Source organism: Schistocerca serialis, chromosome 6, assembly GCF_023864345.2.
Source record: "Schistocerca serialis cubense isolate TAMUIC-IGC-003099 chromosome 6, iqSchSeri2.2, whole genome shotgun sequence".
Classification (NCBI taxonomy): Eukaryota; Metazoa; Arthropoda; class Insecta; order Orthoptera; family Acrididae; genus Schistocerca; species Schistocerca serialis.
In genome coordinates, this window is record NC_064643.1 from 732,371,246 (window position 1) to 732,659,603 (window position 288,358).

The window sequence follows — 288,358 nt, forward strand, 5'->3', positions numbered from 1 at the left end:
TTGCTATCCAGGTTTCGAGAGGGTGCGTTTCTGGATGAGGTATCGAATATATTGCTTCCTCTTACTTATACCTCCCGAGGAGATCACGAATGTAAAATTAGAGAGATTCGAGCGCGCACTGAGGCTTTCCGGCAGTCGTTCTTCTCGCGAACCATACGCGACTGGAACAGGAAAGGGAGGTAATGACAGTGGCACGTACAGTGCCCTCCGCCACACACCATTGGGTGGCTTGCGGAGTGTAAATGTAGATGTATGAAGGCATGACATCCATCGCCTCCATACTGTGGTCATGTCTTGATGTCGAGGTGTCACGGCATACTTGTTCCGACGTGGTGTAACAAGTCTATATATGCAGGCACAATTAATGTTTTCTTTCTCTGCTTCATTATATTTCGACACGAATGGGATCAAGTTCCGAATGGAAGTCTTGAGACATTATAAGCAAGATACTGAAGTGGAAAGGGACATGCTGCGAAAATTTTCCTCGTTTAATTGCTTGTACGGAACGATGTTTTGGCGCGGAATGCCGAGAGAAGCTTTTGCCATTCGATGGAAGCGCGTTATATGAAACAAACGAAGATATGAGTAGCGCCAGCAGGGTGCAACACCGAAAACATCGTAAATTCTGAACAGTAAGCTCAAGGAAGTTATACCGAAATAATAGTTTGCAGTGAACACATGGTGTGTCGTGGGGCGATCACTCTGTTTTTAAAATAATTGAAAAGCCACGATCGCTTCAATATCGTTTACTAGCTGACTGGTTTCAGCACTCTGAAGGTGCCATCATCGGATTTGTGAAGGTATAACATAACAGGTTTGAGGGAGGGTTTACATGAGTTAACTATATACATTACAATTACTACAGAACCACATACCTGAAACGTGGAGCAACATTTATAAAACTATATGGACATCATGGCACATGAGGCAGACCATCTAATAAACATCATTATCACAACCAACAAAAGATAATAAAAAACTGCTCTCATGGTCGTTCTATCCATAAATTATAAAACTGAAGTCACCAGATGAAACTACCACTGCTCGCCTAACATCGGTCGTTATCATCACTGCCCTATTCCACGGAGGCTCACCTGCTGTGATTCTAGAGGTTCACAACCGGCCACCAGATAGCGCTGTCCAAGCAGCGCATACACAGTGCCACGGTATAACGACTCATTACTACTAAAACACAACTTTACTATAACTGCTTGTCACATACTCATGCAAAGCCCACATTTGCGCATACATTTCCTGTACGTACTACAACCACTATAAAGTACGCCAATTACAAAGTAAAAGCATCTGAGGCACAGACATTATCCATTAGCACCTCACAAAACTACATATTATAATTTACCTTTATTCATATAAGGACGTCAGAAATATGCACACAGAAAGTTGTTCATAACACGACTTAGTTCCAATGTGACGAGTGATTAAAATCTGTATGCTAGGCTTTACCTGTCTAGGCACTATAGTCTTAGGTATTGTAAGCGCTAAAGAAGAGCGTATTAACTTGCTATAAAGTCTCTCACCATCTATACATTCGTTATGAGCAAGGTACGAATCAACTACGAAAACCTGCATAGGCACATGGAATTAAAGAATGCCAGGTCAGAAGCAAACCGAAAGGCACAGGAACAGGGGGGTAAATCACATGTGGACCAAGATGCACAGTGACTCCACGTACGCTCCCATCGGCATGGCACTTGTTTCGTCCATGGGCCTCACCGAATGTGGAATAATGAAAAACCGTATTACTATGATACCAAAAAGACAAGCGTTCTGGCTTCATTCACAAATGTGTCTGTAAAATATAAAAATGAATAAAATAAGAACGTAAAGAAGACACGGCAACGGCCTTGCCGCAGTGGATACACCGGTTCCCGTCAGATCACCGAAGTTAAGCGCTGTTGCGCGTGGCCGGCACTTGGATGGGTGACCATCCAGCCGCCATGCGCTGTTGCCATTTTTCGGGGTGCACTCAGCCTCGTGATACCAATTGAGGAGCTACTCAACCGAATAGTAGCGGCTTCGATCAAGAATACCATCATAACGACCGGGAGAGCAGTGTGCTGACCCCACGCCCCTCCTATCTGTACCCTCCTCTGAGGATGACACGGCGGTCGGATGGTCCTGGTAGGCCACTCGTGGCCTGACGTCGGAGTGCAAAGAAGACACGCTTGGCGTACAATGTTAATCATCGAGTAAAGTTTTACTGGTGAAGCTGGCCAACTACACTTCAAGCCTTATAACAAGTATTTACTTTACCGTCATGTGCCATGATGTCCATATGGTTTTATAAATGTTAATCCACGTTTCAGGTGTGTGGTTATCTAATAACTGTTATGTATATAGTCAACTCATGTAAGCCCTCCCTCAAACCTGTTATGTTATACCTTCACAGATCTGATGATGATACCTTCAGAGTGCTGAAACCTGTCATCTAATAAACGATATTGAAGCGATCGTGGCTTTTCAATTATTTTTTAAAAACGTCAATGAATTCTACGCGTCAGTATGACAAATATTTAATATGAAACAGACAACTTGAGAATCTTCTTTTCTTTACTTAAATAAAGACAATATGTTATCAAATAAATTACGAGGGCAGTTCAATAAGTAATGCAACACATTTTTTTTCTGAAACAGGGGTTGTTTTATTCAGCATTGAAATACACCAGGTTATTCCCCAATCTTTTAGCTACACAACACTAGTTTTCAATGTAATCTCCATTCAATGCTACGGCCTTACGCCAACTTGAAATGAGGGCCTGTATGCCTGCACGGTACCATTCCACTGGTCGATGTCGGAGCCAACGTCGTACTGCATCAATAACTTCATCATCCGCGTAGTGCCTCCCACGGATTGCGTCCTTCATTGGGCCAAACATATGGAAATCCGACGGTGTGAGATCGGGGCTGTAGGGTGCATGAGGAAGAACAGTCCACTGAAGTTTTGTGAGCTCCTCTCGGGTGCGAAGACTTGTGTGAGGTCATGCGTTGTCATGAAGAAGGAGAAGTTCGTTCAGATTTTTGTGCCTACGAACACGCTGAAGTCGTTTCTTCAATTTCTGAAGAGTAGCACAATACACTTCAGAGTTGATCGTTTGACCATGGGTATGGCTTTAAACTTTTTCTTGGTAGGGGAGTGGGTGTGGCGCCACTCCATTGATTGCCGTTTTGTTTCAGGTTCGAAGTGATGAACCCATGTTTCATCGCCTGTAACAATCTTTGACAAGAAATTGTCACCCTCAGCCACATGACGAGCAAGCAATTCCACACAAATGGTTCTCCTTTGCTCTTTATGGTGTTCGGTTAGACAACGAGGGAACCAGCGGGAACAAACCTTTGAATATCCCAACTGGTGAACAATTGTGACAGCACTACCAACAGAGATGTCAAGTTGAGCACTGAGTTGTTTGATGGTGATCCGTCGATCACTCTCGAACGAGTGTGTTCGCACGCTCCGCCATTGCAGGAGTCACAGCTGTGCACGGCCGGCCCGCACGCGGGAGATCAGACAGTCTTGCTTGACCTTGCGGCGATGATGACACACGCTTTGCCCATCGACTCACCGTGCTTATGTCCACTGCCAGATCACCGTAGACATTCTGCAAGCGCCTATGAATATCTGAGATGCCCTCGTTTTCCGCCAAAAGAAACTCGATCACTGCCCGTTGTTTGCAACGCACATCCGTTACAGACGCCATTTTAACAGCTCCGTACAGCGCTGCCACCTGTCGGAAGCCAATGAAACTATACGAGACGAAGCGGGAATGTTTGAAAATATTCCACAAGAAATTTCCGGTTCAACCAAAATTGGCCGAGAAAAAAAAATTTGTTGCATTACTTATTGAACCGCCCTCGTATTAATGAAGACGTAAAGACCTGGTAATCCTTGTTTTAAGGAGTAACGACAGGGTGACGGTCTGAAAACCTCGAAATTTTTTTATTACGGAATTAAAATGTGTATACATTGAGGAATTATTTCCCAAAATATTATGCTCCAGCTCGAAAAAGTAACGATTCTGTGAGCGATTTTGTGCACGGCATACCTCGGCGTTACGAAAGCGGTTCCGCACTCACTTTCCCTTCGTTGCGTCAGTGAGGTGTATAAGGTTTTGAGTAAATCTGATCTGCTGGAGCGTTGTTTGAGCGGTTGTACTCGAAATGTGAACGAAAGTTTCATTAGTCTCATCCGAAGATACGCTCCAGAAATAACACCCAGCCGAAGCGAGACTGTCAACATTGCTTCAGATTTTGTCGTATGCCTACTCAGTGTAGGCCATACTGAATAAATGTACTCTTCTTCCGGACAGAAACAGTATGACAGACACATGTAAAGGCGTGAATGCCTCCCGTATTTGCCCTTGAACGGAGCTTTGGGAACTTCCGTCATCGGGGTGCCAAAATCGGCGATGAAATGCGCCGAATCTGTGATGACAGAAACGCCAGCGGCGAGGCGATCAGCGACGAAAAGGGCTTTGAGGACGAAAATGAGGGCTTCTCAGGTCAAAGCAGCTGAAAGCGGCCATCCACGAGCCGGGGCGATAGTTACTATGACCAAGCATCGATGATATTTCGTACCTTTCGAGCTTTGTCCGTTTTTTATATGAGAAATACCTGTCAATCTTTAAACGCTTTTTTCCCAAAACCATAGTTTTCGGCGTTGTTGTCGTCGCGCACGCTACAATTTTCATCCAATTTTAATGATTGTTGGTCTCCCTTGAAGCAAATTGAATTCCCTTCAGTTCATCGTGGCCGACTTTTTTATGTTGATATTTAGTATATTTACGGCCAAAAAATAGGGGTCCAAAAACAGACATTTTTCCAAATATCTATAATTTACCCAAAACGTTTAATTTGGCAAATCTCTAGGACGATCTAAAATTACATCTGTAAGGATCATGTTTCAGATAACCACAACCGTGGTTACAGTGACTACCGTTGATCTACATCTACATCTACATTTACACTCCGCAAGCCACCCAAAGGTGTGTGACGGAGGGCACTTTACGTGCCACTGTCATTACCTCCCTTTCTTGTTCCACTCGCGTATGGTTCGCGGGAAGAACGACTGCCGGAAAGCCTCCGTTCGGGCTCGAATCTCTCTAATTTTACATTCGTGATCTCCTCGGGAGGTATAAGTAGGGGGCAGCAATATATTCGATACCTCATCCAGAAACGCACCCTCTCGAAACCTGGACAGCAAGCTATACCGCGATGCAGAGCGCCTCTCTTGAAGAGTCTGCCACTCGAGTAACGCTATCACGCTTACCAAATAACCCTGTGACGAAACGCGCCGCTCTTCTTTGGGTCTTCTCTATCGCCTCTGTCAACCCGACCTGGTACGGATCCCACACTGATGAGCAATACTTAAGTATAGGCCGAACGAGTGTTTTGTAAGCCACCTCCTTTGTTGATGGACTACATTTTCTAAGGACTCTCCCAATGAATCTCAACTTGGCACCCGCCTTACCAACAATTAATTTTATATGATCATTCCACTTCAAATCGTTCCGTACGCATACTCCCAGATATTTTACAGAAGTAACTGCTACCAGTGATTGCTCCGCTATCATATAATCCTCCTTTCAGATCTGCCTCGAGAAAACCCAAATACACAGTGAAGATATAAATATTTTTCAATGAGTACCAATAAAAACTACGTTGTATGCTTTATTCATTGCAGCAAACCCAACTTTCTACTATATTCAAGTACGGAGAAAAAGTCATGAATTTCAGCAGTATTTTCGTCCGTCACCCTGTCTTTCTCCCATAATGCAGTGGAACAAGCAGACTGAAATGTTATGCATTTTTTTTTACGTGCGGGAATATTGATGTGCCCTATGTTACTAAGGCAGGCGAAGACCGATGCCGTCTTGTAATCATAAGTTACGAAAATTTAACAAAGAAATTAATTTAAGGTTAATTTGGAGGATTTCTGCTTTGGGTGTGAGGAATATCTAGCGAGTTCGAGAACACTGCATCTTCACAGGCGGACTTACGAAGATGAGCGGCAGTGACTCTAACGACTCTGTTGTAACGCTCTGTGTGCCGAAGGTTGGCACCATCGCTGAAACAGCATCGCCGAAGCAGAGAGGTGGAGTGTGTCATGTGACTTGAGTGGATTTTTGTGTGGAATGAGGAGAAAAGCAATTATTTCTTGGCAGTGGGAATGTGTGGTTGACGCTCTCGACTGCAACGACTAGGTAGTTACTTATAAGAGTCGCCTGCGTTCTGGAAGTGACTGTATGGTACGGGATTCGAGTTCTTCCGCACAGAAACAGTTTGACAGACACATGTAAAGGCTTGAGTGCCAATCATATTTGCCCTTGAGTGGAACTTTGGGAACTGACACTTCGTATTATGAAGTGGACCCAACGTGACTCCATATTTTTATGGCACATTCTGTACGCTATGAACTGCTGACATTCAGTGGTCGTATTAGGTTGTCGGATTATTTCGTAACGTTTTTCCATAAGTTTAATAAACACAGCAGATACACATTACAGAGACTTAAGTCATCCATAATACAGGGTGGTCCATTCAGAGTGACCGGGCCAAATATCTCACGAAATAATCATCAAACGAAAAAACTACAAAGAACGAAACTCGTCTAGAGGGAAGGGGGAAACCAGATGGCGCTATGGTTGGCCCGCTAGATGGCGCTACCATAGATCAAACGGATATCAACTGCGTTTTTTTAAATAGGAACCCCGATTTTTTATTACATATTCGCGTAGTACGTAAATAAATATGAATGTTTTAGTTGGACCACTTTTTTCGCATTGTGATAGATGGCGCTGCAATTGTCACAAACGTATAAGTACATGGTATCACGTAACATTCCGCCAGTGCGGACGGTATTTGCTTTGTGATACATTACCCGTGTTAAACTGTACCGTTTACCAATTGCGGAAAAGGTCGATATCATGTTGATATATGGCTATTGTGATCAAAATGCCCAACGGGCGTGTGCTATGTATGCTGCTCGGTATCCTGGACGACATCATCCAAGTGTCCGGACCGTTCGCCGGATAGTTACGTTATTTAAGGATACAGGAAGTGTTCAGCCACATGTGAAAAGTCAACCACGACCTGCACCAAATGATGATGCCCAAGTAGGTGATTTAGCTGCTGTCGCGGCTAATCCGCACATCAGTAGCTGACAAACTCCGTGAGAATAGGGAACTCAAAAACGTCGGCGTCGAGAATGCTACATCAACATCGATTGCAGCTGTACTATATTTCTGTGCTCCACGAATTGCATGGCGACGACTTTGAATGTCGTGTACAGTTCTACCACTGGGCACAAGAGAAATTACGTGACGATGACAGATTTTTTGCATGCGTTCTATTTAGCGACGAAGCGTCACTCACCAACAGTGGTAACGTAAACCGGTATAGTATGCGCTATTGGGCAACGGGAAATCCACGATGGCTGCGACAAGTGGAACCTCAGCGACCTTGGCGGGTTAATGTATGATGCGGCATTATGGGAGGAAGGGTAATTGGCCCCCATTTTATCGATGGCAATCTAAATGGAGCAATGTATGCTGATTTGCTACGTAATGTTCTACCGATGTTACTATAATATGTTTCACTGCATCATAGAATGGCGATGTGGATGTCCGGCACATAGCTCGCGTGCGGTTGAAGCAGTATTAAGTAGCATATTTCATGACAGGTGGATTGGTCGTCGAACACCACGTTCACCGAATCTGACGTCTCTGAATTTCTTTCTGTGGGGAAAGTTGAAGGATATTTGCTATTGTGATCCACCGACAACACCTGACAACATGCGTCAGCGCATTGTCAGTGCATGTGGGAACATTACGGAAGGCGAACTACTCGCTGTTGAGAGGAATGTCGTAACACGTATTGCCAAATGCATTGAGGTTGACGGACGTCATTTTGAGCATTTATTGCATTAATGTGGTATTTACAGGTAATCACCCTGTAACAGCATGCGTTCTGAGAAATGATAAGTTCACAAAGGTACATGCATCTCATTGGATCATCCGAAATAAATTGTTCAAACGTACCTACGTTATGTATTTTAATTAAAAAGCTGCCTGTTACCAACTGTTCGTCTAAAATTGTGAGTCGTATATTTGTGACTATTACAGCGCCATCTGTCACAAAGCGAAAAACGTGGTCCAACTAAAACATTCATATTTATTTACATACTACACGTACTACACGAATATGTAATAAAAAATGAGTGTTTCTATTTAAAAAAACTCAGTTGATATCCGTTTGACCTATGGCAGCGCCATCTAACGGGCCAACCACAGCGCCATCTGGTTTCCCCCTTCAAGATAGACAAGTTTCGTTCTTTGTAGTTTTTCCGTTTGGCGCTTATTTCGCAAGATATTTCTCCCGGTCATGATGAATGGACCACTCTATATATATATATATATATATATATATATATATATATATATATATAGTGTCCCATTTATCTTGACCATCCTAAATGTTTATCCTGATGAAAATTAAAAATGTTTCAAGCAAATGTTCTTTAGCCGTCAGGGGGATATCAATCAAAAAGATAGCCTTCGTTGTAGCTTTGTTTTTTACAAAAATATGAACAGCGGTATGACTTTTTTAAATGGCACTCTGAATTTTTTATTCGGTAATTGATTTCATCTCCTAAAGACCTATTCGAAAATGTATCACAGTGTACCATTCACTGAAACACAACGTTATTAATTACATAACACAGCACTGACGTTGACGCTCCCAGGGCTTAGTGCAGGTACTCGGGGTAATGGAACACATCGACGTGCTGACGTTGACAGAGGACAGAGGACAGAGCACAAATGTAAACATAAGTAGAACGCACATCCGTCATTCCGTCAACCATCGTCAGTTGAAGAGTTGTGTGAGTAGAATGTACACCAACGAAGGGAAGGTAGAAATGCTGCTCATTTATGGGGACTGTAAGTCAGCAGAACAGTAATTGCAATACTGTTTAGTTATGTACGGGTAAATTTAGTACAGTTGTTTAATCATTTTAAATACTGTTCTGTAGGGTAGGCATACAGTAAAAGCTGTCCTACAAACTGCATCGACATAAAGTTTCTTTTATGGTTATTGTTGAAGGTAGGCGAAATGCTACGCAGGCAGAGGAACTGTACAGAGAGCAATATCCTAACGAGAACCCATCTTCCCGACGGATGTTTTCTCGTCTTGTTGCGACGCTTCAGGAAACGGGAAGTTTCAACCACGACAACGCAATCGTCGTAGCACTCGCATAGACGAAGCTGCCGAAGTTAGTGTTCTCGCTTCCGTTGCTATGAATCCACATGTAAGCACAGGACAGCTCGAACACGAGATTGGCTTTGGGCACAGCAGCAAATCCTCGCCAACCCGAACTTCTTCTCCAATGTTCTATTTACCGATGAATGTTCCTTCTCAAACAAAGGACAGGTAAATAAAAGGAGAATGCATTATTGGTCCAGCGACGACCCACGATGTTTTAGACAGGTGGAACATTAGCGTCAATGGAGGGTTAACGTCTGGTGTGGACTGCTTGGTACTTAAATTATTATTGACCCTTATTTCATTAATGGCAGTCTAAACGGCACAGCGTATGCCAACTTCTTCAGACCTTCCTTCTCTTCTGGATGAAGTGCAGCTAAGAACCGTAATGCTTTATGTAGTACCAACACAATGGATGTCCAGCTCATAATGCCTTGCGTGCACGTCGTGTTCTGAACCGAAGGTATCCTACCATATGGACTGCTCGAGGAGGAACAGTTACTTGGCCTGCTAGGTCTCGTGATTTAAATCCTCTGGACTTTTTTCTTTGGGGCTGCATTAAAGACGTTGTCTATCGTGATATTTGAACAACACCAGATGACATACAGTAACGTATCGTGCTTGCTTGTAATTCTCTTCAGCAAGAAACACTGGAAGCAGTAAATAATTCTTTCATTCAACGAGTGTACAAGTTTATCGGTGTGCAGGGTCACCACATTGAGCACCTTTGCATGTTCTACTCTTGGGAAATGGTACAGCAGAGTCAAACTCAATTTTTTGTTAGGTTTTTACTTGGTTTTCATTTGCTTTCTGACAACTCCATCAAGTGGACGAGTTTGTGATCCCGGGCTCAAAGTCAGTGATGTGTTATGTAATTCATAACATTGTATTTCAGTGAATGGTACACTGTGATACATTTTTGAATGAGTCTTTAGGAGGGGAAATGAATTACCGAATAAAAAATTCAGGTTGTTCGACAGAGAGCGGAAAAGGCGAAAATCTGAGGGCACAAGATCAGGTGAATAAGGTGGGTGCTGAATGACTTCCCAACCCAACTCCTGTATAGCGTTTCTTATCTGTGTGGCAGAATGCGGTCGGGCGACATCGTGGACCAGCATCACTTCACGCAGTTGTCTTGGTTGTTGTTCTTGGACTGCGTTCTGCAAGACGTCTCAGTTGATGGCAATGAACGTCAGGGGTGATGTGTCAGCGGAGATGGTGCCACCTCGGGAGAGCAGTTCGTAGTACAATCACACCGTCGCTGTTCCAGCAGATGCGTTACATTACGTCACCTTTTGTGGATGCGCGCAGGTCTTTGTACGGGAAGTTGCTGCTTTGTTCTTTATGTCAGCATAAAGACACCATTTCTTGTCACAAGTAACGATATAGGATTGGAATTGTCGATGTTGTTCACGAGTCAATTGATGACGAGTAAGCAGAGATGCACATATGGCCATCAGCTCATCTTTGTGAGCTTGGCTTAGAGCATACTGTACGTATAAACCTGGTTTTGGAACGTTGCCCATTGGATGAAAATGTCGCAGCATGTTGGAATGATCACAGTTCATCACATTTGCCTGTTACCGCGAACAGTGGCTTGGATCATTGTGGATTAATGTGTTTAAACGATCTCCATCAAACTCCGATGGCCTTTCTGAACATAGAGTCACTATGTAACGCCGGAAATGCATATACTCCTGTTTGCATCTATTGTAATATAAAATTTTTTCCTTATTTTTACCTGAAGATATCACATTTCTGTGTCTTTATATATTGTAATTGTTTTACTATTTGTATATATATATATATATATATATATATATATATATATGCATTTATGTCGATATATAATTGGTTTTTTTGTAAATATTATTTGTATTTTTACGCTGGGTCTTGCCTAGGGAAAACTATGATATCGAACGATTACATCGATAGGTCGTGTGGAGAACCAAAGTGTTTAGGATATTTGGGAGTGTTAACTGCCGCGTGGAGCGCGGGCAGAGCGGAGTCTGGCTGGAGTAGAGCGGTGGAGCAGTGTTGTGTGACGCTCCCACGAGTTGCCGCGCTTTCGGGGTTTGGCAGCATGTAATTGCACTCGACTCGCTATGATGGTTTCTGACATGGTGTCGCGGACGGGAAGCATTATCTGGCGCACATCGAGAGCCCGTTTCGCCTGGTGACTGTGTCGAGAAGAAGGCGCGCCAACATCCAGCTTCTGCAACAGCGACGGCCGACAATGAGTGACTGTCGCCACCTCCTCGATCGACGGCTTCAAACCTTCAATCAACCAACAAGGAAGACTGGAAGCACGTGAAGTTTTAGAACTGTGTGGCAGACCTCAGCTTTTCAAACTGTTGCATCATAAACATACAGCAACTTAGCATGAACCTTTGTTGCTCATTGTCCCAATTGCATTACCAAGCAGGGTCGCTTCCTTTTCTGGAATGAACCCGAGTGTCGTTGAAATTCAGACGCCAGCATTAAAGTAATATCATTCCATTTCACTGCTTTAACTTCAAAGTTCAGTTAAGATATTCATAGCTGGCTACAGTATTTAGATCACACAAGCTGAAATTAAGAGTGCGAGTTTTGTTACCATATTTTAGCTTACCTGTGAGTGTAGCTCAGCTGGGTACGTACTAAATTTTACTGTTGTTAATTGTTCAGAATCATTTAATTCAAGTTCAAAGTTAAATCTCTTATTTCTAAATTGCGTAGATTCAAGTAGCTATTGAAATGATTGTTGAGATAGCCCAAGACTAACTTTATTTTATTGAATTTCGTAGTGCTTCAGAAACAAAGTTCGCTATTAATTTCAGTCACGAAATTAACTTTCAGTATTCCGGTTTTATTAATTCTTTTGATAAATTAAGTGAGAATGTAGCGAAATTTATTACTTCTGACAAACATTCAGTTTTCACACAACACGTGTCAACCTTCAGTTGCCACGCTTTTAGTGCTAATTATATGTGCATTAATCTTCCATTTTCAGTTATTATAGTAGTTGCCCATAGGACTGGCGACCGTGATTTTCCCCAAATCTCAGATATCTAACTAACGCCTGTTAATTGTTAACGTAACGACCGCCCATTTACTGTCTTTATAAACATTACCCCTTTTCAAAATTAATTTCCACCAATTTCATTTGCATTTTTCCTTTCATTTACATGTAACACTTCCTCCCTCTTTACCGACAGGTTAACTTCGGTGACGATTGCTTTTCCCAAATTTCCATTAGGTACGCGCGGTTTAATTTTTCACTGTCATTAAGGTCGATAAGTGAGGGGAGGTTACAACTAATGTCAAAGCGATGCTCCTTAAAACGAGAAAAGCGTTGTCTTGCCGTGCTCTGTCCAGTGGCATTATCCCCATACACGGCGTAAAATGCACCTGTCTGCCTCCGCAGCTGTCACCCCTCTATTGAAATCAAACAGAAGAATATGTCGGAACTGTTGCGATTTCTCCACTTGGCACTCCATTTTCTAGCGTTCACAGCTCTACTCAGTATCTCCAAACGACAAAATGACAATATGCAAACTCAAATAGCAACAGTGAATTACAAATAAAAAATGAAAATCGATAAATAAACCCGTAGCAACCGCGATACCAACATGCAAAAGAAAAGAGCTACAAACTTATGAACCAACCTAATATGTAAGCCAGTGCAAGTTGTGGATCTTCCGATATTAATGCAGCCTTTGTCAGACAATAATAATAGCAGTTATACGTGATTGTTTCATGATTATCTTCCTCGTTTTGCTCCTTACAATAGTGAGCAGTTATTGGGGTCTGATATCTTGTTTCAGAGTACAGGAATCAAACCTGTGTTGAGCGTGAGTGTATTACAATAATTTTAACTTTTCCAAAAGTACTTAAGTTTCAGAGAAGGCTCCGCACTTCAGTAACAAAAACATTCTTGGTGACTTGTACAAGTGGCATGTCTATGGACCCTGCTACTTGTTGATGTGGATAACCGAAGGTAATAGATACCGACTTGCAAAGCTTCCATAGTAAATTCGCAGTAATTGTTACAAGAGGTATTGATACAATGGAATTGTTATTGAAACGGTTAACGTTTAACGTTTTTATGTATTGTACTTCAGCTGTGGTGCTCTTAATTCTTTGGAGGGTTTGAATTTTAATTATGAGATGATTTTAAGGTGCCGGTCAGCGTTAACAATATCGTAATCATATTAGTTGTACGTGACTGGCAGATTTACCTGGTCTAGTTCTTTAAAAAAATAGTTTCTGGTAGACTGCTGATTACAACGATCTTACTTGTCAAATTTCAGTAGTGTTTCTTGTCTTTTTTTTGAAAACCTAATTTATAATAAAGTAATGATTATAAAGATATTCTTTCTTGAATTTTAGCAGAGGTTCTCGTCTTTTCTTTAAATTAATTCAGGTAAATTTGTAATGATAAGATTATATTCTACAACAGTTATTGTACTTCAAGGAGCACATGAAATTTTACTGGTTTTTTAAGAGAAGGTTGTGTGTCGATCTTTCTTCCTAATCTGCTACTGCCAGTAGCGTCTGGTCTGAGAAGCGCCACATCTAATATATTAAAGATTATGCCTTTACTACCGACTGTAGACAAGTTCACAATACTACAACTATAATATTTATCTTACGTATTACAACACTGACAACTGAATCACAGCCAACAGCAATTTTATGCGATGTCTCTAAGAAGAAATGTTTTGATATTGCTCTCTAGTACTGCTGCAGACACACACATCACACGCTGTAATACGGCTTGTTTGGAGTTTGTATGTATGAGACTGTGCTGAAAAGTAATGCCATAAAATTTTGTACGTGAAAGCTGCTAAAGCTTATTAAATGAAGCTAATTAATATCCTACGTCTTTATTCTTCATGTATACATATCTGCAAGCTTCTGCCACTAGAGGGATTTGAATTGTAGCGTGTAGCTTGGTGGTGTGTAACGTAATCCAGTTTCGAATTCCAAGAGTTCGTACACATATAGAGCACCGTATCCTTCAGCATGACAATGCTGCTATGTGTAGAACAATCCGACGCCTTGGGTTCGCTGTCATAAGTCATCAATCATGCAGTCCCGACTTGGTGCCATCCAGTTTTCACCTATTTTCCAAACCTTCGAGGACTTCACTTTGGTAGTGATTGAGTGGCGTAAGCAGAGGTGAGATTGTGGCTCCAACAACAAAGTCAAACATTCTGCAGTGACGGTATCTCGTTAAGAAATGTATTCGTCGCCAACGTGACTAAGTTGAGAAATGAAATATGTAGACATGAAAAATACAGATGTAGAATGTTAATAAAGTTTCTTTTACTTAAAAAGTTTTGGGAGTTTTCACGTGAAAAATTCAGAGACGTTACATTTCAACATGCCCTCGTGTGTCTAGCGACGAGAAGTGCCAAGTTCTACCAACATTGATTTCCTTGGCGGTGATGATCATGCGCACTGTGTAACAGCAGCACTGCGGCGAATTTACCATGAGCCTGCTGGGACGTGATAAGTGACCCATGCAATCCAAAAGAATATTTAAACTAGGTTCCTGTCTCCGTAAGTTCCTTTTAATGGCGATTTTGAGTGAAAAATTGTCAAATTCTTATAATCACTATAAACTAAAGCCTCATCTCGTAATGGAACTGGTCAGGGCTAGATTTCATTGCAAGTAAATAACACGATACACTATTTCAGTAATTAAAGCGATGCTTAATACTACAAATCCAACTTATTACACGTTTATTTATAACTAGCCTGACATGTAAAGCAAGTACACAAATGTATCAATTTGAAATATCTGTGTAAATTGTGCCTACATTCGAACGTTGTTAATTCGAAAGTATTGCGCATATTATGCCATTTCTTAACAACTACATCTACAAGGCTACCCTTCTAAGCACACTTAAATGCCAGATGGTTCATCGAATCACCTTCACAACAATTCTCTGCTATTCCGCTCTCGAACAGTGCCCGGAGAAACGAGCACCTATATCTCCCCGTGCGAGCTCTGGTTTCTCTTATTTTATTACGATGATTGTTTCTCCCAATTTTTGCATCCCGAGAACAAAGCAGGAGATTGAAATTTCGAGAGCAGATCCCTCCGCCACGCGAAACGCCATTTGATTTGATGATGTCATCTATTTCTCGATAAAACAAAACATAGTTTCCTTCTTTGAACTTTCTCGGTGTACATCGTTAATCCTATCTGGTAAGGATCCCACGCCACGCAGCAGTATTTCAGAAAAGGATGGACAAGCGTAGTGTGCGGAGTCTCTTTAGTAGATGTGTTGCATCTTCCAAGTGGTCTACCGATAAAAGACAGTCATTGGTTCGCCTTACGCACAACATTTTCTAAGTTTCTTTCAACTCAATTTGTTCGTAATTGTAATTCCTAGATATTTAATTGAATTTGGGGCCTTTAGATTTCATTGATTTTTCAAGTAACCGAAGTGTAACGGATTCCCTTTAGCACTCATATGGATGACTTCACACTTTTCATTATTTAGGGTCAATTGCCAATTTTGGCATCATTACCTTGGGAATTGCCAGAAAGCACTTCTGTTTTACTCCATAACTCTCCGTCGTTTACTAACTGTGGCTTCTCCGACAGGAAATCACGATGAGGTACGGTGTCAAAAGCCTTCTGGAAAACTAGAAATACGGAATAAATTTGAAATCCCTTGTCAATAGCATTCAACATTTCCTGTGAGTGAAGAGCTAGTTGTGTTTCACAAGAACGATTTTTTCTAAATCCGTATTGACTGTGTGTCAGTAGACGGTTCTCTTCGAGGTAATTCATAATGTTCGAACATAATGTATGTTCCAGAATCCTGTTTCATATCGATGGTAATGATATGGACCTGTAATTTAGTAGATTACTTCATATTGCCTTTGTTGATTGTTATGTATGTACCTATTGTGTCAGCATACTCTGAAAGGAACCTAATAGGTATGGAGTCTGGAAAGAAAGACTTGCTTTTATTGAGTGATTTTAGTTGCTTCACAACTCTGGGGATATCTACTTCTAAGTTATTCATGTTGGCAGCTGTACTTGATTCGAATTCTGGAATGTTTACCTCGTCTTCTTTGCTGAAGGAATTTGGGAAGCCTGTGTTTAGCAACTCCGATTTAATAGCACTGTCATCGATAGTATTTCCATTGTTATCACTCAGGACAGGCATTAATCGTGTCTTGCCGCTAGCATATTTTACATACAAACAGAATCTCTTTGGATTTTCTGCCAGTTTTCGAGACGAATTTCACTGCGGAAACTATTATAAGTATTCAAGTCCGCGCTAAATTTCGAACTTCTGTAAAAGATCGCGAATCTAGGGAATTTTGTGTTCGTTTGCATTTAGTTTGCTTCTTTCGTTGTTTCTGCAACAGAAGTCTGACACATTTTGTGTACCGTGGAGGATCAGCTCGTTCTTTTATTAATTCACTTGGTACCGGGATAACTCTTTCAGTTGCTGTCGATAATATTTCTTTGAATTGAAGCCGCATCTGGTCAAAATTTACATTGTTAATTAGGAAGGAGTGAAGATTATCTCTCAGGACGGTGTGAAACGAATTTTTATTTCCTTGTTTGAACAGCTACATTGTTCCTTTATTTTTAGAGGATTTAGGAGTCACGGTATTCAGTATCGCTACGACAACGCTGAGTTCACTAACACCTGTACCCGTTTTGATGATCGTTATTGGATCAGGATTATTTGTTGTTACAGTTTAAGTGTGTTTTCACAACCGTTCACTGTTCGAGTGGGCTCGTAAACTAACTCCTAGAAATAATTATCAGAAAACGCGTTTTATGCTACCTCCGGACTTAAAACATATATTTTCGACAACATATCGAGGGTAAATTGAAGTCACCAATAACTATAGTTGTATGAATCCGATAAGCGTTTGAAATTATATTCAAACACCCTTCGAATGTTTCATAAATTGTATCACCTGAGCTGGGAGGTTGATAAAAGGATCCAATCATTATTTTATTCCGGTTGCTAATGACCTCTACCCATACTAACTCACAGGGACTGTGTACTTCAATTTCGCTGCAAGATAAACTACTTCTAGTAGTAACAAAGACGCCACTGTCAACTGTATTTAGCCTATATTTTCTGAATATCGTTAGGTCTTTCGCAAAAAATTTCTGCTGAACTAGGCGCTTCAGTCTGAAACCGCGCGACCGCTACGGTCGCAGGTTCGAATCCTGCCACGGGCGTGGATGTGTGTGATGTCCTTAGGTTAGTTGGGTTTAAGTAGCTCTAAGTTGTAGGGACTGATGACCTCAGAAGTTAAGTCCCACAGTGCTCAGAGCCATTTGAACCCTTTTTGATCCACAAGGTCATTTGCGTGTATTGTGAATAACAACGGTCCTACGACATTCCTGTGCAGCACACCTGAAATCACTCTTGCTCCGGAAGACTTCTCTCCATTGAGAATGACATGCTGCGTTCTGTTATCTAGGAACTCTTCAATCCAATCACACAATTGGTCTCATAGCCCATATGCTCTTACTTTGTTGATTACACGACTGTGGGGAACTGTATCAAACGCCTTGCGGAAGTCAAGAAACCCGTGTCTATGGCCCTGTGAGTCTCGTGGACGAATAGCGTGAGCTGGGTTTCACCACATTGTCTTTTTCGAAACCCATGCTGGTTCCTCCACAGTAGATTTCTAGTCTCCAGAAAAGTCTGGGGAATTTCTTCAACACTTTATTTAAGACAAAAATAGGCCGGCCGCTGTGGCCGAGCTGTTGTAGGCGCTTCAGTCCAGAAGCGCGCGGCTGCTACGGTCGCAGGTTCGAATCCTGCCTCGGGCATGGATGTGTGTGATGTCCTTAGGTTAGTCAGGTTAAAGTAGTTCTAAGTCTAGAGGACTGATGGCCTCAAATGTTAAGTCCCATAGTGCTTAGAGCCTTTTGAACCATTTGAACAAAAAAGAACAGAAATAAAGAAGGGGCACACCACGGAGGGATTATCCGAATGGGACGAAGGTCGGTAGATGCGATGTACGTGTACAGACGAATCAAATTACAATATTAGCAGTGTAGGATAATTTATTCAAGAGAAACAGCTTCATAAAGTGAGCAAGTCAACAGCGCTTGGATCACCTCTGGCCCCTATGCAAGCAGTTACTCGGCTTGGCAGTGATTGCCAGAGTTGTTGGATATCCTCATGATCGTCAAAATCCCAAGGTGCTTGGAGGGCGCTGCCAATAATGCTCCAAACGTTGTCAATTGGGGAGAGGTCCGGCGACCTTGCTGGCCGAATTGGAGTTCGGCAAGCACGAAGGCGAGCAGTACAAACTCTCACCTTGTGCGGGAGAGCATTACCTCCAGATACGACTTCACTGGTCATCACGGCTGAGTTCGAAGCGGGACTCATCACTGAAGACAATTCTACTCCAATCCATGAGAGTACAGGCGGAAGACATGTCTGGAAATGCCCCAAACAGCGATGGAATATGAACGTGTCTGTTGCCCGTCATACGGCCAGACAACCAGGAATAATGGACTACAGTACCATTTCTTTTCATAGGAGGACCCCTTTGGTTGTCATGCATAGCACCTTTAGAGCACAGCGATAAGTCGACGATATTTTTGTTGCCCTTCATGACAAGCCGACCTTGGCTTGCAATGCAGCAAAATAATACCGGCCCGCATACGGCGAGAGTTTGTACTGCTTGCCAAACTTCGGATATATCACCAGTTGAGAATGTTTAGATAAGGCTGTCAAACCACGTCGGGATTTTGACGATCTAATGCTCCAATTGGACAGAACCTGTCACGATGGCAAGATGTACCTCAGGAATACATTCAACAATATCAATCAATGCCAAGCCAAATAATTGCTTGTTTCAGGGTCAGAGGTGGACCAATGGGGTATTGACTTGAACAATTTCTAGAGCTTTCTCTTGAATAAATCATCCAATTTTTCGGAAGTTGTAATCATTTGTTTGGAAGATGTGAAAATTACCGAACTATTAATGTAATAAGTCATGGTTGCAAAATACTAACGCGAATTCTATCCAGACGAATGGAAAAACTGGTAGAAGCCGACCTCGGGGAAGATCAGTCTAGATTCCGTAGAAATGGTGAAACACGTGAGGCAATACTGACCCTACGACTTATCTTAGAAGGTTGATTAAGGAAAGGCAAACCTACGTTTCCAGCATTTGCAGACTTAGAGAAAGCTTTTGACAATATTGACTGGAATACTCTCTTTCAAATTCTGAAGGTGGCAGGGGTAAAATACAGGGAGCGAGAAGCTATTTACAATTTGTACAGAAACCAAGTGGCAGTTATAAGAGTCGAGGGGCACGAAAGGGAAGCAGTGGTTGGGAAGGGAGTGAGACAGGGTTGTAGCCTCTCCCCAATGTTATTCAATCTGTACGTTGAGGAAGCAGTAAGGAAAACAAAAGATAAATTCGGTGTAGGAATTAAAATCCATGGAGAAGAAATAAAAACTTCAATATTTTGCCGACGACACTGTAATTCCGTCAGAGACAGCAGAGGACCTGGAAGAGCAGTTGAACGGAATGGGTAGTGTCTTGAAAGGAGGATTTAAGAACATCAAGAAAAGCAAAACGAGGATAATGGAATGAGGTCGAATTAAGTGGGGTGATGCTGAGGAAATTAGATTAGGTAATGAGACACTTAAAGTAGTAAATGAGTTTTGCTCTTTGGGGAGCAAAATAACTGTAGATGGTCGAAGTAGAGAGGATATAAAATGTGGACTGGCAATGGCAAGGAAAGCGTTTCTGAAGAAAAATTTGTTAACATCGAGTATAGATGTAAGTGTCAGGAAGTCGTTTCTGAAAGTATTTGTATGGACTGTCGCCATGTATGGAAGTGAAACGTGGACGAAAAATATTTTGACAAGGAGAGAATAGAAGCTTTCGAAGTGTTGCGCTACAGAAGAATGCTGAAGATTAGATGGGTAGATCACGTAACTAATGAGGAGGTACTAAATAAAATTGGGGAGAAGAGGAATTTGTGGCACAACTTGACTATTAGAAGGGATAGATCGGTAGGACATGTTCTGAGGCATCAAGGGATCACCAATTTAGTACTGGAGGGAAGTGCGGAGGATAAAAGTCATAGAGGGAGTCCAAAAGATGAATACACTAAGCACATTGAGAAGGATATAGGTTGCAGTAGTTACTGGCAGATGAAGAAGCTTGCACAGGATAGAGTAGCATGGAGAGTTGCATAAAACTAGTCTGAAGATCACAACAACAGCAACAACAACAACAGCAGCAACATATGTACATCACATCTACCGATTTCTGTCCCATTCGGATGATTCCTTTGTGGTGCGCCGTTATTCTTTTTTTGTCTTAGTGTGTCTGCTACTACATTACGATATGCTGCAGAGCGGTACTGAAATTACTCCATTACGATATCCTACTCAACGACATTGAAACAGCTTTGCGGCACGTCCACTACTTAACACAGCGTGCTCACGGTGGCTGGACGAGTGGACATTTCTTGTTTACTGTTGTTAGTTCAAGCTGCCACCGTAGCTACGGCGCTGGCGTCGGCTATACGTCGGGAATAAAATCATCAGAAATTTTGAATACCATTTTACAAAACGTTCGTAGGATGAACAGGTGGCATTATTAACATGACAATTACGAAGTGCAGTACAGATCGATGGCAAAGGCAGGTGGGCGGGTGAGAAAGGAACTCACGGGAGGAGAGGTTTCCGCGCGCTGCCCTGGCCCTGGTGGCGGCCGCCTCGTCCTCCATGCGCCTGCGGATGAAGTAGACCTTGCAGCAGGAGAAGCAGATGGACAGGCACAGGAAGGTCGCCAGCGCCACGCCCAGCACCGGCCACATCCTGCAACACGAGTGTGGTTTCAGTAATGTCTTACTAAAAGAAAACAAAGGGTGTCATTACGTAACACTTCAGCAGTAGGCAATCAGACATCATCTGACTGGGAAGAAATTACATGTGGTGTTTCCCAAGGTTCCATACTAGGTCTACTACTGTTTCTTGTGTATATTAATGACCTGTCATCTGTTACATTACCAGATTCCAAGTTTGTCTTATTTGCAGATGAAACAAATATTGCAATAAACAGTAAATCAAATATAAATTTAGAAAGGCCAGCTAATCAAATTTTTACTGACAAGTGGTTCATAGCCAATTCACTGCCATTAAACTTCGAAGAGACCCACTTTATGCAGTTCAGAACCTTCAAGAGATTTCCTTCCGGTGTGTTTATAAAATATGATGACATGGAAATAGGAGAAGATGAGAGTGTAAAATTCTTGGGATTACAACTTGATGATAAATTCAGGTGGGAGCAACATAGACCTACTAGCGAACTGCTAAAGCGCCTAAACAAGTCTGTGTTTGCAATGCGAATGATGTTAGACATAGGAGATATTAATATAAAAAACTGCCATATTTTGCTTATTTTCCCTACATTATGTCACATGGTATCATATTTTGGGGTAACTCCACAAACAGAGAAAAAATTTTTAGAGTACAGAAGCGTATAATAAGAGTAATGAGTAGTGTAAATCCAAGAACATCATGTCGAAACATATTCAAAGAATTGGGCATATTAACCACAACTTCTCAGTATATTTATTCCTTAATTAAGTTTGTTGTAAATAATGCATCTCTTTTTCCAACTAACTGCTTAGTACACAGTATCAATACTAGGAATAAGAACAACATACATAAAGATTTAAAATCACTTACTCTTGCCCAGAAAGGAGTCCAGTATTCAGCAACGCATATTTTCAGTAAGTTACCAGCAACCATTAAGAGGTTAGTTTCAGACAAGGCACAATTTAAACATAATTTAAAGCATTTTTGGTGGCCAACTCCTTCTATTCCATCCACGAATTTCTCAACAAGTGCAGTAGACCATTTTAATTAAAATTTATTATGCTTTAATGTTTGAGAATACTTGGTTGTAATATCCAAGAAACTAGCAAATGTCTGAATGATGGATTTAATGACAGCAGATGTAAGTATTAAACCTGTAACTATTACAAATGTAAATGTAATTCATGTACATAATTTTACTGTTTATTGACTGAGGATCATTAAAATTAATGAAACTCAAGTTTTTCTAATTACATTTTTATAATGTGTTTATCTGACATGTTCCACACCCAGGAGGTTTCCCTCTTTTATGGGTATGTGGAATGAATAATTAATCTAATCTAATCTAATTATCAGTAAGCCCAATTATCTATACTAGTGTAGCCTGTGGTCGAAATTAGACCTGTTGCGTCATTGTACCTGATCTGTGACAACAAACGTCTTACATCTTAAAGTGCCTTAAATTTTAGCTGCAGAGCTGATACGTAGCAGATGCTGCATTGTAGTTCCGTGTATTCTTGAAATAATTCTTTGATTTCTCTTTATTTGTTCGATCATTTGAAGCAAATCTTTGATGCCCTGCCTTGAAAAATAGATATTGTGTTAATGGCGGCGAATTAACTATTCCCTGGTGACAACACAACGTGAATGTCGCTGTATCTCGTAAACTGATCTCAGACGCAAGATGATTTGCGTAACAAAATCTGCTTTGCAAATTCATCAGACTTCAATTACAGTTCTCAAAATTAGTGGGAATTATGTTCGGTGCACATTTAAATCCACCTCTCAGAACGACAATAGAATTATGGTTATCAACATCTGCATTAATCCTATTACTTTCGCTACACAAAAATTATGTCTCTCTAGGTCTTCGTCTTACAGTCCGACATAGTTATGTTCTTTTTTGAGGCACACCCTAAAACAAATGTAGTTTATAATAAGGGACGTTGTATCTACTCAAAATGAAAAAACTAAAAATTAGGAGCACAATAAATTTTGTGGTGACGATAACGTCAGCCCAAGCATACAATGGTAATTCTCTAGGCCAGCTGTTGCTAGTATCTCTGAGCGGTGATGTGGCACAAACAGAACGTTGCAGGGATTCCGTTACCAGTTCTTGGATGGCAGGTGGACACACGGAGGGGTTACCAAATTGTCGACCGGAACCTTGACAACATGTATGGCGTGCCATCACGTTGCCATGCAACCTAGCATTTGGCCACAGTCACACCCGAATTTCCCTTGAATCTGGATATTGGACGATCCTACTAGCCCGCCAAATGGGGACCCACAACGGGCTCGCTTTAAGACTCTGTCAGTTGCTGATAACGCTGTCTCATATGAAAAAGGAAGGAAGATTAGAGTTTAATGGCATGTCGACAGCGAGATCGTAGACGGAGCACAAGTTCGGGAAGGGAAAAGACCTAACCGGTTTCAAAGAGACCATCCCGGCATTTTCTTGGAGCGATTGAGGAGAATCACGGAAAATTGAAATCTAAATGGCCGAACGGAAAGTTGAACCATCTTCCTCCTGAATGCGAGTGCAGTGTGCTAACCACAGCGCCACGTCGCTCGGTGTGAGATGAGTACGCATCGTCTCCGTATCTTTCGCATACACAGTAACGGGCCTAACAACACCAAATATCAGCAACACTAATGCAGTCTGGCGGTCATTTTACTCGTTGCAGAGAATTGCAGCTCTAATCGTTTTCATAGTCGCCCATGGTGTGGACGCATACGAAGTTATACTGACGCCCGACCATGTCTTCTGCTTGACATTCTCGTCAGACAGTATAGATTGAGCCCACAAATTCCGACCAAGTTTTATGTGGGGGGGGCTTTCCTTTGTTCTCGAGTAAATACCATGACATGTAAGCCCCTCCTAAATACTTATCCCCAACTGGAAATTCCCCAATGTAGCACCAACAGCGCGCCTGGTGGCTAAAGTTCTGCACCACACAAATAATAGAAATAATACGTCAGGTTAAATCAACGAATGAAAAAAATTATTCTAAAATCATAGATGTTTATGTTGATATCAACCTGAATTGGATGTCACAAGCTTCAGATCTGAAACACCTACGCTGTACAGTTGCTGCATTACGGATAATAGCACACTGTGGACGTAAAACTGTCAAAAAGTGTACATACTTTTTCTCTATCCATTTACTGATGTCTGATGGCGTCTTATTGACCTATAAGAACACGAGTTGTAGAAACTGTTAGTTGCATAGAAGCGTTTAATAAGAGGTGGACCCCTCGAGGAGGTCCAGTAGCACTCTCTTCCCTTTCACTAATTCCTTTTTCTTTCTTCTTCTTCTCTGAGTCGTTCGTCTTTTGAATGGTACGATGTGACCTGCCTCTGTCTTGTCCCCACTTCATCGTCTCACCATACGTCCTCAATTATTTGTTGATTGTATTCCAATTTCTGTATTCCTCTAGAGTTTTTACTTTCTATAGCTCCCTCCAATTTGTTCCCTGATGTCTCAACATACGTTCAGTCATCCTCTTTCTCTTGCTTGTCAGCTATTACCGTGTGTTCTTTTCTTCGCCGATTCTACGGAGAACATCCTCATTCCTTTTATAATCAGTCTATCTAATTTTCAACTTTCTTCTGTAGCAACACGTCTCAGAAGTGACACTTTTCCCACAGTCCATGATTCAGTAACGCACAACGCTGTGCTCCAAACGCACATATTCAGAAATTTCGTCCTCAAGGCCGATGATTCTAGACTTGTTTTGGCCAAGAATACACTCTTCAATTTTTATGTGTTTCGTCCATCATGTATTATTCCAAGTTACCAGTATTCATTAATTTCATCTGCTTTGTGGTCCCCAGTAGCGGTATTAAGATTATGGCTAGTCTCATTCCGGAAACTCCTTATTACTTTGGTCGTTCTACGTTTAATACTGAATCCATATTCTGTACTCATAAGACTGGTCGTTCCATTCAATACGTCCTGTATTAATTCTTTACTTTTACTGAGGGTAGCAACATAATCGATGAAAGTAGTATATGAAAGAGTTCCGGCTCAAAGATCGTATTGATTAAGAATGCCAAGATTTCAATTTCACCACATCACCCGATCAAAAATTTATCTATACCTCAAAAAGAGAAATTTTCATTTAATTAAAAAATAAATTATTCAATTAAATATTGATACTCAAAAAATTGAATTAAAAAAATTTAAGAGCCTCGATTTGGGGCCTTTAAAATAAATGAAAAATCTAAAATTTATTCTAATCCAATAACATTAATTCGGACCATCTTTATTTTGTTTTTTACCGCGATAAATAAAGTGTCATCCAATAATTTTCTCTGATTTATCATCGTTTTCTGAAAGGATTTTAGTATAACGATTTGGAAGAGTAACTTTAAATTTGTCATCTAAAAGTAATAAAACTTTTTCACCATATTTAATTCGGAAAATTTCAGCTTTTGAAATGATGTAAGATTTATGTTTTTTCATCTCTGCACAACCATTGATATTTGTTAACTTCGGTTAATAGATCTTCAGTGCTACCATTCATGTTTTGTGTTGCTTTTATTTATAGAGAAGAAAATATAAGTTCTCAAAACTTAAAATGTGAAGAGAAGAGAAGAGAAGAGAAGGGGACAATATTTTAGATTTATATGGTGCGTTTTTGTTACTAGTAGCACCCATGTCATGTAATGTAATACGTGGTGCCAAATAAAATAACGTGGTACATGTTGTCATGTCGTGCAACATGACACATACCACCATGTCATTCAACATGCCATTTGTCATGTCGTAGAATACGCCACAATGTGTCATTAAAATTTAAGATGGATGCATCCCCGCTCTGGGATACTTATTAATGTAATGGACAGCAGCTCTCGAGTACTTCATATGGTAGACCCATCCCACTCTGTGTTTGTTCTTAACATCCCTCACCATACAGCCAGCAGGGAACGGGTTTGGAGAGAAATGTTCTCCTAGGAGAAAGCACCAATCCCTCAACCACCCAGAAAAAGAAATTGTCTTAGCGTCCCTCCAGAAACAAATCCACGCCTGGAAATTCTATCCCCCAAGAAAATCTTTCTAAGCTGTTACGAGTGTGCTTTTCAGCCATACGATATATGATATTATATATTGTTTGCTACGGCTGGGGAATCTTCTGGATTTTGGGCACAGGGTCAGGGGTTTTAAATTGCAAGATATAGGTGTATCAACACTGCACAGCTTAGAGAGCTCACCACGCTGGGCAAGGAGGGTTAAGTCGTAAAAAAATTCAAACATGTCAAGGTTTTTTGATTCAGATGTCTTTGAAGTTCCCAAGTAAGTCGAATAGGTAGTTCCGTCTTGTTGCATACCTATCTCTGCCCAGTTTCCATACTGGTTCCCAGTTTTTACTCTACAATATAGCTTGAAAACCAACGTAGGTTTTTGTTGACTCGGAGGCGACTGATATGGTATAGCTCTTTTTTTATTGTCTTTCGAACCATGTTACTTGAGTTGGGGACCTTTAGTCTTGCGCCTCTACGGTTACCTGCCTGCTACGGTTGAATCTGCCCAGTATAGCATACTGGACCTTCAGATAACACAAGCTTCATCACCACTTCAAGGTTACATGACCACGTGAGCGTTTTTGTTTTATTTTTCATATTTTTAATTGTTTTTATATTTTTTGTTATTTTGTTTTAATTTTTAACATTTTGTTTAAATTTTTTATTGTTTTTTAATGTTTTGTTTTACAGTTACACATTTTATTCGTGTATGCATGACAGTGTAAGCACAAACATACGAATAACAACCATAAATACTTAACACAGTGCACAGAATAACAGCAAACATAAATATGAAACCGAACGAAATATTAAATACTCTGCGAAGTTTATGATAATAATGTATGCGAACAGCTTGTATTACATTGATAAACTAACGATACGACCACATTACATAGATAAATTTATGATGCGAAGAAAAACGTAGGATGCTTATACCAAAAAAAGACGTGGTCAGTTGGTTTAAGTGAAATAATAGCATTGAAACTTAGGAAGATGGGCTAATCTCTCGGTGTCCACATACTGCTGTTAAAAAAGTTTGCTTGTCAAGCGGCGTCTGGACGGCAAAAAGCTTACAGCTAATTTAACAGCAAGACCAGACTGTACCAACGATGAATGACTTCTGCCAACGCTTCTTATAATTACCGGAGGTAAATTTTTTTTATCATCTGTGTCACTGTAAACTTTCTCAGCACGCGCGATTCGCACAAAACCTGACTTTGCGTTCATTATATGTGCAACGTAAGATCGCTGTATCGTGGCAACGGATAAAGATTTCACAGAACAACTGGACAACGATTAATTACATGCATTTGTCTACCTGCTTACAAAATATGCACCGACTGAAACATAGAAGTGGTACCCGTAAAAAAACTCACAAAAACCTGTTTATGCACGCAAAATCCGAATGAAGCTGGATTTTTGAAAGCTTGTCTTCAATTTTATCGTGAGAAAGCACTTTTCGTTTAGTTAATTCAGTTTAAACCGTTTTCGCTCATTCATTTAACGTAAGAACGAATTTTACTTGCTACACCTAGCTCAACTTTAAATCGTAGTACGTATTTCGACGACGAAAAAGTTTCGTTTTCACTCATCATTTATCTACCATCGTGCAAAGTTTTAACCGATTCATTCAAGTTTAAAATATAGAAGTAGCACACACCAAAGACCTCACAGGAAAACGTGTTTTTTTGCATGTAAAATCCAAATGAAGCAAAATCTTTTCAAACATTTAAAACTTAGACCAAGTCCAATATTTTTGCATGTAAAATCAGAACGAGGGTTTTTGCACGGAAAAAAACGAACGGCGCTCATGCAAATGGTGCCATTAGCTGGGCATTAATTTCAGTCCAATTAAAATCTTTTATAAAAGGAATTAATCGATTCGCACATTATTCCTAGGCGCCAGGCCCGGTTGGTTGTTGAAACCTTGCTTAATGTACTGTAACATAGCTACAGTAAGAAAGATATTCAGATGGCTACACAAACGGCCGCTGGTCCGTTAAACCAAAAACCTTTTATCCCACTCTATAAGGATTATACCCTTTTCCCTGTTGCTTAATCGTATTTTTCTCAGTATTTAAATCAAGTTGAACATTTTACGTTGTCGAATACTTTTTTCAGGTTGACAAATCCTTCTTTTTTATTTTTAAAGCTGATTTACTTTTCTTAAATCTCGCTTCCATTAGCAGGCACACAGCGGAACTGCCTCTCTGGTGTATATAACTTCCCAAAAGCGAAACTGACAGAGATGTAACTCATAAGCAGACCATAATGCCTTTCATTTCTGACCCAGACGAAATTTAACGGCATTGGTATACTGGAAAACCACCGAAAACGTGTATCCCAAGTATATGACAAATACGAAGGCAATCAAGTGCGTTCGCGTGAATTCGTAATCCTTTGACAAGGAGGCTGAAGGATGCGTAAGAATGGGTAGTAACCACACTGGGCACCACCTACAGGGGCAACAGACAGAAGTCTATCGTAGAACAGAATATCTAGAGATATGTTTACAGGTTTTTTCCTTATTTTTAAGCACTTCTATCTCATTCGAGAACATGGTACACTCCTTTTTTTAAATGCAATATCCTGGACAACGCTACAAGTGGAAACGACTTACTTTATCCTTCATGTAGCTTTACTGTGCCAAAGAAAGAAGTAGTGTGTTCAACCATACAGATATTTGACTACTTACCCAGTGATGTGAAACATCTAATAGCTGATGGTTAAGTTCATAGTCAAACTGAAATCACATGTATTTGAAAACTTCAACTATTTGAAAACATCGACTCTACAGAAGCTTTTTCAAAATGTGCAATGGTGTAATGTGTACGTGAGTATGTGTATGTGTTAAAAAGATTGCACAAGGAGTTCACTACAAATTACAGTAAGAAAACAATCAAGCAAGTGGTAAACATTGATCTCTCTTTCTGGTAGCTGTAAGTCATCCTTATGGAACTACATATCATGAGATGTTATAAGAAGAATATTTAGAATATTTGTTACGTATCAGTTGTAAACCAGTTCCACTATTTACTGGTCGGCTTAGATGTTTTGGAACTCTTTCTCAGTAACATTGGCATCATCAGACGTACCACTGTTAAGTGTGCTCCATTCACAAAGGTAAATAATTTATCTAGGTCAAGACCTAGAGTGAATCAAGAGGTGAACCATGCGAGGAACCATTAAATATAATGCTTTTTCACTCAGAATTTAATTTCATTCGCATGTTATCTTTCGCTAATGTGACTCTGTTTTCTGTTGCTGAAATATGTCTCTATGGATGGACGGCGGAAGTTTCATACCTATTTAGTTGCACCAGTACAGTTTCAGAGTCTACACATTCAAAGGCCATGAAAAATATACAGGAGGCGGCAAAAGTGCAATGGGTCTTCGTTAGTTCTTCCAGATCTGAGTTTTTGAGATCATGTATTGCTTTCATAGTAGAAAATCCTTTATGAAAAACAAAATGATCAGCTGTGCTTTCCAACAATAAAGCCCATAGGTCAGTTTTGTAGAGGTTTATCGACGAAGGAGAAAGAACAATAACCGAGTTTTCTCAATATCATAGCTCCTTTCATAAAAATAAGCTAGTTAGCATTCAAAAAAATTAGCTGTTTACCATTCGTGGACGTTCTGGTTAGACGGAAGAATGATGGCACTTTCTCATCCTCCGATATAAAGCGATGGCCTGCAGAAAGTTTTCGATTGGTATAGTTTCGGTAAGGAGCTTGCGCTACTATGCATAGTATTCAGGGAAAATACATGTTCCATTTGACAGATTCACGGCGCACTTTAGTTGACGCCGAAAGCCAGCCGTTCGGTACGAATGATATTATTCCAACCAAAACCAGACATTCTGTGACGAGGGAAATATGAAATGTTATTGCAGTAGCCTGGGTCTTCAAGACACCTAGCCAAACTCTTCAGACAACGTGCACCACTGATAAAAGGGAAATTAGGGCCTAACATTCCGTCGGTGTCGAGGTCATTAGAGACACTGCACGTACCTAGGCTGGAGGACGATGGCGAAAGAAATCTGCAGCCTTACTGTCAAAAGATTAACCCCAGAATTTGTATTAACTGATATAAGAAAATCACAGACAATCTTCCTATCACTTAGCCCCGAATCAAGCCGCTATGAACACACTGTCTTCGCTTGTAGATTGCATCCGTGACAGCAGGAGCTTACGCTCAGGACTGGAGTTCCTATGGGAAGAAGTTCCAATTATTTGATGGATGTATCGCGATCCCTGTCTCCCTTTACAGTTTTTACCATCTTTGGTTCACTCTGGTACCTTGGAAGTTGTTCCCTGATATCTTAACGCATATCCTGTCATCCTGTCCCTTTTTCTTTGCAGTGTTTTCCGTATATTCCTTTCCCCTCCGACTCTGCGTAGAACCTTCTCATTCAGTACCTTACCACTCCACGTAATTCTGAACATTCTTCTGCAGCGCCCCATCTCAGATGTTTCTACTCTCTTCCGTTCCGATTTTCTCAGAGGCCATGTTTCACCCCCATAGAATGCTATGCTCCAAATTTACACGTACATTCTCAAAAATTTCTTTCTCAAATTCAAGCCTATATTTGGTACTAGCAGACTTGTCTTAGTAGGGAATGCCTATTGGCCCGTGCCAGTCTGCTTTTTGTATCCTCCTTGGTCCGTCCATCATGGGTTATTTTGCTGGCTAGGTACCAGAATTACTTAACTTCATTTACTTCGTGATCACCAATTCTGAAGTTAAGTTACTCGCTGCTCTTATTTGTGCTATTCTCATTACTTTCGTCTTTCTTGGATATACTCTCAATTCATATTCTGTAGTAATTCCACTCAATAATTCCTATAATTCTACTTAGTTTTCACTGGGGATAACAATGTCATCAGCAAATCTTATCACTGGTAATCTTTCACCATGAATTTCATCCTGCTCTTGAACCTTTCTTTTATTTCCCTCGTTGTTTCTTCTATGTATATATTGAACAGTAGGGGCGAGAAACTACATGCCTTACATTCTTCTCAATCCGTTCACTTTGTACTTCCACTCTTATAGTTCCCTCTTGGTTTCTGTACATATTGCATATTACCCTTCTTTCCCTGTAGCTTGCCCCTATTTTTCTCAGAGTTTAGAACTTCTTGCAGCGTTTTCCATGGTCGAAAGCTTTTTCAAGGTCGAAAAATCCTATGAACGTGTCTTGATTTTTCTTCAGTCTCGCTTACATTAGCAAATGCGACATCAGAAATGCCTGTCTGGTGTTCTTACTTTTACTAAAGCCAAACTGCTCATCGTCTAACAGCTCCTAAATTTTCTGTTTCATTCTTCTAATATTGTTCTTGTCAGCAACTTGAATGCATGAGCTATTATGCCGACTGTGTGATAATTCTCGAACTTGTGAGCTCTTGCAATCTTCTGAATTGTGTGTATGAGGAAGATTTAACCTTTCTTAAGTCCTGTGTCTTACCTTCCTTCTCACATAAGGTTCGCCTTATATAAAACTCTGCTGCTGCCAGTATTCCAATACGCTGCTATTGTATGGGGCATCTCAGCAGAACGGAACCTGTTGATACTGCAGACAGCGAAAACTAGCGCCTTAAAACGTATACTGAAAGTACGAGGGCAGTTCAATAAGTAATGCAACACATTTTTTTTCTGAAACAGGGGTTGTTTTATTCAGCATTGAAATACACCAGGTTATTCCCCAATCTTTTAGCTACACAACACTATTTTTCAACGTAATCTCCATTCAATGCTTCGGCCTTACGCCACCTTGAAATGAGGGCCTGTATGCCTGCACGGTACCATCCCACTGGTCGATGTCGGAGCGAACGTCGTACTGCATCAATAACTTCTTCATCATCCGCCTCCCACGGATTGCGTCCTTCATTGGGCCAAACATATGGAAATCCGACGGTGCGAGATCGGGGCTGTAGGGTGCATGAGGAAGAACAGTCCACTGAAGTTTTGTGAGCTGCTCTCGGGTGCGAAGACTTGTGTGAGGTCTTGCGTTGTCATGAAGAAGGAGAAGTTCGTTCAGATTTTTGTGCCTACGAACACGCTGAAGTCGTTTCTTCAATTTCTGAAGAGTAGCACAATACACTTCAGAGTTGATCGTTTGACCATGGGGAAGGACATCGAGCAGAATAACCCCTTCAGCGTCCCAGAAGACTGTAACCATGACTTTACCGGCTGAGGGTATGGCGTTAAACTTTTTCTTGGTATGGGAGTGGGTGTGGCGCCACTCCATTGATTGCCGTTTTGTTTCAGGTTCGAAGTGATGAACCCATGTTTCATCACCTGTAACAATCTTTGACAAGAAATTGTCACCCTCAGCCACATGACGAGCAAGCAATTCCGCACAGATGGTTCTCCTTTGCTCTTTATGGTGTTCGGTTAGACAACGAGGGACCCAGCGGGAACAAACCTTTGAATATCCCAACTGGTGAACAATTGTGACAGCACTACCAACAGAGATGTCAAGTTGAGCACTGAGTTGTTTGATGGTGATCTGTCGATCATCTCGAACGAGTGTGTTCGCACGCTCCGCCATTGCAGGAGTCACAGCTGTGCACGGCCGGCCCGCACGCGGGAGATCAGACAGTCTTGCTTGACCTTGCGGCGATGATGACACACGCTTTGCCCAACGACTCACCGTGCTTTTGTCCACTGCCAGATCACCGTAGACATTCTGCAAGCGCCCATGAATATCTGAGATGCCCTGGTTTTCCGCCAAAAGAAACTCGATTACTGCCCATTGTTTGCAACGCACATCCGTTACAGACGCCATTTTAACAGCTCCGTACAGCGCTGCCACCTGTCGGAAGTCAATGAAACTATACGAGACGAAGCGGGAATGTTTGAAAATATTCCACAAGAAATTTCCGGTTTTTTCAACCAAAATTGGCCGAGAAAAAAATGTGTTGCATTACTTATTGAACTGCCCTCGTACCTTCTTGGCAACCTAATAGAACAATTCACGAAATGGCTGGGAAGGTAGTCCTCAGTAAGTGCTTCAAGAACTCGGCGCGACAGTTCTAAGAAAAAATTGGACTCGCTAGCAACGCAAAAATTCGCTCTCTGGGACACAAGGTCCGTCTGCGTGAGACAGCGAAATGGCCCGACCTGCTGACCACTTAACAGCGATACTGCACTACCTGCCCAGCACGAAACGACGGCGCCAGCTACTAACAGTTAATGCGCGCCACGTCCGTTACGCTTAAGGATCCACAGCTGTTGTTACGATTGGAGGAACAGCACGACGCGCTTGACCTCCGCCTACACCTGGAAGTTCGTCATTTCCAGTTACGTTAGCTACTTCTAAGGCGGTACAATAATAATATTTTCGAACTTCCAGATTTCCGGGGCAACCGCAGGCAGAAACTTGTGTTAATCAGTGTAATGGAAAACAGCCAAAATTATGCTACAGGACAGAAAACCAAAAATACGGTCAAGTACAATACAGATGTTATCAAATTATTATGGTATACGCACCCGATTATCAAAAAGGCAAAATAACATACACATGCGAGTAACTAAGCGCAAATCAGGAATTACAGACACACAGATAGCTGTCAGTATACTCCTCTCGCTGCCGTAAGGAAACCTTGGGGAGGGGGCGCCCTATCTACTTACAGTAAACATCTTTTGTATTCAGAATGAGATTTTCACTCTGCAGCGGAGTGTGCAGTGGTATGAAACTTCCTGGCAGATTAAAACTGTGTGCCAGACCGAGACTCGAACTCGGGAACCTTTGCCTTTAGCCGGCAAGTGCTCTACCATCTGAGCTACAAAAGCACGACTCACGCCCCGTCCTCACAGCTTTACTTCCGCCCTTACCTCGTCTCATACTTTCCAAACTTCACAGGAGCTCTCCTGCGAACCTTGCTGTAACTAGCACTCCTGGAAGAAAGGATATTGCGGACACATGGCTTAGCCACAGTCTGGGGGATGTTTCCAGAATGAAATTTTCACTTTGCTGCGGAGTGTGCGGAGATATGAAACTTCCTGGCAGATTAAGATTTTCAGTTTGCAGCGCAGTGTGCGCAGATATGAAACTTCCTGGCAGATTAATAAACTGTCTGCCGGACCTACACTCGAACTCACGACCTTTGCCTTTCGCGTGCAGGTGCTCTACCATCTGAGCTACCAAAGCACAACTCACTCCCCGTCCTCACAGCTTTACTTCTGCCAGTACCTCGTCTCCTACGTTCCAAACTTCACAGAAGCTCTCCTGCGAACCTTGCAGAACTAGCACTCCTGGAAGAAAGGATACTGCGGAGACATGACTTAGCCACAGCCTGGGGGATGTTTCCAGAATGAGATTTTCACTCTGCAGCGGAGTGTGCGCTGATATGAAACTTCCTGGCAGATTAGAACTGTGTGCCGGGCCGAGACTCGAACTCGGGACCTTTGCCTTTCATGGGCAAGTGCTCTACCATCTGAGCTACCGAAGCACGACTCACGCCCCGTTCTCACAGCTTTACTTCCGCCAGTACATCGTCTCCTACTTTCTGGAAACATCCCCCAGGCTGTGACTAAGCCATGTCTCCGCAATATCCTTTCTTTCAGTAGTGCTAGTTCTGCAAGGTTCGCAGGAGAGCTTCTATGAAATTTGGAAAGTAGGAGACGAGGTATGGCGCAAGTAAAACTGCGAGGAGGGGGGCGTGAGTCGTACTTGGGTAGCTCAGATGGTACAGCACTTCCCCGCGAAAAGCAGATTAGATTAGATTAGATTAGTAATTGTTCCATAGATCATGAATACGACACTTCATAAAGATGTGGAACGTGTCAGGTTAATAAAAGGTGTCTATACAAGATATTACATTACACAAAATATTACATGACACTTAATATTTTTAATGTTTTGTGGGGGTCTGGGAAATTACCCACTCACTATATCCAAAAATTCATCTAATGAGTTAAAGGAGTTGCCATTAAGAAATTGTTTTAATTTCCTTTTAAATGCTATATGGCTATCTGTCCGACTTTTGATGCTATTAGGTAAGTGACGAAAGACTTTTGTGGCAGCATAATTTACCCCCTTCTGAGCTAAAGTTAGATTTAACCTTGAGTAGTGAAGATCATCCTTTCTCCTAGTGTTGTAGCCATGTGCACTGCTATTACTTTTGAATTCGTTCGGCTTGTTAATAACAAATTTCGTAAGTGAATATAGATATATATATATATTGTGAGGCTACAGTGAAGATTTCTAGCTATTTAAATAAATGTCTGCAGGATGATCTTGGATGAGCTCCAGCAATTATTCTGATTACACGCTTTTGTGCAATTAACACTCTTTTACTCAATGATGAGTTACCCCAGAATATGATGTCATACGAAAGCAGAGAATGAAAATAGGCGTGGTAAGCTAATTTACTCAGATGTATATCGCCAAAATTTGCAATGACCCTAATAGCATAAGTAGCTGAACTCAAACGTTTCAGCAGATCCTCAGTGTGTTTTTTTCCAGTTCAACCCCCCATCAATGCATACACAAAGAAATTTGGAATATTCTACCTTAGCTACCGATTTCTGATCGAAGTCTATATTTATTAATGGTGTTTCACAGAATAGGTGATATTCACGGTGTACTCGTGAAATGGTCGTACGGGAAAACCCCACTTCATCGCTACCTCGGAGATGCTATGCCCCACCACTCGTGCGCTTTCATATCTGCTTTCAGTACATATACAATGATGACATCTTATAAACGGCAGCTTGAAGAATTTTAGCTAGTAACTCAATTTCTTCAGAAAAGTGAGGGAGAACAGTTCTTTTTTAAGTGAACCCGACACTGTCTTTCGACAACGTTCAGATATACAGAGACACCAGTGAAACATTCAGGAAGATCCCAGCAAAGATTCAAAATGATTCAAATGGCTCTAAGCACTATGGGGCTTAACATCTGAGGTCATCAGTCCCCTAAACTTAGAACTACTTAAACCTATCTAACCTAAGGACAGCACACACATCCATGTCCGAGGCAGGATTCGAATCTGCGACCGTAACAGCAGCAGCGCGATTCCGGACTGAACCGCCTAAAACCGCTCGACCACAGCGGTCAGCGCAGCAAAGGAAATATCGAGATTTGAAGAGGTTTCATGAGGAATATGACATCATGTAATGGCTCAAAAGATGTTACCATCAGTATATATGAGAATGGTACAAGCATCGTTTTACGAAGCCCGCCCAGAACGCCACACACCGTGACGAGACCTAGGCGGCCACACAAGACCAAAAACAAGGGATGAGTCGAGAAGTAATCCGTGAATATTAAATCTCGGGGCACTCTGTGGACCTTGAGAAGGAACAGACCGCTTCTATATCCATAATTTGCATTATCTGGTTCAAATGGCTCTGAGCACTATGGGAATCAACTGCTGTGGTCATCAGTCCGCTAGAACTTAGAACTACTTAAACCTAACTAACCTAAGGACACCACATGCATCCATGCCCGGGGCAGGATTCGAACCTGCGACCGTAGCAGTCGCACGGTTCCGGACTGCGCGCCTAGAACCGCGAGACCACCGCCGCCGGCGCATTATCTGGGAGTACGCATTAGGAGTGATTTAAAATGGAATGATCGTCGGTAAAGCAGATGCCAGACTGAGATTCATTGGAAGAATCCTAAGGAAATGCAATCCGAAAACAAAGGAAGTAGGTTACAGTACGCTTGTTCGCCCACTGCTTGAATACTGCTCAGCGGTGTGGGATCCGTACCAGATGGGGTTGATATAGGAGATAGAGAAGATCCAACGGAGAGCAGCGCGCTTCGTTACAGGATCATTTAGTAATCACGAAAGCGTTACGGAGATGACAGATAAACTCCAGTGGAAGACTCTGCAGGAGAGACGCTCAGTAGCTCGGTACGGGCTTTTGTTAAAGTTTCGAGAACATACCTTCGCCGAAGAGTCCAGCAGTATATTGCTCCCTCCTACGTATATCCCGCGAAGAGACCATGAGGATAGAACCAGACAGATTAGAGCCCACACAGAAGCATACCGACAATCCTTCTTTCCACGAACAATACGAGACTGGAATGGAAGGGAGAACCGATAGACGTACTCAGGGTACCCTCCGCCACACACCGTCAGGTGGCTTGCGGAGTATGGATTTAGATGTAGATGAATTTTATCTTGAATTACCTATAAATTTAATTTCTGATCAGAGCATTAAAGTAACTACGGAGAGGAAAGAAACCTTATGAATAATAAATTCCCAAAGAATAGAGGAACGAGAATCTGTAAATAAATTTCGGCTGCCGTCATTTAGAGAAAAATTAGGGGAAAGTGCCGCTTATCGTATACCGTTTTTAATTAAATTATGGAATATATGCTCTGCTATTACTAAGGAATATTTAAATACTACTCTCGCAAAAAAAAATTGTTCCCAACATTTTCTCATTCAGTAAGAGTATGGCAAAGAATTAAAATAAGTAAATTTTATCTCCAGAAAACATTGTTCCTAATTTCCGGTTTTAGGGTATCCTATTTGCGGTTTGGAAATAAAAACTAAAATTTAATTGAGTTCGTAACGTAACCTTTATTCGGACCAAACGTTTGTTTCAAAAGTGAAGAGCGCTGCATAATTGTTTGTCACTCTGTAGACATTTCGGCACTAACAAGAAAAATATTCAGTCTTTTTGCTACAGAAGTCAAATGAAAGTATCATTGTCAACACCTGCACAAAGCAACCGATGCATTGAATTCAGATCTCTTCGGAGTTATCAGTTACCCATGATTGGTAGCAGAAAGTAAATGCACTCCTCGTCCTCTTCATACTCAGATGGTGAGTCTTTCACCATGGCTTCATTGCGGTTTGAATCTGAGACTTCTTCACCACGACCTTTCCATTTAGCGGCTCTCTAGTATTTTCGTACGAACAGCTTCGTTTTGGAAGCCCCAGACGTTGGAGGTCTATCAGATGTATCAAATGAAGCGACTAGAGAAGTTTATGTCGAACGTTATGTTGTTCCTATGGTCTTGTACTTGCTTTCTTTTTTCCCTTTGACAAAGACTGCTCCAAAGCGTTTTAAAAAGAAGATGAAGTCAACACTGCTCGTTTATCTAGTCTTCTTTTTGGATTTGATGGTGGAAGTCAAGAAGGAGGACTGATGTCGAAAATAGATATAGCGGTTATTTTTATTCTATTAACTGCAGTCGACAATGACCCTGCTGTAGCTTCTGAGGCCTCATTAGCATTTGTTGAAGATTGTGAGGAACATAATCTGTAGATGAAAAAGCCAGGCGTCATAAGGATGAATCCCACATTTATTGAAACCATTTGCACCCACAACTATTGTTGCGGCTCTCAATGGTGTGTTGCCCATCAATAGCCCAACGTCTTTGTCTCTTACACACTGGAGGGGATGCAGAGCCAGCTATCTTTCCATCTCTTGAAGAAGCGCTTGAATGGGTCCCTAAAAGACTCGTGAGGAGGTTGTAACCGGTGTGTTGCATGAGGTTGCTGGCAGAATAGTGTGATAACATAATCAAAAAATCCACGGGTGTACTGCTGGTCTACAGTGTCCAACGGGCACAATATTTCGGCGATCGTACATGTCGCCATCATCAGGTGAACTGACGGACTGAGCTCCTGTGAACGTGCCGGCACGGAGATCCATACACTATGGCTGCTCAGGGGGAACTGGGTTCAGTCGCGGCGGCGGCAGATTTAAATACCCTCCGCCCGCGGAGCGCTCACTCCGCCGTCCGCGCCCCGCGCCACGGTCGCGCGGTGGAACAGATTGCGAAGGCGTCTGAGATGACGTCGGTGTGATGGCTCTGTCCGCCGTGGTCGTCACAACTATACATTTGCTCGATTTACTCTTAATTAACCCAATCGCTGGTTCCCAAGCCTTGCTAAGATTATAGCCAGTCACGGTTTAAACCGTGGCGCGGGGCGCGGACGGCGGAGTGAGCGCGCCGCGGGCGGAGGGTATTTAAATCGGCAGCCGCCGCGACCGAACCCAGTTCCCCCTGAGCAGCCATAGTGTACGGATCTCCGTGCCGGCACGTTCACAGGAGCTCAGTCCTTCAGTTCACCTGATGATGGCGACATGTATGATCGCCGAAATATTGTGCCCGTTGGACACTAGATCGGCAGTACACCCGTGGATATTTTGGTTATGAAATACGCCGGGAGAAACTCAAGAATCACAGTGTGATAACATGTTATGGTGCACGATCAACAACATCAATGTTACGAATGTGATAGTGATGTCCATCGAAAATAAGGATCACTGGATCCCTCGTGTGTAATTTTTACATTGTTTATGAAGTGATCGAAAGACTCAGTAAAGTTGGGAAAGCGACATCCAACCAGGTGTATGACACTTTATCACAGAGCCTATAGGAGTTCCAATGCCAAGGTTAGGGCCTTTGCTATTACGCGGAAAAATCATGCATGGAGGTACAAAATGACCGGTTGTACTCACACATGTAACTCCGAACAGGCCTAGGAAGGCTCAACGGTACCGACCGGCCGTCGTGTCATCTTCAGCCCACAGGCGTTACTGAATGCGGATATGGAGGGGCATGTGGTCAGCACACCGCTCTCCTGGCCGTATGTCAGTTTACGAGACTGGAGCCGCTACTTCTCAATCAAGTAGCTCCTCAGTTTGCATCGCAACGGCTGAGTGCATCCCGCTTGCCAACAGCGCTCGGCAGACGGATGGTCACCCATCCAAGTGCTAGCCCAGCCCGAAAACGCTTAACTTCGGTGATCTGACAGTAACCGGTATTACCACTGCGGCTAGGCCGTTGGCCATACACGTAGCAAGAGTCGTAAAACCTCCTCATTCTGCTGGAGATTTTTTAAGACACGTCTTTAGGCTTTCAAACTTATAACCCCACCAGATCTACGCTGTTCAACTGTTTCCGGTCTTGCCACAATTGAAATTTCAATGAGTAGTAAATTGCAGGAGTCAGGCATTATCTTTCAAAGTTTTAGCTCTGTCTGCAGAAAGCTTCGTAAGTGTCCGAAATCTCCGTTCAGGATGTCATTTCAGGAACCCTCCAATCATTTTTTACCCGCAGGAGCCTTATTCTCATTGAAAACCTGTGGTAATTTATTACGCGCTGGAAACTGGAATGCTAGAAGCCTGATATCTCAGTCGTAAGTCCATAATACCATAATTCTGTAATTCTGCAATAGTAGGTAAGATCGTTTTCTATTTATGCCGGAAGTATAGGTTTTCTGCCAATGCTCTAATTCGGCACTACATTTATATCTCGTTCTTTGCACGTTTTCACATAGTCTTCCAAATTTGTTGACGGTACGCTGAAGTTTTTGAATGCTTCCAGAAGTCCATTTCCTTCTTTGGGATAACTTCCAAGGCTTTCCATATAGCTTCCGGTTCCCATAAATGTCACTTTCTTGGGGCAATCATTAAAAAAAAATCAAAACATCTGTTCGTATAAATGGCACCAAATTTTAGGTACCCGAGAAAAAGCAACCTGTTACTACCCGCTATTAAGGACCATCTCTTTCTTTTTTTTAGATACTACCTAACCCATAAGTGAACGGTGGACGACACGTTCTAGTAATTAGATATGAAGGAGCATTCCTCAGACTGCTGTCTCACATGCAACACTTTGAACGTACGTCTTACTTGGTTTGAGGAATGGCTTCCAACTGAATCTTCTAGAAAATGTTTATCTTGACCACAATGCGAAAATAACTGTGGAGAACGAAACGTTAACATCGGCAGCAACAAACTCGCATTGACATATGAAAATGCCCTTCGCTACTGGTTGTCGGAGAGATTACAGTGTGCATCACCAAGCAAGGAAGATTTCTATCCATCCGGAATAAGGCAACCACCCTAAATATGGGCACTTTAGTTAAAACTTCCGGGCTGAGAGGCCGTGGTCGATGTATAAAATTTCCACCTAACGTTTCGTCTCCATCTGCGGGACACATCTTCTGAGGTCGTCCGGCTACTGCCGGAAATTTTATACATCGACCACGGCCTGTCAGTCGTGACAACACTGGCCGTGAAAGCCTACATTGTATGATTATGGGCACTTTACCTTAAAAATTACTTTAAGTTCGTGGCGCCCAAGGAAAAAATTTATTTTTGAACGAAACGTCTTCTTCGTAGTGAGAAGCGCAAAGGACGCAGAAAAGTCCGCCATTCTGGCGGTTGTAGTGGCGACAGGGAGGGCAACTTCTGGAGAAAAAAGTAAGCGGTCAGTTCTACGGCCCAGCTGGCGAGAACTAGCTCTTGGCTCGCCCCGAAGGTTGGCAGCAGGGGTATTTTTTGTAGTTTGCAGCGCCGGCCTGCTAGCAAAAACCGAGCTCGCAGCCGTAACAGCCGATTCGGCGAAATCTTCTTGGAAGGACCAGCAGCTGCCGTCTTGCCTACTGTCGCGTCTTCGCTATGGGCGCTCACTGCTATGCTTCAGTTAAGTTCAACCGTTCATCACTTTGGACACAGGTTAGTGATGTCACTCGGTTTCGACCGCCGTGTTTCGGTCGTTTGGTGACCATGGGTATTTCGCGATACAACGGCAAAGCAGCAGGGCTAGACATGCGGTAAGGTTCATCGAAGTCTCACCCCCCCCCCCCCCCGCCCTCCCGCCACACACCTTTTTTTGTTGTGTAAACAACGCATGAAAGATAACTTTACAAAGACTACAATGTCGGTGGTATAGGAAGGAATTTTGTTTTGGATGATGGATCCATAGTAGAGTGTAGTCGGTCATATAAATATTTAGGTTCAATCACTTCGGATAAAAAGATAGAAGCAAGTAGGAAGTAAAGCATTGAATATAAAAGGGAAAGGTGTCAATTAAGCAGTTACACTCCGTTGTTTGGAATGAAACTTCTTGAAGAATCTTTAAAAGGAGAATATATGAAACTATAGTTGAGGGCATGGCTCTTTATGGTGCTGAACTTTGTTAGGTCTCCAAGGTCAGTGAGAAGTAATTAAAGGCAATGGAAATAGAGTTTTGGAGGTGAAGTTGTGAAGTAAGGAGAAGAGAGAAGATAAGAAATGAAGTATTACGCTAACAGATTGGAATTACAAAGTGCATTGTAGACACAATTGAAAATAAACGGCTATCATGATATGATCATCTTAGAAGAATGTCAGAGGAAAGTTGGCCTTCTGAAATGTGGCTCTGGGGACCTTCACGGCACAGAAAAAGGGGAAGACACCGGCTACATTGGAATGATGGAATGAGGCGTGCGAAGCTGGACAGAGCCATGCAAGAAGAGGAATGGTAAGATAGAAGGATGTGTAAACTTGGATGAGAGAGACGGCGATGCTATAGAGAAAACGCAGAAAGAAGAAGAAGTAACCTGGTTATCTTTGGTTTAGCGTTCCCTCTCTGATGTGTTCCCAGTTGTGTGTGTGTGTGTGTGTGTGTGTGTATGTGTGTGTGCGTGAGTGTGTGTAGCTCTAGTTCACTAGTCAGTCTTTGTGTCGTTTTGTGACTGTGTTTGTATCAGTAGAGGCTGACCTCATTAAACAGTACCGTGTCCTGTACAGAATTCAGAATACGCCTCTGTTCTTAAATTTTCGAAATCTTTTTATTGTTACTGTTGCTATTCGTGCCATCTTTCCTCGGTATCCATACAAATCGATGACCTATTCAGTGCTTCCCATGGTCTCAGACTTGATCGGGACGTATAGATTCCGACGTCTATTAATATTTATCTGGCTCGCAAACAGGAGCAAGTTCTTTTCACTTACACCACCCGGGACACGAGTACTTTGCCTGACAGTTTCGGTATGGTGGTGCGGAAGGGAATATAAGGTACAGGGTAAAAAGAGCGAGAAAACGTTTTCTGAAAATGAAAACTATGTTAACCTATAATACAAATGTAAGCGTAGGGAAGTTTTTTCAGAGATTGCTAGTCTGCAGTGTAGCCTTACAACAGAAGGTAACATTCCGTACAGTTTTCCAGTTTGAAGTCTCGAGAAAATCAGAGCACGAAATTCTTGTTTTAGATCTGAGATGACGTGAGTGACGTTGATAACGGCCTCCTGTATCGGAGATTGACAGCTGACAGCCCATTGGTATAATTTCAGATCTGGTTCCACACTTAAAAGGACAAATGAGGGAATTGTAGTAGCTTAGCATTTTGATATTAATCATTTAGCCCAGTTAAATAAATGAGAGTTTATATTTGAAAAAAAAAAAAAAAAAAAACTTAGGGCATGATATTCAGTACCTTGTCCCAAGTACACCTATATTTGCTCTAAAACTGTATTTCACAAAGGGTTCTATATACCACTTTAAGGCTATATCTCTAATGTTCTAGATGAGAAAAATGAGAAACTAAAAAGCTTAATGGGATACCTGTTGTCTCATATTTACGACGATGATCATTCACCTCTGGGAGACAACAGAATGGTTTGACATTCGGAGGAAAAATTCGGAATGAAATACGACTTTGTTGTAATAATTTCCAGTCCATTTCACATACCATATCACTGACACTCTCTCCCCTGTTACCTATTGGTAAAAATCCGCCTGCCTCTTTTGAGTGTTTCGATTATTTCTATCAAACATATCTAGTAAGAAGACCTAACAGCGCAGAAATAATCAAGATGAGAGCGATTGAGTGTAGAGCAAGCAGCTACTTTAGTGGATTTGCTAAACTTTCTGAGTGTTCTGCAAATGAAACACGATCCCCACTCGATTTCCCTAAAATGTTTCCTATGTGTGTGTTTGAATTTAAGTTACCTGTAATTCTAATTTGAATTTAAGTTACCTGTAATTGTAAACCTTAGATATTAAGTGGAATCGGTAACCTCTTAATTTGTAACGATTAACATCTAACAGAAATTCAACGTAATGTTGAAGAGCTCATTATTTATTGTTCAGGGTCAATTTTTTTTCGCTCAATTCAGATAGCTTGACTAAATCGTTTTGTAATTAATTTTGACCTTTCATAGCTCCGTCTTGGCAGTAAACGGCAGCAAAATCTTCATTCTATCTAGGAGAGGGATTTTCAAATTGTCTCCCAAGTAATTAATGTAAATCAAGAACAACAAAGGGTGTAATGACACAACCTTCTGGAACACCACATAAGTTCACGTCAGCTTCTTTGTGTTGTAATTACTGTGGTATTTGGCGACATGCTTGGTAAATAACAAAGATCGAGCAAATATGTTGACGCGCAGGGAAGGTTACAGTGCATCAATTTCAGCCTTTCACTGATGCAAAATCAGTTTCTCAGATACCCAAAACTTACCAGAGATCAGTTGGCTCTCGTATTTCTGAGTACTGAACAGAACCTTTTCAGAGGGAGTCTCTCGCTGGGCTATTTTTAAATTTCTATGACGCTGAAGGCTGTGTGCCTTTGGCGAGCTACCCAGACACAACTCTCGATCCTTCAGCTTTGCAGGACCTCCTCTCCTGTACTTTCAAAGCTTTGCTGAAACTCTCCTGTATGGATTTATTACTTTTTTAATACTAACACCTCTCGCAACACATTTTGCAGACAATAACCACATACTGTATACCAGTGAAAGTACTTGAAAAATTATAGAGGGTGACACAGAATAACGGGAACGTTGGAAATGAGTAGTGGCAGCCATGGGCAGGTGGCAGCACTGCAGGTTCGTGACAGTTAGAGAGTTAACAGTCGGCCATTTCAGTAACCATGGATCAGTGGAACGGACAACAGTGTGCGTTAGCTATAAAAATGTTTTATAAAAACAATGATAGTTTGGTAGCGGCGCAGAGGCAGTTTCGACGTTTTTATAACTTAGGATGTCATAATGCCATTCTGTCGAAACACGCGATAGAATGTTGGATTAATAACTTTGAAGAGACTGGATCCACCCTCAAGAAGAACAGAACGACCAAGAAGTGTGTGTTCTCCAGCGAATATTGACGTTGTACAAGAGTCTGACTTACAGAGAACACGGCGTTCAATTCGTAAACAAGCAGCAGTGGTTGGAATGTCCCGGGAGAGTATTTGCAGAATTCTTCACCTTGATTTAAAATTTCATCTGTGGTGTGCGTACTGTAAGACTTTCAGTACACGCACCATCAGATTGACTTGTCGCTCTAACGAAGTAGGCGAATGTCAGCAATATGTCTCGTGGTCTTATCGTGGCATGTTTATCATCTGCCATTAGGTCAAATGATAGAAATGCCACTTGCACGCTTAGAGTAGCAGATTGACGGTAATCAACTTTAAACAGAACTTGATTAATTTTTACACACATTTATTAAAGTAATAACAAGCATAAAAATTACTTAACTTGGTTCTGGATGCTATTTACAACTGACAACCTGAAGTTCCTTTGGTATTGGTACGTTAATCTTATTTCACGTATATCTCTGATACTTGACAAAAGTGTCTATACATTTATCTTCATACAGGAATATGGTAATCTTATTAGGCGCAGACTGAAACTTGACTATACACTGGTACAGACAAATGTAGAACTCATACAGACTGGTGCATACAAATGCAGATTGACTAATCGGAGGTCTGTACACTCGTTATAATACCTCACGCGTTCATGTATCACTGCGCGAGTGTGATCCGCGACGAGAAAAGGTTATCCGTTAGCAGCAATCTCATTGGCTGCATTACATATTAATATGCATATCAACGGAAGCAGAATTTGGTACGTCTCTATGGCAGCGCCATCTCGTAGTGCGGAGATGGACGAGCGCTGCGCCTGCGCTGTTTTGCTTAGCGGGGCGCGCTCTAGTGGGAAAATTGTGTACGCACTGACTACGCGGAACTATGTATACAACATCATCCGTACAAACTACAGATGGTGCAACAATTGAAGGACAACAATTACTGGTTACGATTAGGATTCTGTCAACAAACGATAACAAACATAAACAATGACAATGAATTTCTAAACAAGTTGTGGATGTCAGATGGGGCACATTTTCATCTCACAGGTTGTGTGAATAAACAGAACTACCGTTACTGGGCAAACACAAATCCTAATGACGTTCATGAGCGCCCTTTACAAGTTAGTAAAGTAACAGTATGGTGTGGTGTTCTATCACATGGGATTATCGGACCGTAGTTTTTCGCAAGTGAACAGGAAAACACAATAACTGTTAATGCCGATCGTTACTTGGACTTGTTACAAACTTTCGTTACACCTGCACTGAACAACTTTCCAAACGTTTAAGATTCCTGGTTTCAACAGGGCGGAGCGACATCACACACTGCACGGAAATCAATGGCATATGTGCGAGAATTGTTTGGCAGCCGTCTGATCTCACGAGTCGGTAACGTTCCCTGGCCTCCTAGATCGCCAAATTTATCCGTTTGTGATTCTTTCTTGTGGGGCTACCTCAAGAGAAAAGTCTACACGACTCGACCAAAAACCCTGGATAAGTTGAAACAGACAATTCGGGATGCAATTCACAGTATCCCAGCTGAGATGTTGCAGTGGTCAATGAGGAATCTCAAAAGCAGATTTCACTAATTTATTCGTTCAGGAAGACGCCATCTAAAGGACGTAATTAAAAAAAAATGATAAATGCCATCAATGTTTCACATACGGCAAAGTTGTAAGCTTTCAATTACTATGAATTCAATTTCTTTCCTTCATCACTTCTAGTTTTATTGGATTGTGGAAATGTTCCCGTTTCTCTGAGTCACCCAGTGTTATTGTAACACGCGTAGGTCAGCTGATACAATGTCATAAACACTGAGATGCGTGAAAACTAGCTTCGATCCTCGAAGTCTTATGCGGCAATATGCCTGAATAAAGTCTTACGGTTTTCAAGCCGTATCAGTTCGAACCAAAACGCATCTAGTTGATGGCTCGGGTATACCAATTTGCTTCATGTGTGAGTGTCGCTAGTATTCTCTCTGCTCCAGCTTTTTGACCGCGGCTGAATGGATAGCCTGCGGGCTTGATTACTCGTCTTCTGAGACCTGTTTGAGCACACAATGGGTGGCCCGCAGAACTGCGAGGGGAATGGAGTTGCAAGTGATATTTAAAACATCTCTCATCATTCTTGAGTCTCAGTTGCAGAATGAAGAATAAATGAGAAATATTTTAAATATCAACACAGTTCCTGATTCCTTGGGACAGATATATTGACTAAAACGTAGTTGCCAGTATAATGCAAAAAGGTAATTTAGTTCACTTTCTTGTTTCCATTTGGTGACCAGTAAGTGCTACAATGGGTCTCTGTGCTAGGGATAGGAATAATCAATAATCCGATATCTGTATTTTAGTCCTGAATAAGCCGTTTTTTTCGTTATGTGTTTAGTCTTTGTTATAACAGGTTCCTTTAATTTTTCTACTAACTGAGTGACATACAGGCTTAACATTTACCACAGCGGCAGTGCTGAGATTTTTGGTTCCTAAATAAACTTTTTTAAGAAACGAATACTCTTTTTCGTAAAATTTCCATTTCTGAGAAACTGGAAAAAGTGATCAACACTATTTTCATAAAAACATCTACAGTTTGAAACTAGCAACAAACACGACATAAGAGTAGCCACATTATTGCAGAGACAATAATGTACCTATAAAATGTCTGATGCCCGTCATGTCTGACAGAGTACACGCCGCATTGTTGTCTGGTACATGGGCTGTAAATATCAAATTTCGAAGGACTGACAGACACAAGACGCAATCAAGCACTGAAATAATTTGATGATGGAAGCTGAAAATACGCGCCGGACTTGGTCTCGAACCCGTATCTCCCGCTTAACATGTCCCACACAACTGATATCACACGCATGTACAGTGTATCTGTCAGCATGACTGCCTTGGTCACTTCAGTGCGGATGCACAATGGAGTCGGAGCATCTTGCGGGAACGCAGAACTCTCTGGAAGCAAGTAGGTGGACGGAGAGTGGACGCTGCTAGCGTCAGACAAGTTGAGAATTTGGGTGGGATGGAAAACGTGTCCGGATGGCCGAGCCGCTTAAGGCAAACGCTCGCGTTAAGCGGCAGACAACGCGTTCGAGTCCCGCTCCGGCAAAAATTTTCAGCTTCCACCATCGAATTATATCGATACCCGATTGAGGCTGGAGATTGTCTCTCCTGCGAAATAATGTACCTGTTGCTGTGTGTCGTGGCCTACTAGACGGTACACATTTAGGTACAGTGCAGTACTTGTCCCACGGTGTCTGTATCGTTCCCTCTCGTCTGTATCGTACCCTCTCGCTATGTCCCCGCACATCAGCTGTACTGCAGAATGGTACCAACCCTAGTTCGGAACTATTTTACAAAGTGCGGTAGCAATGAAATACAGTGCTCCATTTGCTTTAAGGGGACCTCGACGTGAAAATGGCTGAAAAATCGAAAAAAAAAACAAATTTGCCACCATCTGAAAGACAAATTTCTCCCATTTCCAAAAGCTGTTATGTGAAGAGTGTGGTGTCACTGCCAGACACCACACTTGCTAGGTGGTAGCCTTTAAATCGGCCGCGGTCCGTTAGTATACGTCGGACCCGCGTGTCGCCACTGTCAGTGATAGCAGACCGAGCGCCACCACACGGCAGGTCTAGAGAGACGTCCTGGCACTCGCCCCAGTTGTACAGCCGACTTTGCTAGCAACAGACACTGACGAAGACTCTCTCATTTGCCGAGAAGATAGTTAGCATAGCCTTCAGCTAAGTCATTTGCTACGACCTAGCACGGCGCCATTATCCTTTGTTATATTGCTATATTACTTCTGTATCATCAAGAGCGATGTTCTACAATTGTGGATTAAAGTTAAGTATTCCAGAAGCTACGTACTTTTCTTTATAGCATTCATTAAGTATCCTGTTTCAGACCTCATGCCAGCCTGCGTGAGTTTAAGGGCGTGCCTTTCGGCTTCCTCATTGTGTCTAGGCTGTCTTGTCTAGACACAACAAAGAGAGTAATAATAAATGTGTCCAACCAGCCACCCGTATCTAAGGTGCTTTTCGGGCGGGAAGAATCTCCTCTCCGGTAAGAAAATGTGGGCACTGTCATTGACCAACGGTGTCTTCTGATCACTGCGTTACACTCTTTACTACCTTGTCGGAGATTCTTGTCACCCACGAAGCAGCGTAACTGCTTGTGGCCTGTTGGACACTTCATTGTTCAGATTGGATGAAGTAACTGTACTAAGCAAGTACTTTGGTCACAGGTTTCGATTGGCTCAAAACATGAGCGGAGTGTATCGTTCTATTCGATTTGGTAAATACAGTTGGTAACTGAATGTAAGGTTCTCAAAATAGTAAAGTTTTACTTCGAATTACTCGATTTATTACTATGTGTGTCTACTAGTTTCTGCAACACACCGCCCACCTTCAGCTGAGGTAGCTTCTTCCGATATTTAGCTCATGACGCTATGTCGTAGAAACGTATGTCATCAGTCGTTATTTTTGAAAACTTTGAGTAGGCTACTAGTTTCAGCGCCACAGTAACGCCTTCTTCAGGCCACTACATGGTTACCAAATATATTAGTACTTAAAACTACAGAGTGTAAATTAAGTTCAATTACACTATAAAAGGTTACATCAAATAGATGCAAATAAACTATTATGAATTACAAATAATATGAAAAACGGGTATAAGGCGTGAGTACATGAAGTCTATAAAGACGGCTATCGAACACAAAGGTGTCACTGTAACGGGATGTAGCAAACCTACATATTCAAAGGCCAAAATGTGCACCACATTAGTAAGAAATAAAATATAAGAAAATCATAAAAAGAAGTAATAAGGATGTTGTAAAAAGTCGTAGTCACGGTTTATGAAAAATATGTGCAAAGTTATCGTAGAAAATGACAATAATTGTTAAACGATAGAGCGCAATAATCAGTCGTCCTATTTTTTGGGAAGATTTTATTACGCAAATCAAGATTTGTTACAGTAGTATTCAAAGAACTGTGACTGACGCCCGAACAACAGGAAACTAACATGCATCGAGATTTAAAAAAATAGTGCGTTGATAATGGATAGGCATTAGCCAAAATCTGGATTTGCCTAATAAAAGCTACAATGAAAAAAGACAAATGATTGCTGCGCTCTATCATTTATACATTACATAACAGTCGTTGAGTGCACCCACTCTCCTAATAGATGGTAACCTGATGACAATAATTGACATCAACGTAAGATAGTTCAAAACAGGATTGTGCATAAGTTTTGTTTCTAACATCAAAATGAATTATTTGTTAGGCTGAAGAGAAAATAGGGACAAATCATGTTATGTACAAAATATGCCGAACTGTATAGTAAAAATATAAGTTGGTACACGTGCATAGGGCGAAAACAAGTGAACAGTCAGTAAGAAAAAGCTGTCACACAGCTGCAAGGACATCCCATTGGTATGGAAGGTACAGGGTCCTTGTCAAGTTATATAGAAAAAGAAATACGGAATGGCAACTAAACAGGACAGGATTTAGTTAGCCTTTAGAGTGATGGATTGTCATAGGGTGTATCTTATTAATGAGAATATGCTATATCCAAATGAAAACATCACCTTAAGTAGAACCGACTGTGAAATTAAGTAGGAGACGGATTAAAGTAACCGATCTGTAGGGAAAACGCAAGAACAAAGAAATAGGTTGATTATGTCAGCGTGTGAAGATCCTGCATCAACTTGATAACGAACGTGATGTTATGTGGCGGGAGAAAGACGTTAGAATGAAGAAAAACCATGTAGGTGACCTACGAAAGGCTTTACTGAAAAAATGCACTCTGGATGTATAAAAGGTATTTAAAATAACAGTAAAATTATAATTATAATTAAGTAGAAATAAAGTGAGCACTAAAAAATTACCAGATATAAAAACATATTGTTATCATGTGGATGACGAAGTGTCATTAAAATTCGATAGCTTCCAATAATTAATGTGGGTATATAACAACAAGGGAAAAAACCTAAATGAAGCCACAATACTTAGTGGGAAACGGTTTAAAATAACAGCTCAATTAGAACAACGTACGGCGGGAACGACTCCAACCAACTTCATATCAAGTACGTAATTGAAATTTACACTTTAAATATGTGCCCTTATATCAGCAGAAGACAGAACTGGGTTGTGCTCCAAATATAAGGCACAGATAATGTGTCATCAAAGAATGAGGCTAATCATAAGGGGTAAGTGAATATAAACCAATACCATTACGTCAACAAAGTGAAAAGATTCACTACAGGTGTTCGTTATCGGTGGATGGGTGGCGGGTGCAGGGGTAAATATAAAAAGGGCATCCGTACTCAATACAGAAATCAACAGAGTTTTATAAGTAGTAACATATGAGAAGGAGGCATTATTGCAAGCATCTAATCAAAAATCGAGGATCACAAAGAGCTATAATACTGTAGATAAAGAGAAACACGGCATTACATCCGACAAACAATTGTGGACGTTTGGTATGAGTGTTACACTCGGATAGACGTGTTGTCACCAGGAGAGAAAATAGTAGCGGGTCGCGTCACCCCAATATGAAGCTGATTTTAAAAGAAAGCGAGTGAGAGAAAAAAATAACCTTGAAGAATGACCTCACGTGGAAAGGCAGGTGTTTGAAACCAAGTGTTTTGATATACAGCTTCGATTAAGATATTTCAATTACTACAGTACCCTCTTTCTAAAGTCATGCTGTGTTTTCATAATAGCATTTTCAATCTCTGTAGTCTTGTCGTCCTCCGTTGCGTATAACACTACGATGTGTTGATAATTTTTGTTTTGGGACCATGGAATTACAAGTGAATAAAATACAGGTTTTGTGCCATACGCGTTTGGCCTTTATCCTTTGCAAGACATCTTCAGTGACCTGCAGTAGGTACATATTTTTGTTTAAACTATTTAATTTACATTAGGGTGTTGTATATATGGATTACAGACAGTTATGGCACGTTTTGCTTTCCTGTGATGCAGTAATATTAGCAAAGGAACAAAAGCACAACATGTAGATCAACATCCACGACAAAACATGAAAAAAATCATTTTAAACAACCATGACAAATACAAATGCAGGAAAACTACCACATCCCGAAAGTCATTCTCTCACTCTCACTCTCTCTCTCTCTCTCTGTCACACACACACACACACACACACACACACACACACACACACACACACACACACACACACACCATTAAGAAACAAAATAAAAATAAAAATTATAAAAATAAAAAAATGATACATTTTCAACTAATCGCAGCAAAACAAATACCATTTCACATACACACACACAAACACACACACCTGTAGCTGGCAATAACGTTCGGCAGTTGCCAACACCAAAAGAAAACAACAAAACAGATGTTCAGTTCCAAGTGATGTGATGTCGGAAAACAAAGTTTCAAAAGGCAGTTATAAACCAGCGACGACGAAGGAACAAAAGCGCAAGCTGTGATAAACTCCACGAGTATAAACTTAAATTATTACGGCTTCATAGCAGTGGGAAAATTACCAGAACTGTTTAAAACCACTATATACAACGTACTAGATGTATGATAAATATTGTATTATAAACAAAAATACATACATATTCCAGGAAAATAGAATGACGGAACTGTTGGACAGAACAAGCCATAAACGTCTCCTTGGTACGAGTAGAGTTCTGTGTTATGTCCAGCAATAGCTAATTTTAAACAGCTGGCAGTAAATGGAAAACATTGTAGAAATTGAATACAGTCGGTTATTCACAGTATTATGTACTATCGATGATTGTAGGTGTGGGTAGAATGAAACACATTGGCACCAGACAGGAAGAAACTGTGTATTGCATCGTAAGAGTGGGTCTCACTATGGTGCTGGGAATTCACCTCCGTTTCTAATCAATAGTGATGTGAACCAGCAATCTGAGCTGATTCCTCTCATATTTATCGCTGAATAAACCCAGCAATATCTATAGAATTTGGCCATGAGCTGGAAAAATCACTTAAGCGATTGCGGTTTAAGATTAAAAATCAAGAAAACTGAGTATCTGAAATGTGACATCAGGATGAACACGGAGAACCAACCAGTTACTAGACGTGCACAGTCTAAGTCTGGATCCCCTTTTAATTTTGGTTGGTTGGTTTAAAAGAGGGAGGAAGGGACCAGATTACGAGGTCATCGGTCCCTTGTTCCGAAGGGAACAATGGCGTAATGGTGAGAATAAGACAATGAGACAACACAAAACAGATTGAAAGGAAAAACCACAACAACGACACACAAGCCTGAATCAGTATGAGACACGCATTAGGAAAGAAAAGAGTTCATTCTGCTTAATCAGTAAACGTATTTCCAAGTGTATGACTTACCGATAATTAAATAGAAGCCATAAGCTGCAGTACAAGATTACCGGGCTTCTAGAGTCATGCTATCGCTTGCAAGCAGCTGTATATTTTTTGCGCCGCATTCCACTGAGTACTCACCCATTAACACCATTGTCATCTGGAACAAAGAAATGGAAGAGTTTCTGAAATCTGGTGATCGCATTTCTACAGCTAAGAAATTTCAGTCTTACGTGAGATCTTTGCAAAGTCAATAATTCTCGATAGCATCGCACAAAATTATAAAAGGTTATTACAGTAACAGTTGGTGTGTCATCAGCGGACTGCAGAGAAAATATTTAAATTTACCTCTCGAAACAGCGTATGCTATATTTGCACAGGAATTCTAGCTACATAATATTGTATTGTATTGTACTATATGTTTATTGGGGGCCTAGAAACGACGGATAGGCTCCGTCCCCGCCCCATCCGCAGTGGTCCACAACCCCACGACGACTACCGCAGTCCACTCCACCCCTCCGCCGCCCCACACCGAATCACCCTTACCGGGTTATTATGCGGTCGGGCCCCCGGCGGACCCCCCCCCACCCTCCCCCCCACCCGGAACGTCTCACAACACATAGGTGGAACCCCTCTATTTGCATGGTAGAGTAATGGTGGTGTACGCGTACGTGGAGAACTTATTTGCGTAGCAGTCGCAGACATAGTGTAGCTGAGGCGGAATAAGGGGAACCGGCCCGCATTCGCCGAGGCAGATGGAAAACCGCCTAAAAACCATCCACAGACTGGCCGGCTCACCGGACCCAGACACAAGTCCGCTGGGCAGATTCGCGCCGGGGACCAAGCGCTCCTTCCAAATCCGAAAAGCCGTGCGTTAGACCGCATGGCTAAAAGGGCGGGTTAATAGACATATAATTACAGCAATTACATTGTTATTACACTGACGGAAAGAATTCCAAACACCAAGAAAGAATTAATCTAGATTAATGAAATTCCGTTGCTACTCTCGTCGAGGTAGCATATTTAATCGATTAACCTCGAAAGATCACAGATTAATGTAAGCGCGAGGAAAATCATTCCTATGTGAAATTCTGGCATATTAGTAACCGGTGTAACTGCCAGAACATCTAATGCAAGCATGAATAGGTGCATGCATTACGTCGGAGAGATGCCGGATGACAGTTTGTGTGATGGAGTTCCATCCCTGTTGCATTTTTGTCGGCCAATACAGGGACGGTTGACGATGTTTGTGGATGACGCTGGAATTATCCGAAGGTGTTCCAGATGTGCTCGACTGGAGACAGGTCTGGTGATCGAGCAGGCCTAGACAACATGTCGACATTCTCGATAGAACATGTTGGTTTACAACACTGGTATGTGGGCGAGCGTTACCCTGTTGGAAAACAGCCGCTGTAACACTGGTCATGTATGACAGCAGAACAGGTCGTATCAATAGACTGACGTACAGATTTGCAGTCCGGATGCGTGGGACAATCGCGAGAGCGCTCTTCCTGTCACACGAAATCGCACCCCAGACCACAACTCATAAGCCCAGTGTATCAAGCACGCAGACATGTTGGTTTCAGACTCTCACCTGGTCTCTTATAACCAAAATACACTTCCAGTAGCACAAGGACAGAACGGCCTTTCATCAGAATACGTAACAGATCTTCACTCCGCCCTCCAATAAGCTCTCTTGACGCCGTCCAACTCACAAGCGGCGGTGGTTTGAGTTCAGTGGAATATGCACGCTCCACCACATCTGGCTCGGAGCTGTCCTTGAAGTGACCGATTTGTAACTGTTTATTGTGGCACTGTAGTTCCAACCGCTGCTCAAACTGCTGCTGCAGACACACTACGATGCACCACAGCCATACGCCGAACACTGGGATCTTCCCTCTCGGTAGAGCTACGTGGCTGCCTGACCTGTGAGAACCGCTGTCAGGAACCATTTTCAGCGGCTACATTCCTGCCGAGGCTTTCAGCAATATCGCAGAAGAACAGACAGCTTCTCGTTGCGCTATTAAACGACCTCGTTCAAACTCAGAGGGGTTTTTATAAAGGTGTGTTCGACTTGAAGGCATTCTTGACTAACATCAACTCACTACGTTCAATCTCAAAGGTAACTATCGTTCACTACCTTCACAGCGCGTGCTTAAAACAGATCTAATTTGCACCCTCACAGTTTCGCTGCTAGCCCCACTCGTATGCGACTGAACAGACGTCACTTTTCATTTGTAGAAATACGCTTACCAACCTTTGTTGATCGTGCACAACTCCCTCTTGGTTGGTTCAAATGGCTCTGAGCACTATGGGACATAACTTGTGAGGTCATCAGTCGCCTAGAACTTAGAACTACTTAAACCTAACTAACCTAAGGACATCACAGACATCCATGCCCGAGGCAGGATTCGAATCTGCCACCGTAGCGGTTGCGCGGTTCCAGAGTGTAGCGCCTAGAAGCGCTCGGACAATCCGGCCGGCTCCTTCTTGGTGTTTGGATTTTTCTCCGTCAGTGTATTTGGATTGTTTGAAAGCTTTTGTGTTACCTGGTAGTACCGAAGGACAAATTCAGAGGTCCGAGGTTCGTTTCCCAGTTGGTCCTTTCACTTCTGACAGGAATTTGTGCGCACCCTCTGTCCCAAAAAGGTCCGAGACTAATTTTTTTTCCTGACGTACAAGGATCTTCAGCAGTGTTACTACGGGGGCAGCTTCAACTACGAGTCGTAAACAATAAATGTGCATTCGACCCGTCCCCGTCAGTTGTGGGCAGGAAGTGTTAAGTGGTGGACGTGTCAACGTAGTTTTGTAACAAATCGCCGTGGAGAAATTTCTCTAAATCAGGTGCTCAATACCTCCTCCAGAATGTTCCGAAGAAGCGAGAAGTATGTGGAAAGTTTGTCCCGTACACCTTGACTGCCGTATGAAAACAAGGACTGTTGGACTCCTGCTACGACTTGACTGTAATGTAAAAAGCGGAGAATACTTTTATGGAAAATAATTGGAAAAAATCATCATCATATCGGCACTTGGTGCTATCAAGACGAACGAACCGCAAAATAACGAAGTGCAGAATCGGCCGGTCCCGACTGGCCCTTCTGAGCCATAACGCGAAGCGTTCATGTTTGCTTGTTTTGTTGTTCACAGCGATGCTTGTTGCATTCCATATCTGCATGGTCAACGTGTTGTCGTTCTTCATGACATGCATTGCATATCTCAATTTCCCTTTCTGTATCATGCTTGAACTTTGGCTCTACACCCCCTTATGACTCCTGTTTGGTTCAAGAACGGCTCTGAGCACTATGGGACTTTACATTTGAGGTCATCAGTCCCCTAGAACTTAGAACTGCTTGAACCTAACTAACCTAAGGACATCAGACATGTCCATGCACGAGGCAGGATTCGAACCTGCGACCGTAGCGGTTGCGCGGTTCCGGACTGAAGCGCCTAGAACCGCTCGACCACACAAGCCGGCTGCAAATGTGAAATGCTGGCACATTAATAACCGGTGTAACCGCCAGAATGTTTAATGCAAACATGCAAACGTACTTTTATTTGTTGTATATGTGCCAGATGTCAGTTTCTCGGATGCTGGTCCATGCCTGTTGCACTTGGGCGGTCATTACAGGGACGGTCAACGATGGTCGTAGATGAGGCTGATGTTGTCGCCGATGACGTCCCATTTGTTTTCGATTTGGGACTGATCCGGTGTTCGAGTAGGCCAAGGCAACATGTCGACACTCTGTAGAGCATGTTGGGCTACAACAGCGGTGTATGTGCGAGCATTATCCTGTTGGTAAACGTCCCTAAGAATGCTGTTCGAGCAGGCCAATGCAACATGTCGACACTCTGTAGAGCATGTTGGGCTACAACAGCGGTGTATGTGCGAGCGTTATCCTGTTGGAAAACATACCTAAGAATGCTGTTCGAGCAGGCCAATGCAACATGTCAACACTCAGTAGAGCATGTTGGGCTACAACAGAAGTGTATGTGCGAGCGTTATCCTGTTGGAAAACATCCCTAGGAATGCTGTTCGAGCAGGCCAATGCAACATGTCGACACTCTGTAGAGCATGTTGGGCTACAACAGCGCTGTATGTGCGAGCGTTATCCTGTTGGAAAACATCCCTAGGAATGCTGTTCGAGCAGGCCAATGCAACATGTCGACACTCTGTAGAGCATGTTGGGCTACAACAGCGGTGTATGTGCGAGCGTTATCCTGTTGGAAAACATCCCTAGGAATGCTGTTCGAGCAGGCCAATGCAACATGTCGACACTCTGTAGAGCATGTTGGGCTACAACAGCGCTGTATGTGCGAGCGTTATCCTGTTGGAAAACATCCCTAGGAATGCTGTTCGAGCAGGCCAATGCCACATGTCAACACTCTGTAGAGCATGTTGGGCTACAACAGCGGTGTATGTGCGAGCGTTATCCTGTTGGAAAACATCCCTAGGAATGCTGTTCGAGCAGGCCAATGCAACATGTCGACACTCTGTAGAGCATGTTGGGCTACAACAGCGGTGTATGTGCGAGCGTTATCCTGTTGGAAAACATCCCTAGGAATGCTGTTCGAGCAGGCCAATGCAACATGTCGACACTCTGTAGAGCATGTTGGGCTACAACAGCGGTGTATGTGCGAGCGTTATCCTGTTGGAAAACATCCCTAGGAATGCTGTTCGAGCAGGCCAATGCAACATGTCGACACTCTGTAGAGCATGTTGGGCTACAACAGCGGTGTATGTGCGAGCGTTATCCTGTTGGAAAACATCCCTAGGAATGCTGTTCATGAATGGCAACGCAACAGCCCAGTCACCTGACTGTCGTACAAACAAGCCGTTAGGGCGAGTGCGTTAACGACGAGAGTGCTCCGGCTGGGATAAGAAGTGACACTCCAGACCATTAATCCAGGTCTAGGTCCAGCGTGTCTAGCGTGCACATAGGCTGGTTGCAGGTCATCAATTGGCCTCTTCTAACCAATATATGGCCATCATTCGTACTGAAGCAGAAACAGCCTTCATCAGACAACACAACAGACCTCCAACGTACCCTCCAGTGAGCTCCCGCTTGACACCACTGAAGTCACAAATGGCGGTGGTTTGAGGTCAGTACACGTGCACGGCGTGTGGCTCGCAGCTGTCCTTGGAGTAACCGATTTGTAACAGTTCTTTGTGCCACTGTGCTGCCAATTGCTGCTCATATTGCTGCTGCAGTTGCAGTACGATGCGCCGGAGCCATACGTCAAACACGATGATCTTCCCTCTCGGCACTGCCATGTGGCCACCCGGAGCCCGATCTTCTTGCGTAAGTCTTTCTGCAGAATTGCAGAATGAATGACCAGCTTCTCGTAGCCCTATTACACGACCTCATTCAGATTCAGTGAGGTGCTGATAATGGCGACTTTGTCGCCTTAAGGGCTTTCTTGTCTAATATCAACTCACCATGTCGAGTCTGGAAGGTAATTAAAGTAAACCTGATATGCATCCTCGTATGCTTCTGGCGCGAGATATGAATGTACATCACCTTTCAGACGTAGGAGCACGTCTACCAACTTTAGTTTATGTCTCACAATTCCTTCATGGTGTAACAATTTTCATTTTTCGTCAGTGTGGATACGAAACGTTAAAGAAAAGAAAATTATTAAGCTGGTATAAATTTCACATGGTTGTATGAAGATTAGGTGCGTTGTACTCAATTAGTGAGAGACCACGTAGAAAACCTGAAGCATTAAAACCACCGTCTTAACACTTTCTGTTTTTCAAATTAATCCAGTCTGGAAACCCAGTGGACTCACGGGCTATTTCCTGACTCTATTAATTACAACATGATTCCTGTGAAAACTGTAGACAAGCTTTCGTCTCCAATTTTTTAGGCATGATATCTTCAGAATTTAACTGTTGTCCAGTGTTGTTGTTGTGGTCTTCAGTCCAGAGACTGGTTTGATGCAGCTCTCCATGCTACTCTATCCTGTGCAATCATCTTCCTATCCCAGTACCTACTGCAGCCTACGTCTTTCTGAATCTGTTTAGTGTATTCATCTCTTGATCCCCCTCTACGATTTTTACCCTTCACACTGCCCTCCAATACTAAATTAGTGATCCCTCGATGTCTCAGAACATGTCCTACCAACCGATCCCTTCTTCTAGTCAAGTTGTGCCACAAATTTCTCTTCTCCCCAATTCTATTCATTAGTTAAGTGATCTACCCATCTAATCTTCACCAATATATTCAGATGCGACTTCCTGACACTTATATCTATACTCGATGTTAACAAATTTCTCTTCTTCAGAAACGATTTCCTTGCCATTGCCAGTCTACATTTTATATCCTCTCTACTTCGACCATCATCAGATATTTTTCTCCCCAAATAGCAAAACTCATTTACTATTTTAAGCGTCTCATTTCCTAATCTAATTCCCGCAGCATCACCCGATTCAGTTCGACTTCATTCCATTATCCTCATTTTCCTTTTGTTGATGTTCATCTCATATCCTCCTTTCAAGACACTGTCCATTCCGTTCAGCTCCTCTTCCAGGACATTTGCTGTCTCTGATAGAATTTCAATGTCATCGGCGAGCCTCAAAGTTTTTACTTCGCCTCCATGGATTTTAATTCCTACTCCAAATTTTTCGTTTGTTTCCTTTACTGCTTGTTTAATATACAGATTCAATAACATCGAGGATATGCTACAACCCTCTCTCACTCCCTTCCCAACCACTGCTTCCCTTTCATGCCCCTCAACTCTTATAACTGCCATCTGGTTTCTGTACAAATTGTAAATAGCCTTTCGCTCCCTGTATTTTACCCCTGCCACCTTCAGAATTTGAAATAGACTATTCCAGTCAACATTGTCAAAAGCGTTCTCTAAGTCTACAAATGCTAGAAACATAGGCTTGCCTTTTCTTAATCTTTCTTCTAAGATAAGTCGTAAGGTCAGTATTGCCTCACGTGTTCCAACATTTCTACGGAATCCAAATTGATCTTCCCCGAGGTCGGCTTCTACCAGTTTTTCCATTCGTCTGTAAAGTATTCGTGTTAGTATTTTGCAGCCGTGGCTTATTAAACCGATAGTTCGGTAATTTCCACATCTGTCAACACCTGCTTCCTTTGAGATCGGAATTATTATATTCTTCTTGAAGTCTGAGGGTATTTCGCCTGTCTCATACATCTTGCTCACCAGATGGTAGAGTTTTGTCAGGACTGGCTCTTCCAAGGCAATCGGTAGTTCTATTGGAATGTTGTCTACTCCCGGGGCCTTGTTTCGGCTTAGGTCTTTCAGTGCTCTGTCAAATGCTTCACGCAGTATCGTATCTCCCATTTCATCTTCATCTACATCCTCTTCCATTTCCATAATATTGTCCTCAAGAACATTGCCCTTGTATAGACCCTCTATATACTTCTTCCACCTTTCTGCTTTCCCTTCTTTACTTAGAACTGGGTTTCCATATGAGCTCTTGATATTCATGCAAGTGGTTCTCTTTTCTCCAAAGGTGTCTTAAATTTCCTGTAGGCAGTATCTATCATACCCCTAGTGATATACACCTCCACATCCTTACATTTGTCCTCTAGCCATCCCTTCTTAGCAATTTTGGACTTCCAGTCTATCTTATTTTTGAGACGTTTGTATTCCTTTTTGCCTGCTTCATTTACTGCATTTTTGTGTTTTCTCCCTTCATGAATTAAATTGAATATCTCTTCTGTAACCCAAGCATTTCTACTACCCCTCGTCTTTTTACCTACTTGATTGTCTGCCGCTTTCATTATTTTATCTTTCAAAGCAACCCATTCTTCTTCTACTGTATTTCTTTCCGCCATTATTGTCTAAATGTTCAAATGTGTGTGAAAACATTTGGGACTTAACTGCTAAGGTCATCAGTCCCTAAGCTTACACTCTACTTAACGTAAATTAGCCTATGGACAAACACACAGACCCATGCCCGAGGGAGGACTCGAACCTCCCCCATGACTGCAGCGCCTTAGACCACTTGGCTAATCCCGTGCGGCGCCATTCCTGTCAACTGTTCCCTTACGCTCTCCCTGAAACTATGTACAACCTCTGGTTTAGTCAGTTTATCCAGGTCCCATCTCCTTAAATTGCCACCTTTTTGCCTTTTCTTCCGTTTTAATCTACAGTTCATAACCAATAGAGTGTGGTCAGAATTCATATCTGCCGCTGCAATATTCCCTAAATCTCTGTCTTACCATTATATAATCTATCTGAAACCTTCCAGTATCTCCAGGCTTCTTCCATGTATACAAACTTCTTTTATGATTCCTGAACCATGTGTTAGCTATGATTAAGTTATGCTTTGTGCAAAATTCCACCAGGCGGCTTCCTCTTTCACTTCTTATCCACATTCCATATTAACCTACTACGTTTCCTTCTCTTCCTCTTCCTATCGAGTCCCAGTCACCCGTGACTAATAAATTTTCATCTCCCTTCACTATCTGAATAATTTCTTTTATCTCATCATACATTTCATCAATCTCTTCGTCATCTGCGGAGCTAGTTGCCATATAAACTTGTACTACTGTGGTAGGCGTGAGCTTCGTATCTATCTTGGCCACAATAATTCATTCACTACGCTCTTTGTAGTAGCTTAGCCGCATTCCCATTTTTTTATTCATTATTAAACCTGCTCCTGCCTTACCCCTATTTGATTTTGTATTTATAACCCAGTATTCACCTGACCAGAAGTCTTGTTCCTCCTGCCACCGAACTTCACTAATTCCCACTGTATCTAACTTTGACCTATCCATTTCCCTTTTTAAATTTCCTAACCTACCTGCCCCATTAAGGGATCTGACATTCCACGCTCCGACCCGTAGAACGCCAGTTTTCTTTCTCCTGATAACAACGTCCTCCTGAGTAGTCCCCACCTGGAGATCCAAATGGGGGACTATTTTACCTCCGGAATATATTACCCAAGAGGACGCCATCATCATTTAACCATACAGTAGAGCCGTAAGCGCTCGGGAAAAATTACGGCTGTGGTTTCCCCTTGCTTTCAGCCATTCGCAGTACTAGCACAGCAAGGCCGTTTTGGTTAGTGTTACAAGGCCAGATCAGTGAATCATCCAGAGTGTTGCCCCAGCAAATTCTCAATAGGCTGCTGCCCCTCTTCAGGAACCACACGTTTGTCTGACCTCTCAACAGATACCCCTCCGTTGTGGTTGCACCCACGGTACGGCTATCTGTATCGCTGAGGGACGCAAGCCTCCCCACCAACGGCAAGGTCCATGGTTCATGGGGCTGAGGAATGTCAGAATCCCTTTCTGAAGACATGTTGATTGGTGACATACTACAGTCTTGCCTTACTCTTTGGTTTATCTCTATTTTTGGTGTCAGCTCTTTGACAGTATCTATTCCATTCCGGTGTTTTTTTTTTTGTATAAACCTTGGCATCCCCTTTTCTCCATTATTGACCAGAACTTTTTTTGTGGCTGCGGTCAAATTCCTTCTCAGAGTCGATACATACTATCCATTCAAGGAAACAAAAAAGAAAAAAGTACCAGGATTAGATGGAATTAACTCAGAGCTGAATTCAGACTGCTCCATATATGTAATATGTGTTTGCATACAGGTGAAATAGCAGGAGAATGGATATGTGCTAAAGTTATTTCAGTGTTTAAAAAATGGGACGGAAGTAACGCAAGTAATTACACGGGAGTCAGTCTTGTGAATCCCTACTATAAAATCTACAGCAAAGTAATTACTGGAAAGGTTTCCAAACATTTCCGAATCACTTTTCTTAGAACAGCAAGTAGGCTTCCGTAAAGGAAGATGCTGCGCAGACGATGTTTCCAGTTCGAAACAACTTACACAAAAAAGACGAGAAATCAATGTGGAGACACAGTGTGACAATAAATCAACGAATTGTCGTGAAGTTCCAGATGAAACTTGAAAAAACTGCTACTGAAACCTTTTTTTCTTGTAAAAGAACTGGAGGGCGAAGAGTGTTTATCACTTTCGCCAGTTCTTAATTGATTCAAGTGTTTCCAAGAAACCTGAGAAGACGCTGAAGAGGACTCACGCCCGGGACGCGCTTCCACATCAAAAATGGATGCAAGTACCGAAAAAATGGCTAATTTGAATCGATGTGACCGCCAGTTGAATATTCGATCGAGTTTTGAAACTGTAGCAATTGACAAAGAAGACAGTGTAAGGGTAACGCACCTACCAGCGTCAAGTTCTTTGGGAGATGGATATTGGTTAGACACTGCGAACCCGACAATGCGAGTTCTTCGATTTGAGAACGCGTGCGTTTACAGACAGTAGAGAGATTTAGGCGCCGACTATCGGATGGAGAGACAGTACGTCGCTTCGTCAGGGGAGTTAGGCAGAATCACGACTGGAGCAAAGCTGTATTAAATAGCTAATGAATATTAAGGCGAGATAAATGTCGACGGAAGGCAAGAAGTGGAAGTGCGATAAGAGGTAGAACATTAATTATCGAATTCCGACGAAAAGATAGTAAGGAGAAGTCATTAAGGAAGTCTGCATTCGGAATAAGCGGTTCAAGTATTTATTATTAATAATAGGATATGAATGATGAGAAAAAGTAATTACCCTATGCGAGATTTTCATCTAAATTTCATTAATTTTCACAGAGAAATTTCCAGGATGGTACTAACCTGAGTGTTGTAGTGTTGTAAGGGCAGTGACATGCGTGAGTGCGGACTGAAGTGTTGTTAGCTCAAACTGATGTCTGAGAAGCAGTGATTGTATTACTGAGTTTAAACTGTGTGCGGTTGACCTACTAAAACATTTAGGTTCGGCTATCTCTACCATGAGAATAGTTGCGAAATTTTTGGATAAAGACGTCAGTGCGTCACCATATTTTTCATATTTTGATTCACTGATGTCTTACAGGATAATATTCTACGGTAACTCCTCATTCAGGAAAAATGTAATCATACCAGAAAAGAAAGTAATTAGGATTACGTGTATGGTTCACACACGCACTTGTTACGGGACTCTCTTGAACCAGCTGTAAATATCAATCGCAGCCTCAGAGTACATTCATTACTTATCAGATTTGTTATCAACAATCCATTTGAGTTTGAGAGTAACAGAGATACACACAATGACAACACTAGAAGGAAAAATTATCTGCATTACCCGTAATAAATCTAAATTTGGCACAGAAAGTGGTGCAATATGGCGCAGTGAAACTCTTTGACACACTACCTATGCAAAATAAATTGTCTGACAGATAGAACAAGTGCTTCCAAATGTAGATTAAGGATATCTTCTCTTAACACCTCCTTGCGTGCCAGAGAGAAAATTCTTGAATTCAAAAAAATAGTCGTTTATACAGAAACAAATCCTGGAAACGCTCCGCAAGGGTGTTTCGACTCATTCCATTTTCGCCGAGGCGAAGCACTTCCATGTCTTTACTATCAGAGAGCCAATCTTCGACAGCAGTTGTAAAGTTTTTCGTTTCATGGTCCACTCCAAAAATGATTATTCATATGTTATTACTTTAAAAATTATTTTATTAAAAAGAATATTCGCCGATAATATACAGGGTGTTACAAAAAGGTACGGTCAAACTTTCAGGAAACATTCCTCACACACAAAAAAGGAAAATATGTTTTGTGGACATGTGTCCGGACACGCTTACTTTCCATGTTAGAGCTCATTTTATTACTTCTCTTCAAATCACATTAATCATAGAATGGAAACACGCAGCAACAGAACGTACCAGCGTGACTTCAAACACTTTGTTACAGGAAATGTTCAAAATGTCTTCCGTTAGCGAGGATACATGCATCCACCCTCCGTCGCATGGAATGCCAGATGCGCTGATGCAGCCCTGGAGAATGGCGTATTGCTTCACAGCCGTCCACAATACGAGCACGAAGAGTCTCTACATTTTGTACCGGGGTTGCGTAGACAAGAGCTTTCAAATACCCCATAAATGAAAGTCAAGAGGGTTGAGGTCAGGAGAGCGTGGAGGCCATGGAATTGGTCCGCCTCTACCAATCCATCGGTCACCGAATCTGTTGTTGAGAAGCGTACGAACACTTCGACTGAAATGTGCAGGAGCTCCATCGTGCATGAACCACATGTTGTGTCGTACTTGTAAAGGCACATGTTCTAGCAGTACAGGTAGAGTATCCCGTATGCCAGTATGAAATCATGATAACGTGCTCCATTGAGCGTAGGTGGACTAAAATGAGCTCTAACATGGAAATTAAGCGTTTCCGGACACATGTCCACATAACAACTTTTCTTTATTTGTGTGTGAGGAATGTTTCCTGAAAGTTGGGCCGTACCTTTTTGTAACACCCTGTATACGGCGAAATAATAACAGATGCACAATTGTTATTGGTAGAGGGCACTTTTTACGGTTACCAATCATGTTACTCCTAAAAACTGCGATATAAGGTTTTAACAGATTAAAATTTAATTTACCTATGAGGGAGACCAAGAGATGAATACACTAAGCAGATTCAGAAGGATGTAGGTTGCAGTAGGTACTGGGAGATGAAAAAGCTTGCACAGGATAGAGTAGCATGGAGAGCTGCATCAAACCAGTCTCAGGATTGAAGACCACAACAACAACACATGACAGTGAACCAATTGTTCTGTACGGAGAAGTTACTCTGTAATTGCAATATATGGTATGATGGCATTAAATACGTTCCAAAATTTTTTTTTGTAAACTACGATATTTCTATCACTACTGTATCTCTCTTATTAATTATATTTTTAACTTTGTCTAACAGATCGCGGAATTCCCATTAAGGCAATCATGTCTAGTTTTGATAAAGCAGTTGTGCTGTTTATTATGTTTCCTGTAAAAGGGTGCGACGCGCCGCTTCAATACGGGACGGCGGTCGGGGTGAGACCACGGTGAGATAAAAATACCTGCTGGGACCCCTTTATCGAAGTTCCACGAACGAAGAAGCCACAGCGCTAGGAAAGCGCCGACCTTCCCGGAAGAAATATTACGGTAGCAAAGCAATAAAGTTTTGCGACATACAGGACAGCCAAATTGGAGATCTCTCAGGGTTCAGATGGCATTGTACTTCCAAGTCCAGTGGATCATTTAGGTACATTCAATGGGTAGAGTATATTACCGATACTGAAACACTTTCATTTGAATAGGTAGCAGTGTAGAACTGGCGTCATAAATTTAGGTTAAGAAGACATTGCCTGGAAGGTACACAGTGCTGCGAAGAAGTCCAGAGCAGATCAGAGTAAGTGGATATATACTACACTACTGGCCATTAAAACGCCCACATTAAGTAGAAATACAGATGATAAACGGGTATTCATTCGACAAATATATTATACTAGAACTGCCATGTGATTACATTTTCACGCAATTTGGGTGCATAGATCCTGAGAAATCAGTACCCACAACAACCACCTCTGGCTGTAATAACGGCCTTGATACGCCTGGGCATTGAGTCAAACAGAGCTTGCATGGCGTGTACAGGTGCAGCTGCCAGTGCAGCTTCAACACGACACCACAGTTCATCAAGAGTAGTGACTGGCGTATTGTGACGAGCCAGTTGCTCGGCCACCATTGACCAGACGTTTTCGATTGGTGAGAGATCTGGAGAATGTGCTGGCCAGGGCAGCAGTCGAACATTTTCTGTATCCAGAAAGGCCCGTACGGGACCTGCAACATGCGATCGTGCATTATCCTGCTGAAATGTAGGGTTTCGCAGGGATCGAATGAAGGGTAGAGCCACGGGTCGTAACACATCTGAAATGTAACGTCCACTGTTCAAAGTGCCGTCAATGCGAACAAGAGGTGACCGAGACGTGTAACCAATGGCACCCCACACCATCACACCGGGTGATGCGCCAGTATGGCGATGACGAATACACGCTTCCAATGTGCGTTCACCGCGATATCGCCAAACGCGGATGTGACCATCATGATGCTGTAAACCGAACCTGGATTCATCCGAAAAGATGAGGTTTTGCCATTCGAGCACCCAGGTTCGTCGTTGAGTACACCATCGCAGGCGCTCCTGTCTGTGATGCAGCGTCAAAGGTAACTGCAGCCATGGTCTCCGAGCTGATAGTCCATGCTGCTGTAAACGTCGTCGAACTGTTCGTGCAGGTGATTGTTGTCTTGCAAACGTCCCCATCTGTTAACTCAGGGATCGAGACGTGGCTGCAAGATCCGTTACAGTCATGCGGATAAGATGCCTGTCATCTCGACTGCTAGTGTTACGAAGCCATTGGTATCCAGCACGGCGTCCCGTATTACCCTCCTAAACCCACCGATTCCATATTCTGCTAACAGTCATTGGATCTCGACCAACGCGAGCAGCAATGTCGCGATACGATAAACCGCCATCGCGATAGGCTACAATCCGACCTTTATCAAAGTCGGGGACGTGATGGTACGCTTTTTTCCCCCTTACACGAGGCATCACAACAACGTTGCACCAGGCATCGCTGGTTAACTGCTCTTTGTGTATAAGAAATCGGTTGGAAACATTCCTCCTGTCAGCACGTTGTAGGTGTCGCCACTGGCGCCAAACTTGTGTGAATGCTCTGGAAAGCTAATCATTTGCAGATCACAGCATCTTCTTCCTGTCGGTTAAATTTCGAGTCTGTAGCACATCTTCGTGGTGTAGCAATTTTAATGGCCAGTAGTGTATAAAGGAAACCTGAGATGTCGCTAAATGTTCAGATACAGTCTACACAAGGAAAACAAAATCCAGTCAGATCAGAACACCATACATAAGAATAATTTTTCTTCGCTTTTCTAATATGCGTTCTATGTTTGGTTAGCTTAGAGTCTGTAGCACATCTTCGTGGTGTAGCAATTTTAATGGCCAGAAGTGTATAAAGGAAACCTGAGATGTCGCTAAATGTTCAGATACAGTCTACACAAGGAAAACAAAATCCAGTCAGATCAGAACACCATACATAAGAATAATTTTTCTTCGCTTTTCTAATATGCGTTCTATGTTTGGTTAGCTGAGAGTCTGTAGCACATCTTCGTGGTGTAGCAATTTTAATGGCCAGTAGTGTATAAAGGAAACCTGAGATGTCGCTAAATGTTCAGATACAGTCTACACAAGGAAAACAAAATCCAGTCAGATCAGAACACCATACATAAGAATAATTTTTCTTCGCTTTTCTAAAATGCGTTCTATGTTTGGTTAGCTGAGAGTCTGTAGCACATCTTCGTGGTGTAGCAATTTTAATGGCCAGTAGTGTATAAAGGAAACCTGAGATGTCGCTAAATGTTCAGATACAGTCTACACAAGGAAAACAAAATCCAGTCAGATCAGAACACCATACATAAGAATAATTTTTCTTCGCTTTTCTAATATGCGTTCTATGTTTGGTTAGCTGAGAGTCTGTAGCACATCTTCGTGGTGTAGCAATTTTAATGGCCAGTAGTGTATAAAGGAAACCTGAGATGTCGCTAAATGTTCAGATACAGTCTACACAAGGAAAACAAAATCCAGTCAGATCAGAACACCATACATAAGAATAATTTTTCTTCGCTTTTCTAATATGCGTTCTATGTTTGGTTAGCTGAGAGTCTGTAGCACATCTTCGTGGTGTAGCAATTTTAATGGCCAGTAGTGTATAAAGGAAACCTGAGATGTCGCTAAATGTTCAGATACAGTCTACACAAGGAAAACAAAATCCAGTCAGATCAGAACACCATACATAAGAATAATTTTTCTTCGCTTTTCTAATATGCGTTCTATGTTTGGTTAGCTGAGACTTCCTACATCATAACTTTAATCAGGAAAGTGATCAATGGAACACGTGAGGCATAAATAATTAATCATACATTCTACCATTTATGACACTGCAATACAGAGGGGTAAAAAAAAAGTATCCACTGTTTAAAAGTCCATAACTGGCAAACTAACTGACGGAGTTGTCTCATCTTTGGTAGTGCAATAGTTTGTAGTTCTGGCAATCGCCACACAAGCATTGCATTGCGTTGTTTTGTTTTGTTAGATGACAGTCGCCAGATAGTCAGCGTTTTGTTCTTAGTTGCACCTAGTTACTCGAGTAAACATGGCTGGCGCAAGGCTTACATTCGATGAAAGGAAGTCAGTTTTGAAGTGGTAGTTTAAGTACGAAAACATTAATGAGGTTCAACGGCAATGGCGAAATGAGTATCAAACATAGCCACCGACACCTTTAACGATTCGTCGCATTCGATACACATTTGAAGCCGAAAGCTGTGTTACATCTACATCTACATCCATACTCCGCGAGCCACCTGACGGTGAGTGGCGGAGGGTACCTTGAGTACCTCTATCGGTTCTCCCTTCTATTCCAGTCTCGTATTGTTCGTGGAAAGAAAGATTGTCGATATGCTTCTGTGTGGGCTCTAATCTCTCTGATTTTATCCTCATGGTCTCTTCGCGATATATACGTAGGAGGGAGCAATATACTGCTAGACTCTTCGGTGAAGGTATGTTCTCGAAACTTCAACAAAAGCCCCTATCGAGCTACTGAGCGTCTCTCCTGCAGAGTCTTCCACTGGAGTTTATCTATCATCTCCGTGGCGCTTTCGTGGTTACTAAATGATCCTGTAACGAAGTACGCTGCTCTCCGTTGGATCTTCTCTATCTCTTCTATCAACCCTATCTGGTACGGATCCCACACTGGTGAGCAGTATTCAAGCAGTGGGCGAACAAGCGTACTGTAACCTACTTCCTTTGTTTTCGGATTGCATTTCCTTAGGATTCTTCCAATCAAACTCAGTCTGTCATCTGCTTTACCAACGATCAACTTTATATGATCATTCCATTTTAAATCACTGGTTCCAGTTGCTGAACTGCTATTTTGTAGCTAAATGATAAGGGATCTATCTTTCTATGTATTCGCAGCACATTACACTTGTCTATATTGAGATTCAATTGCCATTCCCTGCACCATACGTCAGTTCGCTGCAGATCCTCCTGCATTTCAGTACAATTTTCCGTTGTTACAACCTCTCGATATACCACAGCATCATCAGCAGAAAGCCTCAGTGAACTTCCGATGTCATCCACAAGGTCATTTATGTATATTGTGAATAGCAACGGTCCTACAACACTCCCCTGCGGCACACCTGAAATCACTCTTACTTCGGAAGACTTCTCTCCATTGAGAATGACATGCTGCGTTCTGTTATCTAGGAACTCTTCAATCCAAAATGTACACAAACAACGATCTGGACGACCTGTAACAGTAGCAAGCCCAGCTAACTCCCGTCGTGTGTTGCAACAATTCACTCGCTCACCACAAAAGTCTGTGAGACAGTGTGCCCGTGAAACTGGAGTGAGTCGCTCAAGTGTTCGACGAATTTTGAAGACAGCAAAGTGGAAGTGCTACATGTCGCGATTGCTACACGCAATGAACGAGGACGATCCAGATCGTAGAATGGAGTACTGCGAGTGGTTTACTAACATGGTGCACAACGATGAAGAGTTTGCAGGGATGAGTGTGTGGTCTGATGAGGCACAGTTCAAACTCAATGGTACAGTAAATCGCCACAATTGCATCTACTGAGCCGCCGAAAATCCGAACGTCCATGAAGACATAATCGTGAATTTGCCAGGAGTAAATGTGTGGTGTGGGTTGTCTTACCGGAGCTTGATTGGGCCATTCTTCTTTGACGGCACAGTTACCGGTGAGGTGTACCTTCAAAAGCTTCAGACATTTACCTGCCGTCCGAGACTTGCATGGAGACGGAAGAGTTTACTTTCAACAAGATGGTGCCCCAGCCCACTACCAAAATCGTGTTAGGACGCATCTCAACGAAAATCGACAAGGAAGATGGATAGGCTGTATAGGTGCTGTGGAGTATCCACCACGTTCCCCAGACCTAACTCCTCTGGACTTTCATCTGTGGAGAACACTACAGGACGTCGTTTATCGACAAAAGCCATGCACGTTGGATGAACTTCGAGAATCCATCGTACATTCATGTGCAAATATCCAACTGAACACGTTGCAGTCAGTAGTTCGTGCTGCATTTCGGCGGCATCGCTTGTGTGTGGCTGTTAATGGTGACCATTTCGAACACCTACAGTCATATCTTTAAGTTGGACTTTAAGGTACACTTTCACCAAAAATGAGACAAATCCGCCAATTAGTTTGCAACTTATGGACTTTTAAACAGTGGATACTTTTTTTGGTCCCCTCTGTATATTCAAAAATTGTATTAAAACCGAAACAGGGACGTGAAATTGGTACTAGACACACGGCCACAGATCTTACCCTATTTCCCTCCCTCAACCAAATTACATCCGGCTACCTATAATTAAACTGGTGTCCGCTAAGAAGATGGAAATACACCCAGCTGGAGTGAAAGCTTGCAACAGATTGTATGAAACAATTCACGTCTTTCCTTGTTCTTCGGATCTCCTTGAGGAGCCGACAATTGGAACAATCAGTTCCCAAAAACCGCTGAGAATGAACTGTAACTTAACAGTGAGAGGGTAAGGACCGAGCTCGGTCTGTTTGCGCGGGTAATGGGTAGGTTCCCTGGGGCTGCCAAGGCGGCACTGTCTGTAATTACCTTTCCGCCGGCTCTGCCTGCGTGCTTAATTGGCCGTCGGCGCTGCGATTCCCAGTCGCATTTCAGCAGAGGAAATACGAGTCCCTCCAGCGGGCCGACAGAGCGGCGTCGGCCGAGATGTCGTCGGCACACACAGCGTCGCGCCTCCTTTATACCTGTCTGTGCAGCACCGTCTGCGGCAGTTCCTGCGTTTCCAAGCGGACGGGTTTATAGAATTAGCTATCAATAACAGTGTAAGCCATTCCAGCTTGTAGCAGTGACTAGATTTTGGTTGACGTCCACTGGGTCTCTCTTAATTCTATTCCCATTTGAATGCGGCCTTTGCATACTAAGTGAAGGGAGCCCCAGCAGCAGGAATATAATTACTAGATAGGCGTAACTTCACAACGTTTTTGTTTTGCATGTTAGTATTGCGGTTGCTATGTTTTATTGATCTATTGTCATTCTTTATTTATACACTATTGGCCGTAAAAATTGCTACACCACGAAGATGACGTGCTACAGACGCGAAATTTAATCGATAGGAAGAAGATGCTGTGATATGCAAATGATTAGCTTTTCAGAGCATACACACAAGGTTGGCCCCGGTGGCGACACCTACAACGTGCTGACATGAGGAAACTTACCAACCGATTTCTCATACACAAACAGCAGTTGACAGGTGTTGCCTGGTGAAACGTTGTAGTGATGCCTCGTGTAAGGGGGAGAAATGCGTACCATCAAGTTTCCGACTTTGATAAAGGTCGGATTGTAGCCTATCACGATTGCGTTTTATCGCATCGCAACATTGCTGCTCGCGTTGGTCGAGATCCAATGACTGTTGGCAGAATATGGAATCGGTGCGGTCAGGAGGGTAATACGGAACCCCGTGCTGGATCCCAACGGCCTCGTATCACTAGCAGTCGAGATGACAGGCATCTTATCCGCATGGCTGTAATGGGTCGTGCAGCCACGTCTCGATCCATGAGCCGACAGAGGGGGACGTTTGCAAGACAACAACTATCTGCACGAACACTTCGACGACGTTTGCAGCAGCATTGACTACCAGCTCGGAGGCCATGCCTGCGGTTACCCTTGACGCTGCATCACAGACAGGAGCGCCTGCGATGTTGTACTCAACGACGAACCTGGGTGCACGAATGGCAGAACGTCATTTTTTAGGATGAATCCCGGTGCTGTTTACAGCATCATGATGGTCGCATCCGTGTTTGGCGACATCGCGGTGAACGCACATTGGAAGTGTTTATTCGTCATCGCCATACTGGCGTATCACCCGGCGTGATGGTATGGAGTGCCATTGGTATCAAATAGAACCACCGACACGTCTAACGATTCGTCGCATTCGATACAAATTTGAATCCGAAGGCTGTGTTAAAGATGTACACAAACAACGATCTGGACGACCTGTAACAGTAACAAGTCCAGCTAACTCCCGTTGTCTGTTACAACAATTCACTCGCTCACCAGAGAAGTCTGTGAGACAGTGTGCCCGTGAAACTGGAGTGAGTCGCTCAAGTGTTCGGCTGATTTTGAAGACAGCAAAGTGGAAGTGCTACATCAAACGGGGTGCCATTGGTCACCTCTTGTTCGCATTGACGGCACTTTGAACAGTGGACGTTACATTTCAGATGTGTTACTACCTGTGGCTCTACCCTTCATTCGATCCCTGCGAAACCCTACATTTCAGCAGGATAATGCACGACCGCGTGTTGCAGGTCCTGTACGGGCCTTTCTGGATACAGAAACTGTTCGACTGCTGCCCTGGCCAGCACATTCTCCAGATCTTTCACCAATTGAAAACGTCTGGTCAATGGTGGCCGAGCAACTGGCTCGTCACAATACGCCAGTCACTACTCTTGATGAACTGTGGTATCGTGTTGAAGCTGCATGGGCAGCTGTACTTGTACACACCATCCAAGCTCTGTTTGGCTCAATGCCCAAACGTATCAAGGCCGTTATTACGGCCAGAGGTGGTTGTTCTGGGTATTTATTTATCAGGATCTATGCACCCAAATTGCGTGAAAATGTAATCACATATCAGTTCTAGTATAATATATTTGTCCAATGAATACCCGTTTATCATCTGCGTTTCTTCTTGGTTTTAGCAATTTTAGTGGCCAGTAGTGTAGTTCACTGTTGCTAATTGAGATTACATATTGTCATTTTGCCATTTACGGATAGTGAGTGGAGCCGTGGAGTGTAGAAAATGGAGTGCCGAGTGGAGAAACCTGAACATTTACGACATATTCTTGTGTCTGAGGGCGATAGAGTGGTGGCAGCGACGGAGGCCGCCCGCAAAATCTGCGCCGTGCTTGGCGGTAATGCCAATGCACAGAGCACGGGAAGAAAATGTTGTTGTCTTTTTAAGGAGGATCGTCTTGACAATAGTGACTCTCTACATTCAAGAGGCCCGCCACGTTAGCCGAGAGCGCTAATGCGCTGCTTCCTAGACTCGGGTAGGCGCACCGGCCGCGGATCGAATCCGCTCGGCGGATTACCGACGTCGGTCGGTGTGCCGGCCAGCCTGGATGTCGTTATTACGTGGTTTTCCACATCCCACTAGGTGAATACCGGGCTGGTCTCGACGTTCTGCCTCAGTTCCAGACTCGCAGACATCTGAACACGTTTCGCACTGTTCCATGAATTACACTAGACGCAGACAGCTGGGGTTCACTAATTCCGTCCTGGGGAGTACGGGGTGGCGGCAGGAAGGGCATCCGGCCACCCGGTACTGCATGTTCTAAGCCAAAATGATAAAAATCAATGGGTAGTCGTTACTGTAGACGAGAAATCGTGCTTTTATGCCGTCAAAAGGAAAAGAAAGGAGTGGCTGAGCCCAAAAAAAGTATCAACTGGAACTTCCTGGCAAATTATAGCTGTGTGCTGGACCGAGACCCAAGCTCTGGACCTATCACCTGAACTGTCCACGCACAAGTCACTAGCAGTTCTCCTGCGAAACTTGCAGTACTAACAGTCCTGGCGGGAAGGTAGGAGACGAGGTACTGATGGACGTGATCATGTGAAGGAGGATCGTGAGTTTTGCTTGGGTGGCTCAAATAGTTGCCAACACTGTATCTCAGCCTGTCCGGTCACGGGGATTGCTGCCCTCTGAAATAATAATAAAAAAAAACTGAGTGAAGGGATCAACAATGAACTTAAACGAATGTCTGTGACGTCCATCCCGACCAAATTCAATTCACAATAAGGGCAAAGCACTTGCCACGAAAGGCAAAGATCTATAAGTCTCGGTCCAGGACACAGTTTAAATTTGTTATAAAGTTTAATAACAGCACACACTCTGCTTGTAAAGTGGCAGATTAAATGAAGGTCAATTTCGCACCTTACATGAGAGTTTTTATTCATCATAATGGGAAGGTGAATATGTCACCTGACATACTTCAGTGAAAAGGAGCAGATTTGCGTATCAAAATGTACAGTATGCAATGCAGAGGGACGACACTCAATCGACGGTACTAACAAAGAAATATATGTGAAATTTTATGGGACTTAACTGCTAAGGTCATCAGTCCCTAAGCTTACACACTACGTAACCTAAATTATCCTATGGACAAACACACGCACCCATGACCGAGGGAAGATTCGAACCTCCGCCGGGACCAGCCTCACAGTCCATGACTGCGGCGACTTAGACCGCTCGGCTAATCCCGCGCGGCTGCGGTACTAACACACTGAACCTACATCCTGCGTGTCAATGAGCAAGAGGTGAAACAAGATGCTGGAGGAAACGTTTCGTTTGGGAAGAAAATGCAAGGGGTGATGTCCCGGGTGCATCACGCATGGAGTGAATTGGAAAGCTCTTAAAAGCGACTCACAGTGAGTGACAACCAACAGACCAGGTGACTCATTCAGGAGGGCAAGTAGCGGGCTACCAGAGTGGTACGGAAAGAAGCTTTAGAAAACTGTGTTGGGGAATTTCCAGATGGATACGAACAAACCAGTGACGCAGGCAATCCCGTGAACTGTGCGTGGTATGCTCATGATGTAGCATGTAACTTTTAGGCGTCTGGAGCGGGCACCAAATGTCTGATTGGCTGACATGGACTAGGAAGGAGTAAAGTGCCGAAATTTCGATGCAGGCCCTTTGCGATTGGCAGAGAGAGTTTCTACAAAATAAGAGGAATGTTCCTATTGGTCGGAAAAAGCCATGATGTGGAGCACAAAAGGCCCCAAGTGTGCATATCGCCATATTTCGAAACTAGGGATGAGTGCATGTTTTCTTGCCTAACGAGAAACATAGGAGAGTTTCTGCTGATAAAATCAGCGAAGGGTTTGATTAGCTTCGAAACGTCCCCTTAGAAAAATTATACATGACTGTGCTTAAACTGACATACAATATTTTTAGCGCAACGCAATCTGACTTTCAAAAATCCCTACAAAAGAATGGCCCTGACTAACATTAACCTATACGTTTCACAAATCACTTACCTCACAAAAATCTTGGTTACTCGAGCTACTGCAATAAAGCGAGCGCCACTACTGCCAGCTAAATAAAAGATTCAAACTACCGAAGGCACTAACTACTGATATGCATAGTTAGCAAATGGAAGATATTAATAGAGAGCAAACAATGTATTTACCTTAATAGTCATAATATATATAGCAGTTCATGACAAATTACAAAACTCCGCCATCTCTCTCCCCACATCCACCATTGCTGGCGGCTCACCTCCAACTGCACAACGCTACGCGCTGTTCACAGCCAGCTGCCCAACACTGCAATGGCAGATAACAATGCAAACCAGCCACAGACTGCACACAGCACAGCCAGTGATTCTCACACAGAGCGCTACGTGGGGTTACCAATAAGAAACCTAAACAGCCTACTTACAGCTTTTATAGGTATTTCAGAGGACGAGAGCAGACATGCAGCCGACAGCTCATCGCAGCTAAGGTAAATACCACGAGCGGAGACCTAAACTTGTTGGTTCACCAACTTGCATCCACTGTGCACTCGAGCAAACTCGTTTGCTCAGCTTGTCACAAACACTGACCATCCTCTGTAGCCTTGATTATCATCCTAAACAGTACCCAACTTAGAACCCGAATCTGACGATTTGTCGTAATCTTGGCCAACTTCACGACATAGCAGTAAGAATAATTTTGTAAAGAAACTTCTGGTAAGAAATTTGATATTGTTGTGTTTAGAGTTATTTCGATTAGTCAGGACGAAATGCGTTATCTTAACAACTGTCCTAACATTGTTACATTACAACTTACGCAAATTCGTGCATTTCCTTGACAATAATTCTGCATTAAAGCCAATTTTTGTAAAGCTTAAACACTGTTGTGCTCTGTAATAGAATAAGGGTCCACTCCTTACCCCAGTCATTTATTCTATAGACGATTATGCACTCACAGGCGTTTCTGCTGATGTCTGACAAAAGAAAAAAGGAGTGGAGTGTCAGACGCTGAAGAATGAAAATGTCATTTCGAAAGCAGCAACTCCCTGTACAAAGGTCTGTGTACGTGCACAAAAGATAATGTTATGCATCTTGTGGAACAGCTACGGATGGTGTAGTATGAATTGCTTCCCCAGGTTGTAATCATCGCTGCTGACATTTATTTCTGCGAATTCTGCCTCGGGCATGGATGTGTGTGATGTCCTTAGGTTAGTTAGGTTTAAGTAGTTCTAAGTTCTAGGGGACTGATGACCTCAGATGTTAAGTCCCAGCCGGCCGCGGTGGTCTAGCGGTTCTAGGCGCGCAGTCCGGAACCGCGCGACTGCTACGGTCGCAGGTTCGAATCCTGCCTCGGGCATGGATGTGTGTGATGTCCTTAGGTTAGTTAGGTTTAAGTAGTTCTAAGTTCTAGGGGACTGATGACCAAAGTAGTTAAGTCCAATAGTGCTCAGAGCCATTTGAACCATTTTTTTGTTAAGTCCCGTAGTCCTCAGAGCCATTGGAACCATTTATTTCTGACAAATAAGACATTTTGCAGACACAATCCAAGAACAACAACAAAGGCTGCATGAAGTGATGCTACCCCACAATAATGCCTGTATGCATTCTGCTGTACTGACAAAAATAACTATACAGGATTTGGGCTGGCAAGTCATTTCGCTCACACCTTATTCAGCTAATCTTGGGCCCTCATATTTTCACCTTTTCCGCACTCTATCGAACAACCTCAAAGGCACTTCCTCGCCAGATGAAAATGCGCTCCGAACATGGTTCGACGTCGTCTTCGCCGCAAAACCACATGATTTAGACATTCGTGTAATCGAAAATTTACTCCAGCGTTTGCAAACTGTTGCAAATGGCGGAGAAGAATATTTTATTGATCACTAAAGTCTCTGTTATGTGTATCTGTTGTGTTTATTAAATGTATGGATTTATGTGTCAACCCAACAGATTGCCAAAAACATTTATTTTGATCAACAAAAGTTTTTGGTTCAAATGGCTCTGAGCACTATGGGACTTAACATCTGTGGTCATCAGTCCCCTAGAACTCAGAACTACTTAAACCTAACTAACCTAAGGACATCATACACATCCATGTCCGAGGCAGGATTCGAAGCTGCGACCGTAGCAGTCGCGCGGTTCCGGACTGCGCGCCTAGAACCGCTAGACCACCGCGGCCGGCAAGTGTTTTGGACCACGGCTATAAATACCGTACAAATTTCTGTTACAACTACGTAATCTCTTTCCAGTAACGCCAATGAAATAAATTAATAACACACCCAATAAAAGTGAAGAGACTCTCGGGGTTGTAACCAGGGTTTTAACCGTTGCTGTTAAAAATACACATCGATGGCTCCAGGACTTTGACGGGAGTGATGTAGAGTGAGTCATTGGCCTGCCAATGGACAGGCCGCTGAATACTCGCGGAAGCTAGCTCTCAGTATCCCATTGCGGTGGTATGGATGCGGCGTCCAGATCTGTGTGCCTGGTGTCTACAGCAGAGACGCTCAGAAGCCGTCTCTCATCAAGACCATCGCCGATGTTCAAGCTGTAGCATTTTCAGGTGCTATCTCTACCGTCGAGAACCGCTGGGAAGGGCCTCTCTAATGTCTTGAAGTCATGTCCCGACACCAGTAGGGGGTACTCTGTACCACTACTAGTCAATTCCTTTCCCGTTCCACTTGCAAATAGAGCGAAAGAGAAACGGCTGTCTATATGTCTCTGTCCGAACCTGTTAGAACCTAAAACTCTAAACTCCGTCCGAACAGGCCTTTGAAGGCCCAGTGGTACCGACCGGCCACCGTGTCATCCTCAGACCACAGGCGTCACTGGATGCAGATATGGAGGGGCATGTGGCAGTACACCGCTTTCCCGGCTGTTTGTCAGTTTACGAGACCGGAACCGCTACTTCTCGATCAAGTAGCTCCTCAGTTTGCCTCACAAGGTCTGAGTGCTACCCCTTTGCCAACAGCGCTCGGCAGACCAGATGGTCTCCCATCCAAGTGCTAGCCCAGCCCGACTGCACTTAACTTCGGTGATCTGACGGGAAGTGGTCTTACCACTGCTGCAACTGTTAGAACCTACTGACTGCTACGGGCGCAGGTTCGAATCCTGCCTCGGACATGGATGTGTGTGATGTCCTCAGGTAAGTTAGGCTTAAGTAGTTCTAGGTTCTAGGGGACTGCTGACCTCAGATGTTAAGTCCCATAATGCTCATAGGCATTTGAACCATTTTGTTAGAACCTACTAGCAGCTCACCTCTGAATCGCTTCGAAGTCTGGTGCGGGTCCAAAAAACTCGGACAGTACTAAACAATGAGTCACACTAGTGTATTACGTGCGTTCTCCTTTACAGACCAACAACACATTCCTAAAATTCCGACAATAAACCGAAGTCGACCATGGAGCATTATGGGCAGCAGACTAAGTGTCCCGTCTTTCCAATATAGTAAAATCCCTCAGAATCCTACCAGAGAAGAGACTAGAGCGTAATAAAACACTTGGATAGGAAAAGCGTTTGACTGTATCTACACCTACATAATATTTTCCTCAAACCGCTGTACAATGCTTGGCTGAAGACACATTGTACCACAATTATCAATTTTAATCCAGCACGTATTGAGCTAGTTAACTGTTCAAATACGTCAGTCAAACGGTGGTCTGGCACGTCTCGTATACGATATCGTAGGTATTGATTCACTTTATCGTAATCCATATCAAAGCCGGCCGAAGTGGCCGCGCGGTTCTGGCGCTGCGGTCTGGAACCGCGTCACCGCTACGGTCGCAGGTTCTAATCCTGCCTCGGGCATGGATGTGTGTGATGTCCTTAGGTTAGTTAGGTTTAACTAGTTCTAAGTTCTAGGGGACTAATGACCTCAGCAGTTGAGTCCCATAGTGCTCAGAGCCATTTAATCCATATCAAGTTTCTAACGACTGATCAATATCTGATGCTGATGATATGGATGATGTCACTGACTGCAAAGATAGAGCCACTAACGCAAGTCTTAATTTCCCTCTACCTCTGTATTTAATTGCATGTCCTGCATTTGTTGCGCTACGTGAATCTTCGATGAAACTCACCGTTGCAGGGTCAGGGGAGCCAGTGGTGGCCAGGGCAGCTTCTAAGGACTAGGCCACATGGAGCAGTGCAGCGATCGAGGTACTAAGACATTTATGGGGCCCCTGCATTGTCGATTTAGCATTGGCAGGGCGCGAACAGCCAACATTCCACAGACGACAAGTCAGGCACTGTTTAGTCCCAGATTCCGCTTGAAAGGGCCAGTATAAACAACCGTGTCGCATGCTTAGCCAGTGCAGGATAAATAATTTGTAAATATAGCTTGATGGAATGCTTTTTTTCACTAATAATGCTGTTTCTAGAAAACCAGAGTGTGCACAGTTGGTCAGGAGATACTCATCTCTGCTTTATCATGGGAATCAGTGGTGGTTTTGTTGTTACAAGTCTTTCTTCTTCCCTCGTGGGGGGAGGAGGTGTGGCCACCGGAGTGAGAATTTCTGTAACAAACACAAGGCGAGAATGTAGCTCACTGGGCGATTTAAAAAATTATCTGTATGTGGGAGTTCAGAATGCCGATTCCTAGAAATTTCAAATACAGAAAAATAACCCGTAGGGCGACATCAAAAGATATTTGAGAAGTGGAGTTTCTCGAAATGAGTACTCCGTAAGGGAGATCATTCGATTACATATAAAACATTTGCTAGGTACGGCGTTGGCCTGCAGTTTGAAAGAAATATCTGCGTGGCAAACGTTTGGTGTAGTCTTCTCAAAGGTGGCATATTCTCTTGAGCAAGTTTTGTGCAGACCTGAGAGAAAAGACACTTTGGTTGGAGGCACAGAAGCAGAAAAAAAATGTTCAAATGTGTGTGAAATCTTATGAGACTTAACTGCTAAGGTCATCAGTCCCTAAGATTACACACTACTTAACCTAAATTATCCTAAGGACAAACACACGCACCCATGCCCGAGGGAGGACTCGAACCCCCGACGGGACCAGCCGCACAGTCCATGACTGCAGCGCCGAGACCGTTCGCCTAATCCTGCGCGGCACAGAAGTAGACACAGATACCTTCGAGACATGGAAAATCAGACATTCTGACTTCGGAATGCCGTAAAAGCTGGACATGCTTTTCTGAGAGTCAGCTCGTCACATGGTGGCTGGTGATCAACAGATGGCAGCAGGCTCCGCAGTATACAGAACTGGACTCTCTTACTCGTGAACTATGGTGACATTCTCTCGCAGCATAGGCTTCCCAGGAAGAAAAGCTGTTACGTGTTTTTTAGTTTGTTGCTTCTAAACTTGGTTAGGTACCTGATCAGGGATATTAGGGCACATACAGGAGACTTTGTCTTTTTATGCAGATTTCATACACCTTCCTGACATGATCGGGCCAATCCCTGCAGACTCATCTGCAGTTACACTTTTTCAAGAATGATCTGTGGAGATGTCGATCACCTCTATCACAGTTGTCTTTGTGGACTTCACCAAATAATCCTAGCTCTGACTTAAGTTCATTTCAATGGTCATAACTGACAGTTCCTTTCACTTTGTCATTTATTGCTGACTTAAAAATGTAATTATTGTTTTCTCATTAACGCATGTATATATGCTTTTAATTGGTAACTGTAATAATTTGGGGTTAAACTAGGCCTAGACTTAAACCAGTAGTTACAGAAACTCCCTTGTAATCAATCAAATCCTTAATGAATTTTATAAGAACCGACATCCGGAACTCATTTAGAAGGGGAATTCTATTCGCATCGTTCAATCCGTCGCAAGAAGGATTCATATTTGCATCTGTGTTCACGGGGAGCAGTCTGTCCCTTATTTATTTATTTGTTTATTCATTTACTCGTCAAGTTCCGTAGGACCAAATTGAGGAGCAAATCTCCAAGGCCATGGAACGTGTTAGTAGGTGAAATACAACATAAACGTAATAACAGATAAAAATAAATGTTCATGAACCTTAAAAACGTCAGTCCATAAGTGTAAGTAAACGCTATCAGCAATACAATAAAAATCAGCTTAATTTTTCAAGGAACTCCTCGACAGAATAGAAGGAGTGACCCATGAGGAAACTCTTCAGTTTCGATTTGAAAGCGCGTGGATTACTGCAAAGATTTTTGAATTCGAGTGGCAGCTTGTTGAAAATGGATGCAGCAGTATACTGCACACCTTTTTGCACAAGAGTTAAGTAAGTCCGATCCAAATGCAGGTTTGATTTCTGCCGATTTTAACCGAGTGAAAGTTGCTTATTCTTGGGAACAAACTAATATTGGTAACAAGAAACGACAATAAAGAATATACGTATTGAGAAGCCAATGTCAAAATAGCCAGACTCGTGGACAGAGGTCAACAAGAGATTCGTGAACTAACACCACTTATTGCCCGAACCGCCCGTTTCTCAGCCAAAAATATCCTTTTAGAATGGGAAGAGTTACCCCAAAATATAATACCATACGACAATAGAGAATGAAAATAAGCAAAGTAGACTAATTTTCGTGTGGAACTATCACTCACTTCTGATACCGTTCGAACAGCAAAAATGGCAGTATTATGTCTTTGAACCAGATCCTGAACGTGGGCGTTTCCACGACAGCTTACTATCTATCTGAACACCTAGAAATTTGAACTGTTCAGTTTCACTAATCATATGCCCGTTCTGTGAGATTAAAACGTCAGGTTTTGTTGAATTCTGTGTTAGAAACTGTAAACATTGAGTCTTACTGTGATTTAGCGTTAGTTTATTTTCTACAAGCTATGAACTGATGAGGTCATGTACTGCACTATTTGAAACCGAGCCAGTGTTGCACACAACATCCTTTACTAACAAGCTAGTGTCATCAGCAAACAGAAATACCCATAATACTAGATGGCATATCATTTATATAAATAAGGAACAGGAGTGGCCCCAACACTGATCCTTAGTCAGCCCAACTTGTGCAGTTTTCATGGGCGAAATAGATCGGCTACCATCTTACACTATTGCTGTCTACGCGGTATTTTAAGGCACACATGCTGTGTTGTGGGGCGATATGCAGGACTTGAAATGAAGAACACAGTTCGTACACCACTATCGTAGTCTACTTTTATTCTTCCATGATGACTGGTTTCAGCAGTCTTATGCAGCCATAATCTTATCTTAAGGAACGTGTTATAAAATTGCTGTGTCACATTATACGCTTTGACTTCATGTAACGTATCATGGCAACTTTGTAACAAGTTCCATGAGATCAGATGATGGCAGCGTAAGACTGTTGAAACCAGACATCTTGGAACATAAAGTGTGTTCTTCACTTGGTGTCTACAGAGTGTCTCAGAAACACTGCAACAAACTTCGAGAGCTTGTCGAGGGTGTCCTGAGGAGCAAATCGAGGATAGGAGTCCATGTTTGGAAACATTAGACAACAAGTGTTGTAGTTATACAGGGTGTTTCAAAAATAACCGGTATATTTGAAACGGCAATAAAAACTAAACGAGCAGCGATAGAAATACACCGTTTGTTGCAATATGCTTGGGACAACAGTACATTTTCAGGCAGACAAACTTTAGAAATTACAGTAGTTACAATTTTCAACAACAGATGGCGCTGCGGTCTGGGAAACTCTATAGTACGATATTTTCCATATATCCACCATGCGTAGCAATAATATGGCGTAGTCTCTGAATGAAATTACCCGAAACCTTTGACAACGTGTCTGGCGGAATGGCTTCACATGCAGATGAGATGTACTGCTTCAGCTGTTCAATTGTTTCTGGATTCTGGCGGTACACCTGGTCTTTCAAGTGTCCCCACAGAAAGAAGTCACAGGGGTTCATGTCTGGCGAATAGGGAGGCCAATCCACGCCGCCTCCTGTATGTTTCGGATAGCCCAAAGCAATCACACGATCATCGAAATATTCATTCAAGAAATTAAAGACGTCGGCCGTGCGATGTGGCCGGGCACCATCTTGTATAAACCACGAGGTGTTCGCAGTGTCGTCTAAGGCAGTTTGTACCGCCACAAATTCACGAAGTATGTCCAGATAGCGTGATGCAGTAATCGTTTCGGATCTGAAAAATGGGCTAATGATTCCTTTGGAAGAAATGGCGGCCCAGACCAGTACTTTTTGAGGATGCAGGGACGATGGGACTGCAACATGGGGCTTTTCGGTTCCCCATATGCGCCAGTTCTGTTTATTGACGAAGCTGTCCAGGTAAAAATAAGCTTCGTCACTAAACCAAATGCTGCCCACAAGCATATCGCCGTCATCAATCCTGTGCACTATATCGTTAGCGAATGTCTCTCGTGCAGCAATGGTAGCGGCGCTGAGGGGTTGCCGCGTTTGAATTTTGTATGGATAGAGGTGTAAACTCTGGCGCATGAGACGATACGTGGACGTTGGCGTCATTTGGACCGCAGCTGCAACACGGCGAACGGAAACCCGAGGCTGCTGTTGGATCACCTGGTGCACTAGCTGCGCGTTGCCCTCTGTGGTTGCCGTACGCGGTCGCCCTACCTTTCCAGCACGTTCATCCGTCACGTTCCCAGTCCGTTGAAATTTTTCAAACAGATCCTTTATTGTATCGCTTTTCGGTCCTTTGGTTACATTAAACCTCCGTTGAAAACTTCGTTTTGTTGCAACAACACTGTGTTCTAGGCGGTGGAATTCCAACACCAGAAAAATCCTCTGTTCTAAGGAATAAACCATGTTGTCTACAGCACACTTGCACGTTGTGAGCAGCACACACTTACAGCAGAAAGACGACGTACAGAATGGCGCACCCACAGACTGCGTTGTCTTCTATATCTTTCACATCACTTGCAGCGCCATCTGTTGTTGAAAATTGTAACTACTGTAATTTCGAAAGTTTGTCCGCCTGAAAATGTACTGTTGTCCCAAGCATATTGCAACAAACGGTGTATTTCTACCGCTGCTCGTTTCGTTTTTATTGGCGTTTCAAATATACCGGTCATTTTTGAAACACCCTGTAGCTGCCAGCGCCTGATAGTAGGCCACCCCGTCGGCAGCAGACGTGACTGAATGGCGTGGGACCGTGTGCGGAGCGTCTCACAATGTTGTTTATTATTCAGTGATCGCGACAGATTGCAACAATTCCCAGTCGACAAGGCAGAGCTAGCTGCTGCATAGAAAGGCTTTGTCCGCTACGAAAGCGAAGTGCTGTTGGCTTGGTGGATGGCGGTTCTGGACGTAAGTTTCCATTGGCAGCGTATTTTTCTCCTGTAACCCTCTAAAATCTGCAATGTTTTTCGGTATACGGGAGAAAAATAAACTGCAGCTGGAAACCCGTATCAAATGGTTCAAATGGCTCTGAGCACTATGGGACTCAACTGCTGAGGTCATTAGTCCCCTAGAACTTAGAACTAGTTAAACCTAACTAACCTAAGGACATCACAAACATCCATGCCCGAGGCAGGATTCGAACCTGCGACCGTAGCGGTCTTGCGGTTCCAGACTGCAGCGCCTTTAACCGCACGGCCACTTCGGCCGGCGGAAACCCGTATCCGAAACCGTTATCCACCAAGGCAACAGAGCATCGCACTGATACGAGACAAGGCCAGTCTACGCAGCAAACAGCTCCCTGTTCTCCACTGGCGATTGTGGCAATCTGTCGCGAACACTGAATAACAAAACAACACTACGATCGAGACGTTCCGCCCTACAGTCCTTCTGCGTACAAAATCACGTTTGCTGCCGGAAGGGTGGCCTAGCTGCAGGCGCCAGTGCCTACAACGTCGACGCCCTGCAGCGTCTTTGAATGACGTTTCCGGAAACGGGTTCCTATCCTCGATTTCTTCCTCAAGACATCCCCTACAACCCTTAGAACTGAGTCGCAACATTTCTGGGGCACCCTTTATGTGCATCTGTACGTGTCCTCCTCTTTCTTATCTTAACTCTCGTAATCCCAACATGAAATATGCTATGGTGGCAGCACAAATGGCACACCATCTTCTCAAAATAAGGAATCTCTAAATTTACGCTACGGTGCTGCAGAACAACTGGTCGTCTTTGTTCCAGAAATTTCCGTTCAAGCTACCTGAGAACTTTAATTACATTTTCGTATCGGTTATACTGATCTTAGTAGCATGTTTCTGATTTCTTTCGATGCCTGGTGTCATTCCTATTTGATAAGCACAATACTCTGGAGTTTGTCACACTAGCGACCTGTATGCCATTTCCTTTACAAATGCACTGAAATTTACTAGGACCTTTCCAACAAGTCAGAGTTTTACAATCGCCTGTCCTAATACTGATGTTAATCCAAAAAAACTTCTTAGTATTACTTCTGAATTATTATACTTTATGACGTGCCTAAGATGTTCAAGGTTAGTGTTGAAATAGGATACTATCGGGCTCTACAGATAATGTAGCGCTTATTGGCGTTTATGCAGACATGCCATACATTACATAAAGCAGAAGTTTTGTCTACGTCCTTAAGCAATTTCCTACCATAGTACAGTGACGATATTTTCTTGTACACAGCAGTATCTGACAGAGCTGCTGTTTATTGTCCAACCTTAGAGGTTCTATTACGCTTCCCTGGATACATGCGATGTTATTTTCGTTTCTCTAGAACATGACGTACTGGGTTCTATTAGTGAAATATTCCTAGTGCCAATCAGTTTTGCTCGCCGGCCGCTGTGGACGAGAGGTTCTAGGCGCTTCACTCTGGAACCGCGCTGCTGCAACGGTTGCAGGTTCGAATCCTGCCTCGGGCATGGGTGTGTGTGATGTACTTAGGTTAGTTAGGTTTACGTAGTTCTAAGTCTAGGGGACTGATGACCTCAGATGTTCCATAGTGCTCAGAGCCATTTGAACCAATCGTTTCTACTCGAGGAAGAGTATGAACATGTACTGTGCTCGAACATTATGAAACACAATTAGCTCCCTATTGTCACGAAATAATGAGTGCTATTGACAGGGGACTGCAAATTGGTTACATATTTTTAGATCCACAAGACTTTTGACTCCGTTCCTCGCAAGCGACTCATAATAAAATTGAGTACCTATGGAGTATCGTCTCAGTTGCGCGACTGAATTCTTGAATTCCTGTCAGAAAGGTCTCAGCTCGCAGTAACTGACGGAAAGTCATCGAGTAAAATAGAACTAATATCTGACGTTTCCCAAGGAAGAGTTGTCGGTCCTCTGCCGTTCCTGATCTACATAAACGATTTAGCAGACATTCTGAGCAGCCATTTTAGATTTTTTGCAGATGATGCAATCGTTGACCGTCTTGTGAAGTCATCAGAACATCAAGACCGATTGCAAAATGATTTAGACAAGAAATCCGCGTGGTGCGGAAAGTGGCAGTTGACTCTAAATACGGTAAAGTGTGAAGTCATCTTGTTGACTTCTAAAAGATATCTGCTAAATTTCCGTTACATGATAAATCATACAAATCTAAATTTTGTAAATTCAGCTAAATGCTTAATGATGGCGATTACGAATAACTTAAACTGCATTCACCACACAGATGGTATTGTGCGCGAAGCAAACTAAAGACTACAGTTTATTTGCAGAATAGTTGGAAAACGCCTCCTAAAAGAGACTGCTTACACCACGCATTTACGCGCTCTTCTGGATTATTTCCGCGTCGTGTGCAATTCGCACCACATAGTGTCGGCGGAGGAGATCGAACAAGCTCAAAGAAGGGTAGCTTCTTTTGTATTATCGCGAAATAGAAATAGGGTAGAGAATTCCACGGATGTCATATACGAACTATAGTGGTAATCATGAAAACAGGCGGATTTCGTTGCGGCGGGATCTTCTCACGAAATTTCAATCACGAAATTTCCCCCAAGTATGTGAAAATATTTTGTTGGTGTCTCTTGCATAAGGTGAAATGACAGACACAATGAAATAAGGGAAATCAGATCTCGCACAGAAAAATTTCAGAGTTCGTTTTACCAGCGCCACACGCTGTTCGAGTGGAACGGTAGAGAAATAACGTGATGGTTTGATTAGGCCTCTGCCAGGCACTTAATTGCGAAATACAGAGTACTCATATTCACGTAGAATTAGATGAAAGAAAGCAGGTTACAGGAGCTACCCATATCGATTTTGCAGCTGATTATGGTTCTGTGAATCACAAGAAACTAAAGAAGAAGCTGTACACAACAATTAAGGACTGCCGAATGGCGCAGTTTAGTCAATGGTTGTTGCAGAAGAGTCGATTTTTTTATTCCACATGACAAAAAGAACTGACGGAGAATGCAGATGTCTGGTGTTTCCTAGGGATGTGAGCTGGCTCCGGTGTTATGTAACATATACACAAATGGCCATTACTCAACGCTGGAACACGGGTACTTCATCTACGCAGGCGACACAGCTCTCGCTGTTCATGGAGCGGCATTTGAATGAGCAAAATCCAAGCCAACATCGATAAACTTGCTATCTACTATGACGACGGTCACTTCATACCCAGTCCGGATAAAAGGCAACTGTGTGTGTTCCACCTACGCAATAAGGACACAAGAAGAAAGTTTAACATCATCTGGAAAGGACACAATTTAAGTCACCGTTTGAACCCTCAGTAGGTTTAAATTTGGAGAGTGCCTTAACCTGCCGGCAACACTGTACAGACACCAGGTAGAAGTAGAAAATAAGCACCTGGAGCAATCTCATGCTCAAATGGCCAAAAAAAAAAAAAAAAAAAAAAAGGGTGTGAGGAGCGCAACCCAGAGTCATACGCTCAGCCCCACTATGTTGCTCAGTGTTTCTCTGCTGCGAAGTACGCTGTACGAGTATGGAGGACCTCTACACATGCTAAGCAAGTTGATGTGGCCCTTCATGACACAGGCCGCATGGTCACAGTGTGCCTGAGACCACCCTCAGTCAATAAGATCTTTTCAGGTCGTGGCAGTAGCACCTCCATATGTACAGTATGAAGACTGTAGCCGCGGAAAATGAAAAGAAGGAACAGGAAGCAGACTCCAGGCATTCATTCCTCTTAACTTACGCTTATTCATCACGGCTTAAATCCGAAGAAAGCTTTCCCCTTACAACAGCACCAATTCCAACTTCAGCAGACGCTCGCCGTACTGAGCTGTGGAGAATAATGACTCTTGGAGGATTATGGACAGCAAAGGAGAAGCTACCATCAGGCTGCCGCCTCTAATACGAGAACTAGAAGACCAGCAACAGAGTGAAAACAGAGATAATAAGGTGTAAGATGTGGGGTATCAGTGATGAATTTTGTGAATGTGGAGAAAGACAGGATTATGAAAATTTGTTGGCTTGCAATAAGGTGAGCAAACCATGTGACGTGGAATACTCGTTTACAAGGAAAGACCGTGCCGTTCTGGCTGCTGAATGTTGGACTAACGAAGTGTGAAATCCTCTCGGTCATTAAAATTGCTGCACCACGAAAATGACGTGCTACAGATGCGAACTTTAACCGACAGGAACAAGATGCTGTGATATGCAAATGATTAGCTTTTCAGAGCACCGTTTCAGAGCAGACACAAGGTTGGCGCCGATGGCGACACCTACAACATGCTGACATGAGGAAAGTTTCCAACCGATTTCTCATACGCAAACAGCAGTTGACCGACGTTGCCTGGTGAAACGTTGTTGTGATACCTCGTGTAAGGAGGAGAAATGTGTACCATCACGTTTCCGACTTCGATAAACGTCGGATTATAGCCTATCACGATTGCGGTTTATCGTACAGCGACATTACTGCTCGCGTTGGTCGAGATCCAACGATTGTTAGCAGAATATGCAATCAGTGGGTTCAGGAGGGTAATACGGCACGCCGTGCTGTATCCCAGCGGCCTCGTATCACTAGCAGTCGAGATGACAGGCATCTTATCCGATGGCTGTAACGAATCGTGCAGCCACGTCTCGATCCCTGAGTCAACAGATAGGGACGTTTGCAAGACAACAACAATCTGCACGAACAATTCCACGGCGTTTGCAGCAACATGGACTATCAGCTCGGAAAACATGGCTGCGGTTACCCTTGACGCTGCATCACAGACAGGAGCGCCTGCGATGGTGTACTCAACGACGAACCTGGGTGCACGAATGGCAAAACGTCATGTTTTCTGATGAATCCGGGTTCTGTTTACAGCATCATGATGGTCGCATCCGTGTTTGGCGACATCGCTGTGCACGCACATTGGAAGCGTGTATTCGTCATCGCCATACTGGCGTATCACCCGGCGTGATGTTATGGGCTGCCACCGGTTACACGTCTCGGTCACCTCTTGTTCGCAATGACGGCACTTTGAACAGTGGACGTTACATTTTAGATGTATTACGACCCGTGGCTCTACCCTTCATTCGATCCCTTCGAAACCCTACATTTCAGCAGGATAATGCACGACCGCGTGTTGCAGGTCCTGTACGGGCCTTTCTGGATACAGAAAATGTTCGACTGCTGCCCTGGCCAGCACATTTTCCAGATCACTCACCAGTTGAAAACGTGTGGTCAATGGTGGCCGAGCAACTGGCTCGTCAGAATACGCCAGTCACTACTCTTGATGAACTGTGACTTCGTGTTGAAGCTGCATGGGCAGCTGTACCTGTACACGCCATCCACGCTCTGTTTGACTCAATGCCCAGGCGTATCAAGACCGTTATTACGGCCAGAGGTGGTTGTTGTGGGTACTGATTTCTCAGGATCTATGCACCCAAATTGCGTGAAAATGTAATCACATGTCAGTTCTAGTATAATATATTTGTCCAATGAATACCCGTTTATCATCTGCATTTCTTCTTGGTGTAGCATTTGTAATGGCCAGTAGTGTAGGTTTAAATGATATTGTGACTTAGAGTTTTTATTTTTGGACTCAGACAAGCAAGTAAATCACATATTTACAAAGATACCCCGTATTATCGTATATCGGTAGTCGACGATGTCGTATAGTGTCGACTGCCTTTCGTTGATCTAGAATGACGGAGTCGTTCACTTGCATCTATTGTTTGCAAGATGGAGTAAATGAGTTATGCAAACTGGGTTTAAAGCGAGTTATTTATTCTGAATTAGTGCTGATTCTTTGAGGGAAGGCAAAAGTTTTTCTGGTAACGTCACAATATTCCAGTGTTGAATTTGCTCTAGATTCCTGAAATGGACGTCGACTATAATGGTCCGTAATTTTGTGCATTCTGAACCATTACCCCTTTTTTTTTTTTTTTTTTTTTTTTTTTTTTTTTTTTTTTTTTTTTTTTTTTTTGAAAGAGGAGTGATGTGCGCCTCGTTCGTTTTCACCAGACTTTTATTTCAAAATTCGTGGTACTGATACCGATATCTGACTTTCATGATTCTGTATGGCTGTCGTGTCGAACATTGGTTTGCTGATGACATAGCAGTAGTAGTTGACACCGATAATAACAAGCAGAAAATGGAGAATAAGTTGTTAAATAGTTGGTGAATGACGCAACCAGCCACAAATACTTTTTGAATATTTTATTTTAGTGCTATAACCGGTTTCGGGCTTCCATGCCCATCTTCACATGATTAGTATTTTCAGTTGCATAGACGTTTTGATCAACATTATGTCCTTTGCTCTCAGACTGCACAAGAATATTTCAATATTTTATATGTCGTTTCATTAGTAAAAACCACGCTAAAGTACTTGAATTTATTTAGATGTAATGTGAAATAGTTCTGTTCACTTATATAAATTTCAATAGATGGTGATTTGTTTTGTTGTGGACCATGTGATTTTCCAAGTTGATAGCAAACAGCATACGTATTGTAAACATATTACTGTGGCACACTTCATACTATTCTCAATACCAGTGTTGAGCATTACAGATACAGTAGTAGTAAATATTCAAATATTCTTGTGCAGTGTAGGGGCTGATGAACTATTGTGATAAAAAAATCTATTTAACTGAAAATATTAGACATTGAAGATGAGCGTGGTAGCCTGAAACCAGTTACGGCACTAAAATAAAATATTTTAGAAGTGTTGCTGGCTGATTGTATCATTCAACAACTGTCATTAACGTCCGTGGAGTTCAGAAGATCCAGCGTGGATAAAATAAATTCTTAAATATTTTACCATAGCGTCAGTCAGTAGATTATGTTCGCTAAACTAATATTATCGTGATTACGAAAGAAATACAAGAACCAAATTAAGCAATCGAGCAAGTTCTGTTATTTAGGCTGGATCGTTGCAACTGACAACAAACGCATTGCACAGATTAGAAAAACAATATCTCTGAATAAAAGAGCATTTGGAGATAGAAAACAGCTTTTAAAATACAGAGTATTAACCAACAAAAAATGTAGGATTTTGTCAGAATATGCATCTGACTCACATTACTATGTGACTGCATCTGGAGTCAGTTAATATGCGATGTAATACGACTAAAAGCAATGGAAAGATGGTTGTTGGAGGTAGGGAACTGAAAACCAGTCTGGCAGAAAGGAAGACAAATTAAGCAGCATTAAAATTAGTAAGTGCACAGAGAAAGTACGTCAAAAAATTTTGAACAATAAAGTCATAATTTTTGGGTACGTACGAGCGTCTTTAAAAAATTTTTATGTACGAAAAGAAACCCGAGAAGTAATTTCGCAGAAGAACTGGAGCTGAATCATGTGCACCGTAAGTACAAAGAAATGAAGGGAATGTAAAATAAATTAATGAGTCCAGAGGTCAGTAAATGACGATGATGAATAATGTCGACTGAGATCTGCGACTCTTTCAGCACACAGCGATGTCAACGAAATTTTAACCTTATCGGATAATTTTTCGTTGAAACGAAAGCAGCAGCTTGCGGCAATTACCAGCCTTATTTAAGTGTTCAAAGTCTTAACTGGTTTTAAATGTCACTAATCAGATGCTGATTTCGTATCATTTCCTGCAGCTGTCGTTATCTCAATACAGGAGTGTTCCCCCATCGTCAGCTCTCTTAAAGCTAATACAAAAATAATATCAAAACTGTTCGTATAAAATGTATGTAAAAACAGTGGAGCAATGCCAGTTTCAGAGTAAAATATCACAAGTGCTTTGAGAAATGTTACTACAAATCTGGGCCGGGATCAGCACACTGCAACGTACAGAACGCCAGAGGCAACAGAACTGATAGATGGGTTTTAATATGAGAGAAATATGTCAATTTTGAAAGATTTGCAAAAGCTGGTGACATGCCCTGCAGATTTGAGTGCACGTCAGACAGCGTTATTCCAATATGTCTCGCGCGACAGATGTCACGCCACTGGGAGAGCGCGTGTGTATCTGTGTATGTGTGTGTGTGCGTGTGTGCGTGTTTTATGCTAACCCTTTACGCAGTCCCTCTATTTGTGACGTTCGTGAACAGTTGAAAATACTTGCCTTTGTAATCGATTGCCTAAATAGTGTCCATAAGTTCACAATTTCACTGTCTGAAAATTACTGGATTGCTGGATGACAATTCATTAATTTAAAAGTGCACAGTCAACTAGTAACATTTCACTTGTTTACATACAAACATGGTTAATGAGTTACCAAGTTAAACTTTTCTAATAAATTATCTTGCAGCCACACCTCTGATGCCTAAGAGAACGCAGCATTGACTTCTGTGTATAGCAGATCTGTTTAAAAAGTCATCATTTATGAGTCGAAACGCGTTGTAAATAACACCAGAGACAAGCACTAGTAAACAGAACGCAGTTCATAATAGTCTTCGTGTAACTGTCGCCTACTTTACAATGTACTTTTACTATCAGCATACACTGCGCGGTTGTATCCCTCTCCCGGCATCAGACTAACATACACAGGTGTGTGTATGCAATACAGACGGTAATGGTCATAGATATGCAGATCTTATCAAGAAGATCGCCTAATGACTGTCCCAGAATTGCAGGTGAATCAAATGTGGATGATCTCCTCATTAACCTTTTACTTCCTGTGGTTGGCAAACAAGGCTGGACCGAGCGACGTGGCTCAGTGGTCAGCAGACTGTGGACTCCCATTCAGGAGGACGACGGTTCAATCCCGCGTCCAGCCATCCTGATTTAGGTTTTCCGTGACTTCCATGACTTGCTTCAGGCAAATGCCGGCATGGTTCCTTTGAAAGGGCACGGCCGATTTCCTTCCCCATATTCTCTTATCATATATATGGTTCATATGGCTCTGAGCACTATGGGACTCAACTGCTGAGGTCATTAGTCCCCTAGAACTTAGAACTAGTTAAACCTAACTAACCTAAGGACATCACAAACATCCATGCCCGAGGCAGGATTCGAACCTGCGACCGTAGCGGTCTTGCGGTTCCAGACTGCAGCGCCTTTAACCGCACGGCCACTTCGGCCGGCATTCTCTTATCCAATGGGACCGATGACCTCACTGTTTGGTTCCCTTCGCCAAATTAACCAACCAACCAAACAAGGCTGCTCTGTTATAGAGGACATGGAACCGTATTAGCGTAAAAATGCTAGAAAATGCACCGAAGGGAAGTGTAAATAGTTCCACTAAAGGAGGCAATACTCATGAAGCCAAAGTTTGCTGTTCTCGTGCATCCATGAATCGCCAAACTTCGGCAATTTCAGTTTAAAAAAATTGAGGAGTAGCTAATGTGGAAGTCTCTTCTCGTGGTCTGATGTTACGATCACGCATCTACCATAAGGACAGCAGTTTGTTTGATGATATGAGTTGTGAGACTCGTAAGCCCCTTATAAGGTAGAACGGTACTAGATTTTCAGTGACTTTGAATGTTCTGCTTGTCAGTTTGAAGTGATTTACAAGCGTCGAAACGACTGCCAAGTGAAGTTTCACTGAGACATTCATTCAACTCCAGAATTTATACAAATGCGACAATATCTCTTCGGTTATTCGGTTGGTGTAGGCTTTTCAAAATCGAATGAGGAAAAATACTTTTATATGTACACCTATTCCTTGTAATAATTCTCACGTGCTTCCAAGGGGTACGTCTTGATGTATCACATATTTAAGCCTTTCTGATCTCTATAAGTGCAAATCTGTCTAACATTGTCTCGAGAACACCAGCAAAATATACAACAAGAAGGCTTTGTCATGGGACGCCAAAATTAAACTTCAGAATACACGAATGATTTCTGAGGCTGTGTATAGTTCTGAAACATTAAAACGAGTGCAGTAAAGGTGACATAGATGAAATCATGAAAATAGAGGGAAGTTTGGTTAGAAGCTCAAGGACAACAGATTGTACCAGGCCATGGCCAAACAAAGGAAACCACGAGCGTGTGGAAAATATAATGCGCATCATGCTAGAAACAAGAATGTCATTCTTCGGATGTTTGGTTGAAATGGATGACAACAGATTGACGCAGCAAATTCTTAGTAAAATTAGGAAGCTGAAAGCACAACGAGAATGGTTTACACAGACACTGAATGACCACAAAGAAGCAAACGTCATAATAACGGACACACACAACAGAATTTTATTTAGGAACAAAATTCAGAAAGTGAGCTTGTTGGACTACCAAGGAATAAAAATAAAGCAGCTTCATATCATAGAACAGTTCTGTGAGTATATGAAACGAATTTGCCGAAGAGGAAGAAGAATGCATCTAGCAAGAATAGAAATAGTGATTTAACGTGGTCTGTCAAAGCGTAATTCGAATACATAAACAAATAATTTCTCATGTCTCTTCCCGGTCCCTGCAAGGATCGGTATAATCCATACTATATTGTAATAGAAATTCTCAAGGAGCTTGAATGGGAATTGCTGGAAGAAAGATGACGTAGTTGTGATACAACCCAGTGGCGTGAGAGACGGAAGAACGCCTTCTTGCACGCCTCTGACTGATATGTTACTTGCCTAATCTTATCTGCATGAACTCTACGAGATAGGTAGCGCACGGGATACACAGAACGCAGTTTAAAGGACATTCATTGTCTCTGTCGTGATAGACGCTTCTTGAATTCTGGCAATAAGTTTGCCTCGATGTGGACAGTGTCTTTTGTTAGAATTTCTGTCAGTTAAGATTGTTTAATGTTTTTCTTATACTTAACCGATGTCGAAAGGAATCTGTCACGATACTCACCTCCAGTCTTTATAGACGATCGAGATGGCCTGTTAGCTGCACCTCATGTAGGCCCCACATAACTTCTCAGTATCAAATATGGGCCGCACAACGTGTTAGGTATGTGTTCTCTTTTAATAAAAGTAGCAGTTCCCCAATATCCTACTAATGAACTGCAGGCAGTAATGTGCTTTTGTCTTCAAAGTTGAAACCAGCTGATCGTGAGGAAATAATGAATGCCCCTGCAAGGTTTTTAGATGCTGTGGAATCTAGCAGAAATAAACTAATGCTGTATGTCTGCAGGTGGGTTCGAACGCCGCTGCTGCCACTCGCGGTTCGCGTGCCTTATTCAATCACATCGCCACATCACTCGTTCCTGCTTCCCACTTCACAATAAGGTTCGTCATGTGGCTGAAATAATACCAGTGGGTGTCCGCGTACGCCGATCACGTGATACGAGCCTTTTGTCATCCGATTCAATATTGTGGCAGAGGAAGGCTTTATCTGTCGAATGTTATCGCTGGTCCATTATCATGTCACGCAGGTGTCGCGTGATAGGACACCTCTGATCAATCCACGTATTCTGTCGACATGTCTGTTGACGTGGCCTGTACAACAGATGAGATTTACTACTCAGTCGCACCATCTATATACGCAGTCCACACGATAGCCCAGTTATAGCCGAAAACACGATAATACTCTAGTGTGCAAAACTTGCAGAACTTAAGGAGGAAAGTAGCTTTCGCATGGTGTGTAACTGCCAAGTAACACAGCTCGATGAAACCTAGCCCATATGCAAAGTGAACTGCTACAGTATAGTATATATAGTATGGAGCGCGGTAAATTGCTGATTTGGGAATGAAATAAAAAAATAATGCACACTAAGCAACTTATATTTTTATTTTTCTCATTCTGGACAGTAATGGAAGATTCCACTTACATGGTTTAAACAGTACGAGGGCTATTCGGAAAGAAAGGAACGATAGATCGCGAAATGGAAACCACAGTGAAAATCAAAACTGCTATTTTTTTTGCAACGGTTAGCTACAATTTCCAGCTACTTCTTTATGCTGTCGCCGCTCAGACTCAGACGTCCGTCGTAGCGTAGTACCAACTTTTCAATTCCCTCGTTATAGAAGACTGCCGCCAGTACTTTTCGACAATTTTCTACTCTGGACTGCAGCTCGTTGTCAGTGTCACAATATTGTCTTCATAGCCAGCGGTTCATTTGAGCAGAGATGAACGTCAGGGCTAGCCAATCACGGGCTATGTTGTGAGTTATCAAACTCTTCCCATCGAAAACGCTGCAGGAGCATCTTCATTGCCCCTGCAGTGTGCGACCGAGAATTGTTGATTAGAACGAACTGCATGACAGTTATGTTATGTGGAATGCATAGCTTCAGGAGGAATCTCTCGCCATGCCGTCGTACTTGGCGGGAGACGCTAATTTCTAGCCATCTTTACGTTCTCACTGTGAGCTCAGAACTGAAAAAGAGCGACATGATGTGATCGACGGGCGCACTAGACACAGCGCCCAACTCATCTGTGCAAAGCTTCATCAGATTTTCACTGTATTTTCCATTTCGCGACCGATCTTTCCTTACTTTCCGAATAATCCTCGTATATCTGGCAAATGTCTACCTTCACAATACACACACTACTGCAGCCGTTTTCTGAAATTCTCGAGCACTCTTTCAAGCATCTCTTCTGGTCTTCTTGCAGTTTCAGCCTCAATATTGTTCTGTAGTTCTTCCAGGGTGTTGGGATGGTTGCAATACACTTTTGACTTGAGGTAACCCCAAAGAAAAAAATCGCATGGGGCAAGTCCGGTGATAGTACGGACAAGTTGAGATCCTCCGTGCGAGAGATAAGCCTTCGAAGAAGCGTTTGAACTCAAGAAATTCATGGTGATACCCACTGTGTGAGCAGTAGTACCATGTTGTTGGAACCAGGTATGCTATAATTGCATTGCCTCGAAAGCTGGCTGGAAAAACTGTTGCAGCATAGTTAAGTAACGGTCCGAATTCACAGTTACGGCACGACGATTTTCCTGGGCCTACTCGTGATATGATGCACCACACATTCATGTTGGAACCAGGTATGCTATAATTGCATTGCCTCGAAAGCTGGCTGGAAAAACTCTTGCAGCATAGTTAAGTAACGGTCCGAATTCACAGTTACGGCACGACGATTTTCCTGGGCCTACTCGTGATATGATGCACCACACATTCATGCGGTCTGACTGCAGGGGTCTCTGGTGAATTTGCCTGGGGTTCGTGTCGTTCCAGTAGCGCGTGTTCTGTTTGTTCACACACCCACTGATGTGAAAATGTGCCTCAGCAGAAAAGGAACACATTTGCGTCATGGGGTATGGTTGCAACCATGTCTTCACAAGATGTTCTTCGTGTTACACAATCGCATACTGACAACTGCTGGGTCACGCACATTTTATACAGGTGAAAATTCAGGTCGTTATGGAGAATACGGTGGAGAGAACGTCATGAAATGCCAAGAGGATGTGCGTTTCGGAGATTGCAGTACTGCTGCTCTAGCTCGTTGGACATTTTGTGGTGTTGTAACGCTTCTCTCAGCTCCTTTTCGTGCAGATGACACATCCCTGCTGTTCTGGGTGCATTTACCCAATTTAAAATTGGTCGCCGTCCAGAAACACGTCCGCGTGGGGGTACTGCAAATCACAAACGGAAAGCACGTTGCACTGCAATGATCGAGTGGGAATTCGAGAATTACACCACTTCAGCACAAAATGAGCGCTCCACTAAATTACCGCAACCGAATAACAATTGAGTGCAAACCTCCCGTCGGTCACTATAAACCACGCCCAGTCTCTCCTCTATTCATTAGACCTACGACGGTCCCCCTGGACATTACAAAAGTCTGGACATGGTTTTTAACCATCACAGTGTGTAATCACCAAAGACAGAAATGCATGGTCTGCGACGTGCGCCCAGTCTGGCCCAAAGTTGGATAGGAGTTCTTCTGGTGTGGCTCTATCAGACACGTCGATAACTGCTCGATTGCCGTTGTCCCATCTGGACGTACTTCAATACGTATTCACAAATCATCTCAGACGTGCTCGATGGGATCTGAGTCTGGGAAACAGGCAGTATGGTGCCTTCGCCGAATATCCTCTCGTTCCAAGAGCTGCTCCGCATATGCTCTTCCACGCGGTCGCGCATTGTGATCCACGCAGATGGAGTCAGAACCGAATGCACTCCTGGGGAAGGAATACAGTGTCACAGTAACGTTGACAGTGTGTATGTAAAGTGTTCAAAATTGGGAAGTCAGTACGCTCAACCAATGTTATGCCAACTCATATCATAACGCTCGGATCATGTTCGACAACATTGCACGTACCCTTATATCGTCAGGGGTGGGAACATGTGATGCACCCTGGAACATTGTTGAACATGATCGTTTTGGTGGTCCAGGTGTTTTGATGTGGGGAGACATACCGTAATGTTGCACAAACGTACTGACCTCCAAATATTTGAACATGGTGCACTCAACAGTCTACATTATTGTGACACTGTATTTATTGCCCTTATCGGTCTTATCAGGGGTGTGTTCGGGTCTGACTTCATTTTTATGTATGACAATCCGAGACCGCATCCAATAGCGCAGGTGGAGGAGCTCCTCGAACAAAATGATATTCGGCGACAGGACTGGGCTGCAGGTTCCCACTACTTAAATTCCTTCGAGCACTTGTGGTGTGCTGCAGGACGTCCACATCCACCAGCGACCATCCAGCCCACAAGAACTTACCAACGTTGTGGCCAGCATGGGAGCACTTTGCAGAGAATTCATTGCTGTCCATGCTGACCACACACGCTATAAATAACCTTGTCCCGCCTTTAGTAAGTACTAGCTAGGGTATAACCACCTACTCATGGTACCCTCCGCCACACACCGTCAAGTGGCTTGCGGAGTATGGATGTAGATGTAGCGAGAATGTCGGCGAGTCCCTGCATATCAGCAACGTTGACTGGATATACCAGCTGCTGTTAAAGCCGATAAACAGGCTACAGCAGGAAAACCGACAAGCTCGCACACTGACAAACCGCCAACATTACCCTATACTGTGAATCTGATCTATGACCTATCCGACACAAAACGATGATGAACCTAACTCTTACAGGTACGCTGACCGAGAAATCAACACCGGCACCCAGCGACAGCTGCCGAGTAACACCGCCGCACAACGTCAATGAAACTAACAAAGCCTACCATTGCATGGCTAGTCGCAGGCAGCAAGAAAACCGCTACTGCTCTTACAACCCGACCCAACTATCGTAGAGTTTTATTTTTCCTTGGCTCTTGGCTTGATACTTTCTTCCCTCTGCCCTTCAAACCGCTACCCTTCGTTTAATCTTCGACCCAATCTATCTCCAGATGAGTGCGCATTAATGGTTAATCTTAACCAGACGTAAGCAAACCTAGCAGTACCCACATCCTGCGACACCTCACTTTACTGAAAACTAACCCTTATGTAGAGACGGCAGTAGATCTTTTGTGTTGGCCATAATGCCGGTGTGGGCGTGGAGGGACTCCCCCACTCAAACATTAGTGATGTCCAGGGTGCCATCATAAATCGAGGTAACTTCACTGTAGTTACTGTCTTTGATTGAGTCGTTTTTTTGGTCCCATAGCGTATTTCTTTCAGTTACCTTGTGTACTATTGTGTACCAGTCCTTTCTATGTACGGTTGCACTTTCATCGATCTGGTTTACTTGGCAGTTATACATCATGCGAGAGATATTTTCATCCTTAAGTTTCGCATACCAAGGTATTATTTTGTGACTACCTTAACCGGATCTGATTCAATTTTAGGGACAATTCAAAATACGGGTTCAAGCTTAGCTTCAGCAATTAAATCTCGGAGGTTGTCATACGTCCATTCACCTTGTAATGGTACTTGAATTACGTAACCATTACGGCACCTCACCTCAACCTCTTGATATCAGCAATATTCTACTGTGCTGCTGTAAAGTAGTTAACATATTTCTGATACAACATTCAGATTTGATTTCATTAATGTAGAGGTCCTTTGATACATCCATATGTTTATACTGCAATTATATTATTCTTATGTATATTCTTTCTTTTATCACTATGATCTTTGTCGTACTAGTAACTCTGATTTTTGGGCGCGTAAGCGCTTATTAGAGAGTCAAGTCTTGGTCGTCATGTTGAAAAGACACTAATTGTAGTCAGTTTGTAAAACGTGAACTTTAACAGTGAGGAAGATATTTTCAAGTATGTTTTATATTGTGAAGGGATGTTTTGTGAGTTACGTGATATTGCAACAAAAGTAATAAAAAAGAAGTGTAACTTAAATTCGGAGTGCTGATTACTATTTTACGTCACAAATGTTCTAACTTACAAAAGTTTAATCTTCAGGAATGATTTAATAAACACATCTATAAAACTTTTGAATATCGCAGAATAACACCTAGGCCTCTTTGCATCCGAGCTTGGAATCATCACCACCTAAATTTTCGACGATTGAGCCATGAGTTCACAACGAGACCAGAGTGGGAAACACGAAAAGATGAGTGCCTAGTTTATCCATTATTTCATGAAATGACTTTATTAACCGTGCTCTAATGACACCTGCACGTAATATAACGTTGTTGTTGCCCGAAAATGCAATATTTAGTAGCGTGAGCATCACTACAATCATAATTAATTTTTGACCTTTGTTGTGGTACGGTTGTGAGAACCTTCGTACGGTGTATCACTGATAACATCTGCGACAAATGTCGACGAAGTGTCTTGTTGGGAAACAAATTTATTCCAGTCACTCACGGTAATGGCTGTTGACAGCAATTATGCCTAGTTTAGCTTCCCCCTTCAAAAACGATGGCAAGGAAACTTACAGTTTAATATCCCTTCACCAACGAGACCATTACAGATGAAGTATAAGCTTCGATTATTTTAAGGATGCAAATGGAAATCAGCCGTACCCTTTCGAAAGAATCACCCAGGCATTCATCTAGAGTGATTTTGTGTCGTCACGCGAACCCATATCTGGGTGGTCGAATCCGGATTTGAACCGTCGTTCAGCCTAATGCTAAGCAATGCACTATGTCGCTAGGTTTTCACCTTGAAGCCTGCATATAAACAGTTCTGCTCGGTTCTCTACCGCACCTTCACACATTCCGCCGTTCCACCATCAGTACGCGGCTGCCTTCTCCGTGTCGTTCGCGAACCGGCTGTCTACCACCTTCCTCTGCAAACTCCCTTTCCGACTCCCTGATGGCTCCCACTTAAGACCCCGGCCAAACCAAGGAGCCAGCTGTCAGATGTACACTGATCATGTAGAACATTATGACCACCTACCTGCAAAGCCGGTGCCGGCCGCTGTGACCGAGCGGTTCTAGGCGCTTCAGTCTGGAACCGCGCGACCGCTACGGCCGCAGGTTCGAATCCTGCCTCGGGCATGGATGTGTGTGAGGTCCTTAGGTTAGTTAGGTTTAAGCAGTTCTAAGTTCTAGTGGACTGATGACATCAGATGTTAAGTCCCATAGTGGTCAGAGCCATTTGAACCATTTTTGTAAAGCCGGTATGTTCACATTTGACACGGATAAAAGCGTCAACCTGTGGTAGCATGGATCCCATGAAGCCTTGGTAGGTTGCTGGAGGTAGTTGGCACCACATCTACACACACAAGTCACCTTATTCACGTAAATTCCGGAGAGGGGGGCGATTACAGCTGTTGCCAAGTTCTGTCACATTCCAGATGTGTTCGATCGGTTTCAGACCTCGCGAGTTTGGAGGGCTAGCACTTCAATTGGAATTCGCCACCTTGTTTCTCGAACCACTCCATCACAAGCCTACCTTCTGACATGCCGGATTATCTTCTTGAAAAATCCACTGCTGTCGGGAAACATTATCGTCACGAAGGGGTGCACGTGATCTACAACTGGTGTACGACACCTCTTGGTCGTCATTGAGCCTTGCACGAATTCCAATGGGCCCATGGATGCACACATAAATATTTCCCGGAGCATAATGAAGCAGCCGTCAGCTTGTCTCCTCCTGCAGTACAAGCGTCAAGGAGCTGTTCCCCTTTAAGACGACGGATCTGCGTCCTCCCGTCGTCATGATGAAGAAAATATTTGAATTCATGAGACCGCGTAACGCTCTGCCACTGCGCCAATGTCCAGTATCGATGGCACGTACCAATTCCAGTCGTATTTGCCAATGTCGTCGTGTTAACAATGCCACATTCATGGATCGTCGGCAGCGGAAGCCCATCCTCAGAATGGTGCCCTGTGTTTTTAGACACGCTTGTGCTCTACCCAGCATTAAGGTCTGATGATAGTTCCGCCAAAGTTCGCCACCTGTCCTGTTTTACCGGTCTGCCCAGCGTACGACGTCCGACATCTGTAATGAGGGCGGCCGCCCAGTCCCTGGTTTCGCCTCGGTTTCGCCACGTGTTGAAGACATTCACCACAGCACTCTTCGAGTTACTACTCTGAATGCACGTATCAGTTACGTTTACAAGAAGAACAGGATGTGAGTAACATTGAAAAAATAAAAGATCCACTTTCCCCGTGGAATATAAAACTGTAAAAATAATTTGGGTATAGATGTTAATAAGGCATATAGACAATCTAGATGTGGAATTATTTAATTTGAAGGTCCATTGTGTTTGCAAACTTTTGTCGTTGACGAGTGCTGCTGAACCTAAAAGTTTTTGGCAGTATTGCCAATACGCAAACTGTGTGAATTTTAACAAGTAACACAGACAGTGTAAATGCGCCAGTATTTAATTTGAAGGTCCACTGCGCTTGAAAAGTGTTAGAAACCTCACACAAAAAAGTATTTCACGAAAAAATAGAAATTTATTTTGCTAGAATATTCGTAGAGATCTGCGGTCTCGGACGGAATTCGCTCAGACTCCTAATAAAATTACTCACCATCGTTTTTCACGTGGTAAGGGCACCATATTTATACAACCATGGAAGTTATATACTACTGCGCAGATAAAACATGTTTCTGTTCTTTAATAATAGAAAAAGCATGTTTCTTAACTGACTCGTGTACTCCACAGTTATACTTGCGAATCCACCAAACATTGTCTGTAATCATCAATGGTTAAGCTATTAACAGAAACTGTTTCACCTATTTTGCTCTGTGTGTAACGTGAGTGGCTCTATATTAGGGAATTAACTTCATCTTCTGGTGTCACACAGTGTAAATTACACTATTAGCCATTAAAATTGCTACACCACGAAAATGACGTGCTACAGACGCCAAATTTAACCGACAGGAAGAAGAATCTGTGGTATGCAAATGATTAGCTTTTCAGAGCATTCACTGGCGACACCTACAACGTGCTGGCATGAGGAAAGTTTCCAACCGATTTCTCATACACAACAGCAGTTGACCGGCGTTGCCTGGTGAAACGCTGTTGTGATGCCTCGTGTAATGAGGAGAAACGCACACCATCACCTTTCCGACTTTGATATAGGTCGGGTTGTAGCCTATCGTGATTGCGGTTTATCGTATCGCGACATTGCTGCTCGCGTTGGTCGAGATCCAATGACTGTTAGCGGAATATGGAATCGGTGGGTTCAGGAGGGTAATACGGAACGCCGTGCTGGATCCCAACGGCCTCGTATCACTAGTAGTCGAGCTGACAGGCATATTATCCGCATGGCTGTAACGGATCGTGCAGCCACGTCTCGATCCCTGAGTCAACAGATGCGGACGTTTGCAAGACAACAACCATCTGTACGAACAGTTCGACGACGTTCGCAGCAGCATGGACTATCAGCTCGGATACAATGGCTGCGGTTACCCTTGATGGTGCACCACAGACAGGATCGCCTGCGATGGTGTATTCAACGACGAACCCTGGTGCACGAATGCCAAAACGTCATTTTTTCGGATGAATCCAGGTTCTGTTTACAGCATCATGATGGTCGCATTCGTGTTTGGCGATATCGCAGTGAACGCACATTGGAAGCGTGTATTCGTCCTCGACAAACTGGCGTATCACCCGGCGTGATGGTATGGGGTGCCACTGGTTACACGTCTCGGTCACCTCTTGTTCGTACTGACGGCACTTTGATCAGTGGACGTTACATTTCAGATGTGTTACGACCCGTGGCTCTACCCTTCATTCGATCCTTGAGAAATCCTACATTTCAGCAGGATAATGCACTACCGCATGTTGCAGGTCCTGTCCAGGCCTTTCTGGATACAGAAAATGTTCGTCTGCTGCCCTGGCCAGAACATTCTAAAGATCTCTCACCAATTGAAAACGTCTGGTCAATGGCGGTCGAGCAAATGGCTCGTCACAATACGCCAGTCACTACTGTTGATGAACTGTGGTATGGTGTTGAAACTGCATGGGCAGCTGTACCTGTACACACCATCCAAGCTCTGTTTAACTCAATGCCCAGGCGTATCAAGGCCGTTATTAAGGCCAGAGGTGGTTGTTATGTGTACTGATTTCTCAGGATCTATGCACCCAAACTGCGTGAAAATGTAATCACTTGTCAGTTCTAGTATAATGTATTTGTCCGATGAATACCCGTTTATGATTTCCATTTCTTCTTGGTGTAGCAATTTTAATGGCCAGTAGTGTACATGACGCTTCAATAGAATAGCATATTTTCCTGTTCAGACAATAACTGCCAACATGTTCAGATGTACTTATTCAACAAGTCAATACGTCTACAATCTTAAAGCATTTTATATATTACTGACTCGACAAACCGTATGTTTTCTTTTCTCAGGTCAAGTTGAGGTTTTTAAGGTGCATAGTCGGCAAGTTCAGACTTGCTGATATCTAACCATGATGCATATTGCACCAAGTCGAGAGCCAAATGCTTAGGTCTCGATCAGCTGTATGCGATCGCTGTTATGGAGCAGTTACATATTTTATGTTACACATTTAATAACAACAGTCACCTTGTTTTCATCAGGCATCATAAACATTGATGAGGAATGAAATAAATGATTCTTGAATCCCTTCTTCTTATGACACTCTTGGTAAGCTTCCTTTGCTACGGATCGAGGAACATGAATTATCGAATAACTATCTACTTCGAATAAGTTTCATCACTACATTAGTGCACTGCATTCCATAATTTAGTACGTTTTGGTTACGTTCTAATCTAGCAGGTCCAACGACGCTGGAGAGCTGCATCTGCTTTACTATTTAACATCTAGGCCTGCTTACACATCATAGCTTTCAATCGTCAATGAGCGGATTTTGTTAACTGAAATTAGTGTAGCTGCAAGAATTTTAAAAATCTGATGGAGAAATATGTATGCGCTGTTATTGAACTTGCAAATGATATTTATTGTCCATAATTAGTATCACAGTAACTCCTCACTTAAAATCTCCACAATCCATTGTCAGCGGTTTTCTGTATCAGCTCCACATTGTATAATTTCCTTATTCGATCGAAAATTTTTCTAGAACGAATGTGGCTTGTATTTGGTATTGAGACGATTGCTTTTTCGATTAAAAAATTCTGAATTTCATCGCAGAACACATACGATAGGCAGCACATCTTACGAGACTTGTTACTGCGATAGTGGTCTGTCATTGCACAGCGCGCTGTAGGAGCCCAATGTTACTTGAGATATCTGCTGATAGCTTGTGTTATCTGTTGATAACTATCCTTTTGAAGCCAGTGTCTGATGAGGTGTGATAATTTAAAAAGCCTGCTTGAAAGTGGTTTCCTGCATGTCAGAAACTCACACTACCTTCATTATGCAGATGACAGCTTATATTTCCCTACAGACAACCAGCATCACTCTCCGAACGCATGATGGGTTCTGTTACAGAGAATGGAAATGGCACACAAATTATCTGTCGAAAAGATTACAGGCTGGGAGGCAATTATGGTTAATTGACAAGATGATACAAAAAATACACATCTTACTAAACTTGGTAGCAGAAATAAAATTCGTCACTTTCACTTTTCACCACCCGAAGTATGCACAAAAATAAGATATTAAAGTTCAGTGCAGCATGCGGCCACATGCTTTCGAAATCATGTTTCTTGAAAATGAGTAAATTTATTAATGAAAACGATCTGATAGAATGTTTACATTATAAATTAGTTTTAAAAAAATTTATAGAATTTTATCGTTTAGGTAAGCTCCCTGGATGACGCCATACCTAGCGCATAATGCACAACAGTTCCTGAGTACATGCAGCGAGATAGTAAATAATTTCACCAGACTCATAAGTAAATGCATGTTTGAAGACACCTTGCAGAATGTGCGAAAGATGCTGGAAATAATACTATCGACTTTCTGGGGAGGCTGACATGGAGCAGATGCGTTAAATTAAAATCCAAATTTTATAAGGAGCACCATCTTCACAAAAATTTAATGAGTATTGAACTAAGTAGACTTAATGTATTCTTTTATGAAAGCATTGCCGTGGAAATGGCATTTTCTGATAGTTTCAAGTGGATTCTTTTTGACTTTCACTCGGTCTACATGTTCCAGACCTCACTACCTCATTAATATTTGAGGAGTACCAGGTAACCAATCTGGGTCCTTCCGAGGGTAGTGACGGTAAGCATTCGGCTATAAACATGGTTTTGTGTATATGTGAAAGTGTAAAAACATTAAATGTGGTGATTAATTTACTTTGTGCAAAAAACATATATCAATTTTATATATTTGATCTGCAAGTTTCATGCAGTATAGTAGGAGGTTTGCCATCAATGTGATACATTATAACGTTGTTCATTCTGAAACACCTGAGCTAACCTTAATGAAATGGTACTATACACACTTACACGTATCACTGAAAGAGTAAAGGATAAAAGTAATGAAATTTACTAAAGAAGGTACAGTAATTGGCATAAACATTTGTGTGTTCCTTCGTGTGTGGTGTGTGTGCGCGCGCGAGTGTGTGTGTGTGTCTGTGTGTGTGTGTGTTTGTGTTAACAATGGTATTGGCTCAGAAAAATAAGTTCTTTTATAAATTTATAGCTCACCACCATCTTTAATTAGTAAATTCTCTGCCAAATTTCAAATTTACCACTATCTTTAAAACTGTAAATTTACCTCTAATCCTGGTGATTTGTTCTAAAAAGGGGTGTGGTTTGTGATGCCACAACTACGACATCACACTTAAGGGTGCGGCTTTTGACCTCATCGAAACGTCACTGGTATTGGTCACGCGACATCACAAATGTAAACAATGTGATCCAGATAGTACTTTGCCATACTACTGCTACAGATCCTGATTTCATGATAGCGGACTATGGGGTGATGAATTAAGCATGTTTTAACATTCTAAATATCGATTTCTTACAGGATTCCTAAAAAGAAATCTTTGGATCAGTAATAAGCAATGTAGTGCTATTGCTATAGATTTGGGTTATATATAATAAATGGAATTTACGTGATATAAAGTTATTATTTTTCTCAAAGAGCTTGTTGCTAGGTGTTGCGATCGACTTTGTTTCTATTATCGATAATCGGTTACGAAATGGTGTAACAAGATATACCTGGAAGTGGTCCAGAGACACGGAAAGATTCCAGCTGGATTATAATGGGGCCACACATAGTTTCCGAAATCAGATGTTGGACTGTAAGGCGTACAAGGCAGCCGACAGAGACAAACCACAATTTAGCGATGTTGAAAAGTAAACTGAAGTGCAAGAGAATCGTCCGGAAGAATACTGCGGGAAGAAATAGGATACTGAAGTAGTGGGGAACGATGAGATGGAATGGTCGTTCTCTAATGTAGATACTGCGACAATGAACATCACAGAAGGCAGGTCAGTTGAAGAGGACTGGACATCTCTAAAAAGGGCAAAAGGACAATCACTCAAGTTGAACAGACAAACGTAGGCAGATGGCAAGTAACTTCCAAGAAATCTTGGGTAAGAGAAGACATACTTCAGTTAATCGACGAAAGAAGGAAGTACAAAAAAGTTCATGGAAACACGGGAATACAGCAATATAAGTCACGTAGCAATGCCATACGTAGGAAATTAGGGGAAGCTAAGGTGCAAGGGCTACAGGTAAAATGTGAAAAAATCGAAAAGGAAATGTTCGTTGGAAGGACTTGTAACAACAACTGTACATATAATAATTTTTTCTTCTGATCTTCGATAAATTAGTGTAAGCAATGTTTTGATTTCATTTCTTTTTCTTTTCGTGTCATTATGTTAAAGAAACTGTAAGCAACTTTCGATGTGAATATTAATATTTATGTCAAATTTCAAGCAATGCTATAACAGAATTGAAGTATAACCCATGTTGAAACTATTGTAAGATGTTAAAGTTGTGATTGTGCGCCTGGTCCATACGTAGGTAATGTATTAGGATATGTGGAATGCAAAACCTTTGGTGAATACTCTGTCTGTAGGGGAGCGGTAAAAGGTGGAGGCAGGCGAGCGCGGGAAAATGCACACGGGCGCGGCACGGCATAACGGGCTCAGCAGTAGTAGTCGGAGTTGGGCATCGGTCTGAGAAACACGCTCTGGATCGAGGAGGCTCTCCTGGAAAACGTGATTTCATTGAGCCTCGGATGTGCCGTTTCCGACCACTATACAGCATGGCTATATTCCATAGGCACTAAATGGAAAAGGATTGCGACGCTAAGAAGAAGCAAAGTGCCGATACATCAAGAGCCATCGCCGTGATTGTATGTGTGCTGTGCGCCTCGCCATCTCGCCGCCCGCCAACCGCCGCATCGACACGAACAGGTTGAAACATTTAGTACTGTATTCGTGTGGACCAGTGTTAATTTTGTTCCTGACTGTTCAATGACAACTTAACTTTTACCAGAATTGTCCTATCATTTAATTATCCTCATCACTAACCTAGACAGGTTCCTTTCCACATGTTGTGCAATCCGAGTGTCCCGAAATGAAGATTAAAAGTTTATGTTAATAAGAATTACCTGCAGACCTATTTATGCTAGAATGATGTTTAAGGAACTTTATTGTTAATGAATATACAAGTAAAGAACATAGGTCTGACAAAGTTGGAAGATAATGTTGAAATTGGTTTAGTAATGAAGTATAATTAATTTGAGACAAAAATAATGGTAGTTAAATAAGCAAGAAATAAGACAAAAAGAGTAGTAATTCATATATTGGAAACCTTGAGTGCTTAATGAGTTCAATAGTCAAAGAATTTCAATACAGTGACAATTACAGTTTCAGGGTCCCCCCCCCCCCCACCCCCACCCCAACCCCCCTTTTCTTCTCTATTCATTTAAATTCTGAAGTGTACTGAACTGATTTGACCAGCAAAGTTAAAGCCAATATAAAACTAAATTTATCAGTGTTTTACCCTTCTTAAAATTGACATTGTATGTGTGTTTCAAAAGTGCTATTTCTAGGGTAACCTATGCCCGATTTCAGTCGGATCAATAGACAAAACGCAGTTTGTAGTAATCATTATAGTGTAATGTTGTGTATTTATAGCTTGTCCAAATTAGTACAGAAAGGGAAAATATTAGTTCAGTAGATTTTTCTGGTTCTAAAATTTACCATATAATGCAGTATTACTACGTGTTGGTGCTAGATGTTCGAAATTCTGAGAAAAATAAGAGTAAGCTACTAGAAAAGACAGTTATATACAATATGTACAAGAGCCAAGAGGGGACAATTAGACTGAAAGACAAAGAACAAAGTGCTCAGATTAAAAAGGGTGTGAGACGAGTGCTGTCTTTCGCTCCTCTTGTCTAGATTGTTGTCCAATCTAGACATCGAAGAAGCAATTACGGAAATAAAAGAATTAAGTGGGATTAAAATTTAGAGTTCAGGGTTCTCAACAATAATATTCACTGATGGCGTTGCTACACTCTGTGAAAATGAGGAAAATTCCGATCTCTTGAAGTGAATGAACAGTCTAATGGAAGTAGAACATGGTTTGAGTTTAAAACGAAGAATGACGAAAGTAATGAGAAGTAACGGAAATGAGAATAGCGAGTAGCTTAACATAAAAAAAAGGTTACCACGAAGTAGACGAGGTGAAGGAATTCTGCTACCTTGGAAGCAAAATAATGCTTGACGGTCGATGCTAGGAGGGTATAAAAGGCATATTAGTAAAGGCAAAGAGGGAATTATTGGACAAGAGAAGTCTGCTGGCTCCACCCAAATCTGAGGGAGAACCAAAATTGCACGTTTGGTGGATACCACTGTATGGCAGTGAATAACGGACTGTTGTAAAATATGGAGCCCAGAAAATCGAAGTGTTTGATGTTTGATTCTATAGAAGTATGTGGAAAACTAGGTGGACTGATAAGGAACGAGGAGGTCCTCCTAGCACCGTTAGAATAACAGCACAATGAGCACTGAACTTGTGCAAAACCGATGCAGCAAACACGATATAAATGTCAGTCCCAATAAAACTGTTGTAATACCGTTCATGAGGAAGCATATCCAGGACACATACTGAAAGCTCGAGCTCTTGTACAAAACTCTACTAATATGGGAGAAATGAAGAATCTGGGGTTAATCCTGGATGCGAAACCATCTTGGATAGCACACGCAACCAATTTATGCTCTAAAGACGAAAGGTGATCTTACGTGCAGTAGAAGCACCTGTGGTAGAAACTGGGGCAAATAGTGGATTTACATAACTGTAATAAGTCCTACGATAAGTTATGGGGTTATATTATGCTGGAATAAAGTACAACAGAAGATGGCTAACAGGGATCTTGGCAAGATACAGAGAGTGGCCAGCCTACCAATATCACACGAAGTTGGCAGCAAACCAACTGCTGGGATTGAGACGATGCTGGACGTGCCTCCATTACTCCTACGGGTTAGACCTACATCTACATCCGCCTTCAGACTCTGCATGCCACCGTACGGTATATGGGGAGAGTACACTGTACCACTAGTAGAAATTTTCTTCCTTACTCCACTTGCAACTAGAGAAGGGGAAAAACGACTATATATACAGGGTAGGTCACCTAACGTTACCGCTGGACATATTTCGTAAACCTCATCAACTACTGACGAACAGATTCCACAGACCGAACGTGAGGAGAGGAGCTAGTGTAATTGTTTAATACAGACCATAAAAAAATGCAAGGAAGTATGTTTTTTAACATAAACCTACGTTTTTTTTAAATGGAACCCCGTTAGTTTTGTTAGCACATCTGAAAATATAAACAAATACGTAATCAGTGCCGTTTGTTGCATTGTAAAATGTTAATTACATCCGGAGATATTGTAACCTAAAGTTGACGCTTGAGTACCACTCCTCCGCTGTTCGATCGTGTGTATCGGAGAGCACCGAATTACGTAGGGATCCAAAGGGAACGGTGATGGACCTTAGGTACAGAAGAGACTGGAACAGCACATTACGTCCACATGCTAACACCTTTTTATTGGTCTTTTTCACTGACGCACACGTACATTACCATGAGGGGTGAGGTACACGTACACACGTGGTTTCCGTTTTCAATTACGGAGTGGAATAGAGTGTGTCCCGATATGTCAGGCCAATAGATGTTCAATGTGGTGGCCATCATGTACCGTGTGTACCGTGATGTGCCTACAGCCCCAGAGGATATGAAACAACGTATTGTGGCAGCCTGCGGCGACATTACACCAGATGTACTGCGGCGTGTACGACATTCATTACGCCAGAGATTGCAATTGTGTGCAGCAAATGATGGCCACCACATTGAACATCTATTGGCCTGACATGTCGGGACACACTGTATTCCACTCCGTAATTGAAAACGGAAACCACGTGTGTACGTGCACCTCACCCCTCATGGTAATGTACATGTCTGTCAGTGAAAAAGACCAATAAAAAGGTGTTAGCATGTGGACGTAATGTGCTGTTCCAGTCTCTTCTGTACCTAAGGTTCATCACCGTTCCCTTTGGATCCCTACGTAATTCGGTGCTCCCCGATACACACGATCGAACAGCGGAGGAGTGGTACTCAAGCGTCAACTTTAGGTTACAATATCTCCGGATGTAATTAACATTTTACAATGCAACAAACGGCACTGATTACGTATTTGTTTATATGTTCAGATGTGCTAACAAAACTAACGGGGTTCCATTTAAAAAAACGTAGGTTTATGTTAAAAAACATACTTCCTTGCATTTTTTTATGGTTTGTATTAACCATTCACACTAGCCCCTCTCCTCACGTTCGGTCTGTGGAATCGATTCGTCAGTATTTGATGTGGTTTACGAAATATATCCAGCGGTAATGTTAGGTGACTCACCCTGTATGCTTCTGTACGATACCAAATTTCTCTTATCTTATGTTTCTGCTCCTTAGCAAAATGTGCGTTGACGGCAGTAGATTCGTTCTGCTGCGAGCTTCAAATGCCGGTTCTCCAAATTTTCTCAGTAGTGTGCCCCGAACATCGCATTAACTCCAGAGATTCCCATTCGAGTTTCCCAAGCACCTCCATAATAGCTGCGAGTTGTTCGAACCTACTGGTAAGAAATCTAGCAATATGTATTCCGAACTTCTTCGACGTCTTCCTTTAATCCGATCTAGTTCAGAGCACTGACGAAGCATGGGTCGCGCTAGTATCCTACATGCGGCCTCATTTAGACGAATCACACTTTCCTAAAATACTGTAAATAAACCGAAATCGACTATCCGTCTTCCCTGCTAAAATCCATTTCACAACTCTTTGAAACGTTACGTCTAGATATTTGATTGACGTGACTGTATCAAGCAGTAACATAGTACTGCTTCATTCGAATATTACGGGTTTGTTATCCCACTCACCTGCTTTAACTCACATTTTTCTACATTTAGAGCTGGGTACCATTCATCGCACCAACTAGAAATTTTGTCATCAGTATCCTCCCACTGTCACTCAACGACGACACCTTCCGGACACCACAGCATCATCCGGAAATAGCCAGAGATTGCTGCTGACCCTGCCCGTCAGATCGTTTAAGTATATAGAGAATTATAGTGGTCCTATCACAATTCCCCGGGGCACTCGCTGTTGAGCACAACGGACTGGGTTCTGTTACTTAAGATGTCATCGAGTCACTCGCGTATCTGGGAACCTATTCCGTGTGCTCGTACCTTCGTTAGTAGTCTACAGTGTGCCACCATGTCAAATGCTCAAAAATGGTTCAAATGGCTCTGAGCGCTATGGTACTTAACATCTGAGGTCATCAGTCCCCTAGAACTTAGAACTACTTAAACCTAACTAACCTAAGGACATCACACACATGCATGCCCGAGGCAGGATTCGAACCTGCGACCGTAGCAGTCGCGCGGTTCCAGACGGAAGCGCCCAGAGCCGCTCGGCCACAACGGCCGGCGATGCATTCTCTCGTTCAAATTGGATCCTTCTCTCTCTACTGATACATCGAAAAACAAATACCGTTTGCGTGTAGACATCGAGCATATTACACATACACATATCGCTCAATTGGTCGAAATCGCTTGCACAGGTTTGAGCAAACTACTATTTTTCCTTCTCTTCCCTTCCCTACTATCATATTTAAATTTTGCTCTCTGTTATTTGAATTATTTATTTTATCTCTTCACTACTTAGATCAAAGCGCCTAGAACCGCTCGGCCACACCGGCGGGCTGTCAAATGCTCTTCGGAAATCTAGGAATGTGGATCTGCCTATTGCCCATAGTCCAAGTTCGCAGAACATCATGTGAGAAAAGGATAAGCTGAGTTTCGTATGAGTAATGCTTTCTGAAACCACGCTGATTCGTGGACAGATGCTTTTCCATCTGAAGGAACTGTATTATATTCGAACTAAGAATATGTTCAAGAATTCTGCAGCAAACTGACATTAAGTGTGTTGACCCATAACTTTGCGGGTCCGTCTTTTACCCTTCTTATAAGCAGGAGCCACACGCTTTTTTTCCAACCGCTTGGGACTTTGCGCTGGGCAAGAGATACGCGATAAATGCAGTCTAAAGGATGGGCGAAGCTGCAGAGCATTCTCCCCAAAACCGAACTGCAATTCCATCCAAACATGGCAACTTTTTTGTTTTCAGTTCTTTCAGATGTTTCTCTGCACCAGAGATGCCTATTACTATACAGCCAGAGCGTTAGGGCCACCTGCTTATTCTTTGGCACGGATAAGAGTGACGACGCTTAGTGGCATGGAAGCAAAGAGGACTTGGTAAGTCAACTTGTAACGCCGGAAATGCATATCCTCCTATTTCCATCTATCGTACTACAATTGTTTTTCCTTGTTTTGTTGCCTCATGATATGGCATTTCTGTGTCTTTATATATTGTAATTGTTTTACTATTTGTATATATATATATATATATATATTATATATATACACTCCTGGAAATGGAAAAAAGAACACATTGACACCGGTGTGTCAGACCCACCATACTTGCTCCGGACACTGCGAGAGGGCTGTACAAGCAATGATCACACGCACGGCACAGCGGACACACCAGGAACCGCGGTGTTGGCCGTCGAATGGCGCTAGCTGCGCAGCATTTGTGCACCGCCGCCGTCAGTGTCAGCCAGTTTGCCGTGGCATACGGAGCTCCATCGCAGTCTTTAACACTGGTAGCATGCCGCGACAGCGTGGACGTGAACCGTATGTGCAGTTGCCGGACTTTGAGCGAGGGCGTATAGTGGGCATGCGGGAGGCCGGGTGGACGTACCGCCGAATTGCTCAACACGTGGGGCGTGAGGTCTCCACAGTACATCGATGTTGTCGCCAGTGGTCGGCGGAAGGTGCACGTGCCCGTCGACCTGGGACCGGACCGCAGCGACGCACGGATGCACGCCAAGACCGTAGGATCCTACGCAGTGCCGTAGGGGACCGCACCGCCACTTCCCAGCGAATTAGGGACACTGTTGCTCCTGGGGTATCGGCGAGGACCATTCGCAACCGTCTCCATGAAGCTGGGCTACGGTCCCGCACACCGTTAGGCCGTCTTCCGCTCCCACCCCAACATCGTGCAGCCCGACTCCAGTGGTGTCGCGACAGGCATGAATGGAGGGACGAATGGAGACGTGTCGTCTTCAGCGATGAGAGTCGCTTCTGCCTTGGTGCCAATGATGGTCGTATGCGTGTTTGGCGCCGTGCAGGTGAGCGCCACAATCAGGGCTGCATACGACCGAGGCACACAGGGCCAACACCCGGCATCATGGTGTGGGGAGCGATCTCCTACACTGGCCGTACACCACTGGTGATCGTCGAGGGGACACTGAATAGTGCACAGTACATCCAAACCATCATCGAACCCATCGTTCTACCATTCCTAGACCGGCAAGGGAACTTGCTGTTCCAACAGGACAATGCACGTCCGCATGTATCCCGTGCCACCCAACGTGCTCTAGAAGGTGTACGTCAACTACCCTGGCCAGCAAGATCTCCGGATCTGTCCCCCATTGAGCATGTTTGGGACTGGATGAAGCGTCGTCTCACGCGGTCTGCACGTCAAGCACGAACGCTGGTCCAACTGAGGCGCCAGGTGGAAATGGCATGGCAAGCCGTTCCACAGGACTACATCCAGCATCTCTACGATCGTCTCCATGGGAGAATAGCAGCCTGCATTGCTGCGAAAGGTGGATATACACTGTACTAGTGCCGACATTGTACATGCTCTGTTGCCTGTGTCTATGTGCCTGTGGTTCTGTCAGTGTGATCATGTGATGTATCTGACCCCAGGAATGTGTCAATAAAGTTTCCCCTTCCTGGGACAATGAATTCACGGTGTTCTTCTTTCAATTTCCAGGAGTGTATATATATATTTATGCATTTATGTCGATGTATAATTGGTTGTTTTGTAAAGATTATTTGTATTTTTACGCTGGGTCTGGCCTAGGGAAAACTATGCTATCGAACGATTACATCGATAGGTCGTGCGGAGAACCCAAGTGTTTAAGATCTTTGGTAGGATTAACTCCGCCGCATGGAGCGCGGGCAGAGGGAGTCTGGCTGGGGTGGTGCAGTGAAGCAGGTGTGTTGTGTGAAGCTCCCGCGAGTTGCCGCGCTTTCGGGGTTGGGCAGCATGTAATTGCGCTCGACTTGCTATGATAGTTTCTGACACGGTGTCGCGGACGGGAAGCATCAGCTGGCGCACATCAAGAGCCCGTTTCGCCTGGTGACCGTGTCGAGAAGAAGGCGCGCCAACATCCAGCTTCTGCAACAGCGACGGCCGAAAATGAGTGACTGTCGCCATCTGCTCGATCGACGGCTTCAAACCTTCAATCAACCAACAAGGAAGACTGGTAGCACGTAAAGTTTTAGAACGGTATGGCAGACCTCAGCTTTTCAAACTGTTCCATTTGCATCACTAATATACAGCAACTTAGCATGAACATTTGTTGCTCATTGTCCCAATTGCATTACCAAGCAGGGTCCCTTCTTTTTCCGAAATGAACTCGAGTGTCGTTGAAATTCAAACGCCAGCATTAAAGTAATATCATTCCATTTCACTGCTTTAATTTCAAATGTCAAAGTATTCATAGCTGCCTACAATATTTAGATTACACAAGCACAAATTAAGAGTGCAAGGTTTGTTACCATATTTTAGCTTACCTGTGGCTGCAGCTCAGCTTGGTACGTACGAAATTTTACTATTGTTAATTGTTCAGAATCATTTAATTCAAGTTCAAAGTTAATTCTCTTATTTCTAAATTGCGTAGAATCAAGTAGCTTTTGAAATGATTGTTGAGGTAGTCCAAGACTAACCGTATTTTACTGAATTTCGATGTGCTTCAGAAAGAAAGCTCACTATTAACTTCAGTCACTAAATTAACTTTCGATTTTCCGGTTTTATTAATTCTTTTGCTAAATTAAGTCAGAGTGTAGCGAAATTTATTACTTCTGACAAACTTTCAGTTTTCACACTACACGTGTCAACCTTCAGTTGCCACGCTTCTAGTGCTAATTATATGTGTAATAACCTTTCTTTTTCAGTTATTATAGTAATTGTCCATAGGACTGGCGACCGTAATTTCCCCCAAATCTCAAATATCTAATTACCGCTAGTTAATTGTTAACGTAACGGCCGCACATTTACTTTCTTTATTAACTTTACCCCTTTTCAAAATTAATTTCCACCAGTTTCATTTGCATTTTTCCTTTCATGTAGATGTAACCCTTTCCTCCCTCTTTACCGACAAATTAACTTCGGTGACGATTGATTTTACCAAATTTCCATTAGGTACACGCGGTTTAATTTTTCACTGTCATTAAGGTCGATAAACGAGGGGGAGGTTACAAACTCACCTAATTACCGTAAATTCCAGGGAGGGTGGAGATGAGCTCTACACGTTCAACCACATCCCAGATGTATTCGATCGGGTTCAGATCAGGTGAGCTGCGGGGCCAGCACATCAACTGGAGCTCACCGCTGTGTTCCTCGAACCACTCCATCAAGCTCCTGGCCCTTGTGAGAGGACGCATTATCTTACTGAGAAGTGTCACTGACGTCGGGAAGCATGGTCGTCATGAAGAGATGCACGTGGTGTGCAACCGGTGTACGATACCCCTTACCCGTCATAGTGCCCTGCACGATCTCCACTGGACCCATGGAAGCACAAGTGAACGTTTTCCAGAGCTTAATAAAGGCGCCGCAAGTTTATTTCCGTCCAGCAGCGCACGTGTCAAGAATCTATACCCTGGAAGACGGCGGTTTCGCGCTCTCCCATCAGCATGTTGAAGAAGGTATCGGGATATGTCAGACCTTGCAACGCTCTGCTACTGCGCCAACGTTAAGTGCCGATGATCACGTGCCTGCATCAGTCGTAATTGCCGATGTCGCGGTGTTAACATTGGCACGTGCATGAGTCGTCGGCTGCTGAGGCCCATGATTAGCAGTGTTCAGAGCACTGTGGGTTCAGACACACTTGTACTCTGTCCAGCATTAAAAGCTGATATTATTTACGCCATTGTTCGCCGCCTGTCCTCTTTTACCATTCTGCCCAGTCTACGACGTTCGACATCTGTAAGAAGGGGTGGTCGCCCAACCCCACGAAGTGTGGATGTGGTTTCACTTTGCTTTTTCCACGTGTTGAAGACACTCCGCCACATCGCTCCTTGACCACCCGACAAGTTGTGTAGTTTCCGAAATGCTCGTGCCCAGCTTCCGGACCATCACAAACTGCCCTCAGTCAAACTCAGAAAGATCGTGCGCCTTCCCCATTCTACGCAGAGCTAAGCATGGTAGGGCTGATAACTGGCGATGGGGACTTTAAGAAGAAGTAGTGCCTAATTGAAGACTATGAGGTGTATGTGTGTGTGTGTGTGGGGGGGGGGGGGGGGGGATGGAATAGCACAACGTTTAATCTTCAGATGCGAAGCACCGGAGACCAAAAGACGCAAAACATTCGAGTTATTAATTCTTGAAGAAACTGTGTCTCATGACGAAACAGTAAAAGGCATCCAATCAGTCTTTAAAGGTACCGGCTGGCAGTACTAGAGTAACAACGAGAGAAATCGCACAGTAAACCCAGGTTCGGTGCGGGCAACTGTGGGCTTGAACCACTGTCATTTGGTCATCCTGCGTAAATTAGTTAATCACCCAATCAGTGTTAGTGGATCGTGTAATGTAGTAAAATAGGCGCAGAAGAGAATCGTACCGTTTGAAAGTTGCTGCTGTAGAAGGATGTTGAAAATAAAGTGGGCTAATAAGATAAGGAAAGAAGGAGTTCTCCGCAGAATTTTAAAAGGAACATATTGAAAACACTGGTAAGATGAAGGGACAAGACGATAGGGCATGTATTAAGACACTAGGAAATAACTTCCACGCTACTAGAGAGAGCTGTAGAGAGTAAAAACTGTAGAGGAAGACAGAGACTGGAATACAGTCAGCAAATAATTGAGGATCTGGGATGGGAGTGTGAGCCCGAGATGATTTACGGTGGATATCTTACTGAAATATGTTTTTGCCTTAAGGATGTCAAAGTAATCTACCTTTCTCAAAATGCATTCACTGGATTTGTATATCCTCTAGAACTTCAGTTTTAGGCATGACTCGTTCTCAAAAACGCCGAATGAGTTACATTAAAAATGCAACATTTTGGAACTTTGTCCCGTCTTAGATAAATTTCTGCCGACGCCCATGGTGGCAACAAATAAGACCCTACTAATTGATCTCGTACACTTCGAGCCCGTAAGTCGATAAAACAATCATTGTTTGTGATCGGATACGGGCGTGGAATGTAGCTTTTGGTCATTCTAGACGTGGATATTGTGGTAGTTTTGAAGACCATCATCACTGATAGAGACCTCATACGTGGACAACGTAACTGTAGCAAGCTCGGCATTGCATTACTACTATGTGTTACACACTGACAGGACTGAATCTTGGAGTCAAAATCATTTGGTCGTATTGTAGGCCACAATTTTTTAAAGATCGGGATGTAACTGGTAGCCCACCGTTGCACAGTCTTAGTACGAGTGCTCCTTTCAAGTGCACATTATACGGGTGTTTACTAATGATCCTTTTCACACATAATCCAAAACACCATCCACTCAAAGTCTACAGTCACAACAATACTTTATCGAGTATCTTCAACTACCAGTTTAGCGTACGTTTTTATACACGTCAATCAATTTCTTCTTGGGAAACTCTTCTCTGAACATTCGCTTGGTCTCGGAGCATAAACTCGTGCTGTGACCTCGTATTAATTTTACATCGAGGAAATTCAGGCAACGAAAAATATTCCATCGTAGACTAACCAGTCATGAGTGGTAAACCGCATCTTGGGTACATCACAGACAGCTGTGTAATGTTTTTCAATGTACCGCCGTTAACTTTGATGAGGTACTCTGTTCTCTGGTATGAAATATGAGCTTCCATTACTACTACTACTACTACTACCACTACTACTTTGTGATCAGGCCCAGTGGACCGCACGCATCTACAAGTCTCCTCCTCCACTGTATTCTATCCATTGCTGCTATCCGACATTCGTCCACAACTATTGTCATTTGGTTTAAATCTTCATGGAGTCCATCCCTCCAACGCTTCTTGGGTCTCCCTGGCGGTCTCTTTCCTGTAGGTGTGAAATCCAGGAGCTTCCGATGCCATCTGTGATCCTCCATCCAGGCCACATGGCCGCCCCACTGCATCCCTTTGGGTTTGACAGTTGGTGCTATGTTGGGCTGCTGGTATAGTTCCTCAAGCTCTTGGTTGTATCTGATCCTCCATTCCCCTGTATCTGCATCCAAAACCAGACCGAAGATCTTCCGAAGCACTTTTCTCTCAAAAACAAGGAGCTTATGGAAGTCCTGTTTCCGGATACTCCATGTCTCACTGCCATATAGAACAACAGGCTGGATCAGGGTTTTGTACAGTCGAATATTGAACTGTCTGGAGAGAGATTTGGACCGAAACAGTTGTGCTAGGCTGTGGTAAGATCGGTTTCCTGCTTGTATTCTGGTATTGATCTCTGCTTCACATGAGTTCTCAGTGAAAAGTGCCCCTAGATATTTGAATTCTTGCACTCTCTTGTAGGAATGGTCTCCAACCTGCAGTGATTGTGCATGATCAGCAGTCTGGCAATGACCACGCGTCATAACGAGGTACTCTGTCTTGGCTTCGTTTATGTTTAGCCCAAATTTGCTGGCAGCCTCCTTTAGTGCTTTGGTCATTTGCTCCAACTCCTCTTCCGACGTAGAGAGTAAACAGATGTCGTCTGCATAGGCTAAGTATGCCAGTTTCTTTCCTTCGATTTCAATCCCATCGTTCTCTTGGAAGGTCTCGCGTACGATCTTCTCGAGGCCAAAGTTGAACAGGATAGGGGACAACCCATTTCCTTGCCTGAGTCCTGTCACAATTTCAAACTCCTCAGTTACGCGATTTCCCACCTTCACCTTTGCACGTGTTTCGTTCAGACAGATCTTTATCAGATTGATGAGTTTCTCTGCTATGCCAAACTCCCTTAAAAAGTTGAGCAGGCTCTTGCGAAGTATCCAATCGTAGGCCTTCTTAAAATCAACGAATAAAATATGCTTCCATTACGCATTAAAAATTATAACACCTAAAGTATTCATTTCGTGACCACAGAACCCAAAATTAGGACACTCTATGGTCTGTATAGTTTTCATCCTACAAATCTGTGACAACACGAATAGAAAACTCCTTTCCTTCCTGCCGCTGGGTCCGTGGAGTAAAACTTCTCAATACAACGTAGCTTGCCGTCTGGCCCGAATTCAGAGGTGGTGCATACAGTACCTAACAAGCGCAGTCATGTCACAACGTGGGAAGGATCACCGCTGCGTTAAGCCCTCCCTCCGCCACTGTGCGAGAATTGAGGCCGGAGCTTGTTACTGCGGACAGCAAGAAAAATAGTCTGCGCCCGCCGGTAAGCCGGTGCCGTCAGAGGCAGCGGAGAACCACGCAGCGAATTGTGTGTTGACGTTGCAGTATCGTGTTTCCTTAAACAACACTGTTCCCAGGAATATACACCAGCGCTTCATTTCCAGAAACTGTGTCAATCATAGCTTGTTTTTTTCTACCGCGACGTTTTGTAAATAGTAAATGCAGATGACAATAGATTCCGTCATTCTACATTTCCTAAAGGTGTTAGATGCTGTGTCACGTCGTCAGGTAATGACGTACATACGATAAATGTAGTATCTCCACAGATATCAAACTGGCTGGAAGAACTTTATATACTGGACGGTGCACGTTCTTCAGAAGATGAGATGAAAAAGAAAAATTGTGTACTAGGGTGACATCGGACGCTTAGAACTCGGCGATGAGCCAACAGGAGTGAATATTAGCCGGCCGGGGTGGCCGAGCGGTTCTAGGCGCTACAGTCTGGAACCGCGCGACCGCTACGGTCGCAGGTTCGAATCCTGCCTCGGGCATGGATGTGTGTGATGTCCTTAGGTTAGTTAAGTTTAAGTAGTTCTAAGCTCTATGGGACTGATGACCTCAGAAGTTAAATCCCATAGTGTTCAGAGCCATTTGAAAAGGAGTGAATGTTGTATACATAGACACGTGAACAAATAAATAGTTCCACAAGCTGAGACACTGTTTCGAATAAAACAGTGACTCGTATATACAACAAGTTTCCTTTAATTTACGTTTATGGTCACAAACTTTTTGCTACCATACTACCGATTTCGGTCTATAATCACCATCATCAGATCTGTTTTATAAAAACAAAGTCCTAAGTTTCCTTTAATTTACGTCTAAGGTCACAAACTTATTGTCAACAGATTACCGGTTTCGGTCTATAATGACAGATCTGATGATGGTCATTATAGACCAAAACCGGTAATCTGTTAACAAAACGTTTGTGACCATAGACGTAAATTAAAGGAAACTTATTGAAATAAATAGTTTGTTCACCAGGTTATGGCCCATGCTGCAGTTGTTTAAATCGGCAAATTTCGCTAGTATACGGTAATTTTCGTGCCACTGTCGCCTTCTACCAACGTTTGCGTTCTAACAGTGTGTAGCACAGACGTAGCCAGTGAGCAATACTTATCTCCGCAGTCCTTCAAAGAGGTAAGCGATTTCCCTCACTCTCCCCATGTACGTGAGCACGTGATCCGCAACTTCGCGCTCAGACTGGACACACGATTCTCTTTGTTCTTCTATTCCACCAATGGCGAAATGCCATTGCGGAGTGGCCAAAACTTTCACTGGTCATGCCCTGCAGACCCGAAGCAAGCAGAGCGTCGGCTGAAATTTCCAAAAATGCGTTCCGGGCGGAATGGAATACGAGCGCTTCTGTCTCTCTCCCACCAATCTCTTTCGCGGTTCGGATTTAAACCAATCGCGTGCCGGATCCAACACGCGGGCAGCCGGTTGCTCCATCTATATTCAACAGAAACGAAAACGACATTGGGCATGTCCCAGGGAAACGCAGTAACTCCTATATTTTTCTCAATACGCATTCGTAGATCCTCGGAAAGCATTCGAGACACTGCCCCACTGCAGATGTCCGATCGTAGGGAATAGGTCCTCAGATACGTGGTGGCTCGGAAACTCCTTAACTAACAGAAACCACTACGTTGTCCTGGACGGCAAGTGTTCGTCAGACACAAGGCTACTGTTTGGAGTACCCCAGGACCTCTCTTATTCTCCTCGTAGGGCATTCAATAAGTAATGCAACACTTTTTTTCCACCGCAAGTTTCGACTAAAAAATGCGGAATTCGTTGTGAGACATCGTAAAGTATTCGCGCTTCCGACTCTAGGATTTCATAAACTTCCGTTTGGTGGCATCATTAATTACTCTACTCCGTCTGAACAGGCCTTAGAAGGACCCATGGCACTGACCGGCCGCCGTGTCATCCTCAGCCCACAGGCGTCACAGGATGCGGATATGGAGGGGCATGTGGTCAGCACACCGCTCTCCCGGCCGTATGCCAATTTACGAGACCGGAGCCGCGACTTCTCAATCAATTAGTTCCTCAGTTTACCTCACAAGGGCTGAATGCAACTCGCTTGCCAATAGCGCTCGGCAGACCGGTTGGTCACCCACCCATGTGCTAGCCCAGCCCGACTGCGCTTAACTTCGGTGTTTTGACGGGAACCGGTGGTACCACTGCAGCAAGGCCTTTGGCTCGGCATCGGTAATGCGTAGGTTTCAAAATAGCGAAGGAGGTGCGTTCCAAGCAGAGAGATGTTATTGAGCTTCATTTGGCAGAGAGCCAGAGCATCGTAGGTATTCACAGACGCTTCCAGAATGTCTGCGGAGACCTGGCAGTGAACAAAAACATGGTGAGTCGTTGGTCGAGGTGTGTGTCATCATCGCAACAGGTCACTCATACCTGTCCGATCTAGTCAGCCGGCACAGTAGCTCAGCAGTTAGGTCAGAGGGTTAGTGGCCCTCTGCAATAAAAGAACTGAGTTAATGATCAAAGATGAACTTCAACAGGCGTAATGGGACGTCCGCCCCGAACAAATAGAACGAACAATAACGAACAAAATGAGATAAAAAAATGGCGCAGACAGCTGTCAGTCCTGCACTATCGGAACGTGTGTACACTCTCATTGGAGGTGGTCGATGGACCACAGTCAAATACGTCGCTGCTCAAGTAGACGTCTCTGCTGCTTGTACCGACACTCTCGTTCACCAACTGGTGCACTCAAAAGTTTGCGCCTGGCAGAGTCTTCTCCGCCTAACGGAACGCCATAAAGAGCAACGAAAGACCATCTGTTCGGAATTGCTGGCGAGTTACGAGGCTGATGGTGACACTTTTTTGTAGAACGTTGTCAAAAACGATGAAACATGGTTTCATCACTTCGAACCGGAAACGTAACGGCAATCTATGTAGTGGCGCCACCCACCCTCTTCTTGAAAGAAAAAGTTCAAAGTGGCACCCTCAGCAGGAAAGAACATGGAAATGGTCTTCTGTAACTCTAACGAGGTTGTTGTTGTTGTGGTCTTCAGTCCTGAGACTGGTTTGATGCAGCTCTCCATGCTACTCTATCCTGTGCAAGCTTCTTCATCTCCCAGTACCTACCGCAACCTACATCCTTCTCAATCTGCTCTACGATATTTACCCTCCACGCTGTCCTCCAACGAGGTTATTCTGTTGGAAATCCTCCGCCGCTGTGCACCTATCGACTGTGGTGTGTACTGTGCTATCCTCAGGAAACTAACGAAACAACTTCAGCGTGTTTGTCGCAACAAAAATGCCAACGGACTTCCCCTTCTCCACGACAACAGAAGGCCTCACGCAAGTGTGCACACCCGGAAGGAGCTCACAGAATTTCATTTGACTGCCCTTCCTCATCCACCCTACGGCACATATCTCCCCCATTCTGACTTCCATTTCTTTGGCTCAATGAAGGATGCACTCTGCGGGAAAAAGTACGTGAATTATGGGGAGGTTGTTGATGCAGAAAGGCGTTGGCTTCGATGTCTACCAGTAGAATGGTACCACGGAGGCAAACACCCCCTCCCAGTTAGCTGGCGTAAGGCTGACGCCCTGAAAAGAGATCATGTTAGACACAGGGATCTGTAGCCAAAATAATAATATGGTATATTGGAATCCTGAATAAAAGTAACCTGGTTTAGGGAGAAATATGTCTTGCATTACTTATTGAACGCTACTCATATATTCTCGTGTGTAAATGATCTCATGGAAAAAGGTGACCAGCAGTCTGCGACTGTTTGCTGACGATTCTGTGGTGTACGGGAAGGCGTCGCAGCTGTGTGACTGTACGGGGATTCAAGATGACTTAGACAAAATTCCTAGTTGGATGATCAACGCCAGCTTGCTCTGAATGTAGAAAAATATGATTAAGGCAGGCGAGTACGAAAAAGAATCCTGTTAGAATGCAGCGTTAGTGATGTATTGCTTGAGACAGCCGCGTAGATTCAGTATCTATGTATAATATCGCAAAGCGGTATGAAATGGAAAGAGCACCAAGTAAGTGTGTCGTCGGTGGCATTCGTTACGTCATATACAAAAAAATTACATATATATATATATATATATATTATGTATTTTTATTTTTAATTTATCAGCATGCTTCTTTCTCTCAGGGAGATTGTCTTTTCTTATCACTTTTACTTACGTGCATAAGTAAATATGAAACGGGTTCATGAAGGGCCTCACTTATTCATGTACCAACTTTAGACTTTGAATGTGATGATTAAAATACAGTTGCCGTTAACTGAATTGAATGTAATTTTGTTAGATTCTATTTATTGACTGCAAAGCAAGGCTTGAGAGAATTTCGATTGTTGCCATGGAGCAGCCAAGATAAATCTTACTGAACTCATGGAATTTGATAGTTTAAAAGCATGAACTTTAACGTAAACTAATTATCTGTTGCAATTTAAAAGTTTCTTATAAGAAATCTCTCGCGCTTACAGTTACTGTTAACACTGAAAAATAAATTAATACTTCGGCGCATAATGGCCGACCAGAGGCTGCATCGGAAGATGAGCTTCTCGCAGCGCAAATTACTGCAGAAATGCTTATTAAAAATAGTTATCCACTGCGAGCATTTGAGGTGACAACTATTACAGAGAAATTCATTTTGTAATAATAATAACAAGTTTGTTTTAGCAATAAATAGGAATAACTTACATAAAATATGCGTAGCCGCTCAATGGCTGCCTTCCTTATAGCGAAACAAAACAGTGTGTGTACCACAAAATACGTCCTTCCTCCTCGGCCGTACAATCGCGTCTCTTTCGATCCTTTTTTATTTTCATAGACATTAAATAAAGATGCTATCGCTGCATATCAGTTGTTTCAAGAACATTAACTATATCTTTTACACTAATTATATTCATAAAATATGTAAACTACGATTTACAACCGCTAAAAATGTCAATATTTATGTGACGTACCGTCACATAAGGAAGGCTTCGGTTTACTGGAAAAATTCTTAGGAAGTGTACCTCATTTGTAAAGGACATCTCGTAGAAACGCTAATACGACCATTTCTTAGGCAATGTTCGAGTTTTGGTGTCCCCGTCACGTCGGATTCAAGGAATACATCTTAGTGATTCAGAGACTTGTTGCCAGGTTTATTACCGGTAGGTTCGATCAACACGTGAGTCTTAAGGAAATGCTCCGTGAGAGCAAATGGGCATCTTTGGAGGGAAGACTAAGTTCTTTTCTTGAAACACAATTGATAAATTTAGAGAACCAACATTTGCGGCTCACTGCAGAACTATTCTATTGCCGCCAATGTATACGTCGCGTAGGGACCGGGAAGACAAGCGAGTTTCATGCTCGTCTGGAGGCAGGTAGACAGTCGTTTTTCCTCGCTCCATTCGCGAGTGGAACAGCAAACGGAATGACTAATAGTGGTACGAGCTACTCTCCGTTGTGCGCCGTTTAGTTGTTTGTTGGTTATGTATGTAGATGTAGAAATGATTTGTCAGACAGTGTCAGCAGCAATATCACATTGTTCACTGATAATGCTGTTGTGTACAGTAATGTATCGTCGTTGGCTGATCGTAAGGAAATGCAGACAGATTAGTACAAAATATTCACTTGACGAAATGAATGGCAGCTGTCTTAAAATGTAGATAAATGGAAGACAATGCCTATAACGATAGAGTCCAATTACAAGATTAGCCAGAACACCTGGTGCACCTCGTTCAAATATTTGAGGACAACACTAATTAGTTATATGAAATGCGCCGAATACGTAAAATTTGTAATCGGTAACGTCAATGGAAGATGCGAATTTCCTGGAAGGACTTTGGGTAACTGCAGCGCATCTGCTTTTAATATGCTACTGGGATCAGTTCTAAAGTATTGCATCATCGTTTGAATTCCTTTTCAAGTAGACGCAGGAGCAGAAATCGAACGATCGTGACGGATCGATGTATCCCACACGAATGTGTAACAGTATCTTGAAAGTACATGTTTTGGAGGTAAAAAAATGAGGTGTCCTTTTTGTAGTGAAACACTCCTGCATTAAATTGTCCAAATTGTCCCCAGATCAAATTTCTTTATTTCCAAATAACCAGTATCGGCACAGCTACACGTCTTCAGTTCTATTACAAAAAATTGAATTGCAATTGGTTCAAACTAAAAATGGTGTAATTATTATTTTTAGAAAGCTTCAAAATTCTTAGGAAATTAGTTACAATACAAGGGTTGCCCATAATACGATTTGTTAAAGTTACAGAGCAACACGCAGAACACGGAACTGGAAAGTCACTGTCAAAAGTAACCATACAGCAGCCTACTGAGGCTTTATAAAACTGTTATAAGGAACCTGTTTGGTGCAGCATCTGCAGCAATGAAACCCACCCTCTATCTCTATAAAGTGAAATGATGTTATTTGCAAAAAATGTTCCAAGTATAGCATATGAAACATAGATGTGGAATTTAATATCAATGAATTATTTCAAGCCGGCTGGTGTGTCCGACCGGTTCTAGGCGCTTCAATCTGGAACCGCGCGACCGCTGCGGTCGCAGGTTCGAATCCTGCCTCGGTCTTGGATGTGTGTGATGTCCTTAGATTAGTTAGGTTTAAGTAGTTCTAAATTCTAGGGTACTGATGACCTCAGATGTTGAGTCCCATAGTGCTCAGAGCCATTTGAACCATTTTTAAAATTATTTCGAAAGAACTTCATCAAAATTTGTCAGAAATTAAAATTTTAATCTATTTTTTATAAGTATCGAAACTGACTGCCTGATGACGAATATGTCTGGTTTAATAAACTCCATAAATTTAGATATCCTGTATTCGATGAAGGTAGGGCGAAAATTCTACTAGTACTATCTTATATGTTGCACAGAGGTAATGAGAATATGAGAGATTCATTGAAGGAAGCAACATTAGGTTTTAACGCCCCGTCGACAGTGAGGTCATTAGAGGCGAAGAACAGGCTGGGATTGGGCTAATATTGGGAATGAAATTGGCCGGCACTGGCCTAAAGAGATTTTGGGAAGCTACAGAAGACTTAAATCTGGAACCTTATCGACCATGAGTGAAGCGTGTTGCCACTATACGAAATGTTTCGGTAAGAGAGATTCCCTTTGGTACAAAAAATGTTAGACAGTTGTAAAGTGTTACGCTGAAAGTAAGACTTTGTGTCTCAGCTCGGTGACACCTGTTCCCTGGGAGCCTGAATTAAGTTTCTGGCGGCGCCCCTTCCAGACAGCCTCAACAGCAGCACAAAAATCGTCAATTTCGTTGTATTTTTACTCTGCAATTTATCGACAGACATCCGCACGAATTAAGCCACTGACTTTTCCTGAAAAATCTGCTGATCTGTTAATATACAGGGTGGTCCATTGATCGTGACCGGGCCATATTTCTGACGAAATAAGCGTCAAACGAAAAAACTAAAAAGAACGAAACTTATCTACCTTGAAGGGGGAAACCAGATGGCGCTATGGTTGGCCCGCTAGATGGCACTGCCATAGGGAAAATGGATATCAAGTGCGGTTTTTTTTGTAAATAGGAACCCCCCATTTTTTATTACATATTCGTGTAGTACGTAAAGAAATATGAATGTTTTCACTGGAGCACTTTTTTCGCTTTGTGATAGATGGCGCTGTAATAGCCACAAACATATGGCTCACAATTTTACACGAACAGTTGGTAACAGGTAGGATTTTTAAATTAAAATACAGAACGTAGGTACGTTTGACATTTTATTTTGGTTGTTCCAATGTGATACATGTACCTTTGTGAACTTATATTTCTGAGAAAGCATGCTGTTACAGCTTGATTACCTGTAAATACCACATAAATGCAATAAATGCTCAAAATGATGTCCGTCAACCTCAATGCATTTGGCAATACGTGTAACGACATTCCACTCAACAGCGAGTATTTCGCCTTCGGTAAAGTTCGCACACGCATTGACAATGCGCTCGCGCATGTTGTCAGGCGTTGTTGGTGGATGACGATAGCAAATATCCTTCAACCTTCACACAGAAAGAAATCCGGGGACGTCAGATCCGGTGGACGTGCGGGCCGTGGTATGGTGCTTCGACGACCAATGCACCTGTCATGAAATATGCTATTCAATACCGCTTCAATCGCACGCGAGCTATGTGCCGGACATCCATTATGTCGGAAGTACATCGCCATTCTGTCATGCAGTGAAACATCTTGTAGTAACATCGGTAGAACATTACGTAGGAAATCAGCATACATTGCACCATTTAGATTGCCATCGATAAAGTGGGGGCCAATTATACTTCCTCCCATAATGCCTCACCACACATTAACCCGCGAAGGTCGCTGATGTTCCACTTTTCGCTGCCATCGTGGATTTTCCGTTGCCCAATGGTGCATATTATGCCGGTTTACGTTCCGGTTGTTGGTGAATGACGCTTCGTCGCTAAATAGAACGCGCGCAAAAAATCTCTCATCGTCCCATAATTTCTATAGTGCCCAGTGGCAGAGCTGTACAGGACGTTCAAAGTCGTCGCCATCCAATTCCTGGTGCATAGAAATATGGTACTGGTGCAATCGATGTAGATGTAGCGTTCTCAACACCGAAGCTTCTGAGATTCCCGATTCTCGCGCAATTTGTCTGCTACTGATGTGCGGATCAGTCGCGACAGCATCTAAAACACCTACTTGTGCATAATCATTTGTTGCAGGTCGTGGTCGACGTTTCGCATGTGGCTGAACACTTCCTGTTTCCTTAAATAACGCAACTATTCGGCGAACGGTCCGGGCACTTGGATGATGTCGACCAGGATACCGAGGAGCATACATAGCACACGCCCGTTGGGCATTTTGATCACAATACCCATATATCACAACGATATGGACCTTTTCCGCGATTGGTAAACGATCCATTTTAACACGGGTAATGTGTCACGAAGCGAATACCGTCCGCACTGGCGGAATGTTACGTGATACCACGTACTTGTACGTTTGTCACTGTTATGGCGCCATCTATCACAAAGCGGAAAAAGTGGTCCAACTAAAACATTCATATTTCTTTACGTACTACACGAATATGTAATAAAAAATTGGGGTTCCTATTTAAAAAAACGCAGTTGATACCAGTTTGACCTATGGCAGCGCCATCTAGCGGGACAACCATGGCGCCATCTGGTTTCCCCCTTCAAGCTAGACGAGTTTCGTTCTTTGTAGTTTTTTCGTTTGATGCTTATTTAGTGAGATATTTGGCCCGGTCACTATCAATGGACCACCCTGTGTAATAGGGTAGCCGCATAGCTCTAATTATCACCCGGAGAAAATAAAGTTACATAATTTATTTTGCGTTTGGTAGTAGGTGCGTGCCTGCAGTCGTGGTACTGAGTGAAATCCCCGGGCGAGAGTAGTGCCGCAGTATGACGCTAGACGAATGGAAACAAAATGATGCAACTCACTTACACTCAGGTGGCATAAGTCATGGGATAGCGATATGCACATATACACTGCTGGCCACCGTAAATGCAACATCCTGAAGGAAGCATCCGAATCAAGTGAAATTTACACCATGGGTTTGCAGCGATGAGATATGCAACTGATTAGAATTTCAGCGCAGACGCACATCACGCGCGCCTGTGGCGCCACCTCATAGCGCCATTTAAGGCTTGGCGATTTCGACGAGTGTACGTTCGGCACGTGTGTTTACCTTGTGGTTGTTTCACAAGACGATCAGTTATGCCTCGTAGACAACAGCGAACATGGTTTGATCAAGTATCCGAGTTCGACAGAGGAAGGATAGTGGCTTACCGAGATTGTGGATTATCATACAGAGAAATCGCTAGTCGTGTTGGACGAAACCAAACAACTGTAATGCGGATATGTGACCGTTGGATGCAGGAGGGTACGACGGACCGACGTGGTCGATCGCATTCACCTCGATGCACCACTGCACGTGCTGATAGGCAAATTGTGCGCATGGCAGTGACGGATCGCTCAGTGACATCCCGAACCATAGCACAGCACATTGCGTCTGTAACGCATCATCCAGTGTCTGCGCGTACCATTCGACGCCGTTTACAGCAGAGTGGTCTGTCCGCAAGACGTCCATTGCTTCGTCTACCATTGACGCAGAACCACAGACGTCTCCGTCGCCAATGGTGTGATGACAGACGGATGTGGACGGCAGAATGGAATGACGTTGTCTTTACTGACGAGGCACGCTTCTGTCTGCAGCGCCACGATGGTCGGATTCGAGTGTAGAGACACCGTGGAGAGAGGAATCTGGACAGCTGCATTGTGCACCGCCACACTGGTCTTGCACCGGGTATTATGGTATGGGGCGGTATTGGATATTACACTCGCACGCCTCTAGTACGCATTGCCGGTACTTTAAATAGCCGGCGCTACATATCCGAGGTGCTGGAGCCAGTTGTCCTTCCTTACCTTCAGGGTTCGGCCACAGCCATATTTCAACAGGATAATGCGCGACCACACGTGGCACGCATTGTCCAAAGGTTCTTCGTCAATAACCAGATTGAAGTGCTTCCCTGGCCGGCTCTCTCTCCGGGTCTTTCGCCGATAGAAAACATGTGGTCCATGGTTGCTCAACGAGTGACCCAGATTACATCCCCAGCTGCCACACCAGATGATCTTTGGCAACGTGTGGAAGCTGCTTGGGCTGCTGTACCCCAGGAACACATCCAACGTCTCTTTGACTCAATGCCGAGACGTGTGGCAGCGGTGATCTCCAACAATGGCGGCTACTCTGGCTACTGATTCTGGCAGGATGTCTGTAAACGTAATCATTTGATACTTGGTCAACATGTTATCTACAAAATAAATTTTGTTGTGCTACCTCTTGTCTTTCTTGGTGTTGCATTTACGGTAGCCAGCAGTGTACAAATGCCGGTGGTATCAGGTATAAGAGGGTAGTGCGTTGGCGGAGCTGTCATTTGTATCCTAGTAATTCATGTGAAAAATCTTCCGAAGTGATTGTGGCTTCACGACGAGTATTAACAGAGTCTGAACGCGGAATGTTAGGTGGAGCTAGACGCCTAGGATATTCCATTTCGGAAATCGTTAGAGATTTCAGTATAACGATATCAACAGTGTCAAGAGTGTGCTGGGCATTACCTCTCACCACGGACAACGCAGTGGCCGGCGGCCTTCTCTTAAAGACCGAGACCAGCGACGTTTGCTTAGAGTTATCAGCGCTGATAGACAAGCGAAACTGTATGACATAACCGCAGAAATCGATGTGGAACACACGACGAACGTATCCGTTACGACAGGTCGGCGAAATTTGGCGCAATGGACTATGGCAGCAGATGACCAACGCGATTGTCTGTGCTGACAGCGCGACATAGCCTGCAGCTCCTCTCCTGGACTCGTGACCATATCGGTTGAACCCTAGACGATTGGGAGACCATGGCTTGGTGAGATGAGTCCCGATATCAGTTGATAAGAGTTGATGGTAGGGTTCGAGTGTGGCGTAGACCCTACGAAACCATAGACCCAAGTTGTCAACAAGACACTGTGGCTCCATAACGGTGCAGGCTGTATTTACGTGGAATAGACTCGGTCGTCTGCTCCAACCGAACCGATCCTTGACTTGAAATGGTTATGTTCGGCTACTAGGAGGCAGTTTGAAGCCAGTCACAGACTTCATGTTTCCAAAAAACAATGTGGCATGCCACTGGGCCAGTATTCGCGATTGGCGTGTAGAACATCCTGGACAGTTGAAGTGAATGACTTGGCGACCCAGACCGCCTGACATGAACCTCATCGAACATTTATGGGACGTAATCGAGAAGTCAGTTCGTGCACAAAATCCTGCATCGGCGATACCGTCCCGATTACGGAGTGCTGTAGAGGCAGGAACGGTCAATGTTTCTGCAGAGGACTTCCATCGGCTTGACGAGTCCAACTCACGTCGAGCTGCTGCAGAGTGCCAGGCGATAGTACGTCCGTAAAGGAGATATCCCCTGACTTTTTGTCACCTCAAAATAGTGGAATATAGAACAGTTACTGGTTTCCTGTATCTGAAGGAGAACATCGTTGCAGCAATCCATTCATAGTTGGTGGACGTATACATCAATATACCATCATATGGAACACTGGTTAGGTGACACAGATGCATCCAGTGTAGTCAAAAGTCGGAGCGACGCAAGGCCATCTCTCCTGAGGAACCAGATTTTCCAAGAGAACTGGAAGTTCTGGTGTCACAATCTGGACGATTGTGGAAAAAGTCAAAATCTGTCATGGATTGGTTCTCAATATCCGGCAAAACATGCTGAACATAACAAAGGCCTCCGCCCATTGGGTTCGAAGACTGCTCAGACCCGTTCAGACGTCCCACCGAACCGAAGCAGCAGCAGAAATGTTGCAGCTGTGTAAAAATATCTTCCTTCTACACTCTGAAGGCGGGGGGGGGGGGGGGGGGAGGGGGAGGGCTAGCAGAGCCACCCATGTTTGAGGTCAGAATGGCCACTTGGAATCTGTGAAGCGCCCTTGACGCTAGTAAAGCATTATTAAAGTGCAATCATTTATCCACTGTGTTTACAATTCGTTGCTTTCCTGCACCAGAAATGGCTGATGCTTCCGTCAGCTGTGTGTTGGATTGTATCTGACACCTGTTTTGTCCTCTCAACAACTGCATTCCCCGGCAGTGGTGTTAACAACCTCGGCACCGTAGCAGGTTGTCAGCTCGCAGGTGCCGGCCATGCTCAGCGTGAGAATTTTGTCTGATGCCGGCTTTTGGAGTGTTCTCAGTTCTCACTCCAAATTCTACGATGACCCTTGACGCCCCACCGGCGATGTATCTGGTGTCACTAGTCGTGTCTTCAGTTGATGTCCTCCCTACCAACCTGACAGGTTTCAACACCCGATGATGCCTGGGTGATTAACGGTAATGTGGATCCGCAAGAGGCCTTATTGTTGACTTTTGAAGTTCAGTGCTGGCAGCACTCTGTGGCTTGGCGTTGTTGGAAGACAGTCAGTTTCTTCATCAGTAGATGGTAGGTGGCAAGCAACATGTAGTTTATCAGGTGAAGACCATCATCATATTTGGCTAGTTTATACACCGTTCTGGAGCATCTAGGACATATATTTATTACAGTGTCGTAATCATAGAATCGAGTACTATTACTGTGAAAGCCATCGATCCCAATGATCCACTGATGAGAGCTGGAAAACCGGAGCAATTAAAGCACTTTGGCGTGAGGCTCGGTTAATAATGAGTGCATGAGTTCCCCTCGTTCTGCCAAATATCCTCACACTTTTAACTGCTGTACCAGGTCCTCAGTTTGTGTAAGAGCCCTTTTGTGCGGTGTCTTACAAGGTAACGAATATGCTTGTCTCTCTCCGCTTGCTTTCCATTGCAGTGTTCTCTCTGCTGAGTGCGTATTTCTCACTCACATAGTGTCGTAATGTGTCGATGGCCTGACCAACCTGAGACATGCCGGTACGCTTCCTGCTTCAGTCTCTGTCTCGGGTTTAATTTCATGTTGTCTGTTGCAGTTTGAATGACTCTTAATAAGAATCACTAATTTCATATCCATTACTGTTCTGTGTCGTAACAGCACAATCACCATGGACAATTGCCGTGTGTATCGTTATGGCCTTGAGACAAATGAGCTAAGCATGCAGGGCAAACATGTGGATTCACCATTGCCCCCATAAAAGGGGAAGACCCAACCATCATACGGCAAAGTGATGACATCCACAGAATGAGGCAGAGGTGATTTTCGAGGTCCAACCTTTCCTGAAAAGTGAAAACGCAGATTTCTTCTGTGTAAATTTCCACCAAGTTATTCATCGTTGAGAAGAAACTGTCACATTGCTAAATGAATGTCTACAGAAAGACAACCTTCATTAACTTTCACGACCAAGATCGGTATGACTACCAATCATGACACACTTCCATTAAAAAAATAAAGTCTAACTTAATGTCTGTATCTCGGTGATTAATAAGGCTGCGAATACGCACAGTTCTTTGTTTCGTGAGTCTCTGTCACGATTCCTCTCGGCAGAAAACGTTACAAACGTGTTTAACAAGCGAAGTGTTACTCTATAACTCAGCTGTATTTCAAACGCTCTAATCTGAAATGTGAAAGGTTTTGTTAGAGTAACAGATGGCATTTTGAGCTGCCGGAAATGTGAAATTCCTTTAGCTAAATTTGTGATTGGGTTAGCTAGTGTGGTCTTGCCATTAACAAGATAAACATCGCTTCTTAGCTCCTGATTATCACCAACGCCTTTTCGAATGGATAGGAAAAGAGACAATAGAGATGGCTTACGACACTTCGGAGGCTGTAAACGCGTGAAGTGGACAACGGCGCAGGTATAATTATACAAGTTGCGAAATGATGGGCTTGCTAATGTGCACAACAGCGGCAGACCGAATTCACAGCTTGCCATTCATGGTGAACAAAAGAGCCCTTGCGGCTATGGCTGATACCCCACATAACTTCCATCCGCGCTCTAATTCCGTTTTACTACCAGCGCTGGAAAATTATACCACAGAAAGTGCAGGTCTCTCAAGCTGCAAAGTAATGTCGCATCAATAATCCGATGCACACAAACCTAAAGACAGCGCCACATAATGTTGTTCGTTATAGAATTTCGGTTCAAGAAAATTTTAGTTTTTGTATCGTGTTAACTCTATCAGCTATTGTATCCACGAATGTAGTGTTTACATGAGCTGTAAATCTGAAACATCCCCTTAGAAAATTTTTATAAATGACTGCTGGAAAATCTCTTACGTTATTTGATTTTCAAACAGCTGAGCAGAACTGAACGTACTCAGACATTTCTCTCTTTATTTATTCTGATCAACACTAAACTAACACACAATATTTTTTTAGCGCATCGCAATCTGACTTTGAATAATACCAACAAAAGAATGGCCCAGACTAACAATAACCTATACCTTTCATGAATCACTTACCTCACAAAAATCTTCGTTGTTCGAACTACTGCAACACAACGAGCTCCAACACTGCCAGCTAAATAAAAGATTCTAACTACTGAAGGCACTAACTACGGATAGGCATGGTTAGCAAATGAAAGATTTTGATAGTGAACAAACAATGTATTTACCTTAATAATATTCAAAAGTCATCATATATATATATATATATATATATATATATATATATCAGTTCATGATATACAGTATTACAAATTTACTCTTTCTGATGGGCACACGTCCAAATCATCCGCTCTCAAAACTCCGCCATCTCTCTCCCCACATCCACCACTCTTGGCGGCTCACCTCCAACTGCGCAACGCTACGCGCTGTTCACATCCAGCTGCCCAACACTACAATAGCAAATATTCCAACAATGCAAACCAGCCACAGACCGCACACAGCACAGTCGGTGATTTTCATACAGAGCACTACGTGGCGTTACCAACACAAAAACCTAAACGGCCTACTTAGAAATCTTTTCCTTTTCATTCTGATATGTTGTGCAACATATCCTTCGCATTAACGCTCTTTGTGAGCATGAACGTTCGCAGAAATGCATGTAAGAGATACCAACATTTTTAAATTTACCGTTTGTTATACAGCCGATTCGGCGAGTTTCAAAACTTAACTGCCCCAAGAATAAAATTGAACAGAAAACGCGGAAAAAAATTGTTTCCTACCTTATTGATAGTTGCTCGCTTATCATTTGTCAGGTAGGTTATTTTGATAAGTGGACGATAAATATAAACTTCGAGAAAGATAGGAAAACGACGCACCACGAAGGAATTAGCCGAATGGGACGGAAATCGGTAGGTGTAGCGTACATGTACAGACAAACAAATGATTAGAATTTCAGAAAGTTGGATGACTTATTCAAGATAAAGTGATTGACAAACTGAGCAAGTCAGCAACGCATGAGTCCACATCTGCCCTTTGTGAAAGCAGTTATTCAGCTTGGCATCGATTGACAGATTTGTTGGATATCCACCTGAGGAATATCATGCCAAATTCTGTCCAATTGGCGTGTTAGATTGTGAAAATTTTGAGACGGTTGGAAGGCCCAGCTCATAATGCTCCAAACGATCTCAACGAGGGCGAGGTCCGATGATCTTGCTGGTCAAGGTTGGGTTTGGCAACGACGAAGACCATCAGTAGAAACTATTCTATGGAGAACTCTCGCTATGTGCAAAACAATGGTTCAAATGGCCCTGAGCACTATGGGACTCAACTGCTGTGGTCATAAGTCCCCTAGAACTTAGAACTACTTAAACCTAACTAACCTAAGGACAGCACACAACACCCAGCCATCACGAGGCAGAGAAAATCCATGACCCCGCCGGGAATCGAACCCGGGAACCCGGGCGTGGGAAGCGAGAACGCTACCGCACGACCACGAGATGCGGGCTCACTATGTGCAGATGGGCATTATCTTGCTGAAATGTAAGCCCATGAAACTGGGCATAGAATATCGTCGACATACCACTGTGTTGTAAGTGTGCCGCGGTTGGGTTTGGCAAGGACGAAGACAATCAGTAGAAACTATTCTATGGAGAACTCTCGCTATGTGCAGATGGGCATTATCTTGCTGAAATGTAAGCCCATGAAACTGGGCATAGAATATCAACATACCACTGTGTTGTAAGGGTGCCGCGAATGACCACCAGAGTAGTCCTGCTACGTAAACAAATGGCGCCCCAGACCATAATCCCTGGTTGTTGGGCCATAGGTGGGCGACAGTCACGTTGGTATCCCAGCGCTCTCTTGCACCCAGGTGATACATCGAAAACATTCTACGCCCCTTTTTGTTGCCCTTCTTAGGAAGGTATCGTGAACATTCCCAGCAATGTTGACATATTTTTATCCATTCACATGATTCGTTACCAGATATTATTAATTCTTATGTGGATCATTACACTGGGTGGCCAAAATGTTAACCAAATTGATACACTGAAGCTTATTGTATGTTCTCACTGTTATTCTTGCTGTGTTGAGAACTGAAACTAGTTCCTCTGTATCCAAGTTACCTACATTCGTCAGTCTTATAGGGAGGTGTTCCAAGTGTACTGCAACTGCGGTTGATTAGTTATGTAATAACATCGTTAAGTGAGTGAAATGTTGATACATTAGCCGTTGTGAAAATTCCTGGCAGATTAAAACGGTGTGCTAGACCGAGACTCGAACTCGGGAGCTTTGCCTTCCGCGGGCAAGTGCTCTACCATATTGTTTTTTTTATTTTCACTTTGTTCGTTTTCGTTCGTTGCATCTATCTGATCGGGGCGGACGTCGTAAGACACCCTTTTAAGTTCGTTGTTGATCTATTAACTCAGTTTTTTCACTACAGAGGGCAGGTAGTCGTCTGACCGAACACGCTGAGCTAGCGTGCCGGCACCATCTGAGCTACCCAAGCACGTCTTCACAACTTTACTGCATCCAGTACGTCGTCTCCTACTTTCCAAACTTCACAGAAGCTCTCCTGCTAGGTTCGCAATGCCCAGTAGAAATTTCAGTTAACACTTCCCCGCAGATTTGGCCCTCTTATCTGTCACTATAGCAGGAGTGATTAACGGGGAGTCATACGTCAGCAAGGGCGCCCACTAAGATATGCATTTTTGTGGAAATCCTTGCTACGTTAGAGAGAATCGCCATTAAAGTTCGCCGATGTCACACACGCTTATGGGCCTCTAAGCTGACGAGAGTAAGCTTATCTTTATTAGCTTCTTGCTTTATAATAAATTTTCTTAGTACCAGGTAATTCAACAATTTTAACTTAAATGGGATTGAATTGCTTCATCTGAAACATCATCCATTTCTGAATTCGTGTTGATCGTAGAATCATTCTAGATGGCTGCCAACACTCATTGCGCAGGCGCTGTGTTGTCCTATTTGTGCATGTTCGTGTGTGTGTGTGTGTGTGTGTGTGTATGTGTGTGTGTGTGTGTGTGTATGTGTGTCAGGACCTGGTGTCACAAGCAGTGAATTTGTAGATAATTGGTAACAAGACTACTGAAGCGTCCTGTTGTGCCGAAGCCTGTGTAGCGACAATGGGACAAACGTTGTTGGAGCTAGTAGGAAACTCCGCCAGTTACAAGCTGCTGTGGGCAGTCATTATCAGCAAACACAACAGATCATTAGACAAAGGTGGGAAACTTTATGTACAAGGAAGGCAATGACTTGCACATGAGACGTGGGTTTCCTGGAACGTAATGTTATATCTCACGTGAAAGGGTTAGCCAACAGCAGAACACTTGGAGTATGAGCGAAATTTAGTAAATAGACACAGTATACAGTACACCTGAGAAATGTCTTCTATATTATCGCACTGTATATAATCTCTGTCAGATAGGATGGATGACTCCTTAGAGATAAGATAATACTGAGCTTCTGTTTGACCATATTGCTTCCAGATCTCACAGCATTTTTGACTTTTTTACGTTTTCTCCATATTTTCTACGATTTTCAACACTTTTCAATATCTTAAGTTTTTCCCGCATTTTCTATATTTCTCCATATTCAGAATATAAATGCACAAATATACGTATGATGTTATTGTTTACATTAGCAGGTGTGGTGTGATACTTTTACCATCTAACTGTGATATAAAATTCCAACCCATCCCGAGTTTGTACGAACTAGACTTCTTCAAAAGATCAAAGTGTCAAGACATACCAATAACACATGCACAAATATGGATTACTGTGGAGCCTGAGTGTTGACATTGTAAAGCTCAGTTATGATATTTTGTGTGACAGTTTCCCATGGAGGCCCTCACTATAGATCTTATCCAGCACCTACGACTGGACGTATTCACATTTGGATGCTACCTCAGAGTTAACATAAGTGGATCCATCTGGAATCTGTCCTGGACGTAATGCATGTGGACCCACCATGAACACTATCCCAGTGTAATGTTAGTGGACCCACCATTGGACATTACACAGGATGTAACATCAGTAGATCCACGGTGAAATATATTCTGGACATATTACTGGTGGATCCACCTTCAGACAGTTTGTGGATAACTGTGTATCCAACGACTATTATTGAAAGCCACACCGAGTAAGTTCTTGCATAAGGGCCAGAGGCGGACCAACGCGTTATTCACATCCATAAATTTGCGAAACTCGTTCTGTTGAAGAAATCATCCTGTTTTGCTGAAATGGTAATCTCTTGTTTGTGTGTACATGGTACACTGAATCTACCGATTTCCGCTGAATTCCGATAATTCCTTCGTGATGCGTCTTTTATTGTCTTAGTGTCTATATCATAGTTTATTTTGTGATGAGCTGCCTTTCTGTGCTTGTAAAGGGTAGCTTCCGTCGACGATCGGCAGATGGCTCTGCCCGCATTCGAAGAACACTGTTGTCACGTTCTTAGTGGCCATAACTTGTCAGTGATTCACGTCTCAGACAAGTATTCATGACAAATTTTTTTGAGAAGATATAAAATCCACCTACGCTTTCTATTACATAGCGCGCTACTATACTGCCATTAGTGTGTGTGCTAGTGTGACGTTAGTTTGGAGCTTTACATTTCTACTTAAAAGGACCGGATTTTATCACTCTCGAGACGACCAGCATCAGCCCAGATAAATAGAACTTGCTAAAGATTGTGAACGCTGTCACCAAATTTTTCACAAGGCTGAAGCTATCTTAAAAGAGAAACGTAAATACAGAAGCCACGTCAAACTGTACTTGATCCATCACCTGTCATTAAGCGTTAGTGCTAATTTCGTATCAAAGTCTTACACAAGTCAGGCAATACATGTACGCTAGGAAAATTGGGATATATGTGTAAAACATGTGATCTCGGTAACGAGCTACAGCTGACAATAACTGCTATGCCATCTGTATATAGAGCTGAAAAATTAGTAGATAAGGAAATGCACATGTATCGCAGGATGAACATACTTTGCCACAGAACATCTGAGTCAAAAGATGAGTATAAGAATACAGTTGCGCTTCTTCGGTGACACACGTATGTACACTGAAACTATAAATACATATCTGCTGAAATCTTGTACTGCGTACTGAATACATTTATCTTACTAACTACAGTCTCTCATCATTTGCTACCTAAACTTTCATGTATGTTGTATTACCTTCATTTCCGCTTTTTACTTTTTATTAGGATATAATATTTTGTTTTTCTTGTCACATACATCAAAAACATGTATGGTCCTGAATTATAACGTGTTTATTCATTTCCTTGACACGTAAAATTTGTGGTGTCTGGCCGGTATAGAATATGGTGTGAATCCACAGACCTGGACAGGGCAAATAACCGAGTAAAGAAACAAAATTATAAATAGTTAAATCCAATTTCAATGAGCGTTAGCTGCACTTACAAGAGGGCTTCCTTACCATTCCTAGTCCGCCCCGGTAGCTGAGTGGTCAGCGTGACAGACTGTCAATCCTAAGGGCCCGGGTTCGGTTCCCGGCTGGGTCGGAGATTTTCTCCGCTCAGGGACTGGATGTTGTGTTGTCCTAATCATCATCATTTCATCCCCATCGACGCGCAGGTCGCCGAAGTGGCGTCAAATCGAAAGACCTGCACCAGGCGAACGGTCTACCCGACGGGAGGCCCTAGCCACACGACATTTCCATTTTACCATTCCTATCCAGTCTACTGTTACTCTGATTTATTCTTTCAACTTCGTCTTTTCTCTTCCGTAAGATCATAAGTAGAAGTGAGTGCTGGAAATAACAGGTTCTTTTTTCCCAGCGGTTGGTTAATTTAGCTGTTCCCGGGGGGCAACAGACAAAACGCAAAGCCTTTTGATCCTCAGCCAAACACCTCAACGCTGAGCCGCAAAGTCGTGTGGCTAATAAACAACCGGCTGATAACGAAAGTCGCTTCCCCCCCCCCCCCCCCCATTTTTTTTCGCTGCTGGCGCTAGAAATATCTTCCGTATGATGCGCTCTTAGCAAAGGAAGGCAGATCATCGCGATAGCGGGTGTGTGAATTTTGATGCAACGCGGCATTTGTACACACCGCAGCAGAAAGAACATCGCGATTTTCGTCAATGTGAGATATCTATTCAAAAATAACAAAAAAAAACAGACTTTGTTAATTGTACATTTTTACGTAATTTATTTTGGGATATAGGCCGAAATTCACATAATAATTGTAAGATTTTAAGTATGTCTTCAAGGAGCTTATGATTTAGTACACAAATTAATGATTACCGATGTCAACTCTTGAAACGGGAAAGCGCTGATCCGAGAAAATATCTGCGTAGAACATGAGTATCCTCAGTAAATGTGACTAGCTGGCATTACACTGAACTTCGTGAAACCATCCAAAGTTCGCAAACCCAGAATGAATAACAGAAAAGGTGAAACGTAGTTTAATGCCGGTTAGCTTTCATATTTTGTTTAACAGCAACTTACAGCGGTTTCATCACTAATTTCAAAGCATCACACTATTCCACGTTTCAGAACCTGGCCACTGGTCTGTTACTAATCACAAGAACATTTGGAAAATGTACTATATAAAACACTAGCTGTTGCACGCGGCTGCTTTTCGCATATCAGTAGCTTTGTTAGATAAGTGATGCTAAATATAAATGTTTTGTGTACATAGAGTTGTAGAGACGTATGTAAAAAAAATTGGCAGTGCCGGTATGTAGGTGCATAATGAACGTATTTCTGTGGTTTTGCTGTATTTCGAATCTGAAACCATGTATTATATTTTCTGATCGTGTTTAAAGGATGCCTCGGGTCACTACATTCGTATAGAAATAGTTTCAAGGAGTTCGTCTGATATACCCAGTACTGGACGTGAGATTTTTCCACCAGACCAGCAGTTTCTTCCTTCCGTTTCAGTTGATTATTGTGCCTACATTCTTTATCCATCCCCTTAAGAGGGCTAATTTATGATTAACATAGTCAATTAATAGGCCATAACTAAATGCAGCTCACCAAAAGCCTCCTACTTTCCACGTGTAAACGTACGACGTCTCTCTGTTTGTCGTATAGCCTTTGAATGACGCCATAGTTGTGAGTCTTCAAGCATCTCGGAAGCTACAAGAGACGCGTGATGCTAAGCGACTCTAATGCGAGACTGATACTATTATGAAACTACGGGTTAAACATGGAGAGGACAGTATAAGTATTGTATTTATTACAGTGGATCGTGTTACGTAGAACATATCAACTAATAAAAGCATTTGCATAAATATTATGAAATTAAAAAGTCAAAGAATAAATAGCTTTTTTAAAGGGTAATTATTGTTCCCTATTTGGCATTAATTCTGGAAATAAATAAATATGTTATACTGCAGACCTTATCAAGTAGCCTACGTTCTTCCTCAGGGCTCAAGTTATCTCCATATCAGATTTCACCAAAATCGTTTCAGCGGTTTAGTCGTGAAAGCGTAACAGGCTTACTTTCGCGTTTGTAATATAAGTATGGGTGAATCAGTTGTTACGAAGCTTTTTCCCAGGCTATCATGAAGCATATTACCTCAATACATTATTCGTAAAGTATGACTTTGCTTGAGTGAAATGTTTACTTTCCAACCCCCCCCCCCCTCCCCCCACTTAACTGTATCCCACTCGGACCCCAAATCACAGCCATTCTCAACATTGTGAATAACGACCTTTTGCTGTCTGTTGCTAAAGCAAGAGGTGGACCAGTTGTGAGCTACTCCCTGTATTCCGTAATGATCTAATTTCTGGAGCAATATTTTGTGGTGAACACAATCAAACGCCTTAGTTAAATGAAAAAAATATTCCTAGCGTTCGAAACCTTTTGTTTAACCCATCCAGTACCTCACAGAGAAAAGAGAATATGACATTTTCTGTTGTTAAACGACTTCTAAAACGGAACTGAACATTTGATAGCAAATCGTGTGATATAAAATAATCAATTATCCTTACATACACAGCCTTTTCAATAACTTTAGCAAACACTGGCGGCACAGAAACAGGTCTAAAATTGTCTACATTATCCCTTTCGCCCTTTTTATAAAACGACTTTACTACTGAGTACTTTAATTGTGAAGGAAATTGACCATTCATAAAGGAAAAATTACAAATATGGCTAAATACAGGGCTAACATCTGCAGCACAGTACTTTAATTTTCTGCTAGGCACTCCATCATATCTATGAGAGTCCTTAGTTTGAAAGGCCATTCACCCTTTTACCAACAGAATGCCCATCTAGTAATGAAGAATGAATAAAAATATTGTCTATGGCTGTGCTACTGTCCCCCTGCCCCCTAGTTGGAAAAAACCCTGTCTGCATCAGATCATATGAATTTAGGAGATCTACTAACATCCTTTTTCTTACACCATCATACGCAAAATTTATACTGCAGCCACCACATGAAACTAATTCTGATAATTCCTACAAAGTGAATCAAGAACCCTCTCTAGCTTGAGCAGAAATGCTCTGAAGTCAGAGTTAGGGGACCTATAAACGCCAGCAATTAGAAGTTTATTTCACTAAATCCACGACACGACACGTCAACTCTACCATCCGGGTAGCTACACGCCTGTCGGTAGGTGTCTCTACGTCTTTTGTTCTGGAGTGCAGGGACAGGTCACGTAACATGGAGAAGAAAGACAACGAATTTCATACTTCTTGAAAATGACACCAGATGAAAGTTATGTGTCTCTGATAGCTAGCAAGGTGTATCAAGCCTAAACATTTTATTGTGCAATTCATATAGGCGACCATAATGAAAAGTGTGTTTTGGAGCTCACTGCGTTTAAATTTTTGACACCACCTCCTAAGCGGTAGCTTTTGTGCAGTAAATACCTTTGACTGCCACATGCGATATTCGTGAATTGTTTTTTGAAATAACAACAACAACGTGTGATAAGATGATGAATTGGACAAAAGATGAGATTTCGATTGGTGAAGTTCCATTTTTTCATGTGTTGGGAACGTTGCCTTATCATCATGATACCCCTCAGATTTGTGGCCATGGAATTGTTGCCATTTATATTGCGGCGAAGCGAACCTGGTGTTTGCGGTACTTACACAAACGTGCAAATATATCGCTAGACCACTGATTTAGATTCAATAGAACCACTTTTCAGTCTGCGTCTATGTGACAGATCTATGGCATTATTTACTTACCCTACAACTTGACTTCTACTCTTAATTCCGACTTTCAAAAGGTAAAAAAATCTTTCGGACTTAAAAACTTAATAGCACTTCTGTGAGAGAAACAACAGCTCATAAAAAAAAGTAGTAAGGTGAATAAGAGAAGAGATAGAGACGATAACGGGTGGAAAATATTCAGGTCAACAAAATTAAATGCCTGAACGATTGATTCCTGGTAAAAAAGAAAAGCCATTGAAGCAACAGCTTAACTTTTCCCAAGCTTCCAATTCGATACATGTCCGATACGTTCAGATGGCGATATTGACCTATTGAACTCTTATAATGGAGATAACTGTATAATTTGTGGTAAAGAAACGAGATCCTAATTATTGTTCCGCTGTTTTACGCGCTAGCAATGTGCCTGTGTCATGTTTACGGTCTAACATACAGTTGTTACCAAGATGTTTTTATTCACTGTTTGAACAACAAAAATCACATTTTACGAGGTATTAAAGTCAGTATTGTTAGAACTCGCACAGTGTCCAAGAATCGATATTCGATTCCTGTCCAGTCAACTATTCAACTGGATTCACCTGCACAGTTTTGTTGGCTGGAGCACAGAGGTTCACTATTATAGGTCACACGTACAGGTGGCATTGGTGGTGGTGGTGGTGGTGGTGATGGTGGTGGTGGTGGTATGTATAGGGTGCTCAACAGTGAGGTCAACAGCGCCTTTACTAAACTAACTGGAGACCAATGTGTTTAGTTTCTTTGTAATGAAAAGTATGCACCAAAGGCAAAATTTAAAATGTAATTCGGAGCCATCCTGCTACACTTTTTTCTCATTCGCACTCACACTTTCACACAAACGACAAACGACGCATGTCTCAACTTAGTTTATGTTTGAAATACATAGACTTCAGCTACATATCAACTAAACAGGGAACCTTGCCTGATTGATAACTAGGAAAATAAAAGACGCTGGAGTCACTCTAGAAATCTTCTACATAACAAACTATTTAGGTCAGGCATCACACAAAACCCTAAAACGCGAGAACAATCGCTTTATCGTCTGCTAAAATAGGGGGCAGGTCGGATGATATGCCATTTGCATCCCTGATATCTTGATACAAAATGCATTCGGCTAAGATGTGGTGTACAGATATCTGCACTCAAAAAGCACTGCAGACTGTCGGATACTGTGACCAGAGTAGAAAACCATGCATCAGTGTCCTATCCGCACGCGCCTTAATACGAAGGTTGGAACTTAAATAGTGGCAACTATTTATTCACAACGGATAGAAAAGTGTTACATGTTTGCACCTGTTACTGTCCTCCAAAGTAGTCACCAGCGTTGCAGAACCCGTTGCCAGCGATATAGAAGGTGTAGTATACCGTTAGCAGAACTTGTTCTGTTGATGGGGCGAATGAAGCGGTCTACTGCCTGTCGAATCACAGGAACAGTTCTGAAGCGAATGCCACGAAGTTTCTCCTTCATCTTTGGAATCAAATCAAAATCACAAGGGCTTAAGTCCGGGGAGTATGGCGGATGGTACAATACTTCCCAGTCCCATCGACCGAACAGAGCAGCCCACGCATTGTCGTGCTAAAAGATGGATGGGTTGCTCCAAAAACGAACAGAAATACTGTGCACTGAGGGTCTGCCGTGGAGAGACGTAATTCGTTAGGATAAAACCATCACAGTCGTACACGAGAATTACTATAACTTTGGACCGCTCCATTCGCACCATCAATAGAACAGTCTGTGCTAACAGTATACTAACCCCTCCACATCGCTGGCAACAGGTTCTACACAACGCTGGTGACTACTGCTTCATCTGCTCCATTACCCTGAACTACCGCTTGCCTTGGTAAACAGCGGAATGAGAGGTGAACAGGAACGTGTGCGGGTCCACTTACGCACGGAGCGCATTCTGTTGTTGACTGCTGGTGTCAATGGAGACCCCGTGCGGCGGAAACACACTGCTGCGCCAGCGGACAGCCATTGAGTCGACGTCAGCTGTGCCTCCTCCAGCTGCCGCCGCTCGTTTACGCAACAGAAACGGACCAGAGGCGATAGCCTTCTGCAGCGAGCCAAGGTGTGCCACGGCCGAGGCACGCAGCCGCCATAAATTTTATGGGTCACCCAGCCAGACGGGCAAACAGCGATGCAACACGTGACGCGGTTTGTAAATCGCTACTCGTTAGCCTAATGACGCAGTCGTGTTTACGCCGCTTCTGCGACGCGTGACTCCCGACTGAATCTGGTGCGCCCGACTGCGGATGTAGGTAACTAGAAGCTGTTACTTCTTCGTGGGCTCCACTTAACACGCGGAGTATCGTCTCAGTTGTGTTCCTGAATTCGCGATTTCCTGTCAGAAGGATGAAAGTTAGTAATAACTGACGGAATGTCAGTCTGATAATGAAAGACGATCTACGGGAGGACATCATTATGTTTCTGATGAAGACGTTGAGAGAACTGTGAGACTGTGGTGGTGGAAACAGAGTGTCGACTTCTTCCGTGATGTATACTGAGGTGGTATCTGTCCGAAAGAACGGATACCATCGGTCACCATGCAGCTCGTTTGAATGAAATTACAGTGAAATGAACACCCTTAGCTGCTTACAGGCTTACAACGGGGACAGATGAAAATGTGTGCCCCGAACGGGACTCGAACCCGGGAATCGGTAACGTGCCGCGAGTAATGAGTATAATGGGCGGGGGCATTACGAATGTAATGTGGGACAATACGTTGAGAATGTGGGTTTCGCGGGAGGCGTGCCAGAGATAGATCCCTGCAGTCGCGCTATCCTCTGTGTCGTTGGTGGCTCAGATGGATAGAACGTCTGCCATGTAAGCAGGAGATCCCGGGTTCGAGTCCCGGTCGCGGCACACATTTTCACCTGTCACCATTGACGTATGTCAACGTCTGTAAGCAGCTAAGGGTGTTCATTCCATTGTAATTTCTTCCGTGATGGCTTCGGAAACCTTGTTCATCGTTGGCAGAAATGTATCCATTTGGTTGGTGATTATGTGGAAAATTGAATATTGGTAATTAAAGATCACATTCTAAGGATTATTTCTGCATTTGATTTATTTAAATATTCCCGCCCAAACACAATTAACGAAGGTGGAGGCATTACTTTTCATTCAAGCCTCATATATGCCTCCCATCAATAATATAATTTATTGAAAGACAGGAGAGGCCTTGAATTTAAGGGAAGGAAACAAATACGAGAAATAGCTACCATCGAAAACGTATGATCAAGAAAGCCACTTGTTAAAATTCATGTAGCTATGTCACTGCACCAAATTATTCATTAGGATAGAATAACCATAGTTTTTCGAAACAAAAGGCAGTGCCGAATAAATAACACGGTGTATTTCCTCTAGAATATGGTTCAAATGGCTCTGAGCACTATGGGACTTAACTTCTGAGGTCATCAGTCCCCTAGAACTTAGAACTACTTAAACCTAACTAATCTAAGGACATCAGACACATTCATAACAGTGGCAGGATTTGAACCTGCGGCCGTTGCGGTCGCGCGGTTCCAGACTGTAGCGCCTAGAACCGCTCGGCCACCCCGGCCGTCCCTCCAGAATAACGGACAACGTGCACCAAGAGGTGAACGGAAACCAACAGCCATAGCCAAGAGCAATCCATTTCACTCCACGGCACGATAGGGAATTAAACTGGGGTACACATCGATCAGCTTACATACCTACTCAGTGACCAAAACGGACAATAACTTAAAATTTGCGCACACCTTCACCTCTCATGGTAAACGTCGCTAAGAGTCAAACCAGAGACGATCACGGGTTAGTGGACGGTATCTTCAATTTAATATTGGCTACAAAGGGGCAAGTAAAATCAACGGGAGGTGAAAATGTACAAGTGCAAAAAATAGGTGAAACACGGGATAACAATTAAAATTTTGCAGTGGAACTCACGATCAGCACCATCCAATTCATAGAGTTTGCTACAAGATTACATTGAAGTGAAGTACATGTCACAGCACACCCGAAACGCCTTTTAAGCCTACGTCAGATGTAGTGTTTCCTACATACTACGTCATAATAATTGACTGTTTGTTACTCACTGAATCCAGATACTAATGGCTCCAGTAAACTAATATCGATACATCTGATTGTCTATACCTGAAGTGCGTGTGGGGCCTGAAGATTGCATATTGAAATCCGAAACCGGTTACCAAAATAAAATAAAATAACTTCTCAAAACGTATGGCTGTTTGGCGATTTCCCTTGGTAAATAAAAATTCTTGTGCTTGCCGTTTACAAAAGAAGAACTATAAATTTTATTAACTTAAGGAATTTATCTGACCCGAAAAATAATCGCTGCTGGAAATTTACAATTGAATAAGGTTTGTCTACTCATATCCTGGAAACTGGACTACACAGATTATTATGCCAGTGTGGAATTTGCAAAGGATACAGCATCTGCCGCCTTCTTCATATTCATAGCACTCTCGTCGTTCCTATGAACATCTTGGAACGATTAGTACATCTACACCTACATAGATACTTTGCAAATCACACTTTAAGTGCCTGGCAGAGGGTTAATCGAACTGCCTTCACGATAATACTCTATTATTCCAGTCTCTAACAGCGCGCGGGAAAAACGAACACCTCAGTCTTTCCGTGCGAGCTCTGATTTCCCTAATTTTATTATGATGATCATTTCTCCCTATGCAGGTCGGCGTCAATGAATTATTCTCGCAGTCGGAGGAAAAAGTTTGTGACTCAAATTTCAGTGACACGCCCTCCCCTTTTTCCCGATTACACATAACGTGCTGCTAATCGGTGATATGGATAAGGAGCAGCAAATAATCTATAACAATAGCTCGGAGAACGCAAGAGATACTCCTGTTTTGCTCGATGATTTTCCGTCAGTTACTGCGAAGTTTGACTCATCTGACAGGAAGTCACGAGTCCAGTCACATAACTGAGACAACATTCCATAAGGACGCAATTTGACTACAAGCCACTTGTGAAATACAGCGTCAGATGTTTTGTGGAAATCTAGAAATACGGAATCAATCTGAAATTCCTTGTCAGTAGCACTCAACACTTCGTGTAAGTGAAGAGCTAGTTGTTTTTCGTAAGGACGATGTTTTCTAAACATGTGTTGACTGTGTGCAACAGAGGTTCACTCTGAGGTAATTCATAATGTTTGTGTTGTGACTTGGCAAGACAGCCAAGTCACTATGAGAGGAAGCCGAAAGGCACGCGCTTAAGCTCACGCCGATTGGCGTGAGGTCTGGAACAAGATAAAGTAATTATCCTATAAAGAAAAGAACGTAGTTCTTGGAACATCTCTCTTGACTGTACATGCTTCACAATATAAATATCAAATGCTATGGCGCCTTGCTAGGTCGTAGCAAATGACGTAGCTGAAGGCTATGCTAACCATCGTCTCGGCAAATGAGAGCGTAATTGTCAGTGAACCATTGCTATTAACGTCGGCTGTACAACTGGGGCGAGTGCCAGAACGTCTCTCTAGACCTGCCGTGTGGTGGCGCTCGGTCTGCGATCACTGACAGTGGCGACTCGCGGGTCCGACGTATACTAACGGACCGCGGCCGATTTAAAGGCTACCACCTAGCAAGTGTAGTGTCTGGAGGTGACACCACAGTTTGAACCAGCATATATCCCAAACCCTGCTGCAAACTGACGTTATTAATATGGGCCTGTAAGTTAGTGGATTACTCCCACTGCGTCTCTTGATTTCAAGTCGATTCTGTGCTGTCTTATACAGTGTGGCGTAATGTCTTGATATGATATTGCAGATATTCCCGGAATTTTTTTGACAGTTCACACCATAGATGTTTTTTATTTACATGTAAATGTAAAGGATCTACGGCGTGAACTGTCAAATAATGTTTTATATTTACATGTAGGTATTAAAACATCTGTTGTTTGAACTGTCAAAAAAATTACTGGAAATATCTACAATATTGCATTAAAATATTACGTCACCCTGTGTAAAACAGCACAAAATCGGCGTGAAATCGATATTTTAGAATTTTATGCGAAATGTAACGAGAACAGTCACCGGATATGCCCACACCAGATGTTATCACTGAAGCGCCAAAGAAACTGGTTGTTGTTGTTGTTGTTGTGGTCTTCAGTCCTGAGACTGGTTTGATGCAGCTCTCCATGCTACTCTATCCTGTGCAAGCTTCTTCATCTCCCAGTACCTACTGCAACCTACATCCTTCTGAATCTGCTTAGTGTATTCATCTCTTGGTCTCCCTCTACGATTTTTACCCTCCACGGTGCCCTCCAATGCTAAATTTGTGATCCCTTGATGCCTCAAAACATGTCCTACCAACCGATCCCTTCTTCTAGTCAAGTTGTGCCACAAACTTCTCTTCTCCCCAATCCTATTCAATACCTCCTCATTAGTTACGTGATCTGCCCACCTTATCTTCAGCATTCTTCTGTATCACCACATTTCGAAAGCTTCTATTCTCTTCTTGTCCAAACTAGTTATCGTCCATGTTTCACTTCCATACATGGCTACACTCCATACAAATACTTTCAGAAACGACTTCCTGACACTTAAATCAATACCGGATGTTAACAAATTTCTCTTCTTCAGAAACGCTTTCCTTGCCATTGCCAGTCTACATTTTATATCCTCTCTACTTCGACCATCATCGGTTATTTTACTCCCTAAATAGCAAAACTCCTTTACTACTTTAAGTGTCTCATTTCCTAATCTAATTCCCTCAGCATCACCCGACTTAATTTGACTACATTCCATTATCCTTGTTTTGCTTTTGTTGATGTTCATCTTATATCCTCCTTTCAAGACACTGTCCATTCCGTTCAACTGCTCTTCCAAGTCCTTTGCTGTCTCTGACAGAAGTACAATGTCATCGGCGAACCTCAAAGTTTTTACTTCTTCTCCATGAATTTTAATACCTACTCCGATTTTTTCTTTTGTTTGCTTTACTGCTTGCTCAATATACAGATTGAATAACATCGGGGAGAGGCTACAACCCTGTCTCACTCCTTTCCCAACCACTGCTTCCCTTTCATGCCCCTCGACTCTTATAACTGCCATCTGGTTTCTGTACAAATTGTAAATAGCCTTTCGGTCCCTGTATTTTACCGCTGCCACCTTTAGAATTTGAAAGAGAGTATTCCAGTTAACATTGTCAAAAGCTTCCTCTAAGTCTACAAATGCTAGAAACGTAGGTTTGCCTTTTCTTAATCTTTCTTCTAAGATAAGTCGTAAGGTCAGTATTGCCTCACGTGTTCCAACATTTCTACGGATTCCAAACTGATCTTCCCCGAGGTCGGCTTCTACCAGTTTTTCCATTCGTCTGTAAAGAATTCGCGTTAGTATTTTGCAGCTGTGACTTATTAAACTGATAGTTCGGTAATTTTCACATGTGTCAACACCTGCTTTCTTTGGGATTGGAATTATTATATTCTTCTTGAAGTCTGAGGGTATTTCGCCAGTCTCATACATCGTGCTCACCAGATGGTAGAGTTTTGTCAGGACTGGCTCTCCCGAGGCCATCAGTAGTTCTAATGGAATGTTGTCTACTCCCGGGGCCTTGTTTCGACTCAGGTCTTTCAGTGCTCTGTCAAACTCTTCACGCAGTCAAACTGGTATAGGCATGAATATTCAAATGTAGAGACATGTTAACAGGGAGAATATGGCGCTGCGGTCGACAACGCCTATGTAAGACAACAAGTGTCTGTCGCAGTTGTCTGCTGCCACAATGGCAGGTTGTCAAGATTTAAGTGAGTTTGAACGTGCTGTTATAGTCCGCGCACAAGTTGTGGGACACAGGATCTCCGAGATGGCGAAAAAGTGGGGATTTTCCCATACGACCATTTCACGAGCGTACCGTGAATGTGAGGAATCCAGTAAAACAAATCTCAGACATCGCTGTGGAAGGAAAAAGATCCTGTAAGGACTGGATCTACGACGACTGAAGAGAATCGCTAAACGTGAATCGCTCAACGTGACAGAAGTTCAAACCTTCCGTAAATGGCTGAGCCATCAACAAGTGTCAGCGTGAGAAACATTAACAAAACGTCATCGATATGTGCTTACGGAGTCGAAGCGCACTCGTATACCCCTTATGACAGCACGACACAAAGGTTACTCTTCACCTGGGTACGTCAACACCGACATTTGTGACTGGAAACATGTTGCCTGGCCGGACGAGTCTCTTTCAAACTGTATCGAGCGGATGGCCGTGTACGGGAATGGAGACAACCTCATGCATCCATGGACCCTGTATGTTGGCAGGGGACTCTTAAAGCTGGTGCAGGCTCTGTAATGGTGTGGGGCGTGTGCAGTTGGAGTGATATGGCACCCCTGATACGTCTACATACGACTCTGACAGGTGAGACGTACGTAAGTATCCCATCTGGTCAGCTCCACCCATTCATGTCAATTGCGCATTCCGACAGACTTGGCGATTCCAGGAGGACAATGCGAGTCAACACACGTCTATAATTGCTACAGGGTGGCTCCAGAAACACACTTCAGAGTTCAGACATTTCCGCTGGCCACCAAACTCCCCAGACTTGAATATTATTGAGAATATCTGGGATGGCTTACGACGTGCTGTTCAGAAGAAATCTATACTCCCTCGTACCCTTACGGATTTATGCACAGCACAGCAGGGTTCATGGTGTCAATTCCCTCCAACACTACCTCAGACATTAGTCAGTCCGTGCCACGTCGTGTTGCGGCACTTCTGCGTGCTCGCGGGGGCTAGGTGTACCAGTTTCTTCGGCTCTTCAGTGCATAAAATACATCAGGACAACGTAGACGTACCTGAAAATGGAAATCTTCCGAAACAGCTGTCGCAATAATTAATACATGTTTTAAGCACACCGGAACCTTTCTTGCTTTTGTGTTCCTTTAGCTGTGTATTCACACTTCTCTTGGTTGTTCGAATTGTTCGAATATAAACTTTACCACCCGCACACAGAATGTTACACATGCCTCGTGCTGACAGAAGAGGGCGCTTATCCTTTACAGATCGGAGTGCTTGGATGAAACGTTAAAAGCAGAAAGCTTTTATGGACCACAGTCTTATACCCAGGAATATTTTCATCCATCCCTGTGGAAGGCGTACAGTGGTATATCTTGGGAGTGCAGTTTTATTTTTTAAATCTAGTAACACGTTTCTTCTAACGAAAACTCTACCATTATTTGCCGTAATAATGGAATTATAAAATTACAGTACGCCCTTTCAATATTCTGAAATGTCTGTAACAAACTGTCTTCCCCCAAATGCTCTTTGTATGTCGAAATGGAGTGGTGTCAAATTATGTAATTTAGAATGATACTTACGGAAACAATTTTGATAGCCTTTTTGCATATTGTTAGCTTCAGGCGACCACTAAAGATGATCGGTACATTTCGCTCTCAGCTCGAGGCTGTGATGGCTTCGGTTACATAGCTTGAAGCTGCAGTGGATGGGCATCACTGTTGTGGGCCGGCCATGGGGATCCAACGGACGTCCAGCACGTCTGAGTGCGCCGAATGGTCCTCACCGGTGGACAGCCCAGTAACTACTCGCACTGAGGTCTCATGTAAAATATAACGAAGACAGTCACCAGATACAGTCACACCAGATGTTATATATACGTCAAGACAATGCAGACGTAATTGAAATGGACGTCTTCCGAAACGGCTGTCGTAGTGATCAATAAATGTTTTAAGAAGTGTAGTGGAACGTCCCCCCCCCCCCCCCCCTATGAACCATGGACCTTCCCGCTGGTGGCGAGGCTTGCGTGCCTCAGCGATACAGATGGCCGTACCGTAGGTGCAACCATAACGGAGGGGTATCTGTTGAGAGGCCAGACAAACGTGTGGTTCCCGAAAAGGGGCAGCGGCCTTTTCAGTAGTTGCAGGGGCAACAGTCTGGATGATTGACTGATTTGGCCTTGTATCACTAACCAAAACGGCCTTGCTGTGCTGGTACTGCGAACGGCTGAAAGCAAGGGGAAACTACAGCCGTAATTTTTCCCGAGGACATGAAGCTTTACTGTATGGTTAAATGATGATGGGGTCCTCTTGGGTAAAATATTCCGGAGGTAGAATAGTCCCCCATTCGGATCTCCGGGCGGGGACTACTCAAGAGGACGCCATTATGAGGAGAAAGAAAACTGGCATTCTACGGATCGGAGCGTGGAATGTCAGATCCCTTAATCGGGCAGGTAGGTTAGAAAATTTAAAAAGGGAAATGGATAGGTTAAAGTTAGATATAGTGGGAATTAGTGAAGTTCGGTGGCAGGAGGTGTTATATCCTAGCCAGTAATGCCACCCGAGCCCGCTGCCAAAAGGTTGGCAACATCAAAGTCCGGACGCCGTCCGCATAAGCAGCGCCAGCGAGACAGCAAATCGCCGCAAGTCTGCGCGCGCCACCGCTGGCTTCTGGGTTCTTAAGCGCTGGAGTCGCGAGCGCTAGGACAGTTCTGTATTCGCCGCTCAGTTGTATACTCGCCACCGAATTGTGTGTACTTGCTAGTCAGTTGTGTGTTCATCGCAGCAGAGTTGTTGTTTGTCGTCAGCCGACGCTGACCTAGCCGCTCCGACTCGAACTAGACAGATTTCTGTAGACACGGAGTTCACTACTGTTTCTGTATCTTCGTTAATAAAGATAAGTACCGACTTCTATTTAATCAGTGTTTGGGTTTTCATCTTTCTGTTCACTGTTCCAGCGGACCGGTCGGCCCGCTATTAAAAGTGTGGCGGTGACTTCGTAACCCGTTTCTACAGCGAATAGTTTGTCGCTACGAACACCGCCACAAAAGGAGGAACAAGACTTTTGGTCAGGTGAGTACAGGGTTATAAATACAAAATCAAATAGGGGTAATGCAGGAGTAGGTTTAATAATGAATAAAAAAATAGGAGTGCGGGTTAGCTACTACAAACAGCATAGTGAACGCATTATTGCGGCCAAGATAGACACAAAGCCCATGCCTACTACAGTAATACAAGTTTATATGCCAACTAGCTCTGCAGATGATGAAGAAATAGATGAAATGTATGACGAGATAAAAGAAATTATTCAGGTAGTGAAGGGAGACGAAAATTCAATAGTCATGGGTGACTGGAATTCGTCAGTAGGAAAAGGGAGAGAAGGAAACATAGTAGGTGAGTATGGATTGGGGGGAAGAAATGAAAGAGGAAGCCGCCTTGTAGAATTTTGCACAGAGCATAACTTAATCACAGCTAACACTTGGTTCAAGAATCATAAGGTTGTATACCTGGAACAATCCTGGATTCTAAAAGGTATCAGATAGATTATATAATGGTAAGACAGAGATTTATGAACCAGGTTTTAAATTGTAAGACATTTCCAGAGGCAGATGTGGATTCTGACCACAATCTATTGGTTATGAACTGCAGATTGAAACTGAAGAAACTGCAAAAAAGTGGGAATCTAAGGAGATGGGACCTGGATAAACTGAAAGAACCAAAGGTTGTAGAGAGTTTTAGGGAGAGCATAAGGGAACAATTGACAGGAATGGGGGAAATAAATACAGTAGAAGAAGAATGGGTAGCACTGAGAGATGAAGTAGTTAAGGCAGCAGACGATCAAGTAGATAAAAAGGCGAGGGCTAATAGAAATCCTTGGGAACCAGAAGAAATATTGAATTTAATTGATGAAAGGAGAAAATATAAAAATGCAGTAAATGAAGCAGGCAAAAAGGAATACAAACGTCTCAAAAATTAGATCCACAGGAAGTGCAAAATGGCTAAACAGGGGTGGCTAGAGGACAAATGTAAGGATGTAGAGGCTTGTCTCACTAGGGGTAAGATAGATACTGCCTACAGGAAAATTAAAGAGACCTTTGGAGAGAAGAGAACCACTTGTATGAATATCAAGAGCTCAGATGGCAACCCAGTTCTAACCAAAGAAGGGAAGGCAGAAAGGTGGAAGGAGTATATAGAGGGTTTATACAAGGGCGATGTACTTGAGGACAATATTATGGAAATGGAAGAGCATGTAGATGAAGACGAAATGGGAGATAAGATACTGCGTGAAGAGTTTGACAGAGCACTGAAAGACCTGAGTCGAAACAAGGCTCCGGGAATAGACAACATTCCATTAGAACTACTGATGGCCTTGGGGGAGCCAGTCATGACAAAACTCTACCATCTGGTGAGCAAGATGTATGAGACAGACGAAATACCCTCAGACTTCAAGAAGAATATAATAATTCCAATCCCAAAGAAAGCAGGTGTTGACAGATGTGAAAATTACCGAACTATCAGTTTAATAGGTCACAGCTGCAAAATACCAATGGCTCTGAGCACTATGGGACTTAACGTCTATGGTCATCAGTCCCCTAGAACTTAGAACTACTTAAACCTAACTAACCTAAGGACATCACACAACACCCAGTCATCACGAGGCAGAGAAAATCCCTGACCCCGCCGGGAATCGAACCCGGGAACCCGGGCGCGGGAAGCGAGAACGCTACCGCACGACCACGAGCTGCGGACTGCAAAATACTAACGCGAAATCTTTACAGACGAATGGAAAAACTGGTAGAAGCGGACCTCGGGGAAGATCAGTTTGGAATCCGTAGAAATGTTGGAACACGTGAGGCAATACTAACCTTACGACTTATCTTAGAAGAAAGATTAAGAAAAGGCAAACCTACGTTTCTAGCATTTGTAGACTTAGAGAAAGCTTTTGACAATACAGGGAGCGAAAGGCTATTTACAATTTGTACAGAAATCAGATGGCAGTTATAAGAGTCGAGGGGCATGAAAGGGAAGCAGTGGTTGGGAAAGGAGTGAGACAGGGTTGTAGCCTCTCCCCGATGTTATTCAATCTGTATATTGAGCAAGCAGTAAAGGAAACAAAAGAAAAATTCGGAGTAGGTATTAAAATTCATGGAGAAGAAGTAAAAACTTTGAGGTTCGCCAATGACATTGCAATTCTGTCAGAGACAGCAAAGGACTTGGAAGAGCAGTTGAACGGAATGAACAGTGTCTTGAAAGGAGGATATAAGATGAACATCAACAAAAGCAAAACGAGGATAATGGAATGTAGTCAAATTAAATCGGGTGATGCTGACGGAATTAGATTAGGAAATGAGACACTTAAAGTAGTAAAGGAGTTTTGCTATTTAGGGAGTAAAATAACTGATGATGGTCGAAGTAGAGAGGATATAAAATGTAGACTGGCAATGGCAAGGTAATCGTTTCTGAAGAAGAGAAATTTGTTAACATCGAGTACAGATTTAAGTATCAGGAAGTCGTTTCTGAAAGTATTTGTATGGAGTGTAGCCATGTATGGAAGTGAAACATGGACGATAACTAGTTTGGACAAGAAGAGAATAGAAGCTTTCGAAATGTGGTGCTACAGAAGAATGCTGAAGATTAGATGGGTAGATCATATAACTAATGAGGAAGTATTGAAAAGGATTGGGGAGAAGAGAAGTTTGTGGCACAACTTGACCAGAAGACGGGATCGGTTGGTAGGACATGTTTTGAGGCATCAAGGGATCACAAATTTAGCATTGGAGGACAGCATGGAGGGTAAAAATCGTAGAGGGAGACCAAGAGATGAATATACTAAGCAGATTCAGAAGGATGTAGGTTGCAGTAGGTACTGGGAGATGAAGAAGCTTGCAGAGGATAGAGTAGCATGGAGAGCTGCATCAAACCAGTCTCAGGACTGAAGACCACAACAACAACAGTGGAACGTTACTTACAGTATATTTTCTAGACACATATTTCACTGAAGGTCGAATAATAATAATAAAGAACACAAAAGTCTTTGCCCACAGGAAAAGTAGACAATTCGGATGTAGCAGAGCGTGCTCGTCAGCCAGGAAGTCACGAAGTTTTCTGAAACAAAAATTTTATCTATTTACGACGAACTATTATCCACCGCTAGGTAGGGAAGCCATTGAAATTTATAAACTTAGGGGGAATTTTATTACGAAAGAAGAGGTCATGAAACCTAGCGACATATGGACTGTAGCTCTGCAAAATCGCTAAACAGTTTTTTATCTTTGACAAGACGACAATAGATCGTTAAGTTTTATCTTTAACAAGGATCATCTCTGCTTATCACGTGTAAATCCGGCAACGCCCCTTCTTCTACAGCATATACGTCACTCTCGGACGCCCGACCTACAGTCTGCAAGAATAAATAGAGAAGCAACGTCTCTGAAGATGTCAAGCGCAGTTCTGGACGAAACGTTAGGAACGGAAGAGTTCCGTAGACCACGGCCTTATAGCCCGTAAGGTTTACCAGCAGCAGTGTCATCTAGTAGTAGTAGTAGTAGTACTAGCTTTATTAATCCGTAAATATCTTTTTTACAAGTGTGTAGGTTCAAATGGCCCTGAGCACTATGGGACTTAAAATCTGAGGTCATCAGTCCCCTAAAACTTACAACTACTTAAACCTAACTAACCTAAGGACATCACACACATCCACCCCCGAGGCAGGATTCGAACCTGCGTGGTTCCGGACTGAAGCGTCTAGAACCGCTCGGCCACCGCGGCCGGCAAGGATATAGGACATGCAGTAGTAGTACTAGCTTTATACTTGAAAAAAGAGACAGCATTGGTCGTATATTTTTTACTATTGCAAAATCGATTTTCTGTCACTGAGTGACCATCTTCAGTGCTATATTGTATAACTTAAATTGGGAAGCACTGTTGTCACTAAGCTTACGGCAATCACATAGACCAATGCTGTCTCTTTTTTCAAGTATACCTGTTATCTGGTCGTAGTGCACAAGACAACATGGAGTCGCCAATCAATAGTACTAGCTTTATTCATCCGTAAATATATTTTTACAAGGATATAGCACATGTCAAAGTATTTACAAGCCTAGACCAATATAAAATAACATAATTCTGGTCGTGTAAGCCTTCTTTTTGTCAATCGGTGTTAGGCCCACTACTATTTAATGCGGGAACCAAGCTGCTATAAGCTATTCAGATAATTCATTATGCTGATGATATGTTTGTGTTCACTTCTGCTGCCATTCTTGAAGAAACGAGGTGTAGTGTGTTCAGCTAGGCCCAAGTTCGAAACGTGGCTGGCATATAAAGGCTTATAGCTTTCAACTGTCGTGACATCTCTTGTTAATTCTGAAGGCCGATAGATTGCACAAGGACTGCCCCACGTTGTGAGATTTTACCCGGTAAAGAGACAGATCTTTAGGAATGATAACCTCCTCAAGCTTCTCGTGGTCGGGGCACGTTGCATGTCTTATACAGAGGACCCAGCCTTGTCTATTCGTAGTGGGCTCGGTTACAACAGTATATTGGACTGCAGGTCAAAATATTCTGTTGTTCGTGTACAGGAGTGTGTTAAGGCCAAAAACTGGTTATGGTAGCACGTTGTTCTGCAGAAAACTTTTCGTCCGAACAGGCCTTGGCAGGCCCAACGGTACCGACCGGCCGCCGTGTCATCCTGAGGCCACAGGCGTCACTGGATGCGGATATGGAGCAGCACACCTCTCTCCAAGCCGTATGTCAGTTTACGTGACCGGAGCCGCTACTTTTCAGTCAAGTAGCTCCTCAGTTTGCCTCCCAAGGGCTGAGTGCGTCCCGCTAACGAACAGCGCTCGGCAGACCGGATGGTCACCCATCCAAGTGCTAGCCCAGCTCGACAGCGCTTAACTCCGGTGATCTGACGGGAACCGGTGTTATCACTGCGGCAAGGCCATCAGCTTGTTCTGCAGAGGCAATAAGAAATAAATTTCGAAACTAGAAAACAGCTTAGCTGCTCCAGGGTTTGCCTTGGACCTGTGTGTCCCACGCCAACAAATGCATTGTCAGGGGAAGCTGCAGAAACGCCCAATGACTTACGATGGAAATTAAAGACAGGTATATTCCTCCCGAAAAGACTTTATGTGACTGAGGAGGAGGAGATTAGTGGTTAACGTCTCGTCGACAACGGGGTCATTAGAGACGGAGTACAAGCTCGGATTAGGGAAGGATGGGGAAGGAAATCGGCCGTGCCCTTTCAAAGGAACCATCCCGGTATTTTCCTGGAATGATCTAGGGAAGTCACGGAAAACTTACATCAGGATGGCCGGACGTGGGATTGAGCCGTCGTTCTCCCTAATGCGAGTCCAGTGTGCTAACCACTGCGCCGCCTCGGTGACTGACCAGCCACTAATACAGAAATTCGAAAGGCTGTGCCGTGGAGAAATGAATGGTCAAAGAAGATTTAAATTCAATATTACCAAATCTACGGAGAACGCCAACTTATGCTAATTCCGATCACCAGTAGAACGAAATAACTTCAACAGACGACCTTTTCTACCTTCGAACAAAACCATTCGTCAGAGAAGAGTAATTAGTAATGACACGCATTGCTGATAATTTCCTGGAGTATTCCGAGGTATACATGCTGATGGAAGAAAACCACAGGTAACGGCAGAGTTGGTTGTGCATTCCATTGTCTCAGCACAGCTTACAGGGAACTGATAACACTTCTACATCTACATTTATACTCCGCAAACCACCCAGCGGTGTGTGGCGGGGGGCACTTTACGTGCCGCTGTCATTACCTCCCTTTCCATTCCCAGTCGCGTATGGTTCGCGGGAAGAACGACTGCCGGAAAGCCTCCGTGCGCGCTCGAATCTCTCTAGTTTTAGATTCGTGATCTGCTCGGGAGGTATTAGTAGGGGGAAGCAATATATTCTTTACCTCGTCCAGAAACGCACCCTCTCGAAACCTGGACAGAAAGCTACACCGCGATGCAGAGCGCCTCTCTTGCAGAGTCTGCCACTTGAGTGGCAGACTCCGTAACGCTATCAAGCTTTCCAAATAACCCTGTGACGAAACGCGCCGCTCCTCTTCCGAGGGATACTGCTAGTTTTCTGCCGAAGGCCCGTTGTACATCAACTGCGGAAAATATTTTGGTTTTGAAGGATTACAGAAGCTTACTCTCGGCCTTCGCAAGAAAACTAATCCACTGATAATAGCCAAGGAAAACGAAAGTCTTGCGAAGAAGGTAAAATTTATGAGGCTCAAGGCATTTGCTAACATTATAGATAATGAAGTAGTCGATGAACTGCTCAAAATTACACATTTATAAACATCTTAATACCGACATCAGACCTGGGGACTACATTACGCAGGTGAATAAGGCGCCGATAGAAAGACAAATACCAGTAATTGATACACAGTAATGGGAAATATCATAGATAAATACAGCCAAACATTCCCTCAAAGCCGGCCGGTGTGGCCTCGTGGTTCTAGGCGCTACAGTCTGGAACCGCGCGACCGCTACGGTCGCAGGTTCGAATCCTGCCTCGGGCATGGATGTGTGTGATGTCCTTAGGTTAGTTAGGTTTAAGTAGTTCTAAGTTCTAGGGGACTGATGACTTCAGAAGTTAAGTCTCATAGTGCTCAGAGCCATTAGAACCATTCCCTCAAAGCCCTGGGCATACACAATTAAGGTAAATAACATTCTAGTAAGTTCCATAATTCATATGACATTTCATTTGAATCATTGGGCAGTCATCTTTCCCGAATGCACATCCGAGGTGTGAATGTGATGGAGTAAAGGTAGGACATATCAGTCACATCTTGTAATGTAAATTGTACGCAAACCAACAACTTGATTTCACAAGGCAGTTAATAACGTGTCTTCAACCCTTACCAGCTAATATGGCAGCACACTCCTTCACCAAATATATAACTAATCATGAAATTTTAAAGTAAACCAAATCCTGCCCTATAAAATTCTCTGAAACTTTTAAACCACTAAGACGTGGCTGTATCGACTTCAGGCTAAAAGCCACAAAAGGAAAATATTTTAGCTTTCTTTCAGCGTGAAATTTTTTTGCTCTATAATGGTTCTCGGTCGACTGAAAATATCGTGGTTGTAAACCGTGAATCTTCTATATCTTGTAGCCACTTTTATAGCTTTGGCAGGTTTTGAGAAGAAATTTGACAGTTCTGACAGGAACGTAAACTATTTTAATCTCCGAAGGTATCTGGGTTCAATACATTGAGCCAAAAGTCTTCTACAGATTATGTAGAAAGAAGACACCAGTTATAAGAGTTGATGGTCATGAAAGGGAAACAGAAGTTCGGAATGAGATATGACAGTTGCTCATCCCCCATGTTATTCAGGTTGTACACAGAGCAAGTAATAAAGAAAACGATGGATAAACGGAGAAAAAATTAAAGTTCAGGAAGAAAAATAAAAAGTGTGAAGTATGGTGACACCGCAGACGGGAAAGGACCCTTAAGATCAATTGAATGGAATGGATAGTGCCTTGAAAAGTAGTTATAAGGTGAACAGTGATGAAAGTAAAAGAAGAGTAACGCAGTGTTGACGCAGTAGGTGATACTGGTGGAATTAGACTATGAAGTGAGGTGCTAAAGATAACAGACTGCTATTCGATAGTGTTACTGGTATCAGATCTAGGACCATAGTGTTCCACACTTATCGAAATTCTTATTCTTGCAGTACTGGAAGCTTCAAGTAATTTGCACAGTAGTTCTCGTGCGCGGGTGAGGAATTATGTTCAGATTCGCCGGTTTTTGTTGGTTAGTGTTGCGGCTTAGTGAGTGCTCAAGCGTTTAGTAGACGGAGGCCTTCAACTGGTTGTGAAACTCGGACCAGCATTGAGATGGTGTTTGACGGAAGATTTGAACCGCCAAAAAACTCGATTTGCGTTCTTGAAAACTGTAAGTGTTTTCACTTGTCATGGTGCGACCTGATCTACATAAATTGAACTGTTACCCTGTTTTGCCTTCCTAGAGAACTGTAAACACAGTCCTTTTCCTTGTTTAAAACTTTTAACATGGCTGGAACAGCAACTGTAGAATGAAATTTTCTTGTGAAATTAGTAAACAGCCAATCCGTTGCAGATTGGGAGGTTTATTACAACCCTTCACCATAGTTTCAATGTTTTTAAAACGTATCCCTCAGAAGGAAATATGGACAACTATGTTACATGTTGAGCGGCGATATGTTAAAATATGGCTGAAAACCGTCATCCAGAAAAAAAATTTACCTCCACATTAGCTTAAGACATGCACAACATAGTCATTGTCGCATGGTATTTCCTCACGAATGTATAGCCACAGCACCTCCGCCACAACATGTAATCCAATTGTCCCCTAATTCTACAAGAAGATAGTCCTTTTCTGTAGCTATTTCAGTCGCCGTGATGATCCAGTCACGTTATTCTTAGAATGTTTTTCACTGAGATCTCGAGCCCGAGAAAATATTTACTAGAAATTCTGGGGAGTCGGTCCGACGAATCATCCCCATGGAGGACCGGGCAGTGTATCGGATAGTCGATCCCTGGGCAGACCGCCTTCTCAGGCCTCCGAGGTCTGCCCGGTCGACAAAACCAGGAATGGAAACTTTAAGATGGGATGCAGGAATGACGGGACGTTGTGTGTCATTCTGCATCTGATTCCTCCACAGAATCAGGCGGGGAAGGGTGGCTATCCAGAAAATAAATCCTGTACTTTGGTGCTCAAAAGTGGATTCGAAGATTAAAATTCTTTTACACAAATGCATCGTGGAATCAACAACAAACTACAGAAGCGAGTGCTGGGAATTCGCAGAAAATAAAACGGGACTTAGAGCTACAGAAATGGATCACCTGAGAAGTTTATGAAGAGTTTCCTAAATGGACCACGTAAGAAACGATGAAAGAACAAAAAGGACATAGACTCATTATAGTATTACGGAAGAGAATCAGCTATGACGATTAGTGCATTTCAGGAGATTGGAAGAAGAAAGGTGGCCAATGGAGTATTATAATGGCAACCTACTGGAAGGAGAGAAGAGTAAGATCCCAGAAAGAGTGGCTAATGGATATCCAAGAAGCATTAGAGAAGAGGAATAGAAGAGGATGAGGAAGAATGATATCGAGGCGTGTGCCTACAGAGATCATGGATGCGGCGACAGCTGTAGGACCCCACAACAAGAAAAAGAGACTTATGTGTAAATTCCAAAGAGCTAGTGGAGACGATTTATTGGCCGCTTGCGTGAACTTTCTCCAGTCTAGCGTTAGGGTCTAGGGATCTTTTTGAGTGCAGCTGTACTCCAATGCGACATCTATCAATGGTGTTCGAGTAGCGATAATTTTTACCCTGTCCCCCTATGCGGAAGACCTTTGTTAATCGACCGTTATTAACCCGGTGTTTGCCAATAGTTAGTGTGCGAGACCGCCTGTTTTAGGTCAGCTACGCAGATTACCAGTGGTGGAATAGCGGAGCCATTACGTTTGTTTGTAGCTACAGATATCTAACGACCATTTCAAGTTCTCGGTATTGAATGGAACACATTTCCTGTTTTCATGGCTGTAGTTCATGCTTTTTGTATTCTCCGCTCTCTGTGATTTGTTTCTTGTTTGTGATTATACAGTTGAGATATCTTTATTTTTTGTCAATTTTAACTGTTGAATTGTGTTTGAGACTACATTTTATGTGCCACAAGCTATTACTAAAAGTCAGGTTTCACACTGATCGCGATAACGTGTTCGATTGGAAGATAACTGTCGAGTCATCTTCTGTTTTCAGTCGTGGCATCTTGCTAACTACGTGCTGCTGACGTAACCAGTGTCTTACTGTGTCACCTAAGTGGTCAGAAGTCAGTTACCTCAGATAGAGACAAAGTGAAATGGTGACACCGCATGGTGTAGCGTTTTGCTGATTTGGCTGAAGTCAGTGCTACGCTAGTCTTCAGCAAACCTAATGAAGAAGATAGAATGAATTTAAAGTAGTTTAAAGTTGATGTCATTGCAGGGCTCGTGGGGGTATCAATGTGTTCGGCAAGAGAAAGAGAAAATAAGAGACTATGAATCAGTTGAAGTATGTTCCACGTACCAAAGTGGTAAATGAAGGAGCACATACGATTGGAAATGAAACTGCACGGTGATATGCGCTGCGTAACACCTGCCCCAACCCCCTCGTATAAAATGAATGTTCCGGCCATTAATCGTGGACTTTCATATGAAAAATAATAATTTAACACTGTACGAGAAAAAGTAAACAATTTCCGGTTCATAAGTGATTTCTCTCTGAAGTCATGTCAAATAAAAATACTGTAACACATTTTTTGTGGAAACGATTGCAATTACGTTAATCTGACATGTATTCGCGTTTGTGTTTAATTGATTTTCAGAAATCATTAATTCTAAAAACAATCTTTCTGTTAGTAAGCAAGGGAATAAGGCAGTTTTATAAATGTTCCGGGATCTCCAATAAATGTACTCTGTGGTGCTATAGGACCTGTATGATTCCAACCGCAAACGTTCATCAGAACTTACGTGGCACCATGACCTTTCCGAGGATGACATGCCAAGAATGGAATAGTGACTCATCGTTTAATTAAGGGTAAAGTTTTGTGCAGTTTCATTTATGACAGCCTGAGTCCGTTATTCGGTCCATGCTATTTGGTGGTGGTGGTAAGTTCCTATGGGACCAAACTGTTGAGGTCATCGGTCCCTAGGGTTACACACTACTTAATCAGAGTTAAACGAACTTGCGCTAAGGGCAACAGACACACCCATGCCGGGGGAGTACTCGAACCTCCGACGGGGGAAGCCGCGCGAACCGTGTCAAGGTGCCCTAGACCACGCGCCTACCCCGAGCGGCTCCATTCGATTTGGCTCTGTGACCAAGCTAAGAAAACGTAAAGAATGAGAAATATTTTGGCGACCATCACAAAGTGCGTTCTGACGTTTCTTCGGCTCACGCTTTTGAGATACACGGTCCAGTCTAATGTGACCATCTCCTGTGTTCTAAGTCAACGTGTAATAACCACCCGTAGACTGAAAGAGGCAGTACTAGCAGTGGAGGGTGTATAAAGTGTGTCCGGAGGACGCGGAAAACACTACCGTCCTTACAGGATACTATCATTGACTTTCGGTCCAAGGGGGGCAGCATTTCTGAAACAGCGAAATCTGTACACTATTGGCGTACCGCCATGGTTTAAGTATATCGCGGATGGCAGAATAGCGCTATCTAAAACCGGCGCCGAGGTAATTGTGCTGCGCAACGGTCCATAGATGACGGCGGTGAATGACAGCTGCAGAGATGAGTACGGGTAAATAGACGTGCAACTGTTCAACAATTGACCGCCCAGATGAACAGAGGGGCTACCAGCACAGTCTCGTCAACGACCGTTCAGCGGATGTTGCTGCGTATGGGTCTCTGCGCCTGATTCATGCACCAAGCTGGCTGCCGTGTATCGGCGACGGAGGCTGTAATTTACGCATCAGTGCCGCAACTGGATGTCCACTGAGTTGTGACAGGTGGCCTCTTAAGATGAATCACGTTGTACGCTTCATCGGAGTGAAAAGTCCGAAAGCAAATACCCTGCAACAACCGTCGGAAGTATCCAGGCCGCAGAAGGGAGAGTTGTGGTCTGGGGACTGTTTTCGTAGCATTCCCTGGACGATCTCGTCATTTTGAAAGACGCAACGGATCGACACAAGTATGTATCTATCCTTGGCGACCATATCTAGCCCTAGCGCAGTTTGTTTTTCCTTCTACCAACGGAACATAACAACGTTTCACGCAGCTCGCAGCGTCGTTCGAAGAACACCAGTATGAGTATCGTACTCTCCTGGCCACACAACTTCCCGGATTTTAACCCCATTGAGCACATGTGGGACCACTTCGATCGAACTTTACGCGCAATGGATCCTCAACCGATGCTGCTCGTCTCGCAGCGGTTCGCACTGCTAAAGGCTTTCGGCAGGTGGTCCAACTAACGTGACTAGACAGCGTAGTTCGTGGTTACTGACAAAGAGTCTATTGTAAAATCGTCACACTCTCCTTCTGTTTCGATGACAACTGCAAGCATGATAGAGACGCGATAGCACGTAAGGCGGCCGAGGCTGGCGTGAATCACCGAGACCTGGTTTTTTCACGTAAAGGCGTGGGAAGTTTTCTCACAATGATAACGGCACCTGTTTTTTTAACTGAGTAAACGTATGCTATCAGGTATATAGATGAATTCAGCTAAGCAGTTCACCTCAGAACTTTTAGGAAACATTTAAACTTTTGTAAGTCAGTTTCTGTACAGATTATTTGTACGAAGGTACTCACTAAACGGCGTATAGTCACTTGTGACAGCTATATTAATCTGCTTGGGAACTGACACTTGGTTTCAGAAAGAAGCTCTTAGTACGATAAGTGCGAAAAGCGTTCGTCTTGTTCCAGATACCCTGATACTTCTCTGTAAATAATATGTGGATTCTGAGCAATGGATTCTGAGCAACAGATGTCAGAAAAACTCTTTCGTTCGCTCCTTTCGCTGAAGGCTTGTCCATTACCTTCTGCATATCATTCCAGTCCCATTTCAAAAACAAATTTAGGCATATGCACCAAATTGTTATTGTTTTTGGACACCGTAGTCAGGATACCTTTGCGCATACTCAACTGATCTCTTTCTTCCTGTATTTCCAATTTCTTTTCGTTTGTGAAAGATATATTTCTTCCAAGGTAAACAGCATTCGATACTTCTGAAATAAACAAACAGTGTGTGTCGGCAGCTTACGGGCGCTCAACTCTGAGGTTATCAAACCCTAATTATCAAAGACCTGAAGTGGAGTAGAAAGCTACATTTCCTGTGTGCTCCTTCTTACCGGTATTGCGACGATGTAACACTGTTTCCTTCTTAAACGAAAAAAATACACCCTTTTAGAGGTTTTCAATTCACTCAATATAAATTGTTTCAACATTGCATATGGAGCACATGTCTTTCCAGATGCATCGCCTTGACAGAATCAGATTCCAAATTCGTGCTCCGAAAATCAAATACTATAGTTTGATATACAGAGCAACATTCCGTACAATACCAGCTTTTGGCCTTATTTTCTAATCAACTACACTGTAGGACTAAGTAATTCTGAGTCTCATTTAAATACACTGCTGGGTGCACGAATGGTAAAACGTCATTTTTTCGGATGAATCCAGGTTCTGTTTACAGTATTGTGATGGTCGCATCCGAGTTTGGCGACATCGCGGTGAACGCACATTGGATGCGTGTATTCGTCATCGCCATCGTGAAGGTATGGGGTGCCATTGGTTACATATCTCAGTCACCTCCTGTTCGCATTGACGGCACTTAGAACAGTGGACGTTATATTTCAGATGTGTTACGACCCGTGGCTCTACCCTTCATTCAATCCCTGAGAAACCCTACACTTCAGCAGGATAATGCACGACCGCATGTTGCACGTCCTGTGCGGGCCTTTCTGGATACAGAAAATGTTCGACTGCTGCCCTGGCCAGCACATTCTCCAGATCTCTTACCAATTGAAAACGTCTGGTCAATGGTGGCCGAGCAACTGGCTCGTCACAATACACCAGTCACTACTCTTGACGAACTGTGGTATCGTGTTGAAGCTGCATGGGCAGCTGTACCTGTACACGCCATCCAAGGTCTGTTTGACTCAATGCCCAGGCGTATCAAGGCCGTTATTACGGCCAGAGGTGGTTGTTCTGGGTACTGATTTCTCAGGATCTATGCACCCAAATTGCGTAAAAATGTAATCACATGTCAGTTCTAGTATAATATATTTGTCCAATGAATTTCCGTTTATCATCTGCATTTCTTCTTGGTGTAGCAATTTTATGGCCAGTAGTGTACCAATCGGCAGTAAAATAACTGAAGATTTGGTTCTCAACTCTAAATTAGTGCAAGCTGCTTCACCTCTGGCTCATACATGAGCCGGCCGGCACACTGCAGACAGCTCGCTAACCACCTGTTTGGTGTGGGAGTGTCCACAAGTCTACAACAGACTAAAACATTCGACCTTCAGCTCTACATCTACATGGTTACTCTGCAATTCACACTTAAGTGTCTGGCAGAGGGTTCTTCGAACCATTTTCTTACTACTTCTCTACCATTCCATTCTCGAATGGCGCGTGAGAAAAAGGAGCACCTAAATCTTTCCGTTAGAGCTCTGATTTCTCTTATTTTATTATGATCATCATTTCTCCCTACGTAGGTGGGTGTCAACAAAATATTTTCACATTCGGAAGGGAAAGTTGGTGATTGAAATTTCGTAAATAGATCTCGCCGCCAAGAAAACCGCCTTTGTTTCAGTGACTGCCACCCCAGCTCGCGTATCATATCAGTGACACTCTCGCCCCTATTGCGCGATAACACGAAACGAGCTGTCCTTCTTTGCACTTTTTCGATGTCCTCCGTAAATTCCACCTGGTTAGGATCCCACACCGCTTATCAATATTCCAGCAGAGGACGGACAAGCGTAACGTAGGCCGTCTCTTTAGAGGGTTTGTCGCATCTTCTAAGTGTTCTGCCAACAAAGCGCAGTCTTTGTTTCGCCTTCCCCACAATATTATCTACGTGGTCTTTCCGATTGAAGTGTGTCGTAATTATAATTCCTAGGTATTTAGTCGAGTTGCCAACCCTTAGATATGTGCGATTTACGGTATACCCAAATGTTATTGGATTTCTTTTAGTACCCATATGGATGACCTCACACTTTTATTTGTTTAGTGCCAGTTGTGACTTTTCGCACCATACAGAAATTCTCTCTAGATAATTTTGTAATTGGAATTGATCGTCTGACGATTTTAGTAGATGGTAAATTACAGCATCATCTGCAACAATCTAATTATCACCTAGATCATTTATGCAAATCAGGAACAACAGAGGGCCTATGATAATACCTTGCGGAACGCCAGATATCACTTCTGCTCTACTCGGTGATTTACCCTCTATTAGGGAGCTGCTACTGACAAATACAATAATAACAGAAATGAGACCTGAATTAAGCTGGCCCCATGTTAGTAAGTTGGCGCCTCAAGGAAACATTTTCTTACCGAAATACAAGTTCGCGACCCCAGCCGCCATTTTAAACAAACACACGTGAGAAACCAACACACCAGACAAATCGTACACAGCAAACTCTCTCCGTGAAGTTGTTAACGAAACAGAGAATAAAATATCTTAGTATAGGGAGGGGAAGATTCAACCGACAGAGAGGTCAGGTCCATAAGCAGAGTCAGGCTATTCAAATTGCGTAACGACTAACTAGAACGGCAGGCGATAGAGGAACAATCTTGAGGAGGTGACACACACCTTCGTAGTGCTCTGCAGAAGCAAATAACAACTATGCTCAACGTAACACCAAGTTGCTGACTCCAATGCTGATCTAGCAAAAGCGGAATGGATGGCCTCTAATCAATCCTGCCTGTGCGTCTCAGACAAACACCACGGCCACCATTCCATAATTCCTTACGGGTTGCAACTAGCACTTTCCATCGTGCCAACAGCCCGTACTAAAACTTCCACAAGCAAATGCGTACGGTGTACTCCTTCCTCTCCAGGAAGGCCGGCCGTGTTTACTTCCTCATACAGGCCACTACTTCCCGCTTAAAGCACACACCGTGCAACCTACACGCTATGACGTGTCAAGCCAATCCGGAACTTACTGCATGTCTGTTCGCATTACGAGCCAAAGCGCGACTCTCTACTGCACACCACCTCCAAAGACTCTCTCCCTGTACTCATTAACCTCTCTGACAAAGATCGCTAACCGTAAATAGGAAAGATAAACTAGCCGATCGCTGATGGCGATCAGAGATCCGGCTCAGCGTGGTCGTCTTCCGCCTTCAAAACCGTTGACTATATCCACCTGCAACCCGGCGGAAGACTCTTAGAAGGTACAACCAGCTGGGCCAGCTGGACCAAGGCTTTCTTAAAGATTGTTTTACTTCACTATAACTCACCACCTGGCTTCCCATTACTGGAGCGATGACACCTATCACCTGTTACTCTCGTCACTCTATGTATAGTGTACCTCCTTCAGCTGAGACGGATAATTTAATATTCACAAGGGGAGGCAGCAACATTCGTAGCACGGATTTACTTCACACTTTGTGCGCTCTTAATAGTCCATTAGGACAACATAATGTGCAAGTTGCAAGGCGTACTACTTAGCCTCCGGGCGCTGTGGCCCAGCGGTTCTAGACCCTTCTGTCCGGAACCGCGCTACTGCTACGGTCGCAGGTTCGAATCTTGCACCGGGCATGGATGTGTGTGGTGTCCTTAGGTTAGTTAGGTTTAATTAGTTCCAAGTCTAGGGGAATTATGACCTCAGATGTTAAGTCCCATTGTGCTTAGAGCCATTTGAACCATTTTGAACTACTTAGCCAAGTCTGAGAAAATTCCAAGAGAAATTCCAGGCGCCAGTGATGTACCGACGCGCTACGACCCTGCGAACGAGGTGGCGGCAATCGTGTTGTTACTGTTCAAGCTCCGAAATCGGTGGATCACTGGATCAAGTACAGCTCTTTTCTTTAATTTATATTTTTTTCAACACTAGTAATATTATTTATTTCGTACAAATTACATTTGAAAAACAATATGATGAAAAGGCAACTGTATGTGCATGAACTTTTACTGAAATTCCAATGTTATTTGGCTGTTTACTAATATTTATTATTACGACAAATATTATGCGATTTTTATTTCTATAAGCAAGTTAAAGATTTATCAAGCAGTTTCAGACTTGTTCGTATTTTATTGACAACGATCAAGAAACTGCTTTTCGTAAAGTTGCTGTTAAAATACATTTAATCTTACATCGCCAGTTTTTCGGCACCGATACGCATGGTTTGCATCCAAATGTCAACGAGCTTTGTCTGCCTTAGATTCTCTGAAGATTCCTTCTGCATGTGGGAGAACTGCATTCATTAGAATTGCATTAATTCGACGGAGAGGATGCCTTTTTGATTTATATTTTTCGTGAAAAATTTTCTGGCTTATTGTAACTTATCGTGTTATTGAAAGAAGTGATTTACACCTTTATTTATCGATGTTTGGCTGGGGCTTTCCAAAACTGTCCCTCGTCCTTGAAAGCTGTGTCTGCAAATCGATTTGTCTACCTGCAAAGCAGTTCTCGGTACCTGAACTGATTGCAGGTATAAGGGATTCCAGAAATTATGACGTGCATAAATTTTCCGGAAAACTTCATTGGTTTGGTCGTTTAGTTGTCAACAGTTATAAATATAATATGTGATGTGATAATAAAAGTTAATGAGCAACCAAAATGGAAATTTAATGAGAGTTTCAACATATAATATGTATGAGATAATACGACTAGTGTTGAAAAAATATAATTAAAAACAAACATGTAAACGAGACTCGATCCAACGATTACGGAGCATCAGTGTTCACCACACGAGCGTCGCCAGCTCGTGCTTAGTGTTGCAACTCATCGGAACATCACTGATTCGTAAAATTTCTTTTGCGATTATCTTGAATTGGCGTAAGTAACACGCCTTACTCCTTGCACGCTATGTTGTCCTAATGGACTGCTAAAAGTGGTCAAAGTATGAAGTAAATCCTTGATCCGAACGTCGTCACCATCCCTTGTGATTACTTTACAGGCACTTTTCCCTGATCCTTTTCTGCTGTTTAAATTCTTGGATTTGGTATGCGACTGTGCTGTGTATTGCTTAGAATATATGGGTATTTAGTACAATTTTTTTGTTTGTGGTACTGCATTCCCCGTAAGCCCGTTATCCGCTTAATGGTCAGTTCATTTAATAACTATGGTTAATTTGCCCTATAAGTAAGTTAGTTTACCCCGTAAGTAAAAAAAAAAAAAAAAAACAAGTGCAATATCCGTTGTTGCCACAGAACGTTTCCTTTCGCTGCACCCGTAAGGTACGTAGAACAGGCGCGCGTGTCGCAGTGTTGCGGCCTCGAGTACGACCGAAATACTCACCTGCTTAGTCTTGCTCAGATTGTTTACGCTGGCGGCACATCTTTAAGGGGAGAGCCTCTCAGACGACTTCAGAAGTGTCTGCGCCTCTGGCAGAAAATCCGCTACGTGGCACTCAACAATTTCTTTCCTCTTAGAGAAAGAATCTCGGAAAGTTCTTCACACCGCAGAAACAATCGTACAACTCTTCTTTATAATCGCTGACAGCAGTCTTCATCGGTTCAAGGAAGCACAGAGACAAGAGGAAAGCTGCTAATGCAACAGAATCACATTCGCCACGATGGTGGTTCGAATCCCCGTCCGTCGGACCACACAGATTTTCCGAATGGCTCTGAGCATTATGGGACTTAACATCTGTGGTCATCAGTCCCCCGGAACTTAGAACTACTTAAACCTAACTAACCTAAGTACATCACACACATCCATGCCCGAGGCAGGATTCGAACCTACGACCGTAGCGGTCGCACGGTTCCGGACTGAGCGCCTAGAACCGCTAGACCACCGCGGCCGGCACAGATTTTCCGAGATTTCCCTAAACATTAGATGCAAATTTCGGAACCCTTCATATGGATTCGGGTACAACCGGTTTCCTTTCCCGTGGTTCCCTGATCCGAAGTTGTGCTTCACCTCTAGTGATATTGTCGCAGCCGTTACGTTAAACCTTAGTATTTCTTCACAGTAACATGTTAGTACAGGAGACAAATATGTTTAATTTCTTAAATATAAGTATGATTCACTAGTAACAGGACTAATATCGAAGATTAATACTCGTATCTTCCCCGCCGGCAGGAGCGGCCGAGCGGCTCTAGGCGCTACAGTCTGGAACCGCGCGACCGCTACGATAACAGTTTCGAATCCTGCCTCGGGCATGGATGTGTGTGATGTCCTTAGGTTAGTTAGGTTTAAGTAGTTCTAAGTTCTAGGGGACTGATGACCTTAGTAGGTAAGTCCCATAGCGCTCAGAGCAATTTTTTCGTATCTTCCGTAAGAACGAAATGTTTCACAACCTTTTGTCGTTTATGTTAAGAGATCTTGTGCATAGATACCGTAACATTCTTGAAGAATCTTCTGAGCCAGAATTTCAGTCATCCTGTTGATACACTCTTCCTGCCACTCGGAGTGGTCACACGGTTTAAGGCGCCATGTCACGGATTGCGCGGCCCCTTCCGCCGGAGGTTCGAGTCATCCCTCGGGCTTGGATGTATGTGTTGTTCTTAGCATAAGTTATTTTATGTAGTGTGTAAGTCTAGGGACTGACGACCTCAGCAGTTTGGTACCTTAAGAATTCCCAAACATTTGAACATTGCACTCTTCCTGGAACTGAGTGTACACTTTCAAACTATCGTTAATCGAAGATCAAGATCTTCCCGCGTTTATCACCGCTGATAGCGATTATTGGCTCTTGGTTGACAACACCGGTTTTTGGTTGGAAGGCCTTCTACTTGTTGGAGGCAGGGCCATACCTTGATTGAGTATGCGTCTGCATATTATGCCGGTGGTGTCCTCGTAGCGCTGGCAAGGAATACCTCCAATTCGAGGTCGCAAGAGGGCGATGATGTTCACGGCTTTCGATGCTCCGCATATTGACTACCATGTAACCACAATATTGGCTGCTAATAACAGCTGGGGGCGGGACTGAAGGTATCCAATGGTGAGCACAGTATGAGGCTACGGAGCGTAGTAGACCTGCTTAGTCGACGAGGAACACGCGACAGTGCGACAGTATTATTGGTGTTGATACAAAGCAGAGCAACAGAAACGATACACAAAGCAAATATTCCATTACATCTACAATAACAGTTGCCGAAGTTGACGCTTCGTCAGAAAGGAACCCATGGAATTTCGCACAGTAGGAAAGAAGTGGCAGATGGTATATAAGCGTTTCTGCAAGATGAGTCAGTGATGTGTGGTGTCGAACACGATCGACTGCTTCGACAATGTACATGAGGAGTACAATGATGACGATACATACTTAACAAGTGAAAATGATATTAAAACAGGTGTCGAGCCAAGTGCAGACATAAAAAAAGTTCTGCATCATCCCGTTTCCCAGAACTCCTGGAGATAGATGTTGACTGTGGATATTATATCACAGACACAGTCCTTTTGACTGTTCAGAGATGTCAGTAAAGCCGTCCACAGATGTAAACAACCTTGCATGAGCACCGCCTGTTAGATGGAGGGGGCCGACAGCCGATCAGATCCAATCATTCCAGCAGGAAGGAGGTACACGGCTCGTGTTGTCTGTAGTTCAGCCACGCCTAGACAGTCAATTCCGTGGTTTGATCGCGTCCGTATTGTTACTTTGTACCAGGAAGGGCTCTCAACAAGGGAAGTGTCCAGGCGTCTCGGAGCGAACCAAAGCGACGTTGTTCGGACATGGAGGAGATACAGGGAGATAGGAACTGTCGACGGCATGCCTCGCACAGGCCGCCCAAGGGCTACCACTGCAGTAGATGACCGCTACCTACGAATCGTGGCTCGGAGGAGCCCTGACAGCAACGCCACCATGTTGAATAGTGCTTTTCGTGCAGCCACAGGACGTCATGTTACGACTAAAACTGCGCCCAATAGGTTGCATGGTGCGCAACTTGACTCTCGACGTCCATGGCGAGGTCCATCTTTACAACCACAACAACATGTAACGCGGTACAGATGGGCCCCAACAACTTGCCGAATGGACTGCTCACGATTTGCATCATGTTCTCTTCTCTGATGAGTGCGCTTATGCCTTCAACTAGACAATGGTTGGAGACGTGTTTGGAGGCAACCCGGTCAGGATGAACGCCTTAGACTCACTGTCCAGCGAGTGCAGCAAGGTGAAGATTTTCTGCTGTTTTGGGGTGGCATTATATGGGACTGACGTACGCCACTGGTGGTCATGGAAGGCGTCGTAACAGCTGTACGATACGTGAATGCCATCCTCCGACCGATATTGCAGCCATATTGGCAGCATATTGGCGAGGCATTCGTCTTCACGGTCGACAATTCGCGCCCCCATCGTGCACGTCTTGCGATGACTACCTTCAGGATAACGACATCGCTCGACTAGAGTTGCCAGCATGTTCTCCAGACATGAGCCCTACCGAAGATGCCTGGGGTAGATTGAAAGGGGCTGTTTATGGACGACGTGACCCACCAATCACTCTGATGGATGCACGCCGAATCGCCGTTGAAGGGTGGGACAATCTGGACCAACAGTGCCTGGAAGAACTTGTGGATAGTATGCCACAACGAATACAGGCATGCATCAATGCAAGAGGACGTGCTGCTGGGTATTAGAGGTACCGGCGTGTACAGCAGTCTGGACCACCACATCTCAAAGTCTCGCTGTATGGTGGCACAACATGCATTGCGTGGTTTTTCTGAGCAATAAAAAGGGCGGAAATGATGTTTATGTTGATCTCTATTCCAATTTTCTGTACAGGGTCCGTAACTCACCGAACCGGGGTGATGCAAAATGTTTTTGATGTGTGTAGTTCACAATCCACGTCGGTAGGGAAGCCTGAAATCCCGTCTCCAGTGAAACGTAGTAAAGAAAAATCGTTGTCCAAGGAGCGGGAACTAAATATATTTATGTACTTGGACCATTATTCGCAGCATAGTTAAAAATATTTGAACAGATTTCGAGTAAGTCCGCAGCAATTTGATAGTGTAGTGCATAAGGAAAACTACGAATATCGAAGGGAGGACAAGGCGCACTTGTTACAATAACTGATGTTTACGCGTTTCAACGATGCTCAAGATTACAGTGATTTCAAGGAAAGCAGTGGATGGTTGCGTAAGTTAAAACAGTGATACGGAATTGGAAGACGTAAGATAACGAAATTTGAAACAAGCGTCAAGTAGACGATGCACAGAAAACTGCGATATCGGTCCGAAAATTTTACATGAGATACACAAACTTTTTCCATCATTTAGTAGGGAATTTGTTTGAAACTCTGACCAATCGGAATTTGAAGAGGGATTGCATGTGAAAGGAACCTTGAAAATAGGAGGTAACAAGAGAATTGTACCAAGTTCAACTAACATCAATGCCCTTGCGCATTCGTATACAATTATATTGACTGTTGGTCTGGATGATAAATTGGCAGGAAAGTTATTTATTATGCCGCCAGAAGTTGGAGGTCCTCTGTTCCCTACGATTCTTCTTTCTCGCGTGCGTGATGTGCAAAGCGCAGTAGGACATATTTATGTCACAGTAAGCAAGAGTGGTAAAATGGGCGTAAGAGAGCGACAACTTTGGTATGAGCACTGCTTTTGGCCAATAGCTCGTCATAATAAGTGGCATTTGCTTGATTCCTGTTCTGCGTATAAAAATCATACTCCTTTATAGCAAACTGTCCCTTCTAAAAAGGGACGTGATATTTCAATTTCATACCGCCTGGAACCACTGGACGAATTAAGAGTATGGATGCTTGTTTTCCCTGCCTATAAAACATACTACCGCTTATCTGCAGCAACTCCTTAAAGGATAGCCAGTTTAACTTCAAGCTCCATGACAGACTGCTTCGCAATCGCCTGCATGCCATCACATTCCATCAGTTCTCATCACCCCGTTACACCAATATGATTCTGTATACATTCTTTAAGAATAGCTGAACTCCCAAGGAGTTCGCCTTAGATCTTCATGATGCAAATCTTTGAGATCACTGTGCCACGCCGTTTTTCATTCGGTATTCATGGTGAAAGTTAATGGTTTGTTTCGAACATTTCTTGAATGTGAAGTATAATACATACATCCCATTGAAGCTTGATCTCAGCATATCCCGGTTGCCCTCCTGGTGCAAAACAAGAGTCATTATCAATTAACATCTTTCCTGGCATAATTGTTAACACAAGACTTTCAATTGAGCCTTACTAGAGACTGAACTTGCGACTTCGCGTTCAAGGGGTTTCTTGTGATGTAAGATAGTGATTGCACTGGCACCCAAAAGCTGTCGTCCATAGTGAAATTTTTCCGAGTCCCGATTGCTTCCATGACCTTTCGTATACAAGAGTACGATACTTTGGTCAAAATGGGAAACTCTGAACGCTGACCACACTTTGCACTCCTTTCAGAGACAGCTGACTTATTGGGTTGCTTGAGGTGGACAAGTCGTTAGTGCTGTTTTAAGAGTTCTTTAACTGCACATCTTGTCTCCCCCAACAATTATTTTTTTACTCTTGTACCTCATTTCGTTCACCCGATTGTCTGTAGCGGTTCTCGTTGGCGACCTTAAAGTAACTTTTGGTTTTGGTGGTTTAAGAAAAAGCCGTGAAACGTTACGTCGAAGCATCTTTCTAATCCCGTCGGTCACGCACGTCACGTATGTTGCAAAAACAAACTGAATTGTTTTGGTGTCCAGTTCCCCATTATTTTTGCATGTTACTTTCTTCTGCTTCAGATCTTAGGTCATTGACATTGCGCCATAGCCATTGGAAGGGTGAACATGGAAAAAAGTCTAAGTGCCGTTAAAAAAAGTGTCTTCAATGCTATTTTGCTCTCATTACTCTGTTGCATGCCCCTATACTTCATCCAGGTCAAATCACATAGAAAGCTTTTTAAACGTTTATCACTGGATAGCGCATCTAGTGGCTCTAGTACTAGTGGATGCTGTGTTTTGAACTTTTAAGTTATGTAACTTGGTCCCGTTAATATGACATACATAAATCGTAAGGCCTACCACATGATGGAAAGTAATTCGTTAACTATGAAATTAAAGAAGAGCCACAGTTAATTCAATTTATTGCATTAAATTGCTCGTTAAATCGTTTGACACACATTGACCATGAGAAACTATTAACTTGGCAAATCTGGGTAAAGAGTCTGGGATCTGAATCTGATTACTGTGTCTCAGTATAAAACAATAATATTCATCAAGTCAAATCATACGATATATGAAGTCTTCACGGGTTGTCAACCGAGTAGCATCCTCGTCTCGTAGCAACGTTTCGATGGAATCCGTCTTCATCAACTTCGCCTGAAGATGATGGAGACGCATTCCATCGAAACGTTGTTACGAGACGAGGATGCTACTGGGCTGACAACCCGTGAAGACTTCATATATGACATTCGTCGAGAAAGCCTGCACTCGCATAAGATCATACGATGTTTGTTGAAACGTTAATATTATGTGGCAGATGGCACTATAGAAGGGTATACATTTATATCTGTGGCCGGAATTGAAAGAATATTGATCGTAAAATCTAAAAGCAAGTCTTCAGAATAAAGCTTGGAAATTACTGAAACACAGTAAAAATTATTTGACCGTCCCTACGGTCCATCTCACTCTCGCGGCTAATCTGAACACGTTAATCTGCAGATAGAAGCTGAAGTGGCTGCAGAGGCATCAACCGTTTTCGCACCAGCAACTTGCGTCAGCAGCTAAATTGAACGTATCTCGAACAGTCACTCGGCTGGCAAAATCAGCTCCTGTTGGTGGAGGGGGGCAATGAAGAAGTCTGGCAGATAAGTCTGCCGCTGAAGTGACTTTGTTCCGTCTGCTTCCGAAGAGGAAGACACATTTCCACGTCTTTGTTATTTATTTAATGTTAGTTGACTGTGTTACAGACATTCAACTTCCTGGTGCGCCACTTGGAAAGTTCATAATAAAGAATTTTTTTCGAGATTCGTCTCATTATTTTTTACCGTGGTGCGGCGATCAGTATAATTTTACGTTATCAGAATACTTTCTCAGTTTTTTGGATGCAAACAGTTTTGTACAGAGAGAGAAGCATTGTTTTCTTTTTTGTACTCATGACAAAATGAGATTTAAACCTCTTGTCAAGACAGATATCAACATTCACTCCTGGAAATTGAAATAAGAACACCGTGAATTCATTGTCCCAGGAAGGGGAAACTTTATTGACACATTCCTGGGGTCAGATACATCACATGATCACACTGACAGAACCACAGGCACATAGACACAGGCAACAGAGCATGCACAATGTCGGCACTGGTACAGTGTATATCCACCTTTCGCAGCAATGCAGGCTGCTATTCTCCCATGGAGACGATCGTAGAGATGCTGGATGTAGTCCTGTGGAACGGCTTGCCATGCCATTTCCACCTGGCGCCTCAGTTGGACCAGCGTTCGTGCTGGACGTGCAGACCGCGTGAGACGACGCTTCATCCAGTCCCAAACATGCTCAATGGGGGACAGATCCGGGGATCTTGCTGGCCAGGGTAGTTGACTTACACCTTCTAGAGCACGTTGGGTGGCACGGGATACATGCGGACGTGCATTGTCCTGTTGGAACAGCAAGTTCCCTTGCCGGTCTACGAATGGTAGAACGATGGGTTCGATGACGGTTTGGATGTACCGTGCACTATTCAGTGTCCCCTCGACGATCACCAGTGGTGTACGGCCAGTGCAGGAGAACGCTCCCCACACCATGATGCCGGGTGTTGGCCCTGTGTGCCTCGGTCGTATGCAGTCCTGATTGTGGCGCTCACCTGCACGGCGCCAAACACGCATATGACCATCATTGGCACCAAGGCAGAAGCGACTCCCATCGCTGAAGACGACACGTCTCCATTCGTCCCTCCATTCACGCCTGTCGCGACACCACTGGAGGTGGGCTGCACGATGTTGGGGCGTGAGCGGAAGACGGCCTAACGGTGTGCGGGACCGTAGCCCAGCTTCAAGGAGACGGTTGCGAATGGTCCTCGCCGATACCCCAGGAGCAACAGTGTCCCTAATTTGCTGGGAAGTGGCGGTGCGGTCCCCTACGGCACTGCGTAGGATCCTACGGTCTTGGCGTGCATCCGTGCGTCGCTGCGGTCCGGTCCCAGGTCGACGGGCACGTGCACCTTCCGCCGGCCACTGGCGACAACATCGATGTACTGTGGAGACCTCACGCCCCACGTGTTGAGCAATTCGGCGGTACGTCCACCCGGCCTCCCGCATGCCCACTATACGCCCTCGCTTAAAGTCCGTCAACTGCACATACGGTTCACGTCCACGCTGTCGCGGCATGCTACCAGTGTTAAAGACTGCGATGGAGCTCCGTATGCCACGGCAAACTGGCTGACACTGACGGCGGCGGTGCACAAATGCTGCGCAGCTAGCGCCATTCGACGGCCTACACCGCGGTTACTGGTGTGTCCTTTGTGCCGTGCGTGTGATCATTGCTTGTACAGCCCTCTCGCAGTGTCCGGAGCAAGTATGGTGGGTCTGACACACAGGTGTCAATGTGTTCTTCTTTCCATTTCCAGGAGTGTATATATAGTGTAGGAAAAGCGTAACACAGATGCTGAGTTTAATGCAGTTTATTTACGGACCGTTTTAAGTCCAGCACCATGTGCACCGCAGTCAAATGAGCAATAACAAAACGAATATTACATATCACATATTCTTCGAAATCCAAGGTGCATAATTTAAGTCAAACAGAACAATTTTCAACACAAGAAACATGAGTAATCCAGGCGCTAATCACAACAAACGAAAACATTAAACCGGCAACAACAGCATTTCACATAGTTAACGCGTTCAGAATTGTTCTGCTTGGGTTTCGAATCCCAATAATTGCCTATTTGACTACCATGAACATGGTCCTGGACTGGAATCGGTTGGTAAAGAAATTGCATTAAAGTCAGCATTGTTTTATTCAGTTCCTACAGGATTCATAATCTTTTCACCTTCCAATCTCCATTTTTTCTTTAATTGATATACTGCAACGAGTTTGTCACTGATTAGATGTGGCCTTCCTACCAGTACAATGAGATTGGCTTTTTCCAGTGTGGTGTTGGCAATCCTCATGCAACTATCTCTTAGAAGTTGTAGTTTTCCTGTCCAAGTTGTATATTAATCAATGTGTTGTTTGTAAAGCAGGACGTCGAAGAATAGCAAGCCAAGTGTTTCCTCTCTTTCCCCAGTGAAGCAGTTTTTAGCTTGGGTTGTGGTGTATTCATCTCTCACGTCACCAACAACAGTCTTTCCGTTTACTTTCGCGAGAGAGTATGGTGTTTCATGACGGTATTTATCGTATACGAAGCTACCTTAGAACAACTGTATCACTGCTGCCATTTTCTTCGTTTGTCTGCTGTAGATTAGATTGTCGTCTTTCGTTTTATGGACGTCATGCAACAAGAACGATTAATATATACTAGAATCACCTGTGGTCGAAATTCGACCAATTGAGTTTATAAAGTAAAAGTCAAACTTCTTTATTTAATTAAATGGAATTTATTCATATGCAGATTCTTAATTTTTATCTGGACACATGAGGAATTTTCTTTCTTACCTAAACGCTATGAGGAAAAGAGTAAGAAAGGGCGAAGGGCAAGCATTATCAGTGTCATAAAAACGCAACTGCCCGTAACATGGTGAACGACCATACATAGAATTTATTGGAAGTAACCTATGATAAGAAATGTTTTGTAGCTTAAAGTGATATACAGGTACTCCACGTAAAACGGTCTGAAATGTTTTCCTCAGAACTGGCAATGGAAACTGTTGCATTGTAGCTACGAATATTATTAAAATAACTCCATGGGTCCTCTTTAATTGTTCGATCGGTGCAAGTGAGTCTTTGGTGTACTGCATTGAAAAATTAACTTTGTATCAACAACGCCAAATTAACTTTTCCATTATGGCAACACAATGTGAATGCTGTTGTATCACACAAAGTAACTTCAGGTGTGAATTGTTTTGCATTACAAAACCCTGCACTCTGCATTCATCAAAGCAATTACGTTCAGTGAGCCTTTAAATGTATCTTTCAAAAGAGCAGTAGAATTATCATTATCAATGCCAACATTATTTCTATTACTTCATCCATGGAAAAATTGTCTCTCTGCAGCTCTTTGACTTTCAGTCTGATCCTTTAGCAATCTCCTTCTAGGCATAGCCTAAAAGAAATATAGTTTCCATATAACAAAGGATCGCAGTAGTCATAGTTATTCAAAATGAAGAAATTCAAAATTAGGTATTTACTTCAAATTTCCTGGTAACTGCGACAAATGATCACGACGGTACTCTCACAGAAAAGTGAGCGAAATAACAACGCAAAAATATAGTGTTATTTACGGATATCGTTACTACAGTACTTTGATTTCCATTGCTGACATCATCAACTTAGCAGTTACCACGTTGCAGCTGCCCGATATGCGTGTATAACTAACTGCAAATGAACCTTGAGAACATGAACGTCCCTAGAATGCGATTTCAACAAACGTTGTTACTTTTCGGTGTCATTTCTACAATAGCACGTGATCGGTAGCAGGACAGAAGTTATAGCACTTCAGTTTTTCGATGTTCATGTGTTGGAGATTTTAATGCGCGACAGAAAAGGTATCGTCGTAGTTATGAATATGAAAGCAACTACTTTCTTTACCCCTCTTAATGGCTACGTATAAGCAATTTTTTCTTTGTGCACTTTTATGACCAAGAAATTTCCGAATTTTGTAAGTTTCATTGGGTTCCTTGTATAATTAATATAAAAAATCGGTACCAGTACCTCAATTTTCATGTTCACGCATTAACATTGTTATTTCGAGACGTTGCTACGCTATATTCTAAACTCTAACTAGACGTCTGGTTAAATAGGTGACTATTTTGGCACAACTACCGCTTTCTTTACTTGTATTAATGAAATCCAATATATTTTTGCTGTCGTAGAGAAAAGTCTACAGCTGAATCTCTAGCATTTGCTTGACGCCGTGGCCATTTCCTGAACAAAAATCAAACACAACCTGTAGACACTGTTTCAATGTAAAAAGAAGTATTACGGGCTCGAAGGTAGGAAAGGAAATGTAAAAATCAGATAAGTAAAATGAGATAATAGGATGATGCTGAAATAATGAGATAATTTGTTCGTCGATATTAAATTCGTACCTCCTGCTACTCAGCAATCTGTAAACGACGGACGTGTAACCACACTGGGAAATAAATCATGAGTATGTAACTTGTTAATTGACTCGTTATAAATAATTTAGAGAGATATCGTGCCAAATATATATAGAACATGCTATAAAGGAACTAAATAATTCAGTTCTACACTGTGTATCGGAAACTTTTATTTTGTATTTGCAGCTGAGTTACGTACATTGTGCCTAGACTTTTACAGACGGAAGTACCGGTCAACTTGCGTACTAGGAACCCCTGAAACGCACACGAGAGTTTCCTGGTTCCTGGTGTAGAGTGTTCTGCGCTTTTCCGCTGCCCTCACGGCGTATAATTACGACTGGCGGTTCCGCCCTGTCGGAAAGCTCAGCACGCAACCCCCCCCCCCCCCCATCAGCGCCCACACCGCGCCACGTCACGTCTGGACACTGTGCAAGTAGAGACGCGCGCCAAACTGCCCCGAGGGAAATTCGCACAGCACGCTTAGAAAACAGTACGCCATCACACCAGAATGCAGTTTCCAAGGTCTGCAGTCGTAATCGGTAGGAGTGTTAGCGATCCCCCTATTGACATAAGAGGAAACTTGTTTTTCTACTCTCCCTGGTGGCAATCCCGTGAAGTACGTGATCCACTGTAGCCAATGTTGTTGTTGTGGTCTTCAGTCCTGAGACTGGTTTGATGCAGGTCTCCATGCTACTCTATCCTGTGTAAGCTACTTCATCTCCCTGCACCTACTACAGCCTACATCCTTCTGAATCAGCTTAGGGTATTCATCTCTTGGTCTCCCTCTACGATTTTTACCCTCCACGCTGCCCTCCAATACTAAATTGGTGATCCCTCGATGTCTCAGAACATGTCCTACCAACCGATCCCTTCTTCTAGTCAAGTTGTGCCACAAGCTCCTCTTCTCCCCAATTCTATTCAATACCTCCTCATTAGTTATGTGATCTACCCATCTAATCTTCAGCATTCTTCTGTAGCACCACATTTCGAAAGCTTCTATTCTCTTCTTGTCTAAACTATTTATCGTCCATGTTTCACTTCCATACATGGCTACACTCCATACAAATACTTTCAGAAACGACTTCCTGACACTTAAATCTATACTCGATGTTAACAAAGTTTTCTTCTTCAGAAACGCTTTCCTTGCCATTGCCAGTCTACATTTTATATCCTCTCTACTTCGACCATCGTCCATTCCGTTCAGCTGCTCTTCCAAGTCCTTTGCTATCTCTGACACAATTACAATGTTATCGGCAAACCTCAAAGTTTTTATTTCTTCTCCATGGATTTTAATACCTACTCCGAACTTTTCTTTTGTTTCCTTAATTGCTTGCTCAATATACAGATTGAATAACATCGGGGAGAGGCTACAACGCTGTCTCACTCCCTTCCCAACCACTGCTTCTCTTTCAGACCCCTCGACTCTTATAACTACCATCTGCTTTCTTTACAAATTGTTAATAGCCTTTCGCTCCCTGTATTTTACCCCTGCCACCTTCAGAATTTGAGAGAGCGTGTTCCAGTCAACATTGTGAAAAGCTTTCTCTAAGTCTACAAATGCTAGAAACGTAGATTTGCCTTTCCTTAATCTTTCTTCCAAGATAAGTCATGTTCCAACATTTCTACGGAATCCAAACTGATCTTCCCCGAGGTCGGCTTCTATCAGTTTTTCCATTCGTCTGTAAAGAATTGTCGTTAGTATTTTGCAGCTGTGTCTTATTAAATTGATAGTTCGGTAATTTTCACATATGTCAACACCTGATTTCTTTGGGATTGGAATTATTATATTCTTCTTGAAGTCTGTGGGTATTTCGCCTGTTTGATACATCTTGCTCACCAGATGGTAGAGTTTTGTCAGGACTGGCTCTCCCAAGGCCGTCAGTATTTCTAATGGACTGTTGTCTACTCCGGGGGCCTTGTTTCGACTCAGGTCTTTCAGTGCTCTGTCAGACTCTTCACGCAGTATCATATCTCCCATTTCATCTTCACCTACATCCTCTTCTATTTCCATAATATTGTCCTCAAGTACGTCGCCCTTGTATAGACCCTCTATATACTCCTTCCACCTTTGTGCGTTCCCTTCTTTGCTTAGAACTGGGTTTCCATCAAAGCTCTTGATATTCATGCAAGTGGTTCTCCTTACTCCAAAGGTCTCTTTAATTTTCCTGTAAGCAGAGTCTATCTTACCCCTAGTGAGATAAGCCTCTACATCCTTACATTTGTCCTCCAGCCATCCCTGCTTAGCCATTTTGCACTTCCTGTCGATCTCATTTTTGAGACGTTTGTATTTCTTTTTGCCTGCTTGATTTACTGCATTTTTATATTTTCTCCTTTCATCAATGATTTATTCAATTTGCTGATGCCGATCCTATCGCCGCATGCGTCAGTGTTCGAAATGAGATCGTATTTTAATAGTTTGTGTGTCCCGTATTTTCTGAGGAAACCAGGGGACCAACCCAACATTTGCCTAAACATGCGTGGAAAAGAGCCTAAAAGGCGCAGTGTATGCGGCCGGTGCTCTAGCCACGGCCGTTGATGCACCACGCGGATTCGATCCTGTTCTCATCCATATCGATGGTGGCAAGATATACGTCTACTCATTCCTGGGAAAAAGTGGTCTTGACACGAGGACAGACAGACAGTCGGATAACAAATGACAAAAAATATTTTGTCATATGATATAATTGCAAGTTCACACTTATCAGATTTTTTGAAACCTTGCTTCTTAGCAAATTTCATGATTTCAGGGCATCGGGAACTACCGTTTTGGTCTTTGTGAGTGGGTTTTCGAGTATCAAAATTTATGAGATAAGTGGCCGTTTCGTTTGATTGCATTGACTTAGGTGGTTAACTTCTCGATATCGCCAAGGGACCGTAGACACCAGCATATGAAACAAATTTCGACTTGATACTTCAAACCGTTCCTGAGGAAAAGGAGAGACAGGCAGCCAGATCACAAATCACAGAATATTTTATCGTGTGATATAATTATAAATTAACAATCTTCACATTATTATATACTGTGAATCCTCGCTTCTTGCCAATTTTCATGATTCTAAGTCATCGGAAAGTAGTCTATAGGTTTAGTTGAGTGGGTTTGCGAGTATGAAAATTTGCGGCATAAATGTATGTATCTTTTGATTACACTTACTTAAGAGCATATATTTGTTACACCGCCAAGGAACTATAGACCTTAGTATGTATCATAAATTTCAATATGATACGTGTAGTACCCGTTCCTGTAAAAAAAGGAGGCTTAACAGACAGACGGACAGATAGATAAATGACCAAAAAAATTTTTGTAGTGTTATAATTACAACTAAGTAATTTTTTGATTCTTTTTCCGTTAGTTGCATTACCAAAGCTTATTTCTTCCCAAATTTCGTGATTATAGGTCAACGGGAGTACTATACAGATTATGATGAATGTGTTTCCAAGTATCAAAATATCGTAAATGGCCATATCTGTTGATCGCGTTGACTTAGAAGCTTCAATTTCTTCCACCGTCAAAAGACCGTAGACATTAATATGTGACATAAATTTCACATTGATACATTTATCCATTACTGTCTAAAAGGGTTTTTTTCCGTCTGACAGCCAAACAGTCAGATGGACAACAACGTGATCCTGTTAAGGGTTCAATTTTTACCGAATAAGGTATGGAAACATAAAAATGAACATTTAAGGACTTCCAGAATGAGTTTTTCACTGTGCAGTGGAGTGTGCGCTGATATGAAACTGCCTGGCGAGTCGAGATACTGGCAGAAGTAAAGCTGTGAGGACGGGGCGTGAGTCGTGCTTGGGTAGCTCAGTTGGTAGAGCACTTGCTCGCGAAAGGCAAAGGTCCCGAGTTCGAGTCTCGGTCCAGCACACAGTGTTAATCTGCCAGGAAGTTTCATGTAAGGACTTATAAACCATTCTGTACTCACCTACGAATTATGGCAGTTTCAGATTTAGTTTATGTCAGGCACGATTAGTATATTTATTCGTCTGGTCGTCAGTGAGTGAATCTTACTTACACGTTAAGTTTTCGATTCTATGTAAGCTTCAAATGAATTTCATAGAAGACGGGAGGACACAGTCACAGATCGTAGTGACACAAAACGACCTGTAGCGGTCTCCTTCGTTACATTTATTCCTGACATTTAATACGTGTTAATTTCCACAGACCGTAATGTATCATTTCGAACAGAACATATAACCTGAGTGACTGCGCTATTGCAGATGCCCTAAAAAGTGAAATTACTTCTGTACCGACATCTGAATTCGAGCAAAACGGTATGCTTCAATTACCAAGGAATTAAATAAAACAACAACATTAAAAAATTTATTACCTTAAGAACATACGTAACTACAAGAGTTTAATACCAGAATGAAGCTGTTGATAAGAAATGTATGTGGTTTAAATGCATGTGGAAATTAGTTTTATTGTTTTAAATTTAGGGTAAAACTATATCTTTTTAATTGTGAATCTTTTTCTGCCACCACAGACCAATTAAATAAATATAAATGGTTATTCCTAACCAAAAGAACTAGCGTTCTGCAAGGGACGCCCTTGAAAGCTGCACTATTTATTTATTTATTTTTAATCTAGTCTTCACCCAACGTTAACGTCGCACAAAATGCTTTTCAGCTCTTAATTGGTGATGTAAATAATGCTTCACTTAAACTGAACCAGTTCAGAGAAAAAAAAAAGGAAAAACGGTTGTTACTGAGGTCTCTCCTGAATTGGATGGATGTATGCTAGATGAGTGGTCTCAGTATACTTAGGCTGGCAACATTTTAGTAATGTTAGCACTCCTGATGCCCTTCGGATGTAACAGACATGCTGAAGTCACCCCCACAATATTTTACAATTGAGGATGTCTAGCAACTTGTAAACCATTTATCTGAACGCTTGTCCATCAATGTTTTTGCATGTTACAAATTAAACTGATAAAAAAATATTCCTTACCTTACGCCATACTATAGTAACAATGAAGAACTGTAAACTGGAGGGCAGATAAATGCGAGAACTATTGCATAATCAGCTTGATATTTCGTAAATCGAAACTGTTGGCTAGTGTAATAAAACTAAAGAAAGTAAAGGAAGTTGAGATCTCTTTCAGTATGGGGCTACGAAAAGTGAAGGCTTCCGTTTTACAGTCCTCGCTTTATGATTAATGATGCAGACAAGACTTTAGAAATATTAGGATATTTTCATAGAAACTGTCGACTTACAAAAAGCCTTTGATAATGCAAAGTTGCGCAGAAAGATTGAAATCGTTACTGTAAAAGCTGTGGACTATAGGAGAGGACAGGTAATATGCAATATTTACGAGAACCGTGAACATACTATAAGAATGGATAGGCAAAAGAGAAATTCTTGGGTTAAAAGCGAATAAGACATAGATGCAGGCTTTGTCATGACGTTTCAAAGTGTATATCGAAGAACCAACGAAAGAAATAAAAGGAAGTTTAAAATTCGCTCTGGTTGTATATCAGTGATACAATTCGATGATGACATTACATTCTATTACAGTGGTGAATAATTACAATAACAATTGAATTAAGTGAACAGTCCACTGAACAGCGAATATGGATTGAGATTAAATCTAAGGCAAACAAAAGGACGTAAATCCAACATAAAATTGTAAAAAAACTACCTGTACAAAATCGTAGAGTGTTTAGAGAAAACAAAACTTTTTTAAAGTGACCAAAATTTCAAAGGGGCACATTTTCCCCGCTAGGAGTCCATGGAGGTTTTGGCTCTACTGATATTCGGCGAGAATGTGCAAATTTTTGTTTAGGGCTCACTTCATATAATTATTTGATTGAATTGGGTTTACGAAAACGACACGGTATGGACGGCATTCAAGAATAAAATCAGCACTTTTACGCTGACGTATAAAATTATAGCAGTAATTTCCTAGTGAAATACATTCAGTTTCGTAGATATAGAAACGTACTGCATTAGTTTTCCTATGGGGTGCGTTCATAATGTAATTATTACTTCATAGTGTGTCTATTAACTAACGCATTGGCAATTAAAATATGTCCTGTACCGAGGTAATTTCACATCCTGTATCGTCTGGAATACCGTAATATCTTTGATGTATAGTGCAAAACGACTTATACAAATCAGCACACATCTGGTGTGATGCATCAGTTTAATGAAACAGTCCACTACACAGACTTCAACGTCACCGAAACCGTGGGTCTTTCAGCCTTCCAATAAATGTTATCACTATTTGCTGTGTACACAGTAATTGACAACGGGATGTGTATATTGGATTCATTCGCAGTTGCTCACACTAGGGGTCGTATTTGTTGTATCTGACATAATATATATCAGAAAATTACTAGCCAAATTATGGTTTTGTCAAAACTATGTTCTGTGCAGTCGAAATTTAACTAAAATATTACGTGGAGGATTGAGTTAGTTATCCAACTTTTGCATGTAATTGTTCTAGTATGCATGGAAGTCAGCAGACAATTATAAATATATAAGATGCACTCTGCGAGGTGCCTGGGCTAGCAGTGTATTTAACACTAAATTCTTCGAGAATCTTCATATATAAATGATGCTCTAACCTCCCCCCCCCCCCCATTCTAACTCCTACTTTTGCTGTTGCACATGGACTAAAAAGAAACGCGAACTGACTGTAATCGACCCTGCAAGTGGAGTAGAAAAGAGTTTGGCACCTACAATAATTTAATTTGATAAATAAGTTAAATAAAGGAAAGTTTCATTAACGTAGTGAGAAATGAAAGGGTTGCTCTACCGATTAACAGAACGAAAGTTCTGTCCAAAATGACAATAAGATTTATTATTACTAAACTCAAAATAATAAACAAAACACATGAAACATTTACAATACATCAGATTGGCTCAAATTGGATACTCAAATAAATGCTGTGAAGGTGAAGTTGTCCATAAACTAGATTGTGACATTTATGACGAAGTGGTATGTGGATCCAATCCCTTGCAACTCAAATCTTAAGAGAAACACACAACCAACCCAACATTAATTGCTGCTACAGTAGTGAGAACTCAGACAATGAACACCCAAGACAGAACAAAGTTAGAAAAAGACGAACGGGCGCGCTCTGCTGAGCTCTGATTATCACAATGCAAATTCCCTAATCTGCCGGTGCTGCGGACCTACATTACCAAGCTGTCTTCTTAACGGCAAGGACACGATCTGGCGTACCGGAAGCGATGGCTGGTTGCTTCGACGTCCCGTCGTGGTGATGGTAATGTCGCGAGTATAGCCCGAAACAAATCGTCTTGGTCTGGTTGTTCCAGACTAAAGACTTCCTATCAATACAAATGCGCCTCTGAGGGAGACGAAGAAGGCTCGCCACACAATCACTGACGGTACAGTGATTGATTTTAACAAGCAAAGTCACACAGTAACTCCGATACAGTCAACTTTAGCCAAAACTGCCCAAGACAGACAACATAGGCCCCTTGTACGTAGAACGCTCAATTGCCAACCGTACTCGGAAAGTTACGTTGAAGTCGAAACTTCAGCAACTTCATTAAACAGTTACAATCAAATAAAAGTACATTAGACAGCCAACGGAAGGCAGGCTGTCCAGAGCAGCGAGAGTTCAGTCTTGTAACCTACTCCGACTGAAAGGCGAGAACCGACTACCAAAAGAGCACCCGTACAAACCGAACACAGAACATTCCCGCCCCCACGACAATGGTCGTGGTTAAACGTTTCAATCAGCAACTCGAAAACCGGCGGAAAATTCCACTCTATTGCCGAAGCACTACCATTCCACCAATGGAGATTCTTGGCGCCAATTTCTGCGCCGATTTTGCTACGTCACGGAGCTATGCCCTGAGCAAGCCAATCACAGTCACAATTTTGCAGAAAACGCGGGAATTTGCCCGCCAAGACTGCATGGGGACACAAGTCATTCCCACGCCTCGCTGGTAGCCCCCCAGAAAGTGTTTCCACTACGTTTCTGCGAAGTAACGGAATCTCTAGCCCAGCCGCTCCTTCAGGCCCCTGCGGGCGTGTCTCCGCCGCTATTATGACAATGTCGGCGTCTAGAAAGCATTCACTCGACTCCCTCAAACCCGTCGGCTTAACCTTTTCAAGATCCGCAGATCCCGCCTGTCACCGGGCCACCCGGGTGACGAGAGACACTGCGTGGGAAGTCCGTATGTAAGGGAATAGCAACTTTTCACCGCATGCAATTAGGAAAATCGAATTACTCAGAGTAAGATAGAAATAGGAGAGGGGGCTTCTGCCACCTCTCAACTCTTCATGATACTTTGTTATTTACGAAACTAACCTGTGACGAAGCGCACTGATCTTAGTTGAATCTTCTCTATTCCCTTTATCAGTCCTACCTGATAAAATTCCCAGGCCGCTGAACAACACTCAAGTCTCGGGCACACAAGGGTTTTATGATTTAACTCTTCTGTGGGTGGACTACACTTCCCGAGGAGTCTTCAAATTAATCTCAGCGTCAGCAGAGTGGCATCTGCCTTTCATACGATTTGTTTTATGGAGTCGGTTCACTGGAAATTGCTCCATATACGTATGTCCTAATATTTAATGAATGTGACTTTTTCCAATGGATGTTCACTGATTATGTACTCAAACAATAAGGGAGGAGACGTTCGGATTGGGGATAAATGGGCATGGAAATCTACAGTATCCTCTTCAGCGGAACCATTGCAGCATTTACCTTTTTCGATTTAGGGGAAAACCAAAGAAATATGTGGATGACTGGAACGGAATGTGGAATGTCATCCATATGGTATCACGTATCGATACCTCCCCTCTGGCGCCTCAAAGTTAGTAGTGGGACTGCTAGTTTCCATCTGGTGCCCACTGCAGTCGCACGGTAACTGATGGACCCAGTGGTGCATGCCCACTGAGCCAAGTCTCCAGTGGCTCTGGACTACGAGCGCCCTAAGCCACAGCAATATAGGATGGCCAGCAGCAGCCACACAGCACACTTGCACTTGGGGTCTCTTCACTGCGACAAAATCCTTCATGCTTAATGCAGCAAGGTTAATCCTAGTTGACATTTTGAGTTCTGGACCCTATTTCTTGCTGTATTATTTGTAGTCTTCGCTCGCTTGGAGAAACGCAGGTTAAGTAAAACTTCTGTCTGCTATGTTAACTTGTTCGCTAATTAATTCTTCTCCTGCCCAGCTTTCCTATGACGACAGTTGCTGCCCCACTCTGTAGCCCATCTCTCCTTACTGTTATGTACGAAAGCTGTACAGAACAGTCCATGCCGCTGCGAATCTAATATCTTATATACATCACAAGGACGCATGCTACGATGTCTACTTGGCTAAAGCAACTACTTCTCATGAACAATGCCAGGCAAAAATTTTCATCTTTCACGACAGATAAAAAAATGTCGTTTTGAATGCGTTAGTTAACGAATGTAGCTGGTTCCTTTGATCTGAGTATTACCTAAGATATTAAGGATGAAAGTGTAGGACAACAGATACACGCATTAACAATAAGCTTCCCTGTTTCACTGCCACATACATCATGATTTTTGTTCAAATGGCTCTAAGCACTATGGGACTTGAATCTGAGGTCATCAGTCTCATAGACATAAAACTAATTAAATCTAACTAACCTAAGCACATCACACATATCCATGCCCGAAGCAGGATTCGAACCTGCAACCGTAGCAGCAGCGCGGTTCCGGAATGAAGCGCCTAGAACCGCTCGGTCACAGTGGCCAACTTGATTTTGGTCTGTTCCGCATTAGAAAGAAGGAAAAATTTCCGAATACCATGTTCACATTTTTTCATCCACAAGCCGTAACAAAAAGGTAGGGCCAAGTCCCGAGAAAGATCTCCCACAGACAGAGAAAGAAAATACATTATCAGCTACGTGATGTAGAACTGACAACTAAATGTCACTTCTAAGGCTGCTCACGTCGACTGTTGATGATGTGACAGTGAAGTGGGAAGGTAAAGGAACAATCACAGGTAAACCAAGACCACGCAGACCCAATGTACTGACGGACAAGTACCGTCAAGCACTGTGGTGGGTGGTTGTAAAAAAATCATATTAGATCATCGGAAGGAATCACTCGTCAGTTTTGAAGATCTGACAGCAATCCAGCTAGCTCAGTATCTGTATGGGTACAATGATCGAGAAGCTGCTCCTGTGTAGTCAAATGGTTCAAATGGCTCTGAGCACCTTGGGACTTAAATCTGAGGTTATCAGTCCCCTAGAACTTAGAACTACTTAAACCTAACTAACCTAAGGACATCACATACATCTATGCCCGAGGCAGGATTCTAACCTGCGACCGTAGCGCCTAGATCCGCTCGGCCACAGCGGCCGGCCTAACTGTGCAGTCGACGCTAAGCAATGCTTAAGGTGGAGTAAAGAGCGGCGCCATTGGACATTGGACGACTGGAAACGAGTCCTTTGGGGTGATGAATCACGCTGCCCTTTGTGGCAATCCGATGGATGGATTTGTGTTTGGCGAACGGCTAGAGAAAGTTACGTGCCATCATTTGTAGTGGCAACAGTCAAGCGTGGAGGAACGGAGCTTTGGTTGTACAGTACAGGGCTGATCTTCATGGTTAGGGTGTGATCCCATCATTGCACCTAAGAAAATTCTAAATTCACTGTACACCGTGTGCATTATTGGAACCGTTTGGTTATGATTGTATCAACATGACAATGTACCCTGTCATAAAGCACCATCTGTAAGGCAATGGTTTGTGGACACTAACATTCCTGACATGGACTGGCCCGTCCGGAGTCCGGACCTGAGTCCAATGGAACACCTCTGGCATGGAACAGAACGTCAACTTCGCTCCAGACCCAGGGTCCAACTCCTCCGATTTCAGCCCTTTGGAAAGAGTGGGCTGCCATTCCTCCACAGGCCGAAAATGTCTCCAGCAGATTTCAAGCCATCCTAGAGGTAAAGGGTGGACACACTCCATAAAAATATCCATTAATATGTGTCCATGTAGTATTAGTTAGGTAGCATATGTTATATGAGCATATGTGTCGAAACGACGTATTTGTGTACTACAGCCTATATTGTACCACTCTTCATAGTACACTAATTAAGCGAAATAAGTAGGAACTGAAGATACCAGCATACAATATATACCTCTTCCTTGCGTCATATGTCAAAAGTGCTGTACATGCAATTGATACGTATCTCGAACCGCAGTCTCATTAATTCTATCAGGAGCAGTCAAATAAAACCGAAATAGATGGAGGAAAAGCACGTTAATTGTTTATTTTTCAAACATAATCGCCATAATTGTTAGTCCATTGATCCCAGTGTAAGATCAGATGGTCAAGGCCTTCTTGGGAAAATATTTGCTGTTGCTTATGGATACGTGGTTGTACCCAGGCGTGCACCTCTGCGTCCAAAGCAAGTCGATGACCACCAGTGTCTTTCTTCAGGGCTCCAAAAATATGAAAATCGCAATGGGGGGATTGGTTGGCTAATGTGGGGAGGGTACCAGACAGCGAGGTCATCGGTCCAATCGGATTAAGGAATGATGGGGAAGGAAGTCGGCCTTGCCATTTCGAATGAACCATCCCGGCATTTGCCTGAAGCGATTAAGGGAAATCTCAGAAAACCTAAATCAGGATGCCCGGACGCTGGTTTGAACCGTCGTCCTCCCGTGTATGAGGAGATATCGGGATTGTAATGAGGATGTGAAGGAGCTTCCCAGCGAATCTTCTGCAGCGTAGACAAAACAACTTTGGCAGCATGTAGACAGAGCCCTAAAGAAAGAGACTGGTGGCCGTCGATTTGCTTCGACAACTAGTGACTTTCTTCAGGGCTCGATTTGCTTCGGCCGAAGGGTTGCAAGCCTGGATACAATCATGGGTCCGTAGTCAATCACAAATATTTTTTCATGAAGGCTTTGACCGTTTTGTCTCACAGTGGGATAAATGTATTAGCCGTTATGACGATTACTTTTCAAATAATAGACAATTTACTTACTGTTTCCATATGTCTCGTTTTCACTTGACTGCCCTTTACACGGCTCGCTGATGTATCCCTGGAGTACTGCGTATGCTATCTCAGCTGTCCGCTATACGGATACGAAAAATCTCCACAAAGTTTACTGGAATTCGATAGCAAAGTTTGCAAATAGTATCGCAAATGACAGTCTACTTGGCTTAGGAGCTTAGGAGCCGACGAGTTTGGTACGCCTTTTTCTATGAATCCGTCAAGCAAGCACACTGGTGGTGAACCTAAGAATTACAGTCAAGAGGGCATTCTGAACTGTCGTGTAAGAAAGTGTTTTATGTGGTATGCTGGTACGTTCTGATCCTGTCTGCTTCCCATAGTTAATGTGTTATGAAGAGTTGTGGAAACTGTGCTAACGTTATGATGTAGACTCCTGTGTCCACGAAAGATATTTTCTTGTTGTATGAGAGGGGAATGTACGCTGAAAGTCTGGCCGCACCTATTTTTGGTAACGTATAGTAATGATGCCGGAACATAATTAGGGAAAGGGGTCCATCATTTCCATTTTTACTCGCTCCCAATCTCTCGATCACCACGATCTGCCATTTGCAGCAATCTCTTAAATCATTTCCTCTGCATTCGGTCGCGAAAATTTTGTCATTTGCAATATTAGCACCTCTGCGTTTTGTGTCTCATCACGTGCTCTCCACGTGACCTACACGTACTATTTGGTGCCGTACAGGTCTGATCTTACTGTTCAGGCTCATGGGCCAATAAATTCCCCGACATAAAATGATAGACGTATCGTGTTACGAACTGCTACGACTAAGTAAAATGTTATCGATAATAACAATACTGCCCTTAAAACTTCGTGACATGTTTCAATGGTATAACTAAATTTTCATGGAGAGGTGGCAACGGCGGCGAAGGAATGCATTCTTGTAAGTACAAGTGACTTATGTAAGGTAAGTAACAGACACCTGGCAGATGATGCCAACACTACACCACCACATCGTAGATGATTTGGTTTGAGAATGGTTGTGTAACTGAAACTGCTCGCAAGATGCTGACAGAAAGCAGACCGTCTATGATCAGTTTCTCGAATATAGTTTTCTCGCACTGTTTCTTTAGCATGGTGAGAGCAATCTCACTCGTCCAAGCGCGGCATGTAGTTATTATATTATTATTACGATAACCGTAAACTGTAGTTTCAACACCGCCATCTGTTTATACTGACGTCACGTTCCCAGTTGTAGTGAGAGTCTTCCTTTCAATTACAGGGTGGAGCACGAAATGTGTTACCATTTTGTTTTTGAATATAAACTTTATTGTCAATACAATCTAAAAGGAACATATACTACAATGAACAGCCGTCCATGAAGATTTGTTCTAACTCAGCACATACTCAACATGTCCACCATTTCGTTTCCTAACTTCCATCAAACGAACACTGAAGTTAGTGATTACCCTACGGCACATGTCTTCCGTAATTTCACTGCAAGCTTGAAGAGTAAGTCTTCTGAGCTCCATTAAATCACGTAGACGTTTCGGGAAAATTTTTTCCTTTAGGTACCCCCAAAGAAAAATGTCATATAGATTGAGGTCTCGGCTATTGGGGGTGGGGGGGGGGGGGGCAATTTTGTCCGTCATTGAAGCGACCTGGCAACCGAGTGAAATGATCCGCATGTTGAAATGCTCGTGTAAAAACTCCAACACAGTGTTTGCAGTATGTGGCGTTGCTCCATCTTGCATGAACCGCTGCGTGTTGAAGGGCAAGGCAGTAGCAAGGAGCTGTGGAATGAAGCTATTGCGAAGCAAGCTCAAATAACGCTCGCTGTTCACAGTTTCTTCAAAGAAAAATGGTCCAATAAATCCGTGACTGGAAACTGTTGCCCATGCTGTAATCCTCGGAGCATAATGTTGTCGTTCCTGAAGCACTTGTAGGTTTTCAGTGGCCCAAATGCGTACATTTTGTTTGTTAACCACACCGTGTAAATGAAAATGCGCCTCGTCTGAAAAGCAAGCGTTGTTGAGAGTTTCTTGCAAATCCTCCGCCCACTGAGCAAACAGTAGTCTCTGCTGCTTGTTTTCTTCAGTGAGCTTCTGTGCACAGGTCATCTTGTATGGATACATATGGAAGTCACTTTTAAGAATGCGTTGAACGGAGCGTCTGGATATTTGCAGTTGCACTGCTGCCTTTCTACACGATTTCCTGAGACTTCTCTGTACAGCAATTCGTACCGATTGAATATTCTCCGGCGAACAAACAGGTTTAGGCCGAGGTCGCTTCGCTTCCTATACTGTCCCTTCCTGTACAAATTTATCGTACAACCTGTGTTGAAAGGGACCCATCGTGTGTTAAACTGCTGTCGAAAACGCCTCTGAGTCACAACATGGCTTTTCGTTTCATGAAAAAGTAACACAACTGCCGATCGTTGCTGCGTCGTCAGTCTTCCATTGTCAGCCATTGCTCCTTACTAGTCTCCTAGCGGCAGTATCGTGAATTACACGTCATTGCGTAACTCCTTTGTTTTTCCAAGCTCTGCTGGTACTGCTGTAGAGATCCCAGCGGAATATCTAATGTGCGTCGTAAATTGTGAAAGAAGCAATTGGTAACACATTTCGTGCGCCACTCTATACCTGTCCCTAGCATTTGCGTCAAAATTGTTCATACCACGATCTATAACATGCTGCATGAAAACAGGCAAAAACGAAGTCTTGAAGACGTAGTACGATGGAAGAGAAACTTTGCGTCCTCTACCATACACAATGATCGCCGCGGCTCGGTGCTAAATTAAACTGGTGTTGATGTTCTCACACTGCCTGACAGTACCCTCTCCTGCACCTTGCTGTCGCTGACCTGTGACACAACCGAAGTCCTGAGGAGGTACATGAGAAGGAAGAGACACTTGGCAGGTACTCACCGGCCCGGCACGGCTCGGGGAGCAGTAACAGCAGCAGCAGCAGCGGCGGCGGCAGCGGGAGTGGTGGTGGAGAGGACGGCGCCGGTGACGCAGACGTCGACGCGCCCGCGAGCGCGTGGTGGCGCGGCGTCGCCCGGCGGCCTCCCATGGCGACTGAGCCCGCCGCCGCCCCGCCCAGCCGCGCGATAGCCTATCAGCGGCCGTATCTGCGCACGTGACGTGGCGTGACGTGACGTGACGTCGGCGCCCTGTCGCTCGCTACACCTGTTCCGCAACTCCTGCTTAGGCCACTTACGACGGCGACCTTGCGAGCGTTACGCGCCCAGCTGCACACTTCCTACTGCTGGGTGGTGCGCACGTCTTCCGGACTGGGTAGATTTGCAGCGACAGGCGCTGCGTCTCGTAGGCAGGTGCAACTCATCTACCTACCTGTCTAGTTAGGGCATTATACACTACTGGCCATTAAAATTACTACACCAAGAAGAAATACAGATGATAAACGGGTATTCATTGGACAAATATATTAGAACAGACATGTGATTACATTTTCACGCAATTTGGGTGCATAGATCCTAGGAAATCAGTACCCATAACAACCACCTCTGGCCGTAATAACGGCTTTCATACGCCTGGGCATTGAGTCAAGCCGGCCGAAGTGGCCGAGCGCCTCTGGGCGCTACAGTCTGGAACCGCGCGACCGCTACGGTCGCAGGTTCGAATCCTGCCTAGGGCATGGATGTGTGTGATGTCCTTAGGTTAGTTAGGTTTAAGTAGTTCTAAGTTCTAGGGGACTGATGACCTCAGACGTTAAGTCCCATAGTGCTCAGAGCCATTGAGTCAAACAGAGCTCGGATGGCGTGTACAGGCACAGCTGCCCATGCAGCTTCAACACGATACCACAGTTCATCAAGACTGCACTGCACTGCAGACTCAGAACTAAGGTACGAGCATATGGGATTGCTTCCCAAGTATGTGAGTGGCTCGAAGACTTCTTAAGTAATAGAACCCAGTACGTTGTCCTCGATGGTGAGCGTTCATCGGAGGTGAGGGTATCATCTCGAGTGCCCCAGGGAAGTATGGTAGGTCCTCTGTTGTTTCCTATCTACATAAATGATCTTTTGGATAGGGTGGATAGCAATGTGCGGCTGTTTGCTGATTATGCTGTGGTGTACGGGAAGGTGTCGTGATTGAGTGACTGTAGGAGGATACAAGATGACTTGGACAGGATTTGTGATTGGTGTACAGATTGGCAGCTAACTCGAAATATAGATAAATGTAAATTAATGTAGATGAATAGGAAAAAGAATCCTGTAATGTTTGAATACTCCATTAGTAGTGTAGCGCTTGACACAGTCACGTCGATTAAATATTTGGGCGTAACATTGTAGAGCGATATGAAGTGGGACAAGCATGTAATGGCAGTTGTGGGGAAGGCGGATAGTCGTCTTCGGTTCATTGGTAGAATTTTGGAAAGATGTGGTTCATCTGTAAAGGAGACCGTTTATAAAACACTAATACGACCTATTCTTGAGTACCGCTCGAGCGTTTGGGATCCCTATCAGGTCGGATTGAGGGAGGACAAAGAAGCAATTCTGAGGCGGGCTGCTAGATTTGTTACTGGTAGGTTTGATCATCACGTAACTGTCACGGAAATGCTTCAGGAACTCGCGTGGGAGTCTCTAGAGGAAAGGAGGCGTTCTTTTCGTGAATCGCTACTGAGGAAATTTAGAGAACCAGCATTTGAGGCTCACTGCAGCACAAATTTACTGCCGCCAACTTACATTTCGCGGAAAGACCACAAAGATAAGATAAGAGAGATTAGGGCTCGTACAGAGGCATATAGGCAGTAATTTTTCCCTCGTTCTCTTTGGAAGTGAAACAGGGAGAGAAGATGCTAGTTGTGGTACGAGGTATCCTCCGCCATGCACCATATGGTGGATTGCGGACTATGTATGTAGATGCAGATGTAGATGAAGCGTAGTTACTGGCGTATTGTGACGAGCCAGTTACTCGGCCACCATTGACCAGACGTTTTCAGTTGGTGAGAGATCGGGAGAATGTGTTGGCCAGGGCAGCAGTCGAACATTTTCTGTATCCAGAAAGGCCCGTACAGGACCTGCAACATGCAGTCGCGCATTATTGTGCTGAAATATAGGGTTACGCAGGGATCGAATGAAGGGTAGAGCCACGGTTCGTAACACATCTGCAATGTAACGTCCACTGTTCAAAGTGCCTTCAGTGCGAACAAGAGGTGACCGAGACGTGTAACCAATGGCACCACATACCATCGCACCGGGTGATACGCCAGTATGGCTGTGACGAATACACGCTTCCAATGTGCGTTCACCGCGATGTCGCCGAACACGGATGCGGCCATCATGATGCTGTAAACAGAACCTGGAATCATCCGAAAAAACGACGTTTTGCCATTCGTGCACCGTGGTTCGTCGTTGAGTACACCATCGCAGGCGCTCCAGTTTGTGATGCAGCGTCAAGGGCAATCGCAGCCAAGGTCTCCGAGCTGATAGTCCATGCTGCTGCAAACGTCGTCGAACTGTTCGTGCAGATGGTTGTTGTCTTGCAAACGTCCCCATCTGTTGACTCAGGGATCGAGACGTGGCTGCACGATCCGCTGCAGGGATGCGGATAAGATGCCTGTCGACTGCTAGTGATAAGAGGTCGTTGGGATGCAGCACGGCGTTCCGTATTACCCTCCTGAACCCACCGATTCCATATTCTACTAACAGTCATTGGATCTCGACCAACGCGAGCAGCAATGTCGCGATATGGTAAACCGCAATCGAGATAGGCTACAATACGACCTTTGTCAAAGTCGGAAACGTGAAGGTACACATTTCTTCTTCTTACACGAGGCGTCAAAACGTTTCACCAGGCAACGCCGGTTAACTGCTGTTTGTGTATGAGAAATCGGTTGGAAACTTTCCTCATGTCAGCACGTTGTAGGTGTCGCCACCGGCGGCAACCTTGTGTGAATGTTCTGAAAAGCTAATCATTTGCATATCAGAGCATCTTCTTTCTGTCGGTTAAATTTCGCGTCTGTAGCACGTCACCTTCGTGGTGTGCATTTAATGGCCAGTAGTGTATTTATGAAAGTAGACTGAAACGAAGAATGAAAATCTGTATCAAGGACAGATTCGAACGCAGGTCTCATGCTGAGTAGGAAATTGCCCTAATCACCACGACTTCTTGGCACAGTGGCTCATCTGCCTAGTGAGCCGGAGACCCGCGTTCGAATCCCAGCCTTGGTACAAATTTTCATTCGTCACTTTAGTCTGCATACATACGTAACAGACGTTTGAGAGCTGGAAATATTTCTGGAACCTTACAGTTTTATTCGATTAATTCACTCATGCCTAGGTTTCAGGCCGAATCCTTCTTTCTTTCGACTCTGAGGCGCTGTTCCAATACAACTGGAGAGCCTTTACAATGCTGTTAGAGTTAAGGGGGAATACCAACTGGGCTGCATCGTGATTAAAATGTTTCAAATGGCTCATAGCACTATGGGACATAACATCAGAGGTCATCAGTCTCCTAGACTTAGAACTACTTAAACCTAACTAACCTAAGGACATCACACACTGTCATTCCCGACGCAGGATTCGAACCTCCAACCGTATCAGCAGCCGGGTTCCGGACTGAAGCGCCTAGAACCTCTCGGTCACAGCAGCCGGCCACTGCATTGTGAATGGGAATTTAAATTGAGGAGGGAGGTGTGCTAGGGTAGTCCGTGCAGTTGTACAAAGCCACCGTGCCAGGGTGGCGTAGTGCTCAGTGCATCTGCCTAATGAGCTGGAGACCTGGGTTCGAATTCCTGCTTTGGTACAAATGTTCCTTCGTCACATCTGTCTATATACGTATGTCATTGATGTTTGAGACTTGAAAAGGTCTCTGGAATCATATAGTTTCATGTCAACTCATTCTTAGTTCTCAAATACGCTTTACTAGAAACTTCAGCTATTTGGCAATACATGTTTATATTTCTCTCGATAAATTTTAAGAAAATTACCAACGAGAAAAGCTTTTAAAAAGAAGTTGTACTTGGAGGCTAATATGGAATAGCCGGGGAATATAATACAGGGTTCTAAAAACGCAGATATTTGCATAATTCACAAATCTAAAAATCTAATCTTCGTTCTCGGAATCTGCACACTCAAGGTGGGGTTTTAGGGTTCCGGATTACCCGACATACCATTTTGGACTTCACCACATAACAACAGAATCAACTGTATCCATAACCAAGAATCGGGCAATAAGTAACGAACTGCCAGTCTTTCACATAACAAATTGCATGGTTTTGATCGTTAGTGTACATTTCCAATACTTGTTCTGTTATTTTGAAAACTTACATCCAAAAAATTTGTCAGACTACGAAAATAATGATTCTGTGTTATTTGGAGACGAACTGGCCGCGCTGCAGAGCATCACGAGAATATTTTGGAATAGCTCGTGCGACTGACAATTGGGAGCACTACTCCAGGGGATGAGAAATCACGGTATTTCGTATTCCCCAACTATTTCGTAATACCTGAAGTTCATCAACATTGCACATCACTGTGAAGTGCATGGCAGATGTTGCTTTCCATTGGACCATCGTGTAGGGTTTCTACTCCTTCCACAAACGGCTCTAGTATTGTCTTCATGATCCTCAAGGGGGCAACACACAGGGAGTAAACCCAGCTGCCCGGTTTTTTAAATAATCGAACCCTCACGTGTAAGACAGCAGCAGACGTCTGACAACTTTACATATGAGGTAATATGTCAATTATCTGACGTTAAGCATGTAAGCGAGAAGAAGCTTAAAGAATCGTTGAAATTATGTTTAAAATTAGTTGGGACCCACGAAGCTCTCTCATTATCAAACACTGGGTAATTTGCGCTCATTTTTAACCGTAAGCTAGTCTTCCGCGCATCTCAATATTTATAACTCAATTTCGTCTGAACGATGTGACATACAGTGAAATAATTTTGCAGGTAAATTCAGCGGTATGTGGGAATACTGTCTGCGAAAAGTGTTGCGAATAGAGCTAGTAGCAAAAAAAGTAATCAATTAAAACGTGATGCCTGAAGCTGAACTTTTACTGTGTGCACAGTGAAAGTGTAGCTCTCCTTTCATAATTTTGTTTCATCATTTTGAGGGCGGCATTAGCATTAAAATGATTCTTAATTTTTTCTAATTAAGTGTTAATTTTGTTGGGAGTTGATAAGCACTCTGATTCTAGAATACTGGATGGATATACGTAGCCTGCATAAATTGTGCGCTCTGACTTATGGTGCCTCAAAGACATATACACAGTTTCTACTATAATACTTGTTTTACTGTGTTAAGCCTTTACCATAATGTTATATCTCTTAAAGAGTACATTAAGGCAGAACTTTAAATTTTTAAATTCGGCCAATTAGGAAACATTGAAAATAAAATTTTTCTTACCCCTGGAAGCTGTTAGTTAGGCAACCTGCAGCTGTTTACTCGTGTAATAATATCGATCTGTGGATCCTCATGTGATACTGGTTTCTCAGACTTTTTAAGTAGGCTTTCGCATGGTAGTTGGTGGTCATCTTCGTACATCTGATAAATCAGCTTCTTCACCAACTCCCTGATGCTCTCCCATGAGACAAAGCTACGACCGCGTGTGCTGCCCTTCCTTTTACATCATATCTGGTATGGGCCCCACACAACTGAGTAGTTTTCTAGCATAGGTCGCAAGAGTGCTTTAAGGAAACTCCATTGTAGACTCATTGCATTTTCCCAGTACCCTAGCCATAAATCAATGTCTACAATTTGCTGTGCGTTTGACTGAGCCTATTTAATCATTCATTACTTTTATTTTGAGGTATTGAGTTGGCCAGTTAATGATGCCAAACCACGTTTAACGAGAATTTCTGTAATTCTGGGCTTGAACAGATTGAACCCTTGATAGGTTTAACGACTGGTCACGAGAACTTCAAGAGACACCTGCACACGACGGAAATTGAGAGAGAGAGAGAGAGAGAGAGAGAGAGAGAGAGAGAGAGAGAGAGAGAGATAGAGAGAGAGAGAGAGAGACTCGTAAGAGCAGAGTACAAGTAATCATAGAACGTGAAGCACTGGAGACCAGAAGTCACAAAGTAGTTGGGTAATTAATTACTGAAGTAATTGTGGCTGACGTCGATCTACTAAAGGCACATTTACTACTCTACAAGTGTACTATCGGTATTTCTAGAGCGACAGGGAGAGATACCGTACGATAAACTTAGTCTAGGTGTGGTCAACAGGAGGCTATGACGACTGTTGTTTTGTTTTCCAAGTTAAGTCAGTGAGTTAACTGATTTTACTTGTGACTCATTGATGTAGGATACTACGTCATTTCCGTTCACACAGAGCGGAGTTTTATATTTCTAAACATATGAAGCGAGTTGCCAGTCTTTACAACATTTCTGAGTCACATCAACATCTCAAAGAATATTAATGGAGCATTTTTTAGACAGTACTTCCCTGTACGTAAATGCATCATCTGTGGACGGTTTGAGGTCATTAAAATACAACATGAGCATCGAGGGTTTCAACTCACTCCGCTATGGCACACTTGAAGTTACGTCTACATGTCTGCGACTCCTCATTCACACTAAACGCCGCTTCCTCATCTCTAATACATCCTCAACCAACTCACAATTTTCTTTCGATACTCAATATAATCGTACTATCATTAATAAGCGTTGGGTGAAACTGGGTCAAACACTTTTCAGAAATGAAGTCCTTCATCTACCTGACTACCTTGATCATGGCTTTCAGAATTTCTTGCGAGCAAAGCTAAAAAACTAATCCTCGAAATACCACTTGCCATGCTTACATCCAACACAGCTTTCGGAAAACGTTGATAAAATTTCAGGTACACGTTTTCGCCGTTCTACTTGGGCGTAAGACCAGAACTTATTCCGCTAGCCTAATAAAACGACGGTGTTCCCAAACGTCAGTATTTTGGCACGGATGGTATCTGTAAATAAAATATTCTGACTTCATCAGTGCAGTGAAGTAAGTTTATCGGTAATAAATTTTAGCAAAGAGAGAGTACGACAGAAAACTTCCTCACGAGCAGAGACATATTCTTGAACCTGTGTATGAAATAAGTAAATATCTTGTCTCCAGCCATGGATTGTGTATGGGAGACTTTTCCGCTATAAACAAGAGTGGGTATATCAATTTAGAAATTAGCCCGGCCTACTACGCAGGGTGTAAGTTAGTAGTTACCACTTCGAATATGCTACCTGGTAAATATATCAGCATTTATTTATCTTTTATATTTATCTTTTACTTCATAAAAAGTAAATGTGCTTCTCATCAGTTAGATAAATAACTCGGTGGTTATTCTAGTACTTATCCTTTTCTTTCACTCTACTGAGAATCACTCGTCCACACTAACCAAGACATTTAAAAGCAAACAGCAGTTTGACAACACAATTGCCACTCAAATGCGATATAGTGTTCATGTGAAACCGAATACAGATTGTAGATACTGAAATTCGGCAGTCAAACCAGCATTGCAGATTCGACTGGAGTCTAAACATGACTACCCAGAAGCAGAATTGGAAGGGGGTGTCCTTTGCATTTCTTTGAACATTTTGTAACGCAGTGACTTTGTCAAGCACAAAACGCATGCGGGAAGGCCACACAATCTGTCCAAACCAGTCTTCACCACAAAGCCTGAGAGAGTAATAAAATTAGTCCCTTAATTCTGATCACGGACTCGAATTCTAGATAAAATTCCTAGTAAATTGAGTAAATTGATACCTGACTCAGACAAGTCGATTAATTAATTAACAATGCGTCAAACTTAATTACTGAATTGGTAGTACTAAATTAATTTTCCCATATCCACAGACTCTACAGAGATACTGCGTACATAGAGGCCGGCGGTTGGAGAGGCCTGGAGAAGTTTAATCTACCCCCTTTAATTAATATAGAAAATGCCCAAGATGGTGAAATCTAGCTTGGGTTTCTGGCAGTTGTTTCGAATCGTCGTCGAAGCCAGGCGGTGGCGAAGAAATGCACAGTTCTCCCGCGTTCTGAGAATTCGCGCCTGTTCACGTCACCCAACTTGAGGGCCGGATCTCAGCCATTTCAGGCGGCCACGACAGCAGGGAGGGTTCCACCTTTCAACCCTTTTAGGTTGGCTACAAGGACGTTTGCGTTTACCGCGGAGGTGCACCGTAGCTCATCGGCCGAGTCTTCAAATAACCTGGTGAGCGCCTCTCCAGCCTTTTCCGATGCAGTTTCTAGAGATGTCAACATCGCGAGGTTCAGTGGAGGGCAGTTGCCATCATTTGGTGGCTAGCATTTCCCATAACCCTGCAAGCAGCCTAGCTTAGTCATCCGCGAACGACTCATGATGCTTAAGACTTACTGACCACATCACAGTTACAATGGTTCCTCCTGTACTACCGCCATGTCTGCTACGACATGTGCATGGTAAGCTGTTTTGGTCGACCCCTGTTACTGTTATCGTTAAGTATAAGCCATTGTTAGTTTCTTCTGTAATAACGGGACTGTTATTTCATTTCTGTGCTCTCTCTTGGGCAGGTCTTTATTCTGCAGATTGTTCTGTAGTGTCAGCTTGTATACTTCCAGCTTGTCCTACAGCGGCTACATTCTGTGAGTGATAATTTATGTAAACTTGTGACAGGGCTACCTATTCTTTATCTGTTCATTTTTGGATACTTGTTTCTCCAGATCCCTTCTTTCATTGTCAGTAGCTTCCCTGCTGCCCTCTTTGTAAATCAATTCAATACTAAGCAATGAGATACTTGCTACAATGAACGAAGTCCGACGCCTGAGACAGAAGATACAGAGGCGAGCGCTCTGTTAGGCGACTAAGTCATTAGGTGCTTCTTTGCTAATCCACTGCAGTTACATCCACCAACACCCAAAGGCTACAATTTCCCTCTGGTAATTTAGCTCTCTCCGTTAGATTGTGAAGATAATGGCCGTTCTCACGTGAGAGCTTTTTCGCAGAGTATGTATGACATCACCAGTACGTGACGTGAGACTTATTTATCTGTGGGAACTGCGCATGCGCACGATGCTCCCGCGCCGGCGCTCACCGCCGTACACTGTTTCGCCGCATGCGTGACGCAGACGTGACGTGAGTCAGGCGACCCTGATGTTGTCACGTGACCGGCAGCCAGTAGGTACACTACACTTCTGGAACACTTGTATTCAGCCCTGGTCGTCGATTATTCACTCTCAAACCCTCACCCCGTTAAACACTATAATATTTGAAGGTACGTTCAAATATTATGTGCTATATTCATGTCAATTCATGTACAACGTTTGGTTCGTTTTTGCATCTAGATAACAGACTAAAAGAAAATAACAAGTAAATATAAAAATGTCTCATTGCTTTGTCATGTTCAACAGGAACTCCTTTTTTTCGTTGTGTAAGATGAGAACTGTATTTTCTTTTCTTTCTTGAATGCTTACCTTCGACTTTCAGGCCGTTTCCTCGAATATATGGGTCCACTGATTTTCTTCCAGCTGTCAAAGCATTCTCTCATGCTTTATTGAATCTCTGTCTCTAATGACTTCTTTGTCGACGGGGTGTTAAACCCCAATGTTCATTCCTTCTCACTCAGTCATTTCTTCTGTAGTCTTGAATTTTCCCTCAACATGTTTTATACTGCCCCTACCATAGTCACTTGCATATCTGCCGATTCGTCGTTGACAATCTTATCCCGTCTCTGCCCGTATCCATTCCGGAGGAGGACTGAAAAATCGGCACAAGTCCCTCGAGGTCGAAACACGCCGTGTAGGTGCGTACACATACGCATGCTGCAGTTCACGGAACAACCATACATGTATTTAAAATGCCCTTTACTCTGCGCAGGCGTTTGGAATAACTATTACACTTTCAATGATTACGTAGCGTGCTGTGTCGATCTTACAAATTTTGCCACCTTAGAAAGACAATACCGCCATTCAAAGAACAACGAATATCGTTCCACTATGAAAACGGTCGCAAGGTAATATAGTGACAGCAATGCCAACCATAATTGTGTTCATTTGTGCAGCATATGGCCCCATTCGATTACCCAGTCGTTTCGAAAGAGTTTGTTGCACCCAAAAACATATGCTGCAGAATTTCGTTGCGTACTGTTTGCATACCTTCTCCCCACGTGAATGCGAGGTTTACGTAGTAGTCTGACGGAACTGCGTGTATACTGAAAGTGGCAAAAAGTCTTAATACCATAGGGTATTTTAACGACTGCGAAAATGTGTAACATTTTTGACAGTTGACTTTTGTGTTACTCTGTGGAAAAGCCGATGGGAGTGATTGCAGCGGTGAACCAAGGACTCTTGCTGATGTAGGCATTGACTAGTACGGACGTCTTAGGAACATGAGCAGAGAGAACCAGTTTTGGCCGCCACTAGGACAGTTTTCGCTTAAAGCATTTTACTTAAATATAAAGAGTTTTTAATGGAAGAAATCTTTCGAGAAAACAACTATATGATTCGCTGAGTATATTTCAAGTGATTTAGGAGGCAAACATGGACTTTATTTCCTGTTTCCATCGACTCGCTTATGTGGATATGAGATATCTTCGGAGAATTTGTGTGTTTTTGTTGCTCAAGTGACCACTGTAAATGCTTACACGGTTAGGTCATTGAATTCTTAATTTCATAGATGATATGCATGGAACGTACGTTAACAAGAAAATCATTTTAGCAATATTTTACGAACCTGTCATAGCTTTACCGACAGGATCTGCTGTTTCTCTCCGGTGGAATAAGTTTTCTTACAAGCCTCCTTGAACTTCGAGGGTACGATGCACAGAGTCACGAGACCAACGGAGAGTACAGTCGCATCTGCAAAAATACTCTTCATGTGCATTTAACGTACAACATAGTCTCAATTGTGCGCTTAAACTATAATTATCAAAAGCTTGGTTCTATAAAAATTCAGAATAATAATTCAAATCATGTGTCCAATCAGGTCAAAGACTTTAAAATTATCTTGCCACCCATAATAATTAACAGGATGATATCAAACTCACGATTATAAATAAAAAATAAATAAAAATAGTGCTAATCATATTAGTCATCTAGTGACTGACTTCATGACCATATATATATTAGCTCTGTTATCAAAACAACCGTAACGCTGCAGCTGCACTTCGAGAATATCGCTGGCTGAAAGGATTACGGAACGCTCCTCGTTCTCCACCTGCTGTGCGGGGCACGATCGAGAAGTCTGAATCAATGGGCGTCGCTCTGGAAAGAGGACGACGTCCGGTTGAACCACAAGTTATTGATGAAATCGCTGTAGGTATGGCAGACAACGTTGCGCTCAATTCCCGATCGTCAGCCAGTGCGCGTGCTGTGTCACGACGGTTGAACATCCCGTGGTCCACTGTACGGAACGTACTTCGAACCATTCTCGAACGGTATCCGTACAAGATCCATATCGTGCAGCGGCTTGCAGCAAAGGACCCACAACGACGTGCTGACTTGGCTCTCCACTTTCTCGCAGGAACTGAAGTTGAAGAGGGCTGGCCCTGGACCATCCTATGGACAGCCGCAGCTCATTTGTCTCTGACGGGTGAGGTGGACACACAGAATTGTCGAGTGTGGGGATCTTCATCCAGTTCAGTCTTCTCATTTAATTTACGAAGAATACAGGGGTTGAATGAAGACGACTTCCAGTCAATGCAAATAAGTAGAAGCCATCAGGAAGGAGAGATGTAGAATGATCGAGAAAAAGGTGGGGTTCATTATTTGAAGACGGGACAGGCATTTTGCCGAAGCCTCGAAGTACAGAAAAAGGAGAAGAATTTGAAGAGAAAATATTTAACTTACAAGAATATGAAGCCTTCGTCATCAAGAGTATAGATTTCGTACATGCAGTGACAGAGCATATTTTCTTTCACGATTAAAGAATCCTTGTTTTCTGGATGAAGACTTTTTTTATCGATCTATCCGCGGTGTCCCATATATTGAGGGCATGCGACACAGGTAATTGTGATCTGTTCGTCGGATGGGAGCACCCTTGTCTCATAATCATGCAATATAAACATGAGACCACACTTTACACCCACCCACTACTGTGACTTAAATTCTTACAGATACGCTTATGGCACAGCTGTCGCACACTACGAGTGCAAGGGAAATCCGTGCGAGTAGCAAGAACAGCGTTTACGATTAGGCGGCTGCACCTGCTCCTCGGGGTCTCCCAGCCGGCAGCGTCGTAGACAGTTCCCCTCTGTCTCGTCCTATGTAAATATGGTGAGCAGCGGCCGTGTGTCCCAGCTACTCACTAGGCATTGTGTCCGCCCCGGTAACTGAGTGGTGCCGGCACGGTAGATCAGCGTGTTCGGTCAGAGGGTTAGTTACCCTCTGTAATAAAAAAACTGACTAAACGGATCAACGAAGAACTTAAACGAGTGTCATCAGACGTCTGCCCCGATCAAATTCAACGAAAAATATAGAACAAAATGAGATCACAAGAAAAAGTGGTCAGCGTGACAGAATGTCAACCCTAAGGGCCCGAGTTCGATTCTCCGCTGGGTCGGAGGTTTTATACACTCAGGGACTGGGTGTTGTGTTGTCCTAATCTTTACCATTTCATCCCCATCGATGGGAAAGTCGCCGAAGTGGCGTCAAAACGAAATACTTGCACCTGGTGAACGGTCTACCCGACGGGAGGCCCTAGTCACACGACACTCTACTAGGCCTTGTTCAGCAGCTGCTCGCTGTGCGCAGCGCTTTGTAAGCAGAGAGGCAAATTCGGATCGTCTGAAACGTTTAGGAGTGCTATGACACAAGGACAACACCGTCATAAGGACTGACAAACGCCTCTGCGGCATATCTTAGAGTAAACAGCTTCTATTGCGAGTGCATATGTACGTCAGTGTATCGTGTATGTTTACTCTCTGAAGGTCAACCTGTAACAATTACGGCAAACTGAAGGTGTACAATGAAATTACAAGAATACTACTACAAATTACTCTTCCGCACGTAATATATCGAGCCCATATATATGACACGAACAACTGCTATAAAGACAGGTCAAGATTTTAGAATTATCACTGTACTGACAAGGGGAGGCCGCCAATTGTGAAATTCAGATTCGATTCATACTGCGCATAATAAAAGCTCATGGCCAGAGGTGTAATGTGGCAAAGCACCAAGATGCACTTCTCAGCCGTTGTCGAGAAAATCGACAGTTAAAAGAAACCGTTGCGGTGAAATACTCTCTACGATTAACAGTTTTCTACAGCGTCGTGGCGCAACGGTAAGCGCTCGGGTTCGTAATCCGAAGGTCGCCGGATCGAATCTCGCGCCATGCAATATTTTTTATTATTGGTTTTTTCGTAAGTCATATATATATATATATATATATATATATATATATATATATATATATATATATATAAAAACTATTAATGAATTGCTTATGCGTGTTGGTGAAGGCGGATCGCTCTCCAATTGTACCGCCTCCATTTTTCCGTTTGTTTAACAGGCTGTACCAGAGCTCCAACGTCAGCACTGATTTTTAACGATGTTACAAGTTGCACTAGGGACCGCATCTACCTTCTTTCGAAGTTAGCAGGTTACTACGCTGTTATGCGGCAGCTCGTTTCGGCCCATTCAACATCTGTCCTTCAAGTGTAACGAGCGAGTAACGGAGTTTATATTTCATACCTGCCACAGCAAATTTGTGTTCGTGGGGTCTCTATTCCAATTCGAACGTTTGACTTACGCTATACGTATTCGTTTCGGAATATCGTTTCTACGTCTTCCGTTAACTATACGTGGTTAACATTGTGAAGACAATTAATAACATTTGTGAAATACAACTTTGTTTGGGGAAAACATAATGATGTTCGACGTCGCCAGTTTTTCCACGACAAATGACGTTCAACAACTTATTATATGCATAATTGTTGCAACTGATTCCCGGGAATTATATATATATATATATATATATATATATATATATATATATATATATATGTGTGTGTGTGTGTGTGTGTATACACATTTGAATTACAAAAAACAAACACTAAAAAAAAAAAAGGTTGCATGGCGCGAGATTCCATCCAGCGACCTTCGGATTACGAACCCGAGCGCTTACCGCTGCGCCACGACGCTGTAGAAAATTATTAATCGTAGAGAGTATTTCACCGCAACGGTTTCTTTTAACTGTCGATTTTCTCGACAATGGCTGAGAAGTGCATCTTGGTGCTTTGCCACATTACACCTCTGGCCATGAGCTTTTATTATGCGCAGTATGAATCGAATCTGAATTTCACAATTGGCGGCCTCCCCTTGTGAGCCCCGAAGAGGTACGATTTTAATTTCACTCTTAACTCATAAAGTTCTTCTTTCTTTTAACTTACGTCTGTATTTAACAAAGGTAAAAACGTAAAGCTGTCATCAGTCCGAAGACTGGTTTGAACACCACAGCCCTTTTCAGATGTACGCCGTTACTGTAAAGATAACAGAAGCTACTGAAATGTTGAATACATTGCCTGACTAATGATAACGTACCGAAACGAACTGGGGACAAAAGAAATTTGTGGAACTTAACTAAAAGAAGTGTGGTTCAATCTGAAGCAACACGGAATCGCTATTTTGTAACTGGAGCGAAGTGTGTTAGGGGGAGGGGGGAAGGGAAGATTGTAGAAGCAGAGAGAGAAATAAATACAGTAAGCACATTCACATGGATGTAGGTTGTAGTACATGTTAGTGAAAAAAAAAGAAAAACAAAGAAAGTTACTAGCCTGGAGAGTTCCATAACACGCCTGTCCTAGAATTTTATCGGTCACGTATCATTTACTAACTGTTCCCCACCGCTTTTGCTCGCATTTCAATTGTTCGCCGCGCGGTGTAGCCGAGCGGTCTGAGTTGTCTTATCACCGTCCGCTCGGTTTTACCCGTCGGAGGTTCGACTCCTCCCTCGGGCGTGGGTGTGTGTGTTGTTCCTAGCGTAAGTTAGTTTAAGTTAGATTCAGTAGTGTGTAAGCTTAGAGACCGATGACCTCAGCAGTTTGGTCCCATAAGACCTTACCACAAATTTCCAAAATTTTTCAGTCGTTCCTCCGTTCTATTTTAGTGTGTTAAGGTGCCGAAATTTTTTCTCCTTCCCCCTGTGGTGACTATTTTATGACTACCACACTTAATAAATCATAATCAAATGCAGCCTCAACAAAAGCTTTCCACATTCTACAGCCAAATGTACGATCCTCCATTTATCGTATTTTATTGTTTATCTGTTTTATGACATCGACGTTGTTAGCCTTCAAGCGTTCTGGAAACTATGTGTGACGCACAGTGTCTAAAATGCGACTGGGTTGTGACTGTTCTAATGTTATTTTCTGTAGCTCTTCAGGCCGTCTGACACTCTGTATCCATGTTCGGGTGGACATAAAATTGCTCTGAGGTTTGCTGGATTCGAGTACCTTTCGCCGCTTGAACTCTCTTAGAACTAAGCGCTATATCAGATTTACGTTTGTGAGGCTTATAGCGATAGTTTTAAATACGGTTCTCGGGCTTACCATCCGCTTTTATTGTTGCATTTCTACCAAAACCTTCCAGCTTTGCCAGGTGAAATCCGTCACACTGCATTCGCACTTTCACGGTATAATCGATGGACACTATAGTTCAATTATTTTATCTCGGCGGTTCGCGCATGCTCGCCCAGACGCGGGAGATTGCTGCGTTGCCAGTTGTACGCGCCAAGAGAAGCAGTGCCATAGTACACAGTTCGCAAACTTCCGTTTAGGGGGGAGCGCGCAGTTTATCAAGTAAAGCCACCACGGCCGCATTAACCCTTTCGCTCCTACAGAGACGTGCTACCCGCATTCCGCGAAGTGCGCGATTTTGCCATCATTGCACTGCTCGCCTGTGCAGACACATGGTGTTCCGACTGCTTTGACACACTTTATCATTCGATTTCACAAAAACTACTTGGCCCAAAAATTTCATTTTTACACATCTTCTTGACTGATACCTTCCCCCCATAAATGACTTAAATTTGTTTCGATGTTCAACGCAGTTATTGTGCAGCATTAGATGTAGTAAACCATTGCACGAAATTTTGAAGAGTTTGCAGTGGTAAAAGTCCTTAGCGCGTACTTTCCGTATGGTCGATTTTAGCTGCCACTAGAAATGTCAAAAAATTACATTCAAACGAATAAAATTCGTGAAGTAAAACACTTCAATATCGTTTTTAAAGTAAAGAAAATATTAAGCACCGATCAAGGTTTGAACTCAGAACCTTTCACTTAGCAGCCATGCACTTTTTTTTTTTTTAAATCTCATTTTGTTGGCTTTTGTTCGTTGCATCCGCTCGGGGCGGACGTCGTAAGACATCCGTTTAAGATCGTTGTTGATCGATTAGCTCAGTTTTTTTATTACAGAGGGCTGCTAACCCTCTGACCGAACACGCTGAGCTATTGTGCCGGCGTGCACTTCAGCCATTAAGCTAACGCAGCTCATCATTCAATATTTCTCCCGGAAGACTTTAAAATATCACGCAAAATACCGACAAACACTGTTGGTATGATTATGAATTATTCACGTTTCCGTCAAAGTACAATAGGAAATAAACAATTACCGCCCTTCTTTATTGCGAAAAAGCTTTTAGTCAGAATGATTCAGACCCTTTCCTTGCTATCGCCTGAATTAGGAGGTTTATTGCTTGTTTGGTTTAATTAATTAATAGAACATGAAGCAATTGGTATAAAGAATGCTTTTTCCAAACTTTCTATAAAAGAAAGTCTGCTATCAAGACATTGCTTTTGTTCAAGTACTTTATTTATGACTGAACGTTTCTAAAACTGAAGACACTCGTCCGTGCTCTACACTGCAGTCGAGCTCTGGCAACGTCGTTCTCTGTTCATTGGCTGACTGTATTTTGTGACGTCAGATGCGCAGAACGAACCTAAACTCGGCCGCCGTCATAAATGACGCGCACTTTAACAGTCGCTGACTGTTGCGGCAGCGTCGTCTGCATGGCACTCACGTATACTGTATCTAAAAATGTTTATATTACTCAAAAGGATGCATCTTTCTAAACTAGCCTATGTTCAAGCAATCTCCATACCAGATTTTATCAAAATCGCTTCAGCAGATCAGTCGTGAAAGCGTAACACACAGAGTTATACTCGCATGTATAATATTAGTATGGTTTTCCTCTCCTGCGCCAAGGTTCGGAGTTCACATTAATCTGTAAACATAAATTCCTTCCAAAGGCCCTGGCGGCCCCACTGGTACCGATCGACCGCCGTTTCATCCTTCGCAAATGGCGTCATTGCATGCAGTTTGGAGAGGCGTGAAGTTAGCTATTCGTTCCCCCAGTCCTTGGCAACTTTCGTTACATGGGGCTGCTACTACGGTGTTAAGAAGTTACTCACTCAACCACCACAAGGCTGGGTGCACCTCGTATCACTCCTTAAACCGAGGAAAAATCCCTGGCAGTACCGCGAATCGAACCCGGTTCCTCCATATGTCCCTCAGCCGTGCTGATCACCCAGGGAGCCGGACACGGTAAACAATAGATTCCTATAACTGGCTGGCATAATCTCTTTAAAAGTCTGAGGAAAGAAAGTAGAACCGTCAGCATCATCTTAACGCTACCGTGGTTGCTAAACGATCCTCTGACGCTCCATGTCGTTCTTCTTCTCATTCTCTATCTCATCAATTACATCATCCTCATTGGGTTCGTCCGCGAGATCCGGAGTGGGTGAGTCTCTCGCTCGAGCGTTTTGTAAGCAACTTCTTTTATGCATGCACTTTATTTCCCTAGGATTCTTCCAACGAAGCTTAGTTTGTGTCATCTTATTTCGCTACTACTATAGTTTTATATGGTTGTTCGCCCGGACAGTCACTTCCAAATCTTTTTTGAGCATAGCGGTTTACAGTGATTTATCGGCGATGGAGCGTGATCGAACAGTAATGGCTCTTTCCGTCTGTTTTGGTACAATGTGTTACATTAACTTACATTGTGGGTCAACTGTCAGTCCTTGGAACACACGCTAATCTGCTGCAGCTCTTCCCACAATTCACTGCCATTTACTGGCATGGCAATTTCATACGTACAGCAGCATTATTCGGGATCAGCCTCACAAATTTTTCAGAGTGTTCACTAACTAACAGTGCTGAGTGGCCTCGAATGTCTCCCGGATAATAAGGAACCGTCATTAGCCTGGACGCAGTTATCTATCCCACTCCGGATCTCGCAGACGAACACAGAGATACATGGAATCCATTTCTCCAATATTTCCAATGTATGGAATTTACATTCAGAAAAAAGATTATAATAAGTAAATATAGAAGGTTTCCCTAAGTTATACAGCATTTAATTATGTGCATCTGACCCGTCATGAAAACGACGCAAACAAATGTCCAAATAATCACACTGTGATATTTTTGGCTGGGACATCTATAGGTCCGTTCACGTTTTCCATGTGGAACTCCTCTCTTATTCACGGACTTTGCTTCTTTGCTTGGTAAGAATGTCATGACTCGTATCTAACTGATAGTAGTTTTTAGACCCTGATACTGTGACAAATTAATCCAATAAATTATCATGAGATAGAGGGAAGCTTCCGATGCCTTATGAAAAATTGTTAACATCTGTTGTCTGCATCTGTATTGAAAAATGAGCGACGATGGTGATTTTTAACTCCCTAGAACTAAATTAAACCTGTGCTGTGGGTTTCTTCTAAATAAGGACCTGCAATCTAAGATGAACAGTATTCCTTATTTGAAAATTTGCTTAGAAACAGGTCGTCCTTAGTCGTACTTGCACTGTACATATTTGTTAAGTGTAAAACGTAATTACTAGTTCACAGTAAAAATATACTCCACTGACGAAACATCTTAAAATGGAAATTGTTGTTCATCGCTACGATGAAATCTTAACTCGTGCGTGATAAAGACATGCTATTATAAATTATATCACGTAGGCTTTCTCGACACCAAGAAATTAGAGTTCGAAATAACAAGGAAGTTTGTGACACACATCCACCTGGATTCGGGATATTATGCTTCACAAGTGGGTTTATCTCGTTCCCACATCAGGTCATATTATGTGCGGACTACATCTGTATAGCCAGATACTACAACATACTTCGCCCGTTTACGAACCGGGCTAAAACATAACTCATTAAATATACTTCACGTTGACAGGTTAATACACTAATGGAAATGGAAAAAAGAACACATTGACACCGGTGTGTCAGACCCACCATACTTGCTCCGGACACTGCGAGAGGGCTGTACAAGCAATGATCACACGCACGGCACAGCGGACACACCAGGAACCGCGGTGTTGGCCGTCGAATGGCGCTAGCTGCGCAGCATTTGTGCACCGCCGCCGTCAGTGTCAGCCAGTTTGCCTTGGCATACGGAGCTCCATCGCAGTCTTTAACACTGGTAGCATGCCGCGACAGCGTGGACGTGAACCGTATGTGCAGTTGACGGACTTTGAGCGAGGGCGTATAGTGGGCATGCGGGAGGCCGGGTGGACGTACCGCCGAATTGCTCAACACGTGGGGCATGAGGTCTCCACAGTACATCGATGTTGTCGCCAGTGGTCGACGGAAGATGGACGTGCCCATCGACCTGGGACCGGACCGCAGCGACGCACGGATGCACGCCAAGACCGTAGGATCCTACGCAGTGCCGTAGGGGACCGCACCGCCACTTCCCAGCAAATTAGGGACACTGTTGCTCCTGGGGTATCGGCGAGGACCATTCGCAACCGACTCCATGAAGCTGGGCTACGGTCCCGCACACCGTTAGGCCGTCTTCCGCTCATGCCCCAACATCGTGCAGCCCGCCTCCAGTGGTGTCGCGACAGGCGTGAATGGAGGGACGAATGGAGACGTGTCGTCTTCAGCGATGAGAGTCGCTTCTGCCTTGGTGCCAATGATGGTCGTATGCGTGTTTGGCGCCGTGCAGGTGAGCGCCACAATCAGGACTGCATACGACCGAGGCACACAGGGCCAACACCCGGCATCATGGTGTGGGGAGCGATCTCCTACACTGGCCGTACACCACTGGTGATCGTCGAGGGGACACTGAATAGTGCACGGTACATCCAAACCGTCATCGAACCCATCGTTCTACCATTCCTAGACCGGCAAGGGAACTTGCTGTTCCAACAGGACAATGCACGTCCGCATGTATCCCGTGCCACCAAACGTGCTCTAGAAGGTGTAAGTCAACTACCCTGGCCAGCAAGATCTCCGGATCTGTGCCCCATTGAGCATGTTTGGGACTGGATGAAGCGTCGTCTCACGCGGTCTGCACGTCCAGCACGAACGCTGGTCCAACTGAGGCGCCAGGTGGAAATGGCATGGCAAGCCGTTCCACAGGACTACATCCAGCATCTCTACGATCGTCTCCATGGGAGAATAGCAGCCTGCATTGCTGCGAAAGGTGGATATTCACTGTACTAGTGCCGACATTGTGCATGCTCTGTTGCCTGTGTCTATGTGCCTGTGGTTCTGTCAGTGTGATCATGTGATGTATCTGACCCCAGGACTGTGTCAATAAAGTTTCCCCTTCCTGGGACAATGAATTCACGGTGTTCTTATTTCAATTTCCAGTAGTGTACATAAAAAGTCATGGTATCAATAATTTATTACTGATGGATTGTCTTCTCAGCATTTGTTTCAGATCCCCAGGCAAGTCGACGTTCATTCCTTCAGTCCACTCTCTCAGCCTCTTCTTTTCGAAATTGCGAGAATATCTCACGGTAATGCACTCGTTCGGAGAAAATAAAGAATTCATACCAGCAAGAGAATTAAGAAAAGCAAAAATCGTCGAGAGTTCATTATTAATGGATGGTGGGCCCAAGAATTTTAGATTAAGATTAGAGGTAAGAGGATATCCATTGTTCCAACAAATGGCTCTGCTGTGTGTGAGAACACAAAAGAATCTCAATCAGTGAAACAATGTATGGAGGACGTTTCCATACGCATGATAAATTGTGTTCTTTTAGAAATAGAATCGTTCTGTTACGAGATTTAATATCTTCGTGTGCTTCAGCGTTTTGTCATGTTATAGGTTGATACCAAGGCACACGTGAATGTATTACTGTACAATTCTCTTGAATCACTAGCTCTCGGCATTCTAAGATCCGCAAACAAGAGTTCTAATGACAGCTAATGATTGATTCTGACTGAAAACTCTTTTCATTTTAACATACTTTGTCAGGTAATAAAAGTATTTTGGACAACATTACATAACAGCTTGCAAAATCCTGTCTCTTTGTATACTTTGCAACCATTCAATCATTTATTATCTCATGACTGAATTTTTCGAAATCCGAAATTTGTGGTAAGGTCTTATGGGACCAAACTGCTCAGGTCATCGGTCCCTAAACTTACGTACTACTTAATCTAACTTAAACTAACTTACGCTAAGGACGACACACACACCCATGCCCGAGGGAGGACTCGAACCTCCGATAGGAGGAGCCGCGCGGACCGTGACAAGGCGCCACAGACCGCGCGGCTACCCTGCGCGGCTTGAATTTTTCACCTCATACTTCCTTTTTTAGAAATGGTGTTCAACGTTGATAACACTTATTGCTAATCGAAATCTTATTTTATTCGACGTGAGCGTCAGTCTGGTAGAGAATCAGGCCACTGAGGTTATTGAACTAAATGAATCGTAGTAGGAGGTCAATATCTAGACTCAGAAACCTATTTCCTCACACACAATAATATTTCAGTCAATATGAACTAATGAAGAAATAGATATGAAAACGACTATTGCTGTTCCTACATATCGCCTAGACGGTACCATAATGTTTACTTTCGACGTAATGATTTGATGAGCATGAGTATAACATTCCTTTCTGTTTTCATTTTGGTAATATTATATCAAAATTTTAAATTACGTTTCCAACACATCGAATCTCATTTCAGTTCAGTCAACGTGCTGTAGACTGCTCTTGCATGCATATAGAACTGGCACTTTGGGATGATGTCGCATTTTCAAATAAAGCGCTGAACCAACGGAAAATGACCCTACAGAATAAATCAAAAGAATAAAAATTTTGAACTACTTCAGCGGTCTTGACTTCATTATGACCTGTCACAAGCAACAATATAACAAGAACCAGTCAAAACTAAGCAGGCACACAAACTGTGCTGCATATGTTAAGTGTGTAGCTGTCACTGCATTACTGAGATATACTTTTGTGGCGGCAATTTCAGTCATCTTGAAATTGTCAGCAAGAGTCTATGGTATGATGGGCCAACATCAGACACATTTGAAAGGTGTTTCCAGCACTGTCATTTTTCAGTGCCCCTCTGATGAACGAAATACGACATGCACTACCTGTTAACTTAACCTGGATATAAACGTTTCGTATAGTTTGTGGTATGTTTAATGTTGTTAATATTTGTGGCCCTATTATTTACTAATGGTAGCGTTTTATTGGTCTTATGGTTCAAATAATTAGTTTCACTTTAATTTACAGTGTCATCTGAAGATGAGGCAGAGACCACGAAACGGTGTTGTGTAAGAAACTTCATTAATAAAACTTAATACAACTCCAATCAAGAGCTTTGTTGGTTCGTCGTCTACATACGAAAAGAAACCACAGTAGGAAAAGTTTTAATTTAGTTCATTCACTGGAAACTTAACAAGAAAAAAAAATCTTCAAATTTTAGTTCTTGAAAAGCTATGGAGGGAAGAAAGAAAGAGCTCAGACCATTTGAAGATGAATATATGACCTAAAATTGTGGAGATGCTCATGTAAGAATTTTCAGTCATGGTGGTCAACATTCGGTTGATCGTGCTGTGTATATATTTCTGCGTATGTATGTGTGTTCTTTTTTTATGTATATGTATGTGTGTTCTTTTCTTAGTTTCTTTAGTTCGTTTCAGGCCAACTCCAGGCTACATTTCTTTCATCCTACTCACAAACTCTTTCACGTCCTCAGAATGAGCATTTAATTACTGTTGTTTTTACATTTGTTTTATCTCACTTAAAATCCTTGGATTTTCTTGGCTTGTAATTTCAATTGGTCGCTGTTGAGTAAGGCATCATGTGCATTTTGCTTTCCCTCGAAATATTTTTGACTTGCCTCTCTACCTATCTTCTTTTCCTGTTTTCGTGTTCAGGAACCATGTGTTTATCTTCTTTGTTGACCGGTATTCCTTCACTATCTCTAGGTGCCCATAGAGCAAAACGTGCCTTTTCTGAGCTCATCTAATAATTTAGGGTAGAACATATAGTCTCAAAAATTTATTTTCACCTTTGTTCTTGATTGGGTCTAATATTTTTCGTAGTATTCTTCTTTCTTTCCTTCCTAAATCCAAATAAAAGTAGTATTTCCAACCCATAGAGGACTTTACGACTGTATTATAATACATTAGTTTAATGTCTTAAGAAAAACATTTTTATTTTACAGATTTCTCACTTTCATGTATGCTCTTTTCATTTTTTCAGTTCTAATTTCAACAACATCTTTTCCAATTTTTATGTTTATATTTTCACCCACATGTTTAAGACAGGCTGTTATATTGATGTCATACTCAGCTTCTATATTCATTGTGAGTTAGTTTCATTGGTCACGTATTCCGTTGTTTCAAAAGATATTTCCAGGCGTTCCTTTTCAGCTGTATCTTCCGTAAATTATAGTATTTTTCCTTGCATTCTCAATGTTTCCATCTGTTATTATGACACTGTCAAAAGGCCAAACAGTTTAACTTATAACTTTTTCCATGAAACAGCAGAATATTAATGGTGATGGACAGTCTGCTTTTCTGACTCCTGATACAATTTGAAAGGGACTAGACTGAGTTTTCCTAATTAATGCTAATTCCTTCAGGGCTTTGAGGTAGGAGTTTCTGATTACGAATCATAGACATTTAAAAAAAAACAAATATTAGCACTATCTGCTTGTTTATTATTTTTATGTACCTAATTATCTATTTAACCCATTAGCGCCCAGCGTTACAGTAATGGTATTCGTCGCAGGGCTGTACTTTGTCTGATTTTATCGTACAACAGAATACTTCTATAGTCTTGCTATGCTTACACAAAAATTTTTGAACATCTTTTCTTTTAGTCTTCAGTTCTGAGAAGCGGTCCATCACTAGAGAACAATTGGCTACTGAATGTAAACGTTTTTGCTACAGCCAGAGTCTCTCATCGCCCAACGGATATGGCGTACCATAACAATTAAAATTTATTGTTATTCAGGTTCAAAAACTCTAAATAGTGCCTTAATAAACCAACAATCAAATGTCATTTATTGAAATCCTTCTACTACATTATTTGTATCACAGGAAGAAAAGCTAAAGTTTCATTATTACGTAAAAGAAACACCAAGCAGTAATGAAAGCGCTTTAATAATTTTGTTCTATATTTTGAAAAGTTATTCACAAGTTTTAATTTGTTAATTTTCCTTTGAGAAATAGGTTTTGGGACACAGAGTCTCTGAGAGAAGTTTATATCTCCCTAATCTGTTCCCTTCCAAAGAAGATGGAAATACGAAAAGTTGAAAGAAAGACTGTTTATGCTACCACAGGAAAGAAAAACTTCTTCTTTTGTGTAATTGGCGTGGCAACTCCGTTGCTTCTCCAGTATGAAATATAATTGGTGTGAAAATAGTAACTAATGTTTAAAGAGGCTCTCAGCAGTCAGGGAAACACGATGAAGTTCCTTGACACTCCATCCAGACAGACTACAACTAGCACATGTCTGAACTGGCGCAACAATCAAAACTTGAATCAGTTCAGGACAAATATCCATAAGAGAAAATGGCACTGGCCTCTTTTCGTTTCCTCAAAAATGGAAATATAATCTCTGAAGTAAATGTTTGAAGAGAAACTGAACAAGTGCACTTGTGGAGGTATGCTATGCCATCCAAAGGACCTGGAAGTGTTCTGCACTCAAGTTCTGAAGCAGCTGAGCTCCAGTTTGATAGAATAACCATGTGATTGTGAAATTACAGCAGCTAAAAAGTAGACGAAGTGCTGGAATAAATTTTATGACATGTACATGCACTCACTGCAAGGCATTTAATGTGGGACTCTGTGCTGAAAGTTTTAGTGCATATCATACAAAGTAATTTGTTGCTTTTGTTTTTGATTTATAATCATGTCTAATTTATTTTATTCAGTACAAAACAGTGTATTCATTCCATATTAATTATGTTTTGCTGTCAACAGTTATATAATATTTAAAACTAGAAAAGTATTTTCAGATTAATTGCTTCTTTCTCACTGTAACTAACAAGGTTTAAATAATAAATGTAAGAATTAAAAAAATAATTCAGGCTCTAATGTGTTAATGTAGTAACGTAATTCTGCTATAACTGTTCATATGTATTTGTCCCCTTTTTATGAAGTGGGTGAAGTAAAGCAACCTTCCAATTTTCTGGAAGCGTTTGTGTTGCAGAAACTATCTAGTTTTTCTTTTTTAATTGTGGCACTTAGATATCCACTAGCTATTAGAATTTATGCTGCAAGGGAATCTTTATCTGAGGATTTGTTGTGTTTTAATTGTTTGATGTTGCTTTTAATTATACTGATACTTGGTGGTTATTAATTTTCTTTTGGAACATTATTACGGAATTACAATTTTTTGGTCAGTTTCCACAGATCAACATCTTTTCAAAATGTAATGCCAATAGCTTACATTGTTATTCATTGTCAAATGAGAGCTTTTCATTTTCTTTCCTGAAGCATGGTGACTGTGCAGTGTACTCAGACATACAGCTCACGAATCTTTCGTAATAATCTGCTGTATTAAATTTTCTGAAGCGTTCGTCTGTAGTTTCAAAGTTGCTCCTTTTCGACGCCCCTCTTGTGTGCCTTAATAATTTTATCTTCTTGCTTATTATCAGACTGAATTATTGCTTGTTTTTCTACCATATCAGCTGTTCCAAGCTTTATTTTTTTTATCTAAATGCTTCTTCACAATTGTTATCTCACCATCTGTGCATTCTTTGCTTGTTGCCTGCAGCTATTTCAAATGCAGTGTTGTTAATCGTTTCTTTAAAGCTGCTGACTTCAATTTCTCTTCCTTCTGCATTTTTTGAAAGCCTCATTTCTTTTCTTTCAAGGTTCTGTTGTTAATTATTTTACCAGTACTCTTTGTTTCGTGCTTTTATGTTTTGGAATAAATCTCATGATCTTAGTCCTGTAGTGATCTGAAGCAACTTCCAACCTTCTCTTGACTCTTGTTGATTTCTTGATAATTATATCTGGAAATGGAAACATGATCTGTTAGAAACTCTCCCAATTTAGGGTTTAGTGATATCCATGTTTTTTGCATTCTAGATAGTTTCATGAAGTGTTTTATGATTTAGAAATCGAATGATTTGCACCCTACATGCATTGAGCCATTTGTGTTAGTGTTCTCATCGGATTAGGGAAGGTCTCATCGGATTAGGGAAGGATGGGGAAGGAAGTCGGCCGTGGCCTTTTAGAGGAACCATTCCGGCATTTGCCTGGAAAGATTTAGGGAAATTACGGAAAACCTAAATCCGGATGGCCGGACGCGGGATTGAACAGTCGTCCTCCCGAATGCGAGTCCAGTGTCTAACCACTGCGCCACCTCGCTCGGTGATATGTGATTGTGTTGTGAAAAACAGAGCGAGGTACTGCAGCGGTTCGAAATGTTCAAAAGTGTATGAAATCTTATAGGACTTAACTGATAAGGTCATCAGTCCCTAAGCTTACACAGCGGTTATAACACACCACTCGCTGCCCGCAGGATAACGACTCAAATCCTCGTCCTGCCTTCAGGTTTTCGGTTTTAGTGACTTCCGTAAATCACACCAGGGTTGGTTTCTTTGAAAGATCACGGCCAACTGCGTTCCCCTTCCTCGAAACATTGACAGCTTGTGGTTCAAATGGTTCTGAGCACTATGGGACTTAACATCTGTGGTCATCAGTCCCCTAGAACTTAGAACTACTTAAACCTAACTAACCAAAGGACATCACACACATCCGTGCCCGAGGCAGGATTCGAACCTGCGACCGTAGCAGTCGCGCGGCTCCGGACTGAGCGCCTAGAACCGCTAGACCACCGCGGCCGGCTGACAGCTTGTATCTCGACCCTAATGACCTCAATGTCGACGGGGCGTTAAAACTGATATTCCTTCCTTCTACCTTGTAGTGAAAAATATAACAAATAGAAGAACGTAATCAATCAGTCACAAAAATCTCCAAGGCAATACGTCATTTCTTCCCAAGTGCATATGTGAGTGCCAGTACTCAATTTCTGACAGCTTGTAGTCGATTGTGGCACATACTTTCTCTACAGCTTCACATTCTTATTGTGGCGGTTAAAAATAACGGCGCAGTTGCATCTGTGTTCCCAAATATATTCAAGTACTTAGGAGATAGAAACCAAGAAGAAACACCACTGTACATCTCTGAACAGAGATTTTGTTGTATTGAGATCTTGTTGCAGAGTCTGAACTATTTTATACTTCTAAATAAATTCGTCAGTTGTTTCCCGTTATCTCTACCTCGATGCAATCTGATAGTATCTATGCATTGTCTCCTTCACATAGCCGTTACGCTACAGCTATCCACACATGTAAGAGGGCGGCGCGGGGTTGCAGCGCGGTCGCATGCGTCTTGTCACGGTCCGCGCGGCTGCCTCCGTCGGAGGTTTGAGTCCTCCCTCGGGAATGGGTGTGTGTGTTGTCCACAGCGTAAGTTATCTTAAGTTAGATTAAGTTGTGTGTAAGCTTAGGACCGATGACCTCAGCAGTTTGGTCCCATAAGGTCTTACCACGAATACCACATGTGAGAGTGTAACTCTTCAGGCTTTCCCGGCGATCTAATGACATCTTGGGTTGTCGGGTGTTCTGCCGGATATCAGCGTCGAACTTGCACGATAGTTCGGTCACGTAGCTCGTAACCTTCATCAGGTGCGACCTGAGACTGCTCTTCGAGTGTTTTTTTTTTTTAGCACTTTTCATTCCTTCTCCTAAGGGGAGAAGGCGGGCTGTTTCAGGGCTTGTCTGTTTGCCCTTTATCAGCCATAGGGTACATTTTTATTTTATTTATTTCCATTTTTCTTAGATATCTGATTACATGCTATTATCTTATATTGGGTATTTTTAATTTTACGTTATTTTTGGTGTATATAATGTGAGGGAATCTTGATTGATTTTGTTATGTATTAACTGAACATGTTTAACAATATAACTAACTTAATAAAACTAATTGTTTATTTAATTGAGTTTATTTTATAACTGGTTCAAAATGGCTCTGAGAACTATGGGACTCAACATCTTAGGTCATAAGTCCCCTAGAACGTAGAACTACTTAAACCTAACTAACCTAAGGACACCACACACACCCATGCCCGAGGCAGGATTCGAACCTGCGACCGCAGCAGTCCCGCGGTTCCGGACTGCAGCGCCAGAACCGCTAGACCACCGCGGCCGGCCTATAACTGGAAGTGACACATTATTCTAATGGGGGATTTTTTTTTAACGCACTTACACTTACTTTTCCCTCTGTAATACTTCTATGTGATGGAGTATGTTGTTTTGGATGATATATTCTAGCTTAGACTAATCTTAATACTAATGTTTACAGGTTCTCCTTTCCTGTTTTGTAGTACTTGGAGCTGGTTGCTACAATGTTTTTTGCCTTATTCTAATTTTACATATTCTCCTCTCCCTTTGGTGGTACTTCGACCTTTTTTTTTTTGTTAACAATAGTTCTTATCTTGTCTATGATTTCCTTAATGTTATTGTGTTTTGTTCTGTGGGGTGTGTTGTGTGTTGAGTGTGAGGGGCTGTCGTGGTGCACTAGGTTATTTGTTGCTGTGCTATTGTCTTTTGTCTAGGTGGGGTGGGGTGGTTTCGCCTCCTGTCAGTTGTGTCATTGTGGGTGCTAAGTCGGGGAACTCAGTTGTTGTATTTTGTGCTACTGTACGCGCCGGGTAAATGTATTTATTTTTTGGGCGTCTTGCTGTGCGTGGCTTGGTCGTCAGAATGTCTTCCATGTCGGGTCGTTTGTGTAGGATGTGTGAGCCGTATCTTGCTCTGAGTTTTGTCAGTCTTGTTTGCAGAGGGGTTATTTCTGTCGCCTCGTATACTTCGTCGCTAGGGGTGCGGCATGGTAGCTTTGCTATGCTGCGTAGTAGTCGGCGTTCTGTCGAGTACAGTCTGTTTGCTACTGTCTTTGGTATTCCGCCTAGTGGTGCAGCGGCGTATTCGTATATTGGTCGTATGTATGTCTTGTATGTGTGTATGGCTGTCCTGGTGAAGCAGCCATACAGTCGTCCTTGTACTTGTCGGATTAACTGTTGTCGTTTCGTCGTTTTGTTGAGCAGGTGTTGCAGGTGGGCTTGGTAGCTGAGGTGTTTGTCTAGGTAGACACCGAGGTATCTCGCCTTGTCAGTCAGTTGTAGGGGTTCGTTCCATAGTCGGAGTGTTATGTCTTCTTGTTTTTGCTGTCGTTTTTTTGTCAGGTTGCGGTGTTGGAATAGGACTAGTTGTGTTTTAGTCGGGTTGGGTCGGATTCTCCATTTAGTCATCCATGTCTCTAGTTTGGTCAGGTATTTTGCTGCTTTTCTTTGTATTACGTCTGTTCTGAGTCCTGTGCACCAATATGCAGTGTCATCTGCATATAGGGCGATGTTTTCGTGTTGGTCTGTTGGGGTCGGTATGTCGTGTGTGTATAGCGCGTACAGTAGTGGGGATGATATTGCACCTTGCGGGACTCCTGCCTCTGGGGTGAATGGTTCGGAGGTGGCGTCTTGCACATGTACTCTGCTGTGTCGTCCGGTGATTTGAGTTTTTATTAGGCGTACGAATTTCGGTGGGATGCCGAGTTTCAGCAGTTTGAACAGGAGCCCATTGTGCCATAGACGGTCGAAGGCGCGCTCGATGTCGAGGAATATGGCTAGCGTACAGTGCGATCTGTTGAAGCCATGGGTGATGTCGCATGTCAATTTCAGAAGTGGGTCTGTGGTGGAGTGGTTGGGGCGGAAGCCGGCTTGGAGTAGGGGAGTAGTTGTTTGTTGTCCACATATTTTCGCAGTCTGTCGGTCAGTATACGTTCTTACGAGTGGATCTGGTCCAGTAAATATGCCTATGGCCTTCCCCCTCCACCAACGGCTGCAGGCGCTTCCTCTGTGGTCCGCGCCCATTCCCTGCGACCTGCTGGAGCGTTGCTGCTCCGTTTTCCGTCCGCTGCGGTTCTAGGTGTTCCCTCTGCGGTCTGCGCCCACCAGTCCCACTTCTGGGTGTTCCATCTTCGGTCTGGTGCGCCTGGCAGTCCGACACGGGCTCGTTTTCCATCTCCATGTCTCTGGTTCTTCTGTTTGTGTAGTGTTGCAGCTGGCCCCGTTGCTCCTTTAACAATTCCAGAGCCGGATCCCAGACTCTGCTTAGCTGGTACCCTGTGTCACGGTTCATAAGATCGTCAGCCATTTTAATTTCTATCGGTTCTCTTATAACACTGTCCCAAAATCTGGGTGTTTGTGCTAGAATCTTGGTATCCTCATACTTCATGGCATGATCTAGTTCTAGACAGTGTTCAGCAGTGGCTGACTTAGTCACCTGTCTTAATCTAGTGTGCCTCTGATGTTCTTTGCACCTGATCTCCACAGTTCTTGTCGTCTGGCCAATGTAGGACATGCCACATTGACAGGGTATATTGTAAATCCCAGGTTCTCGTAACCCCAGGTCGTCTTTGACACTCCCCAGCAGTCCCCGAATCTTGTTGGATGGACAGAAAACACACTTGATATTGTGTTTACGCAGGATCCTACTGATTGTTGCAGAAATAGAGCCAGCATAGGGCAGATATGCCACCTTGTTTGTTTCATCTTGGTTTTCTTCAGGAACCTGTGGTATAGTGGCTGGTTGGAGTGCCCTCTCAATTTGTCTGTCCGTGTATCCATTCTGGAACTGTTAAAGGAGGAAGCGCCTGCAGCCATTGGTGGAGGGGGAAGGCCATAGGCATAAATACTGGACCAGGTCCACTCGAAGAGCAGTCTCAGGTCGCACCTGATGAAGGCTACGAGCTACGTGACCGAAATATCGTGCAAGTTCGACGCTGATATCCGGCAGAACACCCGACAACCCAAGATGTCACATGTAAGAGGTTTTTAAGTGTTGTTATTATGTACCGTTAGTAACGAAATAATAGTTCGCACGCAGATGCCGGTCTAAGCAGCGCTCGAAATGATATTTATTGATTATAATGCTTTAAAACACTCAACATTCAAATAAACAGGGCAGAGGTGTCACCTTCTAACACCACATTCAATACTTTAACTAAATAAAATCAGTATCGTGTGACCAGGGCCTCCCGTCGGGGAGACCGTTCGCCGGATGCAAGCCTTTCGATTTGACGCCACTTCTCCGACTTGCCCGTCGATGAGGATAAGATGATTAGGACAACACAACACCCAGTCTCTGAGCGGAGTAAACCTTCGACCCAGCCGAGAATCGAACCTGGGCCCTTAAGATTGATATTCCATCGCGCTGACCACTTAGCTACCGGCGGGGGACAGTATTTTAACTAAATCCACCCATTGATTCGTTAACAGTTAACTTGACTCGTTCCATAATCTGCAGGTTCTTCTTCATACATCCTGCAGATTATGGAACGAGTCAAATTATGGATTAAAAGACGACATGTAACTAGCAGAAACTAACATGTATTCTGTATTAACAATTAACTTTATTCCATAAGATTCATTGTAACTTAGTAAATCAGACGTAAAAGCATTACTTTAAGAAAACAGCTGCTGCCTCCTCAGTTGTATTAAATATCTTCTCGAAACAAAAATCAGGGTAGCCCCACATTCAGGAGATGAGCGTAGGGGAGCAGATGCAGGAATCCTCCGCTGCGGTTCTAGGCAAGGCGCTAGTGGCGGTGGTTTGCCATTCCCATCGTCCTACCTGTTCGTGAAGTGTGAATTGTGAAGCACACATATCGCGTGGCGTACTATAATGAATGATGTTTACACACTGTAGTTTTAGGTTGGTAATGTTACGGATGAATCAAAGGGAGAGTGTGAAAGGCGGTGCTGACGTGTGGTCTTCTGCTGTTGAATAGCGCCAAGGCGGCCGCCGAAATTGACGTCCCCATCCGACGGACGGGTTACCATCGATACTTGTCACATGCCGTCACTTCGTGAGACACGGCACGGCACAGGGGTTTGAAATTTAATCCAGGACACTGGCGCCCTGCTGCTCAGGAACTTTACGCCATCACCTCTCCTCTCTCGCTGGCCACCAGGATTCGAACCGGCGTACTTCCGAGTACAGCGCCGCCGCACAAGTGTGCGCTAGCGACCATAACTAGGGACGCGCCTATTGGTTGTTTAGTATTTACTCGATTACATTGTTATTTCCAAAGAAAATTGTTATTTAGTTCTAAAAAAACAATTCAGGCATAACTGAAAATTTTGTACGTGGCTGGAGCAGCAGCCATAGAGTGAAATCTTCTTGTAGAAATAGTAAAACAACAAATGAGTTGCAAATTGGAAGGTTTATAAAAACGTCTTCTTTAAAAGGAAAATATGAACAACTCTGTTTTAAAGCGACATATGTTTCTAGAGGTTTGATGTTCACAGTTTTTCCGATATGTTGTATTTGAGTGTATTCTTTCCTTCTATTCCTTTTAAGTTTATGTAGGAATGGTGTTTGTGTATTTGTGTACCTATGCACTTTGCATCGTGGTACGTAACTCCACTGGAACAAAGAGACAACGTCAACATGAACATATTTTTTGTGTTTTGCACTGTGACAGTGGAAATCACACCACATTTTCGCTATCAGCGACTGAACCCATTAACGACTAAATGTGCTGAGAAAGTAACAATAGTATTCCAGGATCTACTCTAAATGCGGTTCTCAGTCTTCGCCTTCACTAACATAACAGGTGGAGCGCAAGTAACTTCCAGATTCCTAACTACTCAAAAAATGTGTGTGAAATCTTACGGGACTTAACTGCTAAGGTCATCAGTCCCTAAGCTTACACACTACTTAACCTAAATTATACTAAGGACAAACACACACACCCTTGCCGGCCAGGGTGGCCGAGCGGTTCTAGGCGCTAGAGTCTGGAGCCGCGCGACCGCTACGGTCGCAGGTTCGAATCCTGCCTCGGGCATGGGTGTGTGTTATGTCCTTAGGTTAGTTAGGTTTAAGTAGTTCTAAGTTCTAGGGGACTGATGACCTCAGAAGTTAAGTCCCATAGTGCTCAGAGCCATTTGAACCATTTGAACACACACCCATGCCCGAGGGAGGACTCGAACCTCCGCCGGGTCCTAATTACTGTAATGACTTCCAGTTTAATTGACCCCCAACACATCCATAGCAGTTCAGCTCCTATTCGCCTGGTTTAGCACTGTTGCCGCTAGATACCATCGTCATTCACTCTCATGCACTCGACTACTATTTGTTTTTCGTCCTTCTTCTGACTGATTTGACGTGATTCCTCTTCTTCGCTAATCTCACAGTCTCAAACTAGTTACGACACCCATACTTCTCGATTAGTTACTACATAAATTCTAATCTGTGTCTTCCTCTATAAATTTTGCACTCCTCGGCACCATCTAGAAACATTTTCTTCCTTTCTGTCTTTTCTCTTAGTTACTGCTCTCCACATACTCATTTCCTCTCCTGTTTGTTGGAAAACTTGCTCATTACTTATCTTATCAATCTGCTTAAATTTTAGCATGCTTCAGTAGCAACATATCTGAAAGGCTCCAATTCTCCTCTCTTCGAACTTTCCCGCAGTGCATCATACGTTCCTATACAGTGTTGTATTACGTAATTACATCCTTCTAAACTTTGTTTTCATACTAATGACAGCGTTCCGTACCAGTAGATTTCTATTGGAGAGGAAAGCTCTCTGTGCCTCTGATAGTCTGATTCTCATCACCTTCTTTAATCCTCCTGGGATGCAGAATATCTTCATGTAACCTAGTAAAATTATGCCCAGCTTTGGCACTAAGTATGTTGCAAATCTCATTTCTGCTGCACTTTCAACTTCTCGTGGCGTAATGAATAATACATTAAATTTCGGGCATGCAGCCGTCAAGTCTTGTGACTCGCTCTGAAGATGGCCGGACGATACGCGGCCGAAATATCAGTAGAAGAAATTTTATTTGCGCGGCTGCATGCCCGAAATTTAATGGATTACTCATTTCTGCTGCCCCTTAATACATTCGTCTTTCTTTAACAGATCATGTAATTCTTCCTCATTCTGATGGAGGAAAACAATGCCCCCAGTAATCTTATCATTGATACCTTATCACTCTGAAATTTAATTCCATTGATCAACCGTCCTTTTGTTTCCATCATTGCTTCTTCGGTAAACAGGTTGAAATACAGAGAAGAAAGACTGTGTAGATGCTGTGCACGTGCCTCATACCCACCCCTCCCTCCCCCACCTCGAAAGGATGGACCTGTCAATACTTAAGAGAATTAAAAAGAAAATGCTCTTTGTTGAGACTTGATAGCTATCTTAGGTGCTGGGTAGCTGCCTACGGTCTCACACTTCAGCATGGGATGCTGAAATGTTAAGAGTTCTCACAGTGAGGGGTACTGAGCAAGGCACAAAAATTCAAATGGCTCTGAGCACTATGGGACTTAACATCTGAGGTCACCAGTCCCCTAGACTTAGAACTACATAAACCTAACTACCCTAAGGACATCACACACACCCATGTCCGAGACAGGATTAGAACCTGCGACCGTAGCGGCAGTGTGGTTCCGGGCTGAAGCGCCTAGAACTGCTTGGCCACAGCGGCCGGCTAGTAAGGGACATCTTCATGTTATTCAAATGTCTCGGTCAATGGAGTTGTCCAAGAGATGTCACATGGTACCTTACGTGTGGGCTGTTCAGGGACTGCGGGAAGATGCTGCCCTCTCAAGTCCACCGGCGTTTGTCCTGCAAACATGTTCCTTTGCCACTCCTGAATGCCATATGTTAGATTTCTCGAGCTAAACTTTGGGTTTCTGTGGTCGCCACTCCCTTTCTTCAAATGGTTCAAATGGCTCTGAGCACTATGGGACTCAACTTCTGAGGTCATCAGTCCCCTAGAACTTAGAACTACTTAAACCTAACTAACCTAGGGACATCACACACATCCACGCCCGAGGCAGGATGCGAACCTGCGACCGCAGCGGTCTCGCGGCTCCAGAGTGTAGCGCCTAGAACCGCACGGCCACTCCGGCCGGCCTTCTGCCTTTCTCTAGGCACCAATGTACACCCTCTTTCGGAAATAAATCTCTTCGTGGGTTTGTTCTGTTTTTCGAATAACTTTTTGTTGTTCATTTGACCCTATAATTTGGATGCCCGTTGCATCGCCTCTTGCGCCTTCTTGCACAATTATGTTGCTGGGTAAATGGGGTACCTCTCACCATTAAGTCCAGAGTAGTGGTCCTTTTACTGCTGGTTGCTGCCAGTATCCCGATTGTGTATGGTTAAAGTGTGCCAGGTACAACGTTTGGTGTGACCTGTGACCGCCTCTGGCTCAAGTTGGGCCTGTGCTGTCACACATCTCTGTCATAGTACCACTGGCACACACATGTGTGCGTGGAAGTGCTGTCATGCTGTGCGTGGGCCATCTAGTTCGTGCTGCTTCCACTGCTGTCCTCTGTTCCGCTGAATTTTAGCCTGCCAACACTCCACAACCGCTCAAGTCCTGTCGTACTCGTTGCAGGTTGCTACCTGTCCACCTGATACCTCATGCTGGGCCGCGTTCCGTGTCTTTGTTGCCTGTTCCTCGCACTTCCGTGTGAGTCCCAGAATCTATTCGATGCCCGAATTGTCCTCTCCTCGTCACCGCCATTCCCACGCCACTGCCATCTGCATGTTATCCAGACCATCCTGATGCACCACCTCCACCACCGCAAAACAGCCGCCACACTGCCGTTTTCCCACGACATAATTTACGTGAGTATCGGAACCTCTGCTTCTGAATCCTGTCGCCGATCTTCTGGGGGTTGTACATACTAGGAGCCTGGAGAAGTAGAAATTCGCCACCAGTAGGGTTTGCTTTGTTGTGATATTTTGATTCATTATTATTTGCTACGTGCCCCATTTGCTATAATCATGTCTCCAAAAAGCCGACCTGCAGGTGAAAATGCCTCAGAGAATACCGAAGACTTAATGATGCCATGGTCAAAAATATAAATTTAGGAGAGAAAAATGCTGAATACGAAGCTTAGCAGCCCAAGCAGGCCATCCCAAGGTAGATTGCAAAGTTGAAGTTACACTTCGTGAGGCAAGGAGAGCTGAAACTAGCCCGGCTACTGCCTCTGCTACCCCATATTCTACTGCCAGTAGTTTTCTCGCAGTCAGTGTTATTCTCTCCTTCTCGGGAAAACCCACATAAAATGCGGAAACCTTTCTGCAAAATGTTCGTGACTTGAGTCGCTTTTGCGCATGGCCTGACACTTTTGTATTGATTGTGACACGATTGAAGTTAACTGGAAATGCACGTGTCTATGTAGACTCAGTTGACACCTTAAAACGTACTGACTGACATGAATCCCTGGCAAAAGGTTTAGTGGAGTGGTATTCTAACAACTTGGTGCAGTTACTAGCATGACAGACTGTCCACCCTCAGACAAAGGTCGGGCAAAGATTTTGGGCAATTTGCATAACAACTATTTCATTCAAAACTTACTGTATAACCCTGCTTGGGATACAACCCGCAGTGAGTATTCCTTGAAGAGGCTGAGGCACATGCCACAGATGTCTTCATCCATGAGGTATCTATCCATAAACCGATGAAGCAGTCTGCATAGCACTATTACTTGAAGAAGCCGTACGCTTTGTTGAGGCTCCGCAGTGTACAGTGAGTCGTACCGTTTGTTTACTAGAGAATCAATGTGAGGCCGATGCATGTGCGCCGGTCGTACTTATGATACTTGTTTAGTGCTTTTTGATCCTAATTGTTGAGGGTTTGGGCACTTAGGAATGCACTGCCCACGTGGCGCGCCACTCTGTGGCCTCGGAAATACACGTTGTAATCAGAGAAATTGCAGGGTCAGGTCCAGTCAACATTCACGCCTCCATTAAAGTCAGTTAACCCCGCAAATTACTGAGGTTTGAGGGAGATGGGGAACGTGATTTCCAGTGGAGACATGCGAATTACGACGGTCCGAATTTTGTGGATATAGGCGCCAAGATAAGTTTAGCCTTTCTTTCACCTGGTGACAAGCAACCAATGAAACCACCCTGACGTCGTGTTAGCGTTTTGGGTACTGAAGTTATAAACCCTGCAGCTGCCTGTCAGTAAAGCTGAAAATCAATGACACGACCTACGAATTTTAGATGGAAGTCATAAAGCAGAAAATGCAAGACTTTGACGTCAGCCGAGAGACGAGTTCCTGCACCATTATCAGAGCGCGACTGAGTTATGGTCCCACACTATCAAATTTGGAGCAGCAGTTCTTAAATTTGGGGCCAACAGCACCTCACAAACGCGAGGAACAGGGAAGACGCCCATTAACCTAAATTACGACACACGGTGTATCTTTTGCTGAACAAAACTCGAAAAGCAGGAGTCTAAGGAGACCATCTTTTTGACTGTTCCCGTCATTCAGAATGATGCCCGCAACATAATACCAATACATGTGAAACTATTATTTACGCTGAGCAGAAACCATGGACAGAAATGAAAATTCATGTGTGTTTAGATAATTTTGGAATCTAGGATGTAACAATACGAAGGGAACTAGTCAGTATGCAAGAAGTAATCGAAAAAGAAGAATCTGTTCTCGAAAATAAACGTAAGAAAAGAATGAAATCATTACGTTCAAGAAGCGTACACAATATCAGTAGAAACAACAATTGCAGAATAACTTGTCTCGCTTAATCAACTATGTGCAAAGCTTACTATACCTGGTTTTGAACGTGAATTCATGGCTATTCGAAAAGAAACAATGCCTTCCAGCTACTGACCCTGTATACCATGAGATTTCAACTGGAAATGGGAGAACAATTGTCCAGAAACCATACCGAATTCCCTATCATCAGCTTGATACCCAAATTATTCAACCACCAGCCAGTCCCTGGTCGAGTCTGATTGTCACTGTCACAAAAAATCTAGTAATGCCAAGAATACCTACTGTCCATATATGGACATGTGTGAAGTAAACAAGGTTAGCAACCTGATACCTATCCCTCTCCATGTACTGATGAAACGTTGTAGAGGTTAGGAGATTCTAAGTTTTATACTACTCTTGATGTGTGCTAGGGCTACCATCAGATCCCAGTAGCCCCCCAGGACCGGCCTAAAACAGCTTTTGTACTACCTTCTGGCTTGTACGAATTTCTGCAGACGACTTTTGCTTAAGAAATGCCCCTTCCACATTTCAAAGGTTTACTGATTTGTGTTAAGAGGTCTGAAATTCTCTACATATCTGGTTTATCTGGATGACATCGTCATTTTCTCCTGAACTATTGAAGAACTCGCAGAACTGGAAAACGTGTTGGTGAGGTTAAAATACGTATCTAAGTTCGAAGTTGGAAAAGTGCTCACTTACGGGATCTCAAATGAAGTACTTGGGGGTACATTATCAGTACTGATGGGGTAAAAACAGATTTGCGACTGACAGAACCCATGGATAACTTACCTGTTATAGCCAACATAAAGAAATTACAAACCTATTTGAAGTTAAGTAATTAATAACGTCGTTTTATAAAGAATCATGCCGCTATGACAAAGCCCTTAACACATTCTGGACGCTGCTGTCGAAATTATGGGTGTGTTGAGATTTCTCTAACAGTCAGCACTCAAAGAATCTCCAAGTGAGTGCGCCTTTCCAGATTGTTACTTCTAAATGTATTATTTCCTAGCAGTGACGGCCTTATGTCGGTCGTTTGTTCTTTTAGTACTTCAGAGAGCTGCTACATGGATGTTTCTACTTCCACAAAGTGTTACGTGACATAAAAAATATGTTACAGCTGTGAACAATTCCTGCACATTCGTTATTGAAGTTTCCTTCTGCAGTTGTCGTAATTGCAAAAAATACGGGATAGTCTGACTGATGAAGAAATCCTGCTGCTTGAAGAATCTGGTTCCAAAATTGATGACGAGGGTTTTGAAATCAACGACAGTATTTCTGAAACAGAAAGCAAGAACCACACAATGCAGTTAACAATGTTTATGACTTCTCAGAGACTGCAGCAGTGACAGTAGTCTGACCGGAATGCGATAACTGATTTACTATAGAAAGGAATAATTTTTGAATGAACCACAGAATGTGAAACTGCCATACAAAAAGTTAGACAAGTTAGTTCAACTCTGCTGATATATCCTGACTGAAAAGCATTATACTCTCGTGTGATGCTTTTGACTTTGCTGTTGACACTGTTTTCAGCAAAAAACACAACGCCAAAAACATATTTGATAATGTTTCTCAACTGCACAACGAAGCTGAAATCAATTAGAGTATTACAGAAAAAGAGTTGTTGATTTTATGTTCGATGTTAACTACTTTCAATTCTACCTCAGCCGCAGAAAATTTATCATGATAACTGACCATGCTACCTCGTCACAGATGTTGAATTTAAAAGATCCCAGTATCTGCCTGACACAATGTGCTTTGGAACTAGCGGAGTATGAAAAGGAAGTACATCATAAATCCAGAAAACTGCACCAAAATGCAAATACGTTCAGCAGAAAGATTCGAATAGTGGAGGCAGATGAATTAGCAATGTTGTTGTTGTGGTCTTCAGTCCTGAGACTGGTTTGATGCAGCTCTCCATGCTACTCTATCCTGTGCAAGCTTTTTCATCTCCCAGTACCTACTGCAACCTACATCCTTCTGAATCTGCTTAGTGTATTCATCTCTTGGTCTCCCTCTACGATTTTTACCCTCCACGCTCCCCTCCAATACTAAATTGGTGATCCATTGATGCCTCAGAACATGTCCTACCAACCGATCCCTTCTTCTGGTTAAGTTGTGCCACAAACTTCTCTTCTCCCCAATCCTATTCAATACTTCCTCATTAGTTATGTGATCTACCCATCTAATCTTCAGCATTCTTCTGTAGCACCACATTTCGAAAGCTTCTATTCTCTTCTTGTCCAAACTATTTATCGTCCATGTTTCACTTCCATACATGGCTACACTCCATACGAATACTTCCAGAAATGACTTCCTGACACTTAAATCAATACTGGATGTTAACAAATTTCTCTTCTTCAGAAACGGTTTCCTTGCCATTGCCAGCCTACATTTTATATCCTCTCTACTTCGACCATCATCAGTTATTTTGCTCCCCAAATAGCAAAACTCCTTTACTGCTTTAAGTGTCTCATTTCCTAATCTAATTCCCTCAGCATCACCCGACTTAATTAGACTACATTCCATTATCCTTGTTTTGCTTTTGTTGATGTTCATCTTATATCCTCATTTCAAGACACTGTCCATTCCATTCAACTGCTCTTCCAAGTCCTTTGCTGTCTCTGACAGAATTACAATGTCATCGGCGAACCTCAAAGTTTTTATTTCTACTCCATGAATTTTAATACCTACTCCGAATTTTTCTTTTGTTTCCTTTACTGCTTGCTCAATATACAGATTGAACAACATCGGGGAGAGGCTACAACCCTGTCTTACTCCCTTCCCAACCACTGCTTCCCTTTCATGTCCCTCGACTCTTATAACTGCCATCTGGTTTCTGTACAAATTCTAAATAGCCTTTCGCTCCCTGTATTTTACCCCTGCCACCTTTAGAATTTGAAAGAGAGTATTCCAGTCAACATTGTCAAAAGCAATACCAGAATTAAAAGACACCAAGGAAAAAGACTCCGATGGTCAACAGTGTACCACAATGTTTGATTTTGTGTTAGTAATTGTATCGCAAAACTCCAAAGTGGAACTGGTTGGTGATAACAAAGACACTCCACCCTCATGAGCGAAAAACATTATGAACACTTGTTCAATGGCTTGTTTGTCCGTCTTCGGAACGAAATACAGGGTGCCCAAAATTTAAGTTGAACTTTCAAATCGCTGTAGAAATAACACCACAGGTCAGAATGACATCAAATTGCAAAGGAATATTATCGGAGAAGGGGGAAAACGTATGGCAGAAGAAAAAAAAATAGTGTGGACATAGAGCAACAGATGGCGCTGTACGTGTCAGAATTAGTAAAGGAAAACACCTGTCGTGCGCACGACCCATTGAAGTTGGTATAAACAAGCCGGGTACACAGTTTTTTCTCCTTCCTCGTCTGCGACGTTCGCTATGACTGCCTCAATGCAGGATTGTTCTGTGCTTGTAAAGCTGTTTGCACACGTCGCTCTACACACATTCCGGAAGGGTTTGAAAAAAGGAGTTGGTCCGATGACTGCCGTGGGTCTGGAGAAAATGATTCAGAAATTCTAAAAGATGGGTTCTTTCGCTGTGCAACATGGTAGAGGGAGGAAACGAATGACTCGACGTCAGTGGAAGCAGTCGCCACAGCAATGCAGGAGGAGACGAGTGGTGGTGTGCAAACGTGTAGCGGGCGGAGAATTGCTCGATCATTGAACATACCCGTGAGCACGGCGCGTAAAATCCTACAAGACATCCTTCTTTGCTATCCATTCAAAATTACCCATGTGCACGAGTTGCTTCCTGTTGACCTGCCAGCAAGAGAGACCCTAACTTTAGAATTTCTTGCTCACATGGAGGTAGGTAATGAGAGGCCGTGGAAGACTTTGTGGACAGACGGAGCCCACTTCCATCTGAAAGAATAATCAATACACAGAATTGTCGAATATGGGCAACGGAAAATCCACAAGTTAATCAACCAATACCACTTCATCTTGAAAAGGTCACCGAGTGATGCGGGTTTACAGCATCACTTATCATAGGGTCATATTTTTTCGAAGAGACAGGTGCTTCTGGTCCTGTTACCTGTACCGCCACTGGTAAGCGCTATGAGTGCCTTTTGCGCAACCACGTCAGTTCAGCTCTCCAACAGCGTGGATGTCTGGATGGAATGATTTTTATGCAAGATGGCGCACCTGCGCTCTTTGGAAATCCAGATAAGCAGCTACCGAAGCGCCATTTCGGAAACGCTAGAATTGTCAGCTGCGATTTCCCTAGAGCCCGGCCGTCTCGATTACGTGATCTTAATCCGTGTGCCCGGATTGAGACTACCCGAAAAATGTGTTCAGTGGTCCGATTGCAAACTTAGTTTCATTGAAGGCAAGACATTCTGAATGAGACCCTCGAAACACTTTGAGCAGTTTTGATTATGATTGATGCTTTTTATGTGCTTTTTGGTCTCAGGACAATTAAAAACCAGTGACTGATCCTTTTTATGCGGTTTTTGGCCACAGGAGAATTAAAAACCGATTTTTCCCATGCGATGTGATATGACCTTGCCGTGGTGAATGGGCTTACGTGACTAACAGCATCACAGCTGCACACCCATGCACACCGTGTAGTACAGTCTGTTTTAACGTCAAACGTACATCTCAGGCATTATTGTGTGGTTCCTTTGTCATTTTTAGTCGACCACTTTTAAATTATGACGCTTACAGAGGCATCTATATCTGGATTTTGTAACTATTCCTCTTCTGCCATACGTTTTACCCCTTATCCGATAACATTCCGTTGCAATTTGACGTCATTATGACCAGTGATTTCATTTCTACAGTGGATTGCAAGTTTAACTTTAGATTTAATCAACCTGTATATTACATTCACTGTTGTGTGTACTACTCTGCACCACACAGTTAAAGACTCGATTCTGTCTCCCAGTGCGACGCGGAAGTTTTAAATTTGGCCCAAGGATACCTTGTAACGGTGCAAAAGCGTGGCGCCCTGCGACTTCACGCCCGGGTTCGGCTACACTTCGAATAGCTAGGTGCTGGCACTTGTGAAGGGAAGGTCAAAGCTTAGATGTTAATGTGTGTTATAAGCTGGTTTATAGATGTCATATGGGAATATAGTTCACCCGAATTCTTCCCTACGCCACTGTGGACGTGTACACTATGGGAAGACCGTCACACCCCTCTCAACCACATTTCAACCCTCTTCTTGACAACTCTGCGATGAAAGCCAAAAACCCTATGTCCAGCGTTGGAATTACGCGGTATTCTGATGAGTAGCCGAGGGTTGACAGTTGACAAGAAAAGGCCTCTGGGGGTGGAGGGGGGAGCGGCGGGGTGGCATGAAGGGCGTCTATGAAATCACCCCATTACTAGCGGCGTCGATTTATACACGTTTCCTAATAGAAAACGACAGGTCGCAGTGTGATGCGCAAAAGGACGACGTTCTTGACAACCTTTGACACTGCTGTCAATCCACGGACGATTCAATCCTTCTCTTAAGACATGATGGAACCGCAACGCGAGTGAACGCGATCACACCCCTTTGGATTGTAGCACGACCCTAATACCTGCTAGGTGGAACCACTCCATGAAATTTGAACGTGATCTGAAGCAGCAAAGCGTATTTACGCTTTTTCATTCGACTGGTTTGGCGTCCTCCTGTGCCGGAATCACTGGGCCGGGCTTTGCCGGGGTGAGGAGGGGGCGGGGCAGGAGACGGGGTGGGGGATGCAACAATGACATATGCGAGAAGAAAACTGCAACCCTCCCCCCCCCCTTCCTTCCTACGGCCACGTAATCTGGTAACACCCGCGGTGGCACCAGTGCATCTTTGCTGAGTACTCTATAAATGTACCGTTACAGGCATCTCTTTCGATACCCCTTAAGTTTCGCCTGCAGCCAGGTGTGAGATTTTGAGTAAGAGGAGGTGGGACGGCCTTCCCATCTTGTGACAGGTCCACAGTAGTGTTCGACAGAGCTGTCGTGAATTTTGATGCCAATGTGACACCAGTAATCCAACTTGCACCTCACGTGATCTTCCGAGCTCTGGCCCTCTTTCGCGCGTGTCGACACCTTGCTGTTTCAAGCTTCACCGAACCCATGGGTGAGGGCGCGGGGCGTCATGCTTTTGCTTCAACTCATCTTCACCAGTAACACGCTTGAAGGTCAGCATCGATACATATTGTCCAGCAGCACTTACGCAGCAAACATTGTTGTAACTTAACGCTCTGCGCTCGTGATGGATCCAACTTGTTGTATCTCCTTGTTATATTCCTTGTCTGTGTTTGTAATGTGGAATGACCAGCGTCATCTACATTAAAAACTTCAGAAACGTACAATATGTTCTGGTCGATTATCTTCGTGAGATTGTCAAAAAAATCTGCAACTCACTCTTTGTTGAAACCGGTGGCAGCAACCATGGATGTGGCCTCTGGCCGTATCAGCAAGACTTCTTTGTATCTCTTCATAAAATAGTAGTACCACTTCTTGCCAGCTATCTTTTTCTCGCGGTTGAACCTGTGCGACATATTTTCTCTTACGGTAACTTCTAATACTATCATTCACAAGTCCTTAGGTATGAGACCAAAAATGCACTCTTCTAATTGCGTCACATGTTCACATATCTCTTGCTCCACTTCAGAAGAGCATTCGCTAACGTTGCCCGTTACTTTTTTATCCTCCACAGCAAACCAATTTTTTCCACCCAGGTGACGCTGGAGCGTTGCTTTGGGAACACAACACCTCTCTGCTGCAGCATTCAAACCGATATCACCATTTCGACATCATCAAGTGCTCGTTTCATTTTCCTTTCGTTCCATTTTCCCTGAAAACTGCAAAAGAATAGTTTAAATATACTTTAAATAATCATCAAACTAATGTTACGTATAAAACGAATTTCATAGCCTTGAAAATTGTATTGAGCTTCTGCATGGTAAACATTAAGATTGTAGGTAGGAAGGTTGTAGGTATCCTTGAGCGAATTTTCAAACTTCTGCGTCGCAGTGGCAGTCATTTATGAGGCTTCAAAAAAAGTGGTCCTGTACCTTAATTCCGCAGTGTATTTTTCTTGGAACCCTCTACTATTTACCTGCGGTTTAAATATTTATTTTTCGTTAAGTGCCGAACAGATTATATCTCTGCTGGTCTTGCGTAGCAGTTACAGCACTTACTGAGCTTCAGTTTCAGTAGGTGAGAGAACTACATGATGAGCCTGTTTCAGATGTTCGGAAATGTAAAATTGTGCACTTCACAAAACGCCCAAACGTTGTACCCTGTAACTTCAGTATCAGTAAGTCACAACTGGATTCGTGCAACTGGTAAAAATACCTGAGTGTAATAGTTTGTGAAACTATGACGTGGTCACTGTTGACGTTGGTACGGTGCTGTTCTCGCTTTATCAAACAGTGAGACACACGTAGGAGATCTGCCTCAAGGACAGAAGCAGTAGCGTTTACTACTTTCTGCTGTAAATATTCCACTTTTGTCAGTGCACCTAATCGTTCAGTTTGCTCAGAGTTGCCACTGGTGACAAGGTTGTCAAGGTGGTAGGCTGTTCCATCTTCCTGAAAATATTCGTACTGTTGCCCATCCTGTGTGAGTTGATCCACATTTCGATTAAACGGTTTCTGCTACTAGGAATTCTTCCGGGTTGTATGGCCGTGGTCCATGGAACTCTTCTATCCCTGACGTTTCGTCCAAGGTTACGTTGGACATCTTCGGAGGTGCTCCTCGTTGTGGTGAGTCTTCCCGACTGACGAGTCGGATGTCGAAAAGCGGCCTAAATACCGTGGAAAGTAGGCGTGGTCTGGATTTCAAGTGATAGCAGAGATAAACCTTGTAAAATGGTTCTGGACGTACCAGTTAGCATTAAGAATCCCGCGAAAGAATAGTGTTGCAATACGAAAATCAGGCATTGCGCAACAAACGACGATCCCTCAAATTATGCAACGGTTGTTTAAAATACTGAAGAGAATTTTCTAATGCATGTTCTATCAGTTCACATACCCTGAAAGGCTGAACCGTGCCGTACCAGAAGAAACGAAAAACTGAAGACCGAAATGTTATGATTCTAAGTCACTCAAAAACCTCCGGCGGAACTCGACACGCGAAAGTTTGTCTGGACGTTTCAAATCGTGCATAACTTTAAATTTGTAAGGATACAGATGCAGGTCCTTTTCGATAATGTTTCGACATGAAGAACTCTTCATTCCTACTTTCACAGATAAAGGGCGTTGAGATTCCGTCGGACTCTGTTACAGTTTTCCTTCACTCGAGCAATTGATTTATTCTGTTGCTCGATCTCTTTACGAAGCCCACATCCACCACAGTAGCAGAAGTTATGTGGCAACTAGCTCCGCAGATGAAGAGACTGAAGAAACGTACGATGAGAAAAAAAATTAACGGAGACGGATGTTTGTTTGTGATGGGAACTGAAATTTGATAGTAAGAAAACTTGTAGGTGAATACGGACTGGGCCTTCTGGCAAGATTTTACACAGAGCATAATATAATAACCGCTCACATTTGGTTTAAAATGATGAAAGGATGTTGTGTACGTGGAAGAGACCTGGAGACAACGGAAGGTTTCAGATTTATAATCGTAAGAGATTTCAGAAACAGCTTTTAAATTGTAAGACTTTTCCAGGAGCAGATGTGCACTGACCACAATTTATTGGTTACAAACTGCCGACTAAAAGTGAAGCATTTGCAAAGAGCTAGGAAATTAAGGAGATGGGACCTGGATAAGCTGAAAGAACCAGAAGTTGTTGAGAGTTAAAGATGGAGCGTTAGGCAATGGTTGACTAGGAGAGGGTAAAGAAATACTGTAGAAGACCAACAGGTAGCTTTAAGAGATGAAATAGTCAAGGCGGCAGAGAATAAAATTGGTAAAAAAAAACATGACCTAGTAGAAATCTTTGGATAATCCAGGAGATATTGCATTTAATTTATGAAAGGACAATATATAAAAATTTAGCAAATGAAGCAGATAAGAGGGATTGCAAATGAGACTGACAGGAAGGGCAAAATGGCTAAGCCCGAATGGCTAGCGGACAAATGTTAGGACTTAGAAGCGTATTTCTGGAGGGAAAAATCATGTCGCCTACAGGAAAATTAGAGAGACTTTTAGAAAAAAGACAAACAGCTACATAAATTTCAAGAACTCAGATGGAAAATGGATACTGAACAAAGAAAGGAAGACTGGAAGGTGGATGGAGTATACAGATGATCTACACAAGGAAGATGAACTTGAAAACAATATTATAGAAATGGAAGAGGCCTCAGATGAAGATGAGACGGGAGATACGATACTTCGAGGAGAGTTTGACATCGTATTGAATGACCCAAGTGGAAACAAGGCCCGCTGGGCTAGACGACATTTCGTCAGGAAATGTAGCAGGCTTCGGAGAGCCAACCAATACAAAATTCTTCCCTTTAGTGCGCAAAAGGTATGATATGGGCGAAGTACCATCAAACATCAAGGAGAATGTAATAATTCCAGTTTAAAAGGAGGCAGTGGCTGACAGATGTGAAAATTACCGAACTATCAGTTCAATAACTCATGGTTGCAAAATACTAACAGGAGTACTTTATAGAAGAATGGAAAAACAGATATAAGCCGACCTCAGGGAAGATCACTTTGGATTTCGGAGAAATATAGGAAAACACGAAGCAATGCTGCCCCTACGACTTATCTTAGAAGACAGATAAAGGAAAGGCAATCCTATGTGTATAGCATTTGTAGACTTAGGGAAAGCTTTTGACTGTGTTGACTGGAACACTCTCTATGAAATGCTAAAGGTATCAGGAGTAAAATATATGGAGCGAAAGGCTATTTACAGCTTGTATAGAAAGCAGGCGGCAGTTATAAGGTTAAAGGGACATGAAAGGCAACCAGCAGTTGCGAAAGGAGTGAGACAGGGTTGTAGCCTATCGCCGATGATATTCAGTTTGTACATTGACCAAGCTGTGAAGAAGATATAAAATATAGATTGACAATGGTAAGGAAAGCGTTTCTCAAGAATAGAAATTTGTTAACATCGAATATAGACTAAAGTGTTAGGAAGTTTTTTTTTAAGGTATTTGTCTGGAATGTGGTCATGTATGGTAGTGAAACATGGACGATAAACAGTTTAGACGAGAAAAGAATGGAAGCTTTTTTAGTGTAGTGCTACAGAAGAATACTGAAGATTAGATGGGTAGATCACGTAAGTAATGAGGAACTGAATGGAACTGGGGAGACAAGAATTTGGGTACAAATTGATTAAAAGGAGGGACCGGTTGATAAGACACATTCTGAGACATCAAGCGATCACCTGTTTAGCACTGGAGGAATGAGTGGAGCGTAGAAATTGTACAGGAAGAATGAGAAGTGAAAGTAATAAGCATATTAAGCAGAATGTAGGTTTCAGACGTTATTCGGAGATGATGAGGCTTGCACAGGATAGAGTAGCATGGAAAGCTGCTAGAAACCAGTCTGTTGATTGAAGACCACAATAACAACATGGTTTATGTCCGGTACAAAGCCTGCTTCGTGCCATTTTGCCATTAATTATTGCATTGAATACTATTCTGGAGGTTTTACCAAAAACACGTCCAGTCTTAAACTTATGTGCAAAAAGTACTGTACAAGATTCTCACGAATTGTGTTTCGCATAATTCTTGACAGTGGAAACACGCTTTTTTTAATCGTGAGCACCATTTTGTGCAGCACTCATCTGGGAATTAAACAAGTATATCCTGTTGATGCGTGGTACTTACTGGAATTAAGGAAAACGTGGAAGAGAGGACCCACCAATATAACTTTCTTTTCACAGAACCTGTTTATTTAACAATATATAAACTGTGTTTTACAGATAATCGAAGCATTTAACCATAAAATACTCTTTAACAATATGAACAAACTGGCAAAATTCTTTTGACCTTAAACCTTAACTTGAATAAGCTGTTAATCTTTGCTAAAGAAATCTGAAGTGCTGTATTGCAAAACAGCAAACAGTGTGACAATGATTACAAGACGGCCGGACCTGCAGCCCGCCCGTTATCAGGTGCAACAGCAGTGATTACTGCCGCGCTGGACACAGTCCATCTTATTAAATGCCCTCCTGCAACACATGAAAACTGCATAAGCACCATTGATGACTACAGTGGTTCAGTTACTCAAAACAGATGACTTAACTTTTAATTTGAAAGCTGTATGTCGCAAGGTTCGAGGTTAAGATGCGCACCTGTGCTTAAAGGTTAAAGAGATTAGCAAACAATATGACAATGATATTGCTTACTTCAAAGCAACCAACCTCTTAATTTAAACTGACAATCGAGGTGCGACTGGATCCCAACCCGTCCCTTCTGACAATTTTATTTTGACTAAAGCCCTGGTGACAGTTGGCTGTTAATATTTTCAAAGATAAACTGGTTGTCAGTCATTAAGAGCGCGCTGAAGGAACGTCTTAAAACATTACTTGTGAACGCTTGTTACAAGAGAACTCACTCGGCGGAACCACAAGATACAGCTAAAGTACATCAATAATGACCCGGTCTTTCAAATACAGAAACGAACAGCTTAGTACAACAGGTTGTTCAGATTATAACTAATGACTGAGAAATGAAATTACAATCAAAGAGTTGAACCAGTTAACAGATAAATCTAGCCACAGGGACCTTCTTTTGTTTAACGGCAATTTGTGCCTTAGTACAATTGTTCCGGCTTTATTTACATCTAAATCTACATGGTTACTCCGCAGATCACACTTATGTGCCTGGCAGAGGGTTCATCGAACATTTTCATACTACTTATCTACCATTGCACTCTCGAATGGCGCGTGGGAAAAAGGAACACCTAAATCTTTCCGTTCGAGATCTGATTCCCCTTATTTTATTATGACGAACATTTCTCCCTACGTTGTGGGTGTGAAAAAAATATTTTCGCATTCAGAAGAGAAAGTTGGTGATTGAAATTTCGTAAATAGATCCCTCCGCAAAGAAAACCGCCTTTGTTTCAGTGACTGCTACCCCAACTCGCGTATCATATGAGTGACACTCTCACCCCTATTGCGCGATAACACGAAACGAGCGGTCCTTCTTTGCTCTTTTTCGATGTCTTCCTTCAATCCTACCTGGTAAGGATCCCGTACCGCGCAGCAGTATTCCAGCAGAGGACGGACAAGTGTAATGTAGGCTGTCTCTTTATTGGGTTTGTCGCATATTCTAAGTGTCCTGCCAACAAATCTCAGTCTTCGTTTCGCCTTTCCCACAATATTGTCTATGTGGTCTGACGAACCGGTTTCAGGCTCTGTCTCAGGCTGATACTGATCTTCGGCCTGACATGGCTGCTTGTCCTGTTCCAGAGGTTGCCCCTCAGTCTGCAAGATCCGGGCAGTTGCAGCGGGTGGGCTTACTGGTAGTTGGGAGCTCCAACGTCAGGCGCGTAATGGGGCCCCTTAGGGAAATGGCAGCAAGAGAGGGGAAGAAAACCAATGTGCACTCCGTGTGCATACCGGGGGGAGTCATTCCAGATGTGGAAAGGGTCCTTCCGGATGCCATGAAGGGTACAGGGTGCACCCATCTGCAGGTGGTCGCTCATGTCGGCACCAATGATGTGTGTCGCTATGGATCGGAGGAAATCCTCTCTGGCTTCCGGCGGCTATCTGATTTGGTGAAGACTGCCAGTCTCGCTAGCGGGATGAAAGCAGAGCTCACCATCTGCAGCGTCGTCGACAGGACTGACTGCGGACCTTTGGTACAGAGCCGAGTGGAGGGTCTGAATCAGAGGCTGAGACGGTTCTGCGATCGTGTGGGCTGCAGATTCCTCGACTTGCGCCATAGGGTGGTGGGGTTTCGGGTTCCGCTGGATAGGTCAGGAGTCCACTACACGCAACATGCGGCTACACGGGTAGCAGGGGTTGTGTGGCGTGGGCAGGGCGGTTTTTTAGGTTAGATGGCCTTGGGCAAGTACAGAAAGGGCAACAGCCTCAACGGGTGCGGGGCAAAGTCAGGACATGCGGGGACCAAGCAGCAATCGGTATTGTAATTGTCAACTGTCGAAGCTGCGTTGGTAAAGTACCGGAACTTCAAGCGCTGATAGAAAGCACCGAAGCTGAAATCGTTATAGGTACAGAAAGCTGGCTTAAGCCAGAGATAAATTCTGCCGAAATTTTTACAAAGGTACAGACGGTGTTTAGAAAGGATAGATTGCATGCAACCGGTGGTGGAGTGTTCGTCGCTGTTAGTAGTAGTTTATCCTGTAGTGAAGTAGAAGTGGATATTTCCTGTGAATTATTATGGGTGGATGTTACACTAAACAACCGAACTAGGTTAATAATTGGCTCCTTTTACCGACCTCCCGACTCAGCAGCATTAGTGGCAGAACAACTGAGAGAAAATTTGGAATACATTTCACATAAATTTTCTCAGCATGTTATAGTCTTAGGTGGAGATTTCAATTTACCAGATATAGACTGGGACACTCAGATGTTTAGGACGGGTGGTAGGGACAGAGCATCGAGTGACATTATACTGAGTGCACTATCCGAAAATTACCTCGAGCAATTAAACAGAAAACCGACTCGTGGAGATAACATCTTGGACCTACTGATAATAAACAGACAGGAACTTTTCGACTCTGTATGTACAGAACAGGGAATCAGTGATCATAAGGCCGTTGCAGCATCCCTGAATATGGAAGTTAATAGGAATATAAAAAAAGGGAGGAAGGTTTATCTGTTTAGCAGGAGTAATAGAAGGCAGATTTCAGACTACCTAACAGATCAAAACGAAAATTTCTGTTCCGACACTGACAATGTTGAGTGTTTATGGAAAAAGTTCAAGGCAATCGTAAAATGCGTTTTAGACAGGTACGTGCCGAGTAAAACTGTGAGGGACGGGAAAAACCCACCGTGGTACAACAACAAAGTTAGGAAACTACTGCGAAAGCAAAGAGAGCTCCACTCCAAGTTTAAACGCAGCCAAAACCTCTCAGACAAACAGAAGCTAAACGATGTCAAAGTTAGCGTAAGGAGGGCTATGCGTGAAGCGTTCATTGAATTCGAAAGTGAAATTCTATGTACCGACTTGACAGAAAATCCTAGGAAGTTCTGGTCTTACGTTAAATCAGTAAGTGGCTCGAAACAGCATATCCAGACACTACGGGATGATGATGGCATTGAAGCAGAGGATGACACGCGTAAAGCTGAAATACTAAACACCTTTTTCCAAAGCTGTTTCACAGAGGAAGACCGCACTGCAGTTCCTTCTCTAAATCCTCGCACAAACGAAAAAATGGCTGACATCGAAATAAGTGTCCAAGGAATAGAAAAGCAACTGGAATCACTCAATAGAGGAAAGTCCACTGGACCTGACGGGATACCAATTCGATTCTACACAGAGTACGCGAAAGAACTTGCCCCCCTTCTAACAGCCGTGTACCGCAAGTCTCTAGAGGAACGGAGGGTTCCAAATGATTGGAAAAGAGCACAGATAGTCCCAGTCTTCAAGAAGGGTCGTCGAGCAGATGCGCAAAACTATAGACCTATATCTCTTACGTCGATCTCTTGTAGAATTTTAGAACATGTTTTTTGCTCGCGTATCATGCCATTTCTGGAAACCCAGAATCTACTATGTAGGAATCAACATGGATTCCGGAAACAGCGATCGTGTGAGACCCAACTCGCCTTATTTGTTCATGAGACCCAGAAAATATTAGATACAGGCTCCCAGGTAGATGCTATTTTTCTTGACTTCCGGAAGGCGTTCGATACAGTTCCGCACTGTCGCCTGATAAACAAAGTAAGAGCCTACGGAATATCAGACCAGCTGTGTGGCTGGATTGAAGAGTTTTTAGCAAACAAAACACAGTATGTTGTTCTCATGGAGAGACGTCTACAGACGTTAAAGTAACCTCTGGCGTGCCACAGGGGAGTGTTATGGGACCATTGCTTTTCACAATATATATAAATGACTTAGTAGATAGTGTCGGAAGTAGCATGCGGCTTTTCGCGGATGATGCTGTAGTATACAGAGAAGTTGCAGCATTAGAAAATTGTAGCGAAATGCAGGAAGATCTGCAGCGGATAGGCACTTGGTGCAGGGAGTGGCAACTGACCCTTAACATAGACAAATGTAATGTATTGCGAATACATAGAAAGAAGGATCCTTTATTGTATGATTATATGATAGCGGAACAAACACTGGTAGCAGTTACTTCTGTAAAATATCTGGGAGTATGCGTGCGGAACGATTTGAAGTGGAATGATCATATAAAATTAATTGTTGGTAAGGCGGGTACCAGGTTGAGATTCATTGGGAGAGTGCTTAGAAAATGTAGTCCATCAACAAAGGAGGTGGCTTACAAAACACTCGTTCGACCTATACTTGAGTATTGCTCATCAGTGTGGGATCCGTACCAGATCGGTCTGACGGAGGAGATAGAGAAGATCCAAAGAAGAGCGGCGCGTTTCGTCACAGGGTTATTTGGTAACCGTGATAGCGTTACGGAGATGTTTAATAAACTCAAGTGGCAGACTCTGCAAGAGAGGCGCTCTGCATCGCGGTGTAGCTTGCTCGCCAGGTTTCGAGAGGGTGCGTTTCTGGATGAGGTAGCGAACATATTGCTTCCCCCTACTTATACCTCCCGAGGAGATCACGAATGTAAAATTAGAGAGATTAGAGCGCGCACGGAGGCTTTCAGACAGTCGTTCTTCCCGCGAACCATACGCGACTGGAACAGGAAAGGGAGGTAATGACAGTGGCACGTAAAGTGCCCTCCGCCACACACCGTTGGGTGGCTTGCGGAGTATCAATGTATATGTAGATGTACAATTTAAGTTGCTTGTAATTACAATTCCTAGGTATTTACTAGAACTGACAGCACTTAGATTTGTGAGATTTATCGTATACCCAATATTTATCGGTTTTCTTTTAGTACCCATGTGGATGACCTCGCACTTTTCTTTGTTTAGTGCCAATTGCCACTTTTCACACCACACAGAAATTCTCTCTAGATCATTTTGTAATTGGAATTGATCGTCTGATGATTTTACTAGACGGTAAATTACAGCGTCATCTGCAAACAATCTAAGGGGGCTGCTCAGATTATCACCTAGATCATGTATGTAAATCAGGAAAGAAGAGGGCCTATGACACTACCTTGCGGAACGCCAGATATAACTCCTGTTCTACTCGAGGTTTACCGTCTATCACTACGAACTGTCACCTTTCTGAGCGGAAATCACGAATCCAGTCACAAAACTGAGACAATACTGCACATGCGCGCAATTTTATTAATAGTTTCTTGTGAGGAACGGTATCAAAAGTCTTCTGGAAATCTAGGAATTTGGAATCGATCTGAGATCCCTTGTCGACAGCACTCATTACTTGATGAGAACAAAGAGCTAGCTGTGTTGCACAAGCGATATTTTCTGTTGGTTATGTATCAATAAGTCATTTTCTTCAAGGAGATTCATAAAGTTCGAGTACAGTATACACTGCAAAATCCTATTGCAAATTGAGGTCAGTGGTATGGGTCTGTAATTCAATGGGTTACTCCTATTTCCTTTCTTGAATATTGGTGTGACCTGTGCTACCTTCCAGTCTTTAAGAACAGACATTTCGTCAAGTGAGCGGTTGTATATGGTTGCTAAGAAAGAGCTGATTAATTACAACGTTAATGATCGGGTACAGACCAGATAGGAAAGGGGACAGATTTTCAAAAGACAACTAGTGTCTTAGTACAATACGACTGCCTATATCTACTACCAAAGAGACGACCGAGTAAAACACTGATGGTCGGGTACAAACCAGAAAATAATAAGTAGGGCAGGTAGACAATGAAACAAATCACCACGAGGTTTACAGAATGTTACTCCCCTTTATCACCAAGCAGTGACGTGGATCCACGATGCATCGCACTGGATACTGAGTGGTGCTGATGTCAACTAGGTAGAAGAGGGCAGCCAGGCCACGAGCAGTCGTCCGACACGAATGTTGCCAACCAGCCGACGGGATGTCGGCCTGCTGCTTGTGGTTGACGCTGACCCCGGTGAAGTACTCCGGTATCTTCGCTCTGCGCAGGCCCTCCTTGCGCAGCTCGTGGCTTCGGCCGCTCGGATATCGTGAGCACCTCTTGTCACGACGCAACCGCCAATCCGCAAACTTCGAGCCTCCGTCTCTGGCCAACGAACCCTGTGACAACAATCTACTGGCTCAATGGCGCCACTGCTCACTTCTCATTCACTCAAACGTAATGACATTGTGAAGTACGTGAGATAGATCATGCGAGAGATGAACGTGGTAGACAAGTGACGGCAATGGACTGGTGCACTGAAATCACAGTTTCCAGCTTTTTCGGTGATAAGCAGTGCTCCCATTCATTATGTGGGTCAGTTCCATGTGTAAGTGCCGTAAATATTTTCCAGGCCATTTTATGTTGCCCACCCTTTATAGGTAAGGCTAGCACGGATAGTGATAGGTTTCGTTTAACTCAAGGAAGATCGTTGCGGAAATTGTGAAATACCAGACCCGGGAGTCTGTTGAAGATTTATCTCACGAAAAACTATGTAGAAAGTTCGAAGAACCAGTAGGGGCCGCCAAGACAGGATTAGATTACATACAGTACGCACAGAGGCATTTAAACATTCTTCCCACACTCTATAAGAGAGTGGAACAAGAGGTAACCTTGTTACGATGTACAGTTTGAAGTACCTACTATCATTTGCCGAATATGTATGCAGATGTAGATATAAATCCAGATCATAACTGAATGAAAACGGAAGGTTTGGTGAGATGACTCATGTCCTGCTCTTATATCAAGTTAACTGTCGTGTCAGGGTAACACATTTTTCTGTCAGACAAATGAAGTGTGGCACACACTACCTCAAGGAGCAAGATTATTCATTGCAAGCCCAACTATTTCATCTTATATAACTTTTGAGTCATTATAGATATCTGCGATCTGTTTTCTCCTTGGCCAGGGGTAGTAAAATTTTCTAAGTTCCCTACAGTTCCACAGCATCTATCATTTATAAAGTAGGGCACTAAGTTTGCCTTATAAAATTTATAAAGCCCTATTACAGGGAGTAATCTACGTCAAAACTGTATGAGATCCTATTAAAAATATGTTTATGACAATTGTCATTTATTATTTTTAATTGGGTTACATGTTTCGATAACTCTGGGTAGTCTTCAGAGCTAAAACAAAGTAAAACTAAATATTTACCATCTCACATTTTACTATAAGTAGAATAAACAAGAACTGTACGTAAATGCAGAACTTGCCTAAGTAGTTGCGTCAGCAACCTGTCTTGTTTACTGAGAAGCACATATTAGGACAGTGTGTGTTGCAAGTGCGGTCAGTATTTAAAAAATAAGTATATGTTGCAGGTAAAGGGGAGGAGGGAATGGGAAATGGAGTGAGGCTGACTGGGGGAGGGGAAAGGAAGCAACGAGGGGATGGTGGAGATGTCGTGAGTTTAACGAGAGAGGTCATGCCTGTAATATGTAATTGTATAAAAATTCTCGTTGAGACACTAATAGTGGAGAACAGTGGAGTAAACATAGATACAGAGTGGGCGAGAATGGCAAGGGAGTGAAAAAAGTAGGGGGGTGGCAGGAGGGAGGGATAGTGGCCTGCATACGGGCTTAAGAAAGGCAGGGAGTGGCTTGGTTGCTATGGGTTTAACAAGGGAGGGTCTTGTACTCAAAGTTATTTGCTCTGAATCGATTGTTGGTTCGTTCATGAGCATTAAAATCTTCGTCTGCTTTTTACTCAAATCTGAATATACTCTACTCTGTTACAAAAGGCTAAACTGAAATTACGATTGCAAGCAGCGCGTCTAGTGCACAAATTTCCATAAAGACAAAAGTAACTGGTGTTCATTGTACAAGAAATTAAATCACGATTGTTACTCGAAAACCACTGTCAAAATCAAACTGTGCACTGCCCAAAAAATTATCAAAACACTGAAATTACGTTCAGTGTTATGAAACACACATTGTTCACTGGCCCATTAAACTTCTGAATTACAAAGAAAATGATTAGAATTTTCTCAGTGAAAACGAGAGACGTGAAATGAAAGAATCAACAAAATACGAAAACAATCTCACAGCACATTCAGGAGCAACAGAACTGCATGAAGAAATCGCTCCAGCAAAAATATTTTAAAGGAAAACTAAACTACATGGGAGAAAGATTTTCTCATACTAAAAAAAGCTTCCTATCTGAAGTGAAAGTACTAAACCATCCACTATAATGACAATTATGAATTTTAAACTCTTATTTCACAAGAACACAAAACTCCCAGAAAACCAGAAACTTTACAAAGGTTTTACAGGGCAAAGCGTTTACGGTTATGCAAATTGAAATGAATTAAACAGTAAAGACCTAAACTGAGGTGGGGGGTGGACTGTTCTGTTTCAAGAATCGCTAACGTTATCAGTACGTTCCAGCAAAAATTATTACCTTAAAAACATCTCTATAATGCTAATCCATTCTCTCTGTTCCATAAATAGTGCGTCCGTAAGTCCTTCCATCAGATTAATAATTCCTAACAATTTTCTTCAGCAAAATCCTCCTCCTATACTAAAAGCTCTGCAATAAGATGTGCAACACTCGACTGCTCTCCGCTCTACAAATGAGCCAAAGATACAGAAGTTCAGAGATACTACTGTCACTGCTGTAAGACAACTATTCCATAGATGTTACACGGGCCTCTTTGCTCTTGGAACATGAAATTTCCATTCTTCTGAAACTACCCGCAAATAAAAGTCCAGTTGACCTGTAGATGTCCATCTTTCAGTACTAAATTTGCAGAAAGCCCATAACGGGATAAACCTTATGCTAAAATACCAAAGTGGATGCGTAAAACTGTAAAAGGGGATAAAACAGTAGATTATAAATGTGGAACTAAAGTAGCAGGATCTGAATTAGTATCTGAATATATTGAAAGTGAGAACCTTTGAAAGTCTGAAGTCATAACACCTTATCCTGAAAGCATAAAAATAAAATTATATGAAGTTTTTTCCGTTAAAATATTAAAAGTATAGGCCTAGAACAATGGATGTATAAATAGTGAGAGACATAAAGATCGTAAAATTACGGAAGTGGGATTACGTTGAGGACCTAGAACTGCATGAAGTGTGATTAAGTATTACGAATGTAAAAAAAAAAAAAAAAAAAAAAAAAAAACTGAAAGTATGAAGACATAAAAAAATATAAGACAATAAATAATAAAAGTGAAATTATGTACGGAAACAAATGTTTGTCAAACCCATAGCATTCCCACCACCATCCCTCCCCCACCCCCTCCCGTAGGAGGAAGGTTTATCTGTTTAGCAAGAGTAATAGAAGGCAGATTTCAGACTACCTAACAGATCAAAACGAAAATTTCTGTTCCGACACTGACAATGTTGAGTGTTTATGGAAAAAGTTCAAGGCAATCGTAAAATGCGTTTTCGACAGGTACATGCCGAGTAAAAACCCACCGTGGTACAACAACAAAGTTAGGAAACTACTGCGAAAGCAAAGAGAGCTTCAATCCAAGTTTAAACGCAGCCATACCTCTCAGACAAACAGAAGCTAAACGATGTCAAAGTTAGCGTAAGGAGGGCTATGCGTGAAGCGTTCAGTGAATTCGAAAGTAAAATTCTATGTACCGACTTGACAGAAAATCCTAGGAAGTTCTGGTCTTACGTTAAATCAGTAAGTGGCTCGAAACAGCATATCCAGACACTCCGGGATGATGATGGCATTGAAACAGAGGATGACACGCGTAAAGTTGAAATACTAAACACCTTTTTCCAATGCTGTTTCACAGAGGAAGACCGCACTGCAGTTCCTTCTCTAAATCCTCGCACAAACGAAAAAATGGCTGACATCGAAATAGGTGTCCAAGGAATAGAAAAGCAACTGGAATCACTCAATAGAGGAAAGTCCACTGGACCTGACGGGATACCAATTCGATTCTACACAGAGTACGCGAAAGAACTTGCCCTCTTCTAACAGCCGTGTACCGCAAGACTCTAGAGGAACGGAGGATTCCAAATGATTGGAAAAGAGCACAGGTAGTCCCAGTTTTCAAGAAGGGTCGTCGAGCAGATGCGCAAAACTATAGACCTATATCTCTGACGTCGATCTGTTGTAGAATTTTAGAACATGTTTTTTGCTCGAGTATCATGTCGTTTTTGGAAACCCAGAATCTACTATGTAGGAATCAACATGGATTCCGGAAACAGCGCTCGTGTGAGACCCAACTCACTTTATTTGTTCATGAGACCCAGAAAATATTAGATACAGGCTCCCAGGTAGATGCTATTTTTCTTGACTTCCGGAAGGCGTTCGATACAGTTCCGCACTGTCGCCTGATAAACAAAGTAAGAGCCTACGGAATATCAGACCAGCTGTGTGGCTGGATTGAAGAGTTTTTAGCAAACAGAACACAGTATGTTGTTATCAATGGAGAGACGTCTACAGACGTTGAAGTAACCTCTGGCGTGCCACAGGGGAGTGTTATGGGACCATTGCTTTTCACAATATATATAAATGACCTAGTAGATAGTGTCGGAAGTTCCATGCGGCTTTTCGCGGATGATGCTGTAGTATACAGAGAAGTTGCAGCATTAGAAAACTGTAGCGAAATGCAGGAAGATCTGCAGCGGATAGGCACTTGGTGCAGGGAGTGGCAACTGTTCCTTAACATAGACAAATGTAATGTATTGCGAATACATAGAAAGAAGGATCCTTTATTGTATGATTATATGATAGCGGAACAAACACTGGTAGCAGTTACTTCTGTAAAATATCTGGGAGTATGCGTGCGGAACGATTTGAAGTGGAATGATCATATAAAATTAATTGTTGGTAAGGCGGGTACCAGGTTGAGATTCATTGGGAGAGTCCTTAGAAAATGTAGTCCATCAACAAAGGAGGTGGCTTACAAAACACTCGTTCGACCTATACTTGAGTATTGCTCATCAGTGTGGGATCCGTACCAGATCGGTTTGACGGAGGAGATAGAGAAGATCCAAAGAAGAGCGGCGCGTTTCGTCACAGGGTTATTTGGTAAGCGTGATAGCGTCACGGAGATGTTTAATAAACTCAAGTGGCAGACTCTGCAAGAGAGGCGCTCTGTATCGCGGTGTAGCTTGCGCGCCAGGTTTCGAGAGGGTGCGTTTCTGGATGAGGTATCGAATATATTGCTTCCCCCTACTTATACCTCCCGAGGAGATCACGAATGTAAAATTAGAGAGATTAGAGCGCGCACGGAGGCTTTCAGACAGTCGTTCTTCCCGCGAACCATACGCGACTGGAACAGGAAATGGAGGTAATGACAGTGGCACGTAAAGCGCCCTCCGCCACACACCGTTGGGTGGCTTGCGGAGTATAAATGTAGATGTAGATGTAGATGTATCTTCTTAGCCCACTCTCACTACCCCTTCGCTCCATTTTATAATTTCAATATTTTATGGTGTTTACATTTTAAATTCCCATTGTTCTACACTATTAGTCTCTCATCGAGAATTTTTATATAAACATACATTCTGTAATTTTAGCTTGATCTGTACTGCTAAACTCATGAAATCCCCTCCACCCTATCTTTACTTCCTTCTTCCTTTTACCTTCCCCCATTAGCCTCACTCCCTTTCTCCTTCCCCCTCCCCTCTACCCCCCCCCCCCCCCCCCCGTCTACACTTATTTAAAACACTGACTACTGACTACAGTTGCAAAACATAATACTCTGATATATGTTTCCGAGTAGACCAGATGGGTTTCGGATGCAACTACTTAGGTAAATTCTACGTAATGTACAGTTCTTGGCTTTTCTGCTTATTGTAAAATATTATATGATACGTATTTGGTTTTACTTAGATTTCGATCTGAAGATGAGATAGAGAGGTCGAAATATGTAATCTAATTAAAAATATGCAAATGAGATGAAACAATAAATGAGAATACTCTTATCTAAACAGTTTCTGAACCTCTCAAGACGATTATCTCAACTACAGGGCTACTAAAATTGTTTTTCTCGCCCCTACCATGAATTCGGAACTCCGACCAGGTTGATATCACTGATTTAGAAACAAAGACCAAAGCGTAATGCTTAAATCATTAGCTATTTAGGTATAAGAATCAACTTTGATTTTTTAAAATGGAACAACAATACTATTTGGCATCAACAAAACACATGTGTATAAGACAAGTTCAGTGAAATAACTCTTTTGTAATGTCTTATAAGAACACTAAATAAAAATTCATTGGACACGGACATTTTAGCGTTGTTGGTGTTGTTGACATTTCAATTGTGCTAGATCCCATGGCCCATCATTCAAATGGTAGCAACAACACAAGGTTAGCTACATTGACTGTACTTAAATTCAGTAAAATCTTGTCAAGGGTATTAAAGAATTATCCTACTGACTTTGTATCGTAGAGGCTTTCCATTGTGGCCCAAAAGATTACTACGTTAATACCTGTATCTAGGTAGTTGGTGAAATTGCGAAGACGTGTTCGTCTTTAAGGAGCCAAAATTTATGACATTGTGCCTACGATAAAAAAGCTGCCTACGCATAGTAAGTTGTGTGCTACGGCAGACTCGTTATTTTTCAAGACGGAGTTCCAGCCAGGAAACATTTTGTCCCGGCGCAGTGCGACATCGAACTTTGAGAATGGTGATGTCAAAGCTTTTTCGGGTTGCGTTTGGTATCCTAATTAATTATTTAACTCGTTACTCATCAGCGTAAATTGGGCTCACGGGCTGTGTATAATGTACAGTATTCCGGCACATTTCCGCAAATGGCTTCTCCTTTGAAAAACTTCCAGTTTTCCGATGCACACAATATAAACTTACGGCACCACAGGCGCAGGCTGTGCGCTCGCTTTACACGGTTGGCTAATGGGCTGTGTAACTAATTACGATACCGTACTCAGATCGAAGAAGCTTTAGACTACCGTTCTCGAACTTCGACGCCGCACGGTGCCGAAGGTATGCAATTAAGGGCAGCGGTTAGCGCTTGAAAAAACTATGAGATTGCAGTTCCGCACAACCCATTAAGCGTTTTTTATGTTCTCGGGATATGTAACATCCATCATCGAATACGTGGCCAAGAATACTTACGTCCCCACATGGTTTACTGCACAGTTTTCTGGCGCTCTCGGACTGAACAACAAAACTCATGACAAATCCCTCGCCACTTCCTTCATTTTCGCTGCCTTCTTCTTGACACGATTTGGTACGGATAGCGGACTTTTCTTCCTTTGTTGATAGTTCATTGCCGTTGCCGTAGATCGGCAGTGAGTGACCTTCCAGCGGTGACACTTACCGAAAGAGATTTAAAACATATTCAAAAGTCATTAAAAAACCTTTATATTTTATTATTTAAATTGTCAATGACATTCTTTCAGTCTTACTTAACAGGAAAAAGCCGATTTCTTTGATAATTACAGAAATAAAATTTATCTCTCCTGCTGTTTGTGTTGGTGCTGATGATGGCAAATAATTTGGCACTATTAGGGAGTAGGCACGGATGAGTAATGGAGTTTCTTAATTTAGAGGAAAAACCAATCAGTAGGTGTTGATGGCTTTAGTGGGAGAATCTTCTGACCGCTTTGAAAAGTCGTGTAATGGGCAAGTTGTGTGTTAAGTGCGTACTAACATCCCAAAGATATTCGGGCTCACATGCGGTTCCTCTTCGTCGAAATGTCTGGCCTCAAACTCGTCTAGGAGATGAACCGCACGTGTCGCATTACACGCCCTAAATTAGACACTTGTTACCCTTTGGTTAAATTGTCTGGCTGATGGCAAATTTGTGAAATTGTATGAACCATCCAAAGTACAAAATATAATATTTAATAACAGTAATAATAATATCAGGAGCTAAATTAACGACCAATAAATGATATAGGCCACACAGTTGCGATTTGGCTAGAATAATGTTTGTTCAGAAAGCAAACTAATAGCGAAAGTGGTCGTATTTAGATGTACTGTTACACTCGAGTGCATATCCATGTAACACAGTTCGATCATTCAGAATCTCATCGCGAAACTAAAGTCCAATACTCCACCCCGTTATTTACACGAAAAGTTAGAGTTCACACCAGGCTCATGGCTGCGTACTGCTCAGAGACTAAGTCCCGCGATGCCACACTACGTGAAAATTGCTAAGTCGTTTCACTTCCTAGGTACCTAAAGACCGACTGTCCGCTTTAGCGTCTCAATCCGAACTGTCCTTTTTGTGTCTAGACCAGAACTGTCCCTCTGGCCGTCCCCGGCCTGCGTTCCCCGCTTACCGAAATTGTCGCTCAACTGACTAGGGCAGTTCCCTTTCCTGAAGCCGTCCATCTGATTGGCTACAACTTATTCTATATTATTTTAACATATTTAAATAATCAAAGCTTGACCACTTTCACGTTCTAAATAAAGTAACAACAATATCCATTACATAATAAACGTTTAATTCATTTACATAAGGTCAATACAGTTTCCTTCATAACTTCAAATGTCACGGCCAATAGCCCTGCAGCAATGTACTTTCTAATAAATAAATAAAGGACAAAGTAACTATTATGCACTAAACATTACAACAAATATTTTGTTACCTAGTGATTCAATAAGGTGTGATGCTGTCATCATCCAGTGTGTTTTGTGTGGAGGAAGTGATGATCTGATACTTAACTGAAAATACTGATAATTTAAATTTACTATATCTTTTAAGAAAAAGAAGTTACAGAGTTGATATTTACAATATTTGTCATTTTAATGATGCACTTCTATATGAAATGTCGATCGTTAATATCGACCAAAGCGCTCAGATTTGAGCATTCAGGTCTTTCTTACAAAACTTATTAATTTCACTTTAACAATAAATCCTAAACTATTATAGATATGACCAATATTCAACTTTTATTAGGATCTCCATGAAAATCTATGACGGATGGTAGATTAAAATCATTGTGGTTTCATTCGCTGAATTACTACAGAATTAGATAGTTTTCATAAATGTTTCTCTTTATGGCCGATCTTACGTCCGCCATATTTAACACTGCTACGTCTCCTTGGCCACAAACGTCTTCTATGTGGTTTCCCAACGACGTAGGTTTTCGTCTGTCTCACTCGCACACTACAGAGCCTAGGCGTGATTCAGCACAACAGACGCCTGTGAATTTCCCCATCTTGTGGCGAATCTGCGCTCTTAGTGGCACACAGTCCTGGACGACAGGTATGTCTCACAATTCCTTAAGGCTGGCTCTTTCGGTCACATATTTAAATGAGAGTGAAGTGCTCGTTAGCTCACATAAGGATGCGATACTAAGCTGATTGGGTCAGAAAGTGGGAAAAGAGAAGTTTTTATATGGAGAGGGAAATAAGTACTCTGTTCAAGCTGGAAGTATTTCTCGACCAGACAGGGCACCGTCATTTAAGTGGTATAGGGGTAGGATGAGGCAAGTGTGCTGGTGAAAGATAAGCACGATGAGCTCGTGTAAATTTCAGAACGACATACAATTCTCTGGAAAAGTTCAGGACGAAAGTAACTTCCGTATGATGTTCCAGTCCCAAGTAACACAGCTACATGAAACTTGAACCATGCTTACAGTATAGTACAAAAGGTAATTGGAAGAAATACCCAGTGTGACGAACAGAACTCACAGTGTTATTCAAAGACAATAATGGCACTGAAGTCAAAGTGATTTATGATTGTATCCTGGACATTACAAAAGGCGGCGTATGATTTTTCGTAGTGTGTATGTGAGATCACAATGGATGGCAGTTCTTCCACTGCGACGTCCCCCCGGCTGGGCATGAGGTTGGTATGGAGGTACTGTGATAGGGCGTTCAGTTCCTCCATCCAAGCATCCCGCAAATGCTCGATGTTACTTGAGTCGGAGGAACGCCAGACGGGACCATTCGCCGAATATCCTCTCATCCCAACACCTCGTACACAATTCGATGCGGCTGCGCATTGTTATCCGTTAAAGTAAAGTCATCGCCGAATGCACCCCTGTAAAGACCCACATGAGGAAGGACTACATTGTCACAATAATGCTGAGCGGTGGGGGTATCGTGTTTGGTGATCTGGAGGACAGTACGTCCATGGGACATTATACCTCCCCACACTATTGCACATGGACCACAGAAGCTATCATGTTCGTCAGTGCTGGACATATCCTCAAGTGGTGAGTGGTGGGAACACAAAACACATCTGGGAACTCATTACCAACATTCAGGCCAGCATGGAATCCCATTGCAGAGCATGCATCCCACTCTCAAGAAGACCAGAGGAGCGTCTTAAATTGCGATGACTTCCATGTAATTATTGTCTTGTAATAAATGAGTCAAATGGCTCTGAGCACTATGGGACTTAACATCTATGGTCATCAGTCCCCTAGAACTTAGAACTACTTAAACCTAACTAACCTAAGGACATCACACAACACCCAGTCATCACGAGGCAGAGAAAATCCCTGACCCCGCCGGGAATCGAACCCGGGAACCCGGGCTTGGGAAGCGAGAACGCTACCGCACGACCACGAGATGCGGGCAGTAAATGAGTCATTTCTGTTCGTTTCACTGCACATTTCTTTCAGTTACGTTTTGCATTATACCTTAGCAGTTCTTTCTGTGTATATTCCAGGCTCCATCGAGCTATGCTGCTACTATATAATTACCGGTGTGCAAAAATTAAGGACGAATGTAACTTTCGCACAAATGTCACTCACAAGTAGCAGCATAGCTCGATGGAACTTGAACTATACACAGAAAGAACTGCTAACAAGGGAACCTCCCCATCGCACCCCCCTCAGATTTAGTTATAAGTTGGCACAGTGGATAGGCCTTGAAAAACTGAACGCAGATCAATCGAGAAAACAGAAAGAAGTTGTATAGAACTATGAAAAAAATAAGCAAAACATACAAACTGAGTAGTCCATGCGCAACATAGGCAACATCAAGGACAATATGAACGCAGGAGCGCCGTGGTCCCGTGGTTAGCGTGAGTAGTTGCGGAGTGAGAGGTCTTTGGTTCAAGTCTTCCCTCGAGTGAAATATTTACGTTCTTTATTTCTGCAAACTTATGATCTGTCCGTTCGTTCATTGACGTGTCTGTTCATTGTAATAAGTTTAGTGTCTATGTTTTGCGACCGCACCGCAAAACCGTGCGATTAGTAGACTAAAGGACGTGCCTCTTCAATGGCAGTCGAAAACATTTGTTCGCAAGGTCATAGGTCAACCGATTCCTCCACAGGAAGACGCGTCTGATATATTCTATACGACACTGGTGACGGCGTGTGCGTCACATGACAGGAATATGTTGTCGACCCACCTAACTTGTACACTTGGCGAATGGGTAAAAAGATTCTTCTACCTTGCCCGATTTAGGTTTTCTTGTGGATGCGATAATCACTCCCAAAAAAGTGATGAAAACATAAATGTTTGTCACATAAACTGCAACAAATGAATGCAACAGTTTCACTGTCGCACAGTTTTCCCTGTGCTCTGTCAAAACATATGTTTTTAACGTTTTCAAATATTTCCGTGTGTAGACAGTCAATTCCTGCATATGTCCAAGCAATCTGAACATGTCCTGGAATTTTGGAGAGCGAAGTTGATTATGTGTGAGTGCCTGAACTTTGATAATTGTCTGAAAATAATAAATTAAACTTTTCACTCGAGGGACGACTTGAACCAAGGACCTCTCGTTCCGCAGCTGCTCATGCTAACCACGGGACCAAGGCGCTCCTGACATCAGATTATACTTGATGTTACATGTCTTGCACATGGACTACACAGTTTGTATATTTTGCTTATTTTTTCATAGTTTCACGCAACTTCTCCCTGTTTTCTCGATTTATCTGTGTTCAGTTTTGCAAGGCCTATCCACTGTGCCAACTTATAACTAAATCTGAGGGGGGTGCGATGGGGAGGTTCCCTTGTAAGATATATGTATACACTGAGCCACAGCGCCGGTTAATGCATTTATTCATTAATATTAGTCCTCTTCTTTTTAATTAAGCCCCCATGCAGTATATATATCGTCAGAGACAAAATTTCTTCGGTAACTCAACTGCTGTCTAATAGAACCACACATAAAAAGTAAAACTTCTTATCTGAAGTTATATGCCGCAATACTTAACAGTTTCTGAATGATACTTACGTTGGGGCAGCCGTCGTTGGAAAGGTGGACAGGTGCAGAAATTATTAGCGAACATTGAAATACGGTAATCAGAAGTTTTGCTTGAGTTGTAGCTTTCACTAAATGTTGTGAAGAAGCTTTACAAAAGAGCAAATAGTCCAGCTATTACAAGAAGAAAACTAAGAGTGTCGTGCAGTGTGAGGCTCCCACTACTAATGCATGAGCCAACTGTCGAAGACTGATTGAGGCTGGGCTGCGCAGCTACCACCAGCCGTCTTATATTGGAGCAGCCGAGGACGCTCTTAGTCGGAGCCACTGAAGACGTTCGTCAGCAGGTGCCCATCACTGGATCCGCGCGATCACCATCGGTGCCTGTCAGAAACGAGCGTCTCTGTTGCCAACCATCAGATACCAGTGGGGGTGGTATCCATCTATGACATCCCATTCCTCCCCCTGAGGCGGAAGGCGAGCACTTTGTCATTGTGGGAAGTACGGAGGCGAGCGAGTGTGCGAGGGCTTACCCCTGTTCAGTACTACAAACACCATATCATCATAACGCGCCTGTGCATAGCATACAAAGGATTGTACCACAATCTAAGAGAGAAATTAAAGATTAAAATAACTTTTCCAAACTTCGTCAGTGTATGCGTCAGTATATTAAAGTTAACATAGTGAAGTCTCAGAATGATCAAATAGGTATGTTTCACTGAATATATCATTTAAAGAAAAAAATAAGTGGCGCTAAGTAATGAAGCTGCAAAGCTAAATACTGTTCAGGTGGTGCAAATGTATGTCACAATCAAAAGTTACAAGTCCGAACATGATCAGAACAGTATTTCTGTCAAAATCAGTTTTTTTACGAAAAATTGAGGGTGTTAAATGTTAGTCTGAGAAATTTGAAAATTCTTTATTATCCTCAGTTTTATCTGAAAGCTTTATATCTGTGATATCAGTAAGCTACCTGTATTAGTTTTCAAGTTATTTACTAAAAACCACATTTGAAACGAAAACGTCCTTATTCATAATATTTTAAGTACCGTTTGTATTTGTTATAAAAAGTTCTCATTACAGCACTCGATGACGTTGATGAAATAAAAAAGCTATACTAAGTTCCAAGACGTTGTTGCAAACAACAACCATTACAAGGGATGTTAAAGAGATAGCTCAGAGATCATGTTCTACTGTCTGGTCCTTTCTATAAATTCTAGCCGGTAAATTTTAAATGCTGTCGAGCTAAAACTATTTCAGTAACTAAAACAAACGTAACTCCATTCACATAAAAATTAACAACATAGTAAATTGTTAAACAACAGAGATATTAACATAGTGAAGTCTCAGAATGATGAAATAGGTATGTTTCACTGAATATATTATTTAAAGAAAAAAATAAGTGGCGCTAAGTAATGAAGCTGCAAAGCTAAATACTGTTCAGGTGGTGCAAATGTATGTCACAATCAAAAGTTACAAGTCTGAACTTGATCAGAACAGTATTTCTGTCAAAATCAGCGTTTTTACGAAAAATTGAAGGTATTAAATGTTAGACTGAGAAATTTGAAAATTCTTTATTATCCTCAGTTTTATCTGAAAGCTTTATATCTGTGATACCAGTAAGCTACCTGTATTAGTTTTCAAGTTATTTACTAAAAACCACATTTGAAACGAAAACGTCCTTATTCATAATATTTTAAGTTCAATGGTTCAAATGGCTCTGAGCACTATGGGACTTAACTGCTACGGTCATCAGTCCCCTAGAACTTAGAACTACTAACTAACCTAAGGACAGCACACAACACCCAGCCATCACGAGGCAGAGAAAATCCCTGACCCCGCCGGGAATCGAACCCGGGAACCCGGGCGTGGGAAGCGAGAACGCTACCGCACGACCACGAGATGCGGGCGAATATTTTAAGTACCATTTGTATTTGTTATAAAAAGTTCTCATTACAGCACTCGATGACTCTGATGAAATAAAAAAGCTATACTAAGTTCCAAGACGTTGTTGCAAACAACAACCATTACAAGGGATGTTAAAGAGATAGCTCAGAGATTATGTTCTACTGTCTGGTCCTTTCTAAAAATTCTAGCCGCTTAATTTTAAAAGCTGTCGAGCTAAAACTATTTCAGTAACTAAAACAAACGTAACTCCATTCACACAAAAATTAACAACATAGTAAATTGTTAAACAATAGAGATATTAATAAATGTTTGTCCGAAGAATGAGTCATTTAGAGACTGCTGTGCCTATGACGTTGACAGCACATGTTCCGTTTGACGGTTCGCTGTGCCCATACATAAACACAGCCACAGTTGCAGTGGTAAGAGACGCTTCACTACTCCAAATGAGTAGGTCAATATTGGTATAGCATAAGTATTTATAGCTTTTGTCTCGTTTGTTGCTGTCAATTCTGTTTTCAGTGTTTTTGTTAGTCTTTGTCTACATTTTCCTTTTAGTTCTTCTTTAATATTTGTATTATCTATTCCAATTTTTCGCCTGTATCCTAGATATTTATAGGCATCTGTTTTTTCCATCGCTTCTATGCAGTCGCTGTTATTATTATTATTATTATTATTATTGTTATTATTATTATTGTTAGTAAATTATTGTATTTTGTGCATGTGAACTTTTACCGAATATATCAATCAGTTAAAACTCAAAACTTATAGTCGTATTTCCTGATCCCGCTGAGTAAATAGCAAATAAGAACATTTACTTTCAGTGAGCACAATGAGTAATATGGAGTTGCAGACTGGAATTACGGTCAGTATGTTCTCCATCGTTTTCTCACTGACCGCAAAATTATTTTTAGGCTCTTGTATACGATGAAGGTATGTGTAATGCACGCACAGACAATTATAGAATCTTTTGCATGACGACGAAACGAGAATCAAAGACCTGTATGATTATTTACCTGTCGCCGTACACCCTAAAACCTCCTCACCACCGCCGTGTAATGTGGATAAGCAAACGACGACGGTGGGAAGGGTTGAGGGCTGGATGCACGTGCGATGATTCGATGGGAGCCGAAGCAAAGGCTGGTGCCGAGATCCCTGGCTAAAGCCGGGAACGCCAGCTAAAAAAAAACAGGCAGAAGGTGTACACCCACATCCAAAAGTGCAGCAGCAAATGAAGATGGAGGCATCTCGACGACTCCAGAGGGATCCGAGGTGGCATGTGGGAAGCCGCCGGGAAGGGTACCCTCCGCCACACACCGTCAGGTGGCTTGCGGAGTATGGATGTAGATGTAGATGTAGAAGAGAGGCTCGTCCTCAGGTGATTGTGACTGCCGAGATGGCGACTACCGTGAATGGGCGTCAACTTCCGTTGGCTCCAGGACTGGCGCCGCTGGTGTGGGGTCCCCAGAAGCTGGAGGTAACGAGGACTGCTGCGCCCAGGGAGGCACAGAATCTGAGAGCACAAATCCTGTGGTAGGACCACGCAAATCACATGGATGAAATTGATTACGGTGGCTTCTCAGCAATCCTTTTGGTCCCTGGTGTAAAATTTAGTACACCCAGGAAATAATACAATGGTGCCACGCTCCTAATGCCTGTGTCCGCCTTACAATCTGTAAAAAATCGAATTGTCACCGTGATAATTTGCCTGACAGGGTAGACTGGACGCTGCCCGCCGAGGTAGGTGCAGCAACTGAAGCAAGGTAAGCTGGCACCGTCCATGTAACACCACCGCCGCCGATGATATGTCGCGTGGCTGGGAGCGGTAGGGGACAACATCTTCACCGCTGTATTGGCGTGCAATGGTGCATTTGCGATGTAGTTGACGCTGGAGGCGGTGCAAAACATTTCATACTCGGCAGCAACAAACAGAGGTCCATTGTCAGTCACAATCGTTTCATACAATTCCTCGACTCGAAAGATCGACGACAAGGCCTGGATTGTGGAGCGAGCCGCAGTAGAGTGCATAGGTACCACGAAGGGAAATTCGCTGAAAGCGTCGACGATGGAGTGACAACTCATACACCAGTAATGTACCGCGAAATCAAAGTCCAAACATTACCAAGGTGCTTGATGTTTGGACCATTTCAAGAACTGCTGAGGAGGGGATGACTGATGTTCAGCACAGGCTTTGCACCGAGCAGTCAACTGTTCAGTCTATGAATCCAGACTCTGCCAAGTTTAATGAATTCATGTCAGCTGCTTGGTACGAACGACGCTCCTGTGACCACGGTGTGGCAAACGAAGCACGTCAGGATGGAGAGCCTGGGTCTGCTGCTGTGGCATGGGAAATTTTCCGGTAATAAGCTGAAAGCCATACAAAGTATGTCTGTTTTGTGTATCAGTGTGGCAACAAGAAGCAGAGCACACGTCGAAGACTGACTGTGGGTCAACAAGGAGGGGAGAAAGAGCATGGGCGTTCGCATGCTTAGATGTGGGCCGATATACAATCTCATACTGGTAATTTGACAAAAGAAGACTCCACCGTTGCAGCTTCTGACTGCCTGAGGAGGGATAAACAAAGACTGAAGAGGTTTATGACCAGTCACAAGAAACATTTTCTGCCAAAGAGATACTGGCGAAACTTGGTAACACCAGATACATTCGCGAGAGCCTCCTTTTCAGTTTAGCAATAATTACGCTGAGTTTTGGTCAACAACTTTGAAGCAAATGCAGTTGGCCTGTCATCAGAACCAAATTTACGCGACGTAGCCGCACTACCACAGGAAGATGAAGTATCCGGAGCCGAGACCACCGGTTTGGCTGCATCAAAAGGTCAAGGCATCGACCACTAAGTAAAGCATCTTTCAACGTCTGGAAAGCAACTTGCACTCTTGCCACCAAATTAAGCAAATAAGAGGAACATTTTACCCGCGAAAGTGATATAAGCCTACCGCGTTAGAAATAAACCGAATGTAGTACATGAGCTTCGCTAACACAGACTGCAATTCCCCATATTGCTTGGGGCTGGAAGGTCATTGATAGCAAGCAAATGTGATTGTAATGGGTGAGCAGCCTGCCTATTGTATTGCGGCGGCGTTTAGAGTAGAGTCCGAGCGGTTATAGGTGCTTCAGTCTGGAACCGCGAGACCGCTACGGTCGCAGGTTCGAATCCTGCCTCGGGCATGGATGTGTGTGATGTCCTTAGGTTAGTTAGGTTTAAGTAGTTCTAAGTTCTATGGGACTGATGACCTCAGACGTTAAGTCCCATAGTGCTCAGAGCCATTTTTTCTTTAGAGTAGAGTCCAATTTATTTTTAAAATGTTGTGACAGAGTCAGCTACTGATCAAGACGTCACTCTGTTTTTAACTAGCTTCCTGTTGTGCTAGTTCTCAGTTACATCGGCCGTCCATAAGATATTGTTAACCGTTAGACAGACTTTTCATCTTAGACTCCATGGTTTGGAGAGTCGTAACAGTTTTCCTGAATAAAATTTGTCAAATAAGTAAAACAATACCACACAGCCCTACTCTCTTTTAATGAATACATATTTGTTCTTGGTTGATAGGAAGGAAAACCTAGGCTTAAAAAAATGTATATATAAACACGCTGTACTTTACAAATACACAACGCAGGCTTAAAAGACTTATATTAATAACTCAATTATCACAGGTGGTACTCGATCATAATAAACAATTAACAGACTAATATTAAGGGGCAACACTTATATGGGAGAACATTTACTTACGAGCACAAGCTTTAAAAAGACTCGTCCTAACTAAGTATGTGAAAATTGCTCTCTTTTGTTTGTAGCGATAAATTCAATCTAGACATATAAATTATATGAGTGTTTAGTCTGAGATAATCCTCCACTATTAAAGAGTATTGGCGATTTAAATTGGTGCGGATTGTTTTTCTCTTATTAGTATGAGAAAAACTGATTTCTCTTTCTTTACAATAGGTTGTATTAAGATCTTGTGGAAACATCTTCTTTTATTATAAAAATTTCTCTACCTAATTCGGAATATCTGTGAATTTCTTACCTGGTCGTAACGCATCGCAGCGATAATGCAACTTCTGATTACATGCAGTTACTTTCAGTAACTACGGAAAAAAATCATAAAACAAATGTTTGCTTTCTAAACCAAACTCAAATTCCAATCAAGAATGACTTTCAGTTCTTTTCCTTTAATTGTTTTTCTTTTTAATTTTGTTGTTAAGTACGTAATTACCTTTTCTTTCTTGCTTTAATTATGATATAGCAAATATGCGACCAACTGACTTTTCACCGACCAAAGACATGAATACTCTATACTTCTCATTAATCAGTTCTAGTCAGTTACTTTTCCTATAGCTTTTCTCCACTGTTAACGAAATTTACTCATAACTAATCATAACTTTAGCTTTCTTAAGCGAAAGTGTGGTTTGTAAACGTCTTTTTCTCTTAGTAAAATTAAGTTTACCTAGTAAGTACTATCAAAAAGAAACCCAAAAACAAGAAACAAAGTGCCACCACGTGTTTGATTCCTGAAAATAATAGCATTCAGCACAGCTCTGCCACTTCAGACGTTGGCGATTCGCGACTCATTACATTCCCTTAAATCAATTTTTGCCACTCGCCTTTAACAGTCAATCTAGTCTCCGTTTTGTTACGCGCTGTTCTTTCGATGGTTCTTGTTTACTGGGTTTTGCTTTGAACAACAGTCAAGGGCAGGATCAACTCAAATTATTGTGGCAAAGTCAATATCAAGAAGCCAAATAATCCCTGTGGTAATCTACTAGTGCCTATACATCTAACAGCACGCACTCGATTTATTACCTCGCTCGAGGCACCACAAAACACCAAGTTCTCCTCGAAATTAGAGCCACAACCCAATTACCCTTGGTATTGCTTTCATACAATTACCAGGAGAACACGGACAAAATTCCGATAATTTCTGGTACAGTCAGGTACACCAATGACTAGCACGAAAATTCAGACTTGTCTATACTACAGTTCCTTCCACGATACATGCAAACTATTACTTCCTCCCACAAAACATTATTAATCAATAAAGATCTCCCTTGCTAGTACCAAACAATTTGTAGTAGGGAATACTACCAGCAGAACTTACTCGATCAAACTCGGTCATAAATCGGCCTTGGGAGAAAAAAACACTGCATTTAACAGTTTCAAACTTACACACGATTTTGAACTTACCGAACCTCTAAGTCTGCTTATCAGAAAGTCTGATCCCACCTGACCACAAATCAGAACTCAATCAAGACGGACTATGATCTTCCGCTTTTTGGCGAACTCCTGCGAAGCTCACACATAGACTGCCTATCCTTCTGACATAGAAATCAGTTCGGATCATCACTGAGAACAAACGCGCAAAACCACTCAACTTTTCACAATGATTTCTTTATTATCATCTGCCTTCATTACTTCGCAGCGGAGTTACATCTCTGGTTTCTGCGAAGATTAGTGGCTGCCTCGCTGCTACTTCGTGCGTTAATGTCGTTTGGACCTCCAACGAACCATATATCTAGAATAATGTTACATGAAAAATACACAGTATATAACACACATTTTTAAACGCAGAAACCATGGTTTCAGACCCATATGCACTCGTAGATGAAATGGGAGATCCGATACTGCGTGAAGAGTTTGACAGAGCACTGAAAGACGTGAGTCGAAACAAGGCCCCCGGAGTAGACAACATTCCATTGGAACTACTGACAGCCTTGGGAGAGCCAGTCCTGACAAAACTCTACCATCTGGTGAGCAAGATGTATGAAACAGGCGAAATACCCTCAGACTTCAAGAAGAATATAATAATCCCAATCCCAAAGAAAGCAGGTGTTGACAGATGTGAAAATTACCGAACTATCAGTTTAATAAGTCACAGCTGCAAAATACTAACACGAATTCTTTACAGACGAATGGAAAAACTAGTAGAAGCCAACCTCGGGGAAGATCACTTTGGATTCCGTAGAAACACTGGAACACGTGAGGCAATACTGACCTTACGACTTATCTTAGAAGAAAGATTAAGGAAAGGCAAACCTACGTTTCTAGCATTTGTAGGATTAGAGAAAGCTTTTGACACTGTTGACTGGAATACTTTCTTTCAAATTCTAAAGGTGTCAGGGGTAAAATACAGGGAGCGAAAGGCTATTTACAATTTGTACAGAAACCATATGGCAGTTATAAGAGTCGAGGGACATGAAAGGGAAGCAGTGGTTGGGAAGGGAGTAAGACAGGGTTGTAGCCTCTCCCCGATGTTGTTCAATCTGTATATTGAGCAAGCAGTAAAGGAAACAAAAGAAAAATTCGGAGTAGGTATTAAAATCCATGGAGAAGAAATAAAAACGTTGAGGTTCGCCGATGACATTGTAATTCTGTCAGAGACAGCAAAGGACTTGGAAGAGCAGTTGAATGGAATGGACAGTGTCTTGAAAGGAGGATATAAGATGAACATCAACAACAGCAAAACGAGGATAATGGAATGTAGTCGAATTAAGTCGGGTGATGCTGAGGGAATTAGATTAGGAAATGAGACAAAGTAGTAAAGGAGTTTTGCTATTTGGGGAGCAAAATAACTGATGATGGTCGAAGTAGAGAGGATATAAAATGTAGACTGGCAATGGTAAGGAAAGCGTTTCTGAAGAAGAGAACTTTGTTAACATCGAGTGTAGATTTAAGTGTCAGGAAGTCATTTCTGAAAGTATTTGTATGGAGTGTAGCCATGTATGGAAGTGAAACATGGACGATAAATAGTTTGGACAAGAAGAGAGTAGAAGCTTTCGAAATGTGGTGCTATAGAAGAATGCTGAAGATTAGATGGGTACATCACATAACTAATGAGCAGGTATTGAATAGAATTGGGGAGAAGAGAAGTTTGTGGCACGACTTGACCAGAAGACGGGATCGGTTGGTAGGACATGTTCTGAGGCATCAAGGGATCACCAGTTTAGTATTGGAGGGCAGCGTGGAGGGTAGAAATCGTAGAGAGAGACCAAGAGATGAATACACTAAGCAGATTGAGAGGGATGTAGGTTGCAGTAGGTACTGGGAGATTAAGAAGCTTGCACAGGATAGAGTAGCATGGAGAGCTGCATCAAACCAGTCTCAGGACAGAAGACCACAACAACAACAACAACAACATGCACTCGTATGCCGAACAAGAGTAAAGGCGAACTTACCCCTTGCCCATGACAGAGTACACAATTAATGACATGGGCTAAGTACTCAAGTTCTGTCCGAAATGTCAGACATTCGTCCCGGTTGCACCTGATATCAGGAGCGGACAACACTTGAAACGGAGTACAAAGATTTTTAATGTGTTTTCTGGAGTGCAGCCTGAGACGACAATGTCATATAAACAAAAGAAAGCAGAAAACACAGAAATATGGTGGGTACGGAAGCACTTCCAAATGGCGGTCTCAACAATCTGGACACCCAGATGAGCGTTAATGACAGAGACCTGTTGCGAGTCCTCATCCAGAGGCATTTTCAAGCAAGCGTCACACAGGTCAGTTTTAGAAAAGCAATCCCTGGAAACCAACTGGTCCAGTTCTTTCGGGCGCGTCACGGGATAATGTGGTGACACCGCCAGACACCACACTTGCTAGGTGGTAGCCTTTAAATCGGCCGCGGTCCGCTAGTATACGTCGGACCCGCGTGTCGCCACTGTCAGTGATCGCAGACCGAGCGCCACCACACGGCAGGTCTAGAGAGACGTACTAGCACTCGCCCCAGTTGTACAGCCGACTTTGCTAGCGAAGCCACACTGACGAACACTCTCTCATTTGCGGAGACAATAGTTAGCATAGCCTTCAGCTAAGTCAATTGCTACGACCTAGCAAGGCGCCATAGCTTTGATAATTAATATTGTGAAGCATGTATCATCAAGAGCGATGATCTACAATTGTGGATTAAAGTAAAGTATTCCAGCAGCTACGTACTTTTCTTTATAGCATTCATTACGTATCCTGTTTCAGACCTCACGCCAGCCTGCGTGAGTTTAAGCGCGTGCCTTTCGGCTTCCTCTCATTGTGTCTAGGCTGTCTTGTCTAGACACAACAGATAACTTCAATGACCGTTTGAGGACTCACAGTTCTGTTAGAACCAGCGCACAACCGAAGTCTGCAGGGTGGTTTCTTTAGAAAAACAAGAGGGGACGGCGACTGACTGGCTGTAATGGGTGTTACGACCGAAGTAAGTTCCGGAGTCCACTGTTCTCGAAGAGCATGAGGAACAGGACGAATTCGCAAAAGAAAAAGAGAAAAAAAACATGCCGCTGCTTGTCCTGCGATGTGACATGGGCAAAAAACTTAATGGCTTTGCCTAAAACCTCAGAAATCAAATCATGAAACTCTATACACAACATAGTAACACTGTCCCAAAGATCAAAGGAAGTAACAGAAAGTAAATTGCCTTGAATGCTTAATCGAAATAAGTTGAAAGTGTCTAGACCACAAATATAAGCAGTGTCTCGGGAGGAAAGCACTGTAAACGTCATTGTCTTAGATTTCGGAAGGTTGCAGGAATTCTACAAGTGCCGAAGACAGAATGTCTTGTCCATTATACGCCGTCAGCGTATTGTGCGATGTGAACAACGTAAGTTTGTTAAGCAATTCGTAAGTGCTATGGTTGAGCAAAGTTACTGTAGCCCCGGTGTCAAGTTGCCAGCGGACTGATGATTCAGCACTGGTAAGAGAGAAAGAGTTTGTCTTCCATACGTATCACTGGAGATGAGTTGGCAGCTTTTCCTGAACGGCCATTACACAGTTCTTTTGCACTAACGGCGCTGGGGGCTTCGAAAACACACTGTACTCTGTGGGTGACTTGGATTTGCATAGAGTTGAATAAGGGTGTGCCTTGCGTTTCTGTAGGCATACAGACTCTCAATGTCCGCGTTTGCAGCAAAAAACAAGTCGCTCCACGCGAAGGGCAAGAACGGCGATCATGTGCCACATTGCAAAAATGGTTCAAATGGCTCTGAGCACTATGGGACTTAACTTCTGAGGTCATCACTCCACTAGAACTTCGAACTACTTAAACCTAACTAATCTAAGGACATCACACACGTCCATGCCCGAGGCAGGATTCGAACCTGTGACCGTAGCGGTCGCCCAGCTCCAGACTGTAGCTCCTAGAACCGCTCGGCGTCACATTGCAGCAAGGGCATGACGTCACACCTTGTAGCAGCCTGGGCCGCTGTGTGCGAGCCGGCTGTGAGGTCTGTTTGCCTTCCCTATATCCAGAACAAACAGGTACCACCTCAAAACTGTCTGCCGCGCTTTCGCAGAAATAGTGATAGTCAAGATTCTGCAGAAGCTGTTGCAAGAAATGATCTGGGTATGCAATAATCTGTCCCCGAATTCCAGAATCAGCTACGTTGTGCGTGATGGCATGACGAACCGCAGCACCACTGTAGTATTTGCCACACTCACTTCTGAATCTACAATGCAAACCTGTCACCCACTCGCGTTACGTCTGTCCTTGGTGGTTACCCAACCTAAAGAATTTTGTAATAGCCAACCGCCACTTTTATCCTATCCTCATAATACAGGCTGTTCAAAAAGTCTCTCCGCAAGCCGGCCTCGGTGGTCTCGCGGTTCTAGGCGGGCAGTCCGGAACCGTGCGACTGCTACGGTCGCAGGTTCGAATCCTGCCTCGGGCATGGATGTGTGTGATGTCCTTAGGTTAGTTAGGTTTAAGTAGTTCTAAGTTCTAGGGGACTGATGACCACAGCAGTTGAGTCCCATATTGCTCAGAGCCATTTGAACCATCTCTCCGCAATGCCGTATGATTGTTAGACGCGCGTGCCGTATGATTGTTCGCCTGCCTGGGTTACTTCCCTTCAAGTGGGCTCTCCCAGCATACCTAGGTTTCGTTTATCTCAGGCAGCGCCAGTAGTATCGTTGGCGTGTGTCGTTACGTGTTGACGTGAACGTTTAAGTTTAGCTCCTTTGTTCGTTTTTGTAACTGTTTAAATACTAACCATTGAAGAACGTGTGTTTTTAGTCGAACAAGTGTTCAAAGCTGGCGGCAAATTCACAGTTTCAGTTCGGCAAACATTTAATTCGCTTTTCCCGGAGACAACACTCCCACATCGCGATACTGTCCAAATGGTTCAAATGGCTCTGAGCACTATGGGACTTAACTTCTGAGGTCATCAGTCCCCTAGAATTTAGAACTACTGAAACCTAACTAACCTAAGGACATCACAACTTCCATGCTTGAGGCAGGATTCCAACGGTTGCGCGGTTCCAGACTGTAACGCCTAGAACCTCTTGGCCACTTCACGCGATACTGTGCGAGATTTGATTAACAAATTTCGAAGTACGGGTTCAGTGACAGATGCTCCGAGAAGTGATCGTCCTAGCGTTTTGTCTGAGGATAAACTACTCGATATTTCCGATAAAATGTCCATGAGTCCGAACAAGTCAGTAAGAAAATTCGCCCAGGAAATCGATGTTAGTGCCGGAAGGGCCCACGCAGCTGTAACGAAAGAATTAGAACTCTTCCCATACAAAGAGACAGTCGTGCAAGAACTGAAAAATACTGATCATGGCCAGAGACTGCATTAGTGTCAATGGTTCAAAAATTTCGTTCAACAAAATGGAAGGGATATTCTTAATGAAACGTTTTTCACTGATGAGGCGTGGTTTTATTTATCCGCGTACATTAACTCGCAAAATTCTCATACGTGGAGTTCTGCGAATCCATTGTGTATTCATGAGGAAACACTTCATTCTGCGGAAAAAGGAGTTTGGACTGCAATTTCTACCCGACGGAATATCGGACCCATATTTTTAAACGAAACAATAAACGCACAACGATACTGCAGTGATATTCTGTACCCATTCATAGGAGAACTTCTGTTAAGTGAAATACTGAACGGCAATTTTCAACAAGATTGTGCAACCGTGCATACAGCTGGCGCTTCAATGTCACTGCTTGCTGATGCTTTTGGTGATCGCATGATTTCACAGGGACTTTGGCCTCCACGATCTGCTGACCTAACACCACACGACTTTTTCTTCAGAGGTGCAGTGAAAGCAAGTGTCTATAAAAACCATCCAAAATCCATCGATGAATTGAAAACTGCAGTATCCACTTTCACTGCTTCTATTACAGAAGAAATGTTATAGCTTGTGTCTGGAAATATGATTAGACGAATTGAAGTGTGTATTCAACAACAGGGGGGACACTTTCAGCATTTAATGTGAAAATTTGTAAGTAAAAATAAATGTTCAATAAATTAATAACTCCTACTTCACTGAGTTTCATTTCGGTATATTCACTGCGGCATACAGCACTCGCGGCGAACAATCATACGGCACTGCAGAGAGACTTTTTCAACACCCCGTATTTTGTAAACGCCTGTAATAATTTCCCATATTTTACATGTTTTGGGTGCGAAGTGGGAAAGAGTATGGTACACAATCCGCAGACTGTCAGTACTGCCGTGGCCAATAAATAAGAATGTTTGTCAGTACCTTGTATCTGATACGCTGGGATGTGCGCACTGAACTGTGCGAAGTATTCATTGGTCTTCCTTCATCACATCACATTCACGAAATGGAAGCACACACTCAAGCCGTGTGGGCAGTGGCACCGCCGTTGGTTTCATCGTCGTTTTCGAAGCCATCTGCGCCGTCGTGAACCGATTCATCACTTCAGGCAGCTTCGCCATTTGTTGACTCTGAAACAGAATAAACTGAGATACAAGACCTGAAAGCGGCGCAGGAGGCGATGGTGGCGTGGTAGTCACTTTGAACTGAGCAGTACACAAAGACGCGATAAGCAATTCAAAATAATACGCAAGAAAAGGGGTGCAAAAGCAACAACCTCAGAACCCAGAAAATAAAAAGCACAAGCATAGCAAACATACCGGACACAGAATAAAAGCCCACAACAGAAAAAAGCACCCAAACAGATGACACTAAAATAAGACGTTAACTAGACTTGAAGTCTGCCACACGCGAAAACGAAAACATCTCGTCACAAAGTTTGTTGTGTACTACTTTTTACACAGCGGTAAGGGGAGATGAGCTACAGAGTGGTGCAACAGATGTCAAAAAATGGCTCAAATGGCTCTGAGCACTATGGGACATAACATCTGAAGTCATCAGTCCCCTAGACTTAGAACTACTTAAACCTAACTAACCTAAGAACCCAGAATGAGATTTTCACTCTGCAGCGGAGTGTGCGCTGATATGAAACTTCCTGGCAGATTAAAGCTGTGTGCCCGACCGAGACTCGAACTCGGAACCTTTGCCTTTCGCGGGCAAGTGCTCGCAGGAGAGCTTCTGCAAAGTTTGGAAGGTAGGAGACGAGGTACTGGCAGAAGTACAGCTGTGAGTACTGGGCGTGAGTCGTGCTTCGGTAGCTCAGATCTACATCTACATCTACATCTACTTTTTACACAGCGGTAAAGGGAAATGAGCTACAGAATGGTAGAGCACTTGCCCGCGAAAGGCAAAGGTCCCGAGTTCGAGTCTCGGTCGGGCACACAATTTTAATCTGCCAGGAAGTTTCTTAACCTAAGAACACCACACACATCCATGCCCGAGGTAGGACTCGAACCTGCGACCGTAGCAGCAGCGCGGTTCCTGAATGAAGAACCTAGAGCCGCTCGGCCAAATCGGCCAGCCAACAGTTTGTCATCGTAGGGAAACAGGACAGGAGCAGAAATACAGTAAATAGAAGTTTTACTTAACTTGTAGCTTTCTCCAAACACTTCGAAGAAACATCACAAAAGAAGATGGCTGTGAGGACTATGGGACTTAACATATATGGTCATCAGTCTCCTAGTACTTAGAACTACTTAAACCTAACTAACCTAAGGACATCACACAACACCCAGTCATCACGAGGCAGAGAAAATCCCTGACCCCGCCGGGACACAAAAGGAGAAAAAGCATTAAAGTTCAGTTATTAAAAGTAGCAAACTAAAGACCACCATGCACTGTGAGGCCCCCACTACCAATGCATAAGTGCAGTCTGACTAAGACGAAGAAAGACTGTCGAAGACTGCGACTGAGACAGGGCCGTGTAGCTGACGCCGGTTACCCTATATGGCGGCAGCAGAGGGAGCTGGAAGTCGCAGTCGCTGAAGGCATGGCTCAGCTGGCGCGTGTCGTAGGATCTGCAGGGTCCTCACGCGACCGCTATCGTTGTCTGTCGGAAACGTGCGTTCCTGTTGCCAAATGTGAGACGCTGGTGGTGGTGGTATTGATCTATGATGCAACAGCTTCTGTGCCTAGTACATGGGCATATATAATTAATTAATTGTGATCGTAGTGGTTACACGAAGACCACACTGTATGTTGAATAACTATTTGTGTTAAACTCGTACAAGTCAGATTTATATTATTTAGTGTTTAATTCAACATTACACTACGCGTTTCGAGCATGTTCTTCCCATCTTCAGGTGTGAATACACACAGACCTATATGTTATTAAATCATGAAGTGTCTTAACTAATATAAATTAACGCATAAATACTAAATCTCTAAATTTGTACATGGCTCTGCTGATGGAGTGGCTCTAGGGGAATACATACGGTAGGAGAGAGTGTCCATATGTCGACGCCCAGTGACTTCGGCTGCTGTTATTATTTTGTTGTATTTCGTTGTACTTTGAGTTGGATAACACAGATTGTGTGGGATGCATGCACACGGTTTTGTACCAGTTGCTATAGCGCAATAGTGGTGACACACTTTTAATATATCGATTATTCACTTATGATTTTTGTGTTCTACAGCAAACAGAAAAAAAATCAAATTTTTACAGCGAAACACTACCAACCTTTCTTACTGCGTACAATACGTGAACAGAACTGGAACAGAATAGATAATTGTGCGCTCTCTACATCATAATGTATACTGTCGTTTCAGAAGTACACTTGGGGATATAGATGTTAACTCACACGTCAATTAAATAATTTCTGCGTTGGAAAATTAAAACTGTGCAACAGAGACATGAACACGGAACCGCACCTTTTGCGGGCAATGCTTTACCCAATGAGCAATCCAGTTGACTCGCGACCAGTCCTCACATCTTTACTACCGCCAGTTCTTGTGAAGGTGTGTTCTGATTTGTGCCAGAACTGCTCAATAAGTAACTTTACCCGCGAAAGAATCAGTTCCGTGCTCGTGTCTCTACCCAGTGCACTATTGTAATCTGCCCCATAGTAACAAATCAGTGGACTATCCCCTGCAGAGGGAAAGATTCAAATGTGCTTCTTAGTTAAGGAAAAAAATTCTAATAGCTGAAATACTTAACGTATTTATCAAGAAATGAAACAGCGTTGTTGGTTTCTAATAATCAAATGCGACTTACAAAGAAATATCTTGTCTTTAACAAAATATTACACCTAGTACACAGTGTAATGGTTCTTTATTTACGTGACCATTACGGCAATCCAACCCCAGTTCTCGATACCAGTAATATCGTACTACTTTTCTGCGAATTTTTGTGACAATATTCATATTTGGTTTTATTAATATATAGGTACTCCCATGTATCGATATATTACAGTGATATGGTTCTTGTGTGTATTCATTTCTATGAGACTGTCATAATCTTTGGCTTACTTGTAACCGTTTTGGCGCGAATGTGCACAGAGCAGTCTTTGTTTCACTTTGCAGAAGTTAAGTTGTTATTTCTCTTTGTAAAAGAACAGTAAAGTCTTGCGTTTGGTTAAAGTGGAAATTAAGTATATGAAGATTGATACAAAACTGTTTTCTTGATGACGTGACAATTAGGAACAAGTATATGTGAATTTACAAGAAGTTTAATAAAAATGTGGATCGTGAACACCAAGTCAAAAATTGTTTTTACCATACCATTGTTCTGATCTGCGATTGTTTGATCATTAAGAATTTCCTTGAAAAACGCATTTGTTAGGTCTTCAAATATTGCTAAAATACAGATCTGGACCTTCTAGCAGTGGAATCGCCCTAGAATCAAGAAGATGAGCCATAACAACCTCGACGACATCTACGTGGGAATCCATTCAAGATAAGTGCAAAAATTAATGAATTTTTTACAGTGACTTCATTATTTCTATTCTGACGATACCATCCACAGTCAATAACTTAGTTGTTGCCCGATAAAGCGAACATATGCTGCGTGAGCAACATTATTAATCTGATTTCTAACCTACTTTGCAAGTGGTGGTAGTGTTAGAACAGGCACAGCAAATTGAAGGTAAATGAACATTACGTGAACTCCATTTTCCAGTATTAAGTTCCTTGTTTCTCCTTCGCGAAGAGAAAATCGTTTAAACAGGTTCTCATACCTTACTGACTACGCCTTTGCCCCATATTTTGTGTAATATCGTAGTTAATGTTATTTTAAAAGCTCTTTATCCGTACAGTACAAGAAAATGAAATTTCTGGTCTCTAGAAAAGCATGGAAGTTTACGAATTTTATCCTACGGCTATTCACTGCCTTAATTGCTTTCATTATATTTACGTCAAAAACATGTTGGCTAGTATTCACGGGAGGTTGATATTTGACAAAATTCTCCTTCGGGAATCCTGCATTGCATTTTATTGCGATGGTTATTTATACATAATAAATTTATTTACCTTTTCTTAATTAGAACATATATTACTCTAGCTAAACCATATTATATAACCACATACGTCATGTTATCACTTTTGTGTGATCTAATTAATGCCGCTTTCAAAGTAATACTATTGCAAAAATGGAATTCATGCTACTTCAAAGTTGCTGCTGGCCCTTTCCATCATTAAACAACTATACTATAACAACTATCACATTATTTACTATTTACTGTACGCTTATGGACCTACATCTCATAACGAGAAGTGGGTCATTGAACTACATTTTTGTAATATTAAGCTACAAAATAAAGAAGTTCCTTCGTAATTTACAAATTGTATTACACATTCATTAAGAAGCGTACAGAAACAACTAAACATAAGTTCTTAGCTAATATGTACCTACAGTGACAAATTAAAGGATAAAAACAAAATAATGAAAAAATTCAAATCTATTGATGAGTCAGAAAATAGGATAAGAACGCTTAACATTATAATTAAGATAAATGCGGCTGGCTAACTGCTACAAAAAAAGGAAGGAGTAGTCCTGTGAAACATGATAAAATATGACCGTGACATAAAATTGTTTTTGATGCTGGACAGTAAAGAATACTTAAACCTGATCTTCAGATTAAGTACTTACAAGTGGCCACATGGAAACTCGATTTTAGCAATTCTTTGTTATTATGGCACTTGATCTTCAGAGTTCGAAAATCAGTCCACCGAAGGAGTTCGATGTTGTTTGAAGTTTTTCGAGCATGTTTAATTCACTAAAATAAGAACAAATTTTCGATGCACCACATGGTTCTGTGGTAGTGTGTTTGCCTGCCACACGAGCACCACCGGTTCGTTTCCTGGACGACGTACATTCTTAAATAAAGGCGCTCGTTTTATGTGGCTTTCGTTGAAGTGTAAAATATAAAAAAATGGAAAAAACGGTAGCGTTCGAGACTGGTAATCGCTAATTCGAGTCTCTTTTTCGTCATTAGATTTTTCCTTTTCTTTTAGTTCGGGTAGAGTACCCTATATCATTTAAATACAAAATTCATCAAATTTATGCCAATTAACACATATATAATTGTGATTTCTTATGAAAATACTAATTTTATTACTTAAAATGACGTACCGCAGGCAAAAGTCTATCAAAGACAAAATTCTAGTGGCACGTTCATGTATAAATTCTTAGCCACCGACAGCTTTTATTAAATATTGTTAATAAAGATTGTTTAAATTAATAAAACATCAGAAATTAAATATTTCAGTCAAAAATGTTAAATAAAATGCATTTTATTTGAACTGTGTCCAGTGTTCCGTAACAAAGATATGGTCACACACGAGCTAAAGTGATGATAACCGTCGTAAAAAACACGGAGAACAACAATTTTCACAGCACACCGTAAAAACTCTGTATTCGTATCGTGTTTCCCATCAAATCAGATGCAGTTTTCATAAAAATTATTAGATATGTGTTAATCAACAAATATTTGACGAATTTTATATTCAAATGACGTAGAGATTCAGACTGAATGAAAAAGAAACGAAAACATAAGAACTGAAACGAGACTCAAACCTCGAACGCTATTGTTTTCCTTCAGTTTGTATTTTACTCTTATACGATATGCACCTCTTTAGAGAGCTGCATCGAATTGCTTTGGGGCAACTGATATTTGAGCTCTGAACTTCACGCACCACAAAACCTGATTGGTTTAGCTAACTACTGACACGGAGAAAGGAAAAGGGTAGGCCCCTGCGATGCACGTCGTACCTATGCCTTAACAGCTGAGAGAGAAGCCCAAACGTTGCACAAAATTTTGAATCTATTCATCCCACCATCGTATATAAACAGAGGGCAAATCGTTATCTTAGGCATCTTTTTAGCAGATGAAAAGCAATGAACTAAACCGTGTCATACCGAGAGTGGTGTGCTCCAAGTTCCGTCTCACGGAAGGTCTCTAGACAGAGTAGGAATCCTTATGTCAACAGGGAGCAGGGTATTCCATTTCTGATGAGAGGTAGTTCACCTCGTCCAACTGACAGGAAAGAGAAAGGGAAGGCTAGTGTTCCTGATCTGGCTGTCCTCAGCTTGTTATCAGGTACTTCCAGCAGATAGGCTCCCTCTGATGCATGACACGTCTTCTCAACAGTGTTACCGCAAATTATAGGCAGGTGGCAATGCGGGGACGTATTATTCAGACCACAAGCATCTGTTCTCACTGCCAGGTGCTGACTGTCAGGTGGTCAGTTTTCACCAGAACGACACCACTTTTCCCGCCCTTGCAAATGGAAGAGATTTTTTACTTTACATTAGTGCCCGCATAAAAACAAATTTTCTGAATGATACAGTGTGTCACACTGTCTGTCGTTTGTACGATTAAAATACCCATTCATCTAGCATTCTCCACTAATGCACATATGCAAGTGCGTGAAACAAATACCAGATGTAACTTAGTAAAGTAGTTAGGTTGAAAAAATTAAAGTCAAATAAAAATAAAATGACTTAAAAAGCATAAGCCGTCAAGCAGACATATTTGGACTACAGGGAAACGTTTTGATTGTCACACATTGTTCGAACACGGTGGACTGACCTCAAAGACAATAGAAATAAACGAAAAAAGAATTAAAACGTGATAGTCACGAAATGAGAGATAATATTATACAGTGGTGAGCAGAACTTAAGGACGAAAGCAGCTTTCGCCTGTTGTGTCACTGTTAAGTAACTTAGCTCAACCAAACTTGGACCACATACAGAAAGAATTGTTACAATGTGGTACAGGAAGTAAGTGAAAGAAATACGCAGTGAGACGAGCAGGAGTGACGTTTTTGTTCAAAGACGATACTGACACTGAAGTCAACGGCGATTTTGATGGTCCCCTGGACATTACAAAAGGAGGGACATGATTCCTGTGCGTGCGTGTGTGTGTGTGTGTGTGTGTGTGTGTGTGTGTGTGTGTGTGTGTATGTGTGTGTGTGTGTTGGGTCTTACGGGCGCTCAACTTCATGGTCATCAGCGCCCTGACACACATTAAAAGATACGAATGTGGACAAATTTAATAAAATGGAAGCATAC

General features: G+C 42.9%; 1 long non-coding RNA gene across 1 annotated transcript; it reads right to left on the reverse strand.

Moving 5' to 3' along the window:
* Positions 1-20,967: 20,967 nt before the first annotated feature.
* On the reverse strand, positions 20,968-201,048 carry LOC126484566 (uncharacterized). Its single transcript, XR_007587879.1, has 3 exons — positions 200,909-201,048; positions 53,446-53,464; positions 20,968-21,110 (listed from the first exon to the last, which is right to left on the reverse strand). It is a non-coding gene; the product is annotated as an uncharacterized LOC126484566 (long non-coding RNA).
* Positions 201,049-288,358: the final 87,310 nt, after the last annotated feature.